Here is a 288,358-nt window from a genome sequence, read left to right as displayed (position 1 = left end):
AGCATCTCGGCCCATGCTGGGCTCACTTGGCATGGCCACATCTGGGTCAGGCGTGTACTCGTGACCAGCTTTGCTCCATGCGCAGCCCTCCTAGGAGTGATTTTCTTCGAGAGGGAGAATGTGTGTGGTCTCCTCTTTGGCTTAGTGTTTCATTTTACATGGCCTGCCCTCCTTCACCTCTGTGGAGCTGTCATTTCGTATTTGAGAACCACTTTAAAGCAAAGCTCGCCTTACTAACATAACACATCAGTCCAGTGTGGAGCTTTTCATTTTAAACTTGGGGAGTCCCTGAAGGAGACCCTGACTACTTAGCCCCAGAGCCAGGTGCATGGGTTGGATTCTTGAGGTTTAACTTAAGAGGAGAGGAAGTAGAAGTCAGCTTGCTTCTCTTTCCTGGACAATGAATGAAAGGCCATACTTCTCATGATGGCCTTCTCCTTTCTCCATAATTTTAAGTGGATGAAAATAATATGAATGGGTTGATACTGCCTTTGCGTCCCTTACAGTTTGGGTGCATCTTGTTATTCCACACATGCTTAAAAAAAGTACATCTTAATTAGCATTCCTTGAGCTAATTATGAAGCATGTATTCCAGTTGACATCCCTAAAGGTGCAGTGTGGTTTTGACTGCTTAATTTCCCTTAAAACTTCTGCAGAATAGTACTTACTGGGTGTGGAGACGTGTATCCTTAGTGTGTGTTGCATCGGTTGGGAATTTTCCTGTAAAGCCACTGAAAGTAGCAGAAATTGAGCTTTTGTTTGTCTTCTTGTTGTCCTGTACAAATAGTTTTGATCATGATGTTTATGAATAGAGGCTCTCAATCTCTTTTTCCTAAGTTGTGTTTACAAAGGAAATGGATGTTGATCGTGGCGGGATTTCTTGGGGAAGGAGTATACTTGGAGAGAAGTATCTAAGGAGGGCTAGATGGACCCGCAAAGGAGCCCAGTTTAGAAAGATGGTGCTTGGAGCCGCCCAGACCTGATGAACTTAGCAGCAGTAGGGATGCAGAGGCACTCCAGGAACAAACAAACATACACAACCCCCCAAAAGGCAAGTGTTCCAGACGGTCTCAGGGGAACCAATCAACATGGAGAATTAAGGATGCCTGTGTCTTGTATTTTCATATGACAGGTGTGGGTTTTGTTGTTTCTTTTCTTTTTTTTTTTTTTTTTGGTGACCAGGCCTTTTGGACTCATGGGTCTGTGTCTAGAGCTGTGTTAAAGAGATGATTTGAAGTCTTTAGTGGGAAAAGACCCCTAAAGCCACCTTCGTTCAACTGCAGTCTCTGGAGTTGTCTTGTGTGTGTGTGTGTGTGTCTGTGTGTGTGTGTGTGTGTGTGTGTGTGTGTTACACGGGCCTCTCACTGCTGTGGCCTCTCCCGTTGCAGAGCACAGGCTCCAGACGCGCAGGCTCAGCGGCCATGGCTCACGGGCCCAGCCGCTCCGCGGCATGTGGGATCTTCCCGGACCGGGGCACGAACCCGCGTCCCCTGCATCAGCAGGTGGACTCTCAACCACTGTACCACCAGGGAAGCCCTGGAGTTGTCTTCTTTAACCACTTTAGAGATGGGATGAATTGGTTTCTAGCAATTAAGAGCTTGTTCTTAACCTCTGACGCTCCTTGCCTTCTACATGACCATCTAAATGAGATGCTGTGAATGCTGTTGGTAGGCCCTAGGGTGCTATACAAATGGTGTTTATCATAAGCCCACTTCCTTATTTTTATTCTCCAAAACCATCAATTCTAAATGTAGTATGTTTGCCGAGAGCGTCTGTATATTTGTATTTAAAGTAGTAGCTCTTTGTTGATTTCTGTGATTCCTTTGCAGGTAGAACACAGTCAAAAGTTCCTAACCACAGCCTTCAAGGCTGCATGGTACCACTTCCTGATCTCTAACCCACCCCCCATCACTTGTCCCCCCAGTTTATTGTGCTCAAACATACTGGCAAATATACAATGGAATATTACTTAGCCATAAAAAGAAACGAAATTGAGCTATTTGTAATGAGGTGGATAGACCTAGAGGCTGTCATACAGAGTGAAGTAACTCAGAAAGAGAAAGACAAATACCGTATGCTAACACATATATATGGAATTTAAGAAAAAAAAATGTCATGAAGAACCTAGGGGTAAAACAGGAATAAAGACACAGACCTACTTGAGAACTGACTTGAGGATATGGGGAGGGGGAAGGGTAAGCTGTGACAAAGCAAAAGAGAGGCATGGACATATGTACACTACCAAACGTAAGGTAGATAGATAGTGGGAAGCAGCCGCAGAGCACAGGGAGATCAGCTTGGTGCTCTGTGACCGCCTGGAGGGGTGGGATAGGGAGGGTGGGAGGGAGGGAGACGCAAGAGGGAAGGGATGGGGGAACAGATGTATATGTATGACTGATTCACTTTGTTATAAAGCAGAAACTAATTTAAAAAAAAGTAAAAAAACAACAACAACAACAAAAAACATACTGGCAAGATGTTTTTCCATCCCAGGATTATTGTACTTGCAGGTTCCTCTGCCTGGAATTTACTTCCCCAGACTTTTGTATGGTTTCAGCTCAAATGTAATCTTGGAAGGACCTTCTGACCAGTCTGGATAAAATACCCCCATCCTCCTTATTCTGCACTCTGCTTCCCACATTCACTCTCTCTTCCACAGCCATGTTTTATGGCACTTGGAATTATATGGAGCTTTAATTTGTTTGCATGACCTGTTGCATCTCTTTCCTTTCCGCTAGCACGTAAGTGGGAAGGAAAGAGATAAATTCTGCCCTCCATGAGGGCAGTGTATCTCTGTATCCACAGTACCTGGCACTCAGTAAAGATTTATTGAATGAATGAATGAATCAGAATTTTAAATGAATGAACTTAAAAATAGCCTGTGCTTGCAGACACATCCTTCTGCGGAGATGATATTTGGATACTATTAGTAGAGCAGGAGCGAGACGCTCGTACCATCTGCCTTTATGTAGTGGAGGGAGACTCTAGTGTTACAACTATCCATTTTCTTTTACCAGAACTAAACCAAGAAAAACAAATATTAACTTTGCTTAGTCAAGTGGAATGAGCCCATTTTAGCACATGAGCTGTAAAGGTCATCGCTTTGCCTTGTATCCCTGAGTTTGTGTAGACAGGGATGCTGAACATCAGTAAAAACCAACCAGAAATATGTGGTTCATTGTCTTTGACTCATTTCTGGTTGGGACCTTTTGCAGTACTATAGCATCCTATAAAAACAACAAACAAAAAACCTGCCTTGATGTATTACCTAGCCAGCTCTATTTTTTTTTTCTTCCCACCCAGCCCAAGAAATCTGGGCTATATCTAAAGGGACTGTTTTCCATTTAGGATGTCTGTCATTAAGACTGTATATTTCAGATTTGGAGCAAGCTGTGTTTTAAAAGTCAGGCTGGATGGGTCATCACAGCTTGTGTAAACATTCGGAGCCAAACATGTTTTATTCACCCCTTGGCTAGCATCATTTGTCACACTATCTCCGTGTAGTAAGATGGTGACACCCACGTAGTTTCTCAGGCTGTGCCTTCTACTAATTGTTTGTTTAATTAGAAAATGAGTAAGTATTTATAGGGAAAATCTAAAACTGTGGGGTTGAAACCTTCTCTAATTGTACCATGTTATCACCATCTCCTAAGGATTGTACTTTTGGAGTGTGTAGGTGGTATGGGTCTTATTTTGCTGCTGGTGTTTGCTGAGAGATTCTGCTGAAAGTTTCAAGTGCAGCAAAATGAAATCCAGTGGCAGGAAACCCACTCTGAAACAAGGGTTTAGAAGCCAAATAGACCAAAAATGTCTGTCTAAACCACGAGGCTTGTGTTCATTCAGCAGCTTTGACTAGGGACCTGATACATTCAAGACGTCTTTGAAAGCCCATAGCTGGATGGAAAGGCCCCGTGTGTACCAAAAGGTGCTTCTTTTATGTCACAGGAGCAAAGTGAGTCAAACCTTGATAAGCTTTGTAGAATTTGCTGGATCAAAGCTTGGAGCAGGTGAGATCTGTAGAATGGAGTTTGGTTCTGGGTATAGGAGTTGTTTTCAAAAGGGTGGTCAGTTTTGACTGGTTGACTGAATACAACTGAGATCTTGATTTCAACTTCACTGCTTTTAGGCGTCTTTGCATTTTGGTTGTCTGGTCACATTCAGAGGTATTGATTCCGCCCCCCCACCCTGATAACCAGATCTGCCGAGTTGTTGACTAGTGTCAAGGATGTATGTGAATTTGACCTTGTAGGTCTAAACAGAATGGCTGAAATAAAATGGTGGATGGGAAGTTTTTAGCTGGCCGTGGTCACATGGAGTGAGGGATCCGTTTGCAGACCCAGTAGGAGTAGGAAAGAGAAAGGGGAGGTTGAGAATGGAGAAGAGATGGGATGAAATCCCTGCTGCAACTGTGAACTGAGGTGTGGCAACCTAGCTTTGTGTCTTTTGGATCAAGCAGGTCTGGTGACACCTCCTGTCTACAGCATCATTCTCCATGCAGACATCTGTAGGTTTAGGGCCATAATAAAACATGCCTGACCAGATGTGGCATGTGGAGCTGATCGAGCTTGTAAGAACACAATAGGGTAGAGATTCTGTCATGCCGCCCTCCTCCAGCCCCTCAGCAGCACTGTGGGAACTCAAGTAGCCTGTTGACCTGGGCTGCCCCCATCCTGCTGCCATCTTGGTTGTAGAATCAGCGGTGGGGGTGAAAGCCGTGGAGCCTTTGGATCTTAGCACTGCAGCTTAGCAGCTGTGCGACCTCGTCGTAATTGCAGAACCTTTCTAAGCCTCAGTTTCCTCACTTGCCTGAAATGATAATAACACCTCCCTTGCAGGGTTATTATTTTTTATTGAAATAAAATATATATAGCATAAAATTTACCACTTTCACCATTTTTCTTTTCTTTTTTTTTTTTTGGCCACGCCACACAGCATATGGGATTTTAGTTCCCCATCCAGGGATTGAACCTGTGCCCGTTGCATTGGATGCACAGAGCCCTAACCACTGGACCTCCAGGGAATTCCCACCACTTTCACCATCTTTAAGTGTACAGTTCAGTGACATCAAGTACATTCACATTGTTGTCCATCCGTCTCCAGAACGGTTTCATTTTCCCAAACTGAAAACCTATACCCAGTTAAACAAAAATTCCCCATTCTCTCCCCTAAAAGAACTGAGATTTGAACCCAGGATTTTTGGCCCCGTGGTGTCTTTTCTACCACATCACAACTCAAGAGGGTTTGCTGTCTTCAATGTCGGACATCTCCTAAGAATCTGTTATGTTAATTGGTACCATCTACAAAGATGCATTTTTCTCAGTGAACGCATACCCTATTCCCTGATCTGTCACTAAGAGTGGGTTGAGAGTTAGGACAAATGAGGCTTGCTATTACATTCTGCTGAAGTTCTCGCCGATGACGACACTCCAGATCCCCCGGGAAGAGTGACCCATGGATGTCCTGCCCACACCTCCAACTTACAAACTAAAATCAAATTCTAAGAGAGGAGGAGATGGAGGCATTGCTTTCCCCTCCACTTGAACCCCAGCCTGCTTCCTGACTTGTTCTTCTTTCCTCTTTATAGAGCTTGCAAGGCTAGACGTCTGTCTGTGGGGCACTGGAGCATTTCCTTGCTCCTCAAGTGGGAACCTTGCTCTCTGTTCTTATTCCCACCCTCTTTTGCGTCTCTCTCTCCTGAACTCCACCAGCGGTCTCCCAACCTGTCTTCCTCTTCCTCTCTCCTGGTCAGCCTCCATGTGCTGATGGGTTTTCTTTCCTGCAGTTCAAATCTGATCACCCCACTTCCCTATTTGAAAACCCTCCATGGCTCCCCACTGCTACATAATAAACTTCAAACTCTGCCAACTAGCATTCTAACTCTCTTCCAGCTGGGCTCATTCTGAAATGTGTGACCCCTTTCATTCTCCCTCTACTCTCCCCATCGACTAACCAGGAAGCCAGGACCCTACAGGAGGCTGGAGGCAAGGAGAGGAGAGGAGAGAGAGAGTAGCCAAGAGGAAATCCCTGAAGGCTTCCTGGAGGAGGGTGCAGGATAAAGACAAAGTAAGCCAAGGGCCAAAGGCAAGGCTGAGTGAGTGAATAAACTTGGGGTGAAATTTTATGAACGAAGGTCTGTAGAGCTAGGAAAGGGGGGGAGGAAGGCAGTGTTCACTGAATAGACTGAGGGAAAAAATAGAATTAACCACTGAGCAGATTGTTGAATTGAGCAGAGGAATCTTTAAAGAACCCCAGAGAGTGAAATGTCATAGACCCTGCAGGGCTAATTTTTGTTTTCAGTGTTGGAAGGCAGCGTTGCTTCTTGAATATACACACGTTCAAGTATTTACATGCTGAAAGGCACCCAGCAGATTACCTGGCATCAGCCTTTGCATTAGGGCAAGTTATTTACCCTCTCCCTTCTCAGTGTCCCTATCAGGAAGAGCAGGATAAAAATAGATACTTCCTCAAACTTAAGATAACCTCAGTTAAGCTGCAACTTTAATTTTTCATACCACTAAGGAAAAATATCCTGCCAATGAAACTGTGACATGCTTTTCAGAGATGTTAAAATGTGGGGCAAAAAAGGATTGGCCACAGAATTGAGTCTAGGATTGTCCTAGAATCAATGAAATACAGTATCTGCTTCGTAGGGTTACTGTGGACAGTGCTGGACACGCAGTAATTACTCAGACCGCTGTGGTGATGGTGGCGGCGATATTTATATAGAGAAGGAAGCAGGTCTGGAGGCTGCAGTGTCTAGTGACTTGATGCCAGCAAAAGCTATCAGGGAAGTGCTCTTTTTGCAGATTTTGCAGATCTCAGACTGGCCGGGTCTCCAGACAGGCGAGAGCCCCTGTTGCCTGTAATTCCATGTTACTGCAGGCTGTGACCGTGTATGCTTTTAGGCATGATACAACCCAGTGGTCATCGAGCTTTTACAAGCCTGAGGGGAGCAACGGGCTCAATTGCAGGGCCTGGCCTCTAATCTCGCCTTAGCCCTGCACTCTGATCTATACATTCCCAACCATTAGAGAGACATTTTGTAACCATAATGGTCCGGTGCAGGCCAGAGTGCCTGGGTGCTACCAAATTAAAGGCCAGTGAGAAGCTGCTTGGAGAACCTAGCCTCTGGCGCTTGTGGTCAAGAAGCCTTTATGTAGCGACAGGCCTTGTTGGGAGGAGATGGCCACGCCTGTGCTCAGGCGACTTTAATTAGGGCCGTAGACTTGGTTGCCCTGTGATGACAGGTTGAAGTAAGGTCTGTGGTTCTGTGTCATGAAACCACTCCTGGGAAAAGCCTAGCAAAACTGGGGGTGGCACCTTGGGGATTCAAGAGAGGGTGGCCCTGTAACGCTGGCCCCTGCCCGCCATACCCCACCTGGACTGCACCTGCTCGTCACACTCAGATGTCGAGTTTCTTCCCGCAGACCCAGACACAGGGTTCCTTCTGTGCTTTGCTTACGGTCTGCAAACACCACTTGGCCATCCCCGACTCGTCCTTGGTCTTTTGGACTCGAGCTGGGCACCACCTCCCAGAAAGCTGTCCATGATCCTCACTCAGCCCCTGTGCTCCTGAGACGCCCTGGCTTATCTCTTTTGTTGTGTTTTTCTATCATAATTTTCTGTTCTCTGTGTCTTTGCATCTTATTTATCTTTGTGTCTACTATGCTCGGCACATAGTAGGCTGTTTACAAAAGGGCACTGGAGTGGACAAAGCAGAATAGCAAAGGTGATACTCTGAGCGTCCTTGGAGGAGAAGGAAGGGGAAGGCAGCCCTTGAATGCAGATGAATAGTGTGACCACATGGACAGGGGAGCCAAGAAAGGGAAGAGAATTCACAAAGTCTGCTGCAGTGAGGAGTGTGGGGCAAGGGAGGTGAGGACCCCTACTTGACGTTGATGGGGGCACGGCTCGGGCAGGTGGGTGATTCGGGGCTGGTCGTGCACACGTGAACCTAGGTTCCTATTGGCCTCCTGAGTCCCCAGTCCTGCTCTTGGAGGCTTTGGGAGGAGGGGGCTATGGACCATTCAGCGCGCACCAGATGCTGGGATTTTCTTCACTCCAGGGAAGAAACTCCACTGCACCTCTTTGCCGAGGCCTCTGGAAGCAGAGGGCACCTGAGGCTACAGCTTTCTCAACAAACGCGCGGTGTTCACTTAGCGTGAGGTTTTAGCAGGTGGCCTAAGGAGACCTCCAAGCACAGTGTGCTGCTAATTCCCAAAAGGGAGTTTCGGGCTGCGGGTGCTCCTTCTTTCCTGAAGAGACGTGCTCACAGACCTTAGGGTGCAGGCCAGTGTTGGCTGCCACTTTCTGGAGACCACGTAGGCAACTCCTGGCACAGTGGCCCCAAGAGGTGGTGTCAAGTGGGGGACCTGACATCCAATGTCATCATGTGGCTAAAGAGAACATCTGCCCCTCCGCTCTGAAATGGCTCAGCGTCATGGCTCTATCCACTTGGACCCTTAGGGAGTTGCCCTTGATCTCTACCTGCTTTGTATTATGGCAAAGTGCTGTCAGGGCTAGAAAAGCTGAGGGTGGGAAGGGAGGTATTAGTGCTTACCAAAAAAAAAAAAATGCCTGCACTCCACTATTTATAAATATTATAACAATAGCTTGATTTTACTCTCTGGAGCAAAGGTTCTTAACTTAGTGTCAGAATCACTTGGGTAGCTCTTTGAAAAGTACCCGTGCCAGACTCTGTCTTCAGAGGTAGTTCAGGAGGTCTGGGACAGAGCATGGCTCCTGAGTATTTTGGAAAGGGTGATTGTTATGGGTGCCTAGATCAAGAACCACTGCTTTAGGTGGGAAGGCTTCTTGGTGACAGAGACTGAGCCCTGTGTATATCTTGGGGTCCCCTGCTCTACCTGGCATGTAGTACATTTTATCATTCACTCAGAAATGTTTATTGAACACGTGCTGTGGGCCAGGCCCTGGAATACAGTGCTGAGCACCACTGTTGTTGGTACTCCTGGAGCTTCTCCCCGGAGTGGGGGATCCCTGTTCGTGTTAGATGCAAGAAAGCGTGGAGACCGGCTTCTCTTCATTCTCAGGCATCATTGGATCCTGGACTTCCCAGGTACCATGAGGGAGGTACCAAGTATCAACAGCATGGAGGTTACCCCCTTTCCCACAGTGAACCTGGAGCCCAGCTCACCAAGAAGAGACCCCTGGAATATTGTCAGTGTTAGCAAACGGGATACATAGATCTAAAACTCCAACCATGACTTTCCCATTGAGACTAAAGAACAGAGCCTGCAGGGCTTCCCTGGTGGCGCAGTGGTTGAGAGTCTGCCTGCCGATGCAGGGGACACGGGTTTGTGCCCTGGTCCGGGAAGATCCCACACGCCGCGGAGCGGCTGGGCCCGTGAGCCATGGCCGCTGAGCCTGCGCGTCCGGAGCCTGTGCTCCGCAATGGGAGAGCCCACAACAGTGAGAGGCCTGCGTACTGCAAAAAAAAAAAAAAAAGAACAGAGCCTGCAGACAAGACTGGGATGGATCCTGCCCCTTTAATGTAAAAGGAAACTGAAGTTGGCCACCTCGTTCATTTCCAAGGCTTGTCTCTTCCATCCACTCCTTGTATTCGTGGGTTAGTACTCGGTATTCGCGGGTTATGTACTCGGTCAACATTTCTTGAGCACCGACTAGACACAGAGGACACGGAGATGAATGAAGCACAGCCCCAAACCTTAAGGATTGCTTAGTCTAAGTTGGGAGACAGACACATGCGAAGAAGTGTAATAGGTTCTGAACGTGTGTTGTGCAAACTGTGAACAGGCTCATCGCTAAAGTGGCTTTGATGGTTTCAGTGAACAGGGGAACCCTTTGTGGGGCTGTGCTGATCCCCAGGTCCCCCCAGCCTCATCTGTGAAGGATGAGGCTGGTCCAGGAAGGAAGCCTTGCACTCCTCACCTGGGCAGGGGAGGCTCTGGTTTATGTTCTCTCTCAGTGGTGTCTGCCCCCGTGGCTTTGCTAGGATCCCACTATCTGACCATTTGGCCAGTTTTCCTGCGTGATGGTCATGTGCGTAGTCCCAACTGCAGGGTTCTTTTTGAATTAGCCTGAGACAATCGTAGCTTCTGTTTCTAAGAGGGAGCGCTCTGGTGGGAACTGGGGATGATGAAGCTTGCTCTTTGTCTAGATACTGTAATAATCAGCTTGTGCAGGCATGAATTGTTTGCAAATATCCATGTGTTTACAGGACCAAAAAACCCCAGAAGGAAATAAACTGACATATATAATTTTTGGAGTTGTTTCTGGGTGGTGGGTTTTATGGGTGTTGGTTTCCCAGCCTTTTTACGTTTCACTGTTCCCCTTTGGTGTTGGAAAAAGCGATCAGCTTTATTTTAGAAAACAGGGATGTGTTAGTGAGTTTTTCTTACGGAAACTCTTTTTCCTCAGAGGGTGAAGGTTCTGAGTGATAAACGTTCTACTGACCAAGCTCATCCTCCTGCCCTCTGGCATTTTGCTTGGGGGCTGTTTCTGGTTTTTCCTGTTCACCAATTGGTGGCTCCTTGTCCCCCCGTTTGTCTCTGTAGATTAAAAATGGCCTCAGGGCTGAGAGGTGGCGCCTTTTAGAGGACAGAGTGTAATCCAGATTAATTGTGTGTGCCTGTGTGTGCCTGCGTTCACCTGTTCACCGGTGCCTTTAGGGTGTCAATCCCTCATCCTTTTGCCCTCCCGGGGAAGATACTGGAACCAGCCCCAGGGAAAATAGGGTCCAGGGGCTGGAGGGGCTTCTGTAATAGGGCAGGGAGGGCACCCAGGTGGGAGTGGAGTGGCCCAGGTGGTGTCCCATCAGTGTGCTTAGGGAGAGGATCCAGATGATGACCATCTCCCCTTCACAGAGGGGAGAGCCAGGATATCCCGGGGAGGGGGTGGACCCAGGAGGAAGGGAGGCGTGGGAGAGTTCGGGGGCTTCTGGGATTGAACTAGCTCGAAACTGTACCACGTTCAGAACTTCAGAACCATTGATGTCATATGCACTGAGAACGCGCTTCCCAGAAAGAAGTATTGTGACTGTGTGGATTCCCTCACGAAGCCACGGCCTCATTTTTGGCCAACGGCGGGAGGCATGTGGGAGGGGGTCAAGCTGCAACCCAGGAGGTGCCGTTCTTTTGGAGGGACGGGGTAGTGATCTGTGCTGCTGTGGGAGAGGCTCTGCTGGTTTATTGCCGTGATCTTGCCTCCCCTGTTTAAGGATGTGTGTGTGTGTGTGTGTGTGTGTGTGTGTGTGTGTGCGCCCCTCCCTCCGCTGTTGACTTTCTGTGGGTTAAAATGCTTCTTGTTTAGGCCTTGTGTTTCTGGGGCCCAGCCTATTCTAACCCGCTCCAATGATTATTTGAGCTGTTTTGAAACCTAACTCTGGGCTGCCGGGTGCCTTTTTATCTCCCACAGTTGAGCCCAGAGAAGAGTAGGGCTTTTCAAAGTTCTTTTCTGACGTGGCCGTGGGTGGATGCTCTTGAAGTCCAAGGATGGCATTGGCACAGTTGTGTGGTTTTGAGATCTACCTGGTTAGAACGACTATCCCACCTGCCGCATTTGGCATGGGGGACGGGGGTGTCAAGGCAGAGCCTTGGAGTCTGTGAAAATAGAGACTTCCTAATTCTCTGTGACTGTTGTTATTCAAGTTCCTCGGGAAATGGGAGCACAAGGTCTGGTTTTAACAGACACCCAGAGAGAGTCAGCAGGAGGGATTATTCCTTCCAGTGGTGTATATGTGGATGTATTTCTACTTATGTAATTATTTTATTTGGACTCTCATTTAATTCTATGTTCAGGACAGCTCCCTCTGCCTGAAGTTGATTTAATTGTTCCTCATATAAATATCCATACCTTTCTTTAATGTCAGAGTATTTTAGTTCATTCTGTTTCTTCTGCATATTTCATGAATTTTTCAGGATACAGGTTCTCTACACATCCATCCATCCACCTACTATTCAAGGTATTTTAGTTCATTCTGTTTCTTCTGTATATTTCATGAATTTTTCAGGATACAGGTTCTCTGCACATCCATGCATCCACCTACTGTTCACTCAGCAGGCATTTGAATGCCAGCTATGTGCCAGGCATGGTGCTTGATGCTGCTGATTTGAAGATGTGTGAGTCACAGGCCTCTCCTTCAGGGACTTGGTCTAGATGGACATATCCCTGGGGAACCAGCCCCAGGGAAAATAGGGTCCAGGGGCTGGAGGGGCTTCTGTAATAGGGCAGGGAGGGCACCCAGGTGGGAGTGGAGTGGCCCAGGTGGTGTCCCATCAGTGTGCTTAGGGAGAGGATCCAGATGATGACCAGGTACTTTTATGTGGTCTCTTTTGATACTGTGACCACTGTATTTTGTTTCCTCCCAAGGATTTCTGTGGACTTTATAATTTAACCAATGGGAACAATTTGGTTTAAGTGTATTGGCTCTGTGCTTCTGAAGTCAAACCATAATTCTCAGCCTTAATCTCCTGAGAAATGAGTTGAGTAGCTCCATGTGATTTTTAGGTAGCCTTTCTGGAATAAGCCTAGAGTGGTGATCCATGTGTTGTGATCCAAGTGTTTTGCTTTATTTAAAGGGAAACTTTCCTGATATTGTCAAATAAAGGCACGCCATATCTATGATCATTCCTGAGATGCGAGTTACTGAAATGGATTAAGACTTAAGGGGAAAATTTAATAAATGATAACTTTCAGATCCACAGAATCTGAGCTCTTAAATCAGTGTGGTAATGGATACCATTTGGCTATTATTAAAGTTGCCCTAATGTCAGAAATAACTTTTCTGAACAGGGCAGAAAGGTCATTTTCATAGCAAATTGTGGAATTCATCTCTGATCATCCATGATTCTAATTATATCTGGTCCTTAACCAGTGTTAAGTTCTTGTAAAGGAATTACTTATCAGAATTAAATTGATAGGTTGTTAGTATATATAACAAAGTTCAAAATCACTGGGGTTTATTCAGATTCATTTGAAATAATGCAAAGATGGTGTCTTATTCAGTTCAGGCTGCTGTAACAAAAATATCATAGACTGGGTGGCTTAACCAAGAGAAATTTATTTTTCATAGTTCTGTAGGCTGGGAAATCCAAGATCAAAGTGCCAGGCAATTTGGTTCTTTGTGAGGGCCTTCTTCCTGATTTGCAGACGGCCACCTTCTTGCTGTGTCCTCACATGGCAGAGAAAGATCATGTCTCTTGTGTCTCTTCTTATAAGGGCACTAATCCCATTTATGAGGGCTCCACCCTCATGATCTAATTACCTCTCAAAGGCCCTACCTTCAAATACAATCACACTGAGGATTAGGGCTTCGATACATGAATTTTGGGGGTCCACAAACATTCAGCCATAGCAATTGGAGAGGGACTTCATTTCATAATGCTTGTTGTAACCTGACAACTTGAAATGGGTCAACAGTGAGATATTAGGGTGGGTTCCACCCCACTTGCGGATGCACATGTGAGCTGAGGGTCTCATGCTTCATTTATGGAGGTAGGTACCTGGGGGTCCTGTGCAATCCTGGTCTCCTGGTTAAATTTGGATTGGACAATTGCCTTGTCCACAGTGTATGTGCAGTAGGCTTGGGGCTGGCCCCGGAACCCTCTTTGGCACAGTGTTGCTGATGAGTCTTTGTGTCTTCACACTCTGTTTTTGCTCTGTGCAGAGGGAACTAGCCTCTGTTCACACCCAGTCCATCTGTGACTGTGTCCTTTTTCTCTCATTTTTTTTTTAAGCTGACTGCCTTTAGTGACGTGTCTAGAGAAGAAGGAAAACCATCTTTCTGTTCTAATTTTCGTGACTTCATTTAAAAAACTTTTTAGTATGGAAAGCAGAAAGCTTTAATCTTCATCTTTGACTTTTGCCAGGCAAGTCTATGTCCCAGGACATGGTATAAGTTGAATATTTGTGGAGTTTCACAGACCCTGATTGCTCTCACCTGTGTTGAGGGCACTGTGGTGACCCCTTCTTGCTCTGCTGACATCAGGAAAGGGATATGTGACTCCATACTCGGGAATTCCATGGACCTCTAGGCCCAGCTGTGGGAGTCAGAAGTCCCAAGCACCCAGAAATGCCTTTCTCTTTGTCCAGTTGGCTGTGGCAGCAGAGTCAACGTCTATCGTGTTGCCTTTTTTTTTTTTTTTTTTGCTGTACGCGGGCCTCTCACTGCTGTGGCCTCTCCCGTTGCGGAGCACAGGCTCCGGACACACAGGCCCCGCGGCCATGGCTCGCGGGCCCAGCCGCTCCGCGGCACGTGGGATCCTCCGGGATCGGGGCACGAACCCGTGTCCCCTGCATCGGCAGGCGGACTCTCAACCACTGCGCCACCAGGGAGGCCCTATCGTGTTGCCTTTTAGAACCATTTGCAGTGACTTCAGGAACAAAAGCTTCCCTAGGAGGGGTCAGTGGACTTGGTTTGTAGGCCAGGCAGAGCTCTGTGGGCCCTCCTGGCAGGTACCCAAGCCTGGGTGTCAACACTGAGAGCTGCAGTGATCACTCCTCTCTCATAATCGCATCCTTTTCCAGGCCACATTCTACTCTGCTCTTTGCGGGGCTGCAGAGCAGAAGAGGGAGGATGGCCTGGTGCTTCACTCGGGAAGTGGTTTTATGATTCAGAATCAAGTGCCTAATTGATCTTTGAGCCTTATTATTAGACTCTTAGAAGTATTGGCGTCGGAAAACCAGAGCCCAACACCCTGTTCTATTACTTTCTAACTTTGTGGCCTTGAACAGCTTATCAGTGTTACAGGCAGACCTCGGAGGTGTTGTGGGTTTGAGTCCAGACCACTGCAATAAACCAAACATTGCAATAAAACGAGTCACATGAATGTTTCTGGTTTCCCAATACATATAAAAGTTACATCTATGCTCTACTGTAAGTCTATTAAGTGTTATAATAGCATTATGTCTAAAACAACAACGTACATTCCTTAATAAAAATAAACTTTATTGCTAAAAAATACTATCAATTGGGCCTTCATTGAGTTGTAATCTTTTTGCAATAGTAACATCAAAGACCCTTGATCACAGGTCACCGTAACAAATATAATAATGAAAAAGTTTGAAATACTGCAAGAATTACCAAAATGTGACACAGAGGCACAATGTGAGCAATTTTTGTTGAAAAAATGGCACTGGTAGACTTGCTCAACTCAGGGTTGCTACAGACCTTCAATTTATATATATAAAAAAGCAATATCTGTGAAGCGCAATATAACAAGCACAATGAAATGAGGTGTACCTGTATTTGAGCCTCAATTTGTTCTTTTCTAGAATGTGCAGAAGATACTTCTTCTTTGATTGAGACGTGTAAGTAAACCATAAAGGCTGTTCACGTTAGTTATCAGGTTTGCTAATAGGTAGGTTACATTATGCTCCTCACAGAATTGTCATATGAATTACGCCCTCCCTTTGTTAGTACAGCATCTGAGACCTAGAAAGTTTCCCAACTGGTTAAAGTTACCTTGTTAGTAGTGATTGAGCTGGGTTTAGGGTCAAGGTTCTTGGTGTTCTTGGCATAAGAATATACATCATGTGGGGCTTCCCTGGTGGCGCAGTGGTTGAGAGTCCGCCTGCCGATGCAGGGGACATGGGTTCGTGCCCCGGTCCGGGAAGATCCCACATGCCGCGGAGTGGCTGGGCCCGTGAGCCATGGCCGCTGAGCCTGCGCATCCGGAGCCTGTGCTCCGCAACGGGAGAGGCCACAACAGTGAGAGGTCCGCGTACCGCAAAAAAAAAAAAAAAAAAAAAAGAATATACGTCATGTGGTTTAGTATGAACCTTTGTTTATACTTGATGGAACTCTTGTTTTTCTTAAAACTCTCCATAGTTTTGATTTATCCTTTCTCGTGATCTATGGAGAGGGATGAAGGACTTCTCTGCTATATAATTTAACGCACTTTGCATTTACAGACGCTATTATCCCCATGGAAAATGGCAGAGACTGAGGGAGAGGCAGGGACTTTTGCTCTTGTTTCGCTTCTCAAGACAGCAAATTCTTTCTTTGCTAATGACGCATTTCTTTTACATGAAGACTGGATGGGAGAAGAGGGTCAAACGTTTAAATATAGGTTAATAATTCATTTGGCAAAGATCTTCATCCTCAGGATGTTCTTGGCAGCTGTCCTCAGGAATGCCTCAGGCCTGTCCTTCCTTTCTGTGGAGTTGAGGCTGCTTTGTTAGCGGGCCGGTTAGTGATGCTGATACATCTCATTGCCCTCGTGTGAGGTAATGGTAAGATATTTCCGGAGGCGTCCGCCCAGCAGTACCAGCTCTGGAATGCAAATAACCTGAGACGTTGCTGCTCTTCCTTAGTCTGTGATAGGAAAGAGGACTTCTTGCAGCCAAGGCCTCCAGCTGCCTCCTGATGGGCACTAGGGCGGTGGGGGCGGTGGGGGGGGGGGGGCGGAAATCAGTGAGTTAAGATTTTTTTAAGTTCTCAGCATTCTTCGAGAGCATGTTACTTCTGGTGGTTCTGTGGACTGTAGACCTCCCCCAGCATTGTCACAGAAAGTCATACATATTGTATGTCTTAGGAGGAAAGGAGTATTTTTATGCATAGTAATGTTATGAAGGCCTGTTCTGTACTGTTTTAAAGATAGCACATATCATGGATGAACCTAGAGATTATCATACTAAGTGAAATAAGACAGAAAGACAAATATCATATGATATCACTCATGTGGAATCTAATTTAAAAACTTGATACAAATGAACTTATTTACAAAACAGAAACAGACTCAGATTTCGAAAACAAACCTATGGTTACCAAAGGAGAGACGTGGTTTGGGGGGGGTGGGATGGAGGGATAAATCAGGAGCTTGGGATTAACATACACACACTACTATATATAAAATAGATATTCAACAAGGACCTACTGTATAGCAGAGGGAACTCTACCCAATATTCTGTAATAACCTATATGGATAAAGAATCTGAAAAAGAATGAATATATGTATAACTGAATCACTTTGCTGTACACCTGAAACTAACACGATTTTGTAACTCAACTCTACGCCAATAACATTTAAAAAAGAAAAAAAAGATAGCATGTATCTCCTTTTCCCTGATGTTCTACCAACATAGTTGTAATGAAGAAAAACTTATAAAAGCCACAGCATGTGGAAAGTTATTAGCCGGCCTTTTTTTGCAAGATGGCAGACTAAAGCCACACAGCGTACTTGGCATAACTTTGAGCCGAAGCCTTTCTGTACTGTCCCCAACTGTCAGTGCACAGAGGGCTGCTGGTTACCCCCTTGTTGGCACAGGAACCAGTCTGCGCTTTCCTATCAGATTCAACTTTGTGAATTCCCACCCCATCTCCTCTCCCACTCCCGTCTACCTTGTGCTTGTGCCCCATCCAGGCAATCCAGATAAAGGCCAGCCCCCATGTATCTGGGCACAGAACGGAATATGTCTTGGCTTTAAATCGGTCACTTTTTTTTTTTTTTTTTTTTTGGCCTCGCCGTGCAGCATGCGGGATCTTAGTTTCCTGACCAGGGATCGAACCCATGCCCCCTGCAGTGGAAGCACGAGCCCTAACCACTGGACTGCCAGGGAATTCCCCAGTCACTTCCTTTTGAAAGTGGCCCCCAAATGGACAGATAGCTTGGAATACAGGGGTGGTCCAGGTGAGGCAGAGAATTCATTTCGGTCAAGCCATGATGTGAACGAGATTGCAGAGATTAACTCGTCACAGGTATCTCACACAAGGGCAGAACTTCAGAGTGTTTAGGTGGTTATTCATTAAAGCAGAACCAACGGGAACAATATCTGGAAAGCACTTTTGATGGCAGTTATTACAGATTCCTATCCAATTTTGAAAGAAAGGTTCACTGTCTTAGTATGTCCATTGGAGGTGGAAGGAGGAGGTGGGTGTGTCTTAAAGGCCTCTAGACTAGAGAAATGCTGCTTATTTTGTACTTTTAGTTAAGAGGAATGCTTGGTGTGCCTGTGACTTTTTTTTTCTTCTTGTGCTATTCCTCACATCCCAGTTAAGGATGGGAAGGGGAACATTGGACTGAATTGGTGAGACTGTTGAATTTCCTACATCTCAGAAATGTAGGGCTTATTTGGAGGAAGCTGAGCTGTGCTGCCTTCTAAAACAGTTTTGATCTTAAATTATGCGTAGACTACAACGGTGGTGACCAAATAGATATATGGTTGTGTGTGTGTGTGATATTTAATATTTGAAGAACCCGTGACTGGACATCTAGATTTGAGACCTCCGTCTGCTATTATCTGTGTGATTTCAGATTATTCACATAAATTTTCTGGGTCTCAGTGTCCTCATCTGTCAAGTTGGACAATGAAACCACTCAGGTCCCTTCCTGTTCTAGTAAATTAACAGGGAAATGCTGGGCCTCCTGCATGTGCCCTGTGTTTCCCAGCCATGGTAGCCTTTTCTGATGTACTAATGTGCTGTGTTTGTAGGAAGGAACTGTGTTTTTCCTATGTATCATTTAAAGGAGCACACTACTTACACAGACCATGGTATAGAACTGCCCTGTCCCATACTGTAGCCACTGGCCACGTACAGCTCTTGAGCACTTGAAATATGACTGGTCTTGATGGAGATGTATTTTCCAGTGGAAATCACATACTAGATTCCAAAGACTTAGTATGGAGAAAGAAAGAATTAAAATATCTCCTTAATAATTTGTATGTTGGTTTCATATGGAAATGACAATATTGTAGATATATTGGATTACATAAAATATTTTATTAAAATTATTTTCACCCATCTTTTTATGTTAATGTGGTCACTAGAAATTTGAAAAGTACTTATGTGGCTTGCCTAATGTTTCTCTTGGACATTGCTAATGTATAAGTACATTCCTGTACTGGGTAGGAAATTAGAATGGCTATTCTCTGGGTCTCATCTAGTTATTAAAGAGTTTATGATTATGCATAGACAGGGAGGAAGGATGAGGAGAAGGGACCCCCAGGGATGGTTGAAATGGGTGGAACTAGCAGGAAAGGGCTCCAGGGGAAGGTGGCCTTTAGACTGAGTTTTGAAGTTGGGGAGTGAAAATCCTTTAGGGAAAAGGAAACAGAATGGGGCCCTCTCTGACAGCCAGGCATGGCCCACACTCGCCACCGAGGAGGAACAGGGGTCTGGGAGACAATCACAAAAGAAGCTCTCCCCCTAGGATGGCGTGTGTGGCAGCTCTGAGACAGGAAAGGGTGAAACCCAGCCAACAGGAAGTCACTGGGTCCCCTAATCCGGGGATCAGGGTGACCAGGCTCAGTGCATTTTCCTGTCCTTGTGCCCCTTGGGCGATTTAGCAAATTCTTCCTGAGCGAGGGTTTTTTTCCTGCTGGGTGTCAGCGGGGACTGTGCAACTCGGTGGAGACTCAGGTCCCAGATTGGCTGAAATAACTGCTTTTCTTGCGGAGGCTTTCACATTGTTCTTTATCTGGTCTGCGGTTTCAGGGAAGGGCCCTTCTACGGTCAGAATTCGTCAGCGGCCTTTATTTAGAGGGCAGAACTCTAGAGAAATGGTTTTTTGGGGTTTTTTTTTGCGGTACGCAGGCCTCTCACTGTTGTGGCCTCTCCCATTGTGGAGCACAGGCTCCGGACATGCAGGCCCAGTGGCCATGGCTCACGGGCCCAGCCACTCCGCGGCATGTGGGATCTTCCCGGACCGGGGCACAAACCCGCGTCCCCTGCATCGGCAGGCAGACTCTCAACCACTGCGCCACCAGGGAAGCCCCTAGAGAAATGTTTTTAATGTGACATGTTTCCAACTGTAGTCATCTCTGGCCAAAAAAATGGGCCACGAGGACCGTGTTTGGTAGCTCGGAGCAGGTGGAGCTGATCAGTGTAACTTCGGTGAGCGTGCTACGTGTGTGTAACAGAAACACTCTTTGAGGGGGCATGTCCTACTCAAGTTCTCGTTTTAGACTTCCTCGCATGACCAGTGGGTGCTATCAGCTTTCTTTGTGGCATGTTATCAGCTTAAGCCAGATGTCCTTTGGAAAAAGGCTCTTGTTGCCTGGTGCTTTAACACAACCTAGGAGGTGGCTTTTCTTAGATCATAATTTTAAAAATTGCCATACGTGTGTTCGGGCAATGAAAGCAGAGGTGGTCCAAAGATTTGGGTTGAAGTCAGATAGACTTGATTCAGCAGATGGCCAGCATTTAATGGATTCGTACTTGGGGGTAGGTGCTGTCCTGGGCACTCTTCAGGTATTAGCTCACTTAGGCCTCATGACAACCCCGTGTGCTAGGTTACTGTTTTTTCCATTTCACAGAGGAATGGACTTGGGCAGAGGGAGGTAAATGGACATCCCCAAGGTCAACAGCTAGTAGATGGGCACCCATATTAGCTATCAAGGTCCTGCTGGCCCCAGGGATGGATGTGGAGCAGTGGATACGTCTGATAGCTGTGATTTTGCTGCTAGGTCATACCGACTTTCTGAGCCTCACTTTCCCCAACTCTAAAACTGGTACCCAAACCCTGCCTACTTTATGAGGTTTGTTTTTTAGGGTCAGTTGCCCTGACATAGGGTGATGTCATGTTAATGTTTGGGGGCAGTCTGGGGTGGTTGAAGGTTGTGGGTGTGCATGGCTCTGGTTTGTAAATGTCCAAGAAGATGGGGTGGAAACGGGAGGGCAGGAGTGGGGGAGCAGGAGACACGGCTGCCCTGGCCTGGGACGTTGTCGTGATTTGGTTGTGTCGGACACCACATCCTGGTGACCTGGTTCCTTGTCATCACTACGTGCTCTGGCTGGAGTGACCCCTCCTCTCAGCATGAATCAACAGGAGCCTGATTTCACAGCCCTTTAAAATGTCATCTTCTGGGCTTCCCTGGTGGCGCAGTGGTTGGGAGTCCGCCTGCCGATGCAGGGGACACGGGTTCGTGCCCCGGTCCGGGAGGATCCCACATGCCGCAGAGCGGCTGGGCCCGTGAGCCATGGCCGCTGAGCCTGCACGTCCGGAGCCTGTGCTCCGCAACGGGAGAGGCCACGGCAGTGAGAGGCCCGTGTACCGCAAAAAAAAAAAAAAAAAAAAAAAAGTTGTCTCCTCACCGCCCTGGCTGGCCCCTGGTGTGATTTGGTCACCATCTGGGGATCCCCCGTTCCACTTGATGCCTGTTAATAAGGTTACACACAGTGTTTGAAGGCAGACTCTAGGCGGCTGGCTAAGCTCTGGGTCTTTTCCGTATCCAGGAGGTGGCCTTCCATTTAGTATTGAAGGAGCTCATCCTCAAACAGTTCACAGTATTTTCCCCCAAGCATAAGAACAAAATCCTGAGCCTTTAACTTTCTATAACTTTCTAAGAGCATTGCACCCTTTCCTTGCATTATAGTGCTCTGAGCCTGTGATCTTTCGAGATCACGGTGAGAGGGGCCTTAATGACTAAAAGTAGTATCTCAGTGATTCACATTTAGTTCTAAATGCTTACTCAGGGAGCCGTGGTGGGTCATTAGCATTAATGGAGGACCTTGAAGAACCAGGCCCGGTTCTAGGGGCTTCTTATATAGGCCTTCTTGTCTGAGCCTCACAACAGCCTTGTAAAGCTGGTATCGATGCCCTTATTGTACAGACAGAGGAGCTGCGGCCTGCCAGGGTCATGTGGTGGTCATGAAAACTGGTAAGAAGCAGGGCCCCAGCCCTCTGTCCACAGCAGCGCATTGTTTAGGTAAAGGCTGCTTCCTGCTGATAATGGTATGTACATCCTATTTAGGGGAAAATTTTTCTGTAAAGGCCGCAGAGTAAATAGTTTAGTCTTTGAGAGCCATTGCATCTCTGTCACAACTGCCCAACTCTGCCATTGTTGACCAAAAGCAGCCTAAGGAAATAGGTAAATGGGTGGGCCTGGCTGTGTTTCAATAAAACTTTATTTACAAACGCAGGCAGTGGGCCCGAGTTGGCCTGCAGTGTGTGGTTTGCCAACTCCTGATTAAGGGTTTTGTCTGAATGGAAATGGCTATTATTATTAGGACTGTTACTTTCTGACACTTTTGGAAGATAGATAACAGGTAGCTCACAAAAGATAGGAAGGGTAACTCTTTTTTGGAGGAGACTAAATCACAATCCATTCTTGCTTGAGGCGGGATATTGGAGAAGCTGTGGGAGGGCTGGCTGTGTGCACCCCACGGCTTGGTGATTGCAGACGTGGACCCATGGGTGTTGGTTAAATTAGGCATTTTTCATCGTGGCATAGTCACAACCATATGGTGTCTGTTTCACTGCAGCTCCCGCAGCCTTGGAGTCTCACTTTATCTCACTTTGCGATAAAATATCTCCTGGTCAGGAGCTGGGAGTGGATGCGGTTTGAGGGGAGGGTGGCTTTTGCTTCCTGCGTCCTGAACCTGAGACCAGGACATGGGTGGCTGCTGGGCTTCCTTGGGAAATGTCACTGAGCTTCCCACTGGCTTTGGTGCAAAGGCCCCAAGCCTTTCCAAGTTAACGTATTTTCTGGAAACAGGGTGCACTCCTATGGGTGCTAGTCTTGTCTTGCTCAGGAGCTAGATGAGCTTCTTTGTGGGCCTGAGGAATTAGGGGAGGAGGGCAAAGTGAGCTCTCAGTGAGTGGGTAATAGCTTTCTAATGGCTCTCTTCAGTATGAAAGGCTTAAAACTCAGGGGCATTTAGTCTTTTTTAAAAAATAAATTTATTTGTTTATTTTTGGTTGTGTTGGGTCTTCGTTGCTGTGCACAGGCTTTCTCTAGTTGTGGTGACCAGGGGCTACTCTTTGTTTTCTCATTACGGTGGCTTCTCTTGTTGCGGAGCACGGGCTGTAGGTTCACGGGCTTCAGTAGTTGCAGCACACTGGCTCAGTAGATGTGGCTCATGGCCTCTAGAGCTCAGGTTCAGTAGTTGTGGCACACGGGCTTAGTTGCTCCATGGCATGTGGGATCTTCCCAGACCCGGGCTCGAACCCATGTCCCCTGCATTGGCAGGTGGATTCTTAACCACTGCGCCACCAGGGAAGCCCGGCATTTAGTCTTTTAAAGCACTTGGGAAACCTCGGTTCTGTTGTATCCAAATATTGCATACCATTTTCTCAGTAGTAGTTTAAATTTTGAAGGATTTGCCATTGGATTTCTTGCAGGTTGTCTAAATTATCAAAGTATGGATTTAACTTGCTTTTAAAAATCAGTGAATGTGTAAGAGATGCTTCATTTAAAAGATAATTTGAGAAACTCCAGGACTTATTCTTTGTGATCCAGGAAAATACGTTTAGAAGCTTAAAAAAAATTTCCTAGTATCTGATTTTTTTTTTTTTTTTTTTTTTTTTGCGGTATGCGGGCCTCTCACTGCTGTGGCCTCCCCCGTTGCGGAGCACAGGCTCCGGACGCACAGGCTCCGGACGCGCAGGCTCAGCGGCCATGGCTCACGGGCCCAGCCGCTCCGCGGCATATGGGATCCTCCCAGACCGGGGCACGAACCCGTATCCCCTGCATCGGCAGGCGGACTCTCAACCACTTGCGCCACCAGGGAGGCCCGTATCTGATTATTTATTCCATTTATTTACAAAGAAATGCTGATTAGATGTCAGCTATATATATTATTGCACATTTTCCAGATCATAAACTGTTTAATATATAATTGACTAAAGATGAGATGGCAGAGCCATTAGGTTAAAGGACTAAAGCTTGTGAACTCAGCCGTGGTAATATTACCTTGGGAGGAAGGGAAGAAAATACAAAGGAAATGGATTCCTGGTTTCCTGAAGTTGAGGTTTCAGCATGGCCCAGGACTGCCTTTAAAAAATGAATTAAGGACTTCCCTGGCTGTCTGGTGGTTAAGACTCCGCGCTTCCACTGCAGGGGGCACGGGTTCGATCCCTGTTTGGGGAACTAAGATCCTGCATGCTGTGTGGTGCCGCCAAAAAAAAAAAAAAAAGAATTAAATACAAGAAAAAAAACCCCACTGTCCATTAAGTGTATTTTGAATACGTCATCATTTTTTCTAAATAGACATATTTACAGTGGGGCGTGGGGGAGAGAAATATAGCAGGAGCTATTGGGATTCGTTTGCCTTAGCAGCTCTTGGTGGTACCACACTCTCTTTGAAGTTAGGTGAGGGTCATTGACCTTTCTGCCCCTAGAGAGCAGAGGTCCTTGTGTTACCACCTGGGCTGAGGGAGAGAACGCTGGGTTTTGTCTGTTTGGGAACTTGGACAACTGTTTCCATTGAAAGCTTAGAAGCTCTCAGAATAGTAAGATGCACGTGGTCATTATTGCTTTCCGGGCACTTACGATAAGGAGTTGAAGTCAAAGGTTTGAGCTTAAAATTGGAAATCATGCTAAGCTATAACAGAGAAAATGAGACTTGGGAAAATAGTTTAAAAGTTTTTTTTGTAAAGGGGTATGCTTTAAGCTTGTGATTCCACAATGGACGCACATTATTGTAGCTGCTCTAAGATCAGTGTCATTAGGGTTCTTGTGCGGAAGCACAATTCTACCAGCCACCCCGCGTGTGTGGGAGCCCCTGTTTTGTTCTGTACACGGAAAGATGTATATTTTGACAAACCCGAGAAAGTGTCTGAGTCAGGCGACCTTTTTTCACCTTTGGGTCCCCAAGACCTATCACAATGCCAGCCTAATGGTCGGCCTCCACTAAATGTTTATGGTTAAAGAACTGCATGACGTGCCTAACTTTAGCCAGTTTATTTAGACAGACACATCCTTAGAAAAATGACTTAAGGGGCAGACACATTTTCATAAAATGTTTTAAGTCCTCTTACAGTTACCACATCATAAATGGATGACTTAAAGTTTCGTCATCCCCTGTTTGAAATAATCTCCTGGTTTCTCCATGATATTCTATCTGTAGTGTTCAGATGTCAGAGCCTTGCTCACAGACCCTGGAAGGTTTTTTTCCCCCGTTTTGACATTCACTTGTTAAAATTAGGTCTGGGAAACCCCCCACTTGCTGCTCGAGGGACCCCAGGTGGAGACAGCAGGTAAATGTTTAGACATTGGTACTGTTGAGCAAAGTTAGAGACTCAAATGTAATTTCCTTTTTCCTTCCTCTTAGTGAAAAAGATTAATTATGTTTACGTGATGCTAAAATTAAATTTTGGTAGCATATGAAAATCAGACAGTTTGGAACTCAAATGGTGAAGATGTCAAGATTCCACTCTTTAAGATCCATTGTGTTATGAACAGATTTGTTGATCAGAACTTCTTTCTTAGCGAGTGAGCATTCTGCCATAGTCAGCCATTCTGGAGCTGGCAGTGGATCTCAGGGACTTTGGAAGAACAAGATGATTTCATCTGTGGCTGAGATCAAAGAAGACAGAGATAAGGTTGCCGGGGAAACCAGAGTGCTACAGAATTATGTGCTACTCACGCATTTAAATGTGGTTTTGGTTTGGGAGCTCACACACACAAATGATCATACATACGTGGAAATGGGCAATGCCCATGTGCCCAGGTCTTCAAGGAAATGACCCCAGGCTTAATGTGTCTCAAACTGTGGGCCTAAGGGGATCATATTCTGTCCCCTCTTGCAGTGTGTTCAAGCATCAGCTACTAAGAGTGCGCTTCCAATTGGTTCTCATGAAGATAGGCTGTGGAGATATCTCTTTAATGTACTTTCTCTCTCTCCATCACACACACTTCACAAACCTTTTTTTATACTCTTCTTATAGTTATTATAAAATATTGGCTATATTCCCCATGTTGTACAATAAAGACATCCTTGTAGCTTGTTTTATACCTAATAATCTTCTACCCTTATACTGCCCCTCCCCCTTCCCTCTCCCACAAACTTTTTGATAACTTTTTTTCCCCTGATTTTTTAAATAAATTCTTTGCACAGAATTTCAAAAACACAAAGCAGTTATCCTCTTATAAATGTATAAAAATAACCTATAATTTCACCATCTGGAAATACCTAACATAATATTTTATTGTACTTCTAATATTTTTCCATAAATATGTATATACATGTATACATGCATATGTGTATAGTTCAACTGTGTGAATGCACAATATTTTAAATATATTAATATATTACATATAAAGTCTCTAAGTTTGGGGTACAGATTTTAATTTTTAAATTATATTGTAATAATTTTTTCATGGCTGCAGAAACATGAACTCATATGAACATACAACTGTTTCTTCAGCCATTTCCTGGCTGTTGATTGTACCTTTGTACCCAGCATTCCAGTATTATAAATGATGCCACAGCAAGCTTTCCTGTGCATTTTTTTGCATATCGTATTTCCCTAGGTTAGAGTCCTAAGGTAGAATTACTGGGTCAAGGCACAAGCATTTTTAAGGCTTTTGTTCTTTATTGCCAAATGCTTTTTTTGGAAGGATTTGGCCAGATACCCTCTCACTAGATGGAGAGTTGTCTCCTTTACACTAAGTGTTAGCAATTTTTTTCACTCTGCCAAGTTTATTGATCGAAGATCCTTATTTATTTATTTATTTTTTGCTAATTATATAGAGCAGAAGAATGATAGCAGCTACTGTGGATTGAGGAGTTATTATACAGGGAGTTCTAAGTCTCTTATGTATCTTTAGTTCTCACAACAGCTGTCTGAAATAGGTTCCACTATCCCCATTTCACAGATGAGGAAACTGAGGCTTAGAGAAACAGAGGCCGTTGACTGTTTTCATATTTTCTTTAAGTTACATAGAAGAAAAGTGAGGTTGCCTTAAGAGGCTCATTATTTCCCAGTTGGGTGGGTTAATGCATATGTTACTAGCTGAGGAAATATCTGGAGTTTTAAAGCTTAGTGAGACCCACATGGGTTGTTGGAAGGAAGATGGGAATTAGCTGAAACGGAGAAGGGTAAGCTGACTTTGGCTCCTTTTAAAAATGAGATGTTTTTCTTTTGAGTATAGTGTCCCCTCCCAAGGTATTTTGGGTGTGTCTTCTTGAACTTTGAAAGATGAGCTGAGCTTAGGGCCTTCCATTCTGCCTGCTTTTTCATTCATACCACTTCCACCACAGAAAGTGTGCATTCTGCACCTGCTTCATTTCAGAGTTTAAACATCTTTCCAGTTAACTGTGCATTTTATGAAATGCTAGGCATTGTACTTGAAACCAAGCCACATGGTTGTCCTTCTGGAACTATTTTCCTTTTAACCTTTTTAGACTTGCTGTTTATTGAAAACAAAAGGTAAATAATTTAACTTTTTGCTGGATTTAGTTGTCTGTGCATTTCTCTGCCCCTTGAAAGAAAAAACACACTCATTCTCCTGTATCCTCATTCTCAGTAACTGCAGTTGGAGGGAAGAGGGGAAAAAGATGTATCCACCAGTGAGCCAGTTCTTTTGTTTAACATCCGGGACTGATACTTTCTGAATTCTCTTCCGCTTGCCTCTCTTCCTTTTATCCATGTTGTTGATAAAATTAGAATTCATTCATCTTCTGGTGGGGCAAACTCTGCTTCAGGATACAGCTTCTTGATTCATTTATTTGGGCTGTTTGAGCCAAGGAAGTTACTAAAATGAAGGGTTTTTAAAGTTCTGCCACCACACCAGCTGTCCATCTGGCTCCCCTTCTGTCCATCTGTCCATCCATCCATCCATCCATCCATCCATCTTCAGTGCTTTCAACTTTTTTTTTTTTTTTTTTTTTGCGGTATGCGGGCCTCTCCCATTGCGGAGCACAGGCTCCGGACGTGCAGGCCCAGCGGCCATGGCTCACGGGCCCAGCCGCTCCGTGGCATGTGGGATCTTCCCGGACTGGGGCACGAACCACTGTCCCCTGCATCGGCAGGCGGACTCTCAACCACTGCGCCACCAGGGAAGCCCCAGTGCTTTCAACTTTGAAGCACGTTGCTAGCCTCTGAGGGAGAAAGGTACACAGGCAGAGAAGGAGCTCATGATTATCGAACATTTCTACGTTCCAAGGCTGGGGCTGGGTGCTTTCTCTCTATATTCTTATTGAATTTTTGTGGCAGCTGCATGAGGAACGCTTTTAACCACTCATTCCGGGGATTGAGGCTCACAGAGGTCCTGGGGCTTGTGAAGGTCATGGTTACTTAGACCCATGTTTGTTGGGGCTCACCTTTTCTCCTGCTCGAATACTGCTCTGCTTTCTGCTGGAATCGCCCAGTGTTTGTCCCAAGGCACTTACGGGTGTGTGTGACAAACCCTATCTTAACTGGCTTCCAGTGGGCAGAGATGCTGCCCTCCCTCCCTGTGGTCACAGTGGGGGTGTGATTGCTCCCTTGTCTGGCCCCTCCCACATCTGCTCCCTCCAGAAGAGTGTGCTGTGCTTCCTGGTTAATTGTGTTTTGTCCCCCAACGTTGTTTTTACCACTAGTACTTGCTTTTTGTAATTATGTAATTGAATGAAATATATTAAGGGATGAATTCTGAGGGTGAAGAGACATGGTTTTTCTTAAAACTACATGTGTGTTTTGGAAAGACTTGAAAAACAACTTATTAAAAAAAATCCTGGTGTTTTCGGTATGGTTGAGCTGAATCGGTTTAAATAAAGTGGGGGGGGGTGTCGTGGCGGTTAAAATCTAGAAGGTTTCTTCTCTTTGCAAGTAGTGAAACTCTTCTTAAAGGAACCTGAAATCATACATTGCAGGGTGTGGTTTTTTGCTAGAAAGACCACAGACCTCCATACAGCAGGTCCATACTCGAAAGGAAAGACCTTGGCCCTTTATCACAAGACTGAAGAATGAATGTTTTAAGTTAAAGTGTTTAAAGGGTGTGTATAATTTTTGAGTCATTTCCTGCTCTGACTTCTTAAAATAATCAAACAGCCATCACATCAGACAGGATAGTTTTTCTACTGACCCAGAGTGACTGCATTTCTTAGCATTGCCTCCAGTTGCTTGGTGGGAAATAGGCTCCAGAGGGTGAAAGAATAGGGAGTGGGCTGCCTGGGAGTCGAGAGAGCTGCGTTCTTAGCCCAGCATGATCAGTTGTAAGAACTAAGGGAAGCCACTCAGTTTCCTCATCTGTGAAATGGGATGAACAGCTCTTCTTCAGCACTGAAGTTGAGAAGGGTCCCGCTAGTAAACAGTATATGTGAAAGAGCCTTTCACATAGTAGGTGCTCATTAAATGTCAGCTCAGTGTGATAGGCTTATTATATTAGTCTTTATAACGTTTATCTCATTCACTATTATTATTAGTTTTGGGGGGCAGGCAGTTTAGCAGGAATCTTGTTCAATTTGGCTTCCCAGCTCCCAAGTTTATGCACATTTAGACAATAACGGTCTTAACACTACATAGGAAAGAAATCTATGAGGCAAGTTAATACTATTAGAAAGATTGTCTGTTTAATAGCATCTGCTTTTATGGCACTTTAGAGAAGCTTGTTTACACAGTTTTGCTGTGAGAATTTTACATCTTCATTAAAGCAGGTTGCTAGGACTTCTGCTTGCCAACACCTTTTAACCTAGCTCATTACTGTATATGCATTTGAAAAACAGTAGTCCTTTTTTTGTTGTTAAAATGTCTAGTTAATACGTCCATTTGTATCGCCAGTTCAGCCTTTTGATGAATTCAAAGTGGCCTTCCCAGTTAATTAAAATTCTTTACCTTGTGGGCGCTGTTTCTGTATTTCCGACATGATATTTATCATTTGTTTGCTTTTAACATTAAGGCAGTAATGTAACTAGTGATTAAGAAATGCATCATTGTCCTCTGCTACTCATTCTTTTGTGGCCTCAGGGTCCCTGTCACCCTCCTGTGTCCTGACCAAAGTGGCAGGAAGTATGTCTATGATGGGTGTTAATCTAAAAACTCCTAGGTTATTATAAGGGAAGCATTTGGGGGATATTTAAGCTTCATGCTTGAATGGTAGTAATTAGCTCTGTGGCCCTTTCTGTTCTCTTGGAGCACCGGGGAGACCAGAACTGCTCTGAGGATTTGGGGACCGCAGGTTTATCCCATCATGGACCCTGTGGTTTCCTGACAGTGTTCCAAAGGGCACGGATCTTCTCCAGGGAAGGAACTTTGAAAATGGAATGTCCGAGTGTGATCCCTTTTCCTGTTTCTTCTCTTTCCAAGCTTATTAGTGGATGATTGGGGCTTCCTTTGAAGCTCCATTCAGCAGCGTTACTGAATTCTAAGGGCCAGTTTGGTTGTGGATTTGATCACAAACACTTCCGTGTACTTTCTTAACTATGTCTTCTCCATTGATCAAAGGGAAAGACCTTTAACATTGGGTAGCAGTGTTCAATCTTTAAACCTTTTGTAGTCATGACATTTGAAATTTCCTTAGATCTCTCTAAGGTTAAAAAAAATTATGATTAACATCTTTATGTTATCCCCATCTTTATCTTTATCCCCTAAAAAGACAGAGGAATCACGAAATTTCATGAGAAGGAAGGCGAGGTTTCTCAGGTGATTTTTATTATGCACAGTAAAGCTTGGGAAGCACTATCCTAACTCCCAATTGAAATTAATACATCTCCTTTATAAAGTCCCAAACCTGTTTCACCTCCTTAGTTTATCTAACCTGTGGCTAAGTCTTCTATGAGAGCAGACTTTCTTTGAGGGCAAGTTCAGACTGACTTGGTTTCGTGTTCCCATAGTAACCCTGACACCTGGGCTCAGTCAGAGTTTGTATGATATGAACGAATGAGCAAGTGCATGCATCCAAAGTGTAGCTATGAAACCCAGCCCTCTAGGTTTTAGAGGCAGATCCCCCCTTCACTTAAAGGCTCATCAGGAGAACACTGCTTTGGGTGAAGAATCTGAGGCCCAAATGTGACACAGAAATTCCATTCCTGCCAGGATGTGAATGGAAATGACCACCTGTTTCCTGCAGGCCCCAGCATGAAACAGCAGCTGGGCCAAGGCCAAAGGTTTGCAGATGCTCTCACCCCCTCCTGCCTGCAGTTCTGCAAGTGTTTCGTGCTCACCTTCCAGTACCAAGCCCGGCACCAGCCCATCCATCAGAGCCCTGTACTCTGCTTACCCCTTGGGAGAAGGGCTTCCTTGGGCTTGTATCCCTGCCTCAGCCCACTCAGGTGCCTCACCCCATGCATCCCTCATTTGGTATTGGCCCTGAGTGATGCTTTTTTTTTTAAATTAATTTATTTATTTACTTTTGGCTGTGTTGGGTCTTCATTGCTGCACGTGAGCTTTCTCCAGTTGCAGCGAGCGGGGGCTACTCTTTGTTGCAGTGCGCGGGCTTCTCATTGCAGTGGCTTCTCTTGTTGCAGAGCACGGGCTCTACGCACACGGACTTCAGTAGTTGTGGCTCGCGGGCTCTGGAGCGCAGGCTCAGTAGTTGTGGCACACGGGCTTAGTTGCTCCGCGGCATGTGGGATCTTCCCGGACCAGGGCTTGAACCCGTGCCCCCTGCACTGGCAGGCGGATTCTTAACCACTGCGTCACCAGGGAAGCCCCCCATGAGTGATTCTTTATTGTCACCATCCGAAACCTCTCTTGCTTCTGTTTGCTTCTCTAGTTCCCACCCCGTTTCCCTGTTCTCTTTCACAGAATATATCCTTGGGAGGAATCAGATTAATAAATTCATTTTAAAATCTAGCCACCTTAATCTGAACTCTCTTTTGAGGGAGCAGGATGGCCCTTTAGAAAAGTATGAACAAGTGTACTTGTTTTGGAGTAGACAGTCCTGGAGCCTGGTACTTACTTCTGGGGCCATAGCAGGGCTACAGTTTCCTGGTCTTTGGAGTAAATGTCTGACTCTCTGGGTTGTTGTGATATCAGAGTGGGGGACCATGTAAGGTACAGGGCGTGCAGCAGAAGATTAAAAGATCCTTCTTTCCTTAGCCATTTCCATGGACACCAGAGGAAAGTCTCATCTTGGTTCCAGGTTTTATACCTTTGAATTTTTAAATGATGTAAGCAAGTCCTGAAAGATCATTCAGTCGCTAGAGTCAGTTGCCATTGGCTCCCTGCCCCCAGCAAAGGCTGACCTTTGGTTCCTCTAAAGAGGCTCTGAGGCCATCACACAAGGTCATGATGGAGCCCCACGTACCAAGATGTGAGGCAGCCCCCTCTCGAGGGCGCCCTTCCCGATCGTGATGGTGTTCAGGTGCTTTCTGTTTGTTGTACAGGAATGCTTGGAGACTCAATCTGCGAGCTCTGAGGCTCTGAGTGACAGCTGGGTGTGCATTTCCTCGGCTAGGATCATGAGGCCTCAGTGATCACAGCTAAACGAACAGGGAGGGCTCTTGGGCAAATAAAGCTTAATTTGTCATAGATGTCAGAATGATCGTGTCACATTGGCTGCCCTTTGGACAACTTTTTGGAGGTAAGCTCCCTGAGTTAATAATAACCTTTGTTACAGTTTCCTCGCATTTGGAGTCTCAAAACATGTTTAATAAAAAAGAGAGAAAGAAATCTGCCAGTAACTGCAAAAAAAAAAAACCCAGGAACCTGTGTCTGAGGCTGCTTTGGACTTCGTGTCATAGCCTGAGGAGCCTGGCAAACAGACCCTCTCACCTTTGTGTTCAAGACCTTCCTCAGAGACTTGTTCAGTGCTTGATGTATGTACAGGGCATTTTATTTAGCCTAGGTGAGAATACTGAGAAAGTAAACGTCCTCATTATTTTGTTTAGCAGCCAGATGGAAAGCATGATAATAGTCAAACAAAAGAGAAATCGGGGAATAGAGAAATCGGGAGAATAGAATAAGTGGAGTCCACCTCGAAATAGGGCAATTGCAGTACAGACAGTAACAGCTCAGGACATCCTTGCAACAGCAGTGATTGCGCACCCACTGTCTCCTGGGTCTTGCAGTGCTTACTGTCTCCTGGGTCTTGCAGTGCTTTGGAGGGCGTAAAGATGAATAAGCCACTCTCCCCAGCCTCAAGCAACTTAGCCTGGCAGATGGGAGATATCCCACAATAGGTGACAGTGATAAGGATTTTCCTGCACTCTGGCTAGAGGGACCTGGGGCTTTATAGGAACAGCGGTGTTAGGGCCTTTGGCTGGGATGTATCAAGCACTACACATTTGTCTGTTTACGTGTAAATTTACAGCTGAGCGTTTTAGGAAAGAAGTCCAAGTCTTCTTAAACTTTGGGGGCGGCAGCCATGTTCCTGGGCTACCTGGAGTTGATCTGCTGTCTGAAGGGGGAGCTACAACCCGCATACTCTCACTTACTTCTGAGGCAACGTAGAGCAGCTGTGTCCTGTGACTTGTTCTCTGCGTTTGTTTCCTCCTCTTCTCTCAAGTGCTGTTCCTTAGTCTTTCTCTTTTTCAACCCCAAAGTGAGGTTTGCTTAGAGGAAGAAAGGGAGAGGAGAGAAGCGATGATCGGAGGGTTAAGAAGTGGGCGTTTCATGGAGCGCCTTTTATGTTCCAGGCTCTGAGCAAGGCTGATTCAGCATTAACTTAACACAAATCCAGGGAGACTGTGCAGGGTTGAGAATGGGCCGTGTTCCCTTTTAGTAAATGAGGAAGCAGAGTCAGAGGAGAGTTTGTTGTTTTGCAAAAACAAAAAGTGGAGGGTTCGTTATTTTGTAAAGACAAAACATTCATTAGGGCTCTTTAAAATCATTTGCTGACTTTTAAAATTGTCACATAGAGCAGCATTTTTCAAACACTGATGCACAGGCATCACTTGGGGTCTTGTCAAATGCAGGTTCTGAGTCAGCCCGTCTGGGTGAGGCCGGGGGTGCTGCATTCCTGTTGAGCTCCCGGATGCTGGTGCTTCTGACCCAGGGACCACACACTGAATACCAAGGGCACGGACTGTACATCTGCCAGTTGTTTTTTTTAGCAACAGGCGAGAAAAGGGATTTAGATCAAGGAAAATGTGAAGGCTCTAGTTAGCTGATCACAGAAATCAGGCTGGTGACTTATATTTTCCAGTTGTCATAACCCTTTTGGTAAAGGGTGTGTCCTTGGTGACAGGTGGAGATCTCTTCGTATTTGTAAATATTTATACAATGTGGTTTGAAAGGACGATGAAGGGAAGTCCAAAGAAACACAGGGGTCATTGGAGCTTTGGATATCTCATTTAGAAGAAGGACTGACCTACATAGTATCCTTCTTACTGGTCTCAAAGGAAGCTACCTGGAGAAGGTCATGGCTATTTCATCATTTTGATGAATGTCTACCCTCATACCTAAATTTGGATCTGGATCACACCTTGAAGCGTGAGAGCAGTCATTGCATTAGTTGCTCTCGGCAACTAATTCACTTTGCTCCATCAGTGTGGCCATTGCTCAGCTCTTCCAGGGAACCATTTCTAGAATTACCATCAGAACTCTACACAAATATCGAATTGGAATCAACCAACATTACTTTAAAACCATTCACAGTGGTAACTTTGTTTTTTAAATTAATTAATTTATTTATATTTGGCTGCATCGGGTCTTTGTGGCTGTGCACGGGCTTTTCTCTAGTTGCAGCGAGTGGGAGCTACTCATGGCGGTGCGCGGGCTTCTCATTGCGGTGGCTTCTCTTGTTGCGGAGCACGGGCTCTAGGCATGAGGGCTCAGTAGTTGTGGCTCGTGGGCTCTAGAGCGCAGGCTCAGTAGTTGTGGCGCACGGGCTTAGTTGCTCTGTGGCATGTGGGATCTTCCCGGACCGGAGCACGAACCCGTGTTCTCTGCATCGGCAGGCGGACTCTCAACCACTGCGCCACCAGGGAAGCCCCTGAATGCTGTTCTTAAATGTGAGTTCCCAAAAGTTTCTGACCAACAGTAGGTTTATTAAAGTGTTGGCTCCTAAGACAGCAACAGCCCCTTGGTTGGAGAAATTTCCAGTTGGTAGCAAGATCCAGCGTATTTTTTGCTGACTTTGGTTTGTGGTGTGTGCGCGCTAATAAAGGGCAGTGTGGAGAGTCAGCTCCTTACCTCTTCCTCCCCGTTCTGTTTACCTTCTGTTAAAACCAAACCTGCAGGAAAACCATCACCACCAGTCAACTCCAGATCTGTTATCTCATGGGTGACGCCAGAAGGCTGGACGTGGGTGGTCGCGCAGTGATGGGAGCCTTAGCTTTGCTGCCTTTGACCCTGGAGAACCCTGGGTCTTATTCTGTAAGCAGTAGGGCCCGATGAGGCAGGATCTGTTGTAGGAGGTTGACAAAGACGAGAGTGGTGCTGCAAATGGTTTGAGCTTGGAAGAGACGGAAGCCGGTAGACCCGGGGGCCTTTGGGAGTGAAGTGCACGGTACGGACCTAGAGACATCTTAGGACACAGTTGGGGAGCCTTGAGATGAGTGAGGGACAGGTAAGAGTTGACCAGGACTCGAGGCCAAGTGCCTGGTGAGGCCCAGGGGAAAAGCAGGGCTGTGAGCGGGCTAACGGCCAGCTGCCCGGGACAGGCTCTGACCTGCACAGAGGTGTTGGGACCCTGTTGTGTAGACAAAACCTTTCCTTCGTACGTGCCTTCGGTGTCTGGAAGGGCTCACGTGTTGTTTGTCTTGCGTTTGCTGGCCCTGAAGTAAAGGACATTTTGTGTCAATGGGGAGATTCTTGGGTCAAGGTAGTGACCGTGTCCTCAGGGCCCCCAGCTGTGGCAACTCGCCTGGAATCAGAGTCCAGAAGAGCCGACCTGTCCCGTCCCCCAGCTTCCTTACCTTTGACCTCAGTGCCTGGTGTGTGAGGTGCCTTAGGCTCAAGGGCAGAGCCTTGTGCTGCTGGCTGACGAGATGTTTAAGTGCCACCATGAGTCACTGTTTTCCCTTCCTTGCACAAATGGGTCTTTGGCTCCAAGTGTGGTTGGCAGCTTTATCTCGGTGATGATGCTGTGTTAAATTGTGTATTTAAGAACACTGTGGTGGGTGGCAGAACATTGCAAACGACCAGGCAGGTTCTGGAGTGCCATGGCCGGAAGTTTCCCGAAGGATGAAAGTAATGAGAGGCGGGATGTGGTGACTTGGGTTCTACTCTTAAACGTTGGCAACAGCAGAGCTCACTGCTAGTTTGGGGGGGCGGGTAATGATTTTGTGCTAAGTGCTTTACATGCATTATTTTGTTTCCTTCTTACAACTGCCTTGTAAATAAGTACGGCTTTACAGATGAGAGTGTTCAGGCCTGTTGGGCTCCGTAGCTTGCTCTGAGTCACGTGGCCAGTGAGTAGTGTTGCTGGAACCGGAACCCAGATTTTTCTGACCTCAAAGCCTGTGCACTAGACCAGCATATCTCAAACTTGAAAGTGCCTGCAAACCACTGGGGGTCTTGTTGGGATGCAGGCCGTGAGGTAGGAGGTCTGGAGCGGGGGCTCCCAGGTCTTGCGGCTGGTCCGTGGCTCCCGTTGTCTAGCCAGTGTCTCTACCACCTGGTATGTGGCTGAATTTCTTTGACTCTCACTTCCACTGTTTGTAAACCAAGGACATCAGTTCTTGCTTGCTCCTTCTTCCTTAGAATTGTGGGGAGAAGTCAGATCGTAGATGTGACATATTTGAAAATCAGGGGCTTCCCGGGCGGCCCAGTGGTTAAGAGTCCTCCTGCCAATGCAGGGGACACGGGTTCGGGCTCTGGTCCGGGAGGATCCCACATGCCACGGAGCAACTAAGTCTGTGTGCCACAACTACTGAGCCTGTGCTCTCAAAATAGAGAAAGCCCGTGCATCAATGAAGACCCAACGCAGCCAAAAATAAATAAATAATTTTTTTTAAAAAAAGAAAATCAAAAAATGAAAACCCTCCGTGGCCTTTCTCGTCCTTTTTCTTCCCAGTCCTTCCCCTTCCTCAGCCTCCAGGTCTCATGCCCTGCGCCTGCTCCATCCTCGAGTCGCCTTTTCCCCGAGTGAATGACACCCGTCTGTGTAACAGGGGCCTGCTTGGCTCTCGATGGCTGTGTTGACAGATGGCATAATACGTGCAATGTGTTTTTAAACAACTCGTAGTTAAAATGAAGATGGGGCTTCCCTGGTGGCGCAGTGGTTGAGAGTCCGCCTGCCGATGTAGGGGACACGGGTTCATACCCCGGTCCGGGAGGATCCCACATGCCGTGGAGCGGCTGGGCCCGTGAGCCATGGCCGCTGAGCCTGCGCGTCCGGAGCCTGTGCTCCGCAGTGGGAGAGGCCACAACAGTGAGAGGCCCGCGTGCTGCAAAAAAAAAAAAGAAAAGAAAAATGAAGATGAAGACTCATGATGCTCACAGAGGGAATTTTAGTTGTCTGGATGATTCACTTAGGGAGATGTCTTGCTCTTCCAGTGTGTTGGGGAGGCCTTGCGCTGTGCTGTCTGGGAGAAAGGACCCACTCTTCAGTCAGGCTCTCTGTGGGTTGGGATGGAAACAATGCCTGCCCAACCTCCACCAGGACAGGAAGCAACTTACATCAGAGGCGCTTGTCTGTCTCAGCAACTGGGAACGTAGGCTCTTGTACTTGGGGTCTTTTGGGGGGAGGGGCTTACACGAAATCCAGCTGTAGTGTGGCTCAGTGGTCAGATCTTGGGTGTCACAGTCAGGTACTCTTAGAGCTCAGTACCCAGCTCCAGCATTTCTTAAGCTCTGTCACTTTAAGTGACCTAATTGCCCTGAGTCTCAGTTTCCTCGTCTATAAAATGGGCATGATAATAGTACCTCCTCACAGTTTGCTAGAGGAACTAAAATAAATTAACGTGTGTATAAAGCTTAAGCCTTGGCCTGGCTCATGAGCACTCCGTGTATGTTAACTGTCATTGCCCTTTTTGCCCCGTGGGCCCTCCTGGTGGATAAAACTCCTTTAGATAGTCTAGGATGACATGAAATCTATGCATGTTCCTTCCAGAACGTGCCTTGGTGTAATGGGACCTGAAGGACAGACTTTGGAGCTAGACCCTATCTGGATTTGAATCCTGGGTTGACCCACATACAGCAACTTTCTCTTAGCCTCAGTTTCCCCATCTTTAAAATGGAGGTGGGGACTTCCCTGGTGGTCCATTGGTTAAGAATCTGTCTTGCAATACAGGGGACGCCGGTTCAATCCCTGGTCCAGGGACTAAGATCCCACATGCTGCGGGGCAGCTAAGCCTGTGCGCCACAACTAGGGAGCCCACGTGCTGCAACTACAGAGCCCATGTGCTCTGGAGCCCGCACGCCACAACTAGAGAGAAGCCCGCGTGCCTCAATGAAAGATCCCGCGTGCCACAATTCACACCAGATGCAGCCAAAAATAAATAATAAATAAAATAAATAAATAATAAAAAAATAAAATGGAAGTAGGTGGGTAACGTAACACTTGTCTCCGAGGGTTGCCATGAGTGAGGATTAAGTGAAATTATATCAAGTGCTTCTCACAGTTTCTGGCCCACTGTAGACACCCAAGCTTAGGAGTCTATTAGTGAACTAACAAAACGCTTGTAACTTGGATGTTCTGTAAAGTGCTCTTGTCAGTGGGGAAAGAACCCCCTTTGGGATTGGTGCCATTGCCTTTGGCATCCCGAAAGCCTCCTTGCCCAGGACAGTGGACTTGAAGGTGAGCGAGCCCTGTCTTCTCCAGGTCCTGCCGTCGGTGTCTTCTAGCCCTTTTCCAGAGCCCCTGCTGTGCGGGCCTGTGGGGGACGGAGGTGGGGGTCCCGCTGGGCTCAACTACGGTCCCAGGTTCCTCGGGCGAGCTGTGGGGAGCTGGAGATGGAGGCTTCCTGCTCCTCAGGGGCATAAATGCCAGCCCAGGGCTGGGTAAGCATCCTGCTGCTGGTTTGTGTCATTGGATGTAGTGTCCTGTGGCAGTGGTTTAATTGGAACAGATAATTGGAGCTGTGTACTGGGAGCATGATCCAAGAGTGGGAAGGCCAGGGGTGGCGAGGTTGGTGGAGCTCAGACTTGCTGCCTGTGATGGGAAGTACCCCTCTTCCCCTGCCAAGCTTTTAGCCTCTTCTCCTTTTAGGGACCTGTCCTGTACCTTGCGTCACAGCTAGTGTTCTATCCATCGGGTAGTTCTATCCCTAGGAAATGGCGATTTTTTTTTTTTTCTAAAGTGCGGCTCATGTGGCTTCCCCGGTCTTCTTTTCCTGGCTCTCTGTGACCTGTGGAAATTCAGACATCTCAGGCTGGCACCCGAGGCCTCTCACCTCCCTACCTGACCCCCTGGGCGGCCCCTGGGGGACCCACGGTGCTACTCCGGCTCTGATCCCATCCTGCCTTCTCTGTGACTTATTCCTGGCACCTTCCTGTCTTCCTGGTCCCATGTCACCTCTTCTCCTTGGCTGCAGCTCTGTGTTTTGGAGGAGTTGAGAATGGGGTTTTGGGCACCTGACAGCCCCGGTTTGAATCCTTGCTCCAACACATTCTCATCTTGTGACCTTGGAGAAGTGACAACCTCTGTGAGCCCCAGTCTCCTTCTTTATCAAGTAGAGGTGCCTGCCTTGTGGGATTGTGGAGAAGGGGAAGTGTCGAGTACCCAGTGCATGCAGTGGAGCCCAGAAGTGTTAGCTCGTGCACTGATTGGGCTCCAGTTTCTCCCTGATCGCCAACCCTCATCCTTCGAGCACTCACTTAAATAATTTAATGGAACCAGTTCTAGATAGTTTAAGAGGACTCCGGGTCTTCAGATAGCCCGAAGGCACCGTGAAGACGCCATCAGAGGTGCCAGGGAGCGGGAGAGGATAAACATAGCCTCAGTTTCTCTTTTGAGAACCGGCTGACAGCTTCTTGGAGCCCTGGAAAGTTTTCTCTGTGCGAACTTTGACCTGGTGAACGGGAATGTGGGGAGGACCCCAGGGGTGGAGCAGTATCCTGTGACAGGCTCACTTCCGACTCCAGGTGTGCAGGCTGGCCAGGGGCTGGGAACAAACGGCTGGCTCATCAGCCACAGTGACCGGGAGATGCCTCGGGAGACCTTAGCGCCAGGGCAGCATGCACCGGCCCCTGCGACCGCCACCATGTAGATGCCATCCCTGCTTCCTTTCTCTTCTGTCTGCTGGAGCAGAGGCTGGGGCCACGCCCAGAGGAAGAAACCTGCAACCAGATATCCCAGACGGAATTTGCAGGGCACTCTGATCTGTTCTCACTGAGCTTTGGTCATTTCTAACCACCCTATCCTGTGATCAGGTACATCTCATCACCTCTTTTCCAAGGGCAGGAGGAGTGCTTCCCAATAAACACTGCCTCATGGAATGGAATCACACTAGATTCCTATGACCCCCCTGCTCTGTGGCTGAGATTGCTAATTTCTGGACTTCATGCTTCTCAGGTCTTTTTGATTGGGGCTACCTGGGCTATGGGATCGTTTTCTAGCTCAAGCATCTTGGCAGAAAAGGCAGCTGAAAAGGTGTCTGTGGTCTGGACCAACGCATGTAGAATGCATGTAGAAGGTTCTCCAGAAAAGAACCAGTGAAACATTAGAAAGGCTCCGTGTAGTGAGAAATTATTCTACTTCTGGAAGATCCATGCACCCCAACTTCCTCTCCTGCAGCCCTTCAGATTGGCTGTGGTTTGGCCTTTGTCTGGTCCCTTCCCTCATTCCCATCATCATCATCATCATCCTTGTCAGCATAGTGTTGTGCTTAAGAGCCCTGGCCCTGGAGTCATAATGGGGTTTGAATCTCAGCGCCCCCCCTTCCTGTCCTCATCAGGCTTTGCACAGTACCCTGCATGTAGTGGGCGCTCATTTTGCTTACATCGAAGGCACACACTATGGAAAATTGACCCTGTAAGCCCACTGGGAGGTGCAGGCGGGCACTGGGGACATTGCCTGGATGTAATCCCGTCATCTGGATTTCTGGATGGACACACCGCTGTGTATGAGGGTTTGCTCATGAAAATGGATGTGTAGCCTCCCTGTTCTGTAGCAGCGCCTAGGAGTCTGTTCATTAAGAAAGTAAAGAAAACTCGATGTGTTTAAAGAAGGTAGCATAGCTGCACTTGCAGCTGGAGCATTTAAGTGCCTTTCACAGTGGTTCTCAGAGCTTCAGTTTTTGTGTGTGTGTGTTTGGGGTTTGGGGTCCCTTAACTAGCCTTCTCTCTCAGAGCCAAGACTGGGCTGCCTCTGGGGGTAGAGTTGCCTCGCAAACAGATGGTCTGTACCAGCTGAACTTGGCCACGAGAGCCACCTGTGTTGGGGAACTAAACGTCTGTGTCTGAAAGTACTGGTCTGTCTAAAGTTTTGGGTTTTATTATTATCCTTAAGTTTTCTACTACGTGTTCATTTCTCTGGACTGGACTCCAGCCTATAAGAATGAGTCAGAATTATTGTGATAGGTTCAATGCAGAGATTAGAAGGATTCTGCCACTTGCCCTTGTGGAGCTCTTTGCATTTTGTAGTGTATTCTCAGGTGATTTATCTCATACGTTCCCTGAGTAGAATCTTATAAGTCCCACTTTGCTGACAAGTATGCCGAGGCTCAGAGAAATCCTTCCCAGGGTCACATAACTAGCAGGAGGCCGAGCCCGGACATGAGTCTGATTCTGCCCAGCGAAGAGGACAGCCGTTCGCATGTGCCTTCTCATTCACTCTTCTTTCTGGCTCCCAAGCCCCAAGTCCTGCCCAGAAAACCATTTCCCCTAAAAGGGGACGATTTGCATATTTGGATCTGAAATCCACATACCCAGGCCCCGACAGATTGGGGGCCTCGTGCTCTTCCAGCCGCTGAAGTATCTATCGGGGAAATGTGGCCGTGTCGTTTATAGCATTTATCTATGAAACAAGGACAAGGAGCTGAGTGTCAGGAAGTTTCCAGGCATTTACCAGACATCTGCCATTTGTCAGGTGGAGGGTAGGGAACAGCTTTGGGTGAGGGCTTCGTTCATTCTCGTGCCCACTCCTCCCCGCTCTGGGCCAGTCCACCCCTTTGGGTCAGCCTGCACTCTCCTCCCGCTGTCTGCTGGTTGGTCTCCATTTATCCGGACAGACATCTATTTCAGCGCCATCAACACACCTGTCACAATACAGGGATATATGGCCCTCCCAGTGGCGCCTGAGACTCAGCCAAACCAAACTGCCGCCTCTTGATTTCCATGTCTGTTCATAGAGCTCCCAGCCGAGGTTGCCTGCGCCTTGGGTGTCAAAGTTACTTTCCATTCCTGGTCCCGCCTCGCTCATCACCCTCCGCTCTCAGGGTGAACAGATACTGCTCCCTGCAACCTTCCCATACCCATCCCTTCCTTTTTCTCTCTCTCTGTCCCATCACCCCCTGAGTCTAGACTGCTTTGGGTCACCTCCCCTCTGAACTTTGATCCATGCCTCTCACCGGCCCTTCCGCAACCTGGACAGAAAATCTTGCGCCACGGCCCTGCCCTGCTCCGAAAGATGGCACTCCGTTGCCATTGCTTTGGAGCTCTTTTGTAGCTCATGTTAAACAGTATGTGCGGGGCTTCCCTGGTGGCACAGTGGTTGAGAGTCCGCCTGCCGATGCAGGGGACACAAGTTCGTGCCCTGGTCCGGGAGGATCCCACATGCCGCAGAGTGGCTAGGCCTGTGAGCCATGGCCGCTGAGCCTGCGCGTCCGGAGCCTGTGCTCTGCAACGGGAGAGGCCACAACAGTAAGAGGCCCGCGTACTGCAAAAATAAAAAAATAAAATAAAATAAAACAAAAAAACCCAGTATGTGTGAGCTCCCGCCTCCCCTACTCTGGGATCCAGTCCTTGGGAGCAGGGCTGTCTTGTTCTTCTTTTGTCTGTACAGGTCTTTGCACACTGACGAGTTTTCTCGACTCTGTGCATGAGTGCTGACTAGCATGTTTCAGTGGGACCTGCAAGGAAATCTCTCCCCTTTGTTTTAAGCTGATTTAAGCAGCGCTTATCCATTCACCCAGGGAAGCAGTGGTTGATAGCTCTGATGAGCTGACGAGAGAAGGCCGAGTTTCCTATCTTCTCGGGGAAGGACAAGATGGCAACATATTTTGGAAGGTGTTTCTGTGTTTTAGGTGTTCTTTATTTGTTTGATTTTGTTTTTTAAGCCAAATGCTTAAACTGGATGGTTGATATTATAAATTTCGCTTTCTGGCCGATTTGTTAATTCAACAGAAATTCATTGTGCAGATGAGTGGTTTTGGGAGAAGGTCAGGGCACCAAACTATTTTGGGTGCTGGATTTGTTTATGTTGGGTAAAAAGGAAATGTGGTGTTCACAGAATTGAGCCTAAACCACATTTTCTAATGATTTCAGCCTTTCAGTATTTGCCACCTGTGAAGATGATGGATCAGTACCTTAATGGAAATTATCTGGGGGAAATATGACAAGTTTAATACCTACGTATGAACACGTGCAGTTTAGTCCCGTGTTCTTTGTAACGAGGATAAATATCTGTGTGAAGTTAAACATTTTCCATAGGGTAACCATACCCTGTAACAGCTAAATTGAGTAGTTTGGGGAGTCTTTTGTTACTGGAATCCTTCAGATGAAACAGTTCTCTGGATTAGGTATCATTTGGATGCTTCCTCTAATACCCAAGACTTCAGCTCCTGAAAGGACTGATAAAGGCAAGTAGGTTGGCTTGTTCTTACTCTTGTAGGGGGGTGGTGTGTGTGCGTCTGTACTCTGACCTTGCCCTTAGGCCCCCTCCCCTTATTTTCTTGCGACTCCAGTCCGGGAGGGTCTTTTGAACTGAGAGAGTAAAGCCAGCTCATGGTAGCACATCACCCCAGAGAAACAAAACCCAACCAAATCCTGAACCGTAAGTTCAGTGCCAAGAACCCCCTCGAGAATCCTGGTGTCTCTCCAAGGGTTAAGAAGGATTTCTCTGGGAAAAGCGATAGGGAATAGTCCATGAGAGGTCACGGCCTCTGCTTCTGTGTTATCGAAAGATGATGCTACAGTGCTGGCCCTGCTCCCACCGCCGAGCCTGCTTCCCAGCTCTGGTTTAGGGCAGCCCGCCCTCCCCTGAGCCCCTCTCCCTTCCTGGGGCTGACCCCTTCACTCACGAGACCATGGCCAGCGCTGACACGGCACAGCCATCAGCAGTGCTTCAAACAAAACCTAAGGCCATTAAATATTTAATTGAATTATTTCACTGCGGGGATATTGTGACTCAGGTTGAAAACAAATCACCTGCCTTTTTATCGGGCCCTTAAAAAAATAGATCCCTGGTTAGACGTTTAAAGGTCCGAGTCATGGTGATTGCAGTGATGTCATCGTTTTCTTTCCTTGTGGGTTTGGGTGGGGAATGGGAAGCAAGGGGCGTGTGGGAAGGAAGATGGTTTGATAGAAGTTGCCTTTATGGGTGAAGGGATTCCAGGTGGTCAGGGTGGCTGTGCTTTTCTTTTTTCTTTTTTTTTTTTTTTGCCTTCTCTTGTCTTGATTCTCCAGAGGGATGCCGGGAAGGGGCTGGAATGTGGGCGAGGACGCCCTTTGAACTAGACAGCCGAGCTCAATAGGAGAAACCGTATTCCCTGTCCAGTCATTCAAGATAGTGTTTCATTTGCCCTCTCAGAGCTCGGTGAGGCATTGAAGTCCCATTGTTCTGCTTTTTAATTTAATTTTGCAAGCAGGCAGAAGAAAAGATGTTTGAGAATTCTGGGAGTGTTACTGCTGTGTGCACAAGCCAGCCGTTCCTGCCACCGTCACGTCTGTCCTCACACAGACTCTGCTCTAAAACTGGGTGACTTAATTAGCTTTAGGTGAGTCCTAGAAAGTGCTCCTTCCTGCTCTACCTGATGGGAATTTAAGGGGACGGAATTGAGGACCTCGAAAGGGAAGGTGTGTGGTTGACATTGGATTGATGTTGGTAAAGACCAACTGTGAAATATTTTGAGTGTCCACTGCACGCTGAGACCTTGCTAAGCACCCTTGGGAATTAGAGTTGGCCAGACGACCTCCCTGAGTGCCTTTAGAGGGGACGAGCAAAAGCTGTCCCTTTCAGTAGACCGCTCCATGCCGTTTTCCCGAGGACAAACATGCCCAGCTGTGGAGATGAAGCCCTAACTCCCGAGTTTCTTTGCATCTGTTGGAGAGGACAAGCGGGGAGAAAGCTGAAGCAGTGGGAAGAAAAGAATTCGGCTGTAATTTGTGTACTGTTATTCTCCGGCTTGCAGTTGATGGCTTTTCTGGGGAGAAATGCCTGCCAGGGTAACAGCATCGGTGGTATGTTTGGGAGCAAAGCAGACACATGTTTCCTGCATTATACAGACGCTGGGCCACGTGACCGAGGATCCCTTCCAGTTCCACGAGTCTAATAAACTCTGTGGTACTTAATATCTAACCAGCTAGAGATGTCAGAAAGTCTTCTGAAGCAAGTCTGAAAAGAGAAACCAAATCTATTTTGTGTGAATTTGTTTGCATTCCCATTGGCTTTAATGAAACCCACCACCATCAACCACCATTTCCCAAGTGATTTCTTCCTTCCCAGCTTCCCGGTTTCCATTATTCAGCAAATATCTTTTGAGTGTTGCCCATGCCGGGCACTGTGCAATGGACAGGAGCCCCACCTGCAAGAAGCCTAGTCTTGATGGAGGAGACAGCGTGAAGAAGCAATGGCAGGATGGTGTGTGATGGGCGCAGAGATCAAGCAGAGAGGGGGCCACTTGCAGGCAGAGCTCCCGGAGTGCTGCTCAGTCCCGGTGACACCCAGGCAGGGTCACACGGGGGCACAGACGCCGGCAGGCAGGACAGAGTCCCAGCGGAGGGAACGGCTTGTACCGAGGCCGAGAGACAAGGGGAAGGGAGGACTGGGTATGTGGGAGCTGCTGGGAAGCCTGGCATCTGGAAACGTGTGTGTTGGCAGTTGGTGCCGATTGTTTTTTGCAAAGACTCTCAGGTGCCAGTTTAAAAGAACATTCACAGCTCTGCCTTTCTGTCTGTTGACTTTTAATAGATGTCAACTCTATGAAATTCAGGTGAAATCCTTCTCCCGTGCATACTAATTACCTCCCGTTAACCGGGTACAAGGAAATTTGCAATAAACCAATTTAGCAAGCATCTGTCCAACTCATCTGGAGCAAAGCACTTCATCTTTACATTTTCCAGCCATTTTATCCCAAAATGTTATAAATCTGTTGTCGTGGAATGACTTGGAGGGTGTGCAAAAGTCATTGTTAAACCCGAGACTGTATCACATCTGTTCCCTTTTACGCTGGTCATTAGAGCCGTATTTCAGCATGCTTATTACTAGCCGATGCTTTGAGGGGTTTGTTTGCTTTTCCGTCCTTGTTCCTTGTGTCTGGGGGAGCCTCTTCTTCTTGCCCCATGTCCCTGGTGCTGTGAGTGAGCAGGCTGCTGACTTACGAAGGTTGCTGGGGGCCAGGGTCATCGCAGAGCCGATTCGGGGAAGGCTGTGCAGGGAACCCCGTACTTGGAGTCCCCTTGGGAACGAAAGAAGTGACAGCGGGCTCCTGTCCCTCTTTGCTGTCCCTCCACCTGGTCACAACGCGTACGAGGCAGTGTGGTTTTAGCGGGGTCACTGAGTCTCCTCTGCCAGCTGCCCAGGCATTTGTTTTGTCAACTGCAGATTAAATATGAAAAGCTTGGCACTCAGACTCTGTCCTGTTGACGTCATCTTTGGAAACCTGTCTTGTGATAATGTGCAACGACGCAGTGGCGGCCGCTTCCTCTCTGCGTGAACGAAGGCCAGAAACGTTGTGAAGCCGAAGAGTGTGTTTTGGGTACTTGTCCCCTCGCATGTGAAAGATGGGTACAGAGTGGAGTGGTGACTGGTCCTCCTCAGCTTCCCCTGGGGCCTGGTCAGCAGCCCTAGGGATTTCAGTTAAGAGAAGCAGTGGGGTCTGATGGAAGGTGCATGGGCTTTGGAGGCACAGAACCTGATCTGCAGGCCAGCTCCCTTGCATGTTAGCTGTGTGACCTGTGGCAGGTTACTTACCCTTTCTGTGCACAGGCAGCTTGAGAATGTTTTAGAGGAAGTGTTTAGACAGTAGTCTGTCTGGAAGGAGTACTTTTACAAGACTGAGAGAGTATGCGTAGCGTATGTAAAGAGCCCCCTTTCCAAAAATAAAGTTGGGGGCAGGGTGAGGGATAAAGCACCAGGCCACCTCTTGGAATCACTGTAGTCTCTGTAGCTTATTTTCCTCATCCGTGATGGGAATATTCATGCCCACCACAAACGTTGACATGAATACTAGAAATACAGTATATGCGTTGCCTAGCAGGAGATTGCTGTCCCAAGCAGGAATTGTACCACGTCGTTGCCAATGGCCCTTTTGTTTTGTTTTGTTTTAAATCTCAGAGGTCTCTAAAGTTCGGGTATGCTCTGGTTTTCAGTGGCATTGTCAGGTGGGTGCGCTCTTGGAGGGTGCCCAAGCCCTTGGGGTGGAGAATGATGTCTGCAAAGACCCCTTGCACATCCCCACGCCCTCCGGCCAGAGCTGGACCTCTTTTCTCCATTGAAACATCTCAAATCTAAATAGCATTTTGCTGCTTAAAAGTTACTCTTTTGGGGCTTCCCTGGTGACACAGTGGTTGAGAGTCCGCCTGCCGATGCAGGGGACATGGGTTCGTGCCCCGGTCCAGGAAGATCCCACATGCCGCGGAGCGGCTGGGCCTGTGAGCCATGGCCGCTGAGCCTGCGCGTCCGGAGCCTGTGCTCCGCAACGGGAGAGGCCACAACAGTGAGAGGCCCGTGTACCGAAAAAAAAAAAAAAAGTTACTCTTTTGCAAACCTCTGGTTCAGGCAAGATCCCTTCTGAAGTACCAGATGGTTTTTCAAGGCTCCTCCCAGCTCCCCCGGTTCTTTCATTCCTAAGGAGGAGGAGAACGGAATTTTAGGTCTTCTATCATCGACTGGCCAGGAAAATTTAAGTAAGTGGGTTCAGAGAGTTAATGGCACTTGCGCCTGAATGTCTGCTCCCTCCCGACCTGAGTGGGGACTCTCTGGACCCTACTGGCCCTCTGGTGGGTACTTGTTCTCCTGCAAATGGAAGGGAGAGGCACGGGACCCCTGCCTCGTGGCGGCAGCTGCTGGTCTCCTGATGATTCTAGGCTGCGTGGCAACCACATCACTACCTCTTACAGCAGGGGGGAAGCCCACACTGGATGCCCAGGCTGCCTGCAAAGCATCTTTTTGCCACCAGTGTTCTGGGAAGGAATCCTGGGAAGAACATTAGGCACGGACTTTGAAGGCTGAAGGAGACACACTGCCCTCACTCTGAGCAGAGAGCCTTTCCAGCTGTGGGTCGCCTACTTACATAATCCTGATTGGAAAAACATTAGGATTTGCTGCAGGCAGAGAGCCGATGAAATGCTAGTCCTTAGGTGTGGATTTCTGCCAGTTAATCTAATTGTTTGCTAATCAATCCCTGTTTTCCTAAAGGAGCTCAAAATTTGAAATGAAAAAGCAATCAAGATTTCAACAGGGAAATGCCTTATTGCTCGAGGGGTGAATTGAGAAAGAGTTTAATTCTCTCCCAGGTATTATCAGCAGCAGCAATCACTTCAGACTCAGAAAGGGAGTGTTAGAGGACTGGCGGGGGGGAGGGGTGCTCAGTTATTCCATCTTCTTCCTTTCATGTCCCTCTAGTCCATCATAGCACCTGTGAGGAACAGGTGCCCACTAGCTTGCGTATCTAACGCTCTTATGAGACCACAGACTCTTGGCAGCAGGGATGGCCTTTCTTGTTTTTATACCTCCCGTGCCCAGCGCTGGCATGTGGGCAGGATGTCAGGACATACTGAGGCATATCTGTGGGCTAAGCCCACGTAACAGAGCAGTGCTGATGGCGTGTGTTGACTGCTCAAGGCCAAGCACACTTGCAGCAGTGGCGGCCGCAGCAGCACAAACAGACTGAGAAGGTGCCGGAGCCCGTGTTCTTAGCCTCCACCAGCTTCCCAATCAGCCCAGATGCACATGAACATGGCTCCGTGTGCAGTTCATTGCCCTGGAGTCACGTGTTGCAGACTCAAGCCTAGGACAGCGCAGAGCCTTCTGACACAATCTCGGCAGAGTGTCTGCATGCTCCTTTGTACGCTGAGTGTCTTCATGTTTGGTCTGGTGGATCCGTGCCCTGCATTTGCAAACATGAAATTGCATTCCTGTTGCGGTTGGAGGCAGATGTGGCCCAGAGCCGTGAGGACCTGATGTTGTCACCTCTGATGGTGGCAAAGGGGAAAGTGGTACTGAGGAGGGACAGGGGACCCTGCAGGTTCAAAGGCCCTGGGGCCTGGGCTCGTTCACCCCGTGATGCTGAATGACTCGTTCTAAGGCCACCAGACTGATCTGGTCAGACACGGCATCACATTCCTGTGCTGGCCTCTGTTCCTCCTCCAGAACCATCCCTAAAGCGGAAACTGAGGCTGAGATGAGATTGTGGCGATCCTTTGAAATTTTTCATTTCATTTTTAATAGTGGGAAAATACATATAATATAACAATTTCCATCTTTATATTAAAAAATGCCATTTTTTAGTGTGGAGCTCAGTAGTGTTAAGTATAGTCACGTTGTCGCCTAGCCAGTCTCTAGCACTTGCCCATCTTGCAAAACTGAAGCTATACCCGTGAGATGACAGCTCCCCATTTTCTTCTTACTCCAGCCCCTGGCTTTTCCACATTCTGTTTCCATGATTTGGATTACTCTAGACACCTCCTGTGAGTAGAATCAGACAGTATTTGTCTTTTTGTGACCATCTTATTTCACTCAGCAGAATGTCTTCAAGGTTCACCCGCGCCGTAGCCTGTGTCAGGATTTCTTTCCATCTTAAGGTTTGATTATATCCTTTCGTAGAGCTCCTTTGCATGTGTATTTGTACTGCTGAGGAGTGACTAATGGACTTAGGTGCCCTTTAGCTTGTCCAGATGCTATTGCTCATTTTTTCTGAGCCACTTCCTCTGCTTTTAAGAAGTGTTATGATTCATATGAACCAAGTACGACTGTTGCATTTGTTGAAAGTTTTTTTTTTTTTTTCGCGGTACGCGGGCCTCTCACTGTTGTGGCCTCTCCCGTTGCGGAGCACAGGCTCCGGACGCACAGGCTCAGCGGCCATGGCTCACGGGCCTAGCCGCTCCACGGCATGTGGGATCTTCCCGGACCGGGGCACGAACCTGTGTCCCCTGCATTGGCAGGCGGACTCTCAACCACTGCGCCACCAGGGAAGCCCTGTTGAAAGGTTTTGCCAGTGCTTCACTTGGGCTTGGAAGCCACAGCCTCCATTTTGTTGAATAGTTCTGAATGGACATTACCGTTAAAAATTTTTTTATTAAGTGCGCTGGATACAGTGTTAGGGACTCTATAAATAACAGCCACCACGTTAGTGCTGACTGTGTGCTTGGCCCTGTGTCTCATAGGTGCCTTCTCACTGAGTCCTCTCAACAACCTGGTACTGTTGCCCCTCACTTTAGAGATGAGGACACTGAGGCTTGAGAAGGTGAGGACTGGTAGGGACTTGGGGAACTGGGATTTGAACCGAGTCCTGACTCTGGTGCGTGTGCCCTTGAACCACTGTTCTTCAGGGGGCACTGGCCAAGGACTGGGCTTTCTATTAGGAACACAGGCGAGAGGGGGGACAAATAACTAACTCAGTGCACAGAGGAGTTGTGGGGTATGTGTATCAGAAACGACCCGGGCTTAAGTAGGTCATTGCAGGCAGGCACGAAAGCAGGCGCTTCCTGTAGGAGCATCTCATTCACGGATCTTCCACCTGCCCATGCCAGGGGATACTTGTTTCATGAGAGGCGGTCCCTGCTATCAGAGAGCTTAAAACGGATTTGAGTGACTATTATTTTTAATTTTTTTATTTTTTTGAAAAAAGAAAAACCTATAGCCAAGGACTGATCGTTTCATCTGGGACGACCTCTGCCATTCACACCTGACTTTTACATTAGTTGATGAATTATCATCTTAACCATTTAAAGTATACAGTCCAGTAGTGTTAAATATATCTACACTGTTCTTCAACAGAGCTCCAGAACCTTTTCATCTTGCAAACTGACTCTGTACCCATTAAACGATTCTCCATGTCCGCCTGCCCCCAGCCCCTGATAACCACTATTCTACTTTCTTCTCTATGAACTTGACCATGTTAGGTACCTCATATATGTAGAATCATATAGTATTTGCCTTTTTGTGTCTGGCTTGCTTCACTTGATGTAATACCCCCGAGGTTCATCCATGTTTGTAGCATGTCACTGGATTTCCTTCCTTTTAAAGGCTGAAGTATATTCCATTGTGTGTATATACCACATCTTGTTTATCCATCATCCGTAGGCAGACATGGGTTGCTTCCACCTCTTGGCCATGCACCTTCTTTTAAACCTTTCTGGGGCTCCCATTTGCCTTGGGGTGAAGTTACCTGCCCCCCAAAGCTTGACCTTATTGCTGAGGTCATTTCAAAGCCTGCCCTCTCCCTCCAGCCTCATCCTCTGAGCCACTCCCATGTCTGTGATGCTCTAGCCACTTTGGATTCCTTAGAGGCCCCCAGACACACACTGTTCCCTCTTGCTGCCTGGCCTTTGCAAATGCTCTTCTCTCTGTCTGGAATGCTCTATCTTCCCAACTTTCTGGACCCTCCGATATCCTGTCTTAGCCTGTCTGGGCTGTTCTGTCTCAGCTGAGACAAGCTCTTCTTGACTCCCCAAATCTGGAACCTTATCACCTTGGATCATCCATTCCTATTTAGCTGTCGTTTTGTACCACAGGCTTGGGAGCTTGTTTTAGAGCAAGGACTGTTATGTTGACTCATTGTGGTGTTTGTGCGTGGTGGATGTAGAATATTTATTAAGTGCAGAAAGTGTCGTCCTTTCAAGTGCAGGAGTCTCCTCCTTTTCTCTCTCTGCCCTTTTCTCTTTGCCACTAAAACCCACGTCCCAAGTTGAAAATGAGTACTTTTTTTCCGATAGAAACCCTGAGGTTCAGTAGTACCTGGGTTAGACATGTAATGGGTTCAGTTTGTCAGTTACCCTGAGAACATAATTACCATTCACCACATTGCTTCTTTGGGGGAAAAAAAAATCATGTCTATTTCCAAAACAGCTGAAGTATAAACAGTTTTCTGGACCATGCACCTCGTTGGTAAGTTGAAGTCAGCTGGTGAGTCTGCTGTTGGTTTGGAAATCAGAGATGATTTTCCAGCACCATAAAGAGGGCAAAGATGAGTGGGCCTCTCTACATCAGGAAAACAAATCTACCCATCCACCCAGAAAGGAGAGGAAAAGGGTGTCCCAACCTCATTCTTAGTTGAGTAATTCCCGGGAACTTAAGGTGTGACGTTTTTTCTTTTTTTCACATATGTGGGTGGGCCATCGGTACTACCAAACCAGGTTTCAGTAGTAAATAATCATCCCATTCTGTCCTCCAGCTGTCTGGGGTGGGAGCTGTCCCTCTGCTGAGAGTGATTTAGTCTATTTTACAGCTTACTAAGAGACGAAATGAAAGGAGAGGGTACGGGAAGGGGGATGGTAGAGCTGGCAGTGCCATGACTCAGATTCCACTCTAGACCTCATTCCAGACTTGACTGGGATAGAAACCAGACCTTAGGATGCTCACGACTCATTGTCTGTGGGAATGGTGTCCCCTGGAGTTGTGCAGTGCACAGCCTGTGCAGCCATATATAACTCTAGACCTCATTCCAGACTTGACTGGGATAGAAACCAGACCTTAGGATGCTCACGACTCATTGTCTGTGGGAATGGTGTCCCCTGGAGTTGTACAGTGCACAGCCTGTGCAGCCATATATAGCAGCCCCAAGAGGCTTGAAGGGCCTGTGGCTGTCTTTGAAGGCAGTAACCTCCTCCTCTTAATTGATCATAACACAAATTTTTGCTGCTGTTGAGGTACTAAACAGAAACCTCAAATGCATTTTGGAATGAGGTGAGATGTAAATCCAAAACCAGATTTAGTTGCGAAGTCTTGTGTGCGCATAAAGGCAGTGAAGAGGTCTGGAAACAGAGAGCTGCAGTTTTGAATGTTAATAGCAAGTATCTGTTGCATACTTAACTCCATCCGCACGGGGCCTGGTGCTCAGCATCCTACTTGGATTATCTCACTCAATGGGTCTGTGGTAGAGGTGCTGTCTGCGGAGGAAACTGAGGTTCAGAGTGGGTATCACCCAAGGTTATACCGTTGGTTGGAGGGAGAGCTGGAACAGTGACGAGGGATGTCCAGCACCTGAACCCAGTTCTGAACCTTGGTGGGACACCGCTGCTTGGCTGGCTTGCCCTGCGCTAGCTGAGAGGTGGTGTACCCGGGGGCCTGGGTCTAGATTCGTGACCGGCTGGGCCTGTTACTCTCCGTCTCAGGCGTTCAGTAACAGGCCATCTCTCCAGGGCCAGAGAAACGTTCCCTAGGGTTCCCTTCTCCCTGTTTCCCAAAGAATGAAATTAGAGGAATAGCCTGCATATGGGATTTGGTTGTTTCTCTGGTGGGGCACTCAGCTGGATGGTGGGTGTCCTGGGCTTATTAATCCACCAGATGGGTCTCAGTCTTTTGACCTTAAAAAATAAGAAAATTGGGTTTCTTTAGTCTCTCTCTTTTTTTAAGCAGTTATTGATCTGCTTTTGAATGCTTGTTTGTGGGCTGAATACAATTCTGTGTTAACCTAGTGGGTTAGTATTGTCAGGTGCCTTAACCTGTCCCTACTCTTGGGTTCACTCGTGTCTGTATCTGTCTCTCATAGACACCCAGACACACAGATGCACACAGACACACTCTTTATACTTGACCTCATTCAAATGTCATAGCTTTTCCTGTGTTCTTGCTTGGAACCAGAAGATCCCCGATGCTAAGACTTCTACCTGAATGGTCAGTTTCAGCTTTGTAATAACTGGTAATTGTCTCCTAAAATAAACCAGCCTCTCCAGGGCTGGGAGCTGATCTTTTCAGCCATCTGGACACAGAGCCGTTCTTACCTCACGGCTGTCCGCCTGTGCCGTTTCCTGTGGCCCTGCGTGGTCTTCTGGAAACTTGGCTGACAGGCCCGCAGAGGGGGAGGGCCAGCTCTTTCTCTGGACCAGGAACGAGCCTACGCCTGCCTGTCCCGCCCTCTTTGTCCTCCGCCTTCGGGTTGGGAGCCCCTCTCTGCCTTTGTCTCCCGCAGTTGTCACCACTAGTTTGGAGTGGGGTCACGCCATCTCTCTGGGATGCTCACAGAATCGACACGGATCCTTACTGGAGTTAATTCCTGCCTCAAACTTTAAAGTTTGCCGATGGAGTCCTATCAAGATGGTTTGCTGGGTTCTTCACCGAAGGAGTGCTGGGCTCCTGATTGGAAACGTTGGCGGCAAACCCTGGGGGGCTGCGTGGCAGCCTTTTGGGGAGACCCCTGCTCACTGGTGCTGTCTTCATATCAAATCTGTTCCTGTGAAAATAAGCCCACTCGGGTGTCTGGTATCAAGGAGAGTACTGCAGGCCATGCAAATCTGTTTCATTTTTTCAAAGTCTTCTTTTGGGAGGGTGGAAATTCTTTATAAGGCGCCAAGTACACTGGGGTTTAAAGATAGATTCTTCCCTTTACACTTTTCTGACTCTTTCGCATATGAAATGAGCCATTAAGCTTGCTTCATGGTGGTGGTCCCAGGTACCGCTGCACTGGCCCAGAGTGTCTGTTGGGAGATGCAGATGGTGTCCAGAGCCACCTGGGAAGTGGTGAGCTGCAGGGCACAGTGAATTGAAGGGAGCTGCGGACAGAAGCAGGCACCCAGGAGAGCTTCCCGGGCCCCTGCTGTCTCGGGACCTCGCCACGATGGGGTGGTGCCAGGAGATACTTGGAGGTCTCCTCTTCAGGTTGGCTCGATCTGGAAGGCTCCTCTGCAGGCCGTGCCGCTTCTCATAGCAGCACATGCGGGCGAGGTGTGGGTTTTCCCCTTCAGGAAGGCTTGCACCCACTTTGATGAATTACTTACCCTGCAGTCCCTCCAGCTCACCCCGCCCTCTTCTCCCAGTCCTGGTCTACATAAATGTGGCCCCCTGGGAGTTACCGAAGAATCCACATGCATTCATCTCAAAAAGTGACCAGGGCCCTGAGAGAAGCCGTCCTCAGTGATGCTCTGCAGGGTGACTCAAGAGGCACATCGTGGTGGGTTTGTGTGTACGTGCACGCACACGTGTGCGCTGTGTATACAGCAGGTGGAGAGAAGCCATGTGGTTATGTTTTTGCCACATGTAGCCTCCTAAGTGGTTTACTGAGTCCCACCAGGGTCCTTGGTACTCGTTCTGTTTAGGTGACAATTATGAATTTCCAGGTAGTACTCGATGGCTGGAATTAGAAACCAGCTCTGTGCTTAAGACCTCGGAGGAGCTACCTTCCACGGCTGTTCTTGTTTTGTTCAGACTCATCGAGCAGTGGCAGCCATTGCCAAAGAGGCCAGAATGCTTTACCCAAACCTTCTGCTTGGGGAAGGAAGTTTTCTTCAAATAACTCCCTCTCTTCCTAAACCTATGCTCACTCCACTCTAAGGATTATGGGGGTGGGGGGAGGGCTCCCTGCCCTTTCCTATGGGGGGGTGCAGAGTAAGGTCTCTGGCCGTAGAGATGTTTCAGCTGAGTCTGGGCAACTCAGGCAAGGGTGAGAAAAGAGAAATTGCGGTGACTTGCTAAAACTAGGTTACCCCTGAGGTCTCACTCAGCTTGTAAATTCTGTAACTCCGAGATGCTGAAGGTCCTTTAGAAAGTGGCTTTCAAAAATCTCAGGGCTGACTGTTGAGAATACCATCTGGTAGGTCCCTGGTCCTCCTTTATACTCAGCCAAGTGATTGTTGTCATGGCAACAGAGCTGCTCCTGCAAAGGCTTTTCTAACAGCATATAAGGGGATGTGAAGCTTCCTGAGATTCTTAGTAATTATCTTATAAAAAAAATATGCTCGGAATATTGTGAACATTTTAATGGACCCTCTTCCATGCTAATGGGGATTTTTGAGGTCCGTTATCAGCCCCGTATCTTCAAACAAAAAGACTCAATTCTTCCTTATTTTTCTTTTGTGTGCGTTCTTACCTGGAAGAAGACTCACCCTCTTATTATTCCTCAACGGCTTGCATGTAGTAGGTGCTCAAATATTTCATTTGAAAGGTTGGCAGAATAGCCAAACATTGGTCTAAATATTCTTTATCAAATTAGCATTTAGATATGCTTTTTCCCTAGACGATATTGAACCTTAAACCAGGCAGGACTCCCAGAATTCACAGCTTTTCCATCCAGAACTCCTGTTCCCTTTTGTCTTCACATCATGGCAGAGTGGATCCAGGGGTGAGTCTAATACTCAAAACGAACCTCTTAGCACCCTCTCCTGGGAGCTCAGATTTAGCTCAGCTCTTCAGAATAGGATATTATCCAATTATTAAACTTTTCTTTTTTTTTTTTTTGGCTTTTTTGGTTTCCTTTATCTGCAAAATATCTATTGAGTCAAAGATGGGTCATGTATCTTGTCAGACACTGGGAATTCAGGGGTGGTTCAGAAACTGTCTCTGGAGGTCACCTATCAATGGGGGACACAGGCCCAAGAAGTAGTAAACCCAGGACAGTGCTACAAATGTGACAACGTGTGTATATGCGTGGGAACGGGGAGGTGAGCTAGCGATCACCTGGCCCCCTTATTCGCTCCTTCCCTCCATTATCCCATCCTTAAGTGCCAGTGCTGGAGGCCTCTGAACTGCTAGACCTGTGCAAGGCAGAGGAGAAACATTACTTCACGCCCACCTTTTTATACTGGGTCCTCTGTAGGCTTCTTATTGTCCCGGGCATGGGAGGGATGGAGGCCAGTGGGAACTGAGGACCACGTTGTGACCCGCTCTCAGCTTCCATTGAGCCACTTTGCCCTCAAACTTTGCCTTGGATGCTCCCAAGCCTCCTCTTTTCTCTGGACCCAGAGTTGCCGTTTCTCTGTTGGCAGGAAGACATCTGGCGAGGGTGGGGAAGCTTCACCAGCAGGAGCCTGTCCCAGCAAAACCACCGTGTCCTATGGGCGTGCAACATGGTGAACACTCAGGTTCCACGTGTCTGTCCTCCCTGTCCAGGGCACCTGGTCCACCTGCATTTCACCTGGCACGGTCTGCGTGGCGGTGGAATTCTCAGGGAATTGAGGAGAGGAATAGTTTTGGGACCCACATTACTACTGCTTGACCTTGAGACTCAGTTGGGGAGCTAGGAACTAAAACCAGTTTGTACCCTGTATGGAGGATGGGAGGTCAGGGCTGGCCTGGCTTGTAGGGTCTTAAGGACACATTGGTTGTGTCACGCTGCTGCTTTCTTGCCACCTGGAGCCTTAGACCTGCTTTCTCGGTTTGGCTGTAAGAGTCAGCCTCCTGTTGGCTGTACCAGGGTTAGAGTTTCAATTACTCTTAGGTCAGAAACCATCCAAACATTCATTCAGAAACCGTTGGGGGAAGGTACGACTCGAGATAGAAATTGAGGGGAAGACACTAAGATGGTAATTAAGTGTTTGAATGATCTTAAGTGAATTTGGCTGGGAAGTTAGCTACAAAAGGGAACTCTGACTGCATTTCCAGTGTCACGGGTGTAGTCTCGGCCTAAGTGCAACCACTTTTCCCTTGGAATCTTAAATCTTAACCTCTCCTGATGGGTTCCTTATTACAGGGATGGGTGGGGTGTGGAGTAGGGATGGAGAAAAGAGTGGGGAGGAGGGAGATGTACTAAGAGAATTGGGCAGAGCCAGTGTTACGGGCCTAGAACTTGAAGCTTGGCATGTCTGTGAGGTCCCACTTCGTCAGGTTTGTTGAGCACCTACTATGTCCAAAGATATGCACTTTATGTGCTGTTTTATGAGAAACACAGTGTTTGTAGAAACCAAGGGATGCTGAATTCAGCTAAGCAGGGATGGCCGTTTCTGGGAAACGCTACTTCAGCGGCCCTTCCTGGGATGGGTCAGTAGCTGAAAGGGTGATTTGGGGAAAGATTCTTCTGGCAAGTAGGGAAGGGTCCTCTGCACGAATAAATAACACCCCAGTGCCACAGGAAGCTTGCAGGAGGTGAGGCATGCTGAGACAGCCCATGCCCACCTGATCCCAGGGCCTTGCATGCAGACCAGCCTGCTCACACACAGTTGAAGTGGCGGCAGTGTGGTTTGAGTCTGGCTGATAACACAGATGTCTGGGTGGCAGGGTTTTAATTTTCCTTCAGTCACAGGATGGGGCTGGAGAGCAAAAGCCTAACTTCTCATCCACCAAATATGTTGCTACATGTTAGCAACAGTGAGATGTCTTCACAGATGGTTACAAGTTCTAACTATGGACTCAGCCCTGGATGCAAATCCTGAATTCTCCTGTGCAACCGTGGGCAAATTACTTAACTTCTCTGAGCCCCCTTGTCCTCATCTGTAAAATGAGGATAATAATCCTTACCTTACAATGATACCTATAGAAGGAGTATCATGAGATTTTAAAAATTGAATACAGTGTGCTTGCAAGTGCCTGTTAGATTGCCAATGCTCAGTAAATGGTAGCTACTCTTAATAATTTGGAAAGCAGCAAGATTGCTTCCTGAGAGATGGTAAAGTCAGCACATTCTGGCGTAGTTCAGGGAGGTATAGAAGCCCCTTAAGAGAATAGAGTAGCTCTTAGGCCAGCAACACACAAGGGTAACCTGACTCTAGATACTGGAGGCTTTAGGATAAACTGTCCTAAGGATAATCTCTGTTACAAGGGCTCTGGTCACCAACAGAAGCAGAGCCAGAGGAGCAGCTTAAAGAGGCATCAAGGGTTCGCTTTCTGGGGTCTCAACCCTTTGGGGGAGACGGGTGCCTCAGGCTCTTAACTCTGACCCCTAAAACATGAACTGCCCTCCTCTGCTTCCATATTCCTCAAGCCACCTTGAGATTTATCCCTGAAAGCCGCCTGGGAGGTAATGCTCAGCTCAGTGGCTGTGAGCATCTTATCTGCCTGACAGTTCAATTTCATGTGCTAAGAAAACGACGTGTGGTTTTGCACATCAACCCACATCTGCTTTGCTGGCACGTGTTGGCGTCCTCGAGCTGCTCAGGCCTGGCTCCAGCGGGAGCGTCTTTCTGCACCCATACAGCAGAGGCAGACCCTGGCAGCGGGAGTTCATGGTGGCAGATGTCGGGGAGCCGGCGGCATTTCCCAGGTGACACTCCCGCAGTACTTTGCAACCGGGCGCCATTCCATCAGAAATGAAGGTGGAGAGAGTCCCTGTCGGAATGCCTTTGCTCCTACTAGGGTTTTTCCTAGAAGTGCGAGCGTGTCCGTGTTTTTGTGTTTCCATATTACCAGTCTCACTTCGCTTTTGAAATAGCAACATAAGAAGAGGAATATTGCTCTTTGTGGCTGCCAGTGCCGTGCATGCCAGAATCTTGTGCGTGCTGGTCTGAAGCCACCAGATGGTGGTGGGACTGTGTGTAGTTTTTTTTTCTTTCTTTCTTTCTTTCTTGTTTCCTCTGCTTTTTGAAAAGTCGTGAAGTGGGAGAAGCTGGGAAGTGTGAGATTGGCTGAACGATTGTCAGCTGATAACAGTTGGCAGTATCTTCCACCCCGCGTGTGGGCACAAGGGCATCTTCCCAAAACCTGTGGCCGATCCTCCCCAGCATTTGTTGCATGCGCAGTATTAGGTGCCCCATGAATACCAGCTGGATTGTCCCACACATCTCAGCCACATACAGGAGCCCAAGAATACAGTTTCTGAACAGGAAGCTCTGCATGTTTTTCTCTTCCTTGAGGATGGAAGCACGTTAGGACTGCCATTGTAGCAAAAGGGAAGTCAGGCTTCCTTTGTCCAGGAGATTTCCGGGTTTATTTTTGAAAATCTTTTAAGTTTTTCCACTTTTGTCCTAAGTAACCCTCAGAAGACAAAGGGACAGATCCTTCCACGCTTAAAATATTATTCATGTTTCTCATTCGTTCGTTTCCTTGAAATCAAATTGTGTATTTGTTGCAAGAATATTTCGGTGATGTAAATAGCACATACAGAAATGTTTGGATAGTTTTGAAACCATTTTCAGGACCAGCATAAGGTATTTGGATATTCTTCAGTGATTTATGGATGACCAGTGTCTCTACTGAGTGGCTGATATAAATGATAGGTGGTCTGTATGGTAACTCGTAATACCAGGAACTAGTTGTTTATCCCTTTCCCTTCCCTTCCTGTAGTTAAACAGATACAGGGCATTAGATGATGCCACCTCTCCGCTGTCCATCTGTCTGCGCCCAAGAATAAAAATAAAATGCTGAGGAAGCCAGAAGAAACAGTTTGGTTTTTTGATATTCTTAACACCCTGCATGCCTCCTTAGACCTTTAATGAAAATGACAGTGCCCCCGACAGGAACCAGCCTTCTCACAGGGACACAGTGAAGGACATGGATGCATTTCCCTGAGCAAGAGAAACGGCAGTGGGTGAGGGACTCCTGAGGGGGCACCCGGAGCTTCTCTGCTCATTAAAAGCAAGCGTCGGGTGCCGAGCAGTAAGGAACCACTGGTTTGTTGCTTGGTGAGTTTTCCGAGGCACCTCCCAGCCCTAAGGTCACCCTGAACTCTGTGGCTGCCGAGTTTAGATGAGCTGCATCCCAGGAGGGCAGGGGGTGTCTCCTCCGCTGACAGTCCAAGAGTCAAGACCACAGTAGCATCGAACACAGCAGTGTTTGTGGAATATAGGAACGCCCCTTGTCTCTCCTCCAGCATCCCAGCTGCCATAAGATCATTTTTCTTACAGCGGTAAAGGGGGATCATCTAATCCAGCCTGGAGGTCACCTGGAAGATCCGCTGCCTAGAGCCTCAAGCAGGTGTGCCGGCCTCCACCTGAGGTCCTGCTGGTCCCCTGCCTGGAGTGCCCGAGGGCTCCCTGCTGACCCTGTTGCTGGTCTCACTGTAGGGGTCCATCTAATGGCCTTTTGGACTCGGTCCCTTGGACTGAACATTTGGGTAAAGTGTGGTCTTCGTTAACTGGGCGTCATGGTTGAGCCTCTTCGGGCATCAGAATTAAGTTCCCTTCTTTTTTTTTTTTTTTGCGGTACGCGGGCCTCTCACTGCTGTGGCCTCTCCCGTTGCGGAGCACAGGTTCCGGACGCGCAGGCCCAGCAGCCATGGCTCACGGGCCCAGCCGCTCCGCGGCATGTGGGATCTTCCCAGACCGGGGCATGAACCCGTGTCCCCTGCATCGGTAGGCGGACTCTCAACCACTGCGCCACCAGGGAAGCCCTGGCCATTTCTTAAGTAACTTTAATTCAAAATAATCAATATGCCAGTGTGGCGCATTTGGGGGCGGCCCACCCTGAGCCCCAGCGGAACAATTCTGGCTTTGTTCCTTTGTACTCTTACCTTGCCTTCTGTGTACCCATTAGCTAGCTCCTCGGGGAAGGGCGATATTAGATGCGGGAAAAGTGAGGGCTGTCACACGCTGGCTAACACGTCATTGTGGATGGACACTCCAACCAGGCCTGAGCTAATTACTCTGGCCTTTGCCTTTTTGTAGGACTTGGCTGATTATTGCTACATCAAAGCCCTACTTAACTGGCCCATCGATGTAACCAGGGCTCTTTATTTTCTCTATGAAATATACCAACCCCTGCCTGCAACAAGCTCGAAGCTAAGTAGGCTTCTCTCTGTGTCCACACACTTCTTCTACCTGAGCTGTCAGCTTAACCAAGGGTCAGTTGTGTGTGTTCCCAAACCTGTATGTGCCAATTGTATGTCATCACATTATTTAATTATAAGGTACATAAATCTTTGGGATAGGAGTGTGAAAATCAAGATTGGTTGTTTCTGCAGAATAAGTGGAATGTTTAGGAAGATAAAAGCGAGTTGCTTTTCAAACAATATATATATTGCCATCAAATTAAATATGGATGAGGCAGTTGTGAAAGATCGGTGACAAAAATCGTAAAAAACAACAAAAAATCTAGGATACCTCAGATTGGTTCACAAGAAGCCCCAACTGGAAATTACAGATGATGCATTTGGGATGTGGTATTTATATGCAACCAAGATGACATGAAACACCAATTGGCATAACCATTTTTTTGGAGTACAGTCATCAACATTTGAATCTAAGCAAGTTAGACCCTTCCCAAGGTCACGCAGTTGGCGAATGGGGGAGCTGGGCTTTGAATCCACATTGTCTGGTTTCAGAGCCAAGCTCTAAACCCTTTGGCTCCACTGCTTTTCCTCCAGACCCTCACGCTAATTCGGGAGATGCCAAGGAGTTTGTGCTAAGACTCCAAATCAGCCACAGTGGGAAAGCGGCTGCTTTGGACGCTCTGCAGCTTGCAGGCTGCTTAGGGTCTGCCTGTCACCCAGGTGTGTGGCACAGAGGAGAGCGAGGGTGGGATACAGCTGTTATGGTGCCCCCAGGACTCTTTTGGGGGTCAGTGGACAGGCGAGGGAGCCCACTTACACCTCAACAGGTAAGATTGGGTGTGGATAAACCTATGTTTTGGAGAAAGATTTCTGATAAAAATATGTCACGGGGCAACCTACAGTTGTATTTGATGTTTGCTATGTTTGGTGGTTATGTGCCTGGGAGCATGGCCACCTCTCTTAGATCTTTTAAACTTATGAACAACTGGGTGCAGCAAGCAGTTTCACATATCCACAGAGAGAGAGTGCCTGTCAGGTTAGGTGTGCTTGGTGCCTGTTTGGTGTCCAGAGTCACAGATTTTCAGAGACGCTTCGGGGCCGACAGTGCATCGCTGGCTGGTGTCCAGGGAGAAGTCACAAGCCATTGAGTGGTTTGAGGTCAATGTCTTACTCCCCTGCCTCTTGTTGGCCTCACAGAGGAGTTCTCCTAACTATACAGATGGTGGCACTTCTGTGCTGAGATTCCGCCTGCCGTGGGCTTTGGGCTCTTTCCTAATCCTTTGAGTATTCTCATGTTCTGGACTTGAACACATTCTGCCTCTGGTTGAATTCCTGTGGCCCTAAGTCTGTGGGTGAGGGAGTTTGTGCCTATTGACTTTGTGGGGAATGTCAATTTCGTATTCTGAAATCAGTGTGTCTCTAGTGGCAAGTGGAATCTTTTCTTCATTGTGGGGACAGGAGTTGCCTGTCTGAGGTTGTGAAGCTGGGGGTGGGCAGCCAGCTAATAGCTCCCATAGCAGCTGCCGTGACAGTGGAGTGTGTCAGTTGAGGCTTCCCGAGGTCCGGCACCGGAATCAGCGACCCCTCCTCGTGGGTGGACACGTGTTCCCCTAGGCCAGTGCTTCTCATCGGGGGTGATTCTGCACCCAGGGGACGATTGACAATGTCTGGAGACATTCCTGGTCGACTTGACTTGCGCGGGGGAGGGCTAACCAAAACATCCTCCAGTGCCCAGGACAGCTCCCTCAGCAAAGACGGATCTGGCCCAAAATGTCAGCAGTGCTGAGGTCAGGACCTGCCCAGGGTGGGCCTGTCCCTGTGACCCTCTCCCCTGCAGAGGTTTCAGAGAGCACTTTCCCGTCCAGGGGTGCCGTCTGATTCTTTTTTTTTTTTTTTTTTTCTTTTTGCGGTACGCGGGCCTCTCACTGTTGTGGCCTCTCCCGCTGCAGAGCACACACTCCGGATGCGCAGGCTCAGTGGCCATGGCTCACGGGCCCAGCCGCTCCGCGGCATGTGGGATCCTCCCGGACCAGGGCACGAACCCGTGTCCCCTGCATTGGCAGGCGGACCCTCAACCACTGGGCCACCAGGGAAGCCCCATCTGATTCTTAATTAGCCTCCCAACATCAGTGCTCAGAGGAGTGGCCAAGATGCACAGCACCTTATCGTAGCCGTGCGCTTCCACCTGGGCACTTCTTACACCTCGCTTCCTCCAGCCCTGACCCCTCCTGCAGCAGAAGCTGAGCCTGAAAGAACAGCTTTTCAAGCCTCGTTCACCACCTGCACACTGTAAACCCCAAGATGGCCTGTCCATTAGTCCTCTGCTGTGTGGGGAGATGGACGCCACCTGCAAGTGAGGCAGCGTGGAGGGATGGGCGATGCCACTTGATGGATGCCACTGGCCTGCCTCTGTCTGCAAAGTCACTGTGGCAGGTGGCAGTCTGGAGGGTGTAGCCGTGTCAGGCTTTGTGGGGGAAGGAACAGTGGGTCATTGGCTCTCCTCTCCTTATCCCCCCACTGCCTGTATCCTTCCCCAATAGGCATTAAAAGGTTTATGTTTGTATATGTTTATGTAAAGGTATTATGTTTGGGACTTTAATGCGTCTCTTTGTCCTCGGTGGAGAATGCCTCCAGCTTGTCGTGGTGGGAGAGAGCCTTCCGGTATCCGTAAAAGCAGGGCTTGGATCTTAGCTCTACCGCTTACCAGTTCTGTGGCCCTCAGCCAATTAGTTAACCATCCAGAGCCTCAGTTTTTTCCATTTCTAAGATGAGGACAATAGCACCTACCTCATAGGGCTGCTGCAGCAATCACTTTCCCTGCACCATTTCATAGCAATCTCCCAGCCAGTCTGTGAGCCCCTCCAGGGTTAGGTCTTTGTCATCTTTGGAATCACTTTAATCCTTGTTGTATGGTAGATACTTATTATGGGGCGTGTTGTATTCCCCCCCAAAAGACAACTTGCATTCTAACTCCCGGTACCTGTGAATGTGACCTCAGTTGGGCATAAAGTCTTTGCAGGTGTAATCAAGTTAACATGAGGTCATTAGGGTAGGCCCTAATCCAATACAACTGGTGTCTTTATAAGAAGAAAGAAATTTGGACACAGATAACAGGCAGAGAGGAGAATACCTTCACATATGTCTCACGTGAAGACAGACACACAGGGAAATTGCCATGTGAAGACAGACGCAGAGACTGGAGTGATGCACCTACCAGCTGTGGATGGCCAGCAACCACCAGAGCTAGGAAGAGGCAGGGAAGAATTCTTCCCCTGCAGGTTTCAGAGGGAGCAGGGCCCTGCCGACACCTTGGTTTTGGACTTCTAACCTCCAGAATGGTGAGACAATAAATTTTGGTTGTTTTAAACCAACCAGTTTGGGGTACTTTGTTACAGCAGCCCTAGGAAACTAATACAGTGCTGAATAAATGTTTGTGGAATTTGTGTCTTCACGTGCAAAACTCATCGTATTCTGCCCCCATGTTCATACTTTGATAGTCTAACCTCCAGCCTTTTTACTTCTTTCTTCCCACGGATTATCTCCTTTGCAGATCACCCAGTTTTGATCGTCAGCTGATTTTGCACTAATTTATCATAAAAACCTTTGCTTGTTATGGGAGAAAGTTCTTAACATGTATCACGCTGAAAAGAATGAAGATTTTTGCCATAAAGTATCTGTGCCTCTCTCAGCAGCGTGTGATGGACTTAATATTTCCTTTAGCCACGGGGTGGTTCCTGGTGCTGTGAGGAAGCACGAGGCTGTTGCTCCCTTCCCTCTTCTTTAAACTGGCAAAAGAGAGAACCAAATCAAAGTTGCTTTAAAAATAAGGAGATGTGTGAATTTGCAAAACAGGAGCCCCAGGTCTAGGAGAGCAGGCTCCCCACTGTGTTAATTTGGCAGCCCAGCGAGGTCACTGGAGGCTCGGGCTCCTTCTGTGTTCCGTCCACAGGACGTGCCTCCTCCTAAGGCAGGTGTCCTCACGGCCAGAATGCTGGCTGACCACAGCAGGTGGGCAGCCTGCTTCCAGTTCATGACCTGTGGGGTCTCTGCGGTGTGTTGATCTTAAGATCAGGGACATTGTCAGGACTTCCCTGGTGGTGCAGCGGTTGAGAATCCACCTGCCAATGCAGGGCACACGAGTTCGAGCCCTGGTCCGGGAAGACCCCACATGCCGCAGAGCAACTAAGCCTGCGCGCTACAACTACTGAGCCCGTGCTCTAGAGCCCGTGTGCCGCAACTACTGAGCCCGTGTGCCACAACTACTGAAGCCTGTGTGCAGCAACGAAGACCCAACACAGCCCAAAATAAATAAACTTATTAAAAAAAAAAAGATCAGGGACATAGGGACATTTTCCCCAAAGGCCTCCGCATCAACCTCTCTATCTTTGTCTCATCCCTGAACCAGCCACTGCCAAAGGGGATGGCATTAGATCATTGGCCCTGATTAATCCTCTGGGGAGGAATAGACGGACTCTGGAGAGTGGATCATAGTGCCCTGTGCACTCTCCCCAAATTAACAACTCCTATTCATCTTTGGTAGGCAGAATAATGCCCCCCCAAACACCCACGTCCTCAACCCCAGAACCTGTGAATATGTTACTGTACATGACGAAAGGGGCTTTGCAGATATGATTCAGCTAAGGATCTTGAGATGGGGGAGATTATCTTGGATTATTAAGGTGGGTCCAGTACAGCACAAGTGTTCTTATAAGAAGGAGGAAGGAGGATCAGAGTCAGAGAAGATGTGAGGACACCGACTTTGAAAGTGGAGGAAGGTGCCAGGAGCCAAGGAGTGCAGGCGGCCGGTAGAAGCTGGAAGAGGCAAGGAAACAGGTTCTCTGGGCCTCCAGAGGAACGAAGCCCTCCTGACAGCTTGATTTTAGCCTGGAGAAATTGATTTTGGACTTCCAGTTTCCAGAACTGTAAGATAATAGCTGTGTGCTGCTTTAAATTAAAATATTGATAAATTTAAATTTAATATATTTAAAATTTAAATAAATTTTAAAATTTGGTAATTTATTACAGCAACAATAGAAAATTAGATAAACAACAAGGTCCTACTGTATAGCACAGGGAACTACATTCAATATCTTGTAATAACCTATAATGGAGAAGAATCTGAAAAAGAATATATAGATATGAATCACTTTGCTGTACACCAGAAACTAACACAACATTGTAAGTCAACTATACTGCAATTAAAAAAAAACAAATACACCATTGTTTCTCCAGGCTGACCTTGAATCCGTATAGACCTTTTGTAAGATAATAAGGATCTTGTATTTATTTTGAGTCTTCTATTGTGCGCCAAAGATGATACACAAATATTTATGTGTTAAAGACAAACCCAGTCCCTTGCTCCGCCTCCAGGTATAGCAAAAAAGTGCTCTCCGAGTGGTCCATGTTGGTTTCTTCAGTCTGTACTAGTGCTGGGTGCAGGGAAAACAGAAAACAAGTAAGATCTTGTCCTTACTCGCAAGCTGCTGAGTACATCGCAGTCATTTGATTCCATAAATATTCTCTCTGTCAGCTCAGAGCTCTTCCAGATGTCGGCTCTGGCATTGTAACTAAAGCCAGCTTCCTCTGAAGCTTTTTCAAACCTGCTGATTTTTTTTTTTTTAGTTCTTAGCAAGGGGTCAGGAAGAGCAGAAGACCCTGTGAAGCACATCCATGGATGGAGCTGTTTTTAGAGGGCCCTCCCTGCGTGGCTGAGATCAGCCGCAGTGCTGATGGCTGGGTCCCAGGGTCCGCGGAGGATGTCAGCTGCCTGTCTCCTGCCCTCGTGCCACTTGGACAGAGACGCTGCGATTTGGGAGTTTGCTCCGGTTCTTCATTTCCTTCTCTCACAGGAAGCCCTGTGCTGCAGAGCACAGTGGTGGGTTGCACACAGCATGTTGAGAAACTGCTTGTTCTCATCCCACAGTTCAGCTGTTTCTGGGAAGCCTTGGGCTTTCCTGGGGATGATAAATGACCAGTGGCAACATATGAAAATATCTGGGAAGCTACCAGAAACCGGGAGCAGAGAAATGGGGTGAGGGAGCTGAGCTTTGAGGTAATCTTTTCCAACTGCAGCATTTTATTTTGAGGAGACTCAAACTCACGAGTAATCAACGAAGCAGCTCTGGGTCACTGAGCTCTGTGTAACAGCTTAGCAAAGATTGGAGCGTAGCTCCCGTGGTGCCAATTCAACAGTTCTAGGCTCAGGAACAAACATTTGAGAGCTGGACCGTAAAGCCTCAGCATCCATAAGAGCGTGTAGTTAAGTTAGCTGAGCGGAGTGTTTGGGGTTCCTGGCTCTGCCCTTTGTCTGTAGTAAGTGCCATGTGCTGAGAGGTTAAATGCATGGACTCCGTAGATTTGGGCCTGGGATAGAATCCCACTTACGAGCAGGGTGACGCTGGCCAAATTACGGAAGGCTTTTTTCCTGTCTGGGATGATAGTAACACCAGCACACCTGGGCTTGTTGGGAGGATTAAATGAGCTCACGTGTGCACAGCACTCATCCCAGAGCCCAGCACATCCTCAGGTCTCTACAAACGACTCACTTCCTGGGACCTGCACCATCGCTCTCCAGCACTTTGGGTGACTGTGTGCTCGTCCATTGTGTGGCTATGTCCTAGGGTTTATTCAACCTGCTCCCTAGAATGGGATGTTATTTCCAGTTTTTACTGCCATAAGCAACATTTCGGTGACTGTCCTCATAGGTAAAGATTTGCTCTCACCCTTAATTGTTTCTTCTGGTAAAATTTCTAGGAGTAGAATTGCTGGGTCAGAGAGGGGGCTTGTTTTTAAGGCATTTCTTGATAAAAGCTGCCAAATTTTCCTCCAGAAAAGTGCTAGTTTACACTCTTACCAGCTGTGAATGAGTGTGCCAGTTTCCTTGCGTGGCCGGGTTATTAACTTTTAATTAAATGAAGGCCCAGGAAAAATAAGAGATATTTCCCTGCGGATTAAGTGTTCCTCGTCCTTGCTTATAAGCAATAAAGGCTGAAGGACCTGAAATGAGCCCAGAAGGCAAGTGGCTCATGTGAAAACATCGCCCTCTACTGGTTTTCCCGGGTGGAGAGGTGCAAGCTGCAGTGTAGATGATTGAGCTCCAGTGGTCACTAACTCCTGGCAGGTGCCGGGAGTGTTAGGGCAACATTTTACACTTCTGGCCATTTAGAAAGTCAGCCTCAGATGACCTTTAATTCTTAGTCAGTTTCTTTTACAGAAGTGCTTCTCAACTGGGGGAGAGCTTGCTCCCCAGGGAGCCCTTGGTACTGTCTGGAAACATTTTTAGGTATCACAGGCTGGGGGGCTGCTACTGGCTTTTGGTAGGTTGAGGCCAGGGATGCGGCAAACCATCCTACAACGCAAAGGACGGCCCCCTAACAAAGAATCCTCCTGCCCCTATGTGTCAATAGGGTTCAGATTGAGAAACCCTGTTTTAGAAGAATGGAAGAATTGCTCCAGAAGGCTTCTTTTCAGACTGAAATAAAATATAGAAATATTAAATAGGTATCACCAGACGCAAAAGGGAGGGGATATGGGAACATATGTATATGTATAACTGATTTAATTTGTTATAAAGCAAAAAATAAAAAATAAATAAAAATATAAATAAATAAATAAATAAATAAATAAATAGGTATCACCATTATTACTTTATTTTTTGGTTCTGGAAACCTGATCGTTTTGCAGAATAAAATGGAAAACAGGTGGAAGTGAAGCAGCACACTGGCATTTCTAGGAGAGAAGGCAGAGTGGAAAACACAGCCCGTAATAATATCACAAGTACTAATAGGGGAGGGAATTTTTTTCCTATTAACTTGATTTGGTTAAACCTGCCATAAATTCCTGTGCTTTCCCTTGAAGGCCTTGTCTGTAAAAAAAAATTAAATAAAAACAATGGTTTTGGGGACACGTTTCCCTCTGATTTCATGAGCCCCAGTGTTTTCATAACATTTGTAATTGTGTTTTCCAGTCTCAGTGCAGAGTTACCATCTGTAGATGCAGTCTGCTTCCCCCTCCTCCACGCCCAAGTAAATGCTGATTTAAGCATTGTTTCTAAGGGGAGCAAGGAAGGGAACTTCAAAAATAATCTTAGAAAAGGGTGTGTCTGAAGGGAAAAGTATGACAAGAATTTCAGGGACACTAAGCTGTATTTCAATTTGCTGCGTTTGAGGACTTCTCTCTCTGGTGTTACCCAAACCCATCAAAAAACATACCCTGCTCTTTCATCTTGCTTAGCCCTGCTCTTCTCTACATGACTTGTATTCTAGAATATGTGGCTTTATGGAGTGGCTTCATTGGTGGTTCTGAATATGCTAAGAGGATTATTTTGCCAGAAGTGGAAAAAATAAAATAAAACTACAGCTTTCCCCAGATATCAGATACTATATCAGATACTATATATATATATATATATATATATATATTTTTTTTTTTTTTTTTTTGTGGTACGCGGGCCTCTCACTGTTGTGGCCCCCCCTTGTCAGAGCACAGGCTCCGGACGCGCTGGATGCGCAGGCTCAGCGGCCGTGGCTCACGGGCCCAGCCGCTCCGCGGCATGTGGGACCTTCCCGTACTGGGGCACGAACCCGTGTTCCCTGCATCGGCAGGCGGACTCTCAACCACTGCGCCACCAGGGAAGCCCTATCAGATACTATTTTAATCATCTTCCTTGAGAAGTATTTTTCAGACCCATGAGTGGGTTGTAAAATCAACTTCTGGGTCACAATCAGCATCAAAAAACCAAAAAAAAAAACAATAGAAAATATTAGAGGGTATCGTATATAGTAAAGGTAGCTTTTGTTTTGATGATGATTTCAAGATATGTAGCCATATATAAATGTTTACGTCTGTGTACACAAGCCTGGTGAGAAGTCTGAAAGACCGTGGCTTGGGTTTTATAACATGGTGAAGTCTGGCTAGTTTAATTCTTTCATTCTCTCTTTAAGGATCTCAGTGAGTCCTACTTGTCTTCTGTCCCTCATGTTTGCTTCTGTTGCTTTTGCAGGTGGTACCAGGGAGATTGGCTCGGCCTTAACCAGGATGTGCATGAGGCATCGGAGCATAGAAGCCAAGCTGAGGCAGTTTTCCAGGTGAGGACCATGCTTCTCCCAGACCTCAGACGCCCTTGCTGATTTCAGGTTAAGGAAGCGGTGAGACGCCCTTGCTGATTTCAGGTTAAGGAAGCGGTGAGACATAGCATAACTCGCCTCAAGCAGCGCTGGTTTCCCCATAACGTTAAAGCCCCGCAGACCATCTCTCATCACAGCCCGTCCGTCTGCTCACTCACTGAACAAGTATTTGGCTGGGCATCTGCCAGCAGCGGTCTGGGCCCTGGGGGTCCAGTGAAGGACCAGACAGCCTGGGTCCCTGCCTCATGGAGCCTGCACTCCCCTCTGGGATCTTCTCTGTGTGTCTCTCCTCACGCTTCATCAGTGTGAGGCGCCAAGCACCCTGCTGAGACCTCTGGGTCCCCCACCCCTGCAGGAACCTCATAGGAAGAGGAGCTGCCGTCCTGGAGAGTGAGGCGTGCACTGCCGTCCTGTTACCCGGGACCTGTGTACGTCCTCCAGGCCCGCCGAGGAGGGCGGGGGTGGCTCCTAGAACCTTCCACACTGCCAGTCTCTTGTCTGTTTCACAAGCGTCCAGGATGGGTAGAAATGGCAGTGGCTGGCACGGGGGTCTACAGTCACCAGTGTTCCAGTGAGAGTGGGATGTTCTCCCAAACAGATCAGCATAATTCAGCACTTCTGCACCGCTCCGCTTTGGGAGTTGCAAGTTGCGTGAGAGGCTGTCACGGTGGAATCCCTCTGACCCTCTTGCAGGACCGCCTCAGGAGGCTGCAGAATGTAGTGGGAAGCACCTGGTCTTGGAGTCAACCGGGCCTAGGTTTGAACCCCGGGCTGGCCGCTGACAGGCCGTAATCTTGGGCTGGGCTCTCAGCCCCTGTCAGATGGGCGTAGGAATCTCTGCAGTGTTCTTGTGCAGATGCACGCAGTGTCCACACGGTGGAAAGCACCTGCTGGAGCGTGTGATAAAATCTGGCTTCCTCCTTCCCTCCTCGCCCCTGGGGAGTGCTCCCCGGGATGGCACCCCCTGCGCCTCCTCCCACACACATCATCTTGTTTATTCTGGGGCCCATCCTGTGACACCTCATTGCATTTTAGTGATGAAGAGACGCCAGTTCAACAGCCACTGTGTATTGAGCAGCTACTATGTGCCGGCATCGTCTCAGGTGTACAGGGCATAGCCCTGAGTAGGAAACACATCCTGCACTCATGAAGCTTACGCTCCAGACACTATATAAACCTGATAGAGTGTCAGGCGGTGACGAATGACAGGAGGAGGAACACACGGGATGAGGTGGGTGGCGGCTCTTGGACACAGGCTGGTTAGGGAGCGTCTCTGTTCAGAAGGAAGGTTTGGACAGCTGGAGGAGGTGAGGCCAGAGGATGCGCGTGCGAGGGGGGTGGTGCCACTAGACCCTGGTAAGAGGAGGGGGGATGGTACCAAAAGCTTGGAGATTTTCAGGAGCCCCAGCATCCAAAAGCAGTCTGAGAATATACCTTTGTTGCAGTTCTCACCAGTGCCATTCAGACAGTTTGAGGGCATTCTGTAAGTTCCCAACAACATCTCTGTAATGTAGGATCAGGTCGATTCTACTTCTATTGCACAAAAACCCTGGCTCCCCTGACTCAGGATTCCTCTCTGTTGAGAGCTACCTTTCCACTCATTTAACTGCAGTGTGTTTGGGAGAGTGCACAAAATAAGAAGGGATGTACCTGGAGACCCCTCACCCCTCTGATCCTGCCTAGGCTGTCCACAGTCTACATTCATGACTTATCCTGAATGCACGTCAGAATCATGTGGGCCTTTTTTAAAAAAGGTAATGCTGGCCCCCCACCCTCCAAGTTTCTATCAGGTATGGGGGGAGGCCCAGGTGTCCTCACCTTTTAAAAGCTCTCCAGCTGGTTCCCTTGTGCAGCCAGAGGTGTGACCCCACTGATCTGCAGTGTGGCATGTTAATAGAGTGTGGGAATGGAAAAAAGGGCCGTGACAAGAGGTCATGCTGTACAGTCACGTGTACAGCTTCTTAGCAGTCATTGAAAAGCCTCCTGAGGACACGGTTGCTGTGAAGTTGGGGGATTTGGATGTGAACTTGGGCTTAGTGTGCTGCCTTGTCTTGCTTCAGGTAATTGTGATTCAGGTACGTTTTGACAGCTGAGTGTAAACCTTGACAACAGAATGTGTCTGTTTAATGTCTCCTTTTCTTTCTCCTTTGGTACAAGTGCTTTAATCGATTGTCTGATAAACCCACTTCAAGAGCAGATGGAAGAATGGAAGAAAGTGGCCAACCAGCTGGATAAAGACCATGCAAAAGGTACTGGGCAAGGTGGCTGATGCATATTAGTGTCAGGTGGCATGTTGCCGGCTGCTGCCTGTGCCTCTGCTGGGTTCATTGATGTCACCCTGAGGACCTGCTCTTTCCCCGCTGCTGCTGTGGACATCTCAGTGTTGGAGGATGAGGGGTCAAAAGTGATCCCATTGCAGGACTCAGTGCTGGGTTTTGGGCATGAAGCATCACTCAGTGGGTAGCCTGATCGCGCTCTGTGACATTAATTGTGATCAGCTGAATTAAAAGTGATTTGTAACAGCAGTGTTAAATGCCAGAGACGCACTTAGGGCATTTCAGCACATTGTGAAAACCAAACTTTTAATGATGTAAGCTAACCTTCAACCAGTGGGTCTCAGTACCTCATGTGCCAGGTCTGGGGACAGAATGGTCCAGGCAGACGCCACCCCTGTCAGTCTTCCTGGAGCCGAAGGGTGGGGTGCTGGTGGTACGGAAGGGGCAGGAGACCTTGCTCCATGGATCATACAACCTGCAGTAAGTGTGGTGGAGGGAAAGCGTATGGGCAGATCTGAGGGGATGAAGCCGGAAAGAGTTGACTCATAGGTGCTACCAAGAGCATATAAGGGAGAGCCCTGCTCTGATAGGCTCAGGGCTGGTGGGAGGGAAAGGTCGGGGATGGCTTTGTGGGAGCTGGTCCAGTTGGCGATTAGTTGATGAGGGTAGCAAAGGAGAGAAGTATCAGAGGTGACTGTCATTTCAGATGTTCGTGCCTGGGTGACGGAGATGCCAACAACAGAAATGGAAAAGTCCAGGCTGGGTGTAGGCTGGTGGGGGAAGAGGAAGTGGCCAGTGGGGATGTGAGTCACGTGGGCTGCCCCTCCTCCGTGTCCACAGTGTCTGGCCTTGGTACTAATATGACAGTAAGGCAGCTGGGCCTTTCCCAGTTCTCTTCCATGTGGTCTAGTTTCTCCTGCTGTAGTCTGAGGGGCTCTTTTCTGAATTGTAACATCTGGCTGGCATCTTGCCACGTGGGTTCTTTTTGGAATGAAGCACTGTGGATTTGGGCCTTGGGAAAGTAGATAATATTGAAAATATTTCCTGACACTTAAGCTGAGAAATTGCGAATTTTAAAATTTTTATTAAAATGTTCCTGGGTACCATGTTTCCTCAAAGCTGGTATGAATGAATACTGTAGGGAAAGACCCCAGTGCATTTTGTTGGTTTTCGTGTTCATAGCCCCTTTGCTGTAAAATGTCCTCATGAGATTTTTATCATTTCGTATTCCAATAAAGCTATTTATTGCATGTCATAGTTTATGCGTTTGGTGATGAAAGTAGTGGCTGTTGCTAAAGTGTTTTCTGTTGAGCTAAGTGGTAAAATTATTCAATATTCTGCTTTCTCTTAGAATATAAAAAAGCTCGCCAAGAGATAAAAAAGAAGTCCTCAGATACACTGAAACTGCAGAAGAAAGCAAAAAAAGGTAATTCTGCAAATTCTGCTGTTAATGTGTTACTTGGGGAAAATGAGCACGTGCGTGATTTTTCTTTGAAGTGGAAAGTCTTCAATCAGACTGCCTTACATGTAATGGTCCTGTGAACAGATCGGAGCTAACAGAATCTATCTGAACTGAAGTCCCCACGTGTAGAATATCTATTAATTTGAGACCCTTGCAAAGTTGTACTTGACTCATTTCTTCCCCCCACCTGGTCTCCAAAATTTGACAGCTTCCATGCTTATTGTGCATTGTGATGAGACCTATAAATTTCTTGGAAGCCTTGGAATAATGCATAAAAGCATCTTTGCAAATGTTGTATAGTAATTATTGCAGAAATTATGTCATTTTCTCCTCCATCCTTCACAGCCTATAATCTCTGAAACCCTTTATTAAGTCTCGTGAGAATGTTAGAAAAGGCTGCAGTGGGAGCCGGGAATCATTGCTGTGTAGGGAGATTTTTCATGGTGTTCATGAGGGTGGGAGCTGGATAAGGAGAATGAGACTGCTGGTGCAAGGTGGCCCTCCTCCCCCCCAGCTGATTGTCATTTGCAAACCAGTTAATTATCAGATCCATGACGCAGCTTTGCTCTTCCGGCTTGAACTGGGAGTTTTAAGAGAAAAATCTAGCTCCATCCACTTTGAAAGCATTCGTAACATTTTACTAAGACCTAACAAGATGTAGGGACTCTCTCTCGAACTTGAGCAGGTGACATTCCCTCTAGACTAATTCTTCTTGATACCACGATTTGGAATTTGCTGCATCACAATTGATAAAATGGGTTCCCCCCCCCCCGCCATCAGGATGCTCTGTGGGTGGGTAGTATTGAGCGTTTTTTTGAGACAACTTTTTTAGGTAGATATCCCCAAAACCAAATTTCCTCTTTCCTAAGCAAGCAGTTCTCATGTGGAATTAAAACAAACATCTGGAGAGATGGGATTCTTTGGTAGAAGAGGGGCGAGGACAGGACAGTTTTCAAGCTTTGGCATTTCTGAAAAATGTCCCCCAGTTCTTATAATAACCAGGAGACCATTTCAGGATAAAGACAGCAGGATATTCACCCACGATCAGGTTTTCTGTTAGTATTGGCCCCATTTGTTTCTTTTGGATGTGTTTTCCTGGTCTTGTTGCTTCTGCAGTTTATGTTCTATCTAACTCAGGTGCCTGAGAGCTAGCATTCGACAAGTGGAATAGGGTTTGTGGCCAGTAACATTTTAGTGAGTCTAAAGGTAAATGTAAATAAAACTGCCACCATATCACATTGAATCTGAGGTTCCATAAAAGAACAGGATGGTAAAAATTTGGAGCTGAACTCTACCTAGTTGACAACATGCCAGCTTTGCAATAGGAGAGATTGATGAGTTTGGAGCCAGTGTCCAAGGAAGATCTGTGGCTTGGAAAAGGTTTAGGAATTTGGTGAAAAGGTTGAGGTAAGAAAAAGTAGTGGTTTTCCTTTCTCTCTTCCAGAGTTTTCAGAGGCCTTAAGTTCTTGGCTGCAGTGATAATCCTTTTATCTGAATTCTACATGGAGGCTGAAACAGTCTTCATATGTCACTCAAAGTCACTGGCATTGTCCAATTAGCAGAATTTGGACCTACAGGGGATGCCTGATAGGTTGATTGCAGTGCAACACAAAAGGAAGTTGCTGGTAATTAGACTTGCCCAGCTCTGCTTAGGCTGCCTAGAGAGGATAATGAGCTTCCCATTAAGGCGCTGGTTAGAAAGATTCAGGATACATGGAGGTGCCAGACTGTATAACATGAGGGGATGCTTCTGGTCCTGGGACTCGGGAATAATTGGCTTTTAGTTGTGAGGTTTCTTGGGGGCACTTGGGCCTGAAGGCTGAGACGGTAGAGGCTGTGATCAGGGGTTTCTGAAGCATCCATCTTTCCAGCCCCAGTCGTATATCTGATGGTCTTGGGCACCATATCCTTTCCAGACAAGGTAGCAGTGATGGTGTTCTTATGCCAAGTCAGATCAGTAGCTTAGCATGTTCTGGATGATTTTCTAGATACTCCAGTGAACAACCAGAAAACAGTTTTTGTTTCTTTCCTTCATAAAAAAATTTTTTTCTAAAATATGTAAGTGCCTTTTAAAACTCACATTTGTATATTTCTGGGCTGAATGGAGCTTTCTAGGAGGCACCAGACTTATCATTCTGAGTGAATGTTAATGAAGTGCTCTCCTAGAAGCAAGCAGTATGGCCTGAGAATGGAAACAGTACAAGCTAAGGGCTGGAAGAAATCTGGTTATTTGAGACTCCCAGTTATTTTGGGGTCTGGTTAGCTGCAGTGTCCCTTTTTGCCTAAATGCCTCTCTGTCGGTTTCATCTCCCTCAAGTGCTCAAGTGGTAGCTTCCTAGACTCTTGACTTGTAAAGTGTTGGTAGTTCCTTCTGAGATTTATCCAATGCTTTGGATACATTTTTTTTTTGTCCTGATAGAACTGAATCTGGTTTATACAGCGCAATAATCACTTCCTCTTAAGTATGTTTTCAGAAGGTCATCAAACAGCTTTCTGCCGCTCCTTTTTCCAAAACTGTGATCTTTGATCTAAAAATATCTTCTGACTCTCCTTTTCAAAGTTGAAATGCGTTTATACATTTAAGCATGGTTCTGGCACTTCCCTCTGACCTAGGCAGGCACATATGGGGTGTTATTTTTGTGTGTGACTAATTTACCTTAACTTTCACTCTGCAGCTGTATCACCTTTTGCCACATTCTTTGTTTGACTCTTTTTTACTATACTATAGAAGGGTAATTTGTACTCTAAAGGTATTTAAATATCACTGTCAAAAAACTCTTAATGGTTTTTTGGGTTTGATTAGACTTTATCTTAAAATCATTTTAAAACAACTCGACATGTGCTCCAACTGTGGGTGAATGTACCTATTTTTGTGGAAGGCAGGCTATTGAACACCTACCGGGCGTAAAAACTAGGCAGGGAGTTGGGGGCTGGAGGAATGGTCCCCGCCCTCTGAGAAGTTCCAGGCCGGCGCCCAGGGTCAGTGCATGGGGCAGAGCCTCCTTGTTGAGTGGTCAGGGGGACAAGACAGAGGCAGCCAGGAGGGTGGGGAGGGGGTGTGGGGCTGACCCAGAAGCCCCAGGTTCTGAGTGGCACATCTCTTGAGCCCTCATCGAGCCCTGCTGCTTGACGTCAGCGCATGACCCTTGAGGTCCTAGAGCTGGTTGTAACCCAACTGGGGGAAGTAAGAGAAGATCAGAAGTGGGAAACATTTTATGCTGTTTGTCCACTTCTGCCACCTTACTGTACAGTCGGTAAGCCTTATTTCTCATTTAGTTAACTCCCATATTATTATTAATTTTAATTAAAAAATTAATTATGGTAAAGCCTTCTGTTTCCATCTGTAACTACTAAAAGTTTATCAGAGATTTTGAGGGAGGGAACTGGAACATTTTAATATGTTAACCCTTGAACCTGACGTTGAAATAGTTGTTTTCACCAGAGGCTGCAAAGCTAATATTATAAATCTAATAAACAGACTCCCAGAGTCCCATATTAGCATATTATTTGCTATTATATGAAAATTTTAAGTTCTTTAAATTTTTAAAAATTTTAAAAATTTTCACTTTCACCCCAGCTTGAACTTTCGATCCTGGTTTCCCTAGTTACTTTTCAAGTTACAATAAATTACACTTGAAAGCTCTTGTTAAAGCATCTTAATTGGCTTCTTACAGGAATATAGTCTTCATTTCTCTTTTTAAGAAAAAAACCTTGCTGCATTCTCTAGGGGTGCTGATTACTAACTAGGAAGTCTGTTTAGATGGGAAGGAAAGACTATTAGCAAGTCAAGGAAGGGAACTTGGATTTGCAGCTCTTGGTGGATGTGGGTTTAATCGCCCCAATGTAAAATTCGGTGGCAAGCCACGGACTGTTTTAACACATGAAAGAAAGGTAAGACTGCTGCTCGAATACCAGTTTGACTTTATTATTTTCCTTTTTGTGTCAATTGTGTATCCTGCACTTTCTCACCGCACGCCCCCCCCCTGCCAGTGGACGCTCTGGGTAAGTCTGTCATCCTGAATCTCTGGTGGCTGGTCACGGTGTGGTCCTTACTGTGGGCTTTCCGTGGTTGTCCAGACCTATGCTAGTTGCCCCAGTTTTCCTGCCAGTTCAGAACAATCAATGGTACCTATTTAATCTTCCATAACTTTAAGAAAACTCTGTGTGTGTGTGTGTTTCAATCAATCATTTTCTTTCTTTGAAGTCTGGCCCTTTAATGGGTTAGCTCAACATTCTAAGAGTCTTTGCATCCTCATAATTCAGCATTAGACTCATGGAAAAAAGAAATACAGAGTGACTTAAACCCTCCTTTCCACAGGGAATAAATATAACTATACATACATATCTAGGTGTATATGTGTGTATTTATATCACAAACAAAACGTGGAAAGTTATGCTAAATAACTCCTCAAAAAAATTCCCAAATCGGATTTGGTTGTATTAAGCTTGCCACATATCTTTAACTTTGTCGCCCCAGGACCATATAGTTTTTTCAAAACCAACCATTTATTTTTAAAATATCAAAAGTATTTCTTATTTCAGCAGAGTTTGTGGAATGCTTCATTACAAAGGTATCAGATCTTCAAATTCAGTAATCAAAATGATTCTTCGTGACTGAAAATTGACCCTCATTCTGTGGGTGACAACGCTACTAAAAATCTCAAGTCGCTTTCAGTGTCTTGTGGCTGTCCCTGTGTCTCGGAAAGGTCTGTCTGTGAGCCGTCCGTGTAGTTTATCTTGCTGAGTGTGCCTGAGTGTTCTCTGAGCCTTTGCACTGAGCAGCTCCAAAGAGGTTTTTGTGGCGGATTCTGTCGTCTACGAAGAGCCTGAACCACACAGGTCCCCTCTGACAGGTGGGGCTGGGATGACCAGCTGTCGCGGGGGACACAGCTCTGCCACCCTCCCGTCACGTTGATGTTGGGATAGTGTCCCCCACCTTTTTTTTTTTTTAAAGTTGTTTTATTTTATTTTATTTTATTTTTAATTTTTTTGCGATATACGGGCCTCTCACTGTTGTGGCCTTTCCCGTTGCGGAGCACAGGCTCCGGACGCGCAGGCTTAGCGGCCATGGCTCATGGGCCCAGCCGCTCTGTGGCATGTGGGATCTTCCCGGACCGGGGCACGAACCCATGTCCCCTGCATTGGCAGGCGGACTCTCAACCACTGCGCCAACAGGGTAGCCCATTGTCCCCCACCTTTTAAAGGTGATAATCCTCTCCAGTCCTCAGTGTTGTGGTTCTGAGACAGCTTGAACAGTTTTTAGTGCACCTTTGGGAGGAAGGTAAGACACAGCCATTCTTTTGCTTATCGTGATAAAATTCATATAACATAAAATGCACTGTTTTAACCGTTTTAAAGTGTACATTTCAGTGGCTCTAGTGCATTCTCAATGCTCTGTAACCATCACTACTGTCTAATTTCAGAACATTTTCATCACCCCAGAAAGAAATCCCTTTCCTTTTAAAGCTGTCGTGCCCCATTCTCCCACCCCCAGCCCGTGACAGCTGTTCATCTGCTTTCTGTCTCTATGGATTTGCCTATTCTGGACATTTCTTAAAAAGGGAATCATACAATATGTGGCCTATTTGAGGACACAGAGTTTTACTAGAACGTTTGCTTGAAAGCCTGGCATGAGTCTGGAGTAAATGGGGCATGCTATTTGTTTTAAGTGACGGACAGTAGGATTAGGGCTGAGGAAAGGAACCACGCAGCCTTTTGTGACTTAGATTCTGCTCATCTTAGGGAGAATCTCTGCAGCCCCCTCTAGTTCTCTGTCTTGCAGGGGCCCGTTCACAGGGCTAAGCCACAGTGACATATGATGATAGCAGTGAACTTGGGCGTAGAAACTTCAGAAAGCTGTGTGGCTTGAAGCCCTCATAAATTTTAGTTTACAAGTTTTAAATCATGTTTGAACCTGGAGATCTGTATTTTAACAAAGTTTCATGGTAGTTAAAATGTCCTGGTTTAACAAAAGAAGAAAATAATACGTATATACAGAACTTTCCCTCCGTCAGTTAAAAGTATTTCCCTTGGATCTTGCATAAGCAATGACTGGGGGCCTCCACAGGGGAGAAATTTACAACTCAATAAAGTGTACTGAGCCAGGGATACACTGCTCCCTCCAGGAATCGAGACTCTAGTGGAAGGAAACCAATTATAGTCGTTCCTCGGTATCCGAGGGGCATTGGTTCCAGGACCTGCCTCAGACTATGAGATGCTCAAGTCCTATAGTCCGCCCTCCATATCCACGGTTCCGCATCTGCGAATTCAGCCAAGGATTGTGAACATAGTGCACGATCCATGGTTGGTTGAATCCACAGATGCGGAACCTGTGGATTTGGAAGCCAATTCCATATTTATTGAAAAAGATCCATACATAAGTGGACCCGTGTTATTCAAGGGTCAACTGTAGTTTAATCTGGTGAGCTCAGCACCGTGATGAGTGTAAGCAGAAGGTGTAGCAGCTGGGCAAGGCACAAGGAACCCATGTACGCTTGGTGTGGGTGGGTGATGAGGAAGATGAAGAGGGGTCAGCTGGTGGAGAATAGGACAAGGGCTGCTCAGGGTAGAGGGGACAGTGTGAGCCATCACCACTTAGACGGGAGCACCAGAACCATGGGAAGGGTGACCATGCTGCAGAGGGGGAGTGCGGGTGATACCCCAAGTCAGCTTTTGGGGAGACTGCCAGTTCCACCTTGGGTGGACTGAGAACCACAGTGACACCCTGTGTCAGCCTCAGCTACCTGCCTCCAGATGGTTCTATCACTCGGCCCCATTTCTGATCAGACCCCATACTGGACTCAACTTCTCCACCCATCACCCTTCTTTTCTTCCATGCGGAGAAAGCAAAAAGCCTGTGCAATGCTGAATCCTTTCCACTGGTGCAGTGGTTTCCGTGGCCCCTGGCTGCATCAGGGTGAATGTTTGCATTTCCTCACCCATTTCTTCTGTGCTTACAAAACTGGCAAAAACCACTCCCGGGATGCCCCAGAAACTGCAGTCAACGAGTGGATCACTCTCCCTGCCTCAGTGGTGAAAACTGAGTATGTCTCAGCCACCTCCATCCACTCCCCCTTTGGTTTTTGAAAAGGAGTAGCCCTGGGAGCCCTCTTGCCCAGAGGGAACTCCCACCCAAAAATCTGAAGTCTGGGTTATCGGTTCATGGGTCAGCTGACTTTCTCTCCTGGCACAGTGCGGAGGCTTCTTTGCTCCATTCCCACTGCCGAGTTTGGGAGGTGGAGAAGAAGCAGACTGCTCAGGAGGTGGTGTGGGCTGCACGGAGACCCTCTCAGCGGTTAACCCCGTCTGTCGTGTGTGCCTCCAGGAGTGGTCAGGAATTGTCATGCCCCCAGGACCTCCTGGGCCCCTGGAGTCAGCATGGAGCCAAGGGTGGCCCGCCCTGTATTGCCGGTGATCTAGGTTGCAAGACCCAGCCCTGGAAGAAGGCAGCGACCCCCAGAAATCTCCTCTGGATGTTTTCTCCGACCACCTCCTGGGATGCATGTCAGCTGTCTGCAAAGGGACAACCGAAAATAACAACGGTCCTTTCTGAATGCTGACGTGAGGTGGTGAGAAGAGCTGGTCCATGATTCCAGGTGTCTTCCCCACTTCCTGCTCACCTCCAGTGGGCATCCCTGGGGGGGATGGATCGCCACACCAGTGCGATTGGGAAAAGGGTACTTTGAGCCCAAACCAATGATTGTTCTCTATTGGAGCTAAAGCTGGAAAAGTTCCTTCTGAGGTCAAGGCGGTGACTGCAAATGCAGACGGGTGATCACTTAGACCTCCAGGGGTTGCTTGACCACTTGTATGTAGCCTTGTGGTCTTTCTGGATATTTAGATGCAACTGCACATAACACAGCAGGGAAGATTATCGAGTCACTGCTTCACTCTAGGCTTGGGAAAGGTGTTATAGGAGTGCACACATTTAATTATGCAGGAAATAATTGAATGGGTACAGTTTTACTAAATGGGGCAACCTGTGTGAAATGGACTTTTTAATGAGTCAGTATTAGAGAACCACAGCCTGACATAAGGTTCTGGCCCTAGAAATGCCAGGTGAAGCAGTCAGCAGAGCAAGGAGAGAGAAGGGAGAGGTCAGTGGGTGATGCAGCCGACCCTGCCAGCCTGTGCTAACGGGCCGATGGGGGAAAAGCATAACGAAAAGCAGCCTGACTCCTTCTATCTTAGTACAAGCAGCAGTGGTCAAACTTCACGTTTTAGACCCCGGGTGGCATTCGGAACGCTGTACCTAACTGCAGTTAATAGAGATGTTGGAATCTAACCCAAGAAGTTCCTGAAAGGGACTGTTGCATTTTGAGATGAAAGCTTGTAGTCCTCGGAGGCCAGGGGACTCGTTCGTCATACTTCACACCAGGGAATTCTAGGTAAAAACAGACCAAACAGATCCCCCCGAGGCCCAGAGCTACGAGCTCCCTTCCTTCGCAGAGCTGGTCTCTGGGAAAGCCTTGCCCCGACGCAGCTCATCAAGTGCCTTGCTTGTGACTCTGGCTGCAGACGGCTGATTGCGGGAGCGGAAGCAGATGCCCTGAAACATCCCTGTGCGTGACGTGACTGTTGTCAAGGTGTGGAGCGCCTGGCTTCCCTGTGGCTGCATTTAGAAGCTGGGAAGATGCATTTACAGTGGGGGCGGGGCGGGCAGGGAGAGCCCCCAGCAGGAGCCCAGTGCTTTTCTCGGTGTTAATTTTGCCGGAGGACAAAAAGGACGACGTGCTTGAAATATCGATTCCTTGCGCAACGTGGTTTTGATTTACCCCGAGAACGCTGAGCCGGTGGTGCGGGTGCAGGACTGGATGGTCGGGGTGTAGTCCTGCCTTTCTTGAGTTGCAAGCCATTCAGTTTTCAGGGGGTTTATTGCTTCACTTCCGGCGCCTCTCTTTCATTCATGCATCCCCAGTGACCGCCGCAGAGGAGCCCTGTGAGGCAAGCGCGCATCTTCGCTCATTCAGGAGGTAGATAGAAAGTGCCTCCTCTGGGCTACACCCCCTTGGCAGCCATGGAAGCAGAAGGAGCCTCTGCCCTCAAGCCGTCCCCAGGATGGCGGAGGCCTTTATGTTCTAACGTCAGTTCCCTGACACCAACAGCGTGTCCTGCAAGTCACATCAGTTCAGATACTAACTACCAGCGTTGGCTTAGCTAAGGACTCAGTCCCACAAGACTTCCTCCTCTTCAAGATTCACCAGCCACAAGCGGGGTCCACAGGCTCCCCACCCCTCCGCCCAGCCCATCTCAAGTTTAGGCTCTCACGTGAACCCCCTCAGGTTTGACAATTTGTTATAAGGGCTCACGGAACTCAGGAAGGCACGGTGCTTACAGCTGCTGACTTATTATAAAGGAAACCAGTGAGCGTCCCGGTGAAGAGCTCTGTAGGATGCAGGGTGGGGTGGGGGTGGGCACAGAGCTCCTGTGCCCTCGCCAGGCACGCTGATGGATTCACTGGAGCGCGCCGCTTCGGAGTTTTTGTCGCATTTTATCGTTACGGAGGCACGCTGTCCCCTGCTGCGGTGCCCCGGGTTAGAAGGAGGACTTCAGAGACGCTGCGCGGCTGCCGCGGCACCTGCCACTTCCCGAGCGCTGACCACCTGCTGGCCGTTCTGCTGAATGCTCTAGTGAATGAGTCCATTTGGTTGGTCTTACAACAACCATGTGAACCCGGTACTGTTTTTTTATATTTAACAGATGAGTGAAAACTGAGGCACAGCCTGTTGAAAGAATAACAGAAATTGAGTTTGTTTGAAAATGTTTACGTCAAAAGAAAAAAAAAAAGAAAATGGTTAAGTCCAAAAGCTTCCGATCTTATCTGATCAAATCTCTCTCTCTTTTGATTTCTGGTTGGTTTTGCTTTGGGGAATCGATCAAAAACCGCTGCAGGATATTAAGAGTAGAAGATGATATATGTAGCCATAATAAGGATAGCCACCTTTTGGTGGAAAAAGAGAATTTTTCACTCCAAATTCTAATCTCCAGCATCACCTTGCATGTCTATTTCTGAAACTGTACCCCCATGTTTCAGTATTTATGTCCCGTATTCCATTGACTTCAGATGCCATCAGTTGTAAGATGCACTATTATTTTCTGAATGATGAAAAAAAATGCCGATTACACGATGACATCCCCACTGACTGTAAGACATCTTAATTTGTAAGGTATAAACGTGAAAAAGTGGGCGTCTTCAGATGAAATACGGTATTTGCATGAGTGTGTCAGGGGCAGATGGAAGTCATTTTGTGGGGTTCCAATGGCTTCTCCATACGTCTGTCTGGGGGCAAAGAGGACTTCGGATGTGTTCCTGACGGTGAGCTTGGCCCAGTCTGTCTTGGGTTGGTTCTTGCCCGTTGGAAAGCCCTTTGCCTGCATCTGGCTTGGTTCAGCCACGAGGCTCAGGTATGGGCTGCAGTGCGTGTAGGAAGAGGCTGGGAGGTTCCAGATAACGCTAATCACTTGACTGGCTTTTTGATCAGGCTGTTACTATGTAGAATGTTTAGCCCCTTCCGCCTTGTTCCCAGGATTTATGTTTGCTGTGAGCTTGAAGCTACAAAGAATGTGGGCTTCTGAATGAGAAGGACGGAGGGTTGCATCTGCCTGTGCCCATTCCTCGCTCAGGGACTTGCAAGCCATCCTAGTTCCCTCAGTCTCAGTTTCCCCCTCTGCCAAATGGGGGTGTTAATTCCTGTGTTGAACGTTTATGTGTATGTAGATTAAGGAAAATTAAAATGTAAATGTTGGGAAAATATGGGATCTTGATTTCATTCCAGAAAGCTTTGTGACCTCTATCTACTTTAAAAAAAATCAAATCTTTTCTCCTTTAGGGGTGCTGCTTTGGCCCATGACATGGTGCCCATTAATAGTGCTTTGCCCCAGGAGCATTTTTTGTAAAGAGAATAATCATATGACTTCCCCTGTGCAGGGAGTAAGGGGCTGCTGGCTGTTGTTTAGCGGAATTCTCCAGCATGAATCCAACCAAGACCTGGAAACCAGCAGGGGAAAAAAGAAATTCTCGAGACTGAGTTGACTTAGATTTTCCAGAGAAGGTCACAAGCAATGCTTTGCTCAGGAATTTTGTCTGGAAAGCATGTTTAAGGCACCTCCTCTCTTCTTTTGGCTGATGGACAGCCCTGGAATTTGCTCATTTTCCATTGTTAGGCCATTTAAGGGCATGATGGTTGAGCCAGTGAGCAAACTCAGATCAGGCTATTATATCAGTGCCTCGTTCATTCGCAAATATTTGAGTACCTGCCTTACAAGCAGGTGTGCTGACAGAGAAGATACAGCACTGAGCAAAAATATTTGTGGTTTCTGTCCTCGTGGGGCTTCCTGATCTGTAGGGGAGACTGCCATCAATCAAAGAACTGGAGAAATAAAGATAAAATTAGAATTGGGAGGAGTGTCGTGAAGGGTATGTATAAGGAACTTCTGAGAATCAAGTAAGAGAATTTAGTCTGGTGAAAGAGTTCAAGGAGGGCTTTCGTGGAGAACCGGGCCCTGCAGGATGAACAGGTGCTAGACAGGTGGGGAGGGAGAGTGTAGGTATGGAGCCAGACCCTGAAGAAGCGCCTGGGAAGTGGACAGAGGAGGGGAGGAGGAGAGGCAGAGGGTGGTCTAAGAAGATGACCCATGCATGCCTTGCAGGACAGGCCATGTTAAGGACATTAGACTTTTCTTGAAAGCAGTGGGAGCTACTGAAAAGTGATAAGATTTGCATTTTGAAAGGAATTTGGGGCTGTTCTGGGCGAGCTGGTCTCAGTGCAATCAGGGTGGCCTATTAGGGGCTGATGGAGCTGTCCAGGTGAGAGATCAAGGTGGCACAGTGAGGGTGGCAGTAACAAAGGTGAAATAGGTGACAGAGTCAGGTCCACGTGGGGGCTGGCATGGCCAGGACCTGTACTGAGGTCATCAGCAGGGGCTCTCCTCACATTGCTGATGGGAGGGAAATGAACAGGTTTTTGTATATTAAGTCAGTGCCAATACAACTCTGAATTTGTGGACCTAGAAAGATGACTGTATCTTAAAACCAGTACATCCAACAGAGACATGGAATAATTTCTTTATTAAAAAAATAGTTTTTGGGCCTCCCTGGTGGCGCAGTGGTTGAGAGTCCGCCTGCCGATGCAGGGGATACGGGTTCGTGCCCCGGTCTGGGAAGATCCCACATGCCGCGGAGCGGCTGGGCCCGTGAGCCATGGCCGCTGAGCCTGCGCGTCCGGAGCCTGTGCTCCGCAATGGGAGAGGCCACAACAGGGAGAGGCCCGCATACCGCAAAAAAAAAAAAAATTAAAAAAAAATTTAAAAAAATAGTTTTTTTATAAATGTAATTACATGTTGTGTTAGTGAATTTAAGAAATAAAGATTGTGTTTTTAGGTTATGATATATCCCACATGGAAATGTACTCTCTATAATTATAGCAGTCTTTATAGATTATACTTATTTTATTTTATTTATTTATTTATTTATTTTTGCGGTACGCGGGCATCTCACTGTTGTGGCCTCTCCCGTTGCGGAGCACAGGCTCCGGACGCGCAGGCTCAGTGGCCATGGCTCACGGGCCCAGCCGCTCCGCGGCATGTGGGATCTTCCCGGACCGGGGCACGAACCCGTGTCCCCTGCATCAGCAGGCGGACTCTCAACCACAGCACCACCAGGGAAGCCCTATACTTATTTTAGAATACTACAATTTGGAAGTCCTTTAGTTATAACATAATACACATTGAAAATAACTTGACTAATCATAGAATAATTTAAGTTTATATTTACCAGATTAGATTAGGTAACACTTGGTTCTAGTCACTTTGCTTTCCTATGTCAGTGGGTTTTTTTTTGTTTTTTTTTTTTGTTGCGGTACGCGGGCCTCTCACTGTTGCGGCCTCTCCCGTTGCAGAGCACAGGCTCCGGACGTGCAGGCTCAGTGGCCATGGCTCACGGGCCCAGCCACTCCGCGGCATGTGGGATCTTCCCGGACCGGGACACGAACCCGTGTCCCCTGCATCGGCAGGCGGACTCTCAACCACTGCGCCCCCAGGGAAGCCCTGTCAGTGTATTTTTAAAAGTCAGTGTCATTAATTACAGATAGGTGTGTGCCTTATAACTTGTGAAAGGACGTAAAGATACCTCCCCAATTTCTTATAAGTTGGTACTGAAAGAAATTGCTACCATCATCAGACCTCCCTCCTCTGGAGTTAAGAACACGCTGACTTGGTCTGCAGCCCTCCGTGGTTCCTTAGTTGGAGCATCCTTGTAGAGGCTGAGAGGCTTACAAGGAGGCCTCTGGAGCAGCCGCAACCATGTGGCCTCACCTGCAGGGCCCGGGGTTGGCCAGGCTGTTTGGCAGGTTGCAGAGGCACAGGGAGTTTCATTACCAGAGGGCTTGTATCATGTACACATTTGGTGTATATGGATTCATCTGCGCAAGACAGCATTTTATTTATTTAAAAAAAAATTTTTTTTGGCCGTGCCGCAGGGCTTGCAGGATGTTAGATCCCCGACCAGGGATTGAACCCTGGGCCCTCCACAGTGAAAGCATGGAGCCCTGACCACTGGACCTCCAGGGAATTCCCAGAGTTTCCTCTATTTTAAAATGCTGGGGAATTCCCTGGTGGTCCAGTGGTCAGGGCTCCATGCTTTCACTGCTGAGGGCCTGGGTTCGATCCCTGGTCGGGGAACTAAGATCCCTGACTGCAGTGTGCCGCGTGGCCAAAAAAAAAAAAAATAGAGAAAACTCCCAATCTCATGGGGCTGGAGGTGCACCCACCTGCCCACCCTCCATGAGGCCTGTGTCAAGAGGGAGCCCTTGCTTCCCTGCAAGTCCCCTGAGAGAATGGGAGGACGCTTTGACAAGTGTCTTGTCCACTAAAAACTTGTGAAACTTGTGACTCAGGGGCCAGGTAATGTGTGAGGGTGGCTCTCTGGCATCCTGGCGGAAGTAATGGAAACAGTGACCATGGTAGAGAAACTGGAAGAACTGGTAGAATTATGGGGGGGTGGGGAGGATGGGAGATGGTGACCGATGACTGAGTGGAGGAATGGGTGAGTGGGTCACCTTGAAAGTACAGCGAAACTTCTCAGAGCAAATTCTCACGTAACGTAATTGTTGGATAAAATCGCTCCAGCGTGGAATTAAACACTGTGTATTGCTGTACCCAGCATACGTGTGTGCTCACCTGACTAGTGAGGGCTCCACATACGGGGCACGGACTGTACTTGAATGCCACCTAAGGCAGTTTCGAGGGTGACCTTTGACTGCCCATGATAGTCCCCTATTCTGCTAGCTTAGGACTTAACTCCTGCCAAAAATCCAGTGACTTTTGCTAGTTGGATGTTCCTGACGCCTGACTGCCTCTGTTTCCAAATGAAGCTTTCTCATCTGCTTGTGAGAAAATACAGAATATATTCCTACATACGAGGCAGTTTTCCCTGACCCTCTACTTTTTCAAACCAAATAACACATTGCATTTAGTGTTCTCTACGGCAGCGCTCCCCAGCCTTTTTGGCACCAGGGACCGGTTTCATAAAAGACAATTTTTCCATGGATTGGGTCTGGGGAGGGAGGTTCAGGCGGTGATGCGAGCAATAGGGCGCGATGGGGAGTGACAGGGAGCGGTGGGGTGCGACGGGTAGGGACGGGGAGGGGTGGGGAGTGGTGGGGAGCGAGGGGGAGGGGGAGGGAGCGGTGGGGAGCGACACACGAAGCTTCCCTTGCTTGCCCACCGCTCACCTCCTGCTGTGCAGCCCGGTTCCTAACAGGCCTCGGACAGGCCAGGGGTTGGGGACTCCTGCTCTATGGCTTTCGCATTCTTAAGGAGGGGTACGTGGTGACCGGTCAGGCCCCTTCCCAGGAGGCGAGTGGAATCCAGTCCCTCGGCTTGAGGCAGCCGCGGAGGAGGAGGAGGGGTCCAGCGTCAGAGGGTCAGGCGGTGTGGGCTCTGTCCTGACTCTGCCTGCCCCCCTGAATGGCCCTGGACAGCCCCTCCCCTTCTCTAGGCCTCCACCTCCTCTGAACTGGGAGCAGGTTTGCTTGGATAACCCCTACCGCCCCTCCACTCCAATATTCTGTTTAAAGCATCTATTGAGTACTTGTTGTATACACCTATTACACACCTATTGAGTACTTGTATACACAGGTGACATTTCACTGGGGGCTGGACTTGGAGAGTCCAAGCCTCCATCCTGAAGGAGTTTAGAAATTCTTCCTCTGGTTCAGGTGGTAGGTGAGCATGGGAGCCCAGTGTGGAAGCTCAGGAGCTGGTCTTGGGGACAGTCCCCTTCTTGTCCCCAGATCAGGTTTACAGTAGCCACGCCCTCTGACACAGTGCCTATTTGCCCATGTTTATACAGACTTCTGTAAAAGGCCAGATTGTAAATCATCTAAGTCCAGGGTCCAAACAGTCTGTGTCACAGCAGTTTTACTCGGCAGTTGTGACGAGCGCGGGTATAGACGACCTGTAAATGAATGGGCGTGGCTGCATTCAAATAAGACTTTATAAAGACAGTTGCCTCACCAAGCTCTAGAATTGTCGACAAGTCTAGAAATGGGTGCCTCTGCGTAACCGGGCTGTGTGGACAGGGCCAGATGACTCCCAGGCGTGGGCCGGGCTCAGCACCCAGGCCCTCTTCAGTCCTCCACCAGCAGAGACCTGACTGCAGGTGTTTCTGCTGCTGGGCTTGTTCTACAGGAAGGGCATTCAGCACTCTCCACTAGGGAATTAAAGTAACTGCCAAGGCGTCCCAGGGGCCCCCCAGAGCCAAGAGAGCTGATGCTTGCCACCTTTGTATTCTGGGACAGAAACTTCTGTCTAAACAGAGGCTCTTTCATTGAGGATGACCCAACAAAGCCAGCTTGTGCCCATTTTTGGCAACATCCATAGGCCCTCACCTTGTTCATCCCTTAGCCTCTTCAGAATGCAGGTCAGAACGAGTTACCCCAGGAAATTTTACTTGTCATGAATAAACCAGGATAAATAGGCTCTTTGGGCATTGGAAATTGGAAGTGGCTGGTCCTAGAAAACAGCTTCTTTTAATCCTTTCTGGGTATAAATACATACTTTTGAAAAGTCCTGGAAAATTGTGGTTTCTACTCCAGCAAGGACCTGAGGGAGGAGGGCATTGGTTCCAGGAGCTGGTGTTTCAGCATGCCAAGCTTGGGGCTTTGTTTCGTTTGCAGGGCGAGGCGACATCCAGCCCCAGTTGGACAGCGCGCTCCAAGACGTCAACGATAAGTATCTCCTGTTGGAAGAAACAGAAAAGCAGGCAGTCCGGAGGGCTTTGATCGAAGAACGTGGCCGGTTCTGCAGCTTCATCTCTATGCTGCGGCCCGTGATTGTGAGTTAGTGGAAAGTGCCAGAAGGTGTGAACTGCCAGTTTGGAGGAGAGCCTCCTTATTTATCCTGGAGGCATTAAGAAGCTGCGGTGTGTCGGGAATCATGATGGTGGAGTCATTTTTATGGATGAATAGCTGTCTGCAAGTTGCTGATGGCTGCACGGCCCACTCTATGTTCTAATGATGGTTCCACTTACTTTTTCTCCCCAAGTCAAGAAGGCCCTGCAGAGTGATTCTCAAAGTGTGGTCCCCAGGCCAGCCGCAGCACCTGGGAACTGGTTAGAAACGTACATGCTCAGGCCCAATCCAGCCCTACTGAATCCACAACTCTGGGGGTGAGGACCCAGTCATCTGGGTTTTAAACAAGTCCTCCAGCTGCTTTTGAGACCCACTGACCAAGCTGAATGCCAAGGAGTGACTGTGAGGTTAATATGGGAGAAGCCTCAGTGAGTCAATGCAGGCTTATTTTTTAAGGAAATCGGCTGCAGGCCTTGAGAACTTATGCTGTGGGTGTTCTTGAAGCTGGTGGAAGTGCCCCAACTCCCTTTGCTCCGCCCTAGCAAGACGCCCAAGTCTGAGTTCTTCCCCTGAGCACTTTTCCCTGACTCCTTCATTCTTCCCTGGTACCACAGCTGCAGCTTGGTGCTCTGGTGACGTGAATGACTGTTTCTTCCATAGTCCCCCGTTCCTGCCTCACTTGCCCTTGATTAAGTTGGTGGAAAAAACAAGAAAGAAGGGGGACGTTAACCTCCAGGGAACACACATGTGCTGTCACAAAGGGCTATCAGATCTGGACCAAAATATCTCCAAAGAGTTGTCATCCACTGAAGCTGAGTGACTTCGTGGGTGGGGAGGGCGGGTCGTGGCCTGCAGAGGGGCTGTGCTGCAGGAGCCCATGAGGACACACAGGCGGACCACCCTAGCAGGCCCGCCAGCCCCCAGACACTTCAAGGAAGGCCCACGTGTTGGCTGTGGCTTGTTCACCCCTGTCCCAGGTGCACAAGTCTCTCCACGATGATGGCTGATTTCATTTTCCTCTCCACTTCCTCCAAAAAAGGGCTGGTAATGGCTTCAGCAAAGATGTACCAGTCCCTGCATGCCTTTTCTGAAAAGCTGAAAGTGTTAGATAGTGTCCCTAATAAAAACAGTTGGATCAAGATGATAAAGTGAATCACTCATAACAGGTTGTGAATTACTTTCAGGAAGAAGAAATCTCAATGCTAGGGGAAATAACTCACCTGCAGACCATATCAGAAGATCTGAAAAGCCTGACCATGGACCCTCACAAACTGCCCTCTTCAAGTGAACAGGTAGGAGTCAAGGGGTAAGCATGGGAGAGAAAGCCGAAGAGACAAAGGTTCAAGGCCCTGAGGGTTCCTTGTGGCAATATCTCATTTTAAATAACATTCATGTTTTACATTGTGAAGCCTAGTAATCATCTTCCCTAGTCATTATACAGCACCTACTGTGTACCAGGCTCTGCTCTAAGCTCTTTACATAGACTTCCTCTACTATTAACCCCATTTTACAGAGGAGGACCTTGAGGCACTGAGAGATAAAGTCACTTAATCAGGTAGTTACTGGTAGAACTGGGATTTAAACCAAGCTGTCAATTTCCAGAGCCCATGCTGTTAACCATGTGTTCGCCGACCCTCTAGAAATAAACTCTCCTAGGGACATGACAGTGATGTATGTTGGTCATCATTGTGAATCATTCTCACTGAATTTCTCCCATTCTAAGTAAGTAGTGCATGAGGATTTCTCTTATCTTATGAAAAAGGTGACTTTTTCAATGTTGATTCATTTGGTTCATGTGACATTAACACTGTATCCAGTGGGAAGAGACCTATTTGGGGGAACAGGTGATAAATCATGTGCTGGCCTTTGCCTTTTGTATAAAATTCTTATCACTGCCTTGGGAGCCAACTAGGAAGACAAATTTGGGAGCTTATATTTTCCATCCTATGAAATTGTGTTTATCAGACCACAGCCTGCAGTCATTCACTCAGTAAGTAGACATTTATTGAGCACCTACTTATGAATGGAAGGTAGACCTTGTACTCAAACAGCTCTTTGTCAAGTAAGGGAGACAGATGTAGAAGTCATTGTGAAAGAATTGGTTTCTCTTGATTCTGTCAGGTTTTAAGGGTCAAACAGGGCACAAGTGACCACTGAATATCAGGTAGCTAAGATGTAATGTAATAAGATCAACACATCCTGAACCCATTATTGTCTATGTGGTGGTGTAAGCAAAAACCCTACAAATTCTAACCTTGGGTGTAAATGGCTCTTATAAATTGTTAATGTAACTAACTGTAAATCTTCCTCTTTCTTTTTTGTCATGGTTTTCCATGACTTATGTCATGGTTTTCCTCCCCTCTCCGCATTAATTATATTTTTGCTTGTCTCAGAAAAAGGATTGTGACGTTGATGGATTGGTACTACGCTTCTTTAATTTAAAAAAAAAATCTTAACAGCATGTTTTTCGATCCCCACTCCTCGATGATGGCAGAATTTCCACCGTTATGATGGCTGTTAAGATTGGACAGATAACGTTTGCTTCTCAACACCTTGCTTACCCTCCTGGCTCTATCCCTTTAGGTGATTTTGGACTTGAAAGGTTCTGATTACAGTTGGTCGTACCAGACTCCACCCTCTTCCCCCAGCACCACCATGTCCCGCAAATCAAGTGTCTGCAGGTAAGTGAGGCCCGGCTGGGCCACTGCTTTGGGGACACAGCATTTTTCTTTATGCTAATGTGAGCATTAGAGTCAGTCTTGAGCTCTAAAATGGCTCATTTTAAGCAGGAAATGGTGATCAGGTGAAAGGATCCCATCATGATTTTGGTCTCACTCTTTAGTCTCTGGATTAGTTTTGGGTCATAAGGAAAATCCCATCAGGTCTCGGACTAGTGGCCACAGCTTTCTCACTCAGTGTACATCGTACGGATTTTCCCATCTTACGAATTCGCATTGGATCTTCCCTGTTTAGCAGAGTAAGAAGCACATGGGCTAAAAAAAAGGGCAAACAGAGGTTGATTCTTGTGCAGGCTCATCTTGCTGTCTCCAGAACAAGTGAAGGCAGTAACAGTGGCTCCTGCCCTCATTTGCCCCCCAAGTTTTGTCTCAGGGCTTCATAAAGTGAACAGAATTCTTGATCTGTTAACCACTCCCACTACTCGCATCACTGCTCTGTTAAGCACTAGTGTTACCTAGTGACTCACAGTGAGAATCCACTGGAATAGTTCTCCCATTGGCCACGCTGTTTTCTGGCAGTTTTCTGTTCAGCCCCATTCTTGGCTTGCTGACTGCCAAGTTTATTCTCTTCCCATGAGGGTGCATCCCGTGATCCTCGTGCATCATTCCTTTCTTGGTACACTTCACCTGCTAATCTTTTTCTTTGACTTTTCAAAGCCAAATGAATTTCCACTTCCTGTGAATTAGCATTGAGGGTAAAAAGCAGGATGGATCTGCCGAATCTGTGTCTGGTAATATCTCTCTACACGTGTGTGTGTGTGTGTTTCATTTCATACTTGAGCTTGTGCAGTGTACACGGAGCAGGAAGTTCAGACTTCAGATGCTTATCCTGACGTTCAGCAACCTGAAGATGTTGGTTTCTTGTCATCCTCTGTGGGCTGTGTGTGTGTTCGTGTGTATGACACATCTACTCAAGTTTTTTACTGAGGATGTTTTTTGTTTGGTAACCAAGAAAACTTTATCTCGATGAGTATAAAACAAAGCTGCATGAGTATCTTTTCTTTCTACCGTTTTAGTTTCCATAGAAAATCATGTCCCATGGACAACACCAGTTCTGAACTTGCTGCAGTGGAATTGCAGTGAACTTTGTTGTCAGTCTCCAAATGCCCTCTTCTGGCTGACTGGGGGAAAAGCAAAAAATCATGATAATTATCCCTGGCAAATGTCCCCAGTGATTTCCCTCCAGCACACTCCCCTATACCTGTTGGAACATTCACACCAAGCAATTCTGGTATAGAACAGTCACGCAGCCCTAGACTACCTTATTAGCTGTCCGAGTTTGCAAAATTTGACAAGAATTTCTTGCGGGTTTAGGAGCAGAAACCACAAACATTCTAATCCCAGGCTGGGTGGTTTATTTCACGCCTTCTGATGCTTCTACAGCTGCTCTTGTATGTCAGCTCTGCTCGTGTGGACCACGAGACTTCGTTCAGTTTTCTGGGTTTCGTGATCTGAGTGATTAGACAGAGTGTAGGACGTATCTCTTACGCCTGGAAATGGAACGCAGACAGAACACCAGAGGCATGTGTCATTTTCTGAAATCCTGTTTACTGTTCCATCCTGGAAGCAAACAGCTTAGATTGATGACCTTGAGTCCCTGAAAGCTGCCTGCCTCTTGCCTGGTGTTCTGTTTGCCGGGCCCACAGATATTTTAACAGAGAACCTGTGTTCAGGGTCAAGCCATTCATTAAAGCACCAACTTTGTAAATAAAATGTAAAACACATGGACACGAAGAGAGTCGATTTGCTGATACTCTGTACGGGGGACTCCTTGAGGAGTGTCTGGGTGCCGAGTGATGGTTGGCCGGGTTGACTTTGGTCTCCTGGACCCAGATGGTCCATCGAAAGGAGGCACTTGGGTGTTCCAACCGGGTCATGCTGAAGCCTTAGCTGTTTTGGCTTCAGGGTCACAGTTTTTGCGAGCAGATGAGATGAGCCCTTTTCATGCCGCGGACATCGGCTCCCCTGGCTTTGGTGGTCGGTGACAGAACAGAGCTTTAGAATCACGGGCCTCCATCCTAAGGACGCCCGGTTGTGCCGTCGGAGAACTGAGTCTCTGTGGCTGGTGTTCCCCGCCTTGCTCACAGGAAAAACCGTTTTGTTTGTTAGTTTAATGATGGGGTGTTTTGAAAACATGGCTCGCCGTTTGCACTGCTTCTTGGGGCCGGGGGCTGATTGCATGACGTCGTTCTCCCCTGTCGTCCCATGTCGTCTGTCCCCCGCTGCCCCCGCAGCAGCCTGAACAGTGTCAACAGCAGCGACTCACGGTCCAGCGGCTCCCACGGCTCCCACTCGCACTCGCCCAGCTCCCACTACCGCTACCGCGGCTCCAGCCTGGCCCAGCAGGCGCCCGTGAGGCTGTCCAGCGTGTCCTCCCATGACTCAGGGTTCATCTCCCAGGACGCCTTCCAGTCCAAGTCGCCATCGCCTATGCCGCCGGAGGCCCCCAACCAGGTAAGGGTCCTTGGCTCCTGGAGCAGCCGCAGCACCTGGGGCCTGGACCACCCTCAGTGGCTGGAACCAGAGAGGGACCTGGGCTTGGCCAGACCCCTGTCTTCTGACGGGAAACCTCTGGTTTAATTTCTCATCTCTAGAGGAGCTGCTCCCCTAAAGGGAGAGATACCATAAGTGGGGGGTTGAAGCTTACGATCATCATGCCGGTGATGGTTGAGTCACTGCATTGATTTGGGGAGTTTTCACACGTACACAGACTCAAAGAGGTTTGGCCACTCCCTGGCATCCCTGTAAGTGCCCGGCTTAGCGTGATGTAGTAATTAATGGGCACTTGCCAATGGGGGCGGAGATTCTGTCATTGAACAGTGCCTTGGAGACCTGCCCTGGCACTCTCAGCTTCCTTTTATCAATTTGTGTTGAGAATGAGAAAGCATCTTCAGAGCCCATGCACATGATTCTGTTGGCACCTTGCTCCTGGGAGAAGGGGAGGTGTTGAGTCTCTTTGACCACAGTTGGCTTAGATGGCGCTAGGCGCCCAGGCCAATGGGTCCAGCCAGAGCAGGAGGCAGGAGGTGGGCATTGGAGCACCCTTCACCTGCTCCCCTCTGTCCTCTCTTTGTGCCAGTGGGTTGGCCTCTAGATTAGTAAGCAGCACGGACCTGACCTATAGACACCGGGAAACGTGAACCTCCAGGGTGCCTCTCAGCACCATCCGCTGGGGAGCATGGTGGCTCCGAGCCCGTCGTGTACATTTTGAGGCTGACCACAGCCTTTGGTTCAAGATCCTTGGGATTCAGAAGGTCACGTGCTTGTCTTGTTCATCCAGGTATCCAATTTGCCTCACAGTCACCGAATATCTCCTGTGTGCCAGGCACCATCCTAGGAGCTTCTGCCCGTGTTAACTGTGTAGTCCTGCCAACAACCACGCGGGGTGTTGTTATCCCTGTTTTGTTGTGGAAACGGAGGCTCGGAGATGTAAAGCAATTTGCCCGAGTTGCACAGTTATGTGACCTGCAGGTTGGGGATCTGGAACCAGGGTTTCTGACAACTGGTCCAGCACCCTTTCTGCACCGCCCTGGCCATAAGGTGCCCCTGGCAGAGTGTTCGGGGGAGCAGTCTACGTAGAAGAGGCATCTGAGGTGTTTTGGGAGCCTAGGTCACTCGCGTGACATGGCTGACAATGGTGAACCCAGAGCTGCTCAGCCCGGTGCTCCTTTTGGCATTTTACAGCCGTCCCCGGGCACTGTGGCCTCTCTCTGTCTTCCTGGGGTCGACACTCAATTTCGAATGGAAACGCTTGGAGCCAGGAGCTGCAGCTTTAAGTCCTGTTGTGCTTGGGGTGCTTTGGCTCAGTCTCTGAGGGGTCACCACCCCGTCCCCTGTCCGTCCCCACTATGTGTGGCACTAAACAGCACCTGCATGTCTTGCAAGCAGAGAGTGAGAGTGGTCAGAGGGGGAGCAGGGATCTGCCGTTCCTCAAAGGCTTTTCTAATGTGCAGCGTCATTGTGTGTTTTTAACAACTGACACATTAACAAGGTATTGTGCACTGACACTCCTTTCTAAAAAAAAAGCAGCTGTGTGTTCCAGCCTTGCTGTGCGTGTGTGGATCAGGCTGAATGAAGTGGGCTTTCTGTCTCCAGTAATGTCGAGGGAAGCGGAAGGCAGCTTGTTGGGATTTACTGAAATCTGAAAGCCGGTACCCAAGATACGCTTGACTAGCAACTCCAGGGTAGTTTTAATAAACTCAGGGATACTGCAAAATTTAATTGAGAATTCTATTTTTTAAAAAAGGCATTACAGCTGCTTCTAAGGCAGAGGGGAAATTTAAGGAAATTGTACACATCACACAGGCCAGAGAGTACAATCTCCTGGAGGAAGTAGTGTTACCTTAATTTGGGTGGGAGGAAGGGAGCAAACATCCCCGAAAGGGGGAGATCCCTCAGGTACACAGATGTAAATGGATGCCACGTGGCAGGATGTGTTCAGAATTCTCCCGTTTTCCTCCACTCTGCTCTTTTCAAATTGTGCCATGTGCGCCCAGGAGTCATGGACCACGTGTGCAGCTAGGCTCCTGCCTAGAACTGTTCATTCCATCAAGGCAAGGAGTTCTTCAGGAAAAAAATGAGGAAGTCAAAAAGAAAATATGAACCTGCAGTCCTGGGGTGATTTACTGGTTCTTTTTTCAGTAAAATTGAACATATTTGAGTGACAGGAACCAAAATAAATAGTCCTGGTGATAACTGATTTTTATTTATAGTTGATATACAGAGGTACACACACACAAGATCTCATTTAATCTTCATCTGATAGATATTATGGATCCCTATTCTAAAAATGAAAAAAAACTGAGGTTTAGAGAGATTAAGCCCATGGTTCCTTGACTGGGAAGTGGCAGAAAAAAGACTTCAGTCTGAACCTTCAGACTTCAGATCCTGGACGGCTAACCAGACACCGAGCTGGGGAAGTGGCCAGAACCTCCCCCACGGGGCCTGGCCTTGCTTGGGCTCCTCGGAGCGGCATGCGTTGTGGAATGCCTTTTCGGTTCCTTGCTCCTGCAGGATGGGAGGCTAAGGATCTGTCCTTTGGTAGGAGCCTTTCTCTGGCGGGTGAAAGGGGTGGACAGAAACACGCATCTGGCCGCCTTGCCATGAATAGAGGGACGCTTCCAGGGAAATAGTAGACAAGGCGCAGACTTCCTTATACGAATGGGATGAGATTGCAGTTAACAGTGAAGAAAACTTAAAGCAGATACCTGGGTGGGCCCAAAGCACTATCCTGGGGGACCCAGTTACATGGAAGAGATGGTCACTGTCACTCATCCGTTCGGCACTTTTAAACACCTGCCACATGCCAGGACAGGACCAGAACGTCGTGAGGTAGTGGTGAGCTAACAGGCAGTCTCTGCCTCTGTCCAAGGTTAGGAGCTGGGAGCGGTTTCCCTGGCCAACACCGGGAGACTGGCAGGGACTGGAGGGTTAATAAAATCAGGCTGAAGAGACGTTTTCGCAAGCCAGACCTCCTTTCCGTGATGTCCCAGAGCTCGCCAGGATGCTTCATCTCTCCCTATGACGGCCACTGGAAACATTGCCCTAACCACTGGGCTTCACTGCCTCAAACCTCAGAATCACTCCCCAGGCAGAGAGACCTAAAATCATGTCTTGTGAAGATGCAGCTTCATAGCTGGAAGCCACCCACATCCAGAGGTTGCATGGGACGAAGGGAGAGAGTCCAGGAATTAGAGCCATTCTAGGCAGACATGGAGCAAAAACCCAAGTTGGGGGTCAGTCCTCTTGGCAGTAACGCCTGGACACCTGAGAGATGTAAAAGTCATGGCATCCCTTGGGCCCTGGGCCTATGGCACAGGAAGAAAGGCCCTAGAGAACGCAGGGAGTCCAGCGCCTTGAGCACACTCCCCCGTGCCAGGCACACACACAGACAGCGGGGTTCTGGGGGCCTTGCAGTCCGGCAGGTCTGGGGCTCGCTGGGTCTCATGCTTCCTTTCCAGGGCTTGGAGGCCTCTGTGTTGGTGCAGCTTTGGGGGAAAAAATAACCCTAACCCTCTGCTTCTCTCATCCTTCCCTCTTCTGTATGCATGTCTGTCTCTCCGTGCGTGCCCTTCTCCCTTCCTGCCCCCCCACCCTTTTATTTTTTATGACCGTCCTTTTTCGGTGGCGTGTGGCCCCTCCCCGGCTGCAGAACTCGTCCAGCTCGGCCTCCTCTGAAGCCTCGGAAACCTGCCAGTCCGTGAGCGAGTGCAGCTCGCCTACCTCAGTCAGCTCAGGCTCCACCATGGGCGCCTGGGCGTCCACGGAGAAGGTGACCGGCTGGGGTCCCAGCCTCTCCCCCATCCCCTGCCAGCTGCTCCCCACACAGCCGCAGGAACCTGGAAACTCAAAATCTCCACCAAGCGTGGCCCCTCTTGGGGCCAGAGGGAGGGACAGGACTGAGGGCTTTTTCCAGAATGGGTGCCTGGCCCTGAGCGATGACTCTGCGGTCGTCCAGAGGGAGAGGAAGGGGTATGGGGAACTCGGAGTGTGAAGGCTTCTTCCCAGGACATGGATGGTCATCCGTCTTCCCCCCTTCCCCTCCCCTGCACCCTCCGACCCACCATGGCCTCCTCTTCACCGTGCCCTTGGATGTGACACTTCACTGCGTCCGAGGCTGTGTGCTTTCCTGCCTTTTAGTTGCAATCACCCCACCCTTCACCCTGATTTGGAATCTGCTCCTGAACAGTGATGATTTTGGAAACCTGGAATGAACAGCTTTCAGTTGACGCTTTTGAATTTTAAAATTTGCACGAGATGAGCGAATCACCGTCACTATGAAATTATTGGTGAAATAATCGAAAACCATTGAGAGCACCAAACATTAGGGACACTGCTCATTTCCAAACTATTCTAAAATGTAGATAAAATAGTTCCGCAACTGAATACTTACTTGGTGTCAAATATGCGGGCATTGTTTGCACCGGTAGCGCTTTTCTCTCGCATCCTGGACCATCCATGAGTGGCAGAGCCCTGATGTTTGTTTTATTTGCAAATATTCAGATCTCCCCCGTCCCTTGAATGTCAATGCCATCTTGTATCTCCACACTCATCCTCTTGTATTAATTTTTTTTTTCCTTTTTTCCTCCCTTTTTTTGTTTGTTTCCAGTTGTCTAACGGGTTTTCTCACTATAGTTTATCAAGCGAGCCCCACGTGGGGCCCGTAGGGGCGAGCCTTTTCCCTCATTGCCTGCCCGCCTCCCGCCTGCTCCCTCGGGCCACCTCTGTCCACCTTCCAGACTACGCTCATTATTACACCATTGGGCCCGGCATGTTCCCGTCATCTCAGATCCCTAGCTGGAAGGTTTGTGTCTCTCCGCCCTCCTCTCGCCCTCTCGCCCTCTCGCCCTCTCCCCCGTCCCTCATTGCCTCTGTGCTCACCTCTCTGCTGCCCCACGATTCTCACCCCACCCCCACCCCTTTCCTCTCACACTCTGCCTTCTTCCCCATAACACCTCCTCCCTAAGTAAACTCCCACTGGGGAGAACCGGAAAGCAGCAGGCAGCGCTGAGACAGGAATGTCCACACGGAGCTGAGATTGGAGGAGCTCCCTTTAGGGGACACCAGTTAACCCCCGTAAGACCCCAGTAGACCCAGATGTGGCATTGCAGGGATGTCGCTCCCAAGTTGTAAGTCCAAGTTCTGCCCTCCCGGGGGTTTCCTGAGGGTGTCACTGTTATCAGGGAGGATTGTCCCCCTCGGCCACGTTCCCCAGACTGTTCCCTTGAACCCTTACTGGGCCATGGTAACAGAACCATGCCCCAAAATGTGGTTTGGCTTATTATGTTTTATCTTAAAAGGACCTGCAGACTTTATTTTTAGTCTTAATTGTTTATATTAAAACATGTTTGCTTTAATATAAAAACGAAAAGTTTTTATATTATTTCCTAGCAAGTCCGATTGATGCCAGGGGGATATTCTACCTTTATTTGGAGAGGAGGTCCCTAACTTGAATAGTAGGCCCCTAGGCGGCCCGCCATCTCGAGCAGGCCTTGACTTCCTCCCTCACAAGTGGTGCGGGCCCCTCAGACCCCTCAGAATCTCTCTTCTGGCCCAGGGGCCTTCCCTTCCTCTGTGAGGACCTCAGAGAGCACATCCTGAAGCGCCCTTTGGGGCGGTTTCCCAGAAGTAAGGTTCAGCCTCAGGGAGAGTGGCTGAAGTCCCCTTAGCGCCCCCCGGTGGCCACTCCGGGCGAGTGAGGTCACTTGAGCTGCTAGGCCCCAGCAGGGGGCCCCCAGACATGGGAAGGGAGGGCCTGGTCCCTGGGGATGTGCTCTCCACTGGCCAGTGCCTTCAGACACCATAGGCAGTTGGTCAGTTGTTTGATGGCTGTAACTGAGTCTCCCTCAGGCTACCTGCCCCGTTGTTGCGGGTTTTCAGTCTTCGGGCGGATGGGAGGAAAGGGGAGGTACCCAGGGGACCCCCAGAGGATTTTCTGCTCCCTTCTTCTAGTGCCGGGTGAGGGCAGAGGGGCTGCTGGCCTGTCCCAGCCTGAGCTTCCCCCGAGGGGACCAGCTACCTTCTGTGGGCGGGCAGCTGTCTGGAGGCTTCTGTGGCCTCCCGGTGGAGGCAGAGGCCCTGGCGCCTGACCACACTTGTTCCACTTAGGACTGGGCCAAGCCAGGACCCTACGATCAGCCTCTGGTGAACACCCTTCAGCGCCGCAAAGACAAGCGAGAGCCAGACCCCAGCGGTGGAGGCCCCGTCGCAGCGGGAGGCACTCCCGCCGCTGCCGAGGAGGCTCAGAGGCCGCGGAGCATGACTGTGTCGGCCGCCACCAGGGTGACGCTCTTGTTCTCTACAGCTGGCTGGGCCCCTCAAGACCTGGCGGGGGCCACGTGCTGGCCAGCAACTGGAGGGATCCGAGCCCCTTTCCCCTACTCCCTGCTACAGCATTTAGAAGGCCCCCAGGGAAGGCCTTGTATGGCTATTAGACTCTAGAACTTTCTAGAGCCTGGGTAGGGTCCAAGCAAGTTAGCAGCCCCCTGGGCCCACAGACAGTGGCGGTCACGGGAGCAGAATAGGAGTCCTGTTGAGGCCCCCACTGGACGAGGAATGCAGAAAGGCTCTGGGGGTATCAGACAGGGGACTCATGGCCCTGGTGGCTCACCTGCCTCTTTCCTCCCACCTGCAGCCTGGAGAGGAGATGGAAGCTTGTGAGGAACTGGCCCTGGCCCTGTCTCGGGGCCTCCAGCTTGACACCCAGAGGAGCAGCCGGGACTCGCTTCAGTGCTCCAGCGGCTACAGCACCCAGACCACCACCCCCTGCTGCTCTGAGGACACCATCCCCTCCCAAGGTAGGAGAGCCTGAGCTTTCCAGCCGGGCTTCCTGAGCAGTGCCAGGTGAGGAAGGAGGCCCTCCCTGCTGGGAGGAGGCAGACGTGCGGGAGTCTGTCCAGCCACAGTAGAGCATCTTGGAATGCTCTGGAGGGCTCGTCTGTAGTTGTCGGGTCGCTGCCATGCAGGAAAGTGGCCAGATTTCACAACTTGGTTTGTTTCTCACCATCAGGGTACAGGGATGTCCCAATTTGAAGGCAGACAGATGCTGTTAATGATAACGACATCATTTGTGTTCGGCACTTTGTACCAAGCACTTTCTTTATTTTCCCATTTATTCTTCACAATCGTTTATGTCATAAGTCTATTTATCCCCATTTTACATACATGGAGACTGAGGCCCAAGTTCACACAATGAGCGGCAGAGCTGGAGTTTGAGTCGAAGGGCTGTCAGAGTCTGAAGCCCAAACTCCAGCCAAATTCTCTATGAACTTGCCTCCCTCACCGCCCTCGCCAGCACACACACACAAGCCAGCAAGATGGCAGGCTGGTCGCTAGGAAAGACCTGTGAGAGCTGACCAAGCCTGTCGGCAGTCCTTCAGTCCAAGTCTCTAGAAGAGTGGGTCTCAGTGGAGGGCCACTTTGCTGCTCAGGGGACATTTGGCAATGGCTAGAGACATGTTTAGTGGTCACAACTGGAGGGCGTGCTGCTGGCATCTGGGAGACGGCCAGGGACGCTGCTGACCACCCCTCACACAGCACACAGCTCCACCCCCACCCCAGAACTTACCCGAATGTCAGAGTGCTGCTCTTCAGAAGTGAGCTCTATGATGTTCAGTCTGTATGCTTCCCCCGCTCCATGTGACCCCATTTTTGGAGAGAAAGTGAGCACCCCTCACTGATGGAACCTGTCTCTGTGCCTTGTTTTCGGAGACTCGTTACCAGTAGCTCCACTGCTTTTCTAGCCCTCGCCTAACGAGTTGATCGTGAGGGAGGTAGTGAGGTCTGTGATGGTCCGTGTGGGGTTTGTCTCTCATGTCAAATTCCGGGCTGGAGGGCTTGTAGAGGTTACTTCCTCTTTCCACCCCCTTTATTCCTCCCAGAGGTGCTCAGAGGTAGCCTCGCTGCGGCCTGGCGGTTTTGCATTATTCACCGCTCAGCGGTGTTTGCGTGCGGGCCTGCTGTGTCCAGCGCTGCTCTTGGTGCTCAGCGTTCCCTTGGTGAACGAAACGACGGTCCCTGTCAGGGAGTTCTTAGATGGTGAGGGCTGCTAAGGCTGGCCCAGAAACCCCGGGAGGCTTGGGATGAGATTGCGGGCGAAGTACCTGGCCTCTGGGGCCCTTTGTCCTCCCAACACAAAAGAACCAAAAGGCACAGCCACTGCCTCGGCGATTTCTAATCGGATCCTATGATCAGTTTCAGATTACGATTATTTCTCTGTAAGTGGTGACCAGGAGGCAGATCAGCAGGAGTTTGACAAATCCTCCACCATTCCGAGAAACAGCGACATCAGCCAGTCCTATCGACGGATGTTCCAAGCGAAGCGCCCAGCCTCAACTGCTGGCCTCCCCACCACCCTCGGACCTGCTATGGTCACCCCAGGGGTTGCAACCATCCGACGGACCCCTTCCACCAAGCCTTCTGTCCGCCGGGGGACCATAGGAGCTGGTCCCATCCCCATCAAAACACCCGTGATCCCTGTCAAGACCCCCACCGTCCCAGACCTCCCTGGGGTGTTGCCAGCCCCTCCAGATGGGCCCGAGGAGCGGGGTGAGCACAGCCCTGAGTCGCCGTCCGTGGGTGAGGGCCCCCAGGGTGGCACCAGCATGCCCTCCTCCATGTGGAGCGGCCAAGCCTCCGTCAACCCTCCTCTTCCAGGCCCGAAGCCGAGCATCCCTGAGGAGCACAGACAAGCAATTCCAGAAAGCGAGGCGGAAGACCAGGAAAGGGATCCCCCAAGCGCCACTGCCTCCCCAGGCCAGATTCCAGAGAGTGACCCTGCAGGCCTGAGCCCAAGGGATGCCCCGCAAGGAGAAGACATGCTGAACGCCATCCGCAGGGGCGTGAAGCTGAAGAAGACCACGACAAACGACCGCTCAGCCCCGCGCTTCACTTAGGCTCTCTTAGGCTCACAAAAAATGCTGCCAGTGGGGAACGAACTGTCTAATTAATAAGACCTAGTTTGTCTTGATCCATTCCAATCTGTAATCAAACAAAAGATTTTGTAGGCAACTCAGAACACAGCTCTTTTGAAAGTACTCGACACCTTTAGATAAGAATTAAAAGCAACATATGTAACTGACATAACCTTGATCTTTTAATTTGTAAATATTGAGTTTTCTTTCTGCACATTTTAATCTTAAGTTTCCCTTTTGATTTTTCTGAAGGTGCCAAATTCCATTTTTTACAAGTCTTTGTAAAATTTTAAATGCATAATAAGGGGGGGAGGTCGGGCAGGGGAACCACGAAGTAGTAATTTCAGAAAAAAGGATAACTATACTTAGCTTTTTTTTTTTTCTTTTCTTTCCTGCAAGCTTTTGTAGATGCATTGTAGTAGTCTGGCTTAGACACAAATTCAAGTTATTGTAATGTACAAACAAAATGGGTAAGGGGTAAAAATCCTTATTCAAGTATACTACATTCGGAATGAGGAAAGCGGGAGTCAGTTGATGCGCAATATTAGGTCAGTGAGGGAACTCTGGAAACGGCAGGCTGTGTTGGGACTAGGGGGAGGGTCGCGGGAGGGGCACACTGTCAACACAGCCGATCCTGTTACATTTAAGAGTAGCCTCGTAGGTTGAATTTCTAGTAGCTTCATGGTAAATGCATCCGAGTAAGCCACACTGGGTTGCAGTGTTTGTCTCTGTAGGTGTTTAAGGACTTCCTTTCTCCCACGACCGCTCCTGACTGCACACAGCACCCACCTCCAGTCCCGTGCATGCTGCCGCCACCGGGTAGACATAGAACCCCCCACTGCAGTTACTTGTCTGTTAGTTATACCCACTTTCATTGAATCCAAACACATCCAGAAGGGTAAGGCAGTTTAAAAAATGTGAAAACATTTAAAAATGATTGCTAGCAGGGAATTCTTAGATATAGCAAATGCCTTTTACTTAACCGTGCCTAGCAGGCTGGGTGCGTTGAAAAGCCCAAATATTTTGGAAAAACTGGAGCGGATTTAACAAGGGTAACCAGCTTGGAGTCTGGCAACTTGCCAATGTGTTTACCAGTCTGGGGGCTTGTTTTTCTTATCTTCTTTTAAATAATGGCAGTTAATTGGCTTCATCGAAGCCAATTAAACATCGAAGAGAGGAGGATTTATTTCTCCTCACTGGGAATCTGACCACCATACTGTCCCTTTTTTTTTGTATTCTAGGTAATGTTTTTTGGAATGGATTTCTGTCTTGTCTTTTCTAAGTGAAAGTTAAATTTGATATAATGCCCATCCCCTAAAGCCAGCAGAGATTTGTAGATTCAAAGGGACCACATTTGGGGAATGCAATGGTGTTTAAAAAAGAAAGCCAGCCCCTTCGGGTCAGTTGAAAGTGCTCGTTTGGGACCGAACCTCTCAAGGAATAGGAGCCTGGTGGGTCCCACAGACCCTGCAGATCTCTGTTGGCTCCAATCGTCGATTACATAATCTTCTGCTTTAACACATAACTGCACTGGATGTGAAAGAAACATACCTGTATAGTCAGTGTTCTCTATATTAACATTTAACACTGCTGTGATCGCTCAAAAACATTTTATGTTACAGCTTTCAAGCAAAGGCATGATTATTAGAAACTGTTTAAGCTTTTTTTTCTTTGAAAAACAAGCTCCATTTACAGAATATAAGCAACAGTAGTGCCTGTGGTTTAGCCCACCAATCTTGATGACTAAAAGTAGCTGATGCATTGTGCATATGATGCTTGAGATGGTTTTTGCAAAAGCAGAAATCACTGCAAGGTAATTACGATAGATAAAAGTGGTATTTTAAACCTTTGAAATAAATGGATGTAACTGTACCTTGGTACAGCTTTTCACTTGTTTAGTTTTTAAACGTTAGTATAATCTGAATAAATTTAATATAAAATGTTGCCAAATTCAATGTAGAAAGAATGTGACAAAACGCCTCGGGTAGTTCTGTTTGTGTTTTTGCATATTGTAAAAGCAGTGTCACAGCTAAAAATAAAGAAATCGTTTCTAAAGGTAAATTATTGTGGCTTAGTTGCTAGTTTGTACTGAGAGTTGACCTCTCCCTGTGCAGTTTTTTGTTCTAAACTTGTATAAATAATAATTGTGTAACGTGTCTCCCTTTTACCTTGTATCAGTTGCTTCAGCCTACATTATAAATAAAGAACCACTAGAAAAAAAAAGCCCTGCATTTCAAGTCTTATTAAAATTCAGGTGGAGGTCTTAGTGAAGTGTTAGAAAATGGACCGAGACTCAGACTGAGCTTAGTTAGAAAACTGATAACATCATTTTTGTGCACTTTAAGAACACTAGTTGCCTGAACAGTGAGTTACCAAGAACTAAAACTAGCTGGGCTTGGTTGAGCTTTAAAAATGGCTTTACCCTTAAAAAAAGAAACTTCAAACATTTAGAGTTCTGCTACCCTTACCTTTTGTGTCTGCAGACAATCCAAGCTACGGTAGAGGGAGCAAAGCTGGAAAACTGCCTCCAAAATAAGTGCCACCAAAGTGTCATCCACATTGGATGCCATCAAACTCCACTCCTGAGAACCCCATAAACTCCATGCTTCTTTGCTGAATGCGTGCTTCTTAGTAGTCCTTTAATCAGAGCTAAAATTCCGTTAGTGGAATCTAGAAAACAGAAAAGGTATCTTATGTCCTCAGTATTGGCATGCCTCTTCTTGGCTTCTTATGCCCTCCAGTCACCATAGCTAGTTTAAGCCTTCAACTCAAGTTTGTTTCAACTAAATCTTCAGAGTAAATCTTGTATCTGGTTCTGCTGCAGTCTTCCCTCGATAGCACGTGTTATCAGTATGACTTAATGGGGAAGAACAGAATACATCTGACTACGTTTCAGGTACTTTTCTTTATATGCACAACTGCTAAGAAAACAACAGTGGCCCGGTCACCTGGCATCATGTTACTCCTCAAAAGAACACGTCAGTCATACCATATGGAGTTATTTTATTAGGGCAAGTGTTATGTCCTGTAACTTATTTCACTTGCGAGCGTGACTGGTGAGGCATCTTCCTCTCTTTCTCTACATGGGCCGCTCCCGGGGCCTGGTCACAAAATGCCACCACAGTGGGGGCAAATCACCTTCCTTTCGGGCTGGGGGCAAAGCTTCAGTTCTGGGACCACCAAGCGGGGTTTCCTCCTGCAGCTGCTTAACCTAGAAGCGGGGGTAAGGAAGGAACAATTAGAAAAGGAGTTGAACTGACTGTCCAATCTCTCTGCTACAGGGAAGTGTCGGCATTGTTTCTACTGTGTCATATGACACACCCTGATCCTCACTACTGAAGTGTTGTTTGTATATACCTGCATTATCTTTTTTTTTTTTTATGTAGTGTCCTTCCTTCTCTTTTGTAACATTCTTTATTTTAAAGTCTATTTTATCTGATATGAGTATTGCTACTCCAGCTTTCTTTTGATTTCCATTTGCATGGAATATCTTTTTCCATCCCTTCACTTTCAGTCTATATGTGTCCCTAGGTCTGAAGTGGGTCTCTTGTAGACAGCATATATGTGGGTCTTGTTTTTGTATCCATTCAGCAAGCCTGTGTCTTTTGGTTGGAGCATTTAATCCATTCATGTTTAAGGTAATTATCAATATGTATGTTCCAATGACCATTTTCTTAATTGTTTGGGGTTTGTTTTTGTAGATCCTTTTCTTCTCTTGTGGTTCCCACTTAGAGAAGTTCCTTTAGCATTTGTTTTAGAGCTGGTTTGGTGGTGCTGAATTCTCTTAGCTTTTGCTTGTCTGCAAAGCTTTTGATTTCTCCATTGAATCTGAATGAGATCCTTGCCGGGTAGAGTCATCTTGGCTGTAGGTTCTTCCCTTTCATCACTTTAAGTGTATCATGCCACTCCCTTCTGGCTTGTAGAGTTTCTGCTGAGAAATCAGCTGTTAACCTTATGGGAGTTCCCTTGTATGGTATTTTTCGGTTTTCCCTTGCTGTTTTCAATAATTTTTCTTTGTCTTTAATTCTTGCCAATTTGATTACTATGTGTCTTGGCATGTTTCTCCTTGGGTTTATCCCGTATGGGACTCGCTGTACTTCCTGGACCTGGGTGGCTATTTCCTTTTCCATGTTAGGGAAGTTTTTGCCTATAATCTCTTCAAATATTTCCTCTGGTCCTTTCTCTCTTCTCCTTCTGGGACCCCTATAATGCAAATGTTGTTGCGTTTAATGTTGTCCCAGTGGTCTCCTAGGCTGTCTTCATTTCTTTTCATTCTTTTTTCTTTATTCTGTTCCGCAGCAGTGAATTCCACCATTCTGTCTTCCAGGTCACTTATCCATTCTTCTGCCTCAGTTATTCTGCTATTGATTCCTTCTAGTGTAGTTTTCATTTCAGTTATTGTATTGTTCATCTCTGTTTGTTTGTTCTTTAATTCTGCTAGGTCTTTGTTAAACATTTCTTGCATCTTCTCGATCTTTGCCTCCATTGTTTTTCTGAGGTCCTGGATCATCTTCACTATCATTATTCTGAATTCTTTTTCTGGAAGGTTGCCTATCTCCACTTCATTTAGTTGTTTTTCTGGGGTTTTATCTTGTTCCTTCATCTGGTACAGAGCCCTCTGCCTTTTCATCTTGTCTGTCTATCTTTCTGTAAATGTGGTTTTTGTTCCACAGGCTGCAGGATTGTAGTTCTTCCTTCTACTGTCTGCCCTCTGGTGGATGAGGCTATCTAAGAGGCTTGATGGGAGGGACTCTATAGCTGCATTATCTTTATGCCCACATTTTAACTCGGACACAAAATCTGTTCTCCTTAAATGTTTTCCCATTCTTAAAACAGCAATGCTGAGAACAAACCCTCCTCCCCCACCTCTTACTCATTAAGCAAAACCCTGACAATTACCATTCCAATTCCCCCTTGTTATGGTCCCCCCACCTCTTTCCCCCCCAAAATGTTTATTTTTGTGTCTCAGCTAAGAGGTCTCCAAAAGCACTATTAAGAAACTTCAATTTGAATACATTAGGGATGTTAATTTAAAAGCCCCCCAAATAGCAATGAGGACAAGAAATAACATGAAATCACAGGTACAGGTGTGCTCAGTTCTGCCCCCACTGCCCAGCTACCCCTTTTCCAGCGATCTCCAAGACCATCACTGTCCTAACAGGGGAGGAGACCTAAGACACCCACTTTCCAGATCCATGATTTTTTGAAGCTTCCTCCAAAAAAACCAACTCTGGATTGTGGCTAATCTGAGCCTCAAGCACATGTGCTGTTTAATAATGTCAAAGAGATGGAACTGGTAAAGGAGGAGTTTTGGGGAGAAGTGGTTATCACAGTGATCAACTGCAAGATGAATCTGCTGCTCTCCATGAATAAATATGCCTTGAGTTCCCAAATGCTGACATACTTCTTAGAAAACACTGCCCTCCTTGGTCACAAAATTATGAATTTAAGTAACCCACTATCCAAGCAGTGTCCCCTTCCAGCTCATTTGCTTAAATGCCCCCTTGAAAATAATTCCTGAAACTCAGATACTGCCAGTTCACAGGTCCTCACACCCAACTTGCCCTTCTTTCTGCATCAGCCTCCCTGTCTACTTCCCTCCTTTATCCAGCTAGATTCCATCACGACAATCACTCCCTCTTGAATAAGTTCCTCATCACTCTTGACAGTGGACAACCACACCGTCTACCTTCAAACCTGCAACCATACAGCTTAGTATTGCTAGAGAGAAAAAAAAATACTGGAACAAACTGGTGTCACAACATGTTAATTATTCCCAACTTCACATGGGCCTTCACCACCACGTGGCAATCTTACTACTATTCTCCAGCAAGCTCATCCTCTGCCCACGATTATCACACCTTTTCCACATTCTCCAAACATGCTTTGCCCACTTCCTGGCTTTTCCTGACTTCACTTAAAGAAGAGAAGCCATCACATTGAAGTCTGTCATTTCCCCATCATCAAAACTTCTAACCCAAATGTATTTATACACATCTTTTGTCCAATTAGAATGGAGGAAGAATCCCTTCTCCTTCCAAAGGCCCCCGCACATGCTTAGGATCCCGCCCCTCTTCTCAAAAACTTTCCTTCTGTACCTATTCCACCTCTCTTCAGCATTACCAATTTCTCCCTCAAACCCCAGATCTAATCAGCATATACGCATCATTTATCTTAAAAGAAAGTAATCCCTCGGCCTCCAGTTACTGCCCCGTTTCTTTGTTCTCCTCAGGAAATCTTCTCAAGAGTCATCACTCCCTCCTGTTTACTCTTCCTCACCTTCTGATCAGTCTTTGTGTGACAGAAATGGCTCTAATCAAGGCCACTAATGCCCTTCCTGTAGCCAAAACCTTTGGATGTTATTTCTAGTACTCACTCTATTCCATCAAATCAAAGATGACTTGGCCCCAGCCATTCTTGTTTATTTATTTTTTTGGCCATGTGGTGCAGCGTGTGTGATCTTAGTTCCCCCACCAGGGATCAAACCCATGTCCCCCGCAGTGGAAGTGCAGAGTCTTAACCACTGGGCCGCCAGGGAAGTCCCCCGGCCATTCCTGAAACACCTTCTCTTGGATCTAAGGATCTCAAACATTTCTGTGGCTTTCCCTCCACTTCCTTTACTGGGGAGAGGGCACCCAGAAGAGGCCCTCATTCCGTGGCTTTTAAAACAACTGATAACTCCCGCATTTCTAGTTTGAGCTCAAATCTCTCCTTTGAGTTGAGTTCCAGATTCATACATCCAAAGTCACCCTCTGACACCTGCACCTGATGTCTCACAGGACTCTCAAATTTAACATTCGTAAATTTAACATTTAAAACTGAACACTTGATTGTCCCTTTGACATCTGTTTTTTCCCCTCTTCCCTATCTCAATAGACACCACCACCAACCTCCAGATGTTGAAGCTTAAAACCTGGAAATCCTTCTTTTTTTTTTTTTAGATGTTGGGGGTAGGAGTCAATTAATTAATTAATTTTTGCTGTGTTGGGTCTTCGTTTCTGTGCGAGGGCCTTCTCTAGTTGTGGCAAGCGGGGGCCACTCTTCATCGCGGTGTGCGGGCCTCTCATTATCGCGGCCTCTCTTGTTGCGGGGCACAGGCTCCAGACGCGCAGGCTCAGTAGTTGTGGCTCACGGGCCTAGTTGCTCCGCGGCATGTGGGATCCTCCCAGACCAGGGCTCGAACCCGTGTCCCCTGCATTAGCAGGCAGACTCTCAACCACTGTGCCACCAGGGAAGCCCCTGGAAATCCTTCTTGATTCTTCCCTGTCCTTCACTACCCGCCGCCCCCACCCCCCATCCAATCCCTCTTCACATCCCTGCAGACAATATCCTGAATCTACTTGCTTCCATATCCACTGCACCCACCCTAGTGCTAGTTGCCATAATCTTTGGACTAATAACCCCAAACTGGTCTCTCCAATTCTCCACTTGCCCTCTCCAATATATTTTTCACACTACAGCAAGATTGACTTTTTAAAAATATAAATCAGACATCATGAGTGGAAAAATACCCAAGGTGCTGGTGGAGAAGGTTAAGGGACTGTAGGGTAGAGCAAGGTCAGGCAGAGGACTATGGAGGGGAAGGAGGGAAGAAGCAAAATCAGAGAACAGAAAAGCCAAAAGACCAGGGAACACATTTTAACCTATTTCTAAGATGGCTGTAAACGTTACATTTAACACACTTGAAAGAGAAAGTGTATCTGAGAGGCAAGGGGCCAGAGTAACTGTCGGAGCTGGAATCTGGACCTCTGCACATGGGGAACCAAACCTCAGCTCCTTCCAGGTGTTGACCATGTGGGCCAAACTACATGGTAAAACACAGGCAAGACTCACCTCTCGTTCCCAGCTTTCTCTCCGCAGTTTCTTCCACTGCTCTCTCTTCGCAAAGTAATCAGGATACATTGCCTTCTCGGAAGGATGCCAGTCATCTAAGCACCACTCGGGAACCTGTCAGGAGAGGAAATCACGGCGTCATTCCACAGGACACATTTACATGTCAAGGGTAGGGCCTGCTCAAGAGACAGAAGACAAAAATCAAGGTGCATTTTTATAACCATTCCAAGTACCAGACTGTTTCTGACACTAAGGAATAAACAGGAGAGGACCGAGACAAAGGAGAATGCCTTAGAGTGAAACAGCCTAGGGATGAAAAAGAGCAAGGTCAGTCCAGAGAGAACTGGCATCATTCCTCCCCTACCTGAGTTCTCTAAAGATCCAACGTGGCTGTATGTTATTTGGAAATATCACTTAGAATACTAAGCACCAATTGAAATTGGTTAACTTTAAGGTCCAAAAATGAGTTATTTACCAATTCCTTTAGCACTGTGCTTTGCCAGAAAGTTTACTGCAAGACCTGAGCACTGAATTTGGAAAGAAAATGATGGCATCTGGGAGAAAGAAAACTGACACTGAAAAAAAAAAGTGTAACTGTCAGGAAAGAAATGTCCTAGCTGCCCCTAAAAGGGCAAGTGGTTTCCAAGGCCGAGGTTCGGGATTTGAGACTCCTGTGGACCTCACCTACCTTGTAACACTCGTGTCTCTCATAGGAGGTACCCCCAGGAGACTCGGGGAAGATGTACGGCTGAGGATGCTGACAGTGCCAGAACTCTTCCTCTGCCTCCCTCAGCAGCTGGGTGGCCTTCACCATGTCCTTTTCATTCTTATGTTCATCAAACCGAGCTCTCATCAAACAAGCAAAGTACCGGTATTTGTCCCTGAAACCAAAATGATTTTGGAGATTAGAAATGTTATCTACTCAGTCAGGCAGTATTACTGTCTGACAAGAGGCAGTACTTCCACGAACACCTTTCAGGTGAGTAGCGTGACTTCCCAGCCCCTCCCTGGACCCTGTCAATGGAGCAGCCGCATCATTACGACGGCTTCCCTGGCAGCCCCCCAAACACCAGCAACAAAAAGCTACTATATTACTGATAGATACAACCTAACCCCTTTCCCCTGTCTCCTCTATCACCTCTGTAGGATCATTCAACATTCATTCAATGACAGCTTACTGCATTTCCTCCTACCTTGTGCTAGGCACTGTGCTAAATTCTGGAGACACAAAGATGTAGAAGGCACGCATTACTGATACATGGTGCAAAGAGTGTTGCTCAAATCAGACAGACCTGGGTTTGAATGCTGACTCTGACACTAGCTGCCTGACCTTAGGCAAGTTTCGGTCAGGTTCTAGAAGAAACCACGGGCAGAGATCATTTATGGGGCTTTAAAATTTTTTTTTATTTTTTATTATTATTTTTTTTATTGTAGTTGATTTACAATGTTGTGTTAGTTTCTGGTGTACAGCAAAGTGATTCCGTTATACATACATATATATACTTTTCCATATTCTTTTTCATTATAGTTTATCACAAGATATTAAATATAGTTCCCTGTGCTATACAGTAGGACCCTGTTGTTTAGTTTATATACAGTAGTCTGTATCTGCTAATCCCAAACTCCTAATTAATCCCTCCCCCGAATTTCCCCTTTGGTAACCATAAATTTTTCTTTGTCTGTTTCTATTTTGTAATTAAGTTCATTTGTACCTTATATTAGATTGCACATATAAGTGATATTTATCTTTCCATTTGACTTACTTAATGTATAATCTCTAGGTCCATCCATGTTGCTGCAAATGGCATTATTTCATTCTTTTTTATGGCTCAGTAGTAATGGGGCTTTGATAATCCAGGCCACAGATGACAAGGGCTTGAAGCAGGCAACAGTGATGGATAGTGACAAGAGAAAAACATTTAGACTACAAAGTTACAAGAGTAGGCCATGGAGTCAGATAGCTTAAGACTGCTTCAGCTCTGCAGTTCCTAGCTGTGTAACCCAGGGTAAATTATTTAAAGTCTTTAGGCCATGGGTTCCTTCTCCATAAAAGAGTTAATAACAGTACCTATATCTTAAGGATGTCCTAAAGATTGGATAAACTAAAACATATCAGCACACTTCAGACAGTGCTTGGTACATCCTTCGTGCCCAACGTAAGCTACGAGTATTATTACACAGGGGAGAGAATTTACAAAAATCAGTGTCCAATGGCATACAAGTATGTGTGTCGTGGGCAGAGGGGTAAGTAGGAAGTACTTGAAAATAATGCTAAGACTTAAAGCTGAGTGACTGTATTACTAGTAATGCCATTAGCTGAGGCAGGGAATTTGGGAAGAGAATCAAAATGAGGTAGTGAAAAGAAAAATACGTTCAGTTTTAGAGAACTGTAGGTAATCTAGCAAACAGCTGGAAATACACCTCTACAGACAAGTGAGCACAGGTGGTAACTCAAGTCCCAGCGTTAGATGAGGCTGCCCAAAGTATACACAGCAATGACCAAGGGCCTAGGATGGACCCATGCAGAACAAATAGCGCTATGAGGGCAAATGGAAGGAAGAGAATCAGGCAAGTACTGAGAAAAGATATTAGTGAGATTTAAAGAAATGACGAGTCAGTGTTATCATAGTAACTACGTTTATCCTTTCCTCCAAGATAATATTAATATTCTCAGATGTAGTTCAGCACTACCTGAATTCCTGATGGCTTGACTTCATCTTTATGAAAGATAATTCTCTATGTTACCTGTTTGTTTATATGTCCATCTTCCTCATTAATCCATAAACTGCTACAGCTGAGAAAGAAGCCTTATTAACTTTTATTTGTCAGCCACCATAGAACCTGAATTGCAAATTGTCAGATGAATAAAAAAATTAGGGAAGTAACTAACCCTACAGCCTTGAACCTGGCCATCTTCCTGCCTAGCAAAGAGAAGTAGGTCGATGACTTTACAATAGTCCCAAATATACAATCTGGGCTTCCAGGATCCTCTCCACAACTCTTCCAGACATACTCAGTTTCCCACTGTTTAGAGGTTTTTTCTCAGAAGCCCTTCTCCTGGGACTAGGTTTTAGGATTCTGCTAAGGGCATGGAGGCCTGGCATTCATACATCTTGGGTTGCCACCCCACCATGCATTGCATCTGGATCACGAAAACCTTTATGTTTTAAGACTGTGTTCTAAGACTAGTCCCAGATGGACAGAGGGAGGAAAGAAGAAGAGAATTATGTGGGAGGTAAAGAATTAGGTGGGATGTGAAACTAATGAAAAGGACTGAATGAAGCTAAAAAGAGGAAAGCTGATGGGAGGGGTAATGATGTTTTGGAGTTAAGACACCTGAGTTTTAATCCTGGCTCGGTCACTTACCAGCTGCTGGGCCTTGAGCAAGTCAGTCTCTTGCCTCTTATTTTCTCATCTATAAAATAAGGCTAAATAATCCCTAACACCCAGAGCTGTGAGGACTAAAGAAAATAACGCATTTATTATTACTGCCAGTACCAGGAACGAGAAAGTCACGAAGGAAGCTATTATTTAGTGAGCGCTGGAGGCATGACATTTCCATGTTTGGCACTTCCTTTCTCTTAACCGTCATGCAACCCTCTGCGCTGGGTTCCGCGTCCGTTTTCCTGATTAGAAAACTGAGGCCCGGACCAGATAAACAAGTCTTCAAAGTGTCCCAGATGTAGGCGACGACACCTGCATTCGAACCCGGGTCTAGAGGAGGGCTCCGCGGGGCGAGGGGCCGCCTTCCCACCCCGTCCCAGAAGTCCTTGAGCCGCTCGGTCCCCAGAACCTCTCAGCCTCTGTGGTGGCCCCCGGGGTCACCTCCCCGCGCTCTGGGTCCCCCTCGCCCACCTGTGGATGCACCACGACTCCAGGTGGCGAAGCGCCCGCTTATAAAGCCGCAGCACCTTCTGCTGGTGGGTCAGGTAGGCACCCGGCACCGACAACGCCATGACGGCCGGATCACCTTCAGCGGCCGCGGTGGCTCCTGGGAAACCGGACGTCGGCGGCGAGGGGGCGGGGCTGCACGAGGGGCGGGGCGACGGACGGCCGCTTCCGCTTCCGCTTCCGTTTCCGTCAGGGAGGAGCCTGGGCCAGCCGCAGTCATGAGTCGCTTCAAATTCGTAGGTAAGACTTTCCCCCAGTTTGGGGCCTTTCTATCGGTTCCCGGGCCTCGTGCACCGCGGCCACAGGGCCCAGGACGTGAGCTCTCCGGCTTTTTGAGGGTTGAAAGTGCACTCCGTGGAGGAGGGTGCGGGGAGGCCTCTGGGTGTCGGTAATGTTCTGGATCTCAGTATGGGTGCTGGCTTCATGGGTGTGCTTCTTTGTGAAAATTCACGAGCTGCGCAGTTACGATTTATGCTCTTTCCAACATATGTGTTGTGTTCAATAAAAAAAAAGGAAGCAAAACTACTAAAAAGCAAACGAAAGGCCTGTCGCTATATTCTCCTCCATCCCACGTGCACCTCCCCGCGGTTTCCCGTTGCCTTGGCGGAGAGGAGGATGGCTTCGAGGGACTCGTTGACTCACTAATTCATATCACAGTTCATATCACAGTTACTGGGCGCCTCTGGTGGGCCAGGCACTGGCCTAGGAACACAGGCACGGCCCCTGCTCTGCTGGCATCACCATGTGGTGGGGGAACTGGAGGACACACACAGTGGGAAGAGAAACAAGTTTTATACTTGGCAAGTACAATAATCCATTCGGCATCGGTAGAACAAGAGATGGAGAATTCGACAGGAACTAAAGGAGTAAGCATATTTAGTACCAGACTTAGGAAAGCCTGGGGGAGGTTGTAAGAGCTCGGATTGGAAGGGTGACTTGGAACTCGAATGTGTTGGTGAGTTTAATTTTCTGTGTATAGAGCTTCGCTGAAGGCTTTTGACAAGGAGCATTCATTAAGTAAATCATTGAATGCCAGTTACATATATTGGGAGCCTTGAGCTATGGGATACAGTAGTGGGTAAAACTGGGCATGATCCTTGTCTTTGTGAAGTTTCCAGCTACCTGAAGGTGGAAGACGACAGTGATCACGTCTCTCTCTTTAGTAAGGTAATCCTGACAGGTGTTGTGTAGGTTTGTTTGGTGGGTCACAGGGAGAGACAGGGAAGCATTTCAGAGCTTGAACAAGGGCACTGGAAAAGGGAGAGAGAAATGGAAGAGCGGTACATATGCAGCATTTAGCAGCTGAGTGTTTATGGCAGGTAAGGAAGAGTGAACAGTCAGAGATGACTCAGTGTTGGGATAAATACCTAAACATGAAATGGAAGCATGGGTAGTTTGGCAGTGGGTGGGAGCTGTAACGAGATCCATTTGGATTAAGTTAAATTTGGGATTCTTACAGGACATCCAGGTGGAGACATTTACTGGGCAATTGGAAATGCCTGGCACTCAGGAGAGAGCTTAGGATTATAAACTTAGATCTAACAGTTACTTTAGACAATATTTTTTACAGAGACATTGTGCTAAGTATGTGGAATTATAAAAAGAATCTAGTGGCGCAATTAGTTTTCAGACTGGAGAAGTATGTACAGTCAAAGCAAATGCAGGGGAGAATGTTTAAGTGGCACATTGTTAAAGGTTTTTTAAAATGCTGTGGGAAAGCCTGGGGTGGGGTTGGGGGATGGGAAGGTCATCAGAGGTTTAGACACTTTCCAGGTGTGGTGTCTCTCAGCCTGTTTATTGCAATCTGTGATATAATTGATGGGGGAGATGGGGTAGGAGCCATGAAACACCCCACAAAAGACAATTATTTTTTTCTTTTAAAGGTTTGTGTTTGTATTGTAATAAAAAAAACTAAATCCCTGCCTCAGGTTTTGTCTCCTTAAACCCATCCTCTGTGTAGCCTCCAGAGTGTATAAAAACCAAGTCAGCTACATTTTTCTTGTGCTTCAAATCTTTCAGTCACTGTCCTCAGGACAGTTGAAGTGCCTTAACATAGCATACAGAGTCTTTCTGTGGTGTGGTCCTGCCCACTTTTCCGGCCCCATTCTTTTTATGCTCTATAAACACTTGGAGGTGCTGTTTCTTGCCTATGATAAGGTTTTAGAGTGGCAGTTTGGGGTCGTAATGTGCCCTCTGCCTCTAATATCCTCTTGCCTGTTTGATTTTTACCTGTTCCTTAAGACTACATAACTCTACCCTTTACTTTACCCCGTTATTTTATAATTAAAATATGTATCTGCCTTTCCCACTAGACCACACTCTTCTAAGGCAGATACTTGGTGGTACTTATCTTTGTTTCCCAGGGGTTTAGTACAGTGACTGTTCAATGGAAGTATGAATGAGTGGGTAAAACAAGATGTGTTATTTTAGTACTAAGTTCGTAAGAAAGGAATCTCAACCAGATAAGCTAGAAAAGACTTCTTAAAGAAGGTGGGTTTAATTGGAACAATTTTTTTTTGTATGCTCTCATTTCCGCTCTCCTGAGGTAACCGGTGTCTAAAGTTTATATCCTTCCCATATTTTAAAATTTATACAGAATCATAAAAATATGCAAACATATCCGATGTGTTTTTTGTACAACAAAAATGGGATCATACTATACATTCTATCTTGTTTTGTGACTTACTGATAGTTAATATTTGTTCCATGCCATTTAAAAAGTTCTGCCCACTACACACGACCCACTACACAAATCTCTGCCCAAAATAGCCATGAGCAATACTTTGGAAAACAACATATTAGGCCCATGGACAATTGGTCCATGAACAAGCTTTACATGGAACAGTTGCATGAAGAATTAAACCAGTGGAGGAAGTTCCCTGGTGGTCTAGTGGTTGGGATTCGGCGATTTTATTGCCATTGCCCGGGTTCAATCCCTGGTCGGGCAACTGAAATCCCACAAGATGCCTGGCATGGCCAAAATTTTTTAAACTTAATAGTAGTAATAGAAAAACCACTGTTATAAGAGCAGCCTTAGATTTTGATTTAGGACAGCTGTCACCAGGTTGTAATCCTAAATTTCCCCCTTCTCAAATTGCGTAACCAATGGCTGCCCCTTACAACTACAACCAGTGTTTCTAATGTGGGGAAGGAGGGTGGGAAGCAGATGTATTTGTGTTTTATGGGAAACATTGCTCCCTCCTAGAGGACACTTCAACATTGTGTCCTGGGTTATACTTGAGACTAATTTCTGTGACATTGAGTATCGTACCACAGATGACTATATCCTCAATCTGAATAGCAATAAGAATCTATGCTTAATCATTGCAAAGTGATAGAACTTGGGATGGAGTGGAAGCTCCCTTTTCAATGCTGGCTGGTTCATGCTCTGAAACTCACCCTCCAAAGGTCACTTAAGGACACAGAGTGGAGTATACCCCAGGGGTGATGGCGTGGCAGCAGTGATGTGTAAACCTTGATGCATTTACAAAATTTCTCTGGATGTCTTGTGTTTAACTTTGAAATAACATAGAGCCCTTTTAACATTAAAAGATATTTTATCCCCTAAATCTTCCAAAGTAAAATTGATACTCCAGGGAATACTCCAGGGTGTTACATACTCTCTGGAATACCCCTCGTTTGAGAAGCGTAGGTTTAAGGTGATTCCTATCTAGTAGCCTCTGCGCTCCCTCCCACCAAAAGAGCCAGTGAGCAGCTGGCAGTAATTAGTAGCAACTACCCCTTGGGGCCAACCAGCTGGGAGCTATTAGGTATCTAAGATTTATCTATAGTTGTGTTATTTTAACGGGATTCTGATTCTGCCCTGTGTCCCTAGAAGCAGGCTGACTGGGGCTGCTGGCCATCTCTTACACATCCCATCTCGCTAGGGACTGGACCTTATTTTCTCTTCCCTGTCTTGGATTCCCTTGAGCAACCTGGTCATTCATTCATTCATTCATTCATTCATTCTACAAATATTTACTGAATCTCTGCTGTGTGCCACCTGATGTGCTAAATGCTAGGACTCAGTGGTGGGTAGAAATTAGGTTACAGTCTAGTGGTGGAGACAGCCTCTTAAGTGCACTAATGACTTTACCACAGTGACAGAGAAGAGGGCACTGAAGAAAAGGAATATGGTTCTCTGGGCATTTGATGAGGAACAGAACTTAGACTGGGAGGTCAGAAAAGGCTTCCTTGAGGAAGTGTCCCTTGGACTGAGCTCTGAAAGATTAAGAGTTAAGTAGGCAAAGAAAGGCAGGGGGAAGGTTCCAAATACAACAGCATGTGCAAACATTCTGTGGCAGGAGGGTGCATAGCACTTTTGAGAAACTGAAAGAAGACCAGTGGGTCTGGGGCAGAGAGAAGTGGGGAAGGCATTGAGGGAGGAGGGAGAATTGTACAGAATCAGCTAGAGGTTTGCAGAGCTAAGGTCCTCCCGTGTTAAGGGTGTATCAGGAGTGACAGGTACGAGTAGCATGATCTGATTTATGAATGAAAAGAAACCTTCAGTCAGGTGGAGAACAGAGTGAAAGGGGGTCAGAGTAGCATCCAAGCTGGAGTTGGTTGCTTCAAGTGTTATGGTGGTAGTGGAGATGGAAAACAGTGCACAGATTGAGAGGTTAGGAGATAAAATCCACCTACTTGGTATATACAGATTGAGAGAGAAGGTGATGTCATAGATTGTCTTAGTCCGTTTTGAGCTGTTGTAACAAAATAGCACAGACTGGGTAGCTTATAAACAACAGAAATTTATTTCTCACAGTTCTGGGGACTGGGGAGTCTAAGATCAGAGTGCCAGCATGATTACGTTCTGGTGAGGACCCTCTTCCTGGTTCTTGGCTGGTGCCCTCTTACTGTGTCCTCACATGGAAGAAGGAGCAAAGGATCTCTCTGGAGCCTCTTTTACAAGGTGGCCTTGTCCAAAACAATATCCAATCTGGAGCCATGTATTTGAGTGTCCTTCAGATTTTTAATCTAGCACAGAAATTGGCCAGCTTTCCCTTAAGGGGTCATATGGTGTATATTTTTTATTTTGCAGGCCATATATCTGTTGCAACTACTCAACTCTGACCTGTCACTCAAAAACAGCCATAGATACTATGTAAACAAATGGGTGTGGCCATGTTCCAATAAAACTTTGTGAACACTGTGAAACCTTAGTTTCTTATAATTTTTACATGTCATAAGAGCTGTTCTTCTTTTGACTTTTTTTTTTTCAACTTTTAAAAAAACGATTCTTACCTTAGGGGCAAACAAAAATAGGCAATGGCACGCAGGCCGGAGCTTGCCAACCCCTTGATCTAGCGCATTTCTTCATGGCACTGCCTTGCAGAAGCAACTTGGCCTGCCACGTAGTGGTGGTTAGCTTGTTCTCTAATCGCTTCTATTTCCTGTAAACTTGAAGTTATATCTAAAGGCTAAAACAATCGTAAATTCTCTACTTGCTGTCCCTTTGTATCCCTAGATCATGGTGATAGTAGTATGACATGATTCACTGAGACCAGTGAGGCCTCAGTTTGGAGACGTAGTTTTCTTTTGGTTACAAACAGTTTTCCACTCTTACATTGTTTTGAAAAATAAAACTCATTAATACTGGCAACAGTTTTTAGCAGTAATGGAGTAATGCTTTTAAAGCCAGCTAATTAAGGAGAAAATTAATGGAAAAGAAACATTACTTATCCTTATAAGATGGCATGCCACTAAATGTATGAATCCCTCAGTATTCCCCCCCCATCAGAGTTAGTGATTTTCTGCTTTGCCTTTTTTTCTTCCTGTCGTGCTCTCTCACCCTTACCTCTCATGTACTTAGTTTTTCAAGCTAGAAGTCAATGTTTGTACAGGATTTAATTTTTTTAGTTTACTGACAGTAGGCATACATCTGATAGGAATTTTTAAATTTAAAAGATACTGTCCCTTATATGTCAGAACATTTCGAACAAGTTAAATAAATAGGATTTTGACTGGTTTATTTTCGTGGTTGCATCCTGAATCATAAACAAACTGACTTACATTTGGCTATTTAATAATGAGGTCTTGATTGGGAGTGTTAACCACTTAAGGTAGTATGACAGTATAGCTAATGTTGACTAAAATTCCACTTGTTGTTCGCATGTTACAGAATTTATACTGTGCCCAGGAATAATAATAATAATTACATTTTATAAGGCTTTTAATTTGCAAGATACTTTCACATTCATTTTCCAATTTGAGCCACATTTCACTCCTGGAAGGAGAAATTTTATGCCCACCCTACTAGTGAGGAAACTGAGGCTCAGAGGCCTACTCATTTGCCCAAAATCATTCAGCTGATGAGTCAGGATTCCAAGAATTCTAACTCCAAAGCCCATTCTCTTTCCAAAACTGCAGTTCCCCATTTTATTGTATTTCTTGGAAGTTGCTCACAGATTGAATATTTTTTGATCATCAATTTGAACTTTTCTCTGACCCCTCTATGTTGACTTGTTAATTATCTTAATCACTCTGTTGGTGTTTTCTGGGGAGTCGGTGGGTGGGGTGTGAGAGGCCCAGAGGCCACCCAGGATAGGAGAGAGGAGACAGAAGTGAATCACAGTGTCCAGAAAAAGAAGCTACTTGCTTCCGTAGGGGAGGAAAAACTTCCTCCTACCCTCTTAGGTTCTGTGGCTGAGCCTAAGAATAAAACTGACATGAGGCAGATTAACAGGAGAAAAGCATACTTTTTTTTTTTTTCACATACATGGGAGTTTTCAAAAGGAAAATGAAGACCCAAAGAAGCTTTTAGACCAGAAAGCTTACCGAAAGGCCAAGTGGGGATGTGATAAGACAAAGGGACTTAAGTCATGCAAATTGTGGGACAGTGACTAGGAAAAAATGGGGAAACTAATGGAAGATAGGAGTTGTTTTGGGTTTGGCTGTACAGCTCCATTTCGACTTGACTCCCAGTCTCTGGTGATAAGAATGTTCTCTTCCTGGTACAGGGAGAGTACCTTTCTCATGGGAAACTTTATGACCTATTTTAGGTAGAAAAGGAGAGACTAGGGATCCTTTCCTGCATTTGCTGTTTCTTAAGTGCCTTCAGCTCAAAATAACCAATATGGCAAAGCAGCATATTTTGGGGTGACATCCTGAGCCCCTTCACCAAACTTGACTAAGGTGAAGCAGCCTATTCATCAGAGGATAGAAAGCAGCTTTAATAACTGGCTGGGGAATACACTTCAGGCAAACCACATGTCAGAAAGGAAAGGGCCAAGAGCTATAAGTCACAAGAGATTCTTAGGTAAAAAGGAAGAAATTGGGGGCTTCTCTGGTGGCGCAGTGGTTGAGAATCCACCTGCCGATGCAGGGGACACAGGTTCGTGCCCTGGTCCAGAGGATCCCACATGCCGCGGAGCGGCTGGGCCCGTGAGCCATGGCCACTGAGCCTGCGTGTCCGGAGCCTGTGCTCCACAACGGGAGAGGCCACAACAGTGAAAGGCTCGCGTGCCGCAAAAAAAAAAAGAAAAAGAAAAAGGCGGTGGGGGGAGAAATTGGTGGCTGAGCCAGTGCAGGATATCATAAAGCCCAAGGCTCACCTGGGTCCAAAGCTGAATATAGATCTTTGATGTACACTATGACTTGGGGCCTCAAAGACTGACCCACGTCAGGAAGAGGTAGGTTCTAAGAAGTGGCATCACCTGGAGTTGGCCTCAGGCTGAGCATGGAAGAACGATTTAGCATCCATTCCTGTTAGGGTTGAGACAGGGACACGGAAAGGCTTCATAAACTGAGCCTCCAAGTTAATCTTCAATTTGCTTTTAAAATTAGTATCATAAAGTTCACTAGTTAAATATGCTTGCTGCTGTTTCATTTGTTTTTCACTTTGTTTTCTAGCAAAAGATTGCTTTAGAAAAATTCTGATCTCTTTGCTGCACAAAGGGGTAATGGGCCAGAAGAGACACAGGCCGTTTCTGTGTTCCTAATGCTCATCCGTGGCGGGTGACTGTAGACTGAGCGTGTGAAGGGTTACTGCAGGCAGAAGGACCTCTGCGCTCTTCCCTGGGTTCCTTTTTCAGTCTCCCCCCTTCCTTACTTGAAAAGAAAGTAGATGCTGATTTCCTGTGATTTGGGCCATTCCACTGAACCCCTACCTTGTATTTATAGTATTTGGTAACATTTGTGTGTTAATAGCCCTATAAAGGGTATCAATTGTGAATTCATCTCCTACCCTCTAATTGACATATATGCTGTTGCCCAAATATCTTTGAAGTTTTTTGCATTGTGCCTTTCTCTTGCTGTTACAAATGACTAGAATACGCTCCCCACCATCTCTTGGATTATCCAAATTCCCATTCATCTCTCAAGGTCTGGCTTAATGTTGAAGCGGCACAGCTTGTTGAGGGCTAGCTTGGTAGAAATCAGAGTGAGAAGATACCAAGAAGCAGCCGAAACTCAGCAGAAATAATTTGGGGGTCTGTGGGTAGGCAACTGTCCACCCCAACCATGAACTTGGAGGTTCTCCTAGTGCTAAAAGCTAAAGGGTGTGTGTTTTAAATAGGGAAGGTGTTTTTGTTGCCCATGGCCGTCACAAGCTGACTTCACATCTCGTTATTCCCCTCGTCGCCTTATATACTCGGCAGCAGGATTTATCAGGAACAGCACTTGGTGTGGGGGTCAGATTATTCTTTGTTGTGGGCGGCTATCCTGTGCATTGTAGGATATTGAGCAGCACCCATGGCCTCAAGCCTAGATGCCAGTAGCACTCCCCTCTGTGTGACAACTAGAAATGAATACAGACATTGCTGAATGTTGGGGTAGGGGAAGGCGGGGAGGGGAGAGGTTCGAAGAAGAGAGGAACCGCAGAATCGCTCTGCGTTGTGAACCTCAGCTGCACAGGCACAGTGAGTCTCTTCCAGTTCTCCAGATGCAGTGTGTACCTACACACACCTGTACGTAGAATGCCTTTTCTGTTTCTCAGCTTCTAAGCTTTAGCTCTCAAGATCTAGCTCTTCTGTGAACCTTTGTCATCATTCTTGCGAAAACTGTTATTGCTACTTCTTTGTGCTCCAAAGCACAAAGCTGTAAAATAATTATTTGCAGGCTTAAACGTGTATAGAGAGGGCTTCCCTAATGGCACAGTGGTTAAGAATCCACCTGCCAATGCATGAGACACGGGTTCAAGCCCTGGTCTGGGAAGATCCCACATGCCACGGAGCAGTTAAGCCCGTGCGCCACAACTGCTGAGCCCACGTGCCCTAGAACCCGTGCTCTGCAACAAGAGAAGCCACCACGATGAGAAGCCTGTGCACCACAACGAAGAGTAGCCCCTGCTCGCCGCAACTAGAGAAAGCCCACACGCAGCCACGCAGCCAAAAATAAATAAATTTTTTAAAAAAAGTGTATAGAGATCCTACTATACACCAACTATCGTGCTAGGTTCTAGGGACACAGCATTGAAGAAGAGAAACATTTCTTGCCTCATGTTGCTTACAGTGCAGCTTCTTATATATCACAGATTATATTTGTAGTTCCCATATAGACTGTGAATTCCTGGAAGGCAGGGACCAAGCGTCGGGTCTTGTTCATCACCCCCTAACTCCTTACCTAGTATTTGACATAGTGTTGGTCTTCATAAGTATTTGGTGAATAAAGGAAATAAATAATTTATTGCCCTCTCTGCCTCTCCACTCGTATTACCCTAATTCAGGTTCTCTTCATTGCAGATATGAGCTCTTGCCTGTTTCCAAGTAAACTATCCTGACTCCATTTGCCCCTTTAGATCCCACCTTCTACAAAGACACCAGAAGGAGATGTCCAAAATACAAATCTTAGAAGCCATCAGTGCTTCTTGTTGCATCTGGTATTTTAAAGACAAGTGTCTGTAACATAGCTGAGTCTGCCCTTTTCTGGTCACTCCCTTCCCTACACTTCTCTCCACCAGTCAGAACAGCCTGTAGCTCTCCGTGATCACTGTGCTATTTCAGACCCCAGAAGCTTTGCTTCTGCTGCTTCCTCTTATCTGCAATTTCCTGTCTTCTACTGGGTAATTCCAACTCATCCTTTAAGATTCAGTTCAAGAATCCGTTCTTTCTGGAAGCCTCTTCTGGGCTAACCACCAGACTAAGTTGGGTGGGCCTCCTCTGTGTCCCACAGTGCTAGTATCTACTTGTGATTTCTTAATTGTCTGTTAATGGGAATGCCTTCCCAATTCTACAGTTTATTGAGAGCAGGACTTACATCTTTCATCTTTGTATCCCAGGTGTCCTGCATAGTGACTGACAAACAGTAGGCACTTAGATTTTGTTTGAATGAATGAATGTGTGAATGAAAAGGTTAGTAACAGGACCTTTTATTTAAAGTTTAAAGTTTATTTAAAGTTTCAAATAGAGGCTCTTAATGATCGTGTGTTTTATTTTTGCTTTCTACAGATATTGGTATCAACTTGACAGATCCCATGTTCAGAGGAATTTATAGGGGGGTTCAAAAGCATCAAGGTAAATGTTTCTTTTATTAAGGTAAATAGTTTATCTGTGAAGACAAACTTTCTGATTCAAGGGAGACCATAAGAAGCTTCACCCACTCTTACAATTGAAATATTAAAGAATTTATTATGCATCTTGGATAAAACTATAAACAAAGTGAAACACATATAAGCTATATTGGTAAACCATGATCATGAACATTTATAAAATACCTATTACAACAAAGTGTTATCAAGCCCTTCTTTTTTTTTTTTTTTTTTTTTTTTTTTTTTTGCGGTATGCGGGCCTCTCACTGTTGTGGCCTCCCCCGTTGCGGAGCACAGGCTCCGGACGCGCAGGCTCCGGACGCACAGGCTCAGCGGCCATGGCTCACGGGCCCAGCCGCTCCGCGGCATATGGGATCCTCCCAGACCGGGGCACGAACCCGTATCCCCTGCATCGGCAGGCGGACTCTCAACCACTTGCGCCACCAGGGAGGCCCAAGCCCTTCTTATCTGTAGAAGTTTATAACTTTGAATATAGAACTTTAGATAACCATATGCATAAAAGGCAAACCATAAAGCCGAACAGACTTTTCCCCGTTGTGGTCAACAGAATAAAAATAAAATTGAATGGATAACTATTCATCTATTTTGCCTTATATGGGTATCTTTTTTTTTTTTTAAAGTATCGCTAGGTCTTTGCTTATTATATGATAAGCACTCATCAAATAGTATTGATTTGACTTCAGTAAATATGATTTTTCTATGTATTTTTCTTTCAATAAAGGATAATTATGGGTAAGTGAATTTTTAGTTATATTTTCTTAATGTGGGGTTCATCTTTTACAGATGACTTACGGGATGTGATAGAGAGAGCTGTTCAGATTGGTGTTAAAAAGGTAACATTTCATTTTTGTTACCCTTATGGTTTTTTTTTTTAAAAAAACTAAATTTTGGTTAAAATACTGCAGAAAAGAAGAGAAAGCCAAACCACATTTAGCATTTTGTGATAGGTATTGTCAACATGTAATATTAGCAAGTTAATGAAATAAAATATCAAAATATTCTGTTCTCAGCAGTTTAAGTGACACAAACCTTGTGAGTGTATCTTCCATGTGATCAGAAGTGTAGTAAATGGCCAAGTCTCCCTGGAAAAGTTTTTTAAAACCCAACTAAATTACCAGGCTTCTTAAGAGGCAACTATTAGTAGATTTTGTAACAATTTAGCATTTGTTAGAAGTAAGCAATCATCAAGAAGACATGTATCTAATCACCAAGTTTAGCTTTTATACTATGTATAACATTTCAGATAACTGAGAGAACACTTTAATTTTTATGGTGGTAATTTGATAATCAGGAGAATTCCTACTACTTTTAGAGCGTTCTAAGCAAAAGAATTTTAGTTCGGTGTCAAATTTTTTGAATATAATCAGTATTTTTTTTAAGTAGCAAGCTAGCCCACACATGCACACAAGAAATAAGATTAAGTTCCAAAGGGGACTTCCCTGGTGGTCCAGTGGGTAAGACTGCACGCTCCCAATGCAGGGGGCCTGGCTTCTGTCCCTGGTCAGGGAACTAGATCCCGCATGCAGCAACTAAAAGAACCCGCGTGCCGCAACTAAGACCCAGCGCAGCCAAATAAATATTAAAAAAAAAAAAAAAAAAAAGATTAAGTTCCATAGTGTGGTATCAGGGCACTTAGTAGCTACTGTTTCTAAGTTAAATAAACCTCAGTTTTAAAAAGCGATACTCCTGGCTAAATGAGTTCTGCAGTCTCCAGCTCTAAAATTGTATTAGTTATTATTCAGAAGTAGTAAGGATAAAAGTTACAACATAATTTCTCATTATGTGCTCATTCTTTGCTTGGTAAATCACTTTATAAAATGTTTTTCTGCAAACTCTGAAATACCAAGCTCCTAAATTTTGTCAACTGAAAAAAAATGCATAACCTAAAGGTTGAGAATTATGTTTTATTTGGCATACTTGCTGAATTACCAGGCTTCTTAAGAGGCAACTAGTAGCTGCCTAATCCTCTCAGGTGGCTCTGAGGGACCTTTCCGGAGAGGTAAGGGAGGAGCCAGGATATATGGGAGTTTTGCCAAAAAAACACAAAACAACAACATAAAAAACAGGTAGTGGAACATCAAAAGATTACTGCTAATTAAAGAAAAAAATCTCAAGTTAATGAATTTAGCACTTTTCTACATATGGGAAGATGCAAGAGTCTGGGCTCATTGAAATCATTCCTTTGATGTGCACCTTCACTATCTAGAGCAAGTGTCCTGTTTTTCGCCGTCCTGAATCCCCTCAGGGTGCACAGTCACAGGCGGCTGCAGTGGCTGAGGGCTTGATGACCATAACATCCTTTGTTGACTGATATGGCAGGAGACGTTTTTTGTAGACAGTTTTCGTGTGTCATCCATGAATAGTTTAATCTTAACACTTATAACACACATGGATTTAGGAATGACAGAACTGAAGAACTGAAATCAGATTTACTTGGATATGGTTCCAAATTGAAATTTAATCCAGTACCTTATAGCTTTATGGTAGTGATTAAAAGCACAGTTACGGCGTCACAAACCTTGGTTCCAGCCCCAGCTTCCTCCTTCAGAGCTTTGTAACCTGGGGTGCTTCATCTCTCCAGACTTCAGTTTTCTCATCCCTAAATCAAGAATGATAATAATAGCTAATAAACAGAGTTGTTGTGAAGATTAAATATAGAATGCAAAGCAGTTGATATTGTACCTGGCATAAAGTAAGCAGCATTTATTATGTTCATAGTGGAAGCTGTCATTGTCATCATCATCATCGTCGTCGTCATCATCGTAAAGTGGGAGAGGAAAGTATATGTCCCCTAGCCTTGTCCTTACTTTTTCATCTATTTGGGAAAGTTACAGGTAAACTAAAAGGTAGATTTGATTACAAACTATATTGCATAATTGAAAACTGGTTGTGGGCACCTGATCCTTTTATTTTTTTTTTAATTTTTATTGGCATACAGTTGATTTATAACGTGTTTCAGGTGTACAGCAAAGTGAATGAGTTATACATATATCCACTCTTTTTTAGATTCTTTTCCCATATAGGACATTACAGAGTATTTTATTTTAATTAATTAATTTATTTTTGGCTGCGTTGGGTCTTCGTTGCTATGCGCAGGCTTTCTCTAGTTGTGGTGAGCGGGGGCTACTCTTCATTGTGGTGCGCGGGCTTCTCATTGCGGTTGGTTCTCTTGTTGCGGAGCACGGGTTCTAGGCACGCAGGCTTCAGTAGTTGTGGCATGCGGGCTCAGTAGTTGTGGCTTGCGGGCTCTAGAGCGCAGGCTCAGTAGTTGTGGCACACGGGGTTAGTGGCTCCGCGGCAAGTGGGATCTTCCTGGACCAGGGCTTGAACCCGTGTCCCCTGCATTGGCAGGCGGATTCTTAACCACTGCGCCACCAGGGAAGTCTCCATCTCATCCTTTATTAAAGAATTAGGTAGTGTTAGTAAACAATAGTTTTCTCAATATTTTTGTTAACATGTTTTACAAGCAGAATAGATACTCAGTGTCTATCATTTCAGAAGTTTATCACTCTGTGAAAATGTCTGTTTATCATTTGCACCATCTCCTGTGTTTTCTGTGTGTTCTATTTATGTGTGTACCTAGAATGAATTCTTCATTTTAGCTCAGTGAGTCTCATGAAGTATGCTTTAAAAAATATACCTCAAGTTGGGCTTCCCTGGTGGTGCAGTGGTTGAGAATCTGCCTGCCAATGCAGGGGACACGGGTTCGAGCCCTGGTCTGGGAGGATCCCACATGCCCCGGAGTAACTAGGCCCGTGAGCCACAACTACTGAGCCTGCGCGTCTGGAGCTTGTGCTCCACAACAAGAGGGGCCGCGACACTGAGAGGCCCGCGCACCGCGATGAAGAGTGGCCCCCGCTTGCCACAACTAGAGAAAGCCCTCGCACAGAAACGAAGACCCAACACAGCAAAAATTAATTAATTAATTAATAAAAGAAAGCTGTTGTATGTAGAAAACTTAAAAAAATAAACCAATGAAGTTAATAAAAAATTAAATTAAATCTCCTTTAAAAAGTATATACACACCTCAGTGTGTTTAAATCACTTCCTCAGAAGAATGTGCACTTAAGCAGCACTGCCTCAGCAGTCACCGTCGACACATCGCTCTTTAGTGACGTCTTCCCTTAAACAGGTTAGCAGAGATGGTGTTCTAACTGCAGTGGACCCTGTAGAAGGGCTTCCTTGCCCAGAGCTATACATTTCCCTACAGAGCATTTTATCTATATACATGAATCCAGTGATTGTCAAACCTGGCCTCAGAACCCCTTCATACTCTTTAAGATTCTTGAGGACCCCAAAGAGCTCTTATGTGGGTTCTATCTATTGATATATATTGTATTAGAAATTAAAACAGAAAAGTTTTAAATGCAGTTGTCTTTGAATAACACGGGTTTGAACTGTGAGTTCACTTAGACACAGATTTTTTTCCAGGAGTAAATACGACAGTATTACGTGATCTGAGGTTGGGTGAATATGTAGCTGTGGAATCCCTGATACAGAGGGCCGACGACTATAAGTAACGTACAGATTGTCAACGGCGCCCCTAACCTCCACATTGTTCAAGGGTCAACTGTATCTATTTATTAATTCATTTTAAAACAGTAGACCATTATGTAAAATAAATAGCATATTTTTATGAAAAGTATTTTCTAAACCAAAAACATTTAGTAACACGAGTGGAATTTGTATTTTTTTAAATATCTTTTAAATGTCTGACTTAACAGAAGACTGCTGAGCTTTCATATCTGTTTCTGCAGTCTTTTGTGATGTTACACATCATGTAGCCTCTGGAATACTTCACTGCACACGCGTGACAGGTGAGAGTGAATAAGGCAAATAACATCGTAGTATTATTATGATAATAGTTTTGACCTAACATATACCCTGGAGAGTCCAGGACCACACTTGGAGAACTGTTTAGTCAATACTATGGAATCTCTAATTTAGATGAACAGAATTCTAAGTTCAGAAGTTTTTAGTTATTCATTCTTTCCTAATGTGACCTCTGTCCTCAAGAAACTCGTGGTCTAATAGGAAAGACAGACATGTGAATACATTTTGGTAGGAGTCACAAATTCTTTGTAGTGTGTGTGCGTGCGTGTGCATGCGTGTGCATGTGGAGAGGGTATTCAGGATCCACTCTGCACAGGAGGTGATCTTTCAGCTGAATTTTTTGTTTTGTTTTGTTTTTGTTTGTTTGTTTTTGTTTTGTTTTTTTGCGGTATGCGGGCCTCTCACTGTTGTGCCCTCTCCCGTTGCGGAGCACAGGCTCCAGACGCACAGACGCAGCGGCCATGGCTCACGGGCCCAGCTGCTCTGCGGCATGTGGGATCCTCCCGGACCGGGGCACGAACCTGTGTCCCCTGCATCGGCAGGCGGACTCTCAACCACTGCGCCACCAGGGAAGCCCTCAGCTGAATTTTTAAAGGAGGGTTGGTGTGTGACAGTCAAAGAGAGAGAAGCATTCTGGAAAAAAGCAGCAGGAAAGCACGTTTGGGAAACTGGTTGACACCCTGTTAAAGTGGACTTGTTTTATTTCTTTCTGTTTCAGTTTGTGATTACAGGTGGAAATCTACAAGACAGTAAAGATGCACTGCATTTGGCACAGACAAATGGTATCCTCATATTACTTTTACCCCTCAAAATGTGAATTAAGTTATTTTGAAGAAGTCTTTCTGAGAACTGCCTCAGGTACAAATACTGTAGACACAACAGGAAGATAGACCAATTTCAGTGTGACATGATTAAGATGAAAAAATTGAAAGTGCCCATTGTTATATCAGATGCTTGATGAACCCTCTTGTATTTAATAAGGATTATTTTAAGATTTCAGTTAATGAAAATTAAGTTCACTAGGCACAGAATTTAACCTCAGATATCCCTGATGTAGAATTTTTGTGTATATGCCGTAATGTGTTTAAGATAGGAGTTGCTTTTTATTTGCTCTTTTTTAACTTAGGCTGTGAAAGATCATTTATTAAATATTCATCATGCAGATCAGAGACACTGTGCAAGGTCCCAGGAATGCAAATAATAATATAATATATAATCCCTCATATGCTCATTTTATGTTCATATATTTGCATTTATTTAAAGTCTGTAAAGTTTTGGAGTTGATTCCTACAAGAATCCTAGTTACATAAAACACCTCCTTTATCTGGCATTCATTTACCTAACCTTTTTGTTTGCTTGTTTTTTGCTGGGGAGCAGCAGGGAGCATACTTCATGTGCTAGACACTGAAGAATTAGGCATTCCATGTTATTTTTCAAAATACTGGTTTATTCATTAAAAGCTGTTTTTTATTGAAATCTTTCTAAAATGCATACTTCTCTTCAGGATCCACTGACACGTTTTCTTAGTGATTAAAGTCATAAAAATAATCATCTTCCCAGAAGCTTCTGATGGGTGTAAGAATATTATCTTGCATACTTGTTACTCCCCAAACAGATATGCTTTTAAAAGTTCTCGGATCTCCATTGTCAACCCTTTTCCACTCCTCTGCATATACCTGCTACCTCACTGCTTTAAAAGCTCCTTTTGTGCATGAACATATTCGTGGGAGCCTGAGGAAGGCAACAGGTCTGTCCCATGGGTTCATCAGGTGCAAGCGCCTTAAGCTTCTTAAGCCCTTTTCAACCTCACACTTGTGTTCCACACAACTAAGATACCAAAGTACAGCCTCCAAATAAGTGAGCTTTATTTTCTATTAGAAAAATGAATCCTACTTCCACCTCTGTTACCCTTTTTAAGGGAAAGGAATGCATTTTAACTGTTAATACATGAAACCTGAGTCACATAAACAGTGAATATTAAAGATAAAATTGTAGAATGAAATGTCATTACCTAAGAAACTGTTTCATTTTCCATTCAAAAGGCTCAGTAAATATTAAACTTTGGAAGAGTTGAATTATTTTTACCAGTACATTAAGGCAATTTTCATATTCATGTCCTACTTTGTTAGTATTCCAAAAATTCTTATGTGATTAATCCAGTGCAATTCTGGTAGTTTGACTAGTTTATGGGTATTGTTAAAAACTGACCAGTTGGAATTATTTGATATTATATCATTTTTGTGTATTAAATATAAATATGAAAAAATATTCTGAAAATAATCCTAAGACATTATTTTGTGCTAGATATGTTTTTCAGTACAGTTGGGTGTCATCCTACAAGATGTGATGAATTTGAAAAGAATAACCCTGATCTTTACTTGATGGAGTTACTAAATCTCGCTGAAAACAACAAGGGGAAAGTTGTAGCAATAGGGGAATGTGGACTTGGTAAGTGCCAACTTATCCCGTTAGAGTGACTTTGTTTGAAAATAATTCATTTGTTTTGTACAAGTCATGAGTAATTATTGATTCTTTTTTATCTTTTAAAGATTTTGACCGACTGCAGTTTTGTCCTAAAGGTACTCAGCTCAAGTAAGAAAATTTGTTGTCTTTAGAAATTATCATATTGTAAAATCTTTTTTTTTTTTTTTTTTTTTTTACTTTTTATTGTCTTTATTGAACTTGTTACAATATTGCTTTTGTTTTATGTTGGTTTTTTTTTTTGGCCGAGAGGCATGTGGGATCTTAACTCCCTGACCAGGGATCGAGGCCAGGGATAGAACCCGCACCCACTGCGTTGGAAGGCGAAGTCTTTTTTTTTTTTTTTTTTTTAATTTTACAAATTTAATCAGTTATACATATACATATGTTCCCATATCCCCTCCCTTTTGCGTCTCCCTCCCACCCTCCCTATCCCACCCCTCCAGGCGGTCACAAAGAACCGAGCTGATCTCCCTGTGCTATGTGGCTGCTTCCCACTAGCTATCTACCTTATGTTTGGTAGTGTATATATGTCCATGCCGCTCTTTCACTTTGTCACAGCTTACCCTTCCCCCTCCCCATATCCTCAAATCCATGCTCTAGTAGGTCTGTGTCTTTATTCCTGTCTTACCCCTATGTTCTTGATGACATTTTTTTCTTAAATTCCATATATATGTGTCAGCATACAGTATTTGTCTTTCTCTTTCTGACTTACTTCACTCTGTATGACAGACTCTAGGTCCATCCACCTCATTACAAATAGCTCAATTTCGTTTCTTTTTATGGCTGAGTAATATTCCATTGTATATATGTGCCACATCTTCTTTATCCATTCATCCGATGATGGACACTTAGGTTGTTTCCATCTCCAGGCTATTGTAAATAGGGCTGCTATGAACATTTTGGTACATGTCTCTTTTTGAATTATGGTTTTCTCAGGGTATATGCCCAGTAGTGGGATTGCTGGGTCATATGGTAGTTCTATTTGTAGTTTTTTAAGGAACCTCCATACCGTTCTCCATAGTGGCTGTACCAATTCACATTCCCACCAGCAGTGCAAGAGTGTTCCCTTTTTTCCACACCCTCTCCAGCATTTATTGTTTCTAGATTTTTTGATGATGGCCATTCTGACTGGTGTGAGATGATATCTCATTGTAGTTTTGATTTGCATTTCTCTAATGAGTAAAGATGTTGAGCATCCTTTCATGTGTTTGTTGGCTGTCTGTATATCTTCTGTGGAGAAATGTCTGTTTAGGTCTTCTGCCCATTTTTGGATTGGGTTGTTTGTTTTTTTGCTATTGAGCTGCATGAGCTGCTTATAAATTTTGGAGATTAATCCTTTGTCAGTTGCTTCATTTGCAAATATTTTCTCCCATTCTGAGGGTTGTCTTTTCGTCTTGTTTATGGTTTCCTTTGCTGTGCAAAATCTTTGAAGTTTCATTAGGTCCCATGTGTTTATTTTTGTCTTTATTTCCATTTCTCTAGGAGGTGGGTCAAAAAGGATCTTGCTGTGATTTATGTCATAGAGTGTTCTGCCTATGTTTTCCTCTAGGAGTTTGATAGTGTCTGGCCTTACATTTAGGTCTTTAATCCATTTTGAGCTAATTTTTGTGTATGGTGTTAGGGAGTGATCTAATCTCATACTTTTACATGTCCCTGTCCAGTTTTCCCAGCACCACTTATTGAAGAGACTGTCCTTTCTCCACTGTACATTCCTGCCTCCTTTATCAAAGATAAGGTGACCATATGTCCGTGGGTTTATCTCTGGGCTTTCTATCCTGTTCCATTGATCTATCTTTCTGTTTTTGTGCCAGTACCATACTGTCTTGATTACTGTAGCTTTGTAGTATAGTCTGAAGTCAGGGAGCCTGATTCCTCCAGCTCCGTTTTTGGTTCTCAAGATTGCTTTGGCTATTCGGGGTCTTTTGTGTTTCCATACAAATTGTGAAATTTTTTGTTCTAGTTCTGTGAAAAATGCCATTGGTAGTTTGATAGGTATTGCATTGAATCTGTAGTATGCTTTGGGTAGTAGAGTCATTTTCACAATGTTGATTCTTCCAATCCAAGAACATGGTACATCTCTCCATCTATTTGTATCATCTTTAATTTCTTTCATCAGTGTCTTATAATTTTCTGCATACAGGTCTTTTGTCTCCTTAGGTAGGTTTATTCCTAGATATTTTATTCTTTTTGTTGCAATGGTAAATGGGAGTGTTTCCTTGATTTCACTTTCAGATTTTTCATCATTAGTATATAGGAATGCCAGAGATTTCTGTGCATTAATTTTGTATCCTGCAACTTTACCAAATTCATTGATTAGCTCTAGTAGTTTTCTGGTAGCATCTTTAGGATTCTCTATGTATAGTATCATGTCATCTGCAAACAGTGACAGCTTTACTTCTTCTTTTCCCATTTGGATTCCTTTTATTTCCTTTTCTTCTCTGATTGCTGTGGCTAAAACTTCCAAAACTAGGTTGAATAAGAGTGGTGAGAGTGGGCAACCTTGTCTTGTTCCTGATCTTAGTGGAAATGGTTTCAATTTTTCACCATTGAGGACGATGCTGGCTGTGGGTTTGTCATATATGGCCTTTATTATGTTGAGGAAAGTTCCCTCTATGCCTACTTTCTGCAGGGTTTTTATCATAAATGGGTGTTGAATTTTGTCAAAAGCTTTCTCTGCATCTATTGAGATGATCATATGGTTTTTCTCCTTCAGTTTGTTAATATGGTGTATCACATTGATTGATTTGCGTATATTGAAGAATCCTTGCATTCCTGGAATAAACCCCACTTGATCATGGTGTATGATCCTTTTAATGTGCTGTTGGATTCTGTTTGCTAGTATTTTGTTGAGGATTTTTGCATCTATGTTCATCAGTGATATTGGCCTGTAGTTTTCTTTCTTTGTGACATCCTTGTCTGGTTTTGGTATCAAGGTGATGGTGGCCTCGTAGAATGAGTTTGGGAGTGTTCCTCCCTCTGCTATATTTTGGAAGAGTTTGAGAAGGATAGGTGTTAGCTCTTCTCTAAATGCTTGATAGAATTCGCCTGTGAAGCCATCTGGTCCTGGGCTTTTGTTTGTTGGAAGATTTTTTTTTTTTTTTTTTTTTTTTTTTTTTTGCGGTATGCGGGCCTCTCACTGTTGTGGCCTCCCCCGTTGCGGAGCACAGGCTCCGGACGGCGCAGGCTCCGGACGCGCAGGCTCAGCGGCCATGGCTCACGGGCCCAGCCGCTCCGCGGCATATGGGATCCTCCCAGACCGGGGCACGAACCCGTATCCCCTGCATCGGCAGGCGGACTCTCAACCACTTGCGCCACCAGGGAGGCCCTGTTGGAAGATTTTTAATCACAGTTTCAATTTCAGTGCTTGTGATTGGTCTGTTCATATTTTCTATTTCTTCCTGATTCAGTCTTGGCAGGTTGTGCATTTCTAAGAATGTAAAATCTTAAGGGTGATTTTTAAGTAGATTTTATCAGTTCAGAATGAATTAGATTGAGCGTGAGGGTTTTTTTGTTTTTCCCTTTGTATATTAAGAGTTAAGTGAAACAAATTCCATGCATACTTGAATGGAATTCATAAGGTATGGGAGTATATAGTTCCCTAATTGTTTAACCGTTTAACTTGATTTTAATGGTAGAAACAGGGATGAGTTTACATGATAGACTTTCGATTTTTGTTTGTTTAATAATAAGTGCATTCATACATGAACCATTCCAATAAAATGAATTAAATTCAGTTGTGGGGCATATGATTTAAGAGTAAAAGATATTATTAATAAAAAGAGATTATAGGATTAATCACCAAAGCTAGAAAAGCATATTTTACTCTTGTTGGGTGTTGGATATTGTCAGTTTGGAACCTGAGAATCCTTTCATAGGATCCATGTTGGGAGTGGTGGCTTCTGAGAAAACTCCAAGCTCACAAGCCTCAGAGACTTCTTACAGCCCATTGCCTATAGCTGTTAGCTGGAACTCCTGTCACCAGACTGGTGGGTAGTGTTGAAGGCTGAAAAGAAAAATTATGTTATAGGCTTAATTTAAGACATAAGCATTTTGTTGAATTTCAAAAACAGTGTATTGTCAAGATGGTAAAGCATTAAAATGAGTTTCTAAAGGAGGCTAATTTAGTTATTCATCTATTCAGCAAATATTTATGGAGTAATATGTGCTAGAAACTGCTGGGAACTCATAGTATACTCATAGTGTACAAAACTCTGAATAAGGTATAGTATGTGCTCCTAGAGCCATTGAAGAATAAACAACCCTCCATCCTGCTTAGTTTCTCATACATGAAAGAGGAGTCTGGATCAAATTCTCTCAAGATACCATCTAGCTCTCTCATGATATTTAGTAATTAACCATTTCTTGTCATATGATCTTGATTAAGCCAGCGCTTGATGGCCTGAAGGGACTTTTTAAACCATACCTGCCAGAAGTGTACTTCCTCCCGCTCCCTCCCCTGCCCACACACGCAATCCCAGTGTGACCGGTCCGGGTGAAAGTGCCTCCAGTGAGGCGGAGATTGACCAGTGAGCCTGTCGTACCCTGGACTTCAGGGTCCAGAATTCCTGAAGGACCACGACCAAGTGACACAGGATGGGTTAGCGTAGTGTTCTATGGACTCTTCCTTTCAGGCTTCACAGTTATAGAACCTTTCAGAGCTGTTTAGTTAGCAGCATATTATTTGCCGTGTTTTTCAGGGACATTCACGTGATTACTGGCAGGATTGTTAAATCTCTGTACCTCTCTCGAATATCATGTAGGTCAGTTCACTTAACCTTAAAAGTTCACATATTCACACTTAAAAAGAGAAACAGTTGGCTGTAATAGCTTCTTCGGTTAAGCCCACAGATCTTAATTCCTCCACTTTCATGTCTGTTTTTGGCCAAGATGAGCCTCATGAGGCAAACAGGTTGTGTGGTGTGACCATCAAGGACAGTGGCAGGGTCCTCCATATGACTTTTCATCCAGATGACTTAAACTGATTCTAAAGTGCAACTTAAATACTTTAAACCTGATTTGTGTGTGTGTTTAATGAAAACATTGATAGTATCAGCTCTCTTCTACTGCTCCATCATCTTAAGATCAGAACTTAAAATGTATATGTAGCAGTATATAGTTTATGCTTCAGCACACATGCCAGTTGTCCAGATGTTGATCTGTAATAGAGTTGAACTCCACTGATTAAGTGAATGATTACCAAGTGTCTCCTCAGTCTGATACAAAGAAGAAGTGCCTCTACAGATAAGAGGGGACATAAGTAATTAAAATAGGTTGGAAAGTGCTGCTCCCTCCTTTCCTATAGCACGCACTAACAGCATCACCCCTGTTCTCTGCCACACAGCACTCGACTTGTTTCACATTTTCTCACATTGTAATAAAAGTGTTTGTGTTACCACTTCCGCTCCCACAACAAACGAGTGTCTCTTGAGTTCTTCAAAGGCACAGACCAGGTCTTCCTCATGTTCTAGTTCCTATGGCACCTAGCACAGTACTCTTAGCACATCATAAATGTGCACTGAATTTTTAATAATAAGGAAAGTGTCTTTTTGATTCCTGTAGAGCATGATGGATAAAAAGCCTATAATTCAGCTTTTACTGTTGAGTCTATTGAAAGAATTTAGATTTTGTTTTTTTCTTTTTTTGTGGTACATGGGCCTCTCACTGCTGTGGCCTCTCCCGTCGTGGAGCACAGGCCCACGGGCCCAGCCGCTCCGCGGCATGCGGGATTCTCCCGGACCGGGGCACGAACCCGCGCCCCCTGCATCGGCAGGCGGACTCCCAACCACTGTGCCACCAGGGAAGCCCAAGAATTTAGATTTTGGTCTTTGCTTATATATGCCAGTTGTTCATCTGAAACAATGAACTAGTGTGTGATTGTCATTTTTGTTTGACTTTTTTTTTTTTTGCAGTGCACAGGCCTCTCACTGTTGTGGCCTCTCCCGTTGTGGAGCACAGGCTCCGGACGCACAGGCTCAGCAGCCATGGCTCACGGGCCCAGCCGCTCCGTGGCATGAACCCGTGTCCCCTGCATCAGCAGGCAGACTCTCAACCAATGCGCCACCAGGGAAGCCCTTGTTTTACTTTTTAAGTAAAAACATATAGTCAAAAAAAAAGACCTGTGAGAAGAGAAAAATAGAAAATAAATTAGTATAATGGATTAGGAGGCAAGACCAAAAAAAAAAAAAGAAAGAAAGAAAGAAACCCACTACTGTGCAATAGACAAAATATCTGGAAAATAATGGTAAGTAAAGGCAGTAGATAACACAGTGTTAAAAGACCTTTGGAATCAACAGATCTTTAGGTTTGAATCATAACTGCCTTTTGGTACCTATATATTCCTTTGTAAATCTCAATTTCCTCATCTTTAAAATGGGGATAATACCTCCTGCCTTTCTTAATATTTAGTATGTAAAGGCCATTGTGCCATGCCCAGCACAGAGTCAGAGCTCCATACATTGTGGCTGTTGTATTATTCTTAGAAGTACTGCCAACCTAAAGGAAGCTACTGGCTATAGTTTCTGTTTGGGATTTTTGAAAAGTGCTTTTTAAAGAGCAAAAAGAGAAAAGCAAGAAGACAAGGAAAAGTCCTGATTTAGTTATGGAAAGGTTAGCCTTTAGGCATACCCTGTATTTTCAGTTTCTCTGCCTGGTGCTACTACACTCCTTTCCTTGTTGCAAGTTAGAGTTCTGTTCACTTGAGTGGGAGGCATTTGCTTTGGGCATTTTTCTTGGGGTTTTAGAATGTTAATACTGTGCAGGTTTTTTTTTTTTTTTTTTTTTAATCAGACATCAGACAAAATTTCAAAATAATCATTTGCGGACTTAGGAAACCTCAGATGATGGCAAGGAGTGCCCCAGTCTCTCCTCTGGCTTAGAGGAGGGAGTAACACTGGGTTCAGGTGTACTGCTGGAACGCTTTGGGTCTTCTGGATTTGCCTCAATCCAACTTACAGGCATTCCTTTGAGATATTGGGGGTTCAGTTCCAGACCATCACAATAAAGCAAGTCACAGGAATGTTTTGGTTTCCCAGCACATATAAAAGTTATGTTTACGCTATACTGTAGTCTGTTAAGTGTGTGATAGGATTATGTGTAAAAAAACAATGTACAGACTTTAATTTAAAAATACTTTATTGCTAAAAAAAATGCTAACCATAATCTGTGACTTCAGCGAGTCAGTCTTTGTGCTGGTGGAGGGTGTTGCCTCAGTGTTGGTGGCTGCTGACTGATCAGGGTGGTGGTGCTGAAGGTTGGGCTGGCTGCGACAGTTTCTTAAAATAAGACAGCAGTGGGCCTCCCTGGTGGCGCAGTGGTTGAGAGTCCGCCTGCCGATGCAGGGGATGCGGGTTCGTGCCCCGGTCTGGGAGGATCCCATGTGCCGCGGAGCGGCTGGGCCCGTGAGCCATGGCCGCTGAGCCTGCGCGTCCGGAGCCTGTGCTCCGCAACGGGAGAGGCCACAACAGTGAGAGGCCCGCATACCGCAAAAAGGAAAAAAATAAAAAAATAAATAAATAAAATAAGACAGCAGTGAAGTTTGCTGCTTCGATTGACTCTTCCTATCACGAGCTACTTCTCAGTAGCCTGTGATGATGTTTGATAGCATTTTACCCACAGTAGAACTTCTTTCAAAATTGGAGTCAGTCCTCTCAAACCCTGCCGCTGCTTCATCAACTAAGTTTATGTCATGTCATTTCAACAGTCTTCACAGTATCTTCACCAGGAGTAGATTCCATCTCAAGAAACCACTTTCTCTGCTCATCCATAAAAAGAAACTTCTCATTCATTAAAGTCTTATCATGAGATTGCAGCAATTCAGTCCCGTCTTCAGGCTCCACTTCTAATTCTTTCTAATTCTAGTTCTCTTGCTGTTTCCATCCCATCTGCAGTTACTTTCTCCACTCAAGTCTTAAACCCCTCAAAGTCCTCTATGAGTGTTGAAATCAACTTCTTCCAAACTCCTGTTAATGTTGATATTTTGACCTTTTCCCACGAATCACGAATGTTCTTAATGGCATCTAGAATGGTGAATACTTTCCAGGTTTTCAATTTACTTTGCCCAGATCCATCATCTGTGGCAGCTATAACCTTACAAAATGTTTTTCTTAAATAAGAAGACTAGAAAGTAAAAATTACTCCTTGATCCACGGGCTGCAGAATGAATGTTGTGTTAGCAGGCGTGACAACAACATGAATCTCATTGTACATCCCCATCAGAGCTCTTGGATGAGTGGGTGCCTTGTCAATGAACAGTAATATTTTGAAAGGAATCTTTTTTTCTGAGCATTAAGTCTCAACAGTAGGCTTAAAATATTCGGTAAACCATGTTGTAAACAGATATTCTGTCATCCAGGCTTTTGTCATTCCATTTATAGAGCACAGGCAGAGTAGATTTAGCATAATTCTTAAGGGTTCTAGGATTTTCAGGTTGGTAGATGAGCATAGGCTTCAACTTAAAGTCACCAGTTGCATTAGCCCCTAACAAGAGAGTCAGCCTGTCCTTTGAAGTCAGGCATTGACTTCTCCTCTCTAGCTATGAAAGTCCTATATGGTATCTTTTTTCAACTTAAGGCTGTTTCATCTACATTGAAAATCTATTGTTTGGTGTAGCGACCTTCATTCATTATCTTCACTAGATCTTCTGGATACCTTGCTGCAGCTTCTGCATCAGCACTTGCCGCTTCGCCTTGCACGTTTATGTTATGAAGATGGCTTCTTTCCTTAAACCTCATGAACCAACCTCTGCTGGCTTCAAACTTATCTTCTGCAGCTTCCTCACCTGTCTCAGCCTTCACAGAATTGAAGTTAATTAGGGCCTTGCTCTGGATCAGGCTTTGGCTTAAGGGAATGTTGTGGCTGGTTTGATCTCATATCTAAACTACTAAAACTTTCTCCATGTCAGCAGTAAGGCTGTTTTGCTTTCTTATCATTTGTGTGTTCACGGGAGTAGCACTTTGAATTTTGTTTAGGAACTTTAACTTTGCATTCACAACTTGGCTGACTGGCTCAAGAGGCCTAGCTTTTGGCCTGTCTTGGCTTTAAACATGCCTTCCTCACTAAGCTTAAAACATTTCTAGCTTTTGATTTAAAGTGTGAGACATGAAACACTTCCTTTAACTTGAACACTTAGAGGCCATTCATTGTAGTGTTATTAGTTGGCTTAATTTCAGTGCTGTTGTGTCTCAGGGAATAGAGAGGCCCAAGGAGAGGAAGAGAGACAGGGAACACGCTGGTAGGTCAGAACACACAGAATATTTGTTAAGTTTGCTGTCTGGTATGGGCAAGGTTTGTGGCTCTCCAAAACAATTGCTAGAGTAACATCAAGGACCACTGATCACAGATACAATAATGAAAATACAATAATACAATACAAATGCAATAATGAAAAAGTTTGAAATATTGCAAGAATTGCCAAAACGTGACACAGAGACACAAAGTGAGTGAATGCTGTTGGAAAAATGGCGCTGAGAGACTTGCTTCATGTAGAGTTGCCACAGATCTTCAATTTGTAAAGACAAACAAAAGAACAGTATCCAAGAAGCTCAGTAAAACAAGGTATGCCTGTAATAACAGCTGGTACTCTGAAGTTGAACTTTTCAAGCCCTTGTCCTTAGCTATTGTTGACCCTAAAATGTAAGAAGCAGTAATATTTACAATCAGAGGCAAATTACAGCTTTGCTAAAATGAGCAAATCTAACTCAAAGAATGATCCTCATTTATGAATTTTTAAAAATCTTAAAAGAAGCAGAGAAGTCTCTTAATAGGTGCCACTGGACTTCCCTGGTGGTGCAGTGGTTAAGAATCCACCTGCCAATGCAGGGGACACGGGTTCAAGCCCTGGTCCAGGAAATTCCCACATGCCTCGGAGCAACTAAGCCCGTGCGTCACAACTACTGAGTCTGAGTGCCACAACTGAAGCCCACGCGCCTAGAGCCCAGTGTTCTGCCGCAAGAGAAGCCACCGCAATGAGAAGCCCATGAACCGCAACAGAGTAGCCCCCGCTCGCCGCAACTAGAGAAAGCCTGTGTGCAGCAATGAAGACCCAATGAAGCCATAAATAGATAAATAACTAACTAATAATAAATCAATAAATATATATTTTTTAAAACCTTAGTTAAAAAAAAATAGGTGCCACTTCCTGCCCTTTAACTTCTGTTGTTATTCCTAGTTACCGTAGTGGGTTGTTTCTTCTTTAAAGACTAGTCATTCGATGTTAAGTACCAATTATCCTCAATTTGTATTATTGGGAATGATTTTTTACCACATGGTTTTCTTATGATACCTAGCTGGCTTGAGCACATCGACCTTTCTTTTCTCATATTATATAAAATTCTGTAAGCACGTTGCTTGGGCATCTGTTATTTTCATAAATTGTACTTTTGCCTACTCTGCGATAAGAAGGCTTATTTCCAAGCTGATCATTAGATTCTGTAAATCTGTGGCTTGGTTGTATGGCTGTGTGTAGCCAGAAGCCAAATACAGAGTAAAGTTTACATAATGACTGGAGAACACTTAATTGCTGACATTGGAATTACTTTAGAGGTTACGGATATAGTGACCAGTAGTAATTATTAAAATATTTTTTTCCAAGTGTTCGTTTATATTTCCTACACTGTGAAGTTTCAGCACCATGCTAACTAAAAATATTTTTGCTTATTCTAGTCCAGCAGAATCTGAAAAAAAAAATTGGATAATAAAGACATAGACCACCAATTTTAGGATGACTATTTCTTTGAGAAGTACATTTCTATTTCTAATTTTAAAACGTAGCATTTTCAAGAGTTTTACAAAGGGGGTACTCTTAGGAAAATAGTTGTCTGACACTTCAAGGAGACAGGATATAGGAAAACAGCAAAAGAGACTTAAGTTATACACGGAGAAACTGTTCCCCCAAATTAGGGGCCTAGAAGAGGTAAACCCCTTAAGAAAATAATATGACACCTATTGTCTGTAACTCCTGGTTTAGCTTAAACTACATGACCATTAATGAGAACGAGAGGGAACACTGCTGAAATGAAAAGACACAGAACTCTCACCCCGTCATGTCCTCTGGATATTGTCCTTAAATGCTGGGACCAGGAAGAGGCTTCTTGAAAGCCTCTTGTGTGTTGTGATCTTGGACAAGGTCTTACACCCCTCTGACACCAGCTCTTGTCCAATCTATCCTTGGGTTATTTTGAGGATTAGATGAGACAATGGTATAAGGCACTTAAAATTTTTTTATAAAGTACTCTAAAATGTTCGGGACTGCCATTTTATCATGTAATTTTCATTTTTCTGAAAAATAGAGTATTTCAGTTTTTGTGCTCATTTGTTTCATAAATTCTTTGTGTTTGGTTTTAAAGGGAATCCTTTTTGCTCAGTGGCAATAACTCCTTGTATAACAGCACATAGAAAACACTGAGTATATAAAGCCTGGCTTCTCACTGGAGTGAGTTGATTCCCACTGGTGGTGCTCAGCCAGCTCTCAGGACAAGGGGCTGGCCATGTCTTTTCGGCCACCAACACATGCTTTGGGGAAGGGATCCCACGGGTGATAGGAGGGTGTCCACTTCATTTGTTGGGATTTAGTCAGAAAGCTAGTTAGTACTTATTTGGGGGAACATCTCCATCACTGTAAACTTAAACCTTACAGCTCTTTACTTCTAGTGATCAATGGTAAAGTGCTACCTAATTTACCCGGCAGTTACAATGGAAAAACTAACAAACATTTCTGAACATAATTTTGTAATCCCAGAAAATGAAGTAACCCTTTCAGGAAGTTTTTATAAAAGCTTTCGGCTAGGCCTGATGTGTTTTAAATGCCTGAATTCACTATTTCTGTTCTATCATTTCTAGAGAATAAAAGCCCTTTAACTTAAAAAAAATCATTTGACAATTATTTTTCTCATGCTAAAATAAAATTTTTAATGAGGAAAATTTTTTTTCCATTTTGCAGATATTTTGAAAAACAGTTTGAACTGTCAGAACAAACAAAATTACCAATGTTTCTTCATTGTCGGAACTCACATGCTGAATTTTTGGGTGAGTTAAAGCTAAAATCTCATTTAAAATTTAAGAATTTGCAGAAATCGGGCTTCCCTGGTGGCGCAGTGGTTGAGAGTCCGCCTGCCGATGCAGGGGACACGGGTTCGTGCCCCGGTCCGGGAAGATCCCACATGCCACGGAGCGGCTGGGCCCGTGAGCCATGGCCGCTGAGCCTGCGTGTCCGGAGCCTGTGCTCCACAGCGGGAGAGGCCACAACAGTGAGAGGCCCGCGTACCGAAAAACAAACAAAAAACAAAAAGAATTTGCAGAAATCAAGCTATTTGCTAAAGCTAAAATCTCATTTAAAATTTAAGAATTTGCAGAAATCAAGCTATTTGCTAAAAGTTGTTTCTGTTTTAAATTCACAGACATAATGAGAAGGAATAGAGATCGGTGTGTAGGTGGAGTGGTAAGTATAGAAACTGCTTTTAATAAATGACGTTGGCCTCTATAAAGGGATTCAGATGTCAGCAGTAAAGTTACTAAGGTTCCACTCTCTCTTATTTGAAGGCCATTTAAATTTACTGTTGAATCTATAGATCAGATATGGTACAAACATAAACCATACTATTTTAGTTACATTTACTTTGTTCAGAGTACAAGAATGAGTACAGAATTCTGTTCACAAGAAAACCCCGTGAATTTAGTCCTGCACATTGTAATAGTCTGCATGATCTTTTTCTCTGCTTCTTCCATCAGCCGTTCTTTAATGTTCTTCTATTTAAATTTTGAGCAAAATATAAATGAAATTTAATAATAAAATATTTTAGCACTCTTTTCAGGTTTGCCTTCTTAATTTCTTGTCAACTGTATTTATTTACTATTACCACTCTGATTAGAGACACATTCTCATTTCTGTACTTTGCTTCTGCTCGAAACACTTCTCTGGTCATTTCAGTCATTAGTCTTGAGAAAGTTCCATAGATATTATCTGTCTATCACTTAGCTTGGGTATCCACAGCAATGATTTTTATTTATTTATTTATTTTTTTGGATCATGGACTCCTTTGAAAATCTGCCTCAGAAAAATGCTCATATGTACAATTTTCACATGTAATTTTAGGAGAGACTCACTGGTCTCTAGCAAAAAAAAGCTGTTATCCACATGTAAGTGGACTTTCTCAGTTCAGGATTGTGTTGTTAAAGGGTCAGCTGTAGTTTAAAAGACTTAACAGCAACAACAAATCCAACCTAAATGTTTGACTTTTATCAAAAAAAAATTGCCAAATAAAGAATTAATAACTGATTTTCTAAAGTGGTTTATGAGGGTCATATTTAAAATTATCTTATATTGATGGAGGCTGTGTTTTCTTTCTAGTCAGCTGGAAGTGCTGAGGGGAGGAACAAACCCTTTTGAGCAGCTGTGTAACAGTTATTTTTGAGAAACATGTTACCCACAGTGTATTCAGACTCTGGATGCTATATTAACGTGACTTCACTTGTTAGGTGTGTTTAAAGGAGTCTTGTCACTTATTGTTTTGATTACATAAATACATCTGAAGTGTGAAAAATTTTGCTTTAACTCCTTTATCTTTGAAGGAGAAAAATCCCATCTCAATCCTTTTTGCTTGCTGAGCTGATGTTATTGACTGTATAACAATTTACAGTTTCTTAGCGATGTTCTTACAATCTCTTTATAGATCTTAAATGTTTCTCTTAAAATTCACTTCTCTTCTAGAAAAAAAAAGTATCCTTTAACAGAAAAACTGAACATTTAAAAATATTTTTAAAATAGCCTTGTAACATTTTACTTTTTCCTCATGCTTTTGCCTAGAATGTGGCTCTCTCCTCCAGTCCCCTTTCCTGGAGGTACAGCAGAGTGCTGGTGCAGAGACCTCAGCACAGCCACAGACAGAAATTCTAGGCAGCCATCTCCTTCTTGCCTCATCACATTGGAGATGATGACAGGTTATAATTGTGAAATTTGATTTGAAAATAAAAATTGTAGGGGCCACATTTGAAACCCCATGTTCAAAAAACCCCTATTGCGTTTATATTTTTGCTTAGAAAGTCCTATTAATGTTATTTAGAATTTTAAAGAAAAGTAATTATTATAATAAAATATGCCTTCATGTCCTTAGGTGCATTCATTTGACGGTACCAAGGAAGCAGCAGCTGCTTTGATGGACTTGGGTCTCTACATAGGATTTAATGGTTGGTAGGTCCTTGAGTTGTTTTTTGGTTTTCGTTTTTTTTTTTTTTTTTTTTTTTTTCTTTTTGCGGTATGTGGGCCTCTCACTGTTGTGGCCTCTCCCGTTGCGGAGCACAGGCTCCGGACGCGCAGGCCCAGCGGCCATGGCTCACGGGCCCAGCCGCTCCGCGGCATATGGGATCCCCCCAGACCGGGGCACGAACCCGCATCCCCTGCATCGGCAGGCGGACTCTCAACCACTTGCGCCACCAGGGAGGCCCTGGTTTTCGTTTTTTTAACTTTTATATTAAGCAGATTCCTTAAATTGTTTTATAGGGAATTGCTGATAAAGATTTAAATTTGTTTTTATTAAAATTTGTGTGTTTCGCATTGACCTTGGTCTGTGAATTTTAGTGATAAAGGTAAGAAATTAAACAGTATGTTACTATTACAGATTAAAGCTTGAAAGCTATAAACTGCTATCCTGTGTTCCAGTAATGGAAAACAATTTTCTGTTGAGGTTAGCAGGTAGCTTTCTCTAGCAATGCAGTTTATTCTCGGATCAGTTTATCTCTTTAAAACGTATGTGTTCACAGCATTGCATATACATATACACAAGTGATGTCCACCTATGGGGGAAAGGTCATACTATGACATAATTGTCTTCTGTATCTCTGTAGGCCAAGGAACTGAGGCTCAGAGAAGTTAAACAGGAGTAAAGTCACTCCAAGTGTGAGAACCTGTATCCTCTTCCTCACTTGGTGACCTTCCTGCTGTTATACACACTAAACCTCATGCAGCCAGTACAGTCTGCTAGCACAGCTGGGTCCCTGGGCTCATTCTCTTCCAAATAATTTGGTGAGCTTTTACCAGTGTCTTTCCCCAGGTTATCAGTGTAGCTCATGAAATTGTGAAATAAATTGCAAAAAATAAGACTTCCTTTCCCTCTTCAGTGTTTCATTTCCTTAAAATCACTACTTTTCCAAGTACTTATATTTTTTTTATTTTTTATTTTTTTACTAAACTCCACTTTGGAAAATAGAATCATGAAATTAAGTATTTGCTATAGAGTTCAGACTTATTTAAATGTCCTAGATGCTGCTTTCGTATTTTAAATAAATGGATGATTTAATTAATTTATATATTAATATGGAAATCATGCATGCATAAAGAAGTAGTACTGAAAGACTTATAAACACAGTCTCCCAACATGCCATCTACCCCAAGTTAATTTTTCCACAGCCAACCACTTTACTTTTTATCACCTTGTATCTAAATATTACATATATGCTATTAACTCTTCATTCATTCCCTTTGTCTATTTCCATTAAGGTGTTGGAGCACTTTAGTTCTTATACCCAATACTGCCCCCCCACCTCCATGATTTCCTCTATAGCCCTCCTAATGTAGTTATTTGAGAAGTTTTGGTTATATGCATATTACGTGTTTTCATTATTATGTCTATGTAAAATATTGTTGACTGCTGAACCATGTGATGTACCACTTTTTTATTTTCCTGGAGTAACTTTCCTCGTATTTTTATTTACTTGGCTTTCTTCAAAACTTGAAGCCTTCTTCACACTTTCCAACAACTCTGTAAAATGCTTTTTTCTATTTTTCCCCATGAGGAAACCTGTGTGGATAATCAGATAATTCATTAGTTCCTGACCCTTCCATCTTTCTGCTACAGTTTGGACTAGTGTCTTTTCTGTGATAGAACTCCTATTTTTAAATCCCATATATTCTATTTTGTTTTGATGGAACACATGTTTGCAAATGAATTAATTCTGCTCTTCCTCTTGAAAGTTTACCTGGATAGTCAATGAAAGCGGAAAAAAGACCCCATACTTTCATTTGATATTTTTTCTAGGCATAAAATTCTAGATTAGAGATCATTTTCACTGAGGATTTATAATATTCCAGTTCTAGGTTCCAGTCTCTCTTCTGTTTCCCAATACATTACCTGTGACATACATTTTTCCCTGTGGAATATTTTAGTTATTTATCTCTGGTATTATCAAAATGCACGAAGGTGTTTTGATGAGTTTTTGTCATTCTCCACTGGCCCCTTCCAGCTAGATGCTCATCTTTGTCAGGCCTGAGAAGTTTTCTCAATTTTTTTTTTCTGTTCTTTCTTTGGACCTCCCAGGCTGATACTCTGATCTCATTTTTTTAAATTATTTACTGATTGATTGATTTTTGGCTGCGTTGGGTCTTTGTTGCAGTGCGTGGGCTTTCTCTTGTTGCAGCGAGCGGGGCTGCTCTTTGTTGCGGTGCATGGGTTTCTTATTGCTGTGGCTTCTCTTGTTGCGGAGCACAGGCTCTAGGCCTGCGGGCTTCAGTAGTTGCACCACGTGGGCTCAGTAGTTGTGGCTCACGGGCTCTAGAGCGCAGGCTCAGTAGCTGTGGCACACGGGCTTAGTTGCTCCACGGCATGTGGGATCTTCCTGGACCAGGGCTCTAACACATGTCCCCTGCACTGGCAGGCGGATTCTTAACTACTGTGCCACCAGGGAAGTCCCTATCTCATTTTTTATTCTACAATGTCTCATTTTTTTCCTCCTCTCAAACAAGTGCTTTATTTTTCAACCTTTTTTTTTTTTTTTTGGCTGTACCACACGGCTTGCGGGATTTTAGTTCCCCGACCAGGGATCAAACCTGTGCTCCCTGCAGTGGAAGCCTGGAGTCCTAACCACTGGACTGCCAGGGAATTCCCTTTTTCAACTATTTAAGGAAACTTACTTAAGCTTTTGTTTTCAGTCTCTGAAAGCTCTCGTTTTTTTCCCTACCATATTGTTTGGTAGATGCAGCATCTTCCCATCTCTCTAAAGATATGTTTTATATATATATATATGCCATTTAATACTTTTATTTTCTCTGAGTTCCTTTTCCTCTTTGTTTTGGTCTCTATCATGATAGAGGCTTTCTTCAAATGTCGGGCAGTTCTTTGCTGTGTATTTTAAGAGTGAAGGGAGAAAAGCTGTTGGAAGCTCCGTGGGGAGATAGCCCATCAACTGCAGGCCCACAGATGGCCAACTGACTTTCTCGCTGGGGAATCCTTAATGTCAGCTTGTCAAGATCTTCCTCTGGGTTTGTTCAGTTTCTCCAGAGAGGGCTCCTCTGATCCCCGCTGGGAAAATGGGATGAGAATTCATAAACATACCTATGTTCTGGCGCAGGATGGTGCTGGAGAGAGGGTGTCTCCGTTCAGTAAGCAGTCAGTCTCCATTTCTAGTCCATGCCTCACCCTGCCTTCCTCCGTGCTGCTTGTCTTCCAGTCCAGAGACTGTGCACACATCTCTCTCTCTGTCTCTGCCTCTCTCTCTCGGGCCAGGGTACAGGGCAGTTGTCATCTCTGCACCAATTTATTGGAAAGTAATCTGAGAACCCCATCTTCTCTTTACCCTGACTTTTCAAGCAATCCCCATTTCAGTCCCCTGCCCTACCCCGGCCTTTCTAGGTACCTAGTTCTTCCTGTTCTTAGAACTTCCTTGGGAGAACTGGTTTGCTTATCTTCAGTATCTCTGTACAGGCACATAGCACTTAAGTCACTTAGCACATAAACGTAGATCATTTACCATTTCTCTACTTTCTGCTTTATATTTTGTGATGAGTTAGAAACGTCTCCTAGTTTCATCAAGATATGCTGTTTCTTCTTATTTTGGGATGATTTTCAAGAGAAGGGGGTAGAGACCTTTATTTCACCAACTTGAACTGTACGTCTGTCTTAGAGGTTTCTAAGTGATCTTGAGTTTATAAAGACTTGGCTTTAAGCTCATTACCTGAGATTTTTTTTTCTCCTACATTAACTCAGAATTAATGGGTCAGTAGTTTATTTAGTCGAAGTCAATATTTCTATTCTTTTGAAATTCAGTTTAGAGTAGTCTTACTCTGAGTTTCTGGGGTGTGGTAATTTAATCTGTTTACATTATGATATAGTCTTTGGTTTCTAAAGATTAAATTAGAATTTTTCCCCCCAAGAAAATGGGAAAGTTTCAAATTTGACCATACAATTATGCAGATGCTCTTCCTTAAATGGGAAACCTTATCAGAGATTCTGGCTTTGATTAAAAATATTTCTTCTGATAGTATATAGTTCTGTATTTAGATCAGTTTTTTTTTAACTGATGTGTAGTTTATTTAAATATTGTTTCAGGTGTACAGCAAAGTGATTCAGTTATACATCTTTTCCATTATAGTTTATGACGAGATATTGAATAGTTCCCCGTGCTATACAGCAAATCCTTCTCGTTTATCTATTTATATATGGTAGTGTACATCTGTTAATCCCATACTCCCAGTTTATCCCTCCCCGCCTCCCTTTCCCCTTTGGTAACCATAAGTTTGTTTCCTATGTCTGTGTAGATCAGTTTTTACAAGCATTAATATATGTAGGAAAAGAGTCAGTCAGACAGTTTGTTTTCATGAGATTAAAAATATGCAAATACTCCAAAAATTTGGTGATGTTTTAAATTTAGTATCCATATCAAATATATCAGCATATTTTAGAAAATATATTGACCAAGTATTAAGCTGGCTGAAAATAAGAATTTTGTTTTTTCTAGAGAACACTAACAAAAGGCTGGTACTTACAGTAAACTAGACACACATTTCCCTCCTACCCCTCCTAAAATCCTGCTAAAATAAAAGTATATTCAAAAAGGAAAAGAAAAAAAGGCCAAAGTTTTGCTAATGGAGAAATGTTTTGTAGATTTCTGGAAGACAGATGAAATTGGAAGAGAAAACTTAGACTGTACCACTAAAGGGCCTCAGAGGAGATGGGAGCAGGTGTAGCAGACAGAATCCCAGAAAGGCTTCGGGCTTAGAACTGCGACCAAAACAGGGTGATTGAAGGCCTATATAGAGAAAGATACCAATCCCCATATCCACTCCCATGCACAGAGTACAGAAGCAGCAAGCATTTATACTCAGGGGGAAAAGTAATTTTTTCTCAAGAAAACTGAACAAACTGGATTATTGAGGACTAAGACTTGGAATGCTTCTGTCGATCCCAGAGGAGAGCATTCAGTGGATGGAACAGGATCAGCCAGGAGTTGATAACTGATGGGGCTAGGTAATAAATACGTGGAGATGGGGGGTTCTGTGTTATTCTAGTTATGTGTATATTTGAAACTCTCCATAATGAAAAGTTATATCAAGTCCTGAAATTAAAAATGCAACATAAGGACAGTATTAGTCATCACATATATGGCGAACCATCCCAAAACTCATTGACATATTACAGTAAACTTTTTTTTTTTAAACACTCATGGGTGTTTGGGTCAGCTGGGGTTTAACTGATAGAGGTGAGCTCTGCCACAGGCTCCATGCTGGGTTCAGATCTTCACCATGTGTTTTCATTCTGGGTGCCTAGGCTGAAGAGGTACAGTTACTTAGTGCATGCTAATCTCAGAAGATCACGAGAGTGCATTCCAAGCCTCTTGGCCATATCATCCCATTGGGCAAAGCAAGTCTTGAGGCCATGGCCAGATTCAGGTTCCTTCTTCCTACTAAGAAATCATGGCAAGGGTGCAGATATGTGATTCTGTCAAATGAGAGAGAATTGGAACCAATAATCCTGTCTAAGGGTGTGAAAATGAAAATTAATTCCCCAGAAAAAAAGGTATGAAAGAAACAGGGTCTCGGAGACCAATTCAGGAGTCCTAAAATTAACTAATAAAAGCCCCAGAGAGAAGAAAGAAAATGAAAGAGGAAAAGTCCTGTTTTTCCATAATGTGTTCCCAGTTAGGGGTGGGGAAGAGTCTAAATTGGAAGATTCCAGCTGCCTAAATGGATGAAAAGGTTTTATGCCCGGACACATTATCACGTTTCAGAATGTCAGGAGTAATGGAAGATCTTAAAAGTTTCCGGATTTGAGGGTGGGTTGCGGTGGAGTCTAAACAGGAATAATAAAACTGGCATCTCCTAACCAGCTTTCTAGTTTCATACCATGTTAAATATTCATAGTTCTAACAGTGATTGTGATTTTCATCCTTTGTGAAGATTCTATGTCTGATTAGTGAAACATGAACCTTGAGTATCTGATTCCTTCATACCAGTGAATCCCTGGGTATTTGGCCCATAAAGAAATTGGCCATACCTTCAAAAGCAGCCTTATGAGCTCTAAATTATGCAAATTACCCAGAGGCACAAATAAATTCTTTTCAAAGAATTAACATAGACTGTTACAGAAAGTTATTGGACGATCAACTGATAGGCACGAAAAATTGCACCCCCTAAAGGCAGGATCTGGTTGGAATAGATCTTAATCTGGATTCTGTAAGGATGGGAATGTGCAAATACTTTCTAAAGTATACTTCCATTGTAGCCAACCAAAGTTTTGTTTCAGGATTTTGGGTTAGTTCTGTAATCTGTTTTAGACAAGTTTATAATATGAAAAAGTTTCTGTTCCTTAAATGCACCTTTTTATTTTATATATGAATAACTTTTTTTTTTCAAGCTCACTGAAAACTGAGGCTAATTTGGAAGTTCTGAAGTCAATACCTAGTGAAAAATTAATGATCGAGACTGGTAAGTTTGCTTTTAGAACTTAATTTTCATATGAAACCATACCCAAAAAGAGCTAGAGACAAGTAAACAGGTATTAGTTTATTAGCATGCTCAACCTCAACAATTGTACTTTTCAGGAAGTCTTTGGGAGTTGTAATGGAAAAATGTTTATCCAGGCGATTTTTTCAATTTTAGAAGTCTGACTAAGCCTAAGCACTTAAAAATGGAATGTCAGACTCTGTGGTAATTAAGGAGGTTGTTTTATTAAACAAGGAGTCTTAACTAAGCATTTCACCTCAGGGTTTCAAAAACTATTCAGAATTTTTTTTTAAACAATGTCTTCTTTGTAATGGCTTAATTGTACGATACTTGTTAAGTAAAGTGCAAACATTTAAGTCAAATTGGATTTAAGAATTTTAGAAATTAACCTGCTGCCTCTCAAAGTAAGACAAAGTTAGAAGCTAAAAATTTTTTCTCTACCCTGAACTCAAGGCTGCTCTTATACACATGGACTTTTTTTTAGTAAAGTCAAGACTGAGCCATTCTGAAGAAATCAGGTGTATTTCCTTGGGGAGTCATGAAAACTGAATTATCTTATTAAAAATACAATGGTTGTAAAATGTGTAAGCTATTATAATTCTTTATTAGAGATTTAGGTAAGTAAATAATCCCAGTATTCAAAGCCACTGTTTTGGGGACTTCCCTGGAGCCGTCCAGTGGTTAAGCTTCCACTGCAGGGGGGACGGGGTTCGATCCCTGGTCATCAGAAAACTAGGATCCCGCATGCCACGTGGCACAGCCAAGAAAAACAAACAACAAAAAACAAAAAAATCAAAGCCACTGTTTTACATTCAGTAGGGGCAAACAGAAGTTCAACTTAAATGTTTTCATGTTGTATTTCTTTTAGCTTTAGATTTTTTAAAGCATACCATACACCAACAATACTGTTAGTGGGAAAAAACGAAATAAAAGTTTAAGAATTTGTACAGTTCAAGATTTTATCTTGTACTTTTCTTAAAGCTGTTTTCTGTTGCCTTTTACCATTTTTTAAGCTGAATCATGGCGTATATTTTAGAGGTTATATAATAGTTTGATAATATTCATTAAAAAATAATTTTAAAAGGTAAAAATCTCTTTGAGAGACTTCTCTTTCTTTGCTTAACTCTAGATGCACCTTGGTGTGGAGTCAAAGGTACACATGCTGGATCAAAATATATAAAAACTTCATTTCCCACCAAAAAGAAGTGGGAAAATGGGCACTGTTTGAAAGACAGAAATGAACCCTGCCATATAATGTAAGTATTTTGTTTTCATGGTGTTCAGAACATTAAAAGTCAACCACCAAATGCCATTTACAAAATGAACTCAAGGGACAGAATTAAAGTTGGGTGAAATCCAAGTGAAGTTATCAAAGACCATTTTAATGCAGTGATTTGGAGGAATTCGTGTCTAATTGCTGTGTATCAGCTCCTTTTTTCACATCCTCTCAACCCAGAGTGGTTTTATTACAGAGTAAGAACTTCCTGTGATTTTGGTCCTTTGTCATTTTGTAGGGAGGGAAAAAAATCTTAAAGCTATCCATACATAGAATCACCTTACCTGGCTTAAGTTCTGTTATCTTGCAGGTTTCCTGCTGATGTATAAAAGCACAGTCTTAGCAGGAGACCTTTTTTTAATGGTATCTGTATTTCAAGTGATTTGACAACTTGAATAAACCTAAGAAATAACACAGTTCTTTAAGCCTCTGAACAAAAGGACAAATTATAGAAATGATTTCCTTTTTCCAACCGAGAAAAGGGGCAGAACTTTATAGAATTTTATTTCCTCGGGAAAAAAACTAATTCAGAATCATTTTTTTACTAATACAGAGCACATATGAAAAGAAAGGGGGTAATCACCCACCTAACTGCCAAGGAGCTGTACAGCATATTGTAATTTATAGGAAAAGTTTATTTTAATGGGCCCGTCATCCAGTTTCGTTTGTTGCACAAGCAGTAATTTAAATCTGACTGTATCAATCTAGTATGGCTTACCAGTTCAGGCAACTGGATATATTTATCACATATTCATAAAAATTAATATTAGATTGTTGTAATAATTCCTTTAATATGCTCCATCTTTTTTTAGTAGTTTTAACAGGTAAGAGTATATTAGATAAGCCAGATCTAAAATTCAGTGAGCAGAAAAATAAAGAATTATTCTATAAAGATACACTGGAAAGATTTTCCTTTATAAACATGCTGATGTTGGCAAAGACTTTAAAACTGAATGTTTTAAAATCTGTAGGGTGGGGCTTCCCTGGTGGCACAGTGGTTGCGGGTCCGCCTGCCGATGCAGGGGACGTGGGTTCGTGCCCCGGTCTGGGAAGATCCCACGTGCCGCGGAGCGGCTGGGCCCGTGAGCCATGGCCGCTGGGCCTGCGCGTCCGGAGCCTGTGCTCCGCAACGGGAGAGGCCACAGCATTGAGAAGCCCGCGTACCGCAAAAAAAAAAAAAAAAAAAAAAAAAATCTGTAGGGTGAGGAATATATTTGAACTCTGATTAGTAAAAGAAACACTTGTAATTTTTATGAAATGTAGGTACTTACAAGTTCAGTCCAGAGACATTTCAGTAATTCTTTGGAGATTTAAAAGGACACTAGAGACAAGAAACTGGCAGTTTTCCAGCAGCCAGCTTAGAGGAAGTAGTTGCCAACAGTGTATCTAAATTGGTTTTCCACACTGCCTTAGTCCTTAAGTAAAAGTATACCTGTTGACTTTAGCTACATGTTTGCAAGACAAAATTTCAAGGTGTTTCTAAATGCAGACCGTTAAGAACCAAGAAGGCTTTTGAGTATCTACTGCAATCATGAATACCAGTTCTGAGTAGGCAGAGCTTGGGAAAATCAACATTTGCAAACTGAAAAATTTTAAACCACGTTTCAGAAGTACACATGCCCCTAGTCTAATGCTAAATACTAATTAGCAAGTTAACTCCTACTTACAAAGTCATTTTTATAAACTCCCATCTGTTAAAGAGTTTTATGTTCTAATTATTTGTATAGAGATCTCCCCCCCCACCCCCATTAGATTATAAATTCCTTGAAATACATTTTGGAGCTCTTGCCAAATATCAGGAAAGGTACAAGTTACTGAGACTACACAGAAGAATCAAGACCGTTCCCACCCTCATCCCACCAGATGAGTAGGTACATTGTGCCAGGCACTTTGGTTAAGGCGTTAACCAAGTCTGACAAGGATCCTCCTGGAGCAAACAAGCAGGTAAAAAGTATAATCCAAGATAGTAGTGCTGTTATAGAGGTATGAACATATGACTGGGACCATAGGACAGAGCAGCTGCCTGCCCTGAGGGGAAATGGAGTGCTTAACTACGGTGACATTTCATCTGTTTACTAAGTTGGACCAGGAGTTAGGCCAGACCAAGACAAACACCTTCAGCGAAGGCAGACTGAGGGAGAGCTTGGAACAATGACTGCAGTGTGGCATAAAGTAGGATGCTCGGTAAGTGATAGGGAAGGTACTGTAAGGTCAGAGAGTGAGGGCTTTTGTGTGCCACCCTTAGGAATTTAGATTTTATCAGGACCCAAAGGATTTTAAGCAGGAAAGCTATTAACTGGTATCAGTGTGGAGAAGGGACCAGAAGGGAGATTGGTGGCAGGAATCATATACAAGGCTTTTGTTACTCCTATAGAATTTAAAAGTTCCAGTTAATCTCTAATCTCTGTCCCTGATTCCTTTAGGTGTTCATATTTTAAAAACCCATAAAGGGAACAAAAAGCTTAAGACAAAGAATATTTCAATGTTTAATTCTGACTTTGAACTAATTCATGTATAAGATATACTGTCTACATATAATATTGCTAGAAAACAGCTACTGATAATTATCATTATTCTAGGCAAAGAAACAGAAAGAAGGATTCACACCTTTCTGTTGAAGGGAAAAACATAGGAAGTTCTCTCTGCCCATCCCCCCTACTAACCATACATTGTTCTAAGTAACTTGTTCTAACTTCCTTTGTTGTCACTCTGCTGGTGGTGATGCAGCAATTTCTTGCTGTCCTTTACGAACAGTTCTCTAAGCAGCGGCTTTCAAACTTTAACTGCTATCCCCACAATACCACACTGTGACTCAGTACACTTGCATGTATAAATAAAACCCAAACAAAAATGAAACAGTACTTCCCTTACTAAATGCAGTGTGCTTTTTTCTTTTTTAAAAGCACATCACGACCCACTAATGTGTAATTAACCCACAGTGTAAAAGGACTTTTCATTTCCACTGGGTTAATTCCATAATTGTGGTACACATAATATGGACTGGTTTTGTAATTTACTTGAACCTGGTGCCTGGCTCTAGTTATATGCAAGACTGTCTCAGAAATTTGTCTTTAACTGCTCTGTTTTAAATATCCTAGCAGTCAAACTTTCTGTTAACGTTGCTGAAAACTTTAACATAAAAAGCCTAACAGGCGTTAAAGATGCTAAAACAAACAGTATCTTTTCCTTTATGTGAAAAAAGATAATACCTTTAAAACAGAATATGTACTTAGAAATGTAATCATCCATTTTTGTTGTTTTAGTCAAATACTGGAAATAATGTCAGCAGTAAGAGATGAAGATCCACTGGAACTAGCCAATACGCTATATAACAACACTATTAAAATATTTTTTCCTGACATGTAATTGGTATGTGTCTCCCATTTTTCCATCATGTATATAAAATTTCATGGTAAAACTTAAAAGTTTCAATAAAGGAATTCTCTGGAAGTTGTCTAAAGAGGTATTATATCACTGTATGCCACCCATGAAGTCAGATGAGAATTTTTTAAAGTCACTTAATGTCTTAGTTTAAAATAGTGAAAACCCCCAAGTATTTCATGTTGTAATCTCTTCAAAAGTTCAAAAGGACAATTTTATGTCAACTCTGCAAACAGATTGGCTAACAAATATAGTGATTTTTACATCAAAATTAAAACAATTAGCACATCCTGGTTTATACCAAAGGTTAGTTGATATATAAATAAGCCTATTTCTCAACTCACACACTCTCTGAATTGGGACTTTCAAACCCAGCTCAACCACAGTGCTACTCTCAAATTTCAAAAAAGTGTCTCAATCACTTCTGGCAGCCTATTTTTTCCCTTAGTTTTAAAAATACTCTACATTTAGCATTTATCCTCTGGTCCAAATTATTTGATTTCTTTGATTTAACATGGTTTCCCCTGATTTGCATTTTTATTCTCTCCCACCCATTTTAAAGAAAAACTAGGGTCCAGAGTTAGATACGTTATATACTTTCATTGAGGAATCTTTGGCACAGTTGACGCACCATATTATTACATCTGTTAAGAAGTTATTTGTTCAAATTTGTCATAAAAATGTGAAAATTTTATTCTATGTACAATAATGTACACAAATTTAAATAGGTCACCAAAGAGACCAGAAGTAATTGAAGAGGTATATTTACAGTAGCACATCACAGTAAACGGAAAACCATTCACAGATTCAACATTGATACTGTTTTTGTGCTTGGTTACACACTGAAGTGAAGCGTATTACTCCATTTTGGACGAACTGAATTTTAAACAAATACCTCAATGACCAATGATTAGTAAATGCTATTTTAATCAGTATCATCGTTAATCAGTTCTTCAGCTGCTGTGCCTGTGTGCTGAATCACTCCATTTCTTTCTCTTTGAGCGTCATCATCACAGTCTGAACTGTCGTCATTCAATTCCCTGTCAGATTCAGCAGCAGCTTCTCTTACAGCTTCCTCTGGATTTTCATTGGGTGCAATAAATCCATTGTTGTTAGATATATTTGAATTATCCTTGATATCATCTTCAATGTACACTTTCTGATGGCACATTGGACAAGTATCTTGAATGTACAGCCATTTCCGAAGGCAAAGTGCATGGAAATAATGATTACATGGTGTAATACGAGCAGATGTTGTAAACTCATGATAGCAGATTGCACATACATCATCTATTTCTTGTAGGCGGCTCCCTTTTATTTCAGGAAGTGAATTAATTTTTTTGACAGCAGTTCTACGATTCATGAATGTCTTCCAGCCATTTTTTGCTTGTAAGTAGATGTTAAAATAGGCATGTAAGCACATCATACAAGCCCGAATTTTACTTCCGGACTCAAACATCATAGTATAAGCCCCATTTCCAAACATTACCACTCCAAAGATAAATTCAATAATATTGCCTGTTGAGCGGACATAGTAGACATAATCATCAAGCTTTTCCCAGAGGACATTATAGTAGCCATCAATCATGAATAACGTATAAACCGTGAGAGAAACGATTACTTTTAAGCAGAGTTCCACACAAAAGGCTGTAACTGCAAACAACCATGTATTTAGTGCATAGTGATGCCAAAGAACGTAACTGAGTATAACAGGAAGAATAAACAGGCAAGCAGAGACAAAGAGCACAGGAAAATGTCTACGAAAAGATGACACATGAGAGGCACTGAGAGACATTAATACAGGGTCTGTCATTCCGTGGATGAAATGCAGGACTGCAGTTAATAAAAGGCACATGTTTCTACTTAAGCGAATAAGTCTCTCTTCTGGTCTTAGCCCACTTAAACCAGTCTGAAGAGCCAAAATAAAAAATAAAACAGGTGCTACAAAGCCAAGCCGCCTGTCATCTTCTTCAGTTGATCCAATAAAGGCCAATATTCCAAGACCCAAATAATGGGCTATTGAGGAAATTACAGCACTCATGCCCAGTACAGTGAGTGTAGAATCACATCCACTAATTATAAGATTACAAATGAGGTCCCAGAAATCATCCCAAGAATTAAAGAAGGAATCGGTTTCATTTGCCATCCTTAAAATGTACATTAATACTGTGGCCTGAGCTGTCATTCTTGTTAGCCAAAAGACTCTCAGGACATCTGGGAAACGAATCCTCTTCCATGTGTCCTCCATCAGTAACTGTAATCCATAAATTCGATACATGTGCCTCACTAAAAGGTAAACGTATCTTGTGGAATAATAAAACCACTTAAGTTTCACTACCAAGACAAGCACTGTATTTAACGTGAGAATCAAGGAAGAAGTAAAGACTAAAGTCTCTCGGATGTGTAATGGTAGCTCTGTGATTAAGCCTATTACAGGAACCAAGAGATCCAAAATAATTAACTGTGAATAGACGGAATGAATTTGGAGTAGTGTAATGTATCCAATTCCAAATGTTAGCTGTAGAACGATGAGTGCCATCCACAGCGAGGGCCCTTTTCGAGGAAGCAGCTCAATTCCAAAAGCTGATGTGTTGTAGGCACCATAGAAGTCAATGTGCAAAGCAGCATAATAATTTACCAACACTGAAGTTGCAGCTAATAGAAAGGCTGAGCTGTACATGTAAAACTTGAAAAGTGATCGCTGTGACAAGATCAGAACAATACTGGATACAAATATACCTAAAAAAAAAAAAAAAGGACATTGGAATGAAACATTTTTAAAGAATGTTTTTCCCACTAACAGTTATGATATTCTTCCTTTAGTAAGGAAGTATGAATATTTTCAAACTGATGAACGTTAAGCCTCAAGACAATTTAGGCTTAAAGGCCAATAAATGTTTTTTGTAAAGTCAAAGTTCAACAGGACAGATCAAACATATCCTTAAAAATCCTACCCCTTATTTCTAATTTCCAAAGTAATTCAAGTAGTAGTATATGTCCAGACACTAAATTACGAAATTATCTTCAAGATGAGTTTGTCATGATATACACAGTTTAACAAGCTTTAAACTTGAAAGAACATATTCATAATTATTAAAAATATTTAAGATAATTCCATTACAAAAACATTAAGAGTTAAAAATAACCCAAGTGGAAAACTTGTTCCTATTAAATCTGAGATTTCTTTTTCTTAAACGTGTTCTTTAGAAAATCAAGTTTCAGTTTCACACTTACCCCTAATTTTCCTCCTCTTACTCAAACTGAACTCCTGCTGGCTCTTATTTTTCCTGCTCCTTAAATCTGAGTATTCTCCGTCAGTCCAAATTCACTTTTCTCTGTACATACTTTCCCACAGATACCAGACATTTCCTCCAAGTTTCCTTTTTCCTGTATGTTTGACTCTTTTTCTTCAAATAGTCAACCCTTTTTACTGTTCTTCAAATTACAAAAGTAACATTCAGAAAACCACAACATGTTTTAATAAATCTTCCCCCTCCCCCCTCTGTAAGCAACCAATGTACAGTCTGTTGTACATCCAGCACCATCTTTCTTGGTGCTCTGACAAGTTTTTAAGTGAGATTACGATAAACTTTATTATCCAAGGTTTCAGCTATGGGAACCACACCCAAATATTCACCTACTTCCACTTCTACATTACGACTGCAACACTCAAATCTTCTAAAACCTACTGAACCTACTCGCCTCAAACAGCTCTTCCTTGCGATTTCCAATGTCAGTCAGAGGTACCATTGTTACTCTCCTAACAGTACCTCTAGCCCCTCATCCTCAAACTCTGACAATCAGTGACAAATTTTACTTATACCTATACCTCCCTTTTCTCAGTGACACTCACCTATTAGTCTGTCTCTGAAAACTCTCTCATCCAAATCCATCTACAAGCCATCACCAAATTGCCTTTCTTCATGTCTCTGCTCAAAATACTGCAGCAGCTCTGAAATTACTGTCAATTAAAACCTACACTCCTTGTCCTAACATTCAAGGACCCAATTTGCTTTAAAGTAACATTCCTCCCAACACACACACCAATGCTCCAGATTTCCTTCCCAAACATACCCCTTCTTCTCTGCCATAATTACAGCTGTATTTACACTCTTCTCTTTGCCTGGCAGAACGGCCCCATCAACTTCCCAAATCCCTGACTGTTCAAATCCTACCCATCCTACAGACCCACTTTTCCTGATACTGACTGTTCCTTCAGCTTATCTATAGAACTTGGCGAAACTCCTAATACTCATACACCACCTGATACTGAAGTTTGTAGTTATCTGAGTAGGTACCTACTCTATTATAGGGTCCTTGATAGCGAGCAAGGATCCTACCTTTTACATCTATAGATCCCGAAATATTTTGTAGAAAATAAAATAATTGGGGAAATAAACGTTTCTGTTGAATTCTGTGTTCTATTTTTAAAGGCAGCCATAAAATACAGCCCACTTGGAAACTGAAACCTATGAAAAGGTAAGACAAAGCTGAGAAATCAGACCTTGGAGTACAGAAAAAGTGACAAACTCCAAATTAAACATCCATCTCTCCACCTGATTTCAGCATGCAACCAAGACCAACACTGCATAATACAATAGAGCCATTCCACAATCTACTGCAGTTAAAAGCAAGGGCCAAGCTCCTCCAAATGATGACTTTGCCCACAAACTTAAAATTTTATCCTGTGCCTATGTGCCTATGTGTTAGGTCATTTGTGCAAAGGACAACAAAAGAAAACAATCGCCTGGAAGATACATCAACCTCTGCGCAAGAACCACCCAATTCGCTGAACAAGTGGGCCACTAATAATCCTCCCAAAGAGCCCTTTCAACAGAAAATGGGCTTTTTTTTTGAGCAGGTTTAGAAACCCTTCCTCTGGAAGGTAACAGGAAATGGAATTTAGTCAGCCACCATATGCCATATGTAATCTTTCTCTACACAGAAAAACAGAAGTATTTTTTCCTGAAACAAAACTTAATCTCCTAAAATTCATCAAAACAAAACCAAGATAACTTCAGTTCTATTATATGTTACCTTTTAAAAGGTAGAAAGTCAAGCAGGGACTGTAAATTATTTTTAACTTGCTATTCACAAAGTGGTACATTAATTTTTACCTGTGAATATTCATGAACTTTGCTGTGACTTATAACCAGATCTTTTTATTCTAATAGCTTTTTTCCCCCCTGAAGCTTATTTTTCCACAGATTAAGGAATTATCTGGGTTTTAGAAATACTTCTGGACAAAAGAGAATGTGATAGACAAATAATGTAGTGAGACTACAACCTCAAAGTTTGGATGTCTCCTAGCAAGTTAACGATCTGATACTACTCTTTTTTTTTTTTTTAAAGTAAACACCCCTAAAGTTGATTTGTCTCCATTTAATCTTTTTTTAAATTTATTTATTTTTATTTTTGGCTGCGTTGGGTCTTCGTTGCTGTGCGCGGGCTTTCTCTAGCTGCAGTGAGCAGGGGCTACTCTTCGTTGCAGTGCGCGGGCTTCTCATTGCAGTGGCTTCTCTTGTTGCAGAGCAAGGGCTCTAGACGTGCAGGCTTTAGTAGTTGTGGCAAGCGGGCTCAGTAGTTGTGGCACATGGGCTTAGTTGCTCCCTGGCATGTGGGATCTGCCCGGACCAGGGCTCGAACCCGTGTTCCCTGCATTGGCAGGCAGATTCTTAACCACTGTGCCACCAGGGAAGCCCCTGATACTACTCTTTCTTGATCAAAATTATTCCCCAAGATTTAATAATGACCAAACATTTCAAGAATAGTATAAAATTATTTTAATTTTATTATTGTTTATTATTTTAAATTTATTATTATTATTATTTAAAATTATTTTAATTTTTAAAATTCTTAAATTTTTCCTTTATACTCATGTTCCTGTGTATGGAATGTAGAATCAGCTCTCATTTCACAAGAAAAAAAGTTAACTTTCCAAGTCTTTCAAGTAATATTCCCTCTCATGGCCTTCGGGAAGTGTTGTCAATAATATCAAAGTTTCGTTGCATTTTCACAACTTCAGACAGGCAACTCTTAATATTTAACCTGTAGGCCTAAGAAAATTCAGCCCCAGGACAGTTTCCTCATTAGGATTTAAGAGTGACCTGCAATAAGTAATCAAGGCTATATATAAATGCTACTTTATAAAGAAAAATCACCTTGGGACAGTGGCGCATAGAATTAACTGGAATCACAATTCAGGGATCCAATTCTCCAGTGATTAGAGAGCTTCACTAAAGTGCTCAAGGTAGGAAAAGCGGCAGGTATCAAAATCAATTCAGAGCTTTGAAGATATACATGAACTCAATTCATGAAAGAGTTCAGGGCCTTTTCAATTTGGATTACCAAAAATGAGCAAACAAAACAAGCTGAAAACAAAAAACAAACCACCATGCATGTTACACAGCAAAGTGTTTAATTCTTTTATGTGTAAAGTCCATTCATATCCTTAACCTTTCTGGAAGTTGGGGACTAAAAATTAGAAGGAAATAAGACATAACTCCCCAGGTACCTTAAATACCTTTAATATAAAATCTAAAGCAAGCTGTGGAAAAACATTTCAATGCCTGACAGAAGACGGAACAGTACAAAAATAAATGTTTTAACTACATAACTCCCAAGGGAACCCTATGCAATGAAGTATAGAACAAAGTAAATAAAACATCTTGGGATGTACATCTTGGGATGTCAGTCTGTAGGTGTACTTGACAAACTATAGCATAAAGAAAATTTTTCTATCAAACTCTTACTTTAGGTTAAAAAAAGTATTCTAAGTTTTTTATTAAGATAAAATTTGCTTTTAAATTAAATTTTTAACAACTATGTGTTTATTAAAAAGAAATATATGAACATGATTTTTTTAAAAAGTTCAACCCTATAGGTACTAAATGAAAAGTTAACAAAGTTTTGCATAAATAAACACACATTCATGGATAATTACTTGTTTTTGCTTTTTACCCAAAGGAGATCTCATTATAATAGTGGAGTTTTTTAACCTTTTCTAAAAATTACATTTCTGATTACTCATCAAAGAGGGCACCTTTCGATTTACTGACCATTCATGTTTCTTCCTCTGTGAATTGCCAGTTTATCTTTTGCTCATTTATTTACGGAGTTGTTTTTCCTTATTGAATTGTAGTCATTTAAAAAATATTCTGACTACAGATTCTTTGTAGTTATCTGTAATGCAAACATCTTCTCCAGATGTGTGGCCGCTCTTTTCACTTTCTGATGCTGGCTTTTGATTAACAGAGGTTTTTAATTTTAATATCGTTGAACTTATCAATCATTATTTAATACATTTGCTTTTACATATTTCTAAAGAACTTTTCCCTTACTCTAACCCTAAAAAAAAATTCTATATTTTCTTCTAAAACTTTTAAAGTTCTGCTTTTCACATTTAGATATTAATCCACTTAGAACTATATATATATATATATATATATATATATATATATATATATATATATATATATATATATATATATATATATATAATAAATTTATTTATTTATTTATTTTGGCTGTGTTGGGTCTTTGTTGCTGCACGCGGGCTTTCTCTAGTTGCCGTGAGCAGGGGCTACTCTTCGTTGCGGTGCGCGGGCTTCTCATCGTGGTGGCTTCTCTTGTTGCGGAGCACGGGCTCTAGATGGAGGGGCTTCAGTAGGTGTGTCACAGGCTCTAGAGCGCAGGCTCAGTAGCTGTGGTGCACGGGCTTAGTTGCTCCGCGGTATGTGGGATCTTCCCGGACCAGAGCTCGAACCCGTGTCCCCTGCACTGGCAGGTGGATTCTTAACCACTGCGCCACCAGAAAGTCCGAACTATTTATATATTGATGTGAGGTAGGGATCCAGTATAATTTTTTCCACGTGAATAACTAAATAACCACTAACTGAATAGTCTGTATTTACCTCAATGTATACTTCCCATTCTATCTCTGAAACACATCAAGTTTCTCTACATACATGGGTGGTCTGTTTCTGGGCTTTCTATTCTGTGCTATTTACTGGTCTATTTGTCCACCTCAGTAGTTCTCAACCAGGATCAGTTTGCACACCCTCCCTTCCCCTCCAGTCATCTGGCCACAATCCCCACCCCCCACCAAAGAATTATCCCATCCAAAATGTCAACGGTATCTCTGCTGAGAACCCCTAAGGCTATCCCAATGCAGTCATAATTACAACTGCTTCACTTTGTTTTTACACTTCACAGGTTTTCTGAGTTCTTTCTACAGCACCAAAAATAACTATCTCATTTTTTCCAACAACTTCATTGCATGGCTGAAACTGATAATGTTGTATAATGAACAGATTCTCTTTCAATAGACATTTAGATTAACAATTTGTTTTTGATTTGTTATTACCAACAATGCTGCAATGAATATCCTTGCCAACAGCTTTTGCACAACTATATCTTCAGGCCAAGTTCTTAGAACTGGAATTGTGAGTCAAAAGGTATACAATGAATTTTAGTTGATAGCACCAAATGGCTTTACATAGAAATAACACCTTACAAAAATTGTTTAACTTCATCTATTTCCCCATACTTCTGCCAAACTAGTTTTTATTCAAACTTTGAATTCTTCACCAATCTCATAAGTGAAATTTTGTTTTAACTGCATTTGTTAAATTATAAATGAGGCTGAGTAATTTTTGTTTTGCTTACTGACCATGTGCATTTCATTTACTGTGAAATGCTTATCCTGGGCCCATTTTTCTCTGGGAGTATAAATTTTTCTTACTGACAGAGTAAAACGTTTATTAGTACTTCAACTAAATATGACGCAAATATTTTCCCCTTAATGTGTCATTTTTAAGAATCTTTGTAAAAAAAGAATTTTTTCATAAAGAAGTTTTTCATTTTTATGTACTCAAATTTATCAAATTTTCCCTTGCAACTTCTGGATTTTCTTTTATGTTTAGAAAGGACTTTCCACTTCAGTGAATTGTCATTATATGAGTAATACTATTAAAACAAACTCCTATGCTTGCATTTTCTGCCTTAGATTTAGACTTGTTAATTCAGCATTACGCTGCACTGGGCTGCATTTCATTTAGCGTTGAACACCTAAGAATAGCTTAATATTCTTAAAAATTATATATATTATAATATGACCTTATTTGGATCTCCAAAATGAGATGCTTTATATTCTGACTTGCTGAAATTCTCTTATTAGTTTGATACCAAATAAAAGTAGAGCAGTAATAGTTTTTTGTAGGGGTAGGAGACTAAATTCTTCAGACACTAAATAAAACTGGATGCAGAATAGATTTCCATGTTTACAATTCCATTTTCAGGAAAAAGGTGAGAGTGACAAATTTTGAGATTTATATACAGTAGCACAGAGAGGTCTACAATTATTAAAAAAACTAACCAGGTAGAACAATTGATTTCAACCATCCTTTGGTATCTTTTACACACAAACCTGTCACTTTCAATAACAAATAAGATGCTTCATCGAATGGTCCTTAAATAGTTAAGACATTTGCTTTTATTCAGGATGAAATTTTTTACCACCAAAAACAGTTTTTAATAATTTTATCATTCTTACAAATGTCATAAATTAGCATAATTACACTGCCATAATGTGAGGAGCAGTCAAATGACAGATTTGGAAAATATTTTGTATCTCTCATAAAGTCTGACCCAGAGAATACTCTGGGATCAAAATTTTCAAATAAACAGCACCAACATTTTGCTGACGACTTCCAAAAACTGAAATATCTGTAACACAGTATGGTTTCCCCCCCACCCCGGTACGCGGGCCTCTCACTGTTGTGGCCTCTCCCGTTGCAGAGCACAGGCTCCGGACACGCAGGCTCAGCGGCCATGGCTCACGGGCCCAGCCGCTCCACGGCATGTGGGATCTTCCCGGACCGGGGCACGAACCCGTGTCCCCTGCATCGGCAGGCGGACTCTCAACCACTGCGCCATCAGGGAAGCCCCACAGTATGGTCTTAACTGAAGTATTAAAAAAAATCTTTTAAAGCTACCATGTTTACCAGTAGCTAACAATTAAATGGCCCTTACTAGGTTCCAGGTACTGTTACAAGAACTTATGTCCTTATTTATTGCCCTTAACACTTGATAAGAGAGATACACCATTATGATCCATCTTTAAAAAGGTACCGATAAGAAAAGGGAGGCACAGAGCAGGTGTAACTTGCTTGAGGTCACATTCTTCTTTAACCTCTCAAATGCAAACTTCTATGACTTACTACAAAAAATAAGAAGCAGGGATATAGTACAAGGAAAACACCAGATTACTTTATTCAGTGTTCTTAAACTACAAAAGATTTAACTAAAGAAAATACTCCTTTAAAGCTCCCTAGCCTGAAGCTCAGCTCTGAGTACACTGCACTAAAGCACCTGGTCCCCAAGGGGCTCTCAGAGGCTCTGTAGTTACACGCCAGAAGAACACTCAAGACAGTGGCTACACTACTGGCAGAAAGAGTATGTGAATCCTCTCAAACCCAGTTTTGTTTTGGTTTCTTTTTTCCAGCTCCTCCACCATGGCCTCCTCCCTCCTCTCAAAGCAGAAGCGGGGAAAGCCCCTCCTACCAGCCTCAAGTCCATGTTACAATACATTTGGTTATTCAGTGCCCAAAACAACACTTGGTAATCCCAAATTTCATAAAGTTCCCTAGAGCCTCTGCTCTCTCTCTAGCAAACTCTCTCTTCTCCTGTGGGGTTCAGGAATAGAAATCATCAGTGTTCTCCATTTCTCAGTCTCCGCAACCCAGGAATTAGCACAGGCCTTGACTGCACGCATGTCATCAATTAACGTGGAGAGGCGGGGAGGGGTTGGGAGTCTATCAGGCTCAGCTGGGACCACCTTTCTATAATGAGACAAGCAACTGCCTGTTAATTTATGATCATGATGAGTGACTTCTAACTGGCAGGAATAAAATGCTTTCCCAACAGGTCCCCATTCTTATTAATTTCATTGTAACACTATTTAACTAACCTCACTTGTATTCCCTATCAGAATTAAACAAAATATGTTAAGTACAAAACATTAAAGCTAGCTAATGTTCTTTTTTTATTGTGGTATAATCAATAGATAACATTATATCAGTTTCAGGTGTACAACATAATGATTCGCTATTCCTATACATTGGAAATCACACAGCTCCATTTTTGCCACAAATAAGAGGGCATTACATTTTGCAGTGGTAAGCAGGATGGCTGGGATTAAGTAGCTGGTGGGTTACTGAGAAGTCTTGTGCTAAAGAACATCACGTTCACATCTGTTAGTTTTAAGGTCTAGCATATAATCATTATTATAGCATTCTGTATCTGGATTGCAGCTGTACTGAGGAGGAAGATGAACCATGCCTGATGTCATAAGATTGTTAAGCCTAGGTGCTGGCAACCAATTATTTGCTGTGTATCAAAAGCAAAACACTTAACCTCTCTCAGTTCCCTCATTTGTAAAATGAGAATAACACCACCCACCCTCCTTTGAGGGATTTTTGAACGTTAGGTTAGATAATACCAGTGAAAAGCCACTGCAAAAGTAAAGTACCAAACAAATGTAAAGTGTTGTTATAAACAAAACTCAACATTACCACTTTTTTAAAAAGTAGGAATAAAGCAGCAACAGATGGCTCCTAATTCAGAAAGGCTTGGTAAGGACCTCACCATCAGCTCGTCCTCAGCAACACTTCAAAAGCACAGCCTCACTAAAAACTAACACAAGAATTACCTCATCAACAAAATTTGCCACGTTTCAATTACTCAAAAACTTTTTAAGCGTAAATGCTTCTCACTCTGGTAATGCAAGTGAAAATGGGGAGTGAAGTATAAGATGCTTTTAACACTCCATTCATATGCAACGAAGACACTGATTTTCAAGTCTTACCACTTCCTAGCCACGTTTTAATAACCGTTCTCAATACCTTCTTCTCTATTCACGGAAAATTTTAGGACTCGTTGTAAGTATCGCCTTCTTCGTGAGGATTTTTCTAACAGTTTCAAGGTCTGACATTCTCTTTCGTTTGGATGTCATTTAAATGACAACATACGAGTACTCTGCATTTTGGAAAGGGGGAAACTGAGGCCCAGGCCTCGGCACGACGAGCCCAAGGTCACACACGGCGAGATCAAAAACGTAAGCAGAGTTGCTGTTTTTCCAAGGCTGTCGCATAGAACGCGGTTAAGCCAGTACTCATTCCCCTAGAGAAACAGCAGGCACAGAGCCGCATGCTCACACCTCGCTGCTTTCTCCCCGCCCTCGCTCAGAGGCAAAAATGAACAGGAGACTGACTCGCAGAGAGGACCGCTCCGCTGTCAACTCTGAGACAAATGTCATCTCCTCCTCCCGCCCGACCCGCAAAGACGCCCCCGGGGGGAAACGAAACTAGCGCGCGCATACACACACACACCACCGCCTGCGCGCGGCTGCCCTCTCCCTCTTGCACGTCTCGGCCCGCGAAACTAGTACACACACACACCCCACAGCCTGTGCTCGGCTGCCCTCTCCTTCCTGCACGTCTCGGCCCGCGGAGCCGTCCCCGGACGCAGGCTACCCCGTCCCCCTCACCAAGGAGCCGGAGGAAGATCTGGAGTCCGATGCAGAACCGGCTTTGGCTGGAATCGTAGTAGGAGTTGAAGATGGCGTCGATGATGTAGAGGCAGGGCACCCGGAGCGCCACTTCGAGCGCCGCCCAGACATGCTGATGGGCCATGCGCACCTGCTGCTGCGGGGGCCCCACCGCCGCCATGAGCCGCTGCCACACCGGGGCTGGGCGGGCCGGGCAGGGCCGCGCGGGGCAGGGGCCGGGACGGCGGCCGGGGGCGGAGGCGAAGGCGGGCGACTCCGCCCCCGCCCTCCCTCCTCTCGTGTCTCTCTCACGGCCCGCCCCGCCGCCCGCTCGCGTCTCTCGAGCTGGAGCAGGCGGCGGAGGCGGCGGCGGCGGCTCCCGGGAGGCCTGTGGGTGTCGGTGTTTCCGGCCGGCTATGGTCTGGCTCCTCCTCCCTCCACCGCCTTCCCCGCCCGCGAAGCCACCATCTTGACCTCGCCCGCCCGCCTCTGCAGTTGCGGCTGTTGCCAGGCCCGGAGGCTGCGCCCGCGGTCACGCGAAACCGCGGAAGCCGCGCGCCGACGCTCGCGTCATAATAGGGCGCTAGGGGCGCTCCCCTCGCGGTCACCACGCTCGGCGTAGCAGACGTCCCTGTTGTTGCCATGGTTTCCGCCCATCTCCGGAGCCGCGGCCGCCTTTGCTGCTTTTGGCGCCACCCAGTGGCGCAGGCGCTGTTGGGCAGCCGCGCCCTCCAGCCTCAGGGTGGGCGCCTCGCCTGCAAAGACGTTGGCGTTGTGAGGCAGTCACTACTTCCTCGGGAGGGAATTATTAGCTGCTTTATTAGAGCCCATTAAACGTCCCATAAACATGATTCAGAACTGCTTGGCAGGAGGAGAGCCAAAGGGCGCCGCCTGCCAGAGCTACTCCACCCCACCGGGAAGCCGGGTCTGAGCGGTCGACCTTCCGGGGAAGATGCTACAAGGCCGCCTGTCGGAGGCGTCGCTGCGTGCAGTGTATGGAGCGGCCGCCCTTCGTCGTATTGGGCTTGGAGTGGTAGGCGCTACCGAGAAAAACATCCCTCTCATCTCTTTGCACATCATCCTTTCTATGTCCTACCCGATTAGGCAGAACTGCGGACCGTGGTCGGCCACATTATACTAATGTCAAGGGCAAGAACCCTTTTTTTGGTTTTTTATTTATTTTTGGCTGCGTTGGGTCTTTGTTGCTGCACGGGGGCTTTCTCTAGTTTCAGCGAGCTGGGGCTGCTCTTCACTGTGATGCGCAGGCTTCTCATTGCAGTGACTTCTCTTGTTGCGGAGCACGGGCTCTAGGTGTGCGGGCTTCAGTAGTTCTGGCACGCAGGCTCAGTAGTTATAGCTTGCGGGCTCTAGAGCGCAGGCTCAGTAGTTGTTGGGCACGGGCGTAGTTGCTCCACGGCATATGGGATCTTACCGGACCAGGGCTCCAACCAGTGTCCTCTGCACTGGCAGGGGAATTCTTAACCACTGGGCAACCAGGAAAGTACCAAGAACTCATTACTAAGGTGACTCAAGGGCAAGAACTCTGACTTCTGTCTTTGTTTCTAATCTTTGAGGTAAGAACACCCAGGCAGTGCCTTCTTTCCTTCTCAGGGCAGAAGAGGCCATACATTTTTGTTTTTGTAGAGGATCAGAACATGCCACCCCAAAATACGTTACTTTGACATGATTATTTTGAGCTGAAGACAGTTGAGAAACAGCAGGAACAAACAAAAAGCTCTCCACCTCAACACTTCCCTCCTTCCCATTTGCCTAAAAATAGGACAAGTTTCTATTGGTAAAGGTGTCTCCCTCTCCCTTACCAAGAAGAGGACAACTCTTAGACTGAATCACTGGCAAAGCTTATTAAGCTAATCCTTATTATCCATTAGTTTCCCCCATACATTCACCTTCCCACAGTCTGCCACCCCAAAAGCCTAAACCCCTTTTCCTTTATCACTTCTCTACAATGCATTGTTCTTTGTTAAGATGCTATATAAGCCCCAAATTGTAGCCACCTCTTTGAGTTATTCAACACTTAGTTTCTCCCAGACGTATGTGCATGGCATGAGTTAATAAACTCTTGTGTTTCTCTGGTTAATCTTTATTTTATTGGTTTAATTTCCAGGGCCCCAGCCACAGAACCTAGGAAGGAAAAGATTTTTGTCCCTCCCCTACACTTTCTTGCCTATCCACGTTTTAACAGTTTCTGGTCTTAATTTGATGCACAAATTTTATTAGTATAAGAATTTCTAATTAAAACTAAATTCCACCTTGGGCCCAGAACTTTCAGGAGTGGTGGCACAGTTATCTTACATATGACTTCAAGCATGTCTCTTTAAACTCACTAGGTCTCACTCTCCCCATCTATAAAATGAAGGTATGAATAAGATCCTGGCAAGTACTTTAAAATACTACCTTAAATCTAAATTTACATTAATCAGGTAGTTTTTAGAATGCTTTCAGGGATGTTTAAGATAAAAGATAAGCTTTCAAAGAAATAGCTGCAGTTCACTGAATCTAATCTCCTTGGCTTCTACATTGATTTGAATGTTGCACAACTCAGTTATATTAAATTGAGTCTACCCAGACAGTATGTGGGGTAGCTGTGTGTGTGTGTGTGTGTGTGTGTGTATATGTATTCATAAATTACCCATGTTCAAAAATAACAATCTGTTCATTTGGCTTTAATGGTTCAGAAGCCTTTTAGTACCCCTAAAAAGCCTTTAGATGTAGAATGTGTAAAAACTAGTTTCAATTTTCAGTTGATATTTACATCAGCCAAGTTTTTGTTACATGCAACAGGAACTGATTCTGGGCTATCTTAAGCAAAAAGGGAATTTATTAAATAATTATTTTAATTATTCTTCAGGATTTCAAGTTCCAAGAGTGACTATGCAATTGGTCAAGCTTATTGGACCATGTATCTGTACCCAAGCTGTACCAGAGGGCAGGTACAAACAGCTTCCTTAGTGGGAGAAAGCAGCAAGAAACAAGCACTTAGAATTACCCACCCCAGCTCTCCCTGCCAACGTATTTTGTATTTCCTTCAAATGGAAGGTGGGGATGCTGGAAGAAGGGTAGGTATTGATAGCCCCAAAAAGGATAAATACATACCATAACTTTATCTCAGACCTTGGGAACTACTTGGAAAATAATCTCTGATCCTAAGTTACTTTATAGTTTTTCTCATTCATTAAAGTAAATTTCAGATATGCTCATGGAAATTCAGCTATTTGAATTCTCACTTTGTAAATGCCAAATGAATAGGAAGATTCTGTTGTTGTTTAGTTAACAAAGGAAACATGAGGGAATATAGTGACATTTGGAGTCAACGCTGAGTACACACTGACTGACTTTGGTTCGTTCATTCATTCATTCATTCATTCAACATTTACTGAGCACTTTCTATATGCCTGGCAGTATGCTTACCCACTTCTGCTTCTCACTAGTTCTCTGTCTCTAGACAATGTGCTTAAGCTCTAATCTTCAGTATCCTCATCTGGGAAAAAGAGAAAAAAAAGGTTAATAATGTCAGATAAGATACAAAACATATAACATGTATTATCCAATTTAATCCTCCACAAACCTGTCCAAGGACACAGGCAATTAAGAGTGGCAGGTTTCTAACTCACACTTTTCAGATTCCACAGCCTAAGATCTGATCCTCTGCAAGTAATTGCTCATGCTTGTTACACAAATTAAAACTATGTTTTAAGTACTTAGTATGGTATATGGCAAACAGGTTTTAGGAGAAATACTCATTGGAACCCCTATGATACTAACACAATACTGTGTTAGTACTGTGAAGATACTGCTTATTAGTTTGGGTTGTTATACGTGATAACCATTCAGTAGTACTGAATTTATATTAGGATATAAATATATGATAGGCTCAAATATGTTAGTCATCTAAGGTGATGGTTAAGAATAATCTGAGGGATTAGATACTGCTGAGAGGAAGAGTACAAGTACTACTAAGTTAAAAACATCTGTCAAGGCAGGGAGCCTAGAGGAGATGGATATAGTATCCCTCTGACAGATGGGAAATATAGGATCCTTCACCCTGGACGGGATCCTGTCATCCAGGCTTCTGATAATCACTTCTCATTTCATAGCTACACCCAAATGAGTAGAACAAAAGCTTCAAGGTGAAAGATGCAATATTGCAAAGATGTCAGTTTTACCTTATAGGTTCAATGTAATTCCTCCCCCCAAAAAAATTTCAGCAGGATTTTTTCAAAAAATTGACAAGCTGATTTTAAAATCCGTAAGAAAATGCAAAAGGTCAAGAATAACTAATGCAATCTTAAAGAACAAAGTTGATTTACAGTATCATATCAGGACTTATTCTAAGGCTCTAATTTAGACAAGATGGTATTGGTGTTACATGGATAGAAAAACTGACCCATGGAACAGAAGAGAAAGTCTAGAAATAGCCCCACACATATACAATCACCTGATTTATCATAAAAATGACACTACAGTGCAGTGGAAAAAGGATGATTTTTTAAAAACAGCACTATAATGGGACTCTATGGATACTACCTATATAAATTAATGGTGAAACACAGTAGAGGCATTCTCCCTAAAATTAGGAACAATTTAACATTGTATTAGAGGTGAGGGGCTGGGAATAGAGCAAGTTAAAAAGCCAGAAGCTTTCCTTTTTAATCAAGACTTAGCTGTTTTTCTTGAATGAATGCTCCTTAGATTGTTGCAAGCCTTTCGCTTCTAGAATTCTGAAAAGGTTGATTTTGACAATTTTTGCCAGTGTTCTCACTGCTTTTTACGGAAGAGCCAGTTTTTGGAGGTCCTTATTCTGCTATTTTGGAAGTTGCCCATTTTACTCCTGATATTGGATAGGGAAGTATCAAAGAGACACCCTAGCGGATGCATTGAGTGTGAAGTATATTCCTTTCTGCCCTCATTGTCAGTAAACTCCACTTCCTCCTTATCAGGTTCAATTACTCCAGCCAGGATGGTGATACGTTCTTGTCTGCTGGCCTCTTGGCACAAGGGGCCTAAAATCACTGGGAAACCTCAGTAGGTTAAAGTTTGATGGATCTATTAATTGTGTCTCCTGACGAAACAGTTCCCCTGATAGGAACCAGCCCTCTAGAGCAGGGGTCCCTAACCCCCGGGCCTGTTTGGAACCGGGCCGCACAGCAGGAGGTGAGCGGCTGGCGAGTGAGCAAGTTTCATCTGCTGCTCCGCATCGCTCACATTACCGCCTGAACCATCCCCACCCCGTCCGTGGAAAAACTGTCTTCCACGACACCGGTCCCTGGTGCCAAAAAGGTTGGGGAGTGCTGCTCTAGAGCAGAGTCGTGGGGATGGGAAGCACATGGACCAGTGGCGACAGAAAGTGGCTGTATTAATTTCCTACTGCTGCTGTAACAAATTACCACAAACTTAGTGGTTTAAAACAACACATTTATTCTCTTAAATTATGGCGATCAGAAATCTAAAATCAAGGTGTCAACAAGGCTGTGTTTCTCCTGAAGGCTTTGGGAGAGAATCCATTTGCCTTTTTCAATTTCTGGAGGCTGCCTACATTCCTTGGCTCATGGTCCCTTCCTCACATCACTCCATCCTCCTGCTTTAGTCATCAGATCTCCTACTACTTGCTCCCATCTCCCTCTTACAAGGACCTCTGAGATTATATTGGGTCCACCTGGATCATCAAGGCTATTCTCCCCATCTAAACTTAATCACACCTGCCAAGTCCCTTTTACCACGTAAGATCACATATTCACAGGTTCTGGGTATTAGGACATGGACGTATTTGGGGGCCATTATTTAGCCTACAAGGGGAATTCTATTTCTACCTTTTCATTCCCAGACTTGCATTTTCTGCCTATACTGGACATGGCACTATATAATGAGTTTGATTTAGTATACTGAGTCCTGGTGGACGGCATCCCACCTTCACATCTTCCAAGCTTTTGCTGCAGTTTCAAAAGGATTTTTCACCACTCCACCGGGCCAGCATTTTCTACGTTCTGTAGTATGTGACAGGACCAGTGAATCCCATGGTCATGAAACAGTCCTTTGCTGTAAAGTAGGTCCCTAGGTCAAAGGCAATGTTATGCAGGATACATATTGATGGATCAAACACTTGTAAACCCTTGGACAAGTAGTCTGGCCAACATCTTGTGGGCAGGAAAGGCAAACTCATACCTGGAGACAGGAAGATTCTAGTAAAGGTCAGTCATTGTCCTTCCAGGATAGGAGCCCAATGTAATCAACTTGCTACCAAGTAGCTGCTTGGTTTCCTTGAGGGATGCTATTGTATCAAGGGCTCAGTGCTGAACATGAGGGAGTGGCCACTTGGTGAGTGGAAGCCGTGCTGTTGGCCTCTTGCTCACCTGCATCCCTGAGACATGACAATGTACATGAGCCCATTGTGCCAGTACTGGGACAGCTGATGGCTGCGGTTGCTGAAGTTACTGGTCAAGTCTGTTTACCTGGTTGTTGAGTGCCTGTTCTGTGGTGGATTATCCCTGGTAGGCATTGTTATACAACACAAAGTTCTTTACTCGTGTGCCGAATCCCGTAGATTTCTCCACTGCTTCTTCTCCAGGCTTCCCTGTCCCTGCTCTAATCTTTTTCATGCCAGGCCCCTGATCATCTAGCCAACTTATTTGCCACTTGCCAAGAAGATATATTCTTCCTTCAAGCCACTTTTTACCACACAAAGTGGATGACCAGGAATACTGCCCCCAATTCTGCCTTTTTGGAGAATTCACCTGTCTTTTAACAGCACTCCTGATTTGGGCTGTAGGGCAGAAGTCTATTTTTATTTTGAACCCATATTCCAATAAACCCATCGGTGAACACAGCTTGGGCTTTTTTGTCCTGAATCAGCTAGACAAAAGAGCCTCTCAAGCAGCCACAGTTGTGAACTGAGGGAGGGACTCTGGTTCAAGTGTTATACGTATGATACAGGAGTCTGGACCATCTGCCTATGTACCTATTCATTTCCCCTGGCCCTACATGTCACCGATCCCAGGTGTACCATTTCCACCTTATGATGGATTGACTTGGTGGGTCTGACAAAACCTAGCTCATGAAGGGTTACTTGATGTCCCATGAGATGCTCAGTTCTTACCAAGGCCCATCAGCATGCAAGGAGCCATTTTTGAATGAGGTGTGGTTCTCCACTGCAGATGCTTTGGCCTTGCTACAGAACCTAGAAGTCTACCTTGCGATTCTCCAGTTGGAGGTTGCCATAAACTCCCGTGGCTGCTATGCTTATCACAGATACTCTTGTCCCATAGAATCTCCTGTATTGAATGGCCCATGCAGTACGGCTAATTACACTGCAGCCTGTACCTGCTACAAAGCCTTTATGTGCTCTGGATCCCACTGAAAACTGGCAGCCTTCCAGTCACCCAGTATATGAGTCAGAGTAGTATTCTCAAGTTCTGGATTCCCACAAAGAAGCCTGGAGCTTGATGTGCATTCTTGGTGGCAGATTATTGATAAAATGAGTGAGATGCAAAAATTTGTTCTTACTATAAAGGAGACATCTTGACATTCAAGCAGACCACTGGACCCTAAAAATTTCACTGATGTAAAAGGTTGCTTGTTCTTATTAGTGGTTATTTCCTATCCTTGGGAGCATAATATGCTAGCTACTTATTGTTTACCTGGCCCAAGGAGTAATGATGTCATGAATGTAATAGGTCAGTGTGACATTCTGTGGAAGGTTCAGATGGTCTAGATCTCTTCAGACTATATTATGATAGAGGGTGGGCAAGTACTGTTCTCTGTCCTACATGAATGCAAACTGCTTCCCGTCCCACACCCTCAGCACCCAGTTCAACAGACTCTCATGGCTCCTGTTGGTACATGTAGGTTAGGTCCTGCATCTCCTTTGGCACATAGGCCCATTTGAAAGTGCTGAAAGTAGACACACAAAGTGAAGAGAAAGGAGCTGCAGAACTGCTTGGTTTTTTCCATAAAGTTTTGTTACTTTTCTTTGAATTTTGAAACTGTACGTTTAGCTTTGATCTTAAAATAAAATTCAATTACTAAAAGAAAAAAAGGAAAACTAGGACAGTCTATCCATCTGTATCTACCTACCTACCTAATATGTGTGTTATACCAAAATTCAGTTTTAGCCTCATATTCAATATTTTCTACTTACCTTGGATTCAACCTTGACCTTTAAAAACCCAGAGACAGGGCTTCCCTGGTGGCGCAGTGGTTGAGAGTCCGCCTGCCGATGCAGGGGACACGGGTTCGTGCCCCGATCCCGGAGGATCCCACATGCCGCGGAGCGGCTGGGCCCGCGAGCCATGGCCGCGGAGCCTGTGTGTCCGGAGCCTGTGCTCCGCAACGGGAGAGGCCACAGCAGTGAGAGGCCCGCGTACAGCAAAAAAAAAAAAAAAAAAAAAATAAATAAATAAATAAAAACCCAGAGACAAATACCTATTTTCTCACTGTTTCTGGCCTCTCTGAAATTGTGTGTGATTGTTGGTCCGGAAATCTTGCAAGTTATTATCATATCTAATCAGAAAGATATCATTGCTAATATTTTAATAGTCATTTTATAATATAGGTAAGCATTCCAAACATAATTGTAGCAAGAAATTCTTATGTGCTTTACATGTTGAAACATTGTGTCAGCTGAAGTAGGTATATTATTGCTAGAGTGAATTTCATCAATAATGATTGTGAAAGTTAGTACATTTACGTCAAAACAATTATTATAAACTTCTAAATAGTTTTAAAAAATTGACAAAATTTATGAAACAACGGCCCTCAAGGCATCAGACATAGGCGATGAAGAGCAATGGTCCATGAGAGGTGGAAAACAAACCAGGTGAGCCATACAATTGCTCCAACTTACAGCCTGGAGAAGTTTTCCATGCTGTGGCACGAGGATGGAGTGGAGGCCAGCAGTCTGACTCCCTGAGGTGAGGAGGTGAGTCCTGGGAGCCCAAGTAAGTAGAGTTCACAGGGTAGAATGCCAGAGAGGAGAAAGCCGCACACAAAGGGAACTCCAGAGATCTGCTGACCGTTGCCTTAAAGGTTTTCAGCTGAGTAATGATCAGCCCACATGATAGGAAACTACCAAAAGCCAACAAAAGACCCGCCAGAAAGGATTATAGGAAAAAATACTCAGAGCTCACACCACACGGGGTGGTGGATAATTCCTGTTTCTACATACAGCAAGAGTGGAAAATCTCATAATTCACAAGGCGTCAGAGAACGAAGAAAGGTCTTGCTTCAATAATGGAAAAAAATTAATCCTAGACTATATGCTGCTCTAACAAATGCTTAAAAGCAAGACTCAAAAAGATCAAACTGGGGCCTCCCTGGTGGCGCAAGTGGTTGAGAGTCCGCCTGCCGATGCAGGGGATACGGGTTCGTGCCCCGGTCTGGGAGGATCCCATATGCCGCGGAGCGGCTGGGCCCGTGAGCCATGGCCGCTGAGCCTGCGCGTCCGGAGCCTGTGCTCCGCAGCGGGGGAGGCCACAACAGTGAGAGGCCCAAAAAAAAGATCAAACTGTTTCCAAGTAACCTAACTGTATTCCAGAACAAAACTCAAAAATGCTTTTAAAAATATGAAAATAGTTTTAATCACTTAAAATAATAGTTTAGTTTGAAAATGACTAGTTTTATGGCTTGCCCATGTGAAGTGGCTGCACCTTGAGGCTGTTCAGAGTGACATATACTGGGTTTCTTCTCACACGTGTGCCCAGGGTGGAAGAAACTGAATTAAAAATGCTTTATATATATATTTGTGTCTCATCGTTTTAAAACAGTGATTCCTTACATTTAGTCATTCCAACAGTAAACAATGGCACTGGCAGAGAGCCATAAAATAAGGGGAGGCTTGGAAAACTGCACAGTATCTCACATTCCTTAGAGCTCCTTATGTTGGCCCTGATGTTCTCAGCCAGGGAAGGAAGATGGAAAGGGAGTCTGAGCCCTGTAAAAATCTAAGATTTTAATTCAAACTTTAAAAATTAGCTAGCAGTTGGCAGCTACTGCAGCAGCTAAGGCTGGAAGTCTAGTTTCCCTGCCCTGTCATTTAAAGCAGTCATTCTTAACACTTTCTCTACTATAATAAACCTAAGACACACCCTCCCCGCACCCACTCATTTAGGAATGCTAAAGTAGACACGTGGAGGTCATACACTAGAGTAATTTTTGTTCTCTTCCCTCCCTGATTTAGTCAGTCATAATAACCAAGCAGCACCACTTGAATGCCTTGCTTTGGACTCCAATGCTCAGACCCATCGATTTTACTTCTCAAATCCATTCACCTCCCACTGCCACCACCCTAGTCCAAGCCACCATCATCTCATGCCTGAACCGCCACAGAAGCCTCCTCGCCCTTCTCCCTGCTTCCATCCTGGCCCCACTCAGGTGAGTTTCCATACTGTAGCTGCCGTGATTTTGGAAACAGCACTGCGTCCTTCACTCTAAAATAACCAATGCCCTGTGTATGACTGTTTATTAGGTGACAGCCGTGTGAGACCTTGCCAAGAATCCCTCATTTTGCAAATGAGAAAATTCAAGGCCAAAGGAATACTGGAACCATGTACCGCAGGTTAGACAGAACTAAGGTCAGAATTCAGAACTCATGATTGCACAGCCAGGCCTCATTTCAATGAGCCACACTACTTCTCCCAGATACGCAGCTCATTCTGTAGGGTGTTAATGGAAGACAAATGAAATAATATGTATTGATTAAGAGCCTGCTTTTAGGGCCACAAAATATTAAAATAGATTACCAGGAGACAAGAGAGGTGAGGCCCCAGCCTGAGTTGATGCTTTAAGGGTCACTCACACGTAGATCCTCCTGTCTCAGGATCCACCTTCTCTAGCCAACTAGAGGACAGGGGCGGCATTCCAGATCCAGGACTATGTGATCCACGTGGGGAGCATAGGATTTCACTGGTTGGATGTGCAGGATTTGTGTCTTCCACGGTTTCCCGTGCACCTGTTGAAGAAGAGTGGCAATTCGAGTTTCTGCAGCTTCCGCCCACCTTTGCCACTCTGGCTTGGTGGCGGCTGACAGCATTTTTTTCCTAGAATCACTGGCAGCTCCATTTTTCAACTGGCTGGTGATCATTTGCTGAGGAGAAGACCAATCCTCCTTTTCCATTCCACTGCTTCCAGGAGGCTGGAGAGTCTTCCCTGGGAAAGATTCCACATTTTGGTGAATATGCAAAATGCCTCCGGCATCCTGTCTTAGCGTTTGGCAGGCAATGGGCCAGCCTTCTTCAGAGCTGGGAATCAGCCCCAGGTTCACCCTGTCCGCAATGTTTGAGAGCTTCAGTTTTCTGTTATCCCCGAAGTGTATCTGGCATCGACCAGCTACTCCATTGAGCTCAAGGTTATTTCTCAGAGCAACTACAGCATGGGGGTTCCACTCGCAGGCATGGACGAAGGCAGCACCAGCGTGAACGAGGAAAGGCAAGGTGAAATAACCCACCCCTGCATAGAGGTCCACCAGCACTTCTCCAGCGCAGGGCAGCGATGCCACACGAAGCTTCTCAGTGATGTTTCCGAAGGAGAACATGCACTGGGTGACGTCAAACTTACATCGGATCCCATTATCCACATGCTCTACCCAGCCATGGTCGCCCAGCAGCAGACTCACTGCTGGAGTTCGAGTGCCATCCGGTGACACCCGCCCTCGTTTGGCCAAACGCTGGACGCCAAGTGCCGAGGCAACCGTCTCCCAGAGTTCTGGTTCCAGATTTCTCCATTGCTTGGCTTGGAAACAGTCCTCACTCAGCAACAAGAGGTCACCATGTCGTTGCCAAGATCGGGGCAGATCAGCCTCCAGCTGAGCTGACCACGTCACTCCGCGGCCCTCTACCCAGCGACTCACCTCAAGACACAGCCTTTGGGCAGGTGAACAAGCCTGGGCCTTCTTTGAAGGAACAGGATTCAGGAGCTGCGTTAGCACACAGGTGCTGCCTGGAGCCACACGATTCCTCAGCTCCCGCAGGTGCTGCTCAGTGAGGGCCTCTCCCAGCACCGGTAGCGCCACGGTGCCATCCGGCATCTTTTCCACACGGTGCTGTCTCTCCAGGAGTTTCTGCTTCTCGAGATATTCCCTGTATTGCTGGGTAAACCGCGGTTCAGTCACAACTGCGACAACAGCCGCGGACTTCCCGCCTGCCCTGTCCATGTTGCTGGCCCCGCACTCCCTGGGATTCCCTCGGTGAGACTCCGAGTCCACTCACCTCCGTCCGCACATCCAAACGCAAAGCCGGAAGACAGGCGCGCACCCGGCTGGCTGGGGCCGGAAGTGACGTCAAACCGGCAAGGCGGAACTATATGATATTATCGCGCTCGTTGATGAATGGCGTCGACGTTGCCGTTGCCGTTGCCGTGTGAGGCCGCTGCCGCCATCTTTGTTGTGGCCAACCGTTAGCTTGTTCCTGCCTAGGGGGAAATTAATAACAAGAAGGAATTCTGTGGTTGAGAGTCCGCCTGCCGATGCAGGGAACACAGGTTCGTGCCCCGGGCCGGGAAGATCCCAAATGCCGCGGAGCGGCTGGGCCCGTGAGCGATGGCCGCTGAGCCTGCGCGTCCGGAGCTTATGCTCCGCAACGGGAGAGGCCACAACAGTGAGAGGCCCGCGTACCGCAAAAAAAAAAAAAAAAAAAAAAAAACCAAAGGAATTCTGCCGGCTTAAAAACTTCAAATCAGTTGGTATCCTCCAGAACCTTCAGATACTCTCTGCAATGCTGCTCACAAATCGAAAGAAGTGAACCTGGAATGATGCAATGAATTTGGAGAAAGCCTTCCCTTAGTCCCGTGCTGCGCCTAAATCTGGCACCTACATCTCAGCCTGAGATGGAACTGTTCCCTTGACTAAACACATTCTAGGGACACCAGTCTCCTTTCGCTTCCTTTATAAAATTGGCCAAACCTTTTCTTGTGCTCTTGCCTTTGTACTTGCTGTCCTATTTGTCTGAAATGCCCTTCCCCTAGAAGATACAATGGCTGGTGATTTGTCTGAAGGTCATCTTCTTGTGAGGCCTTCATTAAACACTCTCTTCCCTCCACATTATGTCTATTTAACACTGCAATTTCTTCTTTAGCTCTTGTTTTGCTATTTATTTGTTTATACTTAAAAGCCTCTCTCCCCCGGTAGCAAATAATGTTCTCATGGATAAGGGATATTCTTTTTCTGTTTATTGCTACGGCCCCAGCATCTTGTATAGTTCCTGGCCATGAGTAATGTGGCTTGGCAAATACTATAGTTATTAAGAGAATGATTGCTTTGAGCACAAAGAGACTTGAACATGTTCATACTTATTTAACTGTTAACCCATTCCATAAATGTAGAAATGATCCCAAATTCAGACAAAGATTATTACACTAAAATGGTCCTTGTTGTTTTAAACCTAAAGATGAAAGGTTAAAAGAATTATGGTACATCCTTTTGATGGAAATATTATACAATTATGATGATGATCATATGAAATTTTAATGACATGGGATGTTACTCTTATTGCAGTGCTAATTGCAAAATCTATAATTGTGCCTTAGATCATGGCATATTATTTATTTTTGTGCATAAATAAATTTATTAGGGCATGCTCTAATATGTGAACATTGACTCACTGAGATTCCCTGTATGTGATGTAATTACAGATGATTCCATTTTCTTTTATACATTTTCTCTAGTTATAAATTGTATATGATGAACAAATGTTATTTTTATTTACTAGAAAAATCTTCAGAAAATCTATGATGCAGTCAGGAAGAATTTTTTCTGGGTCTCAAACAAATTGAAACTCCCTTTAGTTTATTATTTATAGCAGGGGATGGAAGAAGTCATATCTTACAAAATGTTCTTTCTCTAGGTTTCTTTCTGTTCCAACGTCAGTCTGACATCTTGCAACAATAATTAAAATAAGGTCATACAAACTTTGACCCACACTACACCTTACTTTTAACCTGAGATAAACAAAATATGGAGGGATATGATTGAAAGCCAGCAATGTCTGAGTGCTGGAAATGGTCCTTTTAAAATTGCAGATTTACAAATGAGCCACACTTGTAGATGGCCACTTTGATCCCCGTCACTCAAGCACATGACCTCACTTTCCCCACCAGTTCCATCACTTGAACTCATTAAAATCAGAACAAAGCAAAAGTAACCAGCAATGACCATAATAAACAAGCTTGTAGACAACCCATGAGTTCAAATACAGAAGAGGATAGTTACTTAGTAAAGGAGAAGTAGGCTAGGGAGATTAGCTGGAGAGGAGAGGGGAGGTTGGGCAAACTTTTTCACAAACTGACCCTCCCAGAGTGGCCAGAAAGATCTAATTCCACCTTAATCTCAGTCACAGAGACCCCACCTGGAGATGCGTTTGTATAACCATCTCTTCTTGATGAGACGCCAGCATACTGAAGACCAAGGGATCATATGCTTCACAAGAGGCTACATTCAATCCTTTAAGGGCTTTCCCCCCTGTAGGAATGAGGTTCTGAACTGTGTTGGGCTGGCTGTATATACAAGAGCTTTCGTTCTCAGCTTGAGATATCCTGGAGCCTGAAAATAAGGAGGAATAATTGCTTCCCTTTAATTATTTTTCTCTTCCTACCTTTCTTCACTCTGCTGGCTGCACCTGGAATGCCTTTCCCTTCCACTGGGTCCCTCTTCTTTTGTTCATTCATTTCAGCATCACTTCTGCATATTTTGAACACCAACTATTTGCTAATCTCCCCAAGTGCTAAGCTCGTTGAAGCACAGAGAATTGAATAAGATGCAGTTCTTGCCTTCACACAACTCAATTTTGTGTTATTGGTACATTCACAGATAAGTTTAAATGTTCCTGGAGTTTCAGTTTCTTCATGTTTTGTGAGTGTGGAGAAGAGATCAAGCCCTCCTTCTCTTACCTTTTGAAGAACACATCCTGTTGCTTTTCCTCCTCCCTCACTGAATGCTTCTTTTTATGGGTATAATGGTCTACCATTTCCTCCCTACGTGGTGTCTCCCAGGCACTTCAAACTCAACACTTCCAAAATGCACTCACTTCTCCCCACTTCTCTTTAGCTCGTGAAATGCCCCTGCCAGTCTCCTAGACACTCACGTCAGAAACCTGGGACTTTTACTTATGCCTTGTTCTTGCCCTCGGTGTTTAAAACAAAGCCATCCCCATTTTTGATGGACTTGACCCGCCTTGACATAGTTCCACAGGGAATCTCCATCTCTCTGTCCACGGTGACATTGCCATAGACCTTGTCTCACAGCTTCCTGAATGGACATCTGCCTGTATTTATTTCACCGATGACACACTATTACTTGCCTCTACTTATGTTATGTCAATGTATTTTTTTCATAGACTTAAAAAAATTTTAATTGACTTATAATTAACATAAAATATTATATTATTTTCAGGTGTACAGCATAGTGATTTGATATTTTTATACATTATGAAATGATTACTGCAATAGGACCAGTGACCATCTGTCACCATACAAAGTTGTTACTATATTATTGACTATATTCTCTATGTGTACATTACATCCCTGTGACTTATTTTTCTTATAGATGGAACTTTGTACCTCTTAATCCCCTTCATCTATTTCATCCATCCTCCTTCCCCCTCTCCCCACTGGCAACCACCAGTTTGTCCTCTGTGTCTATGAGTCTGTTCTCTTTTGTTATGTTTCTTCATTTGTTTTGTTTTTTAGATTCCACTATAAGTAATATCATAGGATATTTGTTTTGCTCTCTGACTTATTTCACTTAGCATAATATTCTCCAGGTCCATCTATTTTGCTGTAAATGGCAAGATTTCATTCTCTTTTATGGCTGAGTAATATTCCATTGTATATGTGTATAACATATCTTCTTTATCCATTCATCTATGAATGGACACTTAGGTTGCTTCCATAGCTATTGTAAATAGTGCTGCAATGAACATATGGGTACATATATCTTTTCAAATTAGTGTTTTTGTTTTCTTCAGATAAATATCCAGAGGTGTAATTATTGGATCGTAGGGTAGTCCTATTTTTAATTTTTTGAGGAACCTCCGTACTGTTTTCCATAGTGGCTGCACCAGTTTACACTCCCACCAACAGTGCACAAGGGTTTTCTTTTCTTCACATCCTCGCCAATACTTGTTTCTTGTCTTTTTGTTGATAGACATTCTGACAGGTGTGAGGTGATATCTCATGGTGGTTTTGATTTGCATTTCCCTGATGATTAGTGATGCTGATCATCTTTTCATGTGCTGTTGACCATATGTATATATTCTTTGGAAAAATGTCTATTAAGGCCCTCTGCCCATGTTTTAAATGGCCTGTTTGTCTTTGATACTGAGTTGTAGTTCTTTATATACTTTGGGTATCAATCCCTTGTTGAATATATCATTTGCAAATCTCTTTCCCCTTTCAGTAGGTTGCATTTTCATTTTGTTGATGGTTTACTTTGCTGTGCAAAAGCCTTTTTAGTTTAATGTGGTCCCATTTGTTTATTTCGTTGCCCTTTTTTTGCCCTGCCTGAGGAGACATATCCAAAAAAACATTGCTAAAGTCTGACGTCAAGGAGGTTATAGCTTGTTTTCTTCTAGGAGTTTTATGATTTCAGGTCTTACATTGTCTTTAATCCATTTTGAGTTTATTTTTGTACATGGTATAAGAAAATAGTCCAGTTTCATTCTTCTGCAGGTAGCTGTCCAGTTTTCCCAATGCCATGTATTGAAGAGACTCTCTTTTCCCTAAGTATATTTCTTGCCTCCTTTGTTGTAGATTAATTGCTCATATTTTGGGACTCTGTTCTGTTCCATTGATCTATTTATGTCTGTTTTTGTGCCAGTACCACACCATTTTGATTACAATAGCTTTGTAGTATAGTTTCAAGTCTGGGCCTGTGATATCTTGGGTTTTCTTCCTTTTTCTCAAGATGTCTTAGGCTGTTTGGGGTCTTTCATAAACTTTGTTTTATTATAAAAAGAGCTACATTGTCACATTATAAAGCATATTATGCCATAAACGAGTATTCCATTATTGTATGTTGGCTTTAAATAATTCATATTATGATACCTGGAGTTTGAGACTTTGTAATATTTAATTTATAAAAACAAAATAAAAATAACAAGTTTTAATAAAATATCTTATCTGAAAAGTTCTCACTTTAATTCATTAGTGGATAGGTTTAGTGAATTTTTAATGTTCTATAATAAAATCTCAATATGAATTATTTGTCTTTTAACTTATTGATTTGTAGTGGTTTAAATGTAAATGGTAAAATGAATATTCAAAATGCATGGGTCATAACCTGAAAGCACCTTTATTTTGCCTTACTACTCACTGGGGCAGTCCTTCCCCTGTTCATGCCTGAAGACACAGACCACCTGTAGCTTTCCTTCTTTGACCCATTGGTTATTTAGGAGTGCATTGTTTAATTTATAATGCTTGGAATTCCCCAAAATTCCTTGTCATTGATTTCTTTTTTTCTGATCAATCAATCAATTAATTAATTAATTTTTGGTTGCATTGGGTCTTTGTTGCTGCATGCAGGCTTTCTCTAGTTGCGTGAGCGGGTGCTACTCTTCATTGTGGTGCACGGGTTTCTCATTGTGGTGGCTTCTCTTGTTGCAGAGCACAGGCTCTAGGCAAATGGGCTTCAGTATTTGTGGCTTGTGGGCTCTAGAGCACAGGCTCAGTAGTTGTGGTGCACAGGCTTAGTTGCTCCGCCGCATGTGGGATCTTCCAGGACCAGGGCTCAAACCCAGGTCACCTGCATTGGCAGGCAGATTCTTAACCACTCTGCCACCAGGGAAGTCCCTCCCTTGTCACTGATTTCTAATTTCAGTCCACTGTGGTCAGAGAACATACTTTGGTATGATTTCAATCCTTTTAAAATTATCAAGGCTTGTTTTATGGCTTAGCATATGGTCTATCCTGGAGAATGTTCCATGTGCTCTTGAGAAGAATAATATGTATTCTGCTGTTGTTGGGTGGAGTGGTCTATAGATCTGTTAGTTGATACCTTTACAGCTCATGCTCAGGTGAAATATTCTATTGTCACCACAATTCACAAACATACTCTCAGTTCAGAAACCAGACTGTTCAGAGTATATCTAAATGCATGGCCTTTTATTCCCTTGTATTCAACATACTCTCTCTCTTTGTTGCAGCTCACTTTCATGACTGCTCTTACTGCAGTCTCACTTGGTTCCTCCTGAGATTTCAGGCCAATGGGCACATCCTCAGGAAAACCCTCTCTAACCTCCTACCCATCTGCCCTATAAGTCAAATCCTTATCAACGATTTTCATAGCACCATGCTCTTCTCTTATACCCTTCCCAACTTTTTCTTTTTTTTCTGTTTTAATAATACTTTTCCATTTTTAAGTTTGATTAGTGGCTATCTCCCCCCAAGTGTGTATGTTTGAAGTGGCAAGGAGCTGGATTTCCCCCTCATTATCATATTCCCTTACTGCATTTAGGAGGGTCCACCACACATAGTACATCCTCATAAAGTATCTGTAGAATGAACACATAAGTGAGTGAATGAATGAGGAAAGGAACGAAGAAAGATCTGCAGTTTATGGTCAGAAAGAATTTTAGTTCCAAAATACTGCCACTAGATGGCAGCAATAACCAGCAGCAAAGTAGTCGAAGCCTCTGAATTCTTGGGTTTCAGATGGTTTGGATTTTCCCGGCTTCTCAGGGGTCGTACCCTTTCCCATGGGCCTTTTTTCATCAATCTCTATTAGACATCCCTTATTGACATGGTTAATCTGGATGTGTGAGTGTATTTGGCAACAAGTAACGGAAACCTCCAAAACAGCGGCTCCGCAGTGGGTGGAGAGGCAAATCTATTTTAATATAAACGTCCAGGGCTGCTGTAGCTGTTCAGGAAACTCCTCAGTAACCCAGGCTCCTTCTCAGCCTCAGTGTGACCCTTTTATCCTTGTGGTTTCAAGACAGGCACTGAACTTCTAGGCTCTGTGAGCTCACTGGGTCAGGAAGAATAGGGCAGAGCAAGAAGAAATAAGAAATGCCCACCACGTGGACTGCCGCCTACCCCTCTGGGACAGGAGGGTCTTATTGCCAACCCTCCCCCCACCACCGACTGCCGGGGAGGCTGGGAAGTGGGCTGGTTTTACTTTCCGATTATGGAAATAATCGAGATGCATAAGGGAGAGTGAGCGAAAGTCAGGCATTCCTGTAGGCAGTAGGTGAAAAAGCCCCTGGAAACAACAAACAGGTTCTGGAGAAGGATTCAGAATGAATGACAGGAAGGAGACATAAGGGCCAAGAACAGGATCTATGGAAAAAGTGTTAATAAAATGTATAGTTTACCTAAGAAAAGGCTGAACTGACTCTTGTTGCCTTCATCTTCACCCAGCAAACTCCTATGTGTTTCTCAAAATTCCAATTCAGATTGGGGGTCACCTTTTTCAGGAAGTCCTTCCAGGCTTCTCTCTCCTTTTCCTCCCACCTGGGTTTTTTTAAGGACAATGTAAAACCAAAGATTTTAAGCTATTTTTAATAGAGGCACTGAGGAAAATAATAATGTTTAACAAGTGCTTACCATGTGCCAAGCACGGATGTCAATGTTTTATACTAATTAGCCTTTCCAAGAACTCTATGAGGTGTGTACTATTATTGTTTGTGTTTCAAAGAAAGCAATATTGAGGTTGTCACACAGCTAGGAAGTGGTGGAGCCAGGATTCGCATAAAGGCCAGCTGACTCCTGAGTCTACATTTTTAACCACTGTCCCTATACTGCTTTGAAGAACAATTCAAGAACAATTTTCACAGGGCTCCAAAATGATGCAATGCACCCCATGAGTATACAAGATGGTCCTAGTGGGTGAGGAGGGGAAATACTAAATTTTTCTTATTTTGATTTATTTTTTATATCTCATGTTTAATTTCTATATCTGCATATATTTAGTAAAGTACATAATACATTAGTACTATAACTCTTTCCAAAATTTATAAATAAAAATTTAGATACATAGTTTAGAGCTCTGGATTAGAGTTGCTGGCTTAAAAGCCTGGGACCAGTGAATAGAGTGGTGCCGCCTGAATGTACATGTATTACCAGGTGTCTCCACCAGGGGGTGCATTCATGGGAAAACAGACTGGTGCTTAGAGATTGCATCACTCTGTGTGGGTGTAGTGAGGGCTCTGAACATACTCACCACCTTCCTTCTGCCCACTGGATGCTTCTTACCCACCTGGCCAGTCCATTCACCTTCAGGCTTTAGGAAATCACTAAAGAAGATGACCTATCACAGCCCAGGGAGAATGCTGAAGGGTATTCCTATCCCTCATCTCTCCCTACACCCTCCTCACCTACCTACACCCTCCTCACCTTGAAACTCAGCTCAGGCATCACCCCTCCTACTTTCTCAACCATGTTCCCTCCCTCCCTTCCTCTACCACACCCTCACGTCTGGAGGAACTCATGCCTCTGCTAGGGTGCCCTTGAAAGCTCTGTTCATTTCTCACACGTGGCACATGCCACTGAGTACAGAGATCTCCCTGGCTGGACAGTGACCCCTTCAAGTTCAGGGGTCCATGTTTTCTCTCTGTCCTGACCCTCAGCACAGTGCCTGGGCGAGGAGGTGCACAGTAGATAACTATTCGTTGAGAAATGACTTTTCAGAGTCAGGTCATTCTCCTTTCAGGCGACTAGATGTGTAGCTGCCTCACCAGCTGAGTTAAGGTGTGAGTACACAAGGCTCACCCTCGGCATAGCAGCAGCTAGTGAGTTTCTTTCCCATCCTCAGAAGCAGATTTACTGCAACAGTAATGAATCTAAAGCTTCAGGTCCCCTCACTTGCACAGGCCCCTTCCAAAGGCCCTGCATGGGGCCCTTCACCATCATTTCACAAGGTCATGTGTTTTTGTAAAATGTGTGAAAGTAAGATGTCTTCACCACAAATGGTTAAGATCACTGTGTCACTCCATGCCACCTTCCCCTCTGGCCCACTTCCCTTCTTGTAGGGTGACCCTGGAGTGGCTGCAGGCATTCTGGGAGCCAAGTAGGTTAAGTTGAGAATACATGTAGTTTGGGGTTAGTGGGATACATTTATGCGCTTGCAGTCACTTCTGTGTGTGGTTAGGTTCTAGCTAGCCATTCAAATTTGGGAGTAGTTTCCAGGAATATTCCTATGTTTGGCTCCTGACTCAACGGGCATCTTGACACTGTGCAGGCCAGCTGTCCCATGATGATGTGAATGTGTTCTCTGGTGCTGGGCACCGGAAGGCTATGGGCCATGGAGGAGAAACCAGGCTTCAAAAGTAAGAGATCAGTAACTAGAGTGCAGAAAATTCTTTTAATCTTCAGACAGGTACAATTTTAAATGTAGGATTTGGTTCTTGACAATGTCTGGTTAAAATGGAATTTCTCTCCTGCTAGGAATATACTCAATAATGCAGCACATATAATCATATATACACCATACATTAAAAAAATTTTAAGAGTAGTGTATCTAGCCCAGACAAAACTGTAATTGGAAAAGATACATGCACCCCTATTTCACAGCAGCACTATTTACAATAGCCAAGATATGGAAACAACCTAAATGTCCATCAACAGATGACTGGATAAAGAAGATATGGCATATATATATATACACATACATACACACAGTGGAATACTACTCAGCCATTAAAAAGAATGAAATAATGCCATTTGCAACTACATGGATGGACCTAGAGATTATCATATGAAGCGAAGTAAGTCAGAAAGAGAAAGACAAATACCATATGATATCACTTATATGTGGAATCTAAAATACAACACAAATGAACATATCTACAAAACAAAAAACAGACTTACAGATATAAAGAACAGACTTGTGGTTGCCAAACTGGGAGTTTGGGATTAACAGATGCAAACTGCTATATATAGGACAGATAAACAACAAGGTCCTACTGTATAGCACAGGCAACTATATTAAATATTCTATGATGAACCATAATGGAAAAGAATATGAAAAAGAATACATATGTATAACTGAGTCACTTTGCTATACAGAAGAAATTAAACACAACATTGTAAATCAACTATACTTCAATAAAATTTTAAAAAGAGTATGGTACCTAGTGAAAAATCACATTCAACACAAGGTCAGCTCACTAAGACACACTCTTCCAATTTAGAAACACACAGTACTCATTAAACTGCCTGAATGGGGGAGTACCTGGCTGTCCAGTGGTTAGGACTCGGTGCTTTCACTGCTGTGGCCCAGGTTCAGTCCCTGGTAGGGGAACTAGGATCCCACAAGCCGCACAGTGAAGCCAACAAACAAACAAATGAACAAACAAAAAACTGCCTGAATGGAAGAGCAAAGCACAAAAGCACAAAGCTGCAGGCTCATGTTCCAGCCTCCCTGTCTTAGTCGTTCTACATTCACCCTCCAACCTCAGGAGTATTCAACTTTATTGGTTTAGATCTCATTTTGGTAGAATAGAGCAAAAGCATAAAGAAATATCCCACAAGAAGAAACTGGCTCTAGGACAAGAACACTGCCCTTGGTCATAAGAAGGGAAGGAATAAAAGGGCAGCCTGGCTATCAGATGGTGGCAGCACGGTCAGTAGCAGCAGGCAGCAGGCAAAGACACACACCCGATGGTTAGGGTTCACCTTAGCCCTCCTTTGAGTTTCCAAAAGAATCACCTGTCACTCAACCCATTTGGCTTAAGTAAGCCTAATAGGTAATCTCTCTGAAAATGTGATTGGATCCTTTTTTTAAACCAAGTGGTTGCTGACTGAGGATTTTCCAAAATGTAACATTTCTTATGTAAATCAAAATAAGAAAAGAAAAATCCAGCATTACACTTCCCTAGGCCAACTACATCAGTGCAGCTCAAGACAGAAAATTAAATAGGACAGGGCCAAAACACACTTTTCCCATAAAAACTCCTCTCTTGGCCATGAGTGGCCCCGGACACTTACCCACTACATTTAGAAACACATAGGGGCTGCTTTATTTTCTGTAATTCAACTTAATTTCTAACCTCAAGGTTCCTTTCCTCCCAAGTGATAGAAAATTAAACTCATTCCTGGTGATCTTCCCACTGAGGATTGGGCCATAGTTTTGGAGACCCTCCTGACACCTGGAACTTTGACATGATTTCAAACTTATGATGATGCCAAAGTATTGGGTAACAAGGTTTCAGCTGCGACTAGGATTGTCTGCATCTGCCTGGCCTCCTGGGGCTCCCACCGCACTTGGGTGGGTCAGGGGACTTTGGGGGAGCCTCCCTGTCTTGTCATTTGCCCAGACAAACCCAGGGGCCATTCTGGAATGTGGGGCCTGTTTCCCTCTTCATCCAGGATCTATAGCACCTTTCTCCTCTCTCATTTCCCCAATCCCACATTTTTGCAGAATTTCCCTTTTTAAACTTTGCCCCCAGGCTTCCTACTGATGGAAGAAATTTTCACAGATTGAGGTAAGAGGAAGTCATTCTGGCTTCTACATTATTTAAATTGAACTTTAACATGCTGACTAGAACAGCCTGTTTTGTGGCTTATCAAACATACATCATACATCTTCTTCGACGAATAAAGAAAAGGGTGCATTGGCCAGAAGTACAGCATGTTGATTTTAAAGATAAGGATTCGGGCCTCCCTGGTGGCGCAAGTGGTTGAGAGTCCGCCTGCCGATGTAGGGGATACGGGTTCGTGCCCCGGTCTGGGAGGATCCCATATGCCGCGGAGCGGCTGGGCCCGTGAGCCATGGCCGCTGAGCCTGCGCGTCCGGAGCCTGCGCGTCCGGAGCCTGTGCTCCGCAACGGGAGAGGCCACAACAGTGAGAGGCCCGCATACCGCAAAAAAAAATAAATAAATAAATAAAAAATAATAATAAAGATAAGGATTAAATGCCTCCCTTCCTGGGATGCCAGTGTTAGTCCTCCTTCAGTGATAAGCCTCCCTTCCCAGGTGCCAACGCCACAGGGACTCACTGTGTACGTGCTGATCTGACCTTTTGGAAACCTTGAAGGAACGTACCCCTATCATGTTTGATGTTCTTTGTTCTGACAAGACATAAAACTGTGCTGAAAATCATGCTTCGCTGGAACAGTTCCTCAGGGCTATTTGAGAGGCTGGCTCCCAGGCTATTCAATTTAGCGTGAATAAAACTCTTTTCTATTCCTAGTATAGACTGTATATTGGTTATTTCCATCGACACTGCCAAGACTTTTAGTTTGTATCTGGGGTTCCTCCCTGATCCTGGGGAATTGGGCTTTTGGGGAAAAATTTCAGGAAGACGGACAGGCTATTTCTCCTCTCTCCTGTCACATCCCTTCCGAGATGGTGAGCAGTGAGCCTCATAAACATAAATGGAGACAAAGAAAAAAAGGATGGGGAAAAACAAAACCAAGTAAATGAATACTTCAAAATATAGCCGAATGCATAAGTTTATTCTGAGTGTTCTTGTTAGGACTTGTCCTATGAAAACCTTACATACTATTTCACATAGTCTGCATGACAGCTCTGTAAGTTGAGCTTTATACCTTCTCTATTGAGGAAACTGAGGCCTGGAGAGACTTGGTAACTTGTGCAAGATGGCACGACTCACGTGTGGGTTTGAACGCAGCCTAAGCAACCCTCGAGGGGCTGCGGCCATGGATGGTGCTGTCAGGGCAGGGCTGTGGGCTCTCGCTGCGGACTCTAGGACAAACCTGGTGTCAGGAAAGACAGAGCTGTGCCTGTGGATGTACCAGCTCTGCCAGTTTATAACTGTGTTGTTCTGGACACGTCACTTAAGTGATCTGGGCCTCAATGTCTGCATCAGCAAATTAATAAGGTATAGTTAGATTCTCTGGACCCCAGTTTCCTCACAAGAAAATTAATAACGCAGAGCTGGATGGCTTCAAATGTTTTTTCTAGTCCAGGCATTCTCTGGCTCCAAACCATCTTTTAAATTCCAGTCACCAGAGTGATTTCTCTGAGAGTGATCCCACAGTCCCCTGACACACACACACACACACACACACACACACACACCCCATCAGAATTATCTGGTGGAGCATGTATAAACAGCAAATCCATACAATCAACACTGAGCGGCTACACGACACCAGATGCTGTGTGAAACGATGGGAATACAGAGGTAAACAAGACAGACATGGATTTAGGTTTTTAAGGAGGTTCTTGTGGGGATTGGTTCATTCCTGGCTCCACCACCTTCTACTCTGTTACCTGAGGCAGGTCACTTAAGCTCTCTGTGCTTCAGTTTCTCCTTCCCAGACAGTAATTGCACTTCTTACGGAGTTGTTGGAGAGTCAAGAAGATTACGTATAGGAAGCCCTCAACACAGTGTCTGGTATATAGTGAATAATTAAAATTTCTGGCTGTAATTGCTTCATCATCATTGCCCCAGAACAATGCTGAGTCATGGGAGATGTTCAGAGATGTGTTTTCAATAAGCGCATAAATAAATACATTATTCTCCATGGCAAAAAAAAGAAAAAAGACAGAAAAAGAATGATATCCACTCTAGTACCTTGTTGGTGTTGCTTACTTTCTTATTCTGTTTTTTGTTTGTTTGTTTTTTGCGGTACGTGGGCCTCTCACTGCTGCGGCCTCTCCTGTTGTGGAGCACAGGCTCCGGACGCGTAGGCTCAGGGGCCATGGCTCACGGGCCCAGCCGCTCCACGGCACGTGGGATCCTCCCAGACCGGGGCACGAACCCACGTCCCCTGCATCGTCAGGCGGACCCTCAACCACTGCACCACCAGGGAAGCCCTCTTATTCTGTTTTTTGACTCGGGAATTAGGTATACTAGAACCCACTTCACAGAGCTGTTGGGAGATTTACAGGAGAGGACAACGCCGAGATGGCCACAGGTGTTTAATATCAACGAGGGGAGGAGAGCACACCTGTGGAGAGGTATTTCCAGTCTGCACCTGATCAGTTCACAGGGCGCCAGGGGGAGACCCCTGGGGCAGCCCCCAACCCTGCCCCCCGGGGGCTCCATCCCAGGAAATGGCACTGCCACCTGCCCAGCTTTTCAAGAACAAGCTGTAGGAGTTGTCCGTGCATCTTCCCTTTCCCAATCCTTACAACGATCCTTCAGCAGGTTCTATTTGTTCTAGGTCCACAACATACATATCTTGTGTCCTCAACTCTCCATCCCCATTGTCTTCAGCCTAGTTCAAGTCACCAGCACCTCCTGCCCAGATTCCTCTGGCCTTAAACTGGAGTCCCCATTTGTACCTAGAATTCATTCTCTATGCAGCAACCATGGCTCTCATTTTAAAGCATAAGTCCAATCATGTCTCTCCCCCAACTTAAGACCCTCCAATGTCTTCTCATTGCTTTTAGGATAAAATCTAACTTACATGCTCCACAAAGCACAGCACGATCTGACTGCTGCCCAGCTGCACAAAATGGTCCCAGCCTCTGCTGTCTGTCAGCACTTGTATCAGCTTTTTCTCTTGGGGATGCTCTTCCTCAGATCTGCACATGGTTCCCTCCTTCTCATCCTTGAGTTCCAGCTCAAAACATGACTTCCTCATTCAGAGCAGCCTTACTTGCCCATCTTGATTAAAGTGTCTTTTCCAAGTTGCATTCTCTCAAAATCATGCTAATTTCCTGAGTGCATTCTCATGATCTGTTATCTTCTTCATTTGTTCATTACTTTTATATTGTGTATTTTCATTTCTTTCCACCAAGTCAGAGAGTTTGCCTGTCCTGTTCATCACTGTATCTCTCAGGGCTTAACAGTGATCAGTACATAGTAAATATTTAATACATGCTTCTTGAATGAATGAATACACAAATAAAGGAACCCATAAATGAATGAATGATTAAATAAATGATGTTTACTCCTGCTAACTTCCCACTGTCCTAAATCCAGCCCTGGATAGGAATCTCTTGCTCTGTTCTGCTAACTGATGTATATTGGGATAGGGTGGCCTGTTCAGAGACTCCGCCCATGAAAGGGGGCACTCAGAAGGAATCCAAGGACACAACCTGAAAGCACCAGAGATTTATCTTAGAATACTTCCTAAAGGGTCTCTTGACCGGAAGAGTGCACTCTGGACAATAAGGGGCACTGGCAATGCTGAAGCATCAAAGCTCCATACAAATAAATCCACAAGTTGCAGGGCTGGGTGACCGAGGGAGGGGCTACAGTGTCTGGTACGTGCACCTGGAGGAGAACATTCAGGTGTTTTGATGGTGCTGGTTTCCTGGGCCAGCCTGAGGAAATCAGTGGAAGAGGTGGCAAGGGGCAGCCCAGTTCAGTGTGGTTGCCCACAGAAGCACTCTACTTGGTAGCTCAGAACTTCTAATGGAAAGACTTTCCATCTCTACTTCTTACATAAAGGCAGCCAGAGCCAAGGAGCGACTAAGCAACCTAGCCCAGCACCTGCAGGGCAGGGAAAGGTCTACAGGTCCCCTGGTTTACTATCAAATGAGCGTTAAACATGAGTCCTCTTATTATTTAAGCAACACTCTCCTTCTTTTACATGGAATGCATTAAGAAAACCTTACATCCACACATATATGGTCAACTAATTTTCAACAAAGACGTCAAGAATACACAATGGGAAAAAGATACTCTCTTCCATAAATGGTGTTGGGAAAACTGAATATCCACATGCAAATGAATAAAATTGGACCCTTACCTTACACCATATACAAAAATAAACTCAAAATGGATTAGGACTTAAATGTAAGACCTGAAACCATAAAATTCCTAGGAGAAAACTCCTTGACATTGGTTCTTGGTAATGATTTCTTTGGATATGACATTAAAAGCATAGGTAACAGAAGCAAAATTAAACCAGTGAGATTACATCAAACTGTAACCGAGCAGGACCCTATGGAGCCTTCCTGGAACAGACTGCTCCCCGCCCCCCATGTCCTCTGCCTGCCTCTTGTTTGTACAAAAAACTTTAGCCAAAGAATAAATTTAATCAGAAAAATGAGAAAATACACAAACAAAGGAAAGCAGTCAAGCAAGACAAAATAATAATAGTTTAGCTATTAAACAAAGTCAAGGACCTTTAGTTTCTCCTCAAGGACTATAGATACTATTCTGACCCATATACTTTGAGCTGTTTTGCAGATATTGAAACCCCCCAGTAGAAGAAGTTAACTGTATGCTGACCACAAGCATGTAGACTCCAAACCAGTTAAAACCAGAAGGATTAGCAAACCAGAGATTTATGGCTCAGATAACATTCCAATCACAATCGAGACATGACAGCTACTTAGAACCATGTGATGGAAATACTCATCTATGAAAATAGAAGATTACCCCCTCCCTAGCACATAGCCCTTTCCTCTTTTCCCTATATAATTTCTGAACAAAATCTGGGGATTTGGGAGTATTAGTTTTTTGGGACATGAGTCCACCTTCTCCCTAGGATTGCCAGCTTCCTCAATAAAGCTGTCTTTCCTTTTACCCAACACTTGTCTGTCAGTGTTAGATTGATTGATTTATTGATTGATTTATTGGTTTATTTATTTTTGCCACACCATATTGCTTGTGGGATCCTAGTTCCCCAACCAGGGATTGAACCCAGGCCCTCAGTGGTGAAAGCGCAGAGTCCTAACCATTGGACCACCAGGGAAGTTCCACAGTGTTAGATTCTTGAGCAATGAGCAGCTGAACCTGAGTTCAGTAACGAAACTAAAAGTCTTCTGCACACCAAAGGAAACCATCAACAAAATGAAAAGGCAGTCTATGGAATGAGAGAAAGTATTTACAAACCATATATCTGATAAGGGGTTAATATCTAAAATATATAAGGAACTCTTACAACTCAATAGTAAAACAAAACAAAACAAAAAGCCAAATATTCCAATTAAAAAATTGGTAAAGGAAATGAAGAGACACTTTACCACAGAAGACATTCAAATTGTCAGTAGGTTTATGAAGAGGTACTCAAGATCACAAATCATCAGAGAAATGAAAATCAAAACCATGATGAGATATCACCTCACACCTGGTAGGATGCCTATTATCAAAAAGACAAGAGACAGGCTTCCCAGGTGGCGCAGTAGTTAAGAATCCGCCTGCCAATGGAATGTACAGTGGAGAAAGGACAGTCTCTTCAATAAGTGGTGCTGGGAAAACTGGATAGGGACATGTAAAAGTATGAGATTAGATCACTTCCTAACACCATACACAAAAATAAGCTCAAAATGGATTAAAGACCTAAATGTAAGGCCAGACACTATCAAACTCTTAGAGGAAAACATAGGCAGAACACTCTATGACATAAATCACAGCAAGATCCTTTTGGACCCACCTCCTAGAGAAATGGAAATAAAGACAAAAATAAACACATGGGACCTAATGAAACTTAAAAGCTTTTGCACAGCAAAGGAAACCATAAACAAGACCAAAAGACAACCCTCAGAATGGGAGAAAATATTTGCAAATGAAGCAACTGAGAAAGGATTAATCTCCAAAATTTATAAGCAGCTCATGCAGCTCAATAACAAAAAAACAAACAACCCAATCCAAAAATGGGCAGAAGACCTAAATAGACATTTCTCCACAGAAGATATACAGACTGCCAACAAACACATGAAAGGATGCTCAACATCTTTACTCATTAGAGAAATGCAAATCAAAACTACAATGAGATATCATCTCACACCAGTCAGAATGGCCATCATCAAAAAATCTAGAAACAATAAATGCTGGAGAGGGTGTGGAAAAAAGGGAATACTCTTGCACTGCTGGTGGGAATGTGAATTGGTACAGCCACTATGGAGAACAGTATGGAGGTTCCTTAAAAAACTACAAATAGAACTACCATATGACCCAGCAATCCCACTACTGGGCATATACCCTGAGAAAACCATAATTCAAAAAGAGACATGTACCAAAATGTTCATAGCAGCCCTATTTACAATAGCCCGGAGATGGAAACAACCTAAGTGTCCATCATCGGATGAATGGGTAAAGAAGATGTGGCACATATATACAATGGAATATTACTCAGCCATAAAAAGAAACGAAATTGAGCTATTTGTAATGAGGTGGATGGACCTAGAGTCTGTCATACAGAGTGAAGTAAGTCAGAAAGAGAAAGACAAATACTGTATGCTGACACATATATATGGAATTTAAGAAAAAAAATGTCATGAAGAACATAGGGGTAAGACAGGAATAAAGACACAGACCTACTAGAGAATGGACTTGAGGATATGGGGAGGGGGAAGGGTAAGCTGTGACAAAGTGAAAGAGCGGCATGGACATATATACACTACCAAATGTAAGGTAGATAGCTAGCGGGAAGCAGCCGCATAGCACAGGGAGATCAGCTCGGTGCTTTGTGACCGCCTGGAGGGGTGGGATAGGGAGGGTGGGAGGGAGACGCAAAAGGGAGGGGATATGGGAACATATGTATATGTATAACTGATTAAATTTGTTATAAAGCAAAAAAAAAATTAAATTAAATTAAAAAAAAAAAAAGAATCCGCCTGCCAATGTGGGGGACATGGGTTCTAGCCCTTGTCTGGGAAGATCCCACATGCCGGGGAGCAACTAAGCCCATGTGCTACAACTGAGCCTGTGCTCTAGAGCCCGAGAGCCACAACTACTGAAGCCCGCGTACCTAGAGCCTGTGCTCCACAACAAGAGGAGCCACTGCAATGAGAAGCCTGCGCAACCCAATGAAGACCCAATGCAGCCAAAAGTAAAAAAAAAAAAAAAAAAAGACAAGAGACAACAAATGCTGATAAAGGTGTGGAGAAAAGGGAAACCTCGTACACTGTTGGTGGAAATGTAAACTGGTACAACCTCTATGGAAAACAGTATGGAGTTTCCTCAAGAAATTAAAAATAGAATTATCATATGATCCAGCAATCCCACTTCTGGGTATATACTGAAAGGAAAGGAAATTACTATCTGGAAGAGATATCTGCACCCCCATGTTCACTGCAGCATTATTCACAATACCCAAGATATGGAGACAACCTAACTGTCCATTGATGGATGAATGGATAAAGAAGATGTGATACACACACACACACACACACACACACACACACACACACAGGAATATTATTCAGCCATTAAAAAGAAAGAAAACCTGCTGTTTTGACAACATGAATGAAGCTGGAGGGCATTATGCTAAGGGGAATAAGCCAGACAGAGAAAGACAAATACTATATGATTTTACTTATAGGTGGAATCCAAACAAACAAACAAAGAAGGAGAACTCATAGAAACAGAGAATAGAATAATGGTTGTCAGGGGCTGGGAGGTGGGGGAAATGGGGAGATGTTGGTCAAAGCGTATAAACTTTCAGTTATAAGATGAATAAGTTCTGAGGACCTAATGTATGGCATGCTGACATAGTTAAGAGTATTGTATACTTGAAATTAGCTAAGAGTAGATCTTACGTGACGGCGCCAAAAAAAAAAAAAAGTATATGAGGTGATGGATGTTTTAATTAATTTGTTTGTGTCAATCCTTTCACAATGTAGACATATATCAAATCATCATGTTGCACACTCTAAATATATTACAATTTTATTCATCTCTATTTCATACCTCAATGAAGGTGAAAAAAATCCTTAAACCCTCCAGGCTTCTATAATAGTTTAAACAATTAATGAAACAATGGTTCAGCCAGGAACTGCTAAATGTCAACAGTTTATTTTAATGAAACCCCCAAAGGACCTCTCTCAGATCCTTATCTACTTAACACGTGCAAAGTGATACATTGTTCCTAACCCTTAATAAACAATTTATGTAAACTGCTGAGCCCCAAAGGCATTCTAAACACCTAGATTTTACCCTAGTCTCTCCAGGGAGGAGGGGAACCACCTAGGAACTCCAGCCAGTTAGGTCCCAGCAATTTACAAACACATACCTGGCAGAAAACGTAGCAGTTCCTGGATTTCACCTTATTTTATGAAAAAATGGGTGTTTTCCTATTCCTTTCCCCAACACTTTTTGTTGCCTTTCACATTTCTAAGATGCTCCAACTATAATTTATATTGCTTACATGACCACATCCAAATTTTTTTTTAGTTCTCCAGGTTATACTTAATATATATTTGTTACACATGCCTCTCTACAACTTGTATGGCTTTATGTATCCTTTAAGGTTCCCAAGGCAAATACAATTAAGTTACAATTCATATGAACTGTTCAATATCTATCAGCAAATAATATTCTTGCCACATTCTGAAGAATGTTCTATAATAACTGTAGTGGGTGGAATAGTGTGCTGTCTCTCACTCATGTCCACTTGGAATCTCAGGATGTAACCTTATTTGGAAATAGGTATAATATTATATATATATATATATATACATATATATATACATATACATATATATATATATATATGTATATATATATATGTATATATATATATATAATAGGGAGCCAGATAAGTGCAAACGAATGTCTCTTAGTCCCCTTTCCTGCCATCAGAGGGCTGATCATAGGCGTTCCCCATGCCTGCGGTCTCTCTCTTCTTCTCCCCCAATCCAGTCTCAGCATCCTGCTTGGGGATTTAAACAGTGGCTGTGTATCAGAGGTTTGTTTTGCAGGGAAACCTGGTCTAGTGATAACCCCTAAGAATCTTGTCATATATTAAAATATATGTAATGATGTTGAAAATCAAGTAGCAGGCTGGTAGCTTTATTTATTATGGGCCCAATTGGAGTTTATGGGCTAGCTCGGAAACAATATATTATATATTTAATATGACATTTACTTATAAATATTATATAATTATAATAGTCATGAGTTTATATTGTATATTAATAATATATTTCTATGATCATTTCTATTTATATAGTTATTTCTAAAGAAACATACACACATATTTCTATAGAAAACTATGTTAAGAAAACAGAAACCTTTGTGAAATAACCTGTTTGCAAGTTGGGGTTTTCTTATCCTGCTTTAAAATTTTTGAAGACATGTCATTGAATTTAATACATTCTAGATGATTTGTCCAAATTATCCCAAAATGGGAGGAATGGAAAATACAAAATCCCTCCCTCAAGGAATTGATAGAAAAGTAGGAATCTGATAAATACTTATTGACTTATAATGCACGGACCTTTGAAACCTGGATAACCTGGCTGCTTAATATGTCACCCTTCCTGAAATGAATTAGACACCAAAGGGTAATGATTTCAAAGGTGCCTAATTAACAATGAAGGACTACTTCAGAATACGGGGTTCATTAAGTACAATTTAATCATTAAGACAATGTTTCTTGTACATGCTTTCTGGAAAAATACCTAATCATTTCATTCTATCTTAATCGCCATCTCAATTATAGATTATATTTGAACTTATGTACCAATGTTCACTCAAAAGGAAGGGAGCAATGTTATAAATAGAAACAATAAATTATTTACCCAGAGCTATTCAGAAAATGGTAATCAAAACTGGAACTAGGCTTCTAAACACACTGTTAGTATTTAAATATTTCAAGGTCAAAGTCAGAGTAAGCAACTGGTCTTAGATATTTTTAGCAGTAGCTGCAATTAAGATTTAACAGAACTGTTCAGGTCTGGAAAATGTCATAATGTCATAAACTGAGTATTAAAATTGATTAAGAAATCCATAATCATTAGGGTTTGGGGAGACAGGCAATGGAGAGAATGTTTTGTTGGGTCCCTACTGTGAGCCTGGTGCTCTATGACCTTTACATAAATTGTCCCATTTAATTCTCACAATAACCCTGGGATGTGGACTTTTTTAATTCCCATGTTATAGATGAGGAGACAGAGGGGAAATAATTTGCTCTAGGTCACAACAGCTAGTAAGTAGCAGAACTAAATTTCTTTTAAATGCAAAAAATAAACTGCGGAGAGAATTACAAAGGAAGACAGTTATAATGAATGATAGTAAAATGTTGCATTGATTTCCTTTTGCTGTAAAAAATTACGACAAACCTAATGGCTTAAAACAACACAAATTTATTATCTTACAGGTCTGGAGGTCAGATATCCAGAACTGGTCTTGTGACACTAAAATCAAGGTATTGACAGGCCTACATACCTTCTGGAGGCGCTCGGAGAGAATCTGTTTCCTTGTCTTTTGAGCTTCTAGATGCCGCCCACATTCTTTGACTTATGACATCCAGTGAGCAATTGCATCACTCTGATTCCATGGTCACAGCTCCTTCACTCTGATTCTCCTCTCTCCCTTTTTCCTTGTTAAGGACCTTTCTGACTTGATGGGGCCCACCTGGATAACCCAGGATAATCTAATCGTGTTAAGATCCTTAATTTAATCACATTGGCAAAGTTCCTTTTGTTTCGTAGGGTAACATATTCACATTCTGAGGATTAGGATTAGGATATCTTTGTTATGTCCGTAACATAACATAATGTAACCATTATTATGTCTACTGAAAAGTTATAAAAACAAAGTTGTGATATAATAATGTATGTGATTCTTCAAGAATGTATTAAATAACATGGTCCATGTTGGGTCCAATAACTACTATAATGTTGAAGTAATGTTGAGTATAAATAATATTTTGAGATATCTTCAAAAATGATAATATGATATAAAACATCTATGATTACTACTGTGTGATCAATGTTAATGATACTGTGGTTTGTTGCCTCTATCCATAATTGAAGATACTGCTAAATTTCAGTTAGAGGTTTGTGACAATAACGATGTAATTTTTTCCCATTCAGCTTTATGGACTTCTTGAATTCTATCCATGGACTCCAAGTGGGGAGGGGAATGGGCAGGAAAACCTCTGCACTGAACCAATAAGCAAAATTCATCAACAGTCAGTTTTGAGCCATGATGATATGTGTCTAGCTTAAGTTCAAAGACACAAATACTTTATCTTATGGATCAAAACAAGGCTAGAACTTGAAGGTAAGGGAGTCTCATTTATTCAACAAATGTTTATTGAGAAACGTAAAGCAGTTCCTTGGCTCCAAAGCGAGAGGAACATCGAAATGGGTTCTTCTGTCCTCTGCTGGGAAGAGCAGTCACTTGGAACCTTGGCTCTACCACTGTGTGACCTTGGAAATGTTATTTAATCTCCACATATCAGTGTTCTCTTGTGAGACATAAAAGGTTCGGCTTATATGATCTTCATCTTCACATCCAGCTCCAACCATCCATTCATGTACATAATATTTATTGGAAAATACTGTTCATTTTATTGTTTCTTGGAAGTTCTGATTGCAATTTATGAAGTCAGTTCTGCTCTCTGGGCTGAGATTTAGACTACTGCAATGTTGATGGGTCCACTGGAATATCTGGCAAAAATGTCATCAACTCCTTCACTGAAGTTGAATACAGAGGAGAAACCATAAAGCAGCCCAACTGAGTCATCCTCTTACCTTCTACTGGATTTACAGAAACCTTCTCCAGTTTATGTTGCCTAACATTGTGGCAAGGAAGAGAAGGCAAGAACCAAAAAACTTTGAAAACGAAATCCAAAAGCACTGGAGACCAAGAGGATAGGGTAGGGTAAGGGAAGGGATGCTGCCCAGAAATCATTTTCTGGAAATCTACGGGTGATTTTTTTCTTTTTTACAGAAGCAGTGTGAGTCATGAGGACCTGATACATTAGTACAGTACTAAATTTGGGTCTTAAATTTAGTACTTTTTTTTTGCCTTGCTTGCCATATCAACACTGAGAAGAATAATTTTCTTGGATAAACACACCCCAGGTTATAAACAAACAATTTACCAAGCTAGTTTTTATGAGTTCCAGCCATTGACAAATTATAGATTGTAAAAAAAGTGAATGTTTACTGGAGAATAATTTCAGCAGTTCAATGTGAATTGATAGCACTCATCTACGCCTTTTATTGCTTATTGATAAAGGTTACTATTTTGGATATCCAGTGAATACCATCGCTTCTCAATGATGTACTTGCAAGCCCCAATCCATTCATTTTAGTGATGTGTTCTTAAAGCGAAAATAATGTCTTCTTTTATTTTTTCTTCTTTCCAAGAATATTTTAATATTTGGGGACATAGCTTGATTATGAAAAAAGGTCTTGCATACCTTGATTATGCAAAAAATATCAATGGGGCTAACAAATAATGCTGATGCAGAGAGAAAAATTGAACTTGAAATTAGTAAATTAAGAATCTAATTTGGTGGCAGGCACTGGGCTAGGTTACTGGGGCTGCAGTGGGGCATTAGACAGACGAGGTTCCTGCTTTCAGACAGCAGTAGGGGCTTACCTTGTTTTGGGCGCTTTGCTTTATTGCACTTCACAGACATCTTTTACAAATTGAGGGCTGGCAAACCTGCCTCAAGCAAGTCTATCAGTACCGTTTTTCCAACAGGATCTGCTCACTTTGTGTCTCTGTGAGACACAAATGTTTTCGTTATGATATTTGTTATGGAGATCTATGATCACGATCTTTGATGTTATGATTGCACAAAGATGATGACTTGCTGAAGGCTCAGATGATGGTTAGCAGTTTTTAGCAATAAAGTATTTGTTAATTAAGGTATGTACATTGTTTTTTTAGACATAATGCTATTGTACACTTAATAGGCTACTGTAGAGCGCAAACATAACTTTACATGCACTGGGAAAACCAAAAAAATTTGTGTGGCTCATTTTATTGTGGTGGACTGGAGCTGAACCTGCAGTACCTCCAGGTATGCCTGCACCTCCTAGTAGGGTGAATCTCTCAATTAGCAAAGAAACAAATAACTACAAAAGGTGATTTCAGATCATGATTAAGTACAGTGGAGGAAATAAGGCAAGGATGAAGTGACAGATGGGCTTGCGGGGTGGGGTCTACTTCGCATTGAGTGTTCAGAGAAGACCTCTCCCACAAGGTAGCATTTGAGCTGAATTTGAATGATCAGTCGCCAGCAACGTAGAGAGCTGGGGGCAGACTATCCTAGCTAGTGGGAAAAGTACGTGCTCCCTCCTGATGCAGCAACACACCTAGCACAGCCAAAAAAACAGCAATTGGTAGGAGTTGAGATCAGGAGAAACAGGCAGGAGCCAGACCATACAAGAGATCTAGACCAGTATAAGGAATCTGGATTTTAAGTACAATGGGAGGCATGGGAATTTTATTTTTTTAATTATTATTTTGGCTGCATTGGGTCTTTGTTGCTGCGTACGGGCTTTCTCTAGTTGCAGCAAGAGGGGGCTACTCTTCGTTGCGGTGTGTGGTCTTCTCATTGCAGTGGCTTCTCTAGTCCTGGAGCATAGGGTCTAGCCGCACAGGCTTCAGTAGTTGCAGCACGTGGGCCCCAGGGCACGCGGGCTTCAGTAGTTGTAGTGTGTGGGCTTAGTTGCTCCGCAGCATGTAGGACCTTCCCGGACCAGGGATCGAACCTGTGTCCCCTGCATTGGCAGGCAGATTCTTAACAACTGCGCCACCAGGAAAGTCCCTTTTTATTACTTTTAAAAATTTGTATTTATTTATTTATTTTTGGTCATGTGGGATCTTAAGTTCCCTGACCAGAGGTCAAATCCGTGCCCGCTGTAGTGGAAGTGCGAAGCCCTAACCACTGCACTGCCAGGGAATTCTCAGCCCTGGGAATTTTAAAGCACAGGAATAACACGTGCATGTTTATAAGCTTTTACAGCTTCTTAGAATCATGAGTCTTCAGAACTTGAAGGGATTTTAGAGATTACTTGGTAAAGTTTTACTTACATATGGAGAAAAATTAAATCTCACAGGAGGTAGATGATGGATCTAAGGCCATACAGATAGTGCAGGTAGAGAGCTAGGACTCGTCCCAATCCTGGCTCCAGAACCAGTGTTCTTTCTACTCTAGTACTTGGCCTTGTCATCATAAGCTGGTACTGATGAGGAAGAATTCAGGACTTTCTTTTGAGTCTCTTTGAAAAACTGTTCCTAAGCTACAAGATGATCTATTAACAGGAATGCTGTAGTCATCAAGCTTTAAAACCAATTAGTGCAAAGTCCTTGCTAATGTCCTAGGGAAAGTCAATGCTAAATTGGGGTGTCAATTGCACCATTGTCCCATGAACCCAATGACTTCTCAGTAAGCTTGTCTACCTACTATTCTAATCGCCTAACATCCTGGAATCAGAATTTTATAATGAAATGGACCTTTGTGTTCATTTAGCCTAATCTTTTTAACACGTAAATTGATTTACCTGTGTTCCTCTCTGAGGAGTCTCAGTGGTTTTTTCCTTTTTAATAAAATACCTACTTATTTACATATTATTTACACTGCAAATCTGAGTTTGAGATGCTCAGGATATTTATTGGTGGTGGTAGGAGTGCTTCGTTTGAAATGTCATTAAACCTGGCTGAGTCATTTATTAGGAAACAATTTAATGAGCACATAGTATGTGCTTACAGTCTAAATCTAAGGGATACAGGGGTGAATGAGACAGAGGATGTCTCTGCCATCACGAAGCCTGTGCTATTTTCCATTGAGTTTATCAGTTAAAGAAACCTAGAGGATCAAGATAAGGGGAATATAAGTGTCAGAAGTTTTCACAGCCATTTGGATTAGCATCAAATAGCCAGGAACCCAAATATGCCATAGCTGTAGCCAGCATGATGGTTGCTATAAGCTCAAAGCTAGATTCTTAATGTCCTAATTATGCGACTGCAATAAGAATATTGCTATTTTTATAGTCCATTTATAGTTCACAATACACTTATACATACTCTTTTCATTAATTTGACAAGCATTTTTTGTGCACCTATTATATACTGATAGGCACCAGAGGCCCAAAGCTAAACAAGATAGGCAGTCTTTGCCTTCAGGAAGCATAGATAAAGCTGGGAATAGGATGCTAATCAAGTAACTGAAAGAGCCATGAGGGGTGTGTGTGTGTGTGTGTGTGTGTGTGTGTGTGTGTGTGTGTGTGTGTGTGTGTGTGTGTGTGTGTGTGTGTGTGTGTGTGTGTGTGTGTGTGTGTGTGTGTGTGTGTGTGTGTGTGTGTGTGTGTGTGTGTGTGTGTGTGTGTGTGTGATGGGGGCACCTGATGGGGGACATACTCTGGTATGAGGGAAGTGAGAGTGAGAGGAAGTAACAATGTTTCAGTTGAGACCTGAGGGATGGGTAGAAATGAACTGGGTAGAAGGAACAGAAAGGCAGAGAGAGAAGGAGGGCGCTCCAGGCAGAATGAAGAGTATATTAGGGTGTCTAAGCCAGGATGGAGCTTGGAGGGTTCCAGAAGGGACAAAATACCAGTATGTCTGAAGCTTAGCACAAGAGGGGTCAAGGTAAAGCTGGAGAGGAAGCTCGTTCCTGGCAATGCAGGGTATATGGCAGCGGTTGTGTACCTCGTCCTGATAATAAAGGGAAGCCTTTGATAACTTTCAAGGAAGTGAGTGAGCTCCTGAAATTTGCATTTACTAAATAATTGTCATTGCTGTGAAGAATGGATCCAGTGTTGGAGACTGGTTAGAAGACTGCTGTTGCATTCCAGGTGGAAGATGATGGTCTAGGCCAGAGAAATGGTGGTGAAATGGAAAAAAGTGGACCTGAGTGAAAGTTGTTTTGGCTTTGGAAGAGTAAGAAGTAGATCTGGAGATACCGTAAAGAAGATCTCCCAGACTTGTGGCTTGAGCAGCTGGGTGAATGGTAATAATGCTGTTCAGTAAGACAGAAAACATTGTAAGAGGAAGTGACAGAGAAATAGGGGTAAAAAGAGGACTTTTCCTTATTTTTCATCTCAACAACCCTGTTACATAGGTATTACTTTGGAGATTTTAAAAGGGATGAAAGGAAGACTCAAGGTCACACAACAGTAAGTGGTGGGGCTGTGATCTCAACTTTTCTTTTGACACCAAGTCTCATGCTTTTTTCTACTATACCACATCTTGGTTAATCTTGATATCAATTTCACAAATTCTTCTGTGGCAGAGAAAGATTTCAGGGGAAAAGAGGGATGTCTGGGAGACCAGAGTTAGGGAAGGGAATTTCTGGCTCCAGGATTCAGAGGACAGTCAGGGCTGTGCAGGGTGCTGGGCCAATAGAGGGACATTTCAAAATCCCACAAAGGTCAAGACTTTGGGGCCAGAAGCAGGCACTGAACTTACAGTGTAGAGACTGGAATCTGGGAGCCAAGAAGGATAAGAACGAGGAACACATGTTGTAAAGAAAAAGGAACTGGTCCAGGGATATGGCCCAGGGAAGCCACAGCTCTCTGGACTTGCTTCTGCATCCTGGCAGAGGTCATCAAAAGTCATGAGCACCTGCACAACTCATGGGCCTCACTATCCCTTTCAGTCACTCCAGCTGCCCAACCAGTGCAGGCTTGGGAAGGAATGTGTTCCCCAGGACCTCCTTACCATGGGATGGTCATCAGACTTGTTCTAGGAGAAGACTATTCTATTTACATATTGGCAGTGTTCCCTCTGTCTTAAATTGTTGTTGAATCTTTTATGACAGTGCAAGTATGTCTTGGACCTCCAATAGACTGTAAGTGTCTTAAGGGCAAAAGGCTGTGCATTATGAGTTGTATCCTTCATTTGTTCATGGCTGCAATATTTATTGAGCATTTCTTTTGTCAGGCACTGTGGTAGGAGCAGCGATTCGGCAAAGAACAAGACAGATGAAGTCCCTATCTCATAGAACTTATCTTTAATAAGAAGAAATAAGACTATAAAAAAGCATCAAACTAAACGGACAAGGTTATTTCGGATAACAAAAATTGCTAAATAATAAAAACAAAGTGACATGAGTGAGAGTAAATTGGGGAGACGCAACTCTTTATAGGGTGGTCAGAATGGTTTTGACAAAGAAACAGCCATGGGGAAGCTGAGAAGCAAAGTGCTACATGCAGGAGAAACAGCAGGGGCAGAAGCCCTGAGGCAGGGACAAGATTGGTCTGTCCCAGGATCACAAGGGGGGTTTGTGTGGATAAAGTGTGGAGAAAAGGCAGCATTTAAGGAGATGGGATCTCAGATGTGGACGGAGGCCAGATAGGTCATAGAAGGCTCAGTGGCACTCAGTGAAGAGTTTCAATTCCATTCCAAGTACAAAGGAAATCCATGGGGACAGGTAGAGAGGGGTTAAGCAAGAGAGTGACATGATCTATGTTCTAAGATAACCATTTTATCTGCTTTAAGGAGTATGGATTTAAATGAGTGGAAACAGGGAAACAGGCTATTGTGGTTATATAGACCAGAGATGACAGGCCAGGACTAAAAAGGTGGCCATGGAGATAAAGGGAAGTAGTCATATTTGAGATATATTTCGGAAGAGAGCCCAAAGCGTAAAGAAATCTTTATTATTATTATTTTTTATTTCAGGGTTAAAAGATAACTCCAAGACATTTTATTTTTACAGCATTATTGAGATATAATCTGTATACCAGAAAATTCATCCATTTAGTGTCTTCAAACTAATGGTTTTTTAGTATATTTATAGAGTTGTGCAACCATGATTATAATATAATTTTAGAGCATTTTCATCATTCCAAAAAGGAACCTCACACCTACTAGCAGTCATTCCTCGGTTCCCTCCACCCAGCAGCCCTAGTGTATTACCAGGAACTTGATAGCCTAAAACAACAGAAACTTATTTTCTCACAGTTCTGGAAGCCAGAAGTCAAAACTCAAGCTGTCAGCAGGACTGTGCTCCCTCTGAAAGCTCCAGTGGAGAATCCTTCCCTACCTCTCTGGCTTCTGGCAGCTTCGGGCATTCCTTGGCTTATGGCTGCATCACTCCAATCTTTGCCTCCATCTTCACATGGCCTTCTCCTCTCTTCCATGTCTTCTCTTCTTATCTTATAAAGACAATTGTCATTGGATTTAGGGCCCACCTGGGGAATCTTGGATGATTTCATCTCAAGATCCTTAATTACATCTGCAAAGACCCTTTTCCAATAACATCATATTCATAGATTCCAGGGACTAGGACACAGCTATATCTTTCTAGGGGCCATCATTCAACGCAGGACACCTAGGCAATCACTACCCTATTTTCTATCTCTATAGATTTGCCTATTACAGGCATTTCACATTTAGGATTTTGACCCAAGAATTTGGATGGATAGTAGTGCTGCTTACTTACCTAGGGCTAGATTGGGGATAAATGGTGTAGAATCATGAGTTCTTTGCTTTTGTCACATTTGAGATGCATATTGGACATCCAACTAAAGATGTCAAGTAAACAGTTAAATACATGAGTCTGGACATGTTAGTCTGAAGACAGAGATTTGGGAATATTTGGCCCATAGATGGCATTTATAGCTATGGGACTGAATGAGACCACCTAAGATGCAAGTGTAGGTAGAAAGAGAAATAAACTGAGGAGCAATCCCTAGAACAAGCCAGGGTAATGCAGAGGAACTTTTAAAGAAGACTTAGAAGAAGGAACTGCCAGTGAGATGGTAGGAAAACCAGAAGAGTGTTTTCCCAGATGTCAAAAAAAAAAAAAAAAAGGGAACTCCCTGGAGATTCAGTGGTCAGCACTCCACGCTTCCACTGCAGGGGACACAGGTTCGATCCCTGGTCAGGGAACTAAGATCCCTCATGTCACCCAGCGTGGCCAAAAAAGAAAAAAAAAAAAAAGAGCATTTCTAGAATAAGAGGGTAGTTCATTACTGCACATACCTTTGAGATTTGGAAGAAAATCAGTACAAAGAAGTGAACACTGGATTTGTCAACACTGCCCTTATTGTCAGATAAAAGCAGTTTTGGTGCTGTGGTGGCGGTGGAGGTCTAACCAAGAGGGTTAAAGAGTAAATGGGAAGTGAGGAAGTGGAAATGCTGACCATAAACACCTCTGTCAGAAGTTCTGCCCTGAAATGAAACAGAAAGATGGGGCAGTAGCTATAAATAAGTGTGTTCAAGAGATCTGTTTTGTTTAAAGATAGAAGATAATGGAAGGTGCTTTTATGCTTTTATCCAGTAGGGAGAACTTAAAGATGAAAGAGACTGGGGGTTAATTCTAGCAGTAGTCTACCGGAGTAGGAAAGCTCCATAGACCACACCGCTGATGAGAGCAGGAACCCCTCATCTATTGTAAAGGGAGAGAAGGCCCAGAAACGGGCACAGGTAGAGAAGGTTATGATGCTCCTCAGCCACATGTGGCTTCTTAGGAGCTGGCACGGATATCTGGCAAATATTTGAGTTTAGCCAGCTGACAATTTGCCAAATAAGGAGGATGGAGAGAGAGGGAGGCAAGCAAGTTAATAGTGTTTCAAAGGGAGTCATTATAACGCCATGTAATGTAAGATGGGCTCAAAGGGAAGGGAGGACACAAGGATTGGTGGATAATAAAAAAATTGTAGAGTCAATGGATTAAAGGTCCCCATAGGGTCAAACAACTATAGTGAGGAGGAGTAAGAATAAGAGTATCTAAAACGGTAGAAAGTGTTGATCAGAGAGGGAAGTGCATTAATTGAACATTGAGGTATTGACATTATTTGTGATGTCCAAGCCAGGCATGACCATGGGGATTAGTGGCTGAAGAAAGGGGGAGCAAAGAATCATGGGAGGGAGACAAGGTCATGGATCTGCAAGGTCAGAATGCCTAGTACAGTGCTAAGCAGAGAGAAGGATGCCAATAAATAGTTGCAAGTGGCAAAGACGGAAGTACATTAATCCTTTCTAACGTTTATTGTGTTACGGTTGGTCTGAATGGACCCTGTATTTAGTGTATTATCTTACATAACCTTTTCTCAAATGATATATTTTCCAGTGCCTCAGGGACAACATTACATGGAGAAATCATTTGGGATAGTTAAAAAGGGTAATGATAAGAGGAACTTCAAACTGGAGATTAATAAAGTCATTAAATGGGAAGCTAGTCAGTCAACAGATAATTTACTGAGGGAAATTGCTGCTGGAGCTATCAAGAAGAGAAATAGACTTTTTGATTTTGAGAGACTTTGAAACTTACACAAAGACACGTCTGTGCCTGAAGCTGGCTGGGCTTCTGAGGGGAAAAACCTTGAACTCTAGAATCACAGAGACCAGAGGTTTGAATCCTGTCCATCATTTATTAGCTGTATGACCTTGGGCAAGTTACTTAACCTGTCTGAACATCTGGTTTCTCATCTGAAAAATGAGGATTAAAAATAGTTCCTACCACATAGGATTTTTAATAAAGATAAAGAGAGGTAACCTATATTAAGGTTTAGCACAGTACCTGGACCATGGTAAGCACTCAAGAGCTATAATCTGCATCCGGTGGCAGGGTCCGGGGAAGGGGCGGCAGGCGCCATGTCGGGCCGTGAAGGTGGGAAGAAGAAGCCCCTGAAGCAGCCCAAGAAGCAAGCCAAGGAGATGGACGAGGAAGATAAAGCATTCAAGCAGAAACAGAAGGAGGAGCAAAGGAAACTTGAGGAGCTAAAAGCGAAGGCCGCGGGGAAAGGCCCCCTGGCCACAGGTGGAATTAAGAAATCTGGCAAAAAGTAAGCTGTTCCTTGTGCCTGAGGCAATGATGATCCTTAGTTCCATTCCTGTTTAAACATCTGGATTAAACATCTGGATTCCCTGCCATAACATCTGTTGCCACCTATAGCTAGAATGAAATGTTGTCTTGGAAACTATTGTACATTTAAGAATAAACTTTTGTAAAAAAAAATAAATAAATAAAAAAAATAAATAAACTTGTAAAAAAAAAGAGCTATAATCATCATGATTATTATTATCTATCAACTGGAGATAACAAAAGCTACTTTTTCGAGGCTAAGAGGATTAAATGAGATGAGGTATGCAAAGTACGTAGCACATGTGGTGGCTTCCATGTGGTGAATACTAAATAATGATTACGTATTACTATGAAACTGATCAGCAGGCCTAATTATTTAACTTTATAGCAACTGGGAAGTGTGGAGGAAGAAATAACTTAAGTTTTGCTTACATTCATCAAATAAGCTATATTGAGTTTTGCTTACATGGATTAAATGGTTTTCTCTACAGTCTCCATTTTATTTTATTTTAGCAGTATACCACGTTTTTAAACCAATTCATCTGTTCATGGATACTTTGGATGTTTTCATATCTTGACTATTGTGAATGATACTGCAATGAACATGGGAGAGCAGATATCTCTTCAAGATACTGATTTCATTTCCTTTGGATATATACCAAGAAGTGGGATTGCTAGATCATATGGTATTTGGTTTTATTTTTAACTTTTTGAGGAATATTCATACTGTTTTCATAATTGTTGTACCAGTTTACATGCCCATCAACAGTGCAGGAGGGTTCCCTTTTATGCAACCATTGCCAACACTTGAAACCTCTTGTCTTTTTGGTACTAGCCATGCTAACAGGTGTGAGGTGGTATCTCACTGTGGTTTTGATTTGCATTTCCTTGATGATTAGTGATATTTAATGCCTTTTCATATAACTATTGGTCATTTGAATGTCTTCTTTGGGAAAATGTCTCTTCAGGTCCTTTACCCATTTTTTAATCTTTTTTATTTTTTTGCTAGTAAGTTGTAAGAGTTATTTATGTATTTTGGTTATTAACCCCTTATCAGATGTATAGTTTGCAAATAGTTTCTCACATTCTGCAAGTTGCCTCTTCATGTTTTTGATTGTGTCCTATGCTGTACAGAAGCTTTTTAGTTTGGTATAATCCCACTTGTTTTCTTTTTGCTTTTGTTGCCAGTGCTTTTGGTGTCACATCCAGAAAATCATTACCAAGGTCAGTGTCAAGGAGCTTACTCCCTGTGTTTTCTTCTAGAAATTTTATGGTTTCAGGACTTACACTTAAGTTTTTAATTCATTTTTAGTTTATTTTTGTGGAATGGTTGAATTTCATTCTTTTGAATGTGGATATACAGTTTTCCCAACACCATTTATTGAAAGAGACTATTCTTTCCTCATTGTGTATTCTTGTCAAATATTATATGTACATGCATGGGCATATTTCTTGGCTCTCTATTATGTTCTTTTGGTTTATGTGTCTGTTTTTATGCCAGTACCATACTGTTTTGACTACTATAGCTTTGCAATATAGCTTGAAATCAGAAAGTGTAATGCCTCCAGATGTTTTTCTTGCTCAAGACTGCTCTGGCTATTCAAGGTCTTCTGTGGTTCCACATGCATTTTAGGATTTGCATTAAATCTAAAGATGGGGGGCTTCTCTGGTGGCGCAGTGGTTGAGAGTCTGCCTGCTGATGCAGGGGACATGGGTTCGTGCCCCAGTCTGGGAAGATCCCACATGCCGTGCAGCGGCTGGGCCTGTGAGCCATGGCCGCTGAGCCTGCGTGTCTGGAGCCTGTGCTCCGCAACGGGAGAGGCCGCAACAGTGAGAGGCCCGTGTACCACCAAAAAAAAAAAAAATCTAAAGATGGCTTTGGGCAGTATGGACATTTTAACAATGTTAATTCTTCCAATTCATGAACATGGTATATTTTTCCATTTACTTGTGTCTTCTTCAGTTTATTTCATCAATGTCTTATGGTTTTCATTATATAGCTCTTTCAGCTAACTGGTTAAATTTATCCTAAGTATTTTATTGTTTTTTGGTACTACTGTAGATAAAACTGTTTTCTTAATTTATTTCCAGATAGTTTATTGTTAGTGTATAGAAAAGCAACTGATTTTTACATATTGATTTTGTATCCTGCAACTTTACTGAATTCATTTATTAGTTCTAACAATTTTTGGTGGAGTCTCTAGGGTTTTCTTCTTTTTTTTTTAATACATCTTTATAGGAGTCTAATTGCTTCACAATGCTGTGTTAGTTTCTATTGTACAACAAAGTGAATCAGCCATATGCATACATATATCCCCATATTCCCTCCCTCTTGAGCCTTCCTCCCACCCTCCCCATCCCACCCCTCTAGGTCATAGCAAAGCACTGAGCTGATCTCCCTGTGCTATGCTGCTGCTTCCCACCAGCTATCTATTTTACATTTGGTAGTGTATATATGTCAATGCTACTCATATGAATCATGTCATCTGCAAACAGAGACAATTTAACTTCTTCCTTTTCAATTTGTTTTTTGTTTGTTTGGTTTTTGTTTTGTTTTGTTTTTTTGTTGTTATTCTTCCTTTCCAATTTGGATGCCATTTTTTTTCTTGCCTAATTACTCTTAAGATTTCCAGTACTACATTGAATAGAAGTGGTAAGAATGGGCACCCTTGTCTTATTCCTGATCTTAAAGGAAAAGCTTTCAGCTCTTCACCATTGAGTATGATGTTGTGGTTTTGTCATATATGGCCTTTGTTATGGCACAGTCCTTCTATACCTAATTTGTTAAGAATTTTTATCACAAAAGGCCGTTGAATTTTGTGAAATGCTTTTTCTGAATCTATTTAGATTACCATAGGTTTTTATCCTTCATTCTATTAATGTGGCATATCACATTTATTGATTTGTGTATGTTGAACCGAACCATCCTTGCATCTCAGGGGTAAATCTCACTTGATTATGGTGTATGATCCTTTTAATGTGCTGTTAAATTTGGTCTGCTAGTATTTGTTGAGTATTTTTGCATCTAAATGCATCAAGAACGTTGGCCTGTAATTTTCTTTTCTCGCAGTGTCCTTAACTTGCTTTGGTATGAGTTTAATGATTGCCTAGTAAAATGAGTTTGAGTGGTCTCTCATCATTTTTAATAAGCACTCCCAGCTCCATCTGATTCGAAAGCTAGTGAGTGCTCTTGGCAACTGCTTAACACAGTTCTCACTACTGATGATAAAAAAGAAGCTATCATTTACTGAGTGTATATGATGTATTCCAGGCATTCAGCAAAACTCTTCGTGTACATTACCAGCATACCTCAGAGATATTACGGGTTCAGTTCCAGACCATCAAAATAAAGCAAATATTGGGAATTCCCTGGTGGTCCAGTGGTTAGGACTCCATGGTTTCACTGCCAAGGGCCTGGGTTCAATCCTTGGTCAGGGAACTAAGATCCCACAAGCCACGTCATGTGGCCAAATAAATAAATAAAGCAAATAGTGCAATAAACCAAGTCACACAAATGTTTTGGTTTCCCAGTACATATAAAGGTAATGTTTACACTATACTGTAGTTATTAAGTGTGCAGTAGCATTATGTCTATGAAAACAATGTACATACCTTAATTAAAAAATACTTTATTGCTAAAAAATGCTAACCATCATCTGAACGTTCAGTGAGTAGTAGAAACATCAAAGATCAGTGAGCACAGAACACCATAACAAATATAATAATAATGAAAAAGTTTGAAATATTGCAAGAATTACCAAAATATGACACAGAGACATGAAATGAGCAAACGCTGTTGGAAAAATGGTGCCGATAGACTTGCCTGATGCAGATTTGCCACAAACTTTCATTCGTAAAAAATGCAGTATCTGCAAAGCTCAATAAAGCAAAGCACAACAAAATAAGGTCTGCCTGTATCTCACTTAAGTATATGAACGGCTTTGGAGGGTAGGTAACATTATTGTCTGAATTTTGCCAAGAAGGAAATTGAGGAAAGAAGGCTCAAAGGGGCTAATTGGTCCAAGGGTATGCAGTCCTTAAGGGGCAGAGTCAAGATTCTGGCCAAAGGTAATCTGACTCCAATAACTCTGTTCTTAACCTTTATTTACATGGTGGTTATAATAATGGGTTATGGCTTCTGAATTTTAATAGGACTTCTCAGTTCCCCCACCCTCTATCTTTTCCTTAATGATAATATAATATTTTCCTATCTTTCTGGCACCTGAGGTTTGAAGTCAGATGGTCTAATTATAATAATAGTTCCTAAGATCACTGCTCTTTTTTGCCTTTCAAATGACAGTATATCGTAAAATCAAATGTTGATTGGCTGAATGGTGGTTACCAGGGAATGGGGGGAGAGGAATAGGGGAGTTTTTCAATGGGTATAAGGTTACAGTTACACAAGATGAGTAAGTTCCAGAGATCTTCTGTACAACATAGTGCCTGTGGTTAACAATGAGGTATCATGTGCTTAAAATCTGTTAAGAAGTTAGATCTCATGTTAGGTGCTCTTACCAAGAACCAAAACCAAAACCAAAACAAAGGGACACAAGGAAACTTTTGGAGGCGATGGATATGTTTATTACCTTGATTTTGGTGATGGCACCATGAGTGTATAAATTTGTCTAAACTTACCAAATGATATACATTAATTATGTGCAAATTTTTTGTATACCAGTTATACCTCAATAAAGCAGGAAAAATATTGATTGGCTACTTCTTTTAAAAGTTAACAAATGGGGACCTACCTGGCAGTCCAGTGGCTCCACACTCCCAATGCAGGGGGCCTGGGTTTGATCCCTGGTCAGGAAACTAGATCCCACACACATGCCACAACTAAAGAGCCCACATGCCACAACTAAGGATCCTGTGTGTCACAACTGAGAACCTGCACAGCCAAAATGAATGAATAAATAAATAAGTATTTTTTAAAAAAATTCAGCAAATGTATTGAGTGTGTACAGGTACAGGATACCATGCTTGCTGTTCAGGGTAAACAAAGATGAATTAGATAGGGAAGTTTCCTTCAAGTTGCTTGTAAGTGAGGCACCCCATATACTAGAACACAAGGACTTCTTTCAGAGAAAGTGATGAGGGGCTTCAGAAAAGCAGCTCATGCCTTCCTGGAAAGCATCTCCAGGAGCACCTCAGGCATGGGAAGGCATTAGAGCTGGGCCTTGAAGACTGGGAAAGACTGGACACGTAGAGAAAATGAGCATGAAGGTGCTGCAAGCAGAGGTGACAACATGAACATAGGCATGGAGAGTGGAATTCTTGGCAAGCACCAAAGGAGTGTTTGGCTCAAGAAAGGGGAAGTAATGAGAGATGTGGCTGGAAAAGCAATTTCTAATAAGACCAGGAAGTCCATTAGTTAATAAGGGGATGTATTGGAGGTGGAGATTAGAGGCTTAGAGAGGGAGTTAGTCCCATAGTGACATAAACAAATCCTGATGGCTTAAACTCTGTCAGGGTCGGCTAGGGTGAAAATGAGGAGCTAAAAACATTTAATAGGTAGAATGTATAGCATTTGGCAAGGACATGCTAGAAGTGAAAGAGGAGGTCAAAGACAGTTCAGATTTTGAGTTTGAGTTGGGAAGGTATACAAAGGAAATACAGTAGGAGGAATGGGTGTCAAAGGCAAGATGATATTTTGGGCACAGGTTAAGAAATAATAGCCAGAAACCATTTTAATAATTAAAAGCACAAAAAAATGTTCTGAATCCTAAAACTGTACATGAATATCCTAGACACGTAGATTACATATGTGGGCCCAAAGTAGCAGTGTGCAGGGTCATTAAAACACAAATCACAGGCAGCATACCTTTGACCTAGCTAAGCTAACAGACTAGCTGTTAAAGACATTAACTAAACATTTGATTAACAACATTTGACTGCCATTTAGAATTCATCTCCACTCATCTCAGCTTCTCTTCTTAACCCACTATAATCTGACCTCAGGTCCCAGCACTTAACTGAAATTGCATGGCAAAAGTTTATCAATGATTTTTTCATTGCAAATCCAAAAAGCACTTAAAATTATTTTTGTCAAAGTTGTATTTAGTTATAAAAGTCAAAGAGTTCTACACAGTTTATATTCTATTGATACATATTTTAAAAAAAAGCAGTTCCCAACCCTGCATCTCCCTATTTTCAATTTTTATTTCACAAAGGCAACCACTGGGCTTCCCTGGCAGTCCAGTGGTTAAGACCCCGTGCTTCTGGGACTTCCCTGGTGGTGCAGTGGTTAAGAATCTGCCTGCCAATGCAGGGGACACGTATTCGATCCCTGGTTTGGGAAGATCCCACATGCCGCGGAGCAACTAAGCCCGTGCACCAACAACTACTGAGCCTGCGCTCTAGAGCCTGCGAGCCACAACTACTGAGCCTGCGTGCCACAACTACTGAAGCCCACATGCCTAGAGCCCATGCTCCGCAACAAGAGAAGCCACTGCAGTGAGAAGCCTGTGCACCGCAATGAAGAGTAGCCCCTGCTCACCGCAACTAGAGAGAGCCCGTGCGCAGCAAGGAAGACTCAACGTAGCCAAAAATGGAAAAAAAAAAAAAAAAAAGACTCCATGCTTCCAATGCAGGGGGCGCAGGTTCGATCTTTGGTCTGCCCCAAGGTGTGGAAAAAAAAAAAAAAAGGCAACTATTTTCAATTCTTGTAGAACTCTCTTCTGGGCACATATTAAGATTATGCCTATTATTTCTTCATTTTTTGGCTTTCTTACTGTGCTGGCTATCTCTCATTTGTCCTTTGGATCTACTCTGTACCCTTCTCCTTGCTCTCCATTCAGAGAAACTCACCTGTATGGACCACATCAATGGGTTGATGAATGGGCCCTTTGACTTCCAGATGAGTTTGTTTTTCCCCAGCTGGGAGAACCTGGAGAGGAGATCAGAGAGAGAGAGAAAAGACAGTGAGAGCAGAACCTTTATTCCCCTGTTTCCCTCCTTGACCATCTAATCTAGCTGGCTGTGTCCTCAACAGGAGGTCACTGCTTCTCTCAGGGAGGCATTTTCTACGTGACTCTCATTCTAGACTGTGGACCCCATGCACTCCACTCATCCCTGTGAGCCTAGGGTTGGTGACAGTGCAATTTCTTCTAAGCCCTGGGTGCCTGCACTATCTCTTGGGGCTCCCTTACACCCATACCTTTGCAAATAAGCCCTCCTCAGTTGACCCTATTTAGAGTGGACTACCACCCGTGTCCTATGGTGATGCTAACTGGCATGTTTACTATGCAAGATAAGGATTTAGCTTTTCTACTCCCACCTCCTTGCCCTACAGCACCTATACAGATAAACACGCAAACACACTTCTTATTATGTTTGTGTCTCCCACAAATTCATATGCTTAGGCTCAACTCCAATGTGATAGTATTTGGAGATGGGGTTTGGGGGAGGTAAGTAGGATTAGATGAGATCACGAGGGTGGGGCCCTCATGATGGGATTAACACCCTTATAAGAAGAGACACCAGAGAGCTTTGTCTCTCCCACACCTGCAAAAAGAAGAGAGTATGTGGGGCTTCCTTGGTGGCGCAGTGGTTAAGAATCCGCCTGCCAATGCAGGGGACACGGGTTCGAGCCCTGGTCCGGGAAGATCCCACATGCCACGGAGCACTGAGCCCACGTGCTGCAACTACTGAAGCCTGTGCGCCTAGAGTCCGCACTCTGCAACAAGAAAAGCCACCGCGGTGAGAAGCCCACGCACTGCAACAAAGAGTAGCCCCTGCTCGCTGCAACTAGAGAAAAGCCCACACGCAGCAAGGAAGAATCAACACAGCCAATAAATAAATAAATAAATTTATTTTATTTTTTTTAAAAAAGAAGAGGTTATGTGAGCACAGAGCTAGATGGTCGCTGTGTACAAGCCAAGAGAATAGACCTCAGAATGACATCTACCTTGCTGACACCTTCATCTTGGACTTGCAGCTTCCAGAACTGTGGGAAATAAATTCCTATTATTTAAGCCATGCAATCTATGTATTTTGTTATGGCAGCCTGAATTGACTAAGACCTTTCTTTCCCCTGGCGCCCATCTGCCTAGTTTAGATATATCATCATTTTTGGTTAGATAAGTGTTCTGTATTATTATAATTCTGTAAATACTATTTACCTGTGACTTTTAAATTTATTATAATTTCTCCCTAATATAATTTATTACTAGAGTTAATAATTGCCTCAGTTTGCTTAGTTTTCAATCACTGGTCCATTCCCAGACTCCCTCCCATAAGCGTAACTCTCCTTTAATATTTCAAATACATCAGAAAAATTCATTAAGTCCACCTCTTTGTTAGAGGCCCACGTCCCAGAACCTTCCATTGCTTTGCTCCCACGCAGACTAGCTGCTCTCTAGACCTGCCGTCCTGTGACTTCCCATTTCCTAGATCTCTTGGTTTATCCCTTCAATTTGATGGAATGCATCTTCCAGTTTCTTCCTGATACGATGTATGGGACAGAAATATTTTGAGACGTTCATGTCTGAAAAGGTTATAATCTACCCTCACACTAGACTGCTGGATATAGAATTCTAGATTGGAAATAACTTCCCTCAGAATTTTGAAGTTATTTCTCTGTTGACTTCTAGTCTCCAGCATTGCTGTTGAGAGTCTGAAGCCATTCTAATGGGATTATTTTTATTGAACTTCCCTTGACAACCATTGACTTTGATGCTGGGAACTTTCAGAATCTGTTCTTGGTTCCTAGTGACCTGAAATGTCATGATGACAGGCTCTGGAGTGGGTCTTCTTTTTATCTAGTGTTCTGAGCCCTCAATGAACTCTCAATCTGGGAACAAATGACCTTCACTTAGGGGAAATTTCCTTCAGATGTTTTTTTTTTAATTAATTAATTAATTAATTAATTAATTTTTGGCTGTGTTGGGTCTTCATTGCTGCGCATGGGCTTTCTCTAGTTGCGGTGAGTGGGGGCTACTCTTTGTTGTGATGCTTCGGCTTCTCATTGGGGTGGCTTCTCTTGTTGAGGAGCATGGGCTCTAGGCAGGCAGGCTTCAGTAGTTGTGGTTCATGGGCTCAGTAGTTGTGGCTCGCGGGCTCTAGGCACACAGGCTTCAGTAGCTGTGGCACGCAGGCTCAGTAGTTGTGGCTCGCGGGCTCTAGAACGCAGGCTCAGTAGTTGTGGTGCACGGTCTTAGTTGCTCCGCAGCATGTGGGATCTTCCCGGACCATGGCTTGAACCTGTGTCCCCTGCATTGGCAGGCAGATTCTTAACCACTGTGCTACCAGGGAAGTCCCTCCTTCAGATATTACTTTGACAATTTTCTCCGTTACATTTTCAGAACTACTTTATCTTCTTTAACTCTCTTGCACCTCCTGATTCTATAATTTTGTCACTTGTCTTCTATTTTGTTATATTATCTATCATATAGATATGATAAAGTTTTTTCTTGGTGTTATCTTCCAATCTTTTTGCTACATTTATCACTTTGTCATACTTTAAATTTTCAAGTAAGATTTTTTGTTTTCTGTTTTTATTTTTAATTGTTTTCAATTTAAAAATTTTTTTGGCTGCACCGTGTGGCATGTGGGATCTTAGTTCCCTGACCAGGGCTCAAACCTGCGCCCCCTGCATTGGAAGCTTGGAGTCTTAACCACTGGACTGCCAGGGAAATCCCTTTTGTTTTCTGAATGTTCCTACTTTTATAGACTCTTATCTTTCCATAGATGCAGTATCGTTTCTTATTTTGCAAAGATGTTAATGTTATACATTTTCAAAAGTTTTATTTTGCTCCCCATGTCCTGAGTTCCTTTTTTGTTTGTTTGTTTTTTTACTATTTTGGTCCTGTCTTTCCATCTCGAAGGCTTTCTTCAGCTGACTAGTGAATTTAGGCTCTTAGCTCATATTTTGTCTTTAAGAATGAGACAACAAAAAGCTAGAAACTGTGACTGGCAGAACTGGTTAATTGCTGGCCTGGTTAATTACAGGGTGGCCTGGCTGTGCTCTTTTATTGGGTTTTCAGAGAGGAATCCTCCAATACTATGGTTAACAGAACGTTGTTGAGGCAGAACAGGAGAGTGATGAGGGATCCATGAGTCAGTCTGTGGCATTCACTTAATCTCCTTGTTTGTGGTGTGCTTCCCTTGCCCTCAGGTGCTCCTGGAGCCCCCAAGCCTAGCGTCTCTCCACTAGTAAACTTCTAGATTTCTCCTGGGGTGAGGGAGTGGCAATCTCCCAGCTGCACGGGATCTGGGTTTATAACTGCTCCATTAAAATTTTTCACCTGGATCTTCCGTTTTCGGCTCAACTCTATCTCTACCTTCAGAGGTACCTGATGCCTCCAATTCCTATACTTTTTTTGAGGCTGTTACTAAAATGAAGCTTCTAGGTTGTTCCATTCCAGTTTAGTTTCCACCTCCCTCTGATCAGTCAGGTTAGTTACCACTCCTCTACCTGCTTCCCGCTTGTATTACTGTGTTGATGTCATCTATTCTCCCATTAACTGTGCTTTTTTCACCCACTTACAGTCAACACATCGTTTCTGATGAGTACTATCTTGTCCTTCATTTGCTTGATTTTGCTGCTGTATTTGAAACTGTAGACCACTCATTCTAGAAACTTTATCATCCTTTGGCTTCTGTGGCCACCTGTTTTTTGTTTTCCTTTTGCCACATCATCTTACCTTCTTCTCTTGGTTCTTGCTTATCCCTTAACTGTTGTTGTTTCCCAGGTCTTTGTCCTCTTACATTTTCATTTACACATTTTCTATCCAGTGCATGGATTTAACCACTTCCTTAATGCTGTTGACTCCTAAATCTATATCTGTGGCCCCAGACCCACATAAAGCTCAGAAACAAGACAAAGGAAACAAGGACCCTGTTTTCCTATATCTTAATCCCAAGGAAGAACAAACAACAGGCGTCCTTTTAGATAAAGAAAATAGAAGGAGTGAAGGGAATCATTCAATGTGAGAAACAAAGTAGGAACTGTACTAGTCATGATATGGGAGCTTTTGCCTAAATCACAGTGACTCAACACAAAAAAAGTTTACCTGTCACACAAAATCTGCTGTGGATTGGGGCAACTCTCCAGGGCATCTGTCCTCCTATATTGGCTCACTACTTCCCGCCTCTTCAATTTCATGGAACTTCCATTTCAATACATGTTGTGAATCTCACCGTGCTAGGAGAGGACAGAGCTGCACAGCTGAGCACAGGCAATTAAGTGCCTGCATCTGGAGGTGAAAATGTGTCAGTCAGGTTTCCATTCATTGGCCAAAGCAAGTCACATGGCCACCCCCCCACCACTTCAAGAGGACATGGAAGAGCAATCCTCTCACACCCTGAGGATCGATTCTATTGAACAGTAGTAACTGACAGCAGTGAAAATATTTGGTCTAAAATAGAAAATTTGGCCTTAAACAAAATATCTTTTTATTTTTATACTTCCAGTCCTAGCTTGGTGGCTGGTACAGAGCGGGGAGGGGTCAATATTATTTGAATTTAGGTATGTGTTAGAAGATGATTTAATAAGTCTATTTGAAAAGGTGTTCAGAAAAGTCTGAGTTGATGCCTTATTTTCCTTCAAAAACAGGAACATTCAAGAATCCTTCCACTGATCTTGCTGCTGGGCCCAAAGTTGGAGTAATTTTTCAAGAATAGTTCTTGGGGCATCTAAACACTTGGAAGCTTCATTAAGAATTCAAGTTTAAAGTCTGAAGAGAAGGCATTTCATAGCCCTGTTGTTTACATTTACCTTGGTCAACATCCCTACCCAGCCTCAAACACAATGGGCAATCTGGAAGGGGGAAAAGTTACAAAATATTTTTTTTTGCCCTGAGTCAGGCAGGGGTGTGTGCGTGTGTGTGTGTGTGTGTGTGTGTGTGTTGATATGAATGGGTATTATGTGTGCATATGCACTTCTCATGTTGTGTGGACAGAGATAGTCGTGCTGCCTATAGGTATACTTATGGACAGATAAATATGAACCTCTTGGAGTATGAAATTAACACATGAGTTCTGAGCTCCAGTTGATAGCCCCTCTCTTATATTTTCCATCCTGCTTCCATGAGATACTGCTTCTTGAACACTTTTCAACATATAGATTAAATCGTTAAAGATGAAGTACCAAAATGAGGTGATGATGAGAGGCAGTAAGAAATGACTGCTGTAGAGGAATGCAAAGGATCCAAAAGAGAGATTGTTCAGAATTTGTTTAGGATTTTCCAGGTGTTTTTCATACCAAACGTGTTCTGTAGTTCCTCGCTTTAGAGTAAAGCTGTCTATTTGTTTAAATTATCAATATATACACTTAACATAAAAAATTCAAGCAACAGAGACAAGGGCAAAGAAGAAAGTTAACAAAATCATCCAATATCCCAAGAATAATGATGACCAGTATCAGGCGAACATCATTCTGGGTGTTTCTAATGCTAGGAACAGAGAGGAGAACAATAAACCTCATTGTCCTCTGGTTTCCCTCCTACTTTGCTGGCTCCTCTGCCTCTCCAGTGTCTCAGTGGTGAAGGGCCCCAGGGTCAGCCCCACATTCTCATCTCCATCTTTACTTTACCCACTGGAAATCTGGCCAGGTCTACAGCTTTTCAATGATACCTGGATGCTGATGGCTCTCAAATTTATATCTCCAGCCTTGTCCTTTGGAAGACAAACAGCTAAACCACAGGGAGTCGGAGAGTGAAGAAACACTGAGGAAATAGAGATCCAGTTGGATTCTCTTTCTTTTAGCTCTGAAGTTATATGAGCCTCCGACACTTGTAGATACACTGATACTGCTAACACTAATTTTTAAATCTTAATGCCTTCCAATACTACCTATCATTTTTTAACCACCTACTACATGTTAGGTATTGTGCCATGTGTTTCACATATATTAACTCATCTTATGCTCATGACTCTGTGAGGTGGTATTTTAAGAAATAACAAGAAACCCCCAAACCAAGACTTTGCATCATAGACAACTTGTCCAAACCGAATCAGCTAGTAGGTCTTAGAGTTAGGATGTAAAGTCAGGGGATCCATGCTCTTTCTGGTATGCTACACTGCCTCCATTTGCATTGCAATATAAATTTTAGTATCAGTTTGACCATTTCACACACATATACAGAGACACAAACCAAGCTGGGATTTTGATTGGGATTGCACTGAATTTATAGATTAATTTGGGGAGAACCGTCATCTTATATCAATGCTATTGACTGTTCCAAACGTGAATTGACCTTTTCCTCCTTTTATTTAAGTCTTCTTTAATTTTCCTAGTAAGATTTTGTGGTTTTCACAGGGGATACGGGTTCGTGCCCCAGTCCGGGAAGATCCCACATGCCGCAGAGCGGCTAGGCCCGTGAGCCATGGCCGCTGAGCCTGCGTGTCCGGAGCCTGTACTCCGCAGTGGGAGAGGCCACAACAGTGAGAGGCCCGCGTACCACAAAAAAAAAAAAAAAAAAAAAGGAGCAGCAACAGTTTATCAACCAATTTAAAACAGAATGAGAAGCAAGGAGAAAGAAAAGGAGTAGATAAACAAGCTTAGGATAGGGTATAAGCAGGGTGGAAGGACCATAGCACTTAAAACCATAGATGGCATGGTTTTAAGGACCGGAGTGGAGGGTAAGCGAGGGGCTTTGGCAGAATGAAGGGGTCTGGAATCGACATACATCTGACATACATCTGAGTGATTCAGAAGCAAGTGTGTCTGGTCATAACTGTAGCTGGCCATTAGCTGCCTGAGCAGCTAGGGATTTATCTGCTTTTCTTGTGCAGAGACTACATGAGGCCATAATGGGGCTATAATGGGTATCACTAGTTGGTGGCCAATTTAGGAAGGACACAGTTGTCAGTCGAGAGGTAGTATGATCATGCCTTACTAATATTTAAAGTTTACTTGGTCTATCTCCTTCTATCTGAAGTAGCACTTTCATTTGTTCCATCCTTTTTATCTATGTTCAACACATATCCATTTACTCTGCGTGTAACACGTCTCATAAGCAAATTGTGTCTACATTTTTGTTTCTCTTATTTTCTATAGCAGAACTGAATATTCATAAAGCATACAGCAAACACATTACAGCAAGCCCCAAGGAACAAGCAGTTAGAGCATGGCTTGTGATGTCCCACTTATTGGCTAAAGCAAGTCACGTGGCCGAGCCCACAGTCATGTGGGACAGGTCTACACAAGGGAGTGGATACCATAAGGCATGATTATTGAGACCACTACTGAAACAATCTAACACTAACACATAGCTAGGAAGTGGTTGATCCAGTTATCAAATTTTCAGCAATCTGTTTCTGGAGCCCAAACACAAAACTGGTGTCCTGGAGACTGCTGGGAATTCCTACTGAAGGGCTTTTTCAAATCTCTCTTCCCAAGTCCCAGCCCAAGCCCAGTGAGTCAGAATCTCTTGGGGGTAAAAGGAATATGGGGGGGTGGTAGAAATCCCAAGAATTTAAATAACTTTAGAAGATTACAACACACACTGGGAGGTGTAGGGGGTTTCAAAGACAAGAAAGTCTCTACACTCAAAGAGCTTCCATTTTCCACAGAGAAAATTCTTGTCATTATTACACTAGAGGCACTGCCCTGAAATTTAAAAATTTTTTAAATTGCTTTCCGTGTTTAAGTTAGAGCAGTGGTTCTCAAATTTTGTGTGCATCAGTATTAACTGGAGTTTGTTAAAAAGGGTTTGTTAAAACGCAGACAGGGCCCAACCCCCAGTTTCAGATTCAAGAGGTCTCTGGTGGAGCACACAAATGTTCATGTCTCACAAGCTCTGCTGTCCAGGGACCACACTTTGAGAACCACTGGGTTACAGCAGTAGGAGGATTTAGTGATACCGTTCCTCCCTTGATGCGCATTTATATATTGCACTTACATTCTTATAGCACATCGACTGCATACAAGGTGTCGGGCTGGGTGCAGCAGTGTATATGATAAGGATAGGATTTAGATCTTGATTACACTTGAGCAGATTTATTCTCTAAGTGGATCTATTCTCTAAGAAGACAGGAAGCCTAAGTGTCTTTAGACAGGTTCAGATAAAGCAGAGATCTCCTCCCTTAGCAAGAGATAAATTAAAGTTTGGAATAGCAGACCCTATGAACTGGGGCCTTGAAAGATGCCTAGGACACGTGGAAATGGTGGAGGATCGCAGAATGCTTTCCACCTTGGCACAGAGAAAAAAACCAACCAAACAAACCTGGACAACCACCTGGAAAAGGTCTGTGACATTCTTGCCTCAGGCTCCAGCGTCTCTAAGCTGCTTGCATCAGAACGGGGAAGGGTGTTCTCAGTGTCAAGGTCTCAGTCTCAGACTCTTCTTGGGAAGGGGGAGAACTGGCCTAGCCCTCCCTCTGGGGCTCCCAGAGCGGGTGCCTCGGAGACCCGGTTGTCTGGCCGAAGTCTGGGTGTGCGCGGACTTGGCGAAGGGCGCGGCCTGGGCGCTTCAATCTTCCAAAGCCTGAGCAGGGCGCTGTGGTCGGGCCCGTGACACGGGCGAGAGGGCCTACACGCTGGAGCATCGCTCAGAACCCGTCTCAGATTCAGGCACGGCGCTAGGGGGGCCGGGTGGCAGCCGTACTACTCAGCCAACCGGAGGCCAGCGCAGCGGGCAAGATCCCTCACTTTCTCCACCTTCATACTTCGGAGGGGGTGGGGACACGCGTGCACCCCCTTTAGCCCGGAGAAAGCGCGGCCCGCAAGCCTGCGCAATGCGCCTGCGCGGCCCCGCCTCGCCCACCCCGCCTCTTTTCTTCGTCCCGCCCTGTTACCCCCTATATTGCCGCCAGGGGTAACGGCGGCGGTTGTGGTTTGAGAGCGTGGCTGCTTTGAGGGCGCGGAAGCCGTACGGTGTGGGGACTAGGGCTGGCAAGAGGGTGGGAAAACCGGCGAGAGAGGAGGGCGGTGCCGGGGAAGGGCGGTGCCGGGGAAGGGCGGCGCGTGGCTGACTCATCCCTCTGGAAGATCAGACTGACAGACACAAACCCTTGCCGAACCCGCCCGCCCGCGCCGCTCCTCTTTGGTTGGGAGGCGCCCGCCCGCACCGCCTGCCCGCCTTCTCCGGGAGCGCTCTCCCGGCCCGGCCGCCTCAGAGAAAGTTTTTGTCGTCGGGAGGGACCGGAGGCGCCGCGAGCCTTTGGGAAGGGAAGGAGGACTGAAGAGGAGGCTCCAGCCGCGCGGGCCCGGAGAGTGCATGGTTCCCGGCGCCTCGGCTGCCTGTCAGGAGGACATCGGGGCGGGGTCGGGCTGAGCCCAGCTCCTTCTTCCCGCGGGCTCGCCAGAAATAGCCCTCCCGGACTGCCGCGGGGCGTCCCCGCTCCTCAGCCCGCCATGTCCCGGCTGCTGCCGCTGCTGAGGAGCCGGACCGCGCGCAGCCTTAGGCCGGGCCCGGCCTCCGCGCCCCGCCCGCCGTCCTGGTGCTGCTGCGGGCGGGGGCTGCTGGCGTTCGTGGCCCCGGGCGGCCCCCGGGAGCTGGGCACCCACCCCAAGAAGGAGCCCATGGAGGCGCTGAACACGGCGCAGGGCGCGCGCGACTTCATCTACAGCCTGCACTCCAGCGAGAGGAGCTGCCTGCTCAAGGAGCTGCACCGCTTCGAGTCCATTGCCATCGCCCAAGGTAAGGGGTGCGCGAGGGGGGCGAGCCGGGGACGGAGGGGCGGGTGCCCAGAGCCCTCCCCTGCCCCGCCTGCGCCCCGGTCGCCCGGCCGCCCCTCGGCCTGGGCCCCCTCGCCCGCTTGGCCTCGCGCCTGGGACGTCCGGGGGGGCGGGGGGAACTTTGCGCCTCCTGAGTGTCCCCGGGGCAGGTAGGACAGGCGCGGATCGTGCCAGGCAGCCAGGGCCAACGCTTGGCTGGTTCCTCCCCAGCCTCACAGTTGGAGCTTCAGCACCAATTACCAACCGACGTTGATTTGATTTTGTTTAGATTTGCTGTGCCCCCCGTCCTCCAGCCCTCCTGTCCCCCTGTAGTCCTTGCTGCTTACTTATGAACGTGCAGCCATGCCGTTGGCCTGCGGTGCCTCCTTCCAAAGGGCTACAAAGCCGAGAGGCAGGGGGAAACTTCGCTAAATGGTTATCAAACGAAGATGTGTCAGGGTCCGAGAGAAGGGATGTCGCTTCGTTAAGGCAGAGGTGTTCTCAGCGGCTTGTTTGCGTACACCTCCAGCTGGATTCATTTAAGCAGCTGCAGGAAACATTTTCCTGGGAAACTGAAAGCGTGGATCAGACCAGCAACTGCAGATGCATACTTGCAAGCCCATCACAGGCTTGGTGCTGCCCAAGTTAGACTCCCGTTTTCGTTGTGCCCCCAGAGGGTGAAAGAATGCAGTAGTTAAGAAGGTATTTTTCAGGAAATCTGTGGCTCTGCAATAAAAAGCGGACTTCTGCTCAAAAATAATTTGGAATGGTGAAAGCCAAGCCATTTTTAAGCTAACCTATTAAAGGAGGATATTTTTCAAACCGGTGCAGCATGCTGGTATGTCAGAATTTGAGTCCAAGTGAAAAAGCTAAAACGTCAGAAAATCAGGAGGATGAAAGGGGCCAATGATCAAATCATTCAGTCTTAAGATACTTTGGCCATTTAAATACCGTGATACAGACAGAATACATTGCTGCTGTTTCATGTGATACATTCTGGTGTGTTGGAAAGTGGTGTTTTTTGTTGTTGTTGTTGTTTCTTTTTTGTTGTTTGTTTGTTTTAAGTTTACTCCTCCCCCCCTCAAGGTTGGTAGGTCCATAAGCATTCCATAGGTTCTGTAAGTTAAGAGCACATTGATTTGGAGCAAGGCATTTGATCTGCCACAGGCACTTGAAAGCGCTTCTTTGGTCTGTATTCAGGAATGGAGGAGAGAATTGTCTGCCTCATAAGCAGGACTTTTCTACACTACTTCTTTAGAAACTTTTTATTAGTTATGCCTTTTAACTGCTTTTTTTTCCCTCCGTTCAGGGAATTGTGGACCAATTTATGGTATTGGATGATTCCAGATATTGTCTACCCACAGTGCTTCTATGGGAACAATGTGACATCACAATCAATTCGGTTACTAAATGTAATCATGATATTACATGAAGTCATAATCAAATACTAGCATGTTTGTGAGCTATGTGTGCACTCAGCGTGTGGTTTTTAAATATTCACTTCTGAAAATGTGACCCTTGGAAAACTATAAAGACATTCATGCTAGAGCATTAATTTTAGGAATCTTTCTCCATGGGTAAGACTGTTTGAACACATATTTGGCCTTTTCTAAGTAATTTCTTGGAAATTCTCCATTAACATTGTTACAAGATTGGAGGGCTTTATTAATATGATTTTATGACAGTGCATGAAAAGCATGTCCTGTGATACGAATGGATAAATTTTGCCTCATACCTTATTATTTTAGCACATGCCAGTAGGAATGCTACATTTTCCAGTGAAAATGGGAAATGTATTTTAAAATTTAACATGGTTTTAAATATTCTGGAAAGGACCTGTAAACTTCAGTCAATGGAGATCAGTTAGCGTCAATTAAACTTAATAATACATAAGTTATATGAGAGAGAAGTTGGTAATTTAAGTTGTCTTTGTTCAAGATAAAGGATATAGGAAACAATGTGGTATTCAAATGCTTATTTGACTTAAAAGCTAAAGAACTTCAGAGTTTGAGTCAACTAATTTTGCCAATGTTGATGACTAAATTATTGCTCTTTGACTCAGAGACACTTATTGATGATGGTGGTTTAAATTTTAGTCAGTCTTAGTGTTCTTCGTTGTTTTCAATATCAATACGTATAGTTTCTATGGAGATAACTGGGATCATCACTAGTAAATTACCCTATTCATTAACCATTTAATGTAGAGAGGATTTATTATGTTGAGAATGCATACAGCTCATTCTATTGCTGAAAGCAAATTTTTCCCCGAACAAATGAAAAATTGCCATGTTTTTCTTTTATTGTTGCTTTTTGAGTGTTTTTAAATGCTCAACCCATGTATTAAATATGTGTGTACTAAGTGCACTTTCTAATGAAATAAATTATGTTAAAAGAGCTGTTTCTTACAATAGGAAATCTTACGTGTTCTTGGAAAGAGTGCTTGCATGATCTAATGAAATGTTTTGGATTTGGTGTGGAAACATTACAGGAAAAGAAAATCTGTGCTTTGAAATGGAAGTGGGGTCTACTGCTGAAATTTGTTATGTTTGCCCTTATTTTTCTTATGTGTTTATCAGTAGGCATTTGATATAGTCTGTGACAAGATAAAGCTTTAGAATCAGTTTGTAACAGATAAGGCAGACTTTGTGGGATGTCTTGTTAATAGTTAAGTAAGATTTTGTGATTTTTAAATTATAAACTGATTTCTTTCCTAGTTTAAAAAAAGTTGATGTTCTGTTCTCAATTTATCTGCTCAACCTGCTCTCTATTCTTCCAGAAAGAGTCCATATTCTTCTGATAGTGCACTGTTGGTTCATTGTTTTTACAAGTAGGACTGGCAAGCTGATGTTATTACTATTGCCTTTTAATTTTAGCTGAGCTTTTTAAACCAAATTTGTTTTTCAAGTTTTGCAGTTACTATTTCTATTTATAATTATTAAAAAATTTTTAAATAACTATTTGGTTTTTGAAGGATGAGCAGTGCTCATTGCATTAGTTAGTTCTACATTGCTGTACAACAAATTACCCCAAAGCACAGTGGCTTAGAACAAACATGTATTGTCTCATGGTTTCTGAGGATCAGGAGTTCTGGGGCAGCTTAGGGGGATGTTTCTGCCTCAGGGTCTCTCATGAAGTTGTAATCAAGCTTTCAGCTAGGGCTGCATCATTGAAGTCTTGACTGGGCCTGGAGGAACCAGTTCCAAGAAGGCTCACTCACATGGCTGTTGGCTAGAAGTCTCAATTCCTTGCTGTGTGCGTCTCTCCACAGGGCTGCCTGAGTGTTTCAAGACATGGCAGCTGTCTTCCTCCAGAATGAGTGATGAGAGAGACACCTAAGCTGGAAGCCACAGTCTTTTATAACCTGGTCTTAGAATAGATAGTCCATCCTTTTTTGCCCTCATCATACACTGTGGGAGCATACTATACAGGCAGGGTGTGAATACCAGGGGGTGGAAATCATTGGGGGCGTCATCTTGGAGGCTGACTTCCACACTTACTTAGGTGTTGTAATTAATGCTCATTGGAGAATTACACAGAAAGGTAAGAGCTGGCTTTTGGGGAGGCACAATGAAAGATATGATTTGAAAAAAGGACCTTCTTAGGGAATATTTTTGTTAAATGTGTACTTAAAGTATTTTTAAAAATGAGATTCTTTTTATATATGGCAAATAAGGGATGTTTTGGGGGAACAGAGCAGTTTTTCTACTAATGTTAGATCTTAATCAGCTTGCATTTTTTTGTTTCTCTGTGTAAGTGATAATTGTATATGTTTAAAATTTTTTTTTTACAATTTTTTTTACCATTTATCTACATCCATATAGATACACCATATAATTCTAAATTTAATCTTGTAGTTCCCCACCGTTGTGATTATTTACTTAAGGTAGCATGAGTTTTGTTTTGAGAACTTGCCATATAGCATACTTAGAATACATAGAAACAAATATGATTTTTTGTGGAGTTCCAGTCCACTAGGGATCTTGGACTCTTAACAAGAGTATCCCCATTTTTCTCAGCTCTTTGTATAGGATTATATAAGAAGGTGGCAGTGCTGTTAAGCTGTTAGCCTCTAGATGAATTGGAGATAATCTTGGCTTTTGCTCAAAGAGAATAAGAAAGAGGGCAAGAAAACATTTCATACTCCAAATTAAGATTTGTGAATAAAGATATTTAGGTGCCTTAGTTGAAACAGTAAAAGAGGAATAAAGGAATAACTAGACTTGCAAGAGGAGAAGAACAGGATGAGGATATGAAATGTGGATTGAGTCAGGAAGAGTGAGTGATCTCTAATAAGCTGAGAGCTTCTATATCCTGGCCCTGGATAAGTAAATGAAGCTTTGTTACAATCACTTATTTTACCAATATGGAAAGAAACTAATTATAGCAGTATATTCCAACAAGGTTAATTACGATACTTTAGAGTTAATGGGAATGTTGGAGTAGCCCTGTAACTAGGGATTACTGCCTAGAAAACAGATAATATAAATAGGATTTTTTTCTTCCATTACAAAATGGATATATTCTATTTAACAATCTTTAATCATCATTTAACATGTAACTTGAGGTCCAGAGTTATTTGTGACATAAAACAACGACCGTTCCATTATTTCTCATGATTATGTGGATCAGGAATATAGGCAGGGCTCAGCTGGGTGATTCGTCTCTTTCACATGGTATCTATGGGGGTCACTCGGTAAACGGCTGACAGATGAGCTGGTCACAGAGTCCAAGATGGCTTCACTCACTTGTCTGGCACTTTGTTGGACATGGCTGGAAGGCTGGGTTCAATGAAAACTATTGACCAGAGTAGATGCATGTGATCTCACCAGTATGACAGTCTTAAAATGGTCAGGACTTCCAGAGAAAATGTTCCAAGAGAGCTAAGTAGAAGCTGTAAGACTTTGTTATCAGTTTCCCATTGTTGATGTAACAAATTGCCACAAATATAGTGGCTTAAAACAACACAAATTTATTCTCAGAGTTCTGGAAGTCTGAGGTCCAAAATTAGTCTTAAGAGGGGCTAAAATAAAAGTGTTAGCAATGCTCTGTCCTTCTGGAGGTTCTAGGGGAGAATGTGGTCCTTGTTTCTTCCAGCTTTTGGTATTCCTTGGTTCTTGCTCAAATTAATCTCTGCTTCGGTTGTCACATCATTGACCTTTTTGCCTCTCTTTTATAAGGACCCTCGTGATTACATTTAGGGCCCACCTGGATAGTTCAGGATAATCTTTCTCAAAATCCTTAACTTAATCACATCTGCAAACTCTCCTTTGCCATATGAGGTGATGTATTCACAGGTAGGAGGATTAGGATGGGGACATATGGGGAGGAGTATTATTCAACCTACCACAGTTTATGACCTAGCCTTGGAAGTCCCAGAATGTCATTTCTGCTGCATGCTGTTGGTCACACAAGTCACTAAGACCAGTCTAGATTCAAGGGAAGGGAAATTAGGAGGAGATATTCTAGTAGGTAACCATAACTAATAATTGTAGTTTGTTCCTTTATATCAGTTCCTTTATATCCTTTATAACACTTAAAAATTAATTGTTTCTGTTGGAAATCTTGTATTACATCTTTCTTTATTAATGCATACCAGTAACATATTAGTTTTTGTTTGTTTGTCTTAAGACTTTTTTTTTTTGTGGTACGCGGGCCTCTCACTGTTGTGGCCTCTCCCGTTGCGGAGCACAGGCTCCAGACGCACAGGCTCAGCGGCCATGGCTCACGGGCCCAGCCGCTCCGCGGTATGTGGGATCTTCCCGGACCGGGGCACGAACCCGTGTCCCCTGCATCGGCAGGCGGACTCTCAACCACTGCGCCACCAGGGAAGCCCCTGTCTTAAGACTTTTGACCATTCGTTCTTGTACTGAGTGCCAGTATAGTGATAGTGATTTGTTTGATTGATAGATATATAGAGAGACAGAGGGAGACAGAGATGTGTAAGACTCTTTCCTCTATATCAGGATATCTTAGCCTTGGCGGTATTGACGTTTGGGCTGGATAATTCTTGTTGTGGGCCTGTCCTCCACATAGGATATTTAGCAGCATCCCTGTCTTCTAGCCACTAGATGCCAGTAGCACCCTCCCACCCTCCTCACCCCAAGTTTTGTGTACCAAAAATGTCTCTAGACATTGCCAAATATTCCCTGGAGGAGACACTGGGTGGGAGGAATTTAGCAAAACCAATCTGCTTGAGGGCCATCGCTTTATATGAAATGCTATATCAGACTCTTCACCTCATTATCAAATAAATGAGCTTTGTGATAACTCTTTTCCTTGATTGTGATGTCCTTTCACTTCTAAGTTCTTAACTAAATTCTAAATATTAGACCCTTAGAAAATAGGGCTTCCAGATAAGTCAAACACTGCCATAGTTGAATTCACCAGTAATTTGCTGGTGTTCCTCTCAATAGTCACTATTTTCTTACTTTTTATAGCAGTTGTGACAAGCAAATTTTTATAAAGGTGTTTATAGATAGAAAAATTGAAATAATATAAAGTCTGCAACTTTATAGGGTCATCCAAAGGGTCAGGCAGAAATAAAGATAATGGATAATCTTGAGCATTGTGAATGATCTGATATTGAACCACTATCAGTGGCGATTGTTTTAGTTTTTCTAAAAATAGTGATGAATTTGTATAATTATACTCTTATCTGGTTTTCTCTGGCATGAGAGAATATAAAGCTAACTGGAACAAATAGGGACTAAATTCCTGAGTGCAGATTTTATTAGCATCTTGCTCGTCAGCTGAATTAATTAGTATGTAAGATTCTAGCCTTGTCTTTGACTCATAGGTTTATGCTTTAAGTGAATGAAAACAACGACATGAAAGCAAGTAGTTATTTGTTAAAATATAATAACGTAGTTACCTCAGACCACCTGGTAAATGAGAGACTCTTCTAGACAAAGGACCTTGCAGGTAACAAAACGTCATTCCTCTTTTTTTTTTTTTTAATTTTATTTCTTTTTTTATACAGCAGGTTCTTATTAGTTATCCATTTTATACATATCAGTGTATACATGTAAATCCCAATCTCCCAATTCATCCCACCCCCCACCCCCACCCCCGCTTTCCCCCCTTTCCCCCCTTGGTGTCCATACGTTTGTTCTCTATCTCTGTGTCTCTATTTCTGCCTTGCAAACCAGTTCCTCTGTACAAAACATCATTCCTCTTAACCTCAGAAACATTTACTTTTTTTTTTTTTATGCGGTATGCGGGCCTCTCACTGTTGTGGCCTCTCCCGTTGCGGAGCACAGGCTCAGCGGCCATGGCTCACGGGCCCAGCCGCTCCGCGGCACGTGGGATCTTCCCGGACCGGGGCACGAACCCGTGTCCCCTGCATCGGCAGGCGGACGCTCAACCACTGCGCCACCACGGAAGCCCAGAAACATTTACTTTGACTGTGTTTGATGGCAACATATTTGAACATACTGCTTTTTTCTCTGCCTTAGTAAAAGTATAACGAGCACAATTTTGCCTGTGCCAGATGTCCAAGTCCGTGTATACTGTATTTTAATACGATGATTTTCTTTGGGGCTACTTAACTTCTATTTGTAGAGATCCGAGTCATCACACCAGATGCCCCCAGAACGCTGTGCTGTTTCCGTTGGCATGCTTTCAGACCGTGTCATAGTGCTGGCGAGGTGTGTCCGATTTGTCCTGCCCCTGCCCCACTCCATCCACAGTGCCCTCGGACCGCGCTGCTCTATCCCCATTCGTCCCTTGTGGTAAACTTTGCTGCTGTGGAAGGAGGTCTGCTTCTCGGGCGTCTCTGTTGTTGTTTCTAATGTCTGCTCTTTGTCACTCTTCCATGGTGGGTTTTTTTTTTTCTTCTTATATTTCTTTCAGTATCTCTTTCTCTCTTCACCCTTATGCTATTCAGTAGGGTTTAATCTTGATAGACATTTCAGGGTCACAGACCACTACTCTCCTGACTCTTCAGATCTCACACTGAAGATCTTGTATTTCTGGTAATGTTACGATTATGGCCGTTCAAAGGATTGTTGCTGTAAATACCTGAAAGGCACTTAGGTTCAGAGTAGTTTAGGTTAGAATGGTGTTCTTTACTTGGTTTAGTTTAGATTTTCTGTCTTCCTTCTGAGTTTTAGGGTAGACTATTTAGGGCACTGGGTTATTAAAACAATTGTAATTTTAAAAATAGCATGATATTTTGTAATATAACTTCTGAATTTCTGTTGTATAATGGTTCTTATATTTTTTAGAAGACATCCCACTGCTACCACTATTGCTGCTGCCAGCACCATTTTCATTACCATTACTTAGCAGTTATTGAATGGTACAGACATACTGAGCTAATTAAGTGAGTTTTCATGTAATTATTCTGTTTACTTCTCTTGGAGAGAGAAGGAATTATCTCTATTCTATGGATTAAGATGCTGAGACTAAGAGCAGCTTGCCCAAGATCCTAAAACCTCTGTGGCAGAGTAGAGTTTTTAGCTTAGCTTTGTTTGACTTTAAAACCCCTGTTCTTATTATTGCACCTTTCTGTAGATATTCATACCTGGAATTTTTTTAACACGTGCTGGGAAAAAAGGTAACAACTCAAATGCTCAATAAAAGTCACATGTGCTGGTAGTATATCTTAGTCTATCTTTTATATGTTTGCATAATATACACATTCAATACAAAAGCAAATATAGCATTGTTACTTTTAAAATAAGGGAAATAGGGCTTCCCTGGTGGCGCAGCAGTTGAGAGTCCGCCTGCCGATGCAGGGGACACGGGTTCGTGCCCCGGTCTGGGAAGATCCCACATGCCACGGAGCGGCTGGGCCCGTGAGCCATGGCTGCTGAGCCTGCGCGTCTGGAGCCTGTGCTCTGCAACGGGAGAGGCCACAACAGTGAGAGGCCCGCGTACCACAAAAAAACAAAAAATAAAATAAAATAAGGGAAATCAAAGTAAAATCAGTGTGCAAAAAAGTTTATAAATTGTGGGGGGATTTTGAAAAAGTCAGAAAACTAGTATTTGGGACTTCCAACTGTTATAAATCTTTAACTTTCTAACCGTTATTCTAATTTTCCTTTAGATTTTTAAATGAGTTAAAAAAAACGAACATGCTATTCATAGAAAACCTTTCTAAACTTAGAAAATTTATGTGTGTAACAAATATTTGTTACTCTCCCTACCATAATAGACTCGGTACTGCATATTGGAGGTGTGTCAGAGAATTAATTCAGGGAAATACTCTCATGAAACCTACATTTTTGAGAGAGGAAAGATAAGAGCAATAAAGTAAATAATAAAATAATTATAGATAGTGTGTGCTATTAGAAGAACAAATAGAAGGACATTGACTTTACTTGAAGTGATCTGGGAAGGCTTCTGTTTAGGTAATATTTAAGCTGAAAATAAAGGATTGAGAAGAAGCCATTCATTCAGACAGATGGAGGAAGAGCATTCTCAGAAGGAAAAGCAAATACCAAGAGCTTGAGATAGGAAGGGACTTCACATAGTGTAGAAATTGAAAGAAGGCAAATATGAGTGGAACTTAATGAACAAAGGGTAGAGTGGAATGGGATGAGATGTAGGTAGGCAGAAGCCAGATTAGCCAGGACCTTTCTGGGTAAACCATATGAAGGCCATTCAGGCATTTACACATTAGTGAAATAATGGTATTTGAAGAGTCCTCTGGCTGCTATTGGAGAACAGGTTGGAGGGTGCAGATGTGTAAGCTGGGAGACCACTTAGGAAGCTGTTACAGTAGTCTAGGCTAGCAATGATGGTGGCTGAGACTAGGTGGCCACAGAAATGAAGAGGAGGAGATGGAGTCAAGATATACTTGTGAGAGTGAACTGATAGGACTTGCTGATGGGTTAGAAAGAGTCAGATAATGAAGGGAAAGGAAATAGTAAGTGATGACTTAAGTTTCTGACTATACTGACTGAGTAAAAAGTGTTATTATTAACTGTGAGGGAGAAGACTGGGGAAAGAATAGACTTGGGGGTGTGGAACTTGAAGTGTTAATTTTGGACATGTCAGATTTTAGATACCTTTGTGAATATAAATGGAGATGTCAAAGAAGTAGGTGTGTGTGTTTATGCATGTGTGTGTATTTATACATTTAAATCTGGAGCTCATAGAAGTTTAGGCTGAAGATGTAAGTGTGGGTGTCAACAGCTATATATAGATGGAGAGGAAGATCCAGGACAGAACTCTGAAAAGCACCAATGTTTATTGGAGGGGAAAATGAAGAAGGATCAGAACTAGAGGAAGACTGAGGACTGTCTACAAAGTCAGGAAAAATAACAAGAATAGTGTATTCCAGAAGCTAAGTAAAGAAGACAGCGTTTCAAGAAAGAAGGAATGATCTGATGCTTTAGATGGTTCAAATAAGAGGAAGACTGGCGGGTGGGAGGGTGGAGTAAAGAAGGTCTATTGAATACAATAGCACAAAAGAGAGTGATGTCTTTGTCAAGAATTATGTGGGGAGAAGCCAGATTTTAGTTGGCTGAGGAGGGAGTATCAATATGGAAGGATTCAACTCTTTAAAGGGAACTTTGGATATGGAGGGCAGGAGGTGTTGGGCAGTAGCTTGAGTACTAAGATTCCCTCTTTCCTCATCGGTCAGAAGTCTGAACTTATTTTAAATATATGTTACTAGTTTACTCATTTTTTACAGAGTCCTGTGTAGAATTCTAGTTTATCAGAGGAAAATGTAATATCCCAGGTAAGCAAATTATACCTCTTTTTAGCAGTATTGTGTAGAAAATATACAGACCATTTAGCAAGTAATGTCTTTTCATTTTCTTTGGTAAGAAGCTTAGAGAAATCAAGAAGATGATTTGAAACTCCACTTTCAAATTAAAATACCTAAAGGCTAGGGAGAACATTTTTTTCCTGGGATGTGGGACTTTAAGTGCTAAAACTGAAAGAGTCCCAGGCAAACTGGATGGTTAGTCACCCTACCTGCCCACGGGTGACAGTATTTTTGCCGTTCTCACAGATTAAGGCTTTTGACTCATAGGAGAGGTTGAGAAAGGGATCCAGGTAGAGTTTCATGTCCCTTCTGCACTACTGCTTTTTCCCTTCCTCTAGGTCTGTACCACAATGGATGCTTTCTTAGGACTCCTTCTATTACCTTTTGTGTCTGGTGAGATTTCTGGTGAAAGAACCTGCAAGAAGGTACCCTAATGCCTTCACACTGTTGCACTGGCTGTCACTCTGCCTTCACCTGTTCCCTTACTATTCTAGCCGTATTCTTATGGTGTCCAGTTGCATCTGTCTCAAGTAAGCATGTGCTAACGTCTCCTCTGTCCTTGCAGGTGCCTGCTTCTCTTTTGATTTAGGGCCAATTGTTTGCTTTGTGACTTGAGTTCTCTTATGGGTTTGAAATAAGTCATAAATTTGAATTTAGTTTGACTTCATTTCACTGTAAGGGTGGGAGCAATACTCTTTGTAGCTCTCTCTATCCCACAGTGAAAACTAGAACCTGCTTCACAAAGTTTAATGTACATATAAAATGATCTGGGAATCTTACTGAGATACAGATGCTGTTTCAATAGATTTGAGGTTGAGCTTGAGTTCTGCATTTCTAACAAGTTCCCAGTGATTCAGTGCTACAGGTTCAGGGGGGCAATACTTTGAGTAGCAAGGTTATAGCAATTGTCTTTGTTCTTAAGGTGAGAAAGTTGAGGTCATATAGATAAACTCAGGCATCCTTGCATTTTGAAAGGAAACAGGCAAACATGTGAGAGTGATAATATAAGATGTGGCATATTTTGTGAGCTGGCAGAATTTTGTTTGTGTGTTAGAAAGATCTTATGGTTTAAGAAAACATTATTATAGCATTTTTTTCTACTCAAAGGGACCTGTTAAGAACATTACAAAAAGTGTGAATTGTTAACACTGATTTTATAAGTTATACAACGATCACTTTTGAGTAATAAATGCTGTGTAATAGATTTATTCCTTTGTTCTCATTTCTTTTTCTTTCCCATTATTACCTTGAATATGCTGTTCATTGGTTAGTCTCATTTCTTCAGTGAACCATGTCCTGTGTCATACTTTTTTTCTTCTGCTTTTCTTCATCCTGTTCTTCCTATGTTTTCCCCACTCAATTCTATATTACTTTTAAAATTTAGAAACAATCTCAAATTTCTGAAAAAGTTTCAAGTGTAGTACAGTAAGATTTTTTTTCCCTCCCCTGAATCATCTGAGAATAAGTCGCTGACATGATGCTCTGTCATCCCTGGCACAGGGTAGGTTCTTTGGGAAGCAGTCTTTGAGACAAAATTTAGCATGCAGGAAGTTTACTGGGAGTGCTGTTTGGAATCCTCACCTTAGAAAGGCAAGGGAAGGAAGGAGTTTTGGGCAGAGATAGAAGTAAAGTGATGCAGTCTCCACCGAAGCCTTAGCTGAACCTGAGGAGAGGTCTAGAGATAGAACGACCCTTCAGTGCCGTCCTGAGTCGGGTGAGAGGTCCAGGCCTCTTCCTCTGTGAACTTACATGCGGAACTGCCCTGGGCAGGGGGCAGAGCCTTGGCTGAGGCAGCATTCTTCAGCTGAAGCAGTCGCCTAAGAGCACTATCACTGAGGGCCGTCTCTCGGAAGGACTTCGGGCAGCTAAGGATCAACTGTGCATCACGATGCCCACTACAACTGGAGTACTTTGGCCTGTACTTCCTACAAAGAAGAATATTGTCCCATATAAGCCACAGTATAACGTGGATAGATGACTACCATCTTATTCTCTGTCACTCAGGTTTCACCAGTCGTCCCAATAATGCTCCTTTACACCAAAAAGATCCAGTCCAGAATCACATGTTGCATTTAGAATTTCCTTTATTTGAAACAGTTTCTCAGTCTTTCCTTTGGCTTTCATTACCTTGATAGTTTTGAGGATTACAGACCAGTTATTTTGTAGCATATACTTCAATTTGGTTTTGTCTCTTTCCTCATGAATAGATTCCAGTTATGCATCTTAAGTAGGAATATCACAGAAGTAATTTTATGTTCTTTTTTCATCCTATCCGTTGCTCATGATTTTTCTTGGTTCCTGATGATGTTAACTATTTCTTGGTTAACCATTTCCTTTGAACATTTGACGAAGTAATATCTGTCTGACTTATCCACTAGACAGTTACTATTTTCCTTTTTGTAATTAATATTTTGTGGGGAGTTACCTTGAGTCTATGAAATATCCCATTCCTCATCAACTATTCAAGTTATGAATTCATATCAATATATATTCATGAATTCTTACTCTATTTAATGGGTGACAATTCATTACTTTCATTTTTGACCCTCAAACAGTCCCATATTTCACCAGTGGTAACTCCTTCAAGTTGGCTTCTGTGTCTTTTTGACACCTCCATTACTCTTTGAACGTTTCCTTACTTTTTGGCACCATGAGATATTCTAGGCTAATCTTAGCACATTTCCTACCCTAGCCCTGGAATCAGCCATTTCTATAAGGAGCCCTGTTTTTTTTCAGTGTAGAAGGGTATTTAGAAACCAAGACGTGCACATTAGGTGTGCTCATAGCTATTAGGGTGTTGCTGTTCTCAGGCCCCCACAGTGCACAGAGTTAGTGAATATATGAATGTATGTATTTATATACATAATAAATATGATTTATATTTCTCTATCTATCCATATCTATTATAACATGAGTTCATAACAATTTTTCCAATCCTGATCCAACATCACAGGGAACATTCTTGTTTCTGCCTTTCTAACTTTATTCTCTGATGGAAAAATACCTGACTCCCATTATCCTTAATATATTTATTCTTTTGATCATTCCTCCTACATGTCACCAATATCCCATCACCACCATTGAATTTATGCTCATTTCATTAAATAATTCGTTTTTTTGTTGTTGCAGTCAGCCCCTGCTTTACACAGTTCCCATAAGCATGAATTTTAGTAACCATGTTTTAGTTAGATAACACCAGTCCCCAACAACAAGGTTCCAATTTTCTTTACCACGGTTTATTAACTCTGAGTAGTTACAGAAAGTATTAGCTTTGCTGCTGGCTCCTCAGCCCACAAATCACTGTGTAAAACAGGGGGTGCCTCATGATTGTGGCCAATCCTATCACTCTTTCACGGTCTGTCAGTGGTTGGTCACGACGTATCTGTTATTCAGTTCACACACAGACAGCAAAATGTGTAGTTGTGTTGCCTCCTTGTCTCCCAGTGATATACCTATAAGACATTTTTAAAAAAAAGATAATGAAAAGGGGATGGACCAAAAAAGATGAAAATGCAGCAAAGTGATAATACTGAAGTGAAATTTTAATCAAATGTAAGTGAGGTTATAGAAGAAATAGCTGACTGTGGGAATGTTCACACTGCTGTTGAACTGCTGCCATTTGAGAGACTCCAGATATGCAGCCAGAGGAGCTAAGAGACCGCAAACTTATGGACATGAGTGAGGAAAGTGAGAAGGTTGTGATGGAAAGGATGATGTTCCAGAGAAGTGACTCTGGTAAAAATTTCACATTAAAGGAACTCTCAGATATTTCATGATATTGTAAATATGAAAGATAAAATGCAAGCTATTTCAGACTTAGAAAGGAGTGTGACAATTCACCAAGGCATAGAAAAGATGCTTGTTCCATATTGTAAGTTATATGATGAGAAAGAGAGTGCTGGCACGATTGAAGCGACTTTTGATCATTTAATTTTTTTTTTACAAAGCATAAAACACTTTATTTCTCAGTGTTTCTAATATTTTAAATTACAGTATATTAAATAAACATCAGTTTTACTATTGAAAAACTTTCCCTATATATTTATAACTGCCAGTAAGAGAATTTTTAATGTTTTCCAAAAAAAATTTTTTTTAAGTCATAGAACAATTGTGATTTTTCCCATCAGTTATTGTTTGCTTTGCAGCTTGCATTGTCATTTTTATGTTCCCACACTATTGTGCAAAATGAGGACTGCCCATATTCTAGCATGTTTCACTTCAAAATTTCATATACATTTGAAAACTGATACGTATTTTATTTATATTATTGCTTGAATACATTGATTTAAAAATATTTTTAGCATGCAGATATCCTAAACCCGAGATTGCCATTGTGAAGCGAGCGAAGGAGGTACCATCAGCAGAGGCCCCTGATAGTTTTGGTATAGTACAATCTTGCAGTATTGATTGTTTGTCAGATGTTTAATGCAACTGGAAAAGCATCTATTTGACAGAACTTCTTGCTTGTTTGAAGTAGAATGCTTTGGTTATAGTGATAGTCTTTTTTGTTTGTTTGTTTGTTTGTTTGCATCAGTGTTTTAGACTGTCTACAGAATATTTATTTTTATTATCTAACCCTAGACCTTGTGGATATGGTCAACTAATAATTGCATGTTTAATTAACTGAAAGATTACATTTATGATCTTAAAAGACAAAATCACTTATATTTAATTATATTTAAATAACATATTTTCAAAGTTGTTGAAATAACGAGAGCAAGTGAGACATAAGAAGCAACAAAGATTATGAATATCTTTAGGATGAATGAGTAGGATAAAAGGACCACACACAGGGAAACCTTCAGAATATTGTAAAGAGAAACTGTTTAAGTAACTGAACTTTAGGAAAATATGTTTTAAGAGTATATTCTTGGATAGTTTGGAAGTCTTATGTAAGTTCACTTTAATGCCATTCATGAACTTTTTTCAGATTCAGTCTCCATGCAGCTTGATATCTAACTTCTGTTGCGCGTTGTGATGCTGGTAGTAGAGGAGGAATTGTGTTAACTGAGTGTGTGTGTGTGTGTGTGTGTGTGTATGGGGGGAGGGGAGGGAGAAATAAAAATATTGCAATAAATACTTCTCTGTCCATATTTTATTTTTTGATTACTATTTAATATATATGCGTTGCCTAAGAAGTATAACACAATGTTTGGAAAGGAATAAGAAATATTTTATGGGCCAGTTGAAATTTTGTAAGGATAAATAGAACTCAGTTTTCTTAGGCTGTATGTATAGTGTCAAGAGCAGGAACTAAACTGTAAGAACCTCCGAGAAATGGAGAGGCATATAGTGTGTGTGTATACACATACACACATGTGTACATATTAACATATTAGGGCAGTGCAAAAATTCCCCAGTTTGCTCTACTTTGCCAGTTCTAATTAACTCTGAAGTTAAAAAGTTTAATCTCAGTGTGTATGCAGAAGTTAAGCATTTAATGAAACTGTCTTTTGAAGAAAAACGTTTTAATTTTGGGTTATTCTGTAGATTGTTTAGTTAGTCCTCATTTTTAGGACAATGTAGGGAAAAAGGAATGATACTTATTTTATAGATAATGGCAAATGATATCACTAGGAGGTAAGGTGCTGCTGAACAATAACTAATCGTAGGATTTAACCTGTCAGCGATCAGCCTTTGAGACTCAGTCTTCAGTTATAACCCTACTCACTGTAGCGTGCTTCTTCATGAATGTTTAGGTGGTATGCCTCTTATTTTTTTAAAATCCTACTAGCTATATAATAAACAAGAAATATAGAATCAGAATCTTAGAGCTAGAAGGGATGCAGAGACCCTAAACTCCTCATTTTATGTAACATGAAACTGAGATCTAGAGGATTTATGATATAGTCAAGATTTGGTGACTAGTTATATATATATACATATATAGCAGGGCAGGGATTAGTGTCAAGGCTTTTGGATTTTTAGTTCAGTGCTCTTCACTATAATAAATTTCTTCAGGGTTAGCAGGGGAGATTAGCGCTATACTATAGGTTATCCTGTTGTTCTGAAACGAGTAGAAACCATGTAATTTTCCCATTCAGAAAATATTCTATTTGTAACCGTAATAAATCAGTTGATTTCCTCTTCTTTCTTCTAACTTCGATGGATATTTGAAAATGATGTATATGAAAGGGAATGATATTTTAGGGGAGAAAAAAGGAATTTTAAAAGGTGTTAGTATTTTAATTAATTGCATTTTTACTTCAATTTCAAATACTAATGCATGACCAATGTTTTGACAGTGTTTTATGTATTCATATACAATTGATTCTTGGTTCTTTTATGTTTTCCCATTGAGAATTGACTCATTGAAAGAGAAGTAGAGCAAGAGAATGAGAATCTGGGTTCTAGACCAAGTTGTGTGTCCTTGAGTAAGTCACCTAACATCCCTGGACCAAAGTGGCTGAATCTTCAAAATGGAGAATTAAGTCAGCATACTACCAAGTGGGCAAACTATTGGCATTGGGGCTGGATAATTCTTCATTATGAAGGGCTCTCCCGTGCATTGTAGGATGTTTAGAATCCCTGATGCTAGTAGCATTTCTCGGTCATTATCACATCCACAAACAACGCTGCATTTCCAGGCATTTTCCAGGGTGAGGTAGCATATTGAGAACCACTGGCAGATTGTTTCTAAGGATCCTTTCAGCTCTAACATGCTGTGGAAGAATTTTTATTTGGGGAATGATTGAAAGGGGAAAAGGCAATGCACTGACTGAAAAATCTCTGCTCCTTCCTAATGTTAAGCAATTTTATTTTAAAATGAATGTTTTCTGGGGATTTATGTCACCATACCCACAGATATACCAACCACTTATGATGTTCCAAGACGAATAATTTTTTTATAACTCACTTTAAGCTTTCCATCTATAATATAATGTTATGTATACTTAGTTATATGATTTTTTAAATTTAATGTTATATAGTACTGTTTCTCTCTATACCTAATAAGTAAAAGTAACAAGATCTGACTCTTTTTTTTCTTATTTTGGCCACACTGTGCAGCTTGTGGGATCTCAGTTCCCTGTCCAGGGCTTGAACCCAGGCCACAGTAGTGAAAGTGCCGGCCGAATCCTAACCACTAGACCACGAGGGAACGCCCCAGATCTGACTTTTTTTTTTAAAGTTGTATTGTTGTTTTAATATCTTAGCCTTTAAAAAAAAAGGAAAGTCATTATATATAGTAATTATTTGCCTTGTCTCTTTTCCTTTGACATGAAGGAAGGGAAGGAATATAGTCTCTGTGTTAGGTAGTGTATATAATTACTCCAAATACACAAGTAAGATGTGTAAAAGCAACCACAAATCAATAGTATGTTTGATTATCCTAAACAAAAAAAAACTCCATGAGATGACAGACATAAGAGAAATAAATTACTGTACATCTAGTATTTACTATTTCTTAAGCCAGAGTTAAATAATTAACAGGTTACTACATTAATGAGGTTAATAAAGGTGATGATTAATTGGGTACTATCAGCTTCCTCATCATTACTACTGGCCAACTCCTGTCCTCAACTGTTATACCACTGGACTGCCTCAGACTAGGAATTGGTTAGCTGCCCTTAAGTAAACTGGATCCTAGTCTAGGTTGCATTGAAGCCCCAGGCTGCATGTTACCTTCCCCTGAAGGTTAGTGAGGTGACAGTATTGCATGATCTAAGTAAAAATTTCTTTACTAAATAATGTACAAGTTGCAGTAAACTTTTAAATGCTAAATAAAATTACAAAATCATACTCAAATACTTTTTTTTTTGGTCTTAGCTGAGGCATGTATTTAAAAAATAATTTAAAAGTCCTTTTATAATTAATAGTCATTGTAAAAGACAAGACCTGTTAATTGAAATTTACTAAATTAAAAAGTTCTTTCAATTTCTAAAGTGTTTCATTTTTCAATTGGAATGTCAGTTTTTATAAGTATATTGCTTAGTCATATTAATTTGTTTCTTTTAAAAAATATTGCCTTGTAGCTTTATAAACCCTTTTTGGTGCATGTTTGAGTTTTTTGGCATTTAATATGATTTACTTTGCTTAAATTATTTTGCATACAGCATGGTTTTCATTTTAAGTTTGTTTTCTTTAATGTGTTATATATTTATTGTAAATTTAACCTTACCCGTTGGAACTCTTGGTTCTGTTAAAAGTCTAAGCAGATATCTATTTAGAAATATGGGTAATTGAAACCTGTAATCCCAAAAACTGTTGTTTAAATGCAGCAGTTCCATCTCTGTTCTTTTCATAAATCTCTTTTTAGGTCAAATTGTGATTTGTGTTGCCAAAGCTACTTCCTCTCCTTTCTCAGGGAAGATTCTGGGGTGGGGCTTAGAACAAATACTAGGTGGTCAAATGATCAGAAACTGCATCACGGGACACTTTAAGGATATTGAGTTATTTGTAATTAAAGGAATAGTGCGTGCATTAAACTGTTCCTTTTATGTCATCTCAGGGTGATGTTGGCTTCTGTACTTTTCTTGCTGTCTATTATAAATGATTCTGAATTTTTCCCTTGATTTGTGATCTTATTGATATTTATGTCCATGATAATAGACTGAAATAAGTTACCACATTTAGAATTATTGTTGCTGTGAAAGCATATTGGAAACCAAGACCTTTCTTTTTGTTCTTTAGATTTTCTTTCATTTCAAGTTTGGATTTATACTTGTAACGTATGGTTAAATTTAATGGGAGGTTTAACAACGAAAATGACAGATCATAGTTTTTTTAAAATTATTTATTTATTTAAAAAATTGAAGTATAGTTGATTTACAATGTTGTGTTAGTTTGAGGTGTACAGCAAAGTGATTCATTTATACATATGTATACATCTATTCTTTTTCAGATTCTTTTCCCTTATAGGTTAAAATATTGAGTATAGTTCCCACCAAATTATAATTTTTATTACATAATGTTATAGAACTCACTGTGTCAAGGGGGGTAGTTTTGTTTTCCAGCACCACCTTTGTAAACACGTTTTGTTTTATAGCGGAGGCTAAAATGAAGTGTAGGTGTTCCACTTACTTTTTTCTACTTAAGTATTTTGATTTTCTTTTTTTTTTAAATTAAGGGTACTTTAATTTATTTATTTATTTATTTATTTTTGGCTGTGTTGGGTCTTTCGTTTCTGTGCGAGGGCTTTCTCTAGTTGTGGCAAGCGGGGGCGACTCTTCATCGCAGTGTGCGGGTCTCTCACTACCGCGGCCTCTCGTTGCGGAGCACAGGCTCCAGACGCGCAGGCTCAGTAGTTGTGGCTCACGGGCCTAGTTGCCCCGCGGCATGTGGGATCTTCCCAGACCAGGGCTCAAACCCACGTCCCCTGCATTAGCAGGCAGATTCTCAACCACTGCGCCACCAGGGAAGCCCTTGATTTTCAATTTAAGATGTTTTTCTTAGTACAGTAACTTATTTAGAAAAGAAATACACTAGACTTAGTTTATCCTAAAAGATATTTTAGAACCACTTGTCGATATTGGACTGAAGATTTTTTAAAAATTATTTTTAAGGGGAAATATAGTAATAAACTCCTTTGACCTGTCCTACCTATTTGTTGTATTGGAATCTTTTGCCACTTAAAATAACTTGGCAATTGATTGGGGCCTGGAAATTTCTTTCAAGGATTTTGTTTTAATGACATTTTACCTATATTCCGAAAACATGAGAATATTTTTAGTACAGTATAACAATAAAAAAATTAAAATGTAGCAAGATGGGAGTAATTTAGCATACTTTTTCTGAGAGAAATTTTGCAAAATTTTAAAAATCCTTAAATGTATGCCCCTTTTTTTGGACTCAGTAATGCCACTTAAGAATCTACCATAGGGCTTCCCTGGTGGCGCAGTGGTTGAAAGTCCGCCTGCCGATGCAGGGGACGCGGGTTCGTGACCCGGTCCGGGAAGATCCCACATGCTTCGGAGCGGCTGGGCCCATGAGCCATGGCCGCTGAGCCTGTGCTCCGCAACAGGAGAGGCCACAACAGTGAGAGGCCCGCGTACCGCAAAAAAAAATAAATAAATAAAAATAAAAAGAATCTACCATAAAGAACTTTCAGGGGAACATAAAAAGATTTAGGTACATGTTTGTGTAAGTGTTATTTATAAATGTGAAAAAGAATAAAGAATAAATATCTAGTCATAGGGGATTAAACTACTATGTATCATATGATGAAATACAATACCACCAATACAATTATTGCCTTGAAAAATTTAAGGGGGAAATATTCACCACATAGTGCTTTGTGAAAATGGCAGAACACAATTTTGTGTATACCTCTCTACAGAAAAAAGATTGAAGGATAATACATCAAAATGTTTATTTCTGATAAATTATAGGTAGTTTGAAGGTTTTTTTTGGTTTGTTTTTCTGAGTCTCATTAACTTTCTACAATAAAGGTATATAACCTTCTTAGTTGAAAAGTGTAACTTATTCATTTAGATAAACCAAAGGAATTTAGTATTTAAAATGTTATTTTCTAATTTTTACTTAAAAATCACTCTTAAGTTAAAAAACTCAACACCCTCGTCCTTTTTATATACATAAATATGAATAAATAAATATTTGTGTGAATTATATACGTGTGTATATAAATATGGCTTATTTAATGTAAGATGTTTGCAGTAAATTCCTATGTTTTGGGGTTTTTTTTAATTAATGGAGGCTCTACAGTATTTGGGGGTTCTTTTGGTATCTTCATTTCATTTTTTAAAAATTTTATCTTTTTATTGGTGTATAGTTGTTTTACAGTGTTGTGTTAGTTTCTGCTGTACAGCAAAGTGGAGTTCCCTGTGCTATACAGCAGGTTTTTATAAGTTATCTATTTTATACATATTAGTGTATATATGTCAATCCCAATCTTTGTTATATCCAAATTGATATAACAATCAATTTTGACTGAAAAGCACAAAGGCACAAGGCATTTTATGGCCAGGTTACAGGCACTTGTTCTATTCCCAGTGGTTCTATTCTAAAACTTGCATGTTGTATATTCCTGAAAAGCACAATTTAAAAGAATTTTCCTACTTTATTCTAAGCATTAATATAAAAGGTAAATTTTAGTATATTCATAGCAGTGATAAAAGTATTTGAATATGTGTTACATTTTAGTTATGAAGGATTCTAAGACATTTTGATAAAACCTAGTAGGAATTTTCCAGGATTAAAACAAATGTGAGGGGCTTCCCTGGTGGCGCGTGGTTAAAAATCTGCCTGCCAATGCAGGGGACACAGGTTCGAGCCCTGGTCCGGGAAGATCCCACATGCCACGGAGCAACTGAGCCCATGTGCCCCAACCACTGAGCCTGCGCTCTAGAGCCTGCGTGCCACAACTACTGAAGCCCGCGCACCTAGAGACCATGCTCTGCAAAAAAAGAAGCCACCGCAATGAGAAGTCCACACACCGCAATGAAGAGTATCCCCCGCTCACCGCAACTAGGGAAGGCCCACGTGCAGCAACGAAGACCCAGTGCAGCCAAAAAAATAAATAAATAAACTTAAAAATAAATAAATAAATAAAACAAATGTGAGCTTTAAAATGGTGATATTTGTTCTTCTATGGTTAGAGGTCATCAAAATAGTGTAGTATAGGCTTGATTGTAGGAATACTGTCCCAAATGTATGTCTTGGGAAAAACTGCTTCTTAATCTTACCAATCAAAAAATTATTATTGTTTATTTTTCACCACAGGAAAAAAAAACTGATTGGAATTCAGCTTAAATTAGAGCCTACAGTTAGTTAATTATCGTTCTCACCAGATGCCATTTTAGGTTTAAAAAAAAAAAAAGACAATGATAAACAATTGGTCGGGAATTTATTTTAAAATAAGCTTTTAGAACATGGCCTGGGGATTTGGAAACCTTTAGATCTGTGTCCTACAGCAAAGCCTGGGAACCCCTGGCATAGCTGGAGATAATATCTGTTCATCTGGTTTTCCCATAGTGCTTAGCAGTGTGTATGTATTAGGAGGTATCTGTGTGCACAGTGGAGTCTGATCCAAAGGTGTCAAGTGTAGACTACCTGATGACTAATCAACAAAGAAATACAGTAGCGGGACTGAAAAAAACCATGTCCCACCAACTCATTTGCCCAGATCTAGGAAGTCTCCTTCTTGTGTGGCCTTCTCTGAGGCTCCCTTCAAAAACTCTCTCTCTCCCTCCCTTTTAAAAAAATCTCTACATTTGTTCCTCATCTGTTTTTCTTACCTTGCTCTGTTTCTCATTTCTCCCTTTGTCTTGCTCTTCCTAATCCAACTTCCCCCCTTTTTAAGTGAATATAGTATAAAACAATTCTTATATTCTTATATTTATATAATAAAATATAAAAAGCTGCTGGATTAAATATATTTTTATTCCTGAAATAGGAGAAAAAAGCCTTAATTTGTGTTTTGTTCTCTCCTGATTTTTATGTGACAGTGACCCTCAGTTTTATATCTCCTAAATAGATAATAATTGAGCATGAAAATGATGATTCTGATGCACTATAATATTCCAATTCATCAAAGAAGTATTTCTTTTTAAAGAATTCAGTATTATTTAGGTAGTAACAGTATTTTATAAGCTACATCTGTTCTCTGGTTGCTTTAGTTAACTAGAAAACTAACTGGAATACCTCATTCTTTGTACATTCTAAAAAATTAGAATTTCATTTAATAAAAGTGAAATTGCTTTAAATGTTTTAAACTGTTTTCTCTAATCTTCCTGGGTTACTGAAGCAAAACAAAATGTTGAAAGCGTTGAAAATTTTTATATTTAAGCATGGAAAGTACTTTCTTATGTTTTCAGGATTTGTAATGAATATCTTAGGTGCTTTTTAATTTGGAAAAGATTTGTCTATACAATAATTGAATATATGTTCTCAAGGACAGATCAGAAGGAGAGATAGTCCCACTTAAAATAATTTTTATTTGATTTGGTATGGTATAACTTAGCAGTTTGCAAGAACTGTCTTATTTACTCTCCCTCCAGCAAAGACTTCTAACTGTGAAATCAAAAGGAAAAAAATTTTATTTGTAAATACTATCTCATAGACACATACAGATAATTTTCCTAATCTATATGTTTCTAAACATGGAACCCTGTTAGGCACAACTTCTCCTTCAAACAATGAGAAATATCAGAAAGGGAAAAATGTAAGGAAGTCTGAATGTTAGTTATTTTTTGCCACTATTGTGAATAAACACACTTTGGGAAAGCAGAACAGTTATCATTCCATTAAAATTTTTTCTGTCTGTGTTCATGAGGGATATTGGTCTGTAGTTTTCTCTTTTTTGTAATTTCTTGGTTAGATTTTTTTTTTTTTTTTGCGGTACACGGGCCTCTCACTGTTGTGGCCTCTCCCGTTGCGGAGCACAGGCTCCGGACATGCAGGCTCAGCGGCCATGGCTCACGGGCCCAACCGCTCCACGGCATGTGGGATCTTCCCAGACCGGGGCACGAACCCGCGTCCCCTGCATGGGCAGGCGGACTCTCAACCACTGCGCCACCAGGGAAGCCCTTATTTTAAAATATTTAGAAAAGAAGAGAGAAATTATGATGCATGTAACACATACATACACACATAGAGTAACTGAAAGAACTAGTTTTTCTAACTCCAAATTCTGATTAATAAAACAGTAGATTAGAATACATTTCCATGTAAGTGTACATAGTTTACCATATGTCAGAAGAAAAATTTTATCGTTAAGATATATATGTAGGGCTTCCCTGGTGGCGCAGTGGTTGAGAGTCCGCCTGCTGATGCAGGGGACACGGGTTCGTGCCCCGGTCCGGGAAGATCCCACATGCCGCAGAGCAGCTGGGCCCGTGAGCCATGGCTGCTGAGCCTGCGCATCCGGAACCTGTGCTCCACAACGGGAGAGGCCACAACAGTGAGAGGCCCGCGTACCGCAAAAAAAAAAAAAAAAAAAATATATATATATATATATATATATGTGTAGGGAAGTAAAGCTTTGGGGTTTATTATGACTTTTCATGGAGGTTAAATTGGCAGCCATGACATTTTAAAACTTGTATAGATTGCTGAAACCTTGGGCTTATTTCCAAGATTGAGTTTTGCTGTGTGTTATGCATCTAATGTTTTTAACTTCTTTTTTTTTAATTATTTTTTAAATTTATTTATCTTATTGGTTTTATTTTTGGCTGTGCTGGGTCTTTGTTGCTGCTCGCGAGCCATCTCTAGTTGCAGTGAGAGGGGTCTACTCTTCGTTGCTGTGTGCGGGCTTCTCATTGCATGGCTTCTCTCGTTGCAGAGCACAGGCTCTAGGCTCGCGGGCTTCAGTAGTTGTGGCACGTGGGCTCAGTAGTTGTGGCTCACGGGCTCTAGAGCGCAGGCTCAGTAGTTGCGGCGCACGGGCTTGTTGCTCCACCGCCTGTGGGATCTTCCAGGACCAGGGCTCGAACCCGTGTCTCCTGCATTGGCTGGCGGATTCTTAACCACTTCGCCACCAGGGAAGCCCTTTAACTTCTGATATGTATTTTATTTTCTTTCAGTTAATGTAGTAAAGAAGATAACTTGTAGTGTCAGAATCCTCAAACTGATCAATTTATGATTCACAATTTTTTATAGATACTTTCCAATAAAATTTTCATGTTCTAGGAAATGTTCCTTTCATATTTACTCTTATTACTCCTTAGGTTCTTTATGATGCAGGAGGCAAAAATCTGTGCTTTGATTTTACTTTAATCTCTGTGCTAGTGGTTTTCTTTCCTGCTCTGTCTCCTTTACTTTATATTTCTTTCTTTTTCACTATCTTTAAAAAAATTATTTTTCATTACCTTTAATTTTTTAATCCTTATGTGTACTTGGAAAGACAGATTAAGAATATTGGTTACATTATTTGATTTTTTTTTCGTCTTTACCGCTACACGTTATACATTTGCCTAGCCCTTATCCTTTTGTCTTAGGAGTTGTAAAATATTTTAAATATTTTGCTCAATATGTAAGGAATTTGAAGAAGTAAAAGCAAGGACTCTGTATATTCTCATTATATTGGGAAGGTCCTGCTTGTTGAATTTTTAGGTATTTCAGGATGTTCCAGTCAACTGACAAGGACTTCTCCTCACAGTGTCAGAACTGTAGTGATGATGAGAGTAATGCAACTAGGAAATAGTTCTGGTATGTAACCACTTTTGCATGTTTACTTCACCAGAAAACTCTGTGGAAGTACAGTGATATCTTATATTTCTTGTTAAAAATTTGGAAAACTATTTGCATGCTTTCAAAGTAGATTTTGAAGTAACAGTGCTAGTCAAAGAATGGAAAGTATATTCTAAGCAGATGTAAAATTCTACGAAGTTTTAGGATATCTTCATTTCTTAACTGTTCTAAAAAAGGAAAAACAAACTTGCATTCTTAGAACTTTCTGAATAATTCAGTAATTGCCTAAACTCTAGGTTTTAGCGTATTTCTTATTATAAAGCCTTTATGATACTATATGCTTTTTAGTAAAATAACATTTACAAATATGAATCATACTCCTTCTTATATAGCTTATTAATGGAGATTTATTTGCTTTTTCCTTTTTAAAAAATAATTTCTTCAGTTCTTATGTTGTCATAGATTATAAATAAATATTTTAGAAAATATATATCCAGTTTGTAATGAATTTCCTTGGACACTTTGGTTGTTTGTACTGAATCGTTAGAGCAGAGCGATCCATGGTTTGGGTTCTTCTGTGTAGGTTATCAGTTACTTCTGTTGGATTGAGTGAGGATAAAGAAGGTGGAATTCTCTGCCATTTTACCATAGCTTACTCTTACTTATAAATGGTGAGTTGTTTATTGTTATGAGATTAGGTAGGTAGATTCTTTGTAACAATTGTTAATTTTTAGATTTAAAGATGGCACTTGAAGTTACTTACTTTGATATATATACTTGGGAAAACTTTCTGTGTTTATTATGACATATAAGTAATATTGCTATTTGTTGAATGATACTCTACTCTTTTGGGTCATTTTATTGTGTAGAATATTCTAATTATCCAGTAGTATAGGTTTCAAAACTCAAAATATTCAGTATATTATCTAGGGATATAAATTAAGGAACATAACACTGGTGAAATTACTGGTGTAATACATTGCTTTAAAATATTATTTTCCTATTTTTAAAGGACATCTAGGTCTACTTGAGTATTATCAGTGTTTGTTTAGGTATATATTTCTTAAGTCATTTAGGGTTGCCATTTTAAAGAAGGGTAGCTATATTTCTGAAGTTTTTTTTTTTTTCACTGTAATTTGTGTGAACAGTGTTATTATATAGATACAAGGACTTACGAAAAACCAAAAAGCAAATTATTTACTCAGGGCTATAGGGTCCATGGTAGGCCTGTAACTAAAGCTCAGTTTTGTTTTCTAGCTTTGTAATTTAATCTATACCAAGTAATATTTCCTGTATGGATAACTTTGGTCCATTAACCTAAAGATAATTTATGAAAAACTCTATTCTCTCACTTTGTAATTCTGCTGGTATTTTCTTCATTGTAATAAAAAAGAAATCATGCTATAGTAACTAATTCTTGACCACACCCTTTCTTTCCCCTTCAGAAAAATTGGAAGCTCTACCACCCACCCCAGGACAGCTGAGATATGGTAATGGTTCTATAATTGTTAAATACTTGTGCATCTGTCTTTTGGACTTGAAATAACTGTGTTATCATTAATAGTACAGAAATCATTCCAGATAGAGTGGATTATCCTATTTATTATGCTGAAGCAAAAAGTTTGTAAACTTGGTTTAAGACATATTACAGTATTATGGAATTTCTAAGATTGTTAACCATATCTATTATTGTTTAAATATTGTTACCATCTAGAGATAGAATTATAGTAGAGGTTTTCTTAATTCCCAAGAAGAAGGGTATGTTTAGTTTGGATTTAAGTTGGGTAATTTCAGAACTAGAATTTCTAGGCTATTTTCTTTGGTGGAGAAAATACTCTGATTTGTTGTTTGTAATAATGAAGAAAGTAAAGTTCATTTTAAACCACCAGGAAGAAGAGCTTTACAATGCTGCTGGTGTGCTTTCTTTATTACGATTGGAATAAATATTCAAGGGCTAACACCAAAGTAATGTAAAATAGTTTGGGATCTTACTATAAAGACAATGGAAGAAGAGAATTATTTAGCGGTGCAGTGAATTTGAATAGGTTGTAAGTTAAAGCTAAATATTAGATGTGATTTGCTAACAACTACTGAGTTAGAGAATAATATTTCCCAAAGGAAACTGAAGAAATTGGTAGGATATCATTACATGCTGGAGAGCAAACTTATATAATTAAAATTTAGTAGCCAGTTCTTTTTAATAGTTCTTTTTACTCTCAGGTAGAATATAATTTGTATTAGAAATAAGTAACTTTTCCCAGATATCAAAACAATTTAAGAATTCTTTAAGACCTTTCTTTCCTAGGTAATCTTTTTTATTCTTCTATCCTGGATTCATACAATCAATATCCATAGCACTGTATAATGCTATTACCATTTTGGGGGTCATATTGAAATTACCTGCTTATATGGCTGTGTTATCATACCCAAACTTCTTGAGGGCTGGTAACCAAGTATCTTTGTATCTCAAGTGCCCTGTGGAGTGTCCAGTACATGTTTATTTGACTTTCTGAAACTTACAATTTTCCTTTGGAATGAAAATAAATGTTTATTTACAGGACACATTTACTTAGGTCTAAACATCAAAGCATAATATATTTTATAGTTCCAGGTAATTATTATAGCAGTGTAGCAACATGCCTTGGTTTTATGACCAAGTTTTTACTAAGATAGCAATTAGTCTAATCTTAAACTTAGTTTAATAACCTTGACACCTAATTTTAAGATATACATAACTAGCCAGTTTTAGAGATGCCATCAAATTAACCCTAAAATGTTTAGTAATCCCAAAGGTTTCATAGTTACTTTGCCATATTTACATTTCAAAGATGATTGGGATGTCTGGAGAGTCTTCTCTCCAGATATACATTTAAGTAGCTCTCTTTTCACTGTAAATGTTTCATATGGTGAATTTTTAAAATTTCATTATATTCTTTTGGCATGTCAAATTTGTAATATGTTTTTGAAATTCTGTATGTGTTTTAGAAGCTGATTATTATAAAATTTTGAATGTCTGATCATTAAGCAGCTGGATCTAGGCAAAAAGTCAAAGAACTAAGTCTAGACTCTTTAATTAAAAAATCCCATTTCATTAATGTGCCACTTGATTTTTATCATCTTTCATAGCTTTTAAAACAATATGCTTAAAAACAAAACAAAACAATATGCTTTATAATTTAAAAGATGCTGCTTTTTACCTGGGACATTCTTATTTGATAACGAGAACTCTGAAATGACCTAGGATATATACTATTTTCCCCCTTGATCTTAGTCTTTGACAGTGCTTGTGGGTAGAAATGTTTCTTGTTTTACTGTTTATTAGCCTTCCCTGATTGGTGTAGAGTGGTATCAAATTTTCATAACTTCTGGATTATATTTTAATTATACTTTTTGTGGACTTAACTGCATTAAAATAAAAAAGATCTAAAGGCACTGAACACATATATAACCAATTGGTTTAAGGGACTATTTTTTGGATGTGGTATAAAACTCAGAGCCTTGATGTTTATTTTTAAAAAGTCCTCAGTTGAATGGATGTTGACTATACCTTGGCAAATTTATAGAATAAAGTCTTAACTATCCCCAGCTTTTAATCTGTTTCACAGTCTTCCTTAAATTCTCTTAATCTGGAATTCTCTTCCTTTCCAAGTTAGTTGTCCTCAATTTATTTAACTAATGTTTATTGAGCATCTACTGTGCACTAGGCATTCTGCAATGTGCTGAAGATGTAAATAGGAAAAAAATGACGCTAAATATATTTTTAAAATAGGTATTAGTTCTTCCTAGTTACACTTCTGTTTTCTCAGGTCATTCAGATTATGTACTAGATAAATAGGGTGAGATGTGCCTTTGGTAGGAAGAGATCAAGTTACATTTTCATTTAAATCAAATATTGTTTGTTTTAGTTGGTGAAAGCTATCAGGGATACTGATGTGTTGAGGGGGGAAAGAGGACTTTGAACACAGATGTCTAAGACAGATGAGATCATCACATTTTCCTAACATTTGTTTAAAAAATTGTTTAGTGAGTATAAGTGACCACCAGATAGCTTCCCTGATATTTGATTCAGAATACTTTTTATTATTTCTAATATGGAGATCAATTTTATGGTATCACTCGTTAGGTCTAAGAGAAAAAGATTGATGTCAATAGTAATTTAACAGGTAAAACATGGTACTCGTGTATTAATTTGTTGTGTCATTAACTGTATGTAATTTGTACGTGTGTGCGTTGCCAATAAGGAAACACAAAAGGCTAACAATTAATTTTACATGTTATGTGTTTTTTATTTTGTTTCTTCCCCAGTATATCTTCCACCAAGTATATAAACAGAGGAGAAGCAGAATCTTTTGTCTATGGGGAATGGAAAGCAAATTCCAAAACTTAAATCAAATCTATTTATGAGAGTTTAATCATATAGTCTGTTTTTGTCATTTTAAAATTATAGAAATCTTAAAACATATTTTTCTGTTTTTGATGTTTTTCAGTATTCATCCACAATGCGATACCTTTCATAGGGTTTGGCTTTTTGGATAATGCAATTATGATTGTTGCAGTAAGTTCTTTCAACCCTTCTATTTTGAGTTAATAAAGAAATTAATGTGGTCTAAATTTTCCTAATAATTTACATATTGTAGCTATAAAGTTTTAATTAATATCATAATGAACAAGGCTATTTTTAACTATATTTCAGGTTAATTAGACTGTAGCTCAATTTTTAAGGCATCATTAAGACTTTTGGTAAAGCACTGACAATAATAAACACATATTTATTGGGTCTGTATTATTCTGTTCTAGTTTCAACATTCTTACTAAAGAATAAAGTATGTAAAATTTTCTAATGTTCTTTAATTGTATCAGCAGTTCTCATCATGTGTATGTTATTAATTAGTTCCTTGTCCAGTTTTCCCATACAAAAATGTTTTAAAGGGTGTTTGGATATACAATCTATCCATTTAACCCAAAGATGATTTAAGTTTCAATTCAGAATACTGTGAATAATGAACCCTCCAGTCTTTGTTTCATCGTAGTGTTAAAAAGTTCTCCTTTGCTGAAGTCATTTTAATTTAAGGTTGTTTCTTACAAGTATTGTTTAGTCTCAGGGATGGCTGACTTATCTTACTCTTCTGTGACACTTCTTTGTCACTAGATACCAATACTGGATCCAGATTATAAAGTCATGATGAAAATGCAGGTCTTCTGAAACTGCCCGGTGCTCTCTCCACTTCTCTTCACTGACTCAAACTTTTAAAAAGCTCTATAAATTCTGGGTGTTTTGTAGGAGACCACTCAAAAAAGAAATAGAATGATTTTAGGATTATTGAATGTGAGGGAAATATATTTGAGAGATGCCAGGTTTTTTTTTTGTTGTTGTTGTTTGTTTTTGTTTTTTGTTTCGGTGTTTTGGAGGTCACATGTACTATAGATGGATATAAATAGAATATTTAGTTTCAATATAGGGATAAAAGTATAATTTACATTGTATGGATTATAAAATTTGCTTAAAGAATATCTAAAATTGGTTCATTCAAGAATGGTTTTCTTTCGTATGTAGTCTCACCTTATGTCCAGATTGATAAGGTGGGATCAGATATTCAGAAAGTCTAGACATTCACCTGGTTGAGGAAACACAGGGTTCACACATCAGGAAGGTATCTTGCTCCTTAAGCAGTCACAGAAGATACTGTAGCATGCACATAATTTGAAGGTGATAAGCACCCATTGGATACATAATTCTTTAGCAAAGCAGTCTGGTAAGAGCCTCTAAAATACAATTTCAAAATGCTAGTTTTTTTGACTGATTATGACATTTTCCTATTATGTATATAAGAATCAAGTTGGCTATTCTATATATCTGTGAATATGAGAAACTTATTCAACCATACCACACTACCTTTTCTGAAATTACTAAAACCTTGAGTTGGTTAGATTATTTAAATAGTTAATGTAAATAAAATCTAATTGTAATGAAAACCCCACTATGATGAATTTAGAAGCTATAGTTTAAGATCTGATGTGTTCTTGAATAGATTGTCTGAATTAAAGCTTCTCTGTTTCAGTTTTACACTCAATATTTTAGATTCTCTTTATTGACAGCTGGTATCTCTCATTCTACCATCTTAATAAGCATTTGTTTTTTTTCACCTCAGTTGGGCAGACCTTAGATATTCAAATGATGCAAGACTGTCCTTGCTACAGGGAAGTGTTGAGATGATATATTTTGCATAAAGAGGGGTGCAGGGAGATTTTGAAGAGATATCAGAATAGGGAAACTGGGTAGTTTCTTAGATCCTGAATAAGACCTTCACAGTATGGTCTTATTTCTTTGAAATAAATATCTAAAGTAACAAATATCTGTGTTTAAATACAGATACCAACAAGACAAAACAAACAGAACAACCACGTTCTAAAGTCAAATTATTATAATGTTCCTATTTTGTATTACTCAGGCCTGTGTCTCATTATTAGTGTAACTGAGAGTGGACTATTTTTCCAGGCCTGAGATGGTTGACTCTAATTCAGTAATATTTGTTTTTCTGGTTTACATTGAAACCCAGTTTCAGGAACGTATTACCCGTTTTTTATTTATATAGTACTGAAATAAATAATTAAACTACTGGCTTAAACCTGATTAAGAGTAATAGGTATGGCAAAAATATTATCCTGTGATAATTGCAGAATAATTCAAGAACAGTTAAATTTTCCAAAGAGGCTTTTTAATAGACTGCTAAGACTAAAATCCATAAATAATATAACTGTAGGATCTATGAAAAGGGAAATAAGTGAACATTATTATCTTAAGAATGTTTTTCACCTTTTTTTTTTTAAAAAACAAAACAAAACACTGATTGCCTCCAAACATTGTAGGATAGCTATGTTTGAAGATAGAAAGTCAAGAAGATATTTTATTCTTTTCTATCATGCCATTTGATGTTTTTCCTGTTAGGAAAAACATCTCTTAACTGCTACCTAGTTGTAGTCATGTAAACAAATTCCTATATAACTTCTCATAGTAGGTTTGACCTTTATTCTTTGCTGCTGTTCATACTAAGCTTTTGATTTCATAGTTTTCTATTACATTTTTATATTATTGGGATTGCTTTTTATAACTTATATTTTAGTGGGTTTGGGGGGGATTATTTTTCTTATAATTTAATTAGGATAGAATTGATTAAAATTCTAGCATAGATTAATCATATTAAGGTGATGAACCACGTATAACTTTAAGACAACTAGTATTAGGTTTATTTATAATTTCTACCTCACCTGTTAACATGAAATTTGATGTAACTATGGGAAAAAGGAAAGGAGTGGATAGTCCATTGCCTTCAAACCAACCTTGACTTTATGTGAGGCTTTTCATGCTGTTTGAAGGATCTTCACGTTTCTTAAATTCAACCAAATGATTAAGCACTTAAATGCTTTATAAATACATGTATTGGCAAACAGATTTTTGGGGGGTCATTTCTAATGATTCATTGCTGTTAAAGATCCTGTATTTATTTTTTTATACACTATAGCTGTCAAGTGCTTCTCTTCTATAGTAATGCTCCTGATTTTTGGGGTTCCATATATATAAGGATACTTCTTCATGCCTGTTTTCTTCTTCAGAAATCTGTTTCTTTGGGTATCTTTACAACCTTGTAACTTTAAGTGCCTGGGAGACTTTTGTACATCATGCTGTTTGGTCCATACTCTACAAGAATTATATTTTAAAGGAGTGGAATCAACAGGCCTAGGGGAAAGAAAATTGAGGAAATTAAACTTAGCCTCTCTTCAATTTTGTAAATAATTGAGTAATACAATATTTCTATATTACCAGATAGGACATTCTTTTTTTTTTCTCCACAAATATCGTTGAGATTTGTAAGGCATTCTTATTTTTCTCCATAAGTATTATTGAGATTTTTAAAAAAGCTTTAGAAATTTTCAAGCATCAGTATTCAAGAGAGCTTTTGAAAATTAAGTCCACTTATGGCAGAATTGTGTAAGGATTAGAACTGAATTAGCACAATAGATTGTAGGATTTCTTCTTTATTCTATGTAATAATCCATTAGAATGGTTTAATCTTCTTCACTTCAGTTCCTTCTTTTAAAGTAGAAGTAAAACTACGAGCCCCTCTTTTCTTTAAGAAATGAGATAGACATAGAAAATCTTAAACTCTCAATAAATTCAGTGGAAATACAGTGGAACCTCATTTTTGCTGTAGCTCTATTGTATTAAATGCTATTGTTGCTTATAAATGAATCATACAGTCTCATTACTTAACAGTTAAAGGACTGAGTGTTTTAAGGATAATTTTTGAAGTCTGATTTTTTGAGTCCCTAGAAACTGGTTTTGTCTGTCTTTTAAATCTTTTATAGGGTAAATATCAATAGTATAGTTGTATCATTCAGAATTTAAAATGTAGGTGAGTTGGTTGTCTTTGTGTTCAAAAGCATTAAAACAACTTTCTGTGGTAAGAAAATATAAATTCTAGATTATTAATGATGAATTATATTGCTATATGTGTTGCTATTTTTTATTTTTATGAAAGCCTAATTTTAATAAATAAAATATTGATGTTATTTCTGCATGAATGTATATATTGGGTTGACCAAAAAGTTCATTTGGGTTTTTCCATAACCTCTTATGGAAAAATCCGAATGAACTTTTTGGTCAACCCAATATTTAATAATTAAGTGAATTGCTGTAGTATATGTGTATATTTATGCATATTTTATATATACAATTTTGCTGTGATAACATATTGCTATTTTACCTCTTTAATTATTAATGTTTTGCTATTCTTTGATAGTCACTTCAGTTTTAATTTTTAAGATTAATTTCTTTGTAATCATTTTTCAGGGAACCCATATTGAGTTATCTATTGGAATTATTTTGGGAATTTCAACTATGGCAGGTATTTAATAATAGTAATATTATTATTCCATTGTATATTTATGAAACATTTTAGTAAGTTAGGTTTAGAAGAGGATACTTTATTTGAATGAGTTTGTTCACTGAGATGTCTCTTAATTTATCTACGTAATCCTATTCCTCTAATTTTTAATTTCGTATATGTAGCACATATTTTTCTGAGAAATTTTAGGTACTTTAAGTTAGTTAATGGGTAACAATAATCTACTAGATTGACTATATTAAAAATTTTTTTCTCTTAATTCAGTGTTACCCTAAAACCTTCCTACTCTTTTTCTCGATCAAATTATTTATTTTCAAGTTGGGCAGAAAAGTCAAGGAAGGAAATACAAGATTGAAAATCTAATTTGGTTCTATCTCCTTCTTTCCCCCCAAATGCCACTGTACTCTTCATGATGGTGACATGTGGGAATGATTCTGTGTTGTTTTATTCTGTGGAACACGTGAAGTAGATGAGTTAATGAGACATTTCCTCTCCTTGATTTTCTTGAATGTCATAGCTGTAATATAGCTTTACTCTTTAACTTTCAAGTATTCAAATTCCCTTAAATATTATCTGAAAGTTAAACTACAAAATATTGTACAGGTGTTTTAATACTGAAACCAAAATGGAAACTGGCTGCCACATTAGAAAAATCCTACTACTTGATGGAGGTAGAATACTATAATCTCAGAAATATTGTGTTCTATTTTGGAGATCTCAAGATTCAGAGCTGTCGAATGAACTACTTTGGATATTGTCATTGTAGTTTAGAAATGTGCTAACTCTTCCAGACTGGTGCTTTATTGATTTTTCTGACTTCTATGTAATAATTCACTTGTCCATTTTTCATTTTTTTAGCTGCTGCTTTGGGAAACCTTGTGTCAGATTTAGCTGGTCTTGGGTAAGTTCATTCATGTATTCATTTGTGCATGTGTGTACTTGCTCTCTTTCTCTTCTCCATTCTCCTTTAATTGAGAAGGATTTTAAAAAGGGACATTTATTTTTACATGTGTGTTTTATAACTAAATTTTTAACTTTAATGTTTCTAAATCAATAGCACTAAATCTTTAAATCTTTGGTGTGCATCAAATATAGATGTCTCGCTCACATCCCAGTCATGCAGAATTAGTGTCTCTGGGGATGGGACCTTGACATCTGTGTTTAATAATCTTCTCAAGCAATTCTGATATGTGCAAAATTTTTTCTAAAACTACCATAAGGTAAGTTCAATTTTCATTTACTGAAGTGTTTATATGTATTTTATAAACATTTCCAAGGGTGAGACAGGACTAAAAGTAAGAACCCCTATCATTATTTCACCCCCACCCTCCTCCCACTAAACCCAAAGATAAGAAATATGGCTCAAATGTGAGGATACTGACTGGGCATGTTTTCTAGAGAGAGGAATTTTCAGAGAATAATGGCCAAAACATACAGGGACTTGGCTAGTTTTTGCTCTTTTTATTCCATGTGGTAGAAATGATGAAACAAACTGAGGATGCCTACTTGGAAAAGGCCAGTTTTCTCTCTTTCTGTTTTTACATTCTCTCTTCTAAGCAGCAGATGGCCTGGGCTGCTTCCTGAGCTTGGGGAAGCCTGGGAAGTATAAATTAGACTAAGTTGGCATTAATTTTTGTGATAAACATATTTTCTCTTGCTCAGTCTTTGGTTCTGTTTCTTCCTTTTTTGGTTCATTAGAATGGTAAGTTTTGAGATTTGGATCTGGGTCTAGCAGAGGTCTACTTAGCCCTATAATCTGGAGAAAAGCAGCTTTATATATGACCTAACTCTATATGTTAGACTTCTGCACTGGAGTTTGGGGCCAAAGCTAATGTTAAAAACACAGTTTCTTTGTTCTGGGCCGAAGCAAAAATTTTATATTCCTGGAATTCCTGACATGAACCTATAATGATATTACCCCTTAAACATTCCATTTCCCAGTTTCCAACATTAAGGTTAATAATGATAATATTATATAGCTACTGTGATAGCTTTCTATATTTAATAGAATCAAATGATCTAATAGATCTCTAAGGCCATTTGGTTTTAGATTGTATCATTAAACAATTATTTTTTTATTAGAGATAAAGATTTGTTGGGAGTCTTATATTTAAGAACTACTTCTCCTCTGCCTTTTAAAAATAGCATTAGGTAACAAATACCACATTTTATCAATCCTAGTTGTACAGGTTTTTAGAACTTAACATATCTGACATTGGGATCCATCTTATAATTGATGGTATGCATAGTATAATTGGCAATTTTTTTTCTTTCTTACAGTTCTTAAAGTAAGATTGTATCCAATAAGCAATGGCAACTTAGAATTGATAAATACTTGAAATTGCCCTGAAAATTGTAGGCTGTTTTTCTTAGTATATCAATCTGATAAATTTTGGAAATTTTTGTTTTCTGATGATAGTTATTAACTTATATGTTAAAGTGCTTTGCTTTGAATTTGGAATAAATGCATAAATTATAAGTATTGTAAAATTTTTTATATACCTTGAATTGTTCTTTTTAAGGTAATGATAGAGAATAGTTACTCTAAGTTAATTAATTTACCTGTGTATTGAATATGTCAGTCTGAAAAATTTTAAACCAAATATATTTATACACAATGAAGATGAAAGTTGTAAAAGAATGTTTATACCATTTCTAGAGTGCCAATTACAGGTATAGAATTATCTTATCTTTGTAGTAATTAGTTTTTCCTATGTGAGGACATTGTGTTTCTCTTTAAAAACTTATATTCTGTCCTCTTGTATTTTTAAAGACTTGCAGGCTACGTTGAAGCTTTGGCTTCCAGGTTAGGTCTATCAATTCCTGATCTCACACCAAAGCAAGTTGACATGTGGCAAACACGTGTTAGTACACATTTGGTGAGTACTTTATATGGCTTATGATAGTGAATTTGGGTAGCCAGAGCAAGACACTGTATTCAGTCCCTTAAGAAATTTGAGACTAAAATTGATTTGAGTGGAATTTTTAACAAAAACTCTCCAAGCCTTGGCAGGTTCAGAAAAGCAGTAATTTTTTATTGACTACTTTTTGTAGGTATACTTGATTTTTGAAAAATTCTTTATATGATTCAGTTACTGTTGAGGAGTATCAGTTATGTGCTGAGGCTGAAGGACATAAAATGAGTAATAGACTATAGTTCTTTTTAAGGATTGTGTAGGTAAGGAACCAGACATATTAAATAAATTATAATTTAGTGCGACATATTCAGTAATAGAATTATGCACCAGATATAGCAGAAGCACCAGGAAAAGAATTAACTCTTTGTGGAGAGAAATTTCTTTTGGTGTGGAGATTTCTTGGTGAGTATTAGATCTAAGCTTATTTTGAAATTATTGATGAGACATTTGCTAGGTGAATGAGAGAATTCCAAGTATATTGACTAGCAAGTAGAAAAGCATGATAACTAACTGGAAGTTCCTAGCGGAGAGAGACAGACTGCATCTGCTTGGACCCTGTCTGTCTCCCTGTTACCTAGCATAGAATTTGGTATTTTGTAGATTCTCAGTAAATGTCTGTATGAAGACATAAAACTTAATTCAAAAGTGTATAACCTTAATAGTCATCATAAGAATGCATCATTTAAAAATCATTTATAAAAACTTAAAAAAAATTTTTTAATGTAGGTGAGATCACAGAAAAATTGTGTGTACGTATACATATAAATATATTGCAGTGGGTATACACATATTTACAGTTTTGTCTAGAATAGATAGCATGGCAGTATCCTATGGTTATGCACAAATATTCATATTATTTGATTTTTAAATAAATCATTGAGGAAGAACTATACACAGAAATGTTTATTGTTCTGTCATTTGCAGTGGTGAAAAAGTAGCAATGATTTTTAATGGTAACGAGAGCTTGAATTCCCTGGTGGTCCAGTGGTTAGGACTCGGTGCTTCCATTGCATGGGGCCCAGGTTCAATCTCTGCTCAGGGAACAAGGATCCCACAAGCCACGCGGTGTGGCCGGGAGAAAAAAATAAATAAAGAGCTTTACGTAGATTACAGGCCCATCAATTCAGTGGAATTTAGCAGTTTTTTAATTAAGTTTATGAAACAGTTTGGAAAGGAGTTTATTATAACATGTGTGACTGTGGGGGGAAGGAATAAGGCAGAAAACAAAGCTATGTTTACGTAATGATTAGACCTACATATAATTAGGTGTACTTGGGGATAAATATTGAAAAGGAATATATACAAGGGGTAGCAAATCCAAATATGTTGAGAGTACTTGGTGAGATATTTTCTTTCTTCCTATCTCTGACATTTTTAAAAAGTGTTTTTCTACTTGAATACTTCTCTAATGTTAATTTATTTTTTAAAATAAATTTATTTATTTATTTTTGGCTGCATTGGGTCTTCATTGCTGTGCGTGGGCTTTCTCTAGTTGCGGTGAGACGGGACTACTCTTTGTTGCAGTGCGCGGCCTTCTGATTGCAGTGGCTTCTCTTGTTGCGGAGCACGGGCTCTAGGTGCGCGGGCTTCATTAGTTGTGGCATGTGGGCTCAGTAGTTGGCGCACAGGCTTAGTTGCTCCGCGGCATGTGGGATCTTCTCGGACCAGGGCTTGAACCCGTGTCCCCTGCATTGGCAGGTGGATTCTTAACCACTGCGCCACCAGGGAAGCCCCTCTAATGTTATTTTTATGGCAATTTGAAAAAAAAAATTTTTTTCCTTGTTGCTTTGAACTTTACATATTATTTGTTCTAGAACCTTTTGTACATTATTTTTATATTTAAGTTACTATGATCAAAAGAAATACAGTCACAGTTGAATTTTATAGTACATAGTAATTTTTAATTTTTATCAGATACTTAAGCAAGGATTCCTCTTACAGGGGTAAATTAACTGTCAAAAAATCTTTTCTTTTGTTTCCATAGGGCAAAGCTGTTGGGGTGACTATTGGCTGCATTCTAGGAATGTTTCCTTTGATTTTCCTTGGAGGAGGTGAAGATGATGAAAAACTGGAAAAGAAAAATTAACTCACTTAGGATACCTATAAAAAGATGTAAACTAATGTACCTCAATTATTAAATATGCTGTCACAACATTTAGGAATTAAGACAGTAACAGTGCATAGATATGGGATCACTAATTCAGCATGTATTATGGAAAACACTAACTTATTGTGGCTTGGTTTTCTTAGGACATCTTTTTTAAAAAACTTTTGTGTAAATTGTTGAAATGCTTTTTCATCAATGGCAGTCAACATTTTACCTTTTCTTTTTCTTTCTTTATATACCAAAATATCATTTAAGTATCAGTCATTGATGTGCTGTGCTGACTTGGGGTTTGCCTATTTGTTACTTGTCATGTGTACATGCATGAAAGCATTTTCTGTTGTTGTTCCCTTATAGTTACAATTCAACCTTAAGATTTTTTCCAAATTACTTAAGATGTTTAACATCAGTTAAAGATTTTTTTCCCTCTTTTTGGCAACATCAATTTTGTACTGCTTCACAGCAAACATTTACAATCATATAATTTCAGTCATTTAAAAGAAACTCTCACATCTATTCAAAATGGACAGAGACTTTAAGTATTTTAAGTACCTATCACGCATTTTAATTTTCAGACCTTACTGTCTCAAGAGCCGGACATTAATCAGGATGAACAATTATGTGGTCTTCCTACTACATAAAACCATATGTTAACAAGTGTATTATTTTGAGTTGGTTTTTTTACCAATTAATTTCTCAGTTTTGAATAATTACATAGTGATTTCTGACTCCTAAGGGAAAGTCATTATTTTAGAGTTTTTTTTGCGGTACGCAGGCCCCTCACTGTTGTGGCCTCTCCCGTTGCGGAGCACAGGCTCCGGACGCGCAGCCTCAGCGGCCATGGCTTACGGACCCAGCCGCTCCGCGGCATGGGGGATCTTCCCGGACCGGGGCACGAACCCGCGTCCCCTGCATCGGCAGGCGGACTCCCAACCACTGCGCCACTAGGGAAGCCCATTTTAGAGTATTTTTAATGGGGATTGTGGAATTAAGGTGTGAACTAAAGGGTTTGACATGACACTTGGAAAATTAAGAGGCTAAAAAAATTTTTTTTCACAGAAGTATAAAATGGAAACTGTCAAGAAGGTTTATGGTATGAGTGGGGAAGTTGAGGTGATATTTGTAAGGTTAATAAAATACAAATAATACTGTTTGGGAAGGCTTTTCTCCCCACAAATGTCTTCTCATCTGAATTGAATGAGTTTGAGTACTCATAATTTTGACATTGTTATATCTTCTTTAGCGGATTTTATTTCTGGATAACTTCTTTTGAGGTGAAAAATAAATATTTTGTATTTTGCTTTTTGCTATATATAGCCTAGTGGTCAAAAGACATATGAGGAGAAATTCTTTCTCCCTTTTTTGGTCCCTTTTCTTTTTTTGTGGTGTTTAAATCATATTTTAGATTGAAGTTACTTATGTCCAGTCTTGTGTATCTGATTTAGGCATCGATAGGATTCATACCTATACTTGTGAATCATATATTTTAATTTTATGAACCCTTAAATTTTGTTCGCATGTGGTCTGTTACACAGGCTAAAAAATTACTCTTAATTGTAAGAGTTGTTGAACACATCATGGAGGAGAAAAACAGAAATTAAAGTTACTATTTGGGCCACTGAAATTATTTATTTTGCTAAATAGATGCAAAAGAAGGGAAACTTAAAGATGGCTCTATATACAGCTACCTTATTTTTAAAGTTTTATTTGCACATATTTACTTTGAGGTTTTATTTTCAGAGGAGCTGTTTTTTCTCACAAGGCAATTTGTCATACATTCTCTTCTGTGTACTTCAAAATGATTTTAGTGGTATCCTTTAATCATAGATTTTTGAGGGAAAAATAAATCATAGAATATAAAAATAAATATATAACATTCTTATTATGTACAAATACTATGACAGTCTCATTTGATCAAATTAGAATTATAAAACTTAATATTTTAAATAGAACTGTGGTTTGTATCTTCCACATAATACCACAGACACACCAAAATTTTTTTTATTATTTCAGATGATAGGATTAGAGTGATTATTTTAAAAAAAATAATTTGGGGGGGGGGTAGATGTTTAAGTGCTTTTGTCCCTAACTGTATTGCCAGTCCTTTCTGTTCTCTAAAAACATATTTTATTGTGGTGCTTAAATTTTCTTTTTATTAATTAAATCCCATATCCAGAAACTTTGTGAGTTTAGAAAGGGCTTTTGATTAGTGCTTTCATTTTTTTTGCTCGTGAAAATAACCCAGTCCTACAGAATCTTTTTAGCTGAGCGTCTGTAGAATTATTTAAAATGTCAAAATATGGAATATATAACCTTGATATTGAACAGTATTTTAATTTATGGACACAATAAAAATTTGCATCATTCAGGTAATTAGTTAAAAAAAAAATGGAGCCCTTTTGTCCTTAACCTAAGGTAAACATTTTTTTCAAGATCTTATTCTATATACTAGTATGGTGCTTTGCACAAAGTGACTTCTGAAAAATGGTTCCCTTTAAGATAATGACTTCATATAATCATTGTTTCATATTACTTGTCACAAGGAATTTTATTTCAGATTGAAACTGGAATTCTTATTTCTCATATTAACTATTTCTTTTTTGGGAGCAACTATAACTATGGTTAAATGCAACATGAGCTGTGTTAGTACTCTTCGTTTGAAATTCATGTTGTCTGTGTATTATGATTTATTGACTTGTTTATGCATGTAAATTAGGTGCATTTTGTTGGCACTGTATGTTAAATGGTGACCAATGTTTTTACAAAGGAATTGAACAAAGAAAAATACCTTTTAAGAAATTTTGGAATGTGGTTTTGATTTTGAAATTTGATTTTCTTCTTAATCTCAGAAAACCCTGGTTATTCTGTAGCTTAAAAGATAGGATTAATAAATGCAGATTTGTTACAGGGTTGTAGCAATGACACTGAGACAGTAAAATGGAACTATTTACCATTTCCGTGAAGTCCACACTCGAGATACAACATTACACATTATGAGAGAAGGATGATTCCCATATTGAGATAATTTGATCTTTAATAGGATGTCAAAAAAGCTTTAGATAGAGAGATTGGCGAAAATTACACTGATGGGTATTTATTTATAGCAGAGATATCCAAGCTTTCTATATAATAACGCCTCATTTACTTTACTCTGTTTTTCCAGAAGATGAATTTTGAAGGTAATGAAAGTTTATCTTTTACACCAAAAGTTCAGGTAAACCATTTTGAAGTAAATCTTCCTAATTTTAAAATTATATTTTCTTGCCATCTTACGAGTGTATTAAATGTAATATAATGTAATCTTTTTCTTAGTGGCATCTTTATGGACATTGTTATTTTGCTGTAATGCAGTACCTTGGGAATCTGGTTTTTATAGTTTTTCATTTTCCTCCCATTTTTTTGCTGCTGTTACTTCTGGCAATTGCTCTCTCTCTCTTTAATTTGCTGCTGCTTTAATTTGCTGCTTCTTAGAAGCTAGATAGTCAGTCTTACCATAAATTATTTGGGAAATATCAGAAAACAATCTGTGGAGCCTGAGTGAGATGATGATGTTGTCAATGGTGATGATGATGGTAAATATAATGTTAGCTCCCTTTTATTAAGTACTTATTTGTTGCTATGTACTGTAGTATTTTACATACATAATCACATTTAATCACTGTAATAACAGTGTTAAGTTGGTGCTGTTATCATCCCTATTTCGTATCGGGTGAATTGAGACATGGAAAGGCTAGTTTGCCCAGGGTGTCACTATTCATAAGTGGACTAGAGTCTGGTTTTGTCCAAGTGTGGAGTCTGTGTTCTGAACTACTTACTATGCAGTTGGGACATCAGTTGCATGGACTCTGTAATGTCTGTTCTCTGTTCAGGTTCCTTTCTGCCTCTATATTTATGGAGTTATTTTCTCACTTACAGCTTAAGGGAATTGTACTCAAAATCTCCAAGTCCATTTAACAAATCCTGTGTTTTTGGTTGCATATTATGTACTAGGAACCGTTCAAGGCTCTGAATGAACAGCCAGAACATCCGTATTCTCATGAAGGTTATTCTGGGGGGGGCATGAGTTGGGCAGGAGAATATAGGAAAGCAAATGTACACTTAAATAGTGGTGATAAGTTCTGCAGAGATAAATGAAACAAGGCGGGTAGAAAGTACCAGTGGTCATACCTGGGGGCTTACTTTTATACAGGGTGGTCAGGGAAGGCCTGAAAGAAGTGAGAACATACACAACACAGATGTCTGGGAAGAGAAGGTATCACGCTACATTCTAGGAAGTTGGTGTTAAGAAAATCCCCACCATGTGAAATATATTTCAGTTTGGAATGCATTGTAAGTTTGTTTTTTTTTTACTGAATTATAGTTGATTTACAATGTTGTGTTAGTTTCAGGTGTACAGCACAGTGATTCAGTTTTATATATATATATTTTATTTTCAGATTCTTTTCCCTTATAGCTTATTATAAAATATTGAGTATAGTTCTCTGTGCTATACAGTAGGTCCTTGTTGGTTATCTCTTTTATATATAGTAGTGTGTTTATGTTAATCCCAAACTCCTAATTTATCCCTCCCTGCCTCCTTTCCACTTTGGTAACCATAAGTTTGTTTTCTATGTCTATGAGTCTGTTTGTTTTGTATATAAGTTCATCTGTATCTTTTTTTTTAGATTCCACATATAAGCCATATCATATGACATTTGTCTGGCTTACTTCACTTAGTATGATAATCTCTAGGTGCATCCATATTGCTGCAAATGGCATTATTTCATTCTTTTTTATGGCTGAGTAGTATTCCATTGTAGAAATATACCACATCTTCTTTATTCATTCATCTGTTGATAGACAATTGGTTGTTTCCATGTCCTGGCTATTGTAAATAGTGCTGCAATGAACATTGGGGTGCATGTATCTTTTCGAATTATGGTTCTCTCCAGATATATGCCCAGGAGTGGGATTGCATGTAAGAAGTTTTCTTGTTTGTTTTGATTATTCATGTTTTCTGAATTAAGCCTAAATATTAATATTTAAATATTAAGATTAATACCCCTGCATATTTACTTACAGTAGTAAATGGAAATGACTCAGAAGCATGGGGAAGCTATCCTAGAATTCATAAAGTCAGTGGATAACCAACCTATCAGCAAATAATTTAGGGTTTGTTGTGTGCTCATAATGAAACCTTACTAATAGATCACTTGTTTTAACCAAAGTAATGAATGTTATTGACATATGGGTTGTAACACTGAAATTAGTTTTTCTCCTCTAACATTTAGAAATGAAGTAGTAATTAAAGCAGGAACTTGTAACATTTTAATTTTGAAGCTTCAGAACTTTCAGGATCTATTGATCTTATACTGACTGCCGTATGAAGCACATGGTGTTTTGTATTGGTATTTATATGAAATTTTATAATGTCATACATAGGTTAATGCTATTGATAAGTTTATGAATGAAAGAAATTTCAGCAATTTTTTAATTGACTTTTAAAGATTAAAAAGATGGAGTAGGCATATGGTAGATTATATAATTTCTCCACAACTACAAGTCAAACCTTTGTTTAAATGAGTAAAATGTGAGAATGGTGACTGAAGAGTTAAACTCAAAGGAACTACTTTCAGGGGGAGATGGGGGGAACCCTCAAAACCTGTACGATAAAGGAATTTTCTGTGAGAACTGAAATTCAGTAAAGATTTGGTATCTGCTAATAATATGAAGGCTATACATTTATATAGTGCTTTACCACTTATAAAATATTTATGCAGATGCAAGATATAAATGGAGTTTAAAAGAGGTAGTTGAGTCAAAGAAAGCTGTTAGGCACCTTAATTAAAATTAAGATTTTTCCTTTTGCATATCAACCTCCCCACCCCCACCATTCTTGCTCTGCAGTATCGATTCTGCAGTGTGTCTGTATCTGTCTCCTTTATGTCTCAAATATATTTTTTCTCTTCCCTATTTTCTCTTCTTTTCCTCAACCTCAGACTGATGGAAAGTGCAGTTTTTAGAATGTATTTTATGTCCCACACTGTTACTTTAAAAGCATATAAATCAAACATTTTCTTTCCCACCCCTACTTGGGAGAACAAGAACAAATCTTAATTTAGTCCATTCTTTAATTGTTAACAGCTTTAACTGTTCTTTCTTCCATACCGACTCAGGTAAAGAGCCCACATTTCATAAGAGGAAAAAGATCTGACTAGTTGTGCTTAAAATGTCAGTGCCCCAAAGGATGGGGTCTCATCTGTCTTGCTTACATCTCTATACTTAATGCTCCGTACAGTGCCTGACACACGGTACATGTACAATAGAGATTTGTTTAAAGAGTGAATCACCACCCACATCACTATGCTCTTCCCTCTAGGTATTTGAATTCTGGCTTGACTCCCAACCCATTCTGTATCAGTACTGTATAAAAACTGTATCACTTCCTATGTCACATTCTGTATCACTTCTGAACTTCACACATTTTGCTTCAAGCTGATTGGTTTGTGGTCTGTTTTCTACCCATGAACTCCCTAAAAAAATCAGGAGCCTTCAGACCACACATCTATACTTTGAGAACCACTGCCCTGAACTTTTCTAGTTAGTTTAGATTAGGTTTAGCTGTAAGTAACAGACCCCCAAAATAACAGTAGCCGAAATGAGATGGAAATTTATTTCTCTTATATGAAGTTATTGTGGCATGTTTCCCAGGGTGAGTATAAAGGTTATGCTCCACAAATTAGTCAGAGACCCAGATTCACATCCTCCTGCTTCATCATGTGTAGCTTTTATGCACAAAGCCACTTCATGGTCTAAAGTGGCTGCTTCAGCCCCAGCTATCATATCCATACTCTACCCAGGAGGAAGGAACTAGAATGAAAGGTGAAGGGCTTAACCAACTTTTAAGTTACCACATGACTCATCTACTTATCTATCAAATCTCTATTACATGAACACACTAAGCTGAAAGAGATACTTGTAAATCTCTCCATTCTGTATGGCCAAGTTATAGCCAAAAATTGGAAGAAGGGAGGGCATCTTGGAAGACACCCAACCACAAGGGATTGGGCTCAAGTTTACATGCAATGACTGCACTCAACTCTGGGAATGTGCCATTTTCTCTATAATGTCTTAAACTGACTCTGGTATCGGATAACCTATAAGTGAAAAAAGTATCTGCCCTTATACATCCAGTATGCAATAACAATTTCTTTTCAGAAAGGGAAAGAATGAGCAACACGGCTATCACTAGTTGCTATAAATTATTAAATCCACTACCACATCACCTAGCTTTTTTATTTGAAGGCAGTGGAAACCCATCATATCCTAGTTTCTTAGAGGCTCCCCAATGCCTTCAAGCAGATTTTAAAAATGGTTCTTCTAGTTGATCTCTATGTGAGCATTAATCTGTTGCAAGTAACTACATCAGTAGTTCTCAAACTGGGAATGATTTTGCCGCCTCCCCAGGGGATATTTGGTAACATCTGGAGACATTTCTGGCTATCATAACTGAGGGGTGGATAGCGGGTGCTACTGGCATTTAGGGGTTTGATGCCAAGGATGCTGATAAATATCTACAATGCACAGGGCAGCCCCCATAATAAGAAATCATCTAGCACAAAATGTCAATAGTACCAAGATTAAGAAACCCTGCATTATAATGTTTTGGCTTTAGTATTTAAAAATTTTTTTCAGACTTTCTGATTTTACATTTAAAAGATTTTTTTAATGAAGACTTTTTTTTTAATTAATTATTTTTTGGCTGCACCAGCGGCTTGTGGGATCTTAGATCCCCGACCAGGGATTGAACCCACGCCTTCGGCAGGGAAAACGCAGAGTCCTAACCACTGGACTGCCAGCAAATTCCCTACATTTAAAAGATATTCCTTGGTATACAAAGGTATAAATTCAAATTAAGGATCTTATTTAATTCAATGTCAGTTAACTGAAGAGAATAGACATGGAATTTTTATCTTACACGTATTTATCTTCATAGATGTATGTGGAGGATAACCTGGTAGATAAAGTACATTTAGAAGTTGAAAATATTGGTCTCAATTTCAGTTGAGAATTTGTGATGAAATATATATGCTTGGAAGTTATTTATACGCAGATGTTAGTTAAAGCCATTATAATGTACAGGTCTTTTCATTTTGTAGAACATAAGAGAGGAGGTCCAAGGACAGAACTCTAAGGGTGGCTGGGAGTGGGTGTAAGGATAACAATCACTGGTATTTAAGGACTTAATTCCTCTACATGACCATCTCAAAAGATGCAAAAAAGAAAGAAAAAATAGAAAAAATCCAATGGAACAGTCAAACATCCATACTTGATAAAAATTCTCAGCAAATTACAAATAGAAGGGAACTTCCTCAACCTAATAAAGAGCATCTATGAAAAACTCACAGCTAGCATCATACTTAAAGTGAAAGACTGAAAGGCTTTTTCCTCTAAGATCAGGAACAAGGCAAGGATATATTCTTACCACTTCTATTCAAATTGTACTGGATGTTCTAGCCCATGCAGCAAAGCTAAATGAATGAATGGCATTCAAATTAGAAAGAAAGAAATAAAACCATCTTAATTTGTAGATGACAATCATCTGCAATTAGGAAATCCTAATTAATCTACCAAAAAGCTACTAGTAGTAATAAATGAATTTCTTAAGGTGGCAGGATATAAGGTCAACATACAACAATCAATTGTATTGGGTATTTTCCTGTCTTTTATTTATTTTATTGAGGTATAGTTGATTTACAATATTGTATGTTTTAGGTATACAGGATAGTGATTCACAATTTTTAAAGATTATACTCTATTTATAGTTATAAAATATTGGCTATATTCCCTGTACCATACAATATATTCTTGTAGCTTATTTATTTTCTACATAGTAGTTTATACTTCTTAATCCCCTCTCCCAACTGGTAATCACTAGTTTGTTCTCTATATCTGTGAGTCTGTTTCTTTTTTGTTATACTCACTAGTTTGTTTTATTTTTAGATTCCCCATAGAAGTGATAACATACAGTATTTGTCTGTCTGACTTATTTCACTAAGCATAATATTCTTCAGGTCCATCCATGTTGTTGCAAAAAGTTGTTGAATTAGTGCTTTCATTTTCTTTGGATATATACCCAGGGGTGGAATTGCTGGGTCATATGGTAGTTCTATTTTTAGTTTTTTAAGGAACCTCCATACTGTTCTCCATAGTGGCTGCACCAGTTTGCATTCCCACCAACAGTGCGAGAGGGTTCCCTTTTCTCCACACCCTCTCCAGCGTTTGTTATTTGTGGTCTTTTTGATGATAGCCATCTGACAAGTGTGAGATGGTATCTCATTGTGGTTTTGATTTGCATTTCTCTGATGATTAGCAATGTTGAGCATCTTTCCATGTGCCTGTATGGCCATCTGTATGTCTTCTTTGGAAAAATATCTATTCAGGTCTTGTGCCCATTTTTTAATTGGGTTTTTTTTATATTAAATTGTATGAGGTGTTTATATATTTTGGATATTAATCTCTTATCAGTCATATCATTTGAAAATATTTTCTCCCTGTAGGCAATGATTTTAATATTGCTATGAAGCTATAGTAATCAAGACAATATAAAGATAGACACATGAAAAAGAAAGATAGACATGGATCAATGGAATTTGTCCAGAAATAGACCCATGTATATATAATCAATTGATTTCAACAAAAGTGCCAAGCCAATTCAGTGGGGGAAATGGTAGTTTTTTACAATGAATGATGCTGGAACAAATCAATATCCACACACACACACACACACACACACACACACACACAACCCCAAAGCAAAACAACAAAGAATCCAAATGAACATCAACCCTTACCTTAAACTAATATACAAAGAAATTCAAAATGAATTATAGACCTAAATGTAAGAGGTAAAAGTATAAAACATCTTGAAGAAAACATAGGAGAAAATCTTAGCAACATTGGTTGTCAGTTGTTTCTTAACTGGGATACAAAAAGCAAGAACTAAAAAAGAAAAATCAATAAAATGGACTTCATCAAAAAAAAAAACTTTTCCAAAGATATTGTTATCAAGTGAAAAGGCAAACTACAAAATGGGGGAAAATATTCAAAAAACATATCCAAGAAAGGACTTCTATCTAGGATACATAAAATCTCTTATATCTCATATCTAATAATAATAATGTAAAAAATAAAAATACACCAAAGACTTTTAAAAACTTTTATTGGAGTATAGTTGATATGCCAAAGATTTGAACAATCACTTTACCAAAGAAAATATATAGGTGGCATATTAGCACATGAAAAGATGCTCAGCGTCACTAGTCATGAAAATACAAATTAACACCACCCTCATGAGCATGGCTAAAATTGAAAAAACTCACCATACCAAGGGTTGATGAGGATGTGGAACAACTGGAACATAATACTACTGGTAGGGTTTTCAAATGGTACAACCACAGTAGAAGTCAACAGGTTCTTAAAAAGTTAAACATATGCCTATCATACTACCTAGCCATTCCATCCTGAGGTATTTGTGCAAGAGAAATAAATGTATATGACCACACATGTGCACTAAAGTACATAGCAACTTTATTTGTAATAGCTCCAAAATAGAAGCAACCCAAATGTCCATCAACAGAAAACTGGATAAACCAATTGTGGTCTATCCATACAATGTAATACACGTTAGCAATGAAAAGGAACTATTGATACATGCAACAACTTTGGGTGGGTCTCAAAATAATCAAGCTGACAGAAGACAAAAAGAGTACACATTGTATGATTCCAGTTACATAAGATCCTGGAAAATGCAAACTATAGTCATGGCAAACATCTGGTTGTCTTGAGGATGGAGAGAGCAGCAAGCAGGATTATAAAGGGGGTCACAAGAAAACTTTTTGGGGTGATGAAACACATACATTGTCTTGACTGTGATGATGTTTCACAGGTGTATACATATGCCAAGACTCATCACATTTTACACTTTAAATATTTGCAATGAAGCTGTATAAAACACAGCCCCACCGCCAAAAAAAAAAGAATAACAGGAAAAGCATTAAAAGCCATTACTACTGTAAAGTTTTCTTTACCACCATCACCCCCTATCCACTGAGCAGGAAATACTTTCTAACTCTTTATTCCCAAATCACTTTTTACTTCCATTATAGTACTTAACAGATGTCTCAGTTGTTTATCATTCCAAAATTTAGTGGATGAAACCAATTATTTACTGTCACATTTCTGTGGGTTAGCTATGCAATTACTCTGCTAGTTTTGCCTAGGTTCCGTCATGTGACTGTAGTCCAGCTGGTGAGTTGGCAGAAGCTGGAGGGTTTAAGATGGTTTTGGCATAGACAGATGGAAGGCTGGGATCTCTCTCACCACTTCGTAGTGCCATTTCGTAGTCTAGCCAAATCTTGGCCCCCTTCTGATGTGAGGAACAGCAATGTCCTATTGCAAAGGTGCATGGACACAGGGAGGCATTGCTCATTGGAAGCCATTATTATAATAATCTATCCTTTCAGATTATGCTTTATCATGGACATTTTTTTGGTACCCATATCCCTTCTATTGTAAGTTCCTTGGAAGTAGTATCTTATTTATCTTTTATTTCCCTTTGCAACGATCACAGACCTCGTTTCCTGGATGATGAGAGAAGTAAAAGTGAGAAAAAACTAAAATTGAAAATGTATCATTGTCGTGGTAGGGTGGAAAAGATCCCAAAGTGTTTAAAATAATTTCCATAGCAAGCAAAAGCAAACAGCAGCTATTGATAAGCCATCAGAATATCTTAATAATCACAGCATTTTTATAGCAAAATAGGGAAGGGCAATACAATCCTCAATTTTATAGATGAGAAGACTTGCAAAACTGTTTTAGTAGCTAGACCTTATTTAAATACAACTCTTCTGATTCAAAATTCTAGGCTTTTTTTCTTCTTCAAATTTTATAGTATTGTATTATGTTAGGCAATTGGAGAAAGGGGTGGATTACTTTGGGATTTTAAATTTACAGAAAAAAACATTCTGGTGGTTAGTACCATGCTTTTCATATTTATATTTTTCTGTGTAGAAAATGAAAGATTTTAGAACAATGCTTAAGGTGCTTAAAATAAACGTTCATTTATTTCAAGTCCTTTCTGTTTCTAAGCACTTAGATTTCAAGAGATGAAGTATGTTGCAGAGCAGCTCTGCCAAAAGCTGAGTCCAAATTCTTTAGTCTTTCCTAGAAATTGCAGCCAATGTTTTGCCTATCTGCTATTAACACATTTACCCTTTGCATGCCATCTGATATTTGGCATGTTTTGTAAATAGGCTGATGACTCTAGGCTGGATCCCGGCTACATTTAGGTTTTATAATTATATCTTCCTGTAATATTCTTCCCACACAGACAGCTAATAAATAGTTTAACTAATTTAAGATTCAGCCTTTTTCCTTGTCTCTGTAAAATTTAGAAATTGAAAATGCAATTCAGAAAAAACTATTTTCTGTACTCACTCCTATTATTATATGTTTGGTGTCCAGTAAGGAACCAGGTTATGAGGGAGGTGGGTCAACAGAATCATGAGATCCAATCCCTTTCCTTGAGGATCCTCTGGTATCAGAGAGATGGACAGTCTTTGGGTGTCTGCAAGCTCCAGAATTCTGTGATTCTAAATGAGTGACCCACATGGTGCACAGTGTTGCTGTTAAGTTCTTGTAATGAATTATGTTATAGTTTTTTTGTTTTTATATAATTCAACACATTGGGCAATAAAGTCATTTTGACACTATTCATATTAGTCTTTACTCTGCAGTAAGATTTAATGTAACCATTTAAATAAAAACATTGAATTATTCCAATTCAGGAAAAGTATAAATGAAATATAGCAATCTTAGAGGGCAAGACATCAATTTAGTTAAATTCTCCATGATCCCATGGCTCCCTGTGGATACCATTAATTCACATCCGTTGTGTGATGCCCAACACTGAGGCCAAGGCTATAACTAATTCATTCTCATGTCCTTAGTATTTATCACGATAGCATACTGTAGGTTTTCCTTCTTTCTATTTTTTTTATTAGCCTCAGTATCAATTTTGAACTTCTGAACTCTTGGTAAGAGACTTGCAAATTCATTAAAAATACATGAATAGATTGAAACCCATTTTAATGCTCTTTTTAAGCCTTCAGCCTCTGAGCCTCTGAGGGGAGTGGTTGCTGCTGACAGATCTAGCAGTTCGTTATAGAGGAAGATCTTTCTTTCTTTGTTTATTTATTTTTATTTTTGGCTGTGTCAGGTCTTCATTGCGGCGCGTGGGCTTCTCTCTAGTTGTGGTGTGCAGGCTCCAGGGCTCGTGGGCTCTGTAGCTTGTGGCACACGGGCTCTAGTTGAGGCGCTCGAGCTCAGTAATTGGGGCACTCGGGCTTAGTTGCTCCGCGGTGTGTGGGATCTTAGTTCCCTGAACAGGGATCGAACCCACAGCCCCTGCATTGGAAGGTGGATTCTTTACCACTGGGGAAGTCCCGAGCAAGATCTCCTTTCACAGCTGAAGTCCTTTGCTTTTCTAAAGTCATGTTAATAGCATTGATCATTTGGAATCAACAGTTCTAAGCTAATCAAGTCATAGCTGTGGGAACTTAACACTCATCTCTCTGAACTCTCAAAGTGTCCCCATTCATAAAATAGAGACAGTAATACCTCCTTACAGGGTTGTGATTACATATTTATCATGCCTGGTGAACTGCTTGGCATATAGAAAGTGCTCGGTAAGTGGTTGTAAACTCTCAAAGTGTCCCCATTCATAAAATAGAGACAGTAATACCTCCTTACAGGGTTGTGATTACATATTTATCATGCCTGGTGAACCGCTTGGCGTATAGAAAGTGCTCGGTGAGTGGTTGTAGTAAAGATAGCAGTGTTTAGGGCTCTTCCTGCCTCAATTTGGTGGTTAAATATTTGGGGAAAAAATGGAACCTGTTGAATATGTTTGAGCTGAGAAATAATGGGAAAGTGAAAACATTCCACTTTCTCTTTGGGCAGTTATAGTGTGACTTTAAGTATTGAAATCTCTGTCCATCAGACACATCCTTGATGAAAGTTAAGCAACCAAAAAGATAACCCAGATCAAACACATGGTTTTGAAGTTATTTTGCCACTGCTACTCCTAAAATAACTGCACTGAAATGCAATGATTTGGAGCCTTCCAATATTTTTCTTGCGTGTTGTGGAAAGCTGGTAAGGTCCTATGAAACTCCTATAGTTTCACTGAAATAATATTTAAAACTAAGTCTCCAGGTCTTTTGTTTACTAGCTGTTTGATCCTAAGCAAGTCATTCAGCTCATCTGCAAAACAGTCCTAGTCACTCTTATTACTATCTCACAGGTTTAAGATCGAATGAGACATTACATGGGGAATGGCTTTGTCATTGGGATGACTGTTTTCTTAAGTTATATTAATACTAAACATCCATGGGGGTGAAATGGGGATTCCATTTAATGGAATACTTCAGAGACATCTCCTTTCTCGTGTGAAATGTGACTGACTACAATACACTGGATCCCTAAGTAGATACTTAATCTTATAGCACTAAATTCTTTTTTTTTTCCGTCTATTTTTTGGTGGTGCCACACGACCCGCGGGATCTTATTAGTTCCCCGACCAGGATCGAACCCCCATCCCCTGCAGTGGAAACTCAGAGTCTTAACCACTGGACTGTCAAGGAAGTCCCTCATAGCACTAAATTCTTAATGGGCTGTCTATTTTAACAGTTTTAGCCTTTCTCAATCACTAACCTGGCTCCCCCTCTCCCCTAGGTTGTATGTATCTACCATATTTTGCTTATGATGGTTGGACTGGGGGAAACTTGTCACTTACTGGGTCCCCTTTTGGATCTGCCTCTCTGCAGAGAAATTGGCCACTTGATAATTTTATTAGAAAACATGCTCCTGCCAAGAAAGGCCCACGGTTTACAAAAGATGCATATGACTTGGTAGCTGGTCTGCCTAGTTCTGGAGTGCAGAATTATGGACCCATTGTTTCTGTACCCCTAACCCATATTTCCACCCTAGGCTTTATCAGCAATAAGGCTGCTATTTTTTTTTTTCTTTTGCAGTACGCGGGCCTCTCACTGTTGTGGCCTCTCCCGTTGCGGAGCACAGGCTCCAGACGCGCAGGCTCAGCGGCCATGGCTCACGGGCCCAGCTGCTCCGCGGCATGTGGGATCTTCCCGGACCAGGGCACGAACCCGTGTCCCTTGCATTGGCAGGTGGACTCTCAACCACTGCGCCACCAGGGAAGCCCAAGGTTGCTATTTTTATCTTCAACTGCTTGGCTTATTTGTTTCTCAAAATATTAAGAACTAAATTGGAAAAAGAAGTATTCTTTATTACTCCACTGAAAAGTAAGGGCTAACTTATCCAAGACTGACTCCTCGTAGGGTAGCCTCTGAAAAACGCCATAGAAACTAGCTCCAGCTGAGAGCTTAAGACAATCAAACCAATGTATGGCAGAAATCTGAGGGGCAGTTTAGTTGGACTGGTGCTCTCACAACCAGGATACCACGGGAGCAGACCTGGGCTGCATACTGAAGTGCTGCGGTGTTATACAGCTGTGACCCCCCCAGATCTGACTCCAACCTCTTGATTTTGACAACTGATGAGTGCTGCGGTTATGACGTAAGGATGGAGCCAAGGTTCTGCCCCATCATATTGCTGAGATCACAAGTTTTGGACCTTAGCCCTTGGTCATATCATGTGAAGGACCTGTAGTCTCTCAGTCATGCACCTTAAAAGCCCCACAGCCCAATGACTGAGCTTTCTCTTCCAGAGCCTGAAGCTCGGCCTTGC

General features: G+C 42.6%; 7 protein-coding genes across 21 annotated transcripts in view; 4 read left to right on the top strand and 3 right to left on the bottom strand.

Annotated features, from left to right (window-relative positions):
• The window catches only part of MTSS1 (MTSS I-BAR domain containing 1), a 165,724-nt gene extending 59,024 nt beyond the window's left edge, over positions 1-106,700 (top strand). Inside the window, exons 4-15 of one of the 7 annotated variants that reach the window (XM_060116308.1) lie at positions 70,125-70,209; positions 72,406-72,497; positions 73,876-73,950; positions 90,162-90,319; positions 91,520-91,627; positions 92,919-93,016; positions 95,308-95,527; positions 100,182-100,376; positions 101,681-101,854; positions 102,207-102,369; positions 103,766-104,119; positions 104,228-106,700. In XM_060116308.1, coding sequence (XP_059972291.1) covers positions 70,125-70,209; positions 72,406-72,497; positions 73,876-73,950; positions 90,162-90,319; positions 91,520-91,627; positions 92,919-93,016; positions 95,308-95,527; positions 100,182-100,376; positions 101,681-101,854; positions 102,207-102,369; positions 103,766-104,119; positions 104,228-104,466 — 1,961 coding nt within the window. In that variant the 3' untranslated portion in view covers positions 104,467-106,700. Of the gene's footprint in view, positions 1-70,124; positions 70,210-72,405; positions 72,498-73,875; positions 73,951-90,161; positions 90,320-91,519; positions 91,628-92,918; positions 93,017-95,307; positions 95,528-99,224; positions 99,345-100,181; positions 100,377-101,680; positions 101,855-102,206; positions 102,370-103,765 lie in introns of all 7 variants that reach the window. The other 6 variants (XM_060116311.1, XM_060116307.1, XM_060116312.1 and 3 more) reach the window with 6 other exon arrangements.
• Positions 106,701-107,470: 770 nt separating this feature from the next.
• On the bottom strand, positions 107,471-116,316 carry NDUFB9 (NADH:ubiquinone oxidoreductase subunit B9). Its single transcript, XM_060116314.1, has 4 exons — positions 116,173-116,316; positions 113,006-113,198; positions 112,318-112,431; positions 107,471-107,695 (listed from the first exon to the last, which is right to left on the bottom strand). The coding sequence occupies exons 1-4, from the start codon at positions 116,271-116,273 to the stop codon at positions 107,564-107,566; spliced, it is 540 nt and encodes a 179-aa protein (XP_059972297.1). The 5' UTR covers positions 116,274-116,316; the 3' UTR covers positions 107,471-107,563.
• Positions 116,317-116,401: 85 nt separating this feature from the next.
• On the top strand, positions 116,402-159,431 carry TATDN1 (TatD DNase domain containing 1). Of its 8 annotated transcripts, none has more exons than XM_060115509.1 (12): positions 116,402-116,448; positions 126,591-126,656; positions 127,475-127,524; positions 132,243-132,306; positions 133,829-133,972; positions 134,074-134,116; positions 145,944-146,029; positions 146,401-146,441; positions 148,114-148,190; positions 154,624-154,694; positions 155,842-155,968; positions 159,252-159,431. In XM_060115509.1, the coding sequence occupies exons 1-12, from the start codon at positions 116,427-116,429 to the stop codon at positions 159,352-159,354; spliced, it is 894 nt and encodes a 297-aa protein (XP_059971492.1). In that variant the 5' UTR covers positions 116,402-116,426; the 3' UTR covers positions 159,355-159,431. The 8 variants fall into 8 exon arrangements, with proteins under 8 accessions (XP_059971492.1, XP_059971498.1, XP_059971496.1 ...); XM_060115510.1 differs by lacking the exon at positions 116,402-116,448 and adding an exon at positions 129,410-129,525 and having other exon boundaries at positions 126,617-126,656; positions 132,243-132,382; XM_060115512.1 differs by lacking the exon at positions 116,402-116,448 and adding an exon at positions 129,410-129,537 and having other exon boundaries at positions 126,617-126,656; positions 132,243-132,382.
• Positions 159,432-160,037: 606 nt separating this feature from the next.
• On the bottom strand, positions 160,038-172,424 carry RNF139 (ring finger protein 139). The gene is made up of 2 exons (XM_060115507.1): positions 171,917-172,424; positions 160,038-162,108 (listed from the first exon to the last, which is right to left on the bottom strand). Exons 1-2 carry the CDS (start codon positions 172,095-172,097, stop codon positions 160,295-160,297), a joined length of 1,995 nt encoding a protein of 664 aa, XP_059971490.1. The 5' UTR covers positions 172,098-172,424; the 3' UTR covers positions 160,038-160,294.
• An 8,021-nt stretch (positions 172,425-180,445) lies between these two features.
• Positions 180,446-231,860, bottom strand: TRMT12 (tRNA methyltransferase 12 homolog). 2 transcript variants are annotated; one of them, XM_060116246.1, is made up of 4 exons: positions 231,387-231,860; positions 223,027-223,105; positions 220,968-221,107; positions 180,446-184,333 (listed from the first exon to the last, which is right to left on the bottom strand). In XM_060116246.1, exon 4 carries the CDS (start codon positions 184,074-184,076, stop codon positions 182,757-182,759), a length of 1,320 nt encoding a protein of 439 aa, XP_059972229.1. In that variant the 5' UTR covers positions 184,077-184,333; positions 220,968-221,107; positions 223,027-223,105; positions 231,387-231,860; the 3' UTR covers positions 180,446-182,756. The 2 variants fall into 2 exon arrangements, with proteins under 2 accessions (XP_059972229.1, XP_059972228.1); XM_060116245.1 differs by lacking the exon at positions 231,387-231,860 and adding an exon at positions 227,232-227,391.
• Positions 215,972-216,352, top strand: LOC132500958 (translation machinery-associated protein 7). Its single transcript, XM_060116345.1, has one exon. It carries the CDS (start codon positions 216,009-216,011, stop codon positions 216,201-216,203), a length of 195 nt encoding a protein of 64 aa, XP_059972328.1. The 5' UTR covers positions 215,972-216,008; the 3' UTR covers positions 216,204-216,352.
• Positions 231,861-232,085: 225 nt separating the features above from the next.
• On the top strand, positions 232,086-275,350 carry TMEM65 (transmembrane protein 65). The gene is made up of 7 exons (XM_060116196.1): positions 232,086-232,802; positions 260,072-260,116; positions 263,114-263,181; positions 267,475-267,529; positions 268,388-268,430; positions 270,303-270,408; positions 272,432-275,350. The coding sequence occupies exons 1-7, from the start codon at positions 232,517-232,519 to the stop codon at positions 272,531-272,533; spliced, it is 705 nt and encodes a 234-aa protein (XP_059972179.1). The 5' UTR covers positions 232,086-232,516; the 3' UTR covers positions 272,534-275,350.
• Positions 275,351-288,358: the final 13,008 nt, after the last annotated feature.

This window comes from Mesoplodon densirostris, chromosome 13, assembly GCF_025265405.1.
Source record: "Mesoplodon densirostris isolate mMesDen1 chromosome 13, mMesDen1 primary haplotype, whole genome shotgun sequence".
NCBI classification, from domain to species: Eukaryota; Metazoa; Chordata; class Mammalia; order Artiodactyla; family Ziphiidae; genus Mesoplodon; species Mesoplodon densirostris.
The sequence above is the reverse complement of the archived record's forward strand: the minus strand, read 5'-3'. Positions and strand labels throughout refer to the sequence as shown.

Coding starts and splice junctions, on each gene's coding strand:
- NDUFB9 (XM_060116314.1), bottom strand. CDS start 116,273: ATGGCGTTGTCGGTGCCGGGTGCCTACCTGACCCACCAGCAGAAGGTG. Junction 113,199..116,172: donor GAGTCGTGGTGCATCCACAG/GTGGGCGAGGGG, acceptor TTTTGGTTTCAG/GGACAAATACCGGTACTTTG. Junction 107,696..112,317: donor GAGAAAGCTGGGAACGAGAG/GTGAGTCTTGCC, acceptor CCCCGCTTCTAG/GTTAAGCAGCTGCAGGAGGA.
- TATDN1 (XM_060115509.1), top strand. CDS start 116,427: ATGAGTCGCTTCAAATTCGTAG. Junction 132,307..133,828: donor GCATTTGGCACAGACAAATG/GTATCCTCATAT, acceptor ATTTTGTGCTAG/ATATGTTTTTCAGTACAGTT. Junction 146,030..146,400: donor CTCACATGCTGAATTTTTGG/GTGAGTTAAAGC, acceptor TTAAATTCACAG/ACATAATGAGAAGGAATAGA.
- RNF139 (XM_060115507.1), bottom strand. CDS start 172,097: ATGGCGGCGGTGGGGCCCCCGCAGCAGCAGGTGCGCATGGCCCATCAG. Junction 162,109..171,916: donor GATCTTCCTCCGGCTCCTTG/GTGAGGGGGACG, acceptor TTTTTTTTTTAG/GTATATTTGTATCCAGTATT.
- TRMT12 (XM_060116246.1), bottom strand. CDS start 184,076: ATGGACAGGGCAGGCGGGAAGTCCGCGGCTGTTGTCGCAGTTGTGACT.
- LOC132500958 (XM_060116345.1), top strand. CDS start 216,009: ATGTCGGGCCGTGAAGGTGGGAAGAAGAAGCCCCTGAAGCAGCCCAAG.
- TMEM65 (XM_060116196.1), top strand. CDS start 232,517: ATGTCCCGGCTGCTGCCGCTGCTGAGGAGCCGGACCGCGCGCAGCCTT. Junction 232,803..260,071: donor GTCCATTGCCATCGCCCAAG/GTAAGGGGTGCG, acceptor TTTCCCCTTCAG/AAAAATTGGAAGCTCTACCA. Junction 267,530..268,387: donor GGGAATTTCAACTATGGCAG/GTATTTAATAAT, acceptor TCATTTTTTTAG/CTGCTGCTTTGGGAAACCTT.